The 264,397-nt window shown below is 39.1% G+C and overlaps 1 protein-coding gene across 4 annotated transcripts; it reads right to left on the bottom strand.

Annotated features, from left to right (window-relative positions):
• Positions 1–44,383: 44,383 nt before the first annotated feature.
• Positions 44,384–261,238, bottom strand: LOC128653313 (EF-hand calcium-binding domain-containing protein 4B). 4 transcript variants are annotated; one of them, XM_053706522.1, is made up of 16 exons: positions 261,115–261,238; positions 171,533–171,751; positions 169,519–169,630; positions 158,336–158,507; positions 152,450–152,596; positions 147,754–147,844; positions 145,235–145,330; positions 143,462–143,655; positions 116,562–116,607; positions 113,723–113,838; positions 93,521–94,383; positions 85,281–85,362; positions 80,736–80,850; positions 69,584–69,685; positions 62,153–62,229; positions 44,384–44,968 (listed from the first exon to the last, which is right to left on the bottom strand). In XM_053706522.1, exons 2-16 carry the CDS (start codon positions 171,734–171,736, stop codon positions 44,881–44,883), a joined length of 2,505 nt encoding a protein of 834 aa, XP_053562497.1. In that variant the 5' UTR covers positions 171,737–171,751; positions 261,115–261,238; the 3' UTR covers positions 44,384–44,880. The 4 variants fall into 4 exon arrangements, with proteins under 4 accessions (XP_053562497.1, XP_053562498.1, XP_053562499.1 ...); XM_053706523.1 differs by having other exon boundaries at positions 113,723–113,829; XM_053706524.1 differs by having other exon boundaries at positions 113,723–113,817.
• Between the last annotated feature and the right edge of the window lie 3,159 nt (positions 261,239–264,397).

Below are 264,397 nucleotides of genomic sequence, written 5' to 3'. Positions count from 1 at the left end.
CTATCCATACCATTCTTCCTTTAGTGCAAGAGGGTTAGTTCATGATGACCATAGACCTGAAGGATGCGTACCTTCATGTTCCCTTTCACAGGGATCATCACAAATTTCTGAGATTTGTCTTTCTGGACAAACACTTCAGTTTGTGGCTCTTACATTTGGCCTTGCCACAGCTCCCATAATTTTTTCAAAGGTACTGGGGGCTCTTTTGGCAGTGATTCGGTCTCGGGAATTGCAGTGTCACATTATCTGGACGACTTTCTGTTTCAGGCGTCATCTTTTCAACAAGCAAAATCTCACACGGCCCCATGAATTGAAAGTGAATCTGGAAAAGAGTTCCCTTGTTCCAGCTACAAGGGTAGTTTTCTTATGGACCATAATAGATTCCCTATCAATGAAAATATTTCTGACGGAGGTCAGAAAAGCCAAAATTCTTTCCTCTTGCCTCTCTCTCCAGTCTACTGTTCGGCCATCAGTGACTCAATGTATGGAGGTAATTGGTCTGATGGTTGCATCAATGGACATCATTCCCTTTGCTCGATTCCATTTGAGAGCTCTGCAGTTATGCATGCCTAGTCAATGGAATGGGGACCATGCGGATCTCTCTTGGAGGATAGATCTAGATCAGTCAACAAGAGAGTCTCTCCCATGGTGGCTTTCTCAGGAACATCTGTCTCAGGGAACATGGTTTCGGAGAACTTCCTGGGTGATTGTGACCACGTACGCCAGCCTGGGACTCATTAAAGGGACTTTGGACTCGGGAGGAGTCTGCTCTCCCCATAAACATTTTGGAGTTGAGAGCGATTTTCAATGCTCTGATGGCTTGGCCTCAGCTGTCCTTAGCCCAGTTTATCAGGTTTAAGTCAGACAACATAACATCAGTGGCTTACATCAACCACCAGGGAGGAACTTGGAATTCCTTATCCATGAAGGAGGTGGCTCGGATTGTTCAGTGGGTGGAAGCTCCCAGTTGCTGTATATCTGCCATCCACATTCCAGGAGTGGACAACTGGGAAGTGGATCTCCTGACCAGACAGACTTTTCATCCCCGGGAGTGGGAACTCCATCCGGAGGTGTTCTCCAGCTTAACCCTCAAATGGGGGGTGCCAGAGTTGGATCTGATAGCGTCTCGGCAAAATGCCAAGCTTCCACGGTACAGTTCAAGGTCAAGAGATCCATGGGCCGCTCTGATAGATGCTCTGGCGGTCCCTTGAGATTTATTTATTTATAAAATATTTTACCAGGAAGGATACATTGAGATGTCTCTCATTTTTAAAAATGTCCTGGATGAATAAAACATTGCATTAATAAAATAGGGTACAATAAAGTACAAAATCAATATTAATAAACAATATTACAAAATTAAACATAGAACAGGTAGGAAATATATAATCCACCATAACAGGTGCATTCTGTTTTGAGATATGTAGAGAGGGATCTCTTAAAGGATTTTAGGCTAAGGGAAGATTTGAAAGTGCGCGGGAGGTCATTTCATATTTTAAGTGCAGGTACTGAGGCAGACTGAATAAAGTGCAGGTACTGGATCGGAGGTTATAGGAGGTGGGAGCAGCTGGGGAGAGCATTCTGCTCAGGTATGGTGGGAGCTTACCAGAAAAGCCCTTAAGCACAAGGCTGGAAAGATGGAGGGTGTGCGTCGGGATTCCAACAACAGCCAGTTTACTTCTTTTAGAATGTCACAATGGTGGGTCCTCTAATTACTTTGTAGCACAAAGCGGCAGAACAAGTTTTAAAATATATTACGTTTATTAAGGTGAGTTTGCGGTGCAGGTTCATATACTACATCCCCATAATCAATGATTTGCATCAGCATTTGCTGTACAATCTTTTCCTTTACTGTAGGGCTTAGGCAGGATTTGTTTCTGTACAGGGCACCTAGTTTTGAATAAAGTTTAGATGCAAGTTTTTCTATGTGGGGGCCCAAAGATAGATTGGGGTCTAACAAAATACCCAAGTATTTGAAAGATTGGACTGTGGTCAGTGTGCTATATGATTTTGTTTTAATGCATAGATGGGAATTTTGTAATTTGTATAATTTAGACAGTTCCAAGGACCATTGTGACAGTTTTGTCAGTATTTAGGAAGAGTTTGTTTTTTGTGATCCTCTTTTCTACCTCTGTGAACTGGTCTTGGAGCACAGCCTTAAGTTGCGGTAGATCGGATTTGCTTGCATAGATTACTGTGTCATCTGCGTACATGTGTACAGTTGAGGATTTGCAGACATTAGGCAGATCATTTATAAATAATTTGAAAAGTAGGAGGCCGAAAATAGAACCTTGGGGACCACCACACGTGACTGGGAGAGTGAGGGAGTCGCTGTCAGAAATGGAGACATATTGTGATTGATCCGATACATATTATCGAAACCAGGTTAGTGGACAATCATCAATACCTGAGTTTTTTAGTTTGTGCAATAGAATGTCGTGGTCTACTGTGTCAAAGGCTTTTGCAAAATCAAGGAAAATAGCTCCAGTTAGGTCTCCTTGTTCCATGCCAATTTGAATGTCATTACAAACTTTTGAAAAGGCATTTGTAGTGGAGTGATTCAGGTGAAAACCTGATTGATCAGGGGTCAGGTAGTTAGATTGTTGGTAATACTCACATAGTTGCGTATGGACGCATTTTTCTAAGATTTTTGACAATACTGGGAGCAGTGATATTAGGCGATAGTTAGAAACCAAAGTAATGTCACCACTTTTATGGATAGGCACTACTCTTGCAGTCTTACAAAGTTTGGGTATGTATCCAGACACCAAGGATTCATTAATTAGGGTTGTTACAGGTTTAGCAATTGCACTAAACTTCAACAGCAATGCTGCGATTTGGTCAGGTCTAGACTGGTTTTCCATTTTTAGATTATTAAGGTGTTTCTTAATGACATTCGGCTAGATTACGAGTTTTGCGTTATGAGTGAAAAAGCTTCATAACAATGCTTTTTCACTACCGCTGGTATTACGAGTCTTGCAGGTATATCTGTACCGCACACTTTTTTGGCCGTAACGCAACGTACTTACCGCAGCTTTCAAAAAGTCCTTTTTAAAAGGGACTTCCACAGCGCCGGTATTATGAGTTTGCCTGTCCGACCAAAAAGTGAGCGGTACAGCCCATAACTACAAGATCCGTAACGTAAACTGAAAGTCAGTAGTTATGGGTTTTATGTTACAGGGCTGTACCATAAAACTCATAACTAAAGTGCTAAAAAGTACACTAACACCAATAACCTACCTATTAACCCCTAAACCGAGGCTCTTCCGCATTGCAAACACTAAAATAAACGTATTAACCCCTAATCTGCCGCTCCCAACATCGCCACCATTATAATAAACATATTAACCCCTTAACCGCCGTACTCCCGCATCGCAAACAATAGTTAAATATTATTAACCTCTAATCTGCTGTCCCTAACATCGCCGCAACCTACATTACTGGTATTAACCCCTAATCTGCTGCCCCTAAAAATCGCCGCCACTATACTAAAGTTATTAACCCCTAAACCTAACCCTAAGTCTAACCCTGACCCTAACACCCACTAACTTTAACATAATTCAAATAAATCTAAATACAAATTACAATTAATACCTAAATAATTCCTATTTAAAACTAAATACTTACCTATAAAATAAAACTTAAGATAGCTACAATATAACTAATAGTTACATTCGCCTAGATTTAGAGTTTTGTCGGTAAAGACCCCTGGTGCTAACACTGCTTTTTTCCCAGCGCACCCTTAAGACAACGCTGGTATTACGAGTTGTCTGAATGGCTGTGTTAGCCTCAGAAAAGGGAGCGTTGAGCATAATTTAGCTCCACTTCAACCCTTAATACCAGCGTTGCCTACGGTAGAGGTAAGCTGGAAAAACGTCCTTGTGCACGATATCCCCATAGGAAACAATGGGGTTGAGCTGGCTGAAAAAAAAACTAACACCTGCAAAAAAGCAGCGTTCAGCTCCTAACGCAGCACCATTGTTTCCTATGGGGAAATAAAAGTTATGTCTGCACCTAACACCCTAACATGAACCCCGAGTCTAAACACCCCTAATCTTACACTTTTTAACCCCTAATCTGCTGCCCCTGCTATCGCTGACACCTACATTATACTATTAACCCCTAATCTGCCGTTCCGGACACCGCTGCAACCTACATTATAGCTATGAACCCCTAATCTACTGTCCCTAACATCGCCGACACCTAACTACACTTATTAACCCCTAATCTGCCGACCGGACCTCGCCGCCACTATAATAAATGTATTAACCCCTAAACCGCCGCACTCCCGCCTCGCAAACACTATAATAAATTGTATTAACCCCTAATATGCCCTCCCTAACATCGCCGCCACCTACCTACAAATATTAACCCCTAATCTCCCGCCCGCAACGTCGCCGCTACTATAATAAAGTTATTAACCCCTAAACCTAAGTCTAACCTTAACCCTAACACACCCCTAAGTTAAATATAATTTAAATTAATCTAAATAAATTTACTATCATTAAATACATTTTTCCTATTTAAAACTAAATACTTACCTATAAAATAAACCCTAATATAGCTACAATATAACTAATAGTTACATTATAGCTATTTTAGGATTTATATTTATTTTACAGGCAACTTTGTATTTATTTTAACTAGGTACAATAGCTATTAAATAGTTAATAACTATTTAATAGCTACCTAGTTAAAATAATTAGAAAATTACCTGTAAAATAAATCCTAACCTAAGTTACAAATACACCTAACACTACACTATCAATAAATTAATTAAATAAATGACCTACAATTAGCTAAACTAAAATACAATTAAATAAACTAAACTATAATACCAAAAGAAACAAACACTATATTACAGAAAATAAAAAAAATTACAAGAAGTTTAAACTAATTACACCTAATCTAAGCCCCCTAATAAATTAAAAAAGCCCCCCAAAATAATAAAATGCCCTACCCTATTCTAAATTACAAAGTAATCAGCTCTTTTACCAGCCCTTAAAAGGGCTTTTTGCGGGGCATTGCCCCAAAGTAATCAGCTCTTTTACCTGTAAAAAAAAATACAACCCCCCCAACATTAAAACCCACCACCCACACACCCCTACTCTAACCCACCCAAACCCCCCTTAAATAAACCTAACACTAACCCCCTGAAGATCTCCCTACCTTGAGTCGTCTTCACTCAGCCGAGCCGAATTCTTCATCCAAGCGGAGCAAGAAGATGTCCTCCATCCGGTAGAAGTCTTCATCCAAGTGGGGCAAGAAGAGGTCCTCCATCCGGTAGAAGTATTCATCCAAGCGGCGTCTTCTATCTTCATCCATCCGGAGCGGAGCAGAGCCATCTTCCATCCAGCCGACGCAGAGCCATCCTCTTCAACCGACGGACTAACGATGAATGACGGTTCCTTTAAGGGACGTCATCCAAGATGGCGTCCCTCAAATTCCGATTGGCTGATAGGATTCTATCAGCCAATCGGAGTTAAGGTAGGAAAAATCTGATTGGCTGATGCAATCAGCCAATCAGATTGAAGTTCAATCCGATTGGCTGATCCAATCAGCCAATCGGATTGACCTCGCATTCTATTGGCTGTTCCGATCCGATTCGAGGGACGCCATCTTGGATGACGTCCCTTAAAGGAGCCGTCATTTGTCGTTTGTCCGTCGGTTGAAGAGAATGGCTCCGCGTCGGCTGGATGGAAGATGGCTCCGCTCCGCTCCGGATGGATGAAGATAGAAGACGCCGCTTGGATGAATACTTCTACCGGATGGAGGACCTCTTCTTGCCCCGCTTGGATGAAGAATTCGGCTCGGCTGGGTGAAGACGACTCAAGGTAGGGAGATCTTCAGGGGGTTAGTGTTAGGTTTATTTAAGGGGGGTTTGGGTGGGTTAAAGTAGGGGTGTTTGGGTTTTAATTTTGGGGGGGTGTATTTTTTTTACAGGTAAAAGAGCTGATTACTTTGGGGCAATGCCCCGCAAAAAGCCCTTTTAAGGGCTGGTAAAAGAGCTGATTACTTTGTAATTTAGAATAGGGTAGGGCATTTTATTATTTTGGGGGGCTTTTTTATTTTATTAGGGGGCTTAGATTAGGTGTAATTAGTTTAAACTTCTTGTAATTTTTTTAATTTTCTGTAATTTAGTGTTTGTTTCTTTTGGTATTATAGTTTAGTTTATTTAATTGTATTTTAGTTTAGCTAATTGTAGGTCATTTATTTAATTAATTTATTGATAGTGTAGTGTTAGGTGCATTTGTAACTTAGGTTAGGATTTATTTTACAGGTAATTTTGTAATTATTTTAACTAGGTAGCTATTAAATAGTTATTAACTATTTAATAGCTATTGTACCTAGTTAAAATAAATACAAAGTTGCCTGTAAAATAAATATAAATCCTAAAATAGCTATAATGTAACTATTAGTTATATTGTAGCTATATTAGGGTTTATTTTATAGGTAAGCTATTAGTTTTAAATAGGAAAAATGTATTTAATGATAGTAAATTTATTTAGATTAATTTAAATTATATTTAACTTAGGGGGGTGTTAGGGTTAGGGTTAGACTTAGGTTTAGGGGTTAATAACTATTATAGTAGCGGCGACGTTGCGAGCAGGAGATTAGGGGTTAATAATTGTAGGTAGGTGGCGGCGATGTTAGGGAGGGCATATTAGGGGTTAATACAATTTATTATAGTGTTTGCGAGTTGGGAGTGCGGCGGTTTAGGGGTTAATACATTTATTATAGTGGCGGCGAGGTCCGGTCGGCAGATTAGGGGTTAATAAGTGTAGGTAGGTGGCGGCGACGTTGGGGGGGGGCAGATTAGGGGGTAATAAATATAATATAGGTGTCAGCGATGTTAGGGGCAGCAGATTAGGGGTTCATAGGTATAATGTAGGTGGCGGCGATGTCCGGAGCAGCAGATTAGGGGTTAAAAAAAATTATCATAGGTTTTGCGATGTGGGCGGGCCTCGGTTTAGGGGTTCATAGGTAGTTTATGGGTGTTAGTGTACTTTATAGCACAGTAGTTAAGAGCTTTATGTTCCTGCGTTAGCCCGTAAAGCTCTTAACTACTGACTTTTTTTGACGGTAGGAGTCTTGTCGGTAGAGGCTCTACCGCTCACTTCTTCCAAGACTCGTAATACCGGCGTTATGCAAATCCCATAGAAAAGATAGGATACGCAATTGACATAAAGGGATCTGCGGTAGCCGCGAGTCGCAGAAAGAAAGTGAGCGGTAGACCCTTTCCTGCCTGACTCTAAATACCAGCGGGCGGTAAAAAGCAGCGTTAGGACCCCTTAACGCTGCTTTTGACGGCTAACGCCAAACTCTAAATCTAGGCGATTGTATCTAGCTTAGGGTTTATTTTTATTTAACAGGCAAGTTTGTATTTATTTTAACTAGCTAGACTAGTTAGTAAATAGTTATTAACTATTTAATAACTACATAGTTAAAATGAATACAATACAGCATTAAGCTCCATTGAGCTCCATACCGCACCAAAATACCAGTGCTGCTTTGAGCTGGTTTTACGTGCTCGTGCAAAATTTCCTCATAGACATCAATAGGGATAGCCGGCAAAAAAAAAGCCTAACACCTGCAATAAAGGAGCGTAAAGCTCCGTAACGCAGCCCCATTGATTCCTATGAGGAAAGAAAAGTTATGTTTACACCTGACCTAACACCCTAACATAAGCCCCGAGTCTAAACACCACTAATCTGCTGCCCTCAACATCGACTAATAGTTACATTGTAGCTAACTTAGGTTTTATTTTTATTTCACAGCTAAGTTTGTATTTATTTTAACTAGGTTGATTAGTTATTAAATAGTTATTAACTATTTAATAACTACCTAGTTAAAATAAATACAAATTTACCTGTAAAATAAAACCTAACCTGTCTTACACTAACACCTAACCTTACACTACAATTAAATCAATTACATTAATTAAATACAATTAACTAAATTACAAAAAATAAACACTAAATTACACAAAATAAAAAAGAAATTACCAAATATTTAAACTAATTACACCTAATCTAATAGCCCTATCAAAATAAAAAAGCCCCCCCAAAATAAAAAAACCCTAGCCTAAACCAAACTGCCAATAGCCCTTAAAATGGCCTTTTGCGGGGCATTGCCCCAAAGAAATCAGCACTTTTACCTGAAAAAAAATACAAACAACCCCCCAACAGTAGAACCCACCACCCACACAACCAAACCCCCCAAATAAAATCCTATCTAAAAAAACTTAAGCTCCCCATTGCACTGAAAAGGGCATTTGTATGGGCATTGCCCTTAAAAGGTCATTTAGCTCTTTTTCAGCCCAAACCCTAAGCTAAAAATAAAGCCCACCCAATAAACCTTTAAAAAAAACCTAACACTATCCCCCGAAGATCCACTTACAGTTTTTGAAGACCGGACATCCATTCTCAACAAAGAAGTCTTCATCCAAGCTGCAAGAAGTGGTCCTCCAGGCGGGCAGAAGTCTTCATCCAGACGGCATCTTCTATCGTCATCCTTCTGACGCGGAGCGGCTCCATCTTCAAGACATCCGGCACGGAGCATCCTCTTTTTTCGATGGCTACTGAAGAATGAAGGTTCCTTAAGGGATGTCATCCAAGATGGCGTCCCTTGAATTCCGATTGACTGATAGAATTCCATCAGCCAATCGGAATTAAAGTTAACAAAATCATATTGGCTGATCCAATCAGCCAATAGGATTGAGCTTGCATTATATTGGCTGAATGGAACAGCCAATAGAATGTGAGCTCAATCCTATTGGCTGATTGCATCAGCCAATAGGATTTTTTCAATCAGCCAATCGGAATTCAAGGGACGCCATCTTGGATGACGTCCCTTAAAGGAACCTTCATTCTTCAGTAGCCGTCGAAAGAAGAGGATGCTCCGCACCGGATGTCTTGAAGATGGAGCCGCTCCACGTCGGAAGTATGAAGATAGAAGATGCCGTCTGGATGAAGACTTCTGCCCGCCTGGAGGACCGCTTCTTGACGGTTGGATGAAGACTTCTCCCGGCTTCATTGAGGACTTCTGCCCGCTTGGATGAAGACTTCTCCTGGCTTCGTTGAGGATGAATGTCCGGTCTTCAAAAACTGTATGTGGATCTTCGGGGGTTAGTGTTAGTTTTTTTTAAGGGTTTATTGGGTGGGTTTTATTTTTAGCTTAGGGTTTGGGCTGAAAAAGGGCTAAATGCCCTTTTAAGGGCAATGCCCATCCAAATGCCCTTTTCAGGGCAATGGGGTGCTTAGGTTTTTCAGATAGGATTTTATTTTTTATTAATTAATGTAATTGATTTAATTGTAGTGTAAGGTTAGGTGTTAGTGTAAGACAGGTTAGGTTTTATTTTACAGGTACATGTGTATTTATTTTAACTAGGTAGTTATTAAATAGTTAATAACTATTTACTAAATAATCAACCTAGTTAAAATAAATACAAACTTAGCTGTGAAATAAAAATAAAACCTAAGTTAGCTACAATGTAACTATTAGTTTTATTGCAGCTAGCTTAGGGTTTATTTTACAGGTAATTATTTAGTTTTAAATAGGAATTATTTAGGTATTAATTGTAATTTTTATTTAGATTTATTTTAATTATGTTGAAGTTAGTGGTGTTAGGGTTAGGGTTACATTAGGGTTAGGGTTAGACTTATTGTTAGGTTTAGGGGTTAATAACTTTAGTATAGTGGTGGCGACATTGGGGGCGTCAGATTAGGGGTTAATAAGTATAGGTAGGTTTGCGGCGATATCGGGGCTGCAGATTAGGGGTTCATAACTGTAATGTAGGTAGCGGCGACATTGGGGGAGGCATATTAGGGGTTAATAAGTGTAATGTAGGTGTCGGCGGTGTCGGGGGCGGAAGATTAGGGTTTAATAATAAGTATAATGTAGGTGACGGTGATGTCTAGAGCGGCAGATTAGGGGTGTTTAGACTCGGGGTTTATGTTAGGGTGTTAGGTATAAACATAACTTTTCATTCCCCATGGGAATCAATGGGGCTGCGTTACTGAGCTTTACGCTCCTTTATTGCAGGTGTTAGGCTTTTTTTTAGCCGGCTCTCCCTATTGATGTCTAGGGGGAAATCGTGCACAAGCACGTAAAACCAGCTCAAAGCAGCGCTGGTATTTGGGTGCGGTATGGAGCTCATTGTAGCTCAACGCTTCCATTTTGCCTGCTAAAGCCGGGATTTTGCAAACCTGTAATAGCAGCGCTATAGGGAGGTGAGCGGTGGAAATAACTTGCAAGTTAGTACTGAGCCGCTCATAACGCAAAACTCGTAATCTAGCCGATTGATAGGTACATGTCTAAAATTGAACTTCTCTATATTGGGACTTTGCAAGTTTAGTGTGGCCTGATCCACATTTGTAGTTTCAGGATGTGTGTATTTTATTAGATTGGCAATCAGGGTGGTGGTACAACCGACAAAATAATTGTTAAAGGCATTTGCAACATCTAAGGGAAGTTGCAGAATTTGGTTGTTCACTTTGACAGTGGAGGGTTGGGAGTGGATTGGGGGAGTTTGTAAGTTATTTATGATTTTCCAGAACCTTAAAGGGTTCAGATTTTCACAGAAATATTGGGCCTTGGCCAATTTTGTTTGTTTAGTGCATATATTTTGCCATTGTCTATATACACAGTGATCATTCATAGAGCCAGTACGCTTGAACTTTGACCACAATGAATCCTGAAACTGGAACATTTGAATGAGGTCAGCTGTGATCCAGTTTAAATGTGCTCCTTTAACTCTCACCTTATGCCGCGGGGCATGCAAATTAAAAACTTGTAGAAGTTCGGACTGAAAGAGTTCAACTGCATAGTCTATATCTGGGATTAGGTTTAATCTGTCCCAGGGGAGGTTCTTGAAGTCATTTAGAATAGAATCAAGATTACATTTTTTGAATGACCTGGTGTTTTTAATCTTGGGAGGGGATTTAGTAGCCTTTATTTTGCGCATCAGTACATTAAGCAGTGGTCACTGAAACTGTTAGGGAGAACACCTGCTTCTTGGATCCGATCAGGAGAAGTGGAGAGAATCCAATAGAGCAGGGTGTGGTTATGGCTTTTAATGTTTATGTGAGTAGGGAAGAAGATTAAATGCATTAGTCGCAAAGTCTTAAACAGCGAGCAAGAACTATTAATTTTAGAATTCAGGCAATCAATATTAAAATCTCCAAAGACCAAAATTTTACTTTTTGGATTTTGAGCTATGGTTTCACTAAGGAGATGGGCTATGTCAGAAAGGGAATGCATGGGGGAGTTAGGTCGGTGGTAGATTCCAGGAACAATGATTGATTTACTGCACAGGTTTTCAATTTTGCCAGAAAGGAAATCAAAGGTGGCAGGAGAGCTAAGGTTTTTTAAGGGGGTGACCTTTATGGAATTGTCAACATAAATTACAATGCTGCCTCCTCTTTTTGCTCTGTCATTTCTATAGCAAGAATATCCATGTATTGCAATGGCAGAGTCAGTTTTTTATTTACAGTTAGCCACGATTCAGAGAGCACAATGATTTTGGGCTTGTAATGTGAACACCATGCTTGCAGTGCATCGATTTTTGGTAGTAAGCTGCGGATATTACTGTGCACAAAAAAGACATATTTTTTGTTTGGTCATATAGTGAATTATATACTTTATAATTTTGTGAGGTGGGGGTAGGAAGGCTATTTTTTATAACCACCAGCACTCAGCAGATAAGTTACAGGAACAGAGCAGGCCATGATGTATGATAATTTGTTTTCCAGTTTGAGGTGTGTGCTTATAGTGGTAGTGATGTGAACAAAATTGGAGAGATAAAAGGGTTATCATGAATAACAGTATGGTCATATTTAGATTGTTAGTTAGTGGTATGAGGTGTGTAGATGAAAACAAAACACAAATATAGTGATTTGGGAGGATGTGTTGATAAGTGTTTGCATCTGTCATTTCAGGAGAATGAAAGTTGTGTGGGAGACTATCTATAAATGAGGGAATGAGCTTGGGGTGGGTGGGGAACTGTCCTCCAGAAGGTTACCTGCTTGCAGAGTTTAGTGGAACAGCTGAAAGGAGCTATGTGTTGTTTGTAAGTCTGAGACAGGAAAGATTTTAAATCAGGCCAAGTCTATGTCCTCCGGTCGCATCAGGGAGAAGCGGATCCAGGAAAAAAGCGTGCTGGGATAGGTTAGGTCTACTATACTCTTAGTTGCTGAGTAGGCTCCACATCCAGGATTTGTGAGGTAGATGGACTCCAATACTCAGTTGGATTGTGAATAAAGTTCATACAAGTAAGTGAATTAAGCAGATGCCAATTTGTTGTATAAGTTTGGCTATCTGGAAGAAAACTTGGAGTTGTTGCAGGCTGTTGGTCAGAACTGATCAGGCTATGTGAGGTCATCAAATAACGCTTTTGCAGAGTACTATGTATGGAATTCACCATAGCAGCAAAAGCAATTGTTCCTGAGCAGAGTCCTGATCTTCCAGACCTGCTGTATGGTGTTGCAAAGGTTGGCTTGGATACAGGCTGGCATACCTGTTTCCTCCATTTCCTCTCCTTCCACGAGTCATTGCACGTATCAAACAGGAGAGAGCGTCTGTGATTCTAATAGCCCCTGCATGGCCTCGCAGGATCTGGTATGCAGACCTAGTGGAGATGTCGTCTCTCTCACCTTAAAAGGCTGCCTCTGAGGAAGGACCTTCTGATGCAGGGTCCCTTCCTTCATCCAAATCATGTTTCTTTGAAGCTGACAGCTAGGAGATTAGACGCTTAGTTCTGTCTAAGCGTGGTTTTTCTGAGTCGGTCATTGAGACCATGATTCAGGCTTGCAAGCCTGTTACTAGAAAGATTTACCATAAAATATGGCGTAAATATCTTTTTTGGTGTGAATCCAAGGGCTACTCTTGGAGTAGGGTCAGGATTCCTAGAATTTTGTTCTTTCTCCAGGATGGTCTGGAGAAGGGTCTATTAGTCAGTACACTGAAGGGTCAGATTTCTGCATTATCTATTTTGCTACGTAAGCGTCTGATTGCTGACAAAGCAAACATATATATATTTTTTCGTGGGAGTTTCATGGGTGTTTCATGGGAGCAACCAATATTTTAATGGGGAAACATTGCCTTGAGTTTCTAATTTTTAATTCCATCATAGGAGCACCTTTTCACCAGCTTCTTAGTGGGAAGTTTTTAATTGTAAGAAATCAGCTGAATGTACAGTGAAACGTAACTTAATTTAAATATGTATTATTATTAAATATGTATTATTATTAAATATGTATTATTTCAACTGTTATTACATGGGAATTGTTTTTACATTTAGTGAAAGCACAGTATATATTTTTTTAAACAATAAACACCCACTCCCCACTGCTGACATCTGAGATCACTGGTGATTTGGGTAGATTTTTTCTCAAACAGTGATCCCTAATATTTCCTACATTGCTCGTAATGACAGAGAGGGTCAGCCCACTTGTTTTAAAAAAAAATATTGCCACACCCACTGATTGTGAGACAGGTGAGATAAACAAAGGCCATTTCTCGTGGGTCTAATGGTCCTTTTAACACCAGGCCCTTAGAGAGAACAATTAAAAAGGAACATTTTGGTACCTATTTCTTCCAACCCCCACTGGGAACTTGATTGCTGCTTGCTGTTTCTTGTTAACATTGCTTTTATAAAGAGAATACTAAAGGTGCTATTTCAAATGACAAACTAAAGGTAAATTAGCTATTTGTAGACAATTTGATACACTTCAGCATGTAAAATAATTGAGAACACAGTACAATGTCCCTAAGAAATTTAGTGCATTTTGAGTCCTTAAGTAAACTATTCTTAATTGCTAGTTTGCATAACAAAAGACACATAAATGCTAAGCAAATAAGTTATAGTTACAAAGTTATACAATATTTAATAGTGAGAAAACAAAAGTTTTTGAATGAAAAAATGGTTTTGTGGAAGAATTAAAGAGATATAATAAATGACAAGGGGTGGGACTGGAAAGGGGTCAAAGGTGTATGTGTATAGATGTCTGTGTGAAGTGCTTTTTATTAAAATAGTATAACACAGAACTATGTGTAGAACACAGCTACTTAAGTGGATTTTTGATCACCATTGGCTTAGTGCTCAAACATTATCTGACATGACTATCACCATTGGCTTAGTGCTCAAGCATTATCTGACATGACTATCACCATTGGCTTAGTGCTCAAGCATTATCTGACATGACTATCACCATTGGCTTAGTGCTCAAGCATTATCTGACATGACTATCACCATTGGCTTAGTGCTCAAGCATTATCTGACATGACTATCACCATTGGCTTAGTGCTCAAGCATTATCTGACATGACTATCACCATTGGCTTAGTGCTCAAGCATTATCTGACATGACTATCACCATTGACTTAGTGCTCAAGCATTATCTGACATGACTATCACCATTGGCTTAGTGCTCAAGCATTATCTGACATGACTACCACCATTGGCTTAGTGCTCAAGCATTATCTGACATGACTATCACCATTGGCTTAGTGCTCAAGCATTATCTGACATGACTATCACCATTGGCTTAGTGCTCAAGCATTATCTGACATGACTATCACCATTGGCTTAGTGCTCAAGCATTATCTGACATGACTATCACCATTGGCTTAGTGCTCAAGCATTATCTGACATGACTATCACCATTGGCTTAGTGCTCAAGCATTATCTGACATGACTATCACAATTGGAAATAAAAAAGTAACCTTGGACTTATAATATGAGCACAAGAATAGAAGGATTATTAATTGGGCTCAAGCAATGTTAACTCATATTAGCGCAAACATTTTTATGCTCCACTTATTAGTGTAAAATCATAATAAAAATAATTATACAAAAAAGGACTACTCACCATTCACATTATTCATTAACTTTCCAAAGACAGCTTGGTTGACTTATTGAAGATCACATTTACCTACACTAAAAACGGCATTAAGAAGCCTCAATCAAAATGCATTTTCTGAAAGATCTCTAGCACACAGCGAGATTAAACTGTTTAAACAGTGCTAGCACATTTAAAGGAACATTATTATACAAAAACAAAATGTATGTTTACATGATAAATTAATTTATTTTATGGTGGTGAGAGTCCATGAGCCACTACTCCTGGGGCGCGATCCTATATACGGCGCAAGTTTCGGTGCAAGCGTGGAAACCTGCGCCGCCCGTAGTTTCAGCTCGCAACTCGAGCTATCCCATATACGGCGCCGTCAGATGCTAAAGTGCCGTAAGTCTGACAAACTAGCGATGTCCAGAAATCTGCATAAGTACAAATTTCTGGAGTCGTCATTGACTTACGGCACTTTAGAAACTGCCGGCGCATAAAAAACCTGACTAAGTTATTAAATCACCCGTACTGTCTAACACGCCTCCCAAACATAGCCCGACACGTATACCCCTCTATCCGCTATCCCCCCTCACTCTCCTAATAATAAATGCATTAACCCCTAAACCGCCGCTCCCGGGCCCCGCAGCACCTAATAAAGTTATTAACCCCTAAACCGCCGCTTCCGGACCCCGCCACCACCTACATTAACTACCCCCTAATGTGAGCCTCTTACTCCGCCGCCACCTACATTACCTACCCCCTAATGTGAGCCCCTTACTCCGCCGCCACCTACATTACCTACCCCCTAATGTGAGCTCCTACCCCGCCGCCAGCTATATTAAAATTATTAACCCCTAATCTAATCCCCCTACCCCGCCGCCAGCTATATTAAAATTATTAACCCCTAATTTAATCCCCCTACCCCTCCGCCAGCTATATTAAATACATTAACCCCTAATCTAATCCCCCTACACCGCCGCCAGCTATATTAAATGTATTAACCCCTAATCTAATCCCCCTACACCGCCGCCACCTATATTAAATTAATTAACCACTAAAATACTAAAATATCGCTACCACTAAACCTAAGTCTAACCCTACAAATAGCCCTGAAAAGGGCTTTTTGCGTGGCATTTCCCCAAAGTAAACAGCTCTATTGCCATCCCTTAAAAGGGCTGTTTGCGGGCCATTGCCCTAAAGTAATCAGCTCTTTTACCAGCCCTTAAAAGGGCTTTTTTGTGGGGCATTGTCACAAAGTAATCAGCTCTTTTGCCTCTAATCTAAATCCCCCTACACCGCCGCCACCTATAATAAATGTATTACCCCCTAATCTAATCCCCCTACACCGCCACCACCTATATTAAATACATTAACCCCTAATCTAATCCCCCTACACCGCCGCCACCTATATTAACTATATTAACCCTAATTATATTAGGGTTAATATAGTTAATATAGTTATTATATTATATATGTTAACTATATTAACCCTAATTATATTAGGGTTAATATAGTTAATATAGTTATTATATTATATATATATATATTAAGTATAATAACCCTATCTAACTCTAACACCCCTAACTAAATTCTTATTAAAATAAATCTAATTAATATTAATATTATTAATTAAAATATTCCTATTTAAATCTAAATACTTATCTATAAAATAAACCTTAAGATAGCTACAATATAATTAATAATTACATTGTAGCGATTTTAAGGTTTATATTTATTTTACAGGTAACTTGGTATTTATTTTAACTAGGTACAATAGCTATTAAATAGTTAATAACTATTTAATAGCTACCTAGTTAAAATAATTACCAATTTACCTGTAAAATAAATCCTAACCTAAGTTATAAATACACGTACACTATCAATAAATTAAATAAACTACAAATATCTAAACTAAAATACAACTAAATACACTAAACTAAATTACAAAAAAAAACAAACACTAAATTACAAAAAATAAAAAAAGATTACAAGAATTTTAAGCTAATTACACCTATTCTAAGCCCCCTAATAAAATAATAAAGCCCCCCAAAATAAAAAAATGCCCTACCCTATTCTAAATTAAAAATTAACCAGCTCTTTTACCAGCCCTTAAAAGGGCTTTTTGCGGGGCATTGCCCCAAAGTAATCAGCTCTTCTGCCTGCAAAAAAAACACAATACCACCCCCCAACATTACAACCCACCACCCACATACCCCTACTCTAAACCCACCCAAACCCCCCTTAAAAAAAAACCTAACACTAACCCCCAGAAGATCTCCCTACCTTGAGTCGTCTTCACCCAGCCAGGCCGAACTCTTCATCCAGATGTGGTCCTCCATCCCGGCGATCTCTTCATCCAAGCGGCAAAGAAGAGGTCTTCCATCCCGGCGATGTCTTCATCCAAGCGGCAAAGAAGAGGTCCTCCATCGGGGCGAAGTCTTCCTCCAAGCGGCATCTTCAATCTTCTTTCTTCCGACCTCCGACGATGAACATCCAGCTGGCCCGACGACTGAAAGACGAATGAAGTTTCCTTTAAATGAAGTCATCCAAGATGGCGTCCCTCGAATTCCGATTGGCTGATAGGATTGGATCAGTCAATCGGAATTAAGGTAAGAAAATCTGATTGCCAATCAGATTCAAGTTCAATCCGATCCAATCAGCCAATCAGATTGAGCTTGCATTCTATTGGCTGATCGGAACAGCCAATCTATATATATATATATATATATATATATATATATATATATATATATATATATATATATATATATATATATATATGTGTGTATATATGTTTATTAACATGTTTATATGTGTAAATATGTATGTGCACAATTACTTACATATCTAAAAATCCCCAAATAAAAGCTGTGCTTCTATGTGCATGAAAGTACAGGTTAAAAGCAAGGACATAAAATGAGTGAAATTACATTCACTCTCCCTATGTATGGAAAATATTAAAAACAAATGTTAAAAATAACGAGTATCTAACATTTTAAAAAGAAGAACTTGAACACAGGTGATACAAACTTTTGAAAAAGTCCAGACGAACAGAGACGAATCGCATAGAGGTATCCATTGTGCGGATCACAGAGTACACTGTATAGCTTAAAATACTGGGTTATTATCTGGAATGATAACAGGTCCTTAGACACATAGGATCGGGAAGGAGCAAAACGCTATAGACCAAGAATTCTCCTGGGGACCAGCTGTCACATATCTGGTCTGTACCTTTAAGGGGCATTTGTTCTCTCCATAAACCTCCCTATTTAAGGACCTACCTAAACTTCAATACCTTGCATGTTATTGAAGTTTTGACCGCTTCTTCCCAGCCTAGAACCTCCCTGGAATTTCCAGTATAGATCGGAACAGCCATCTATATATATATATATATATATATATGTGTATATATATATATATATATATATATATATATATATATATATATATATACTGGTTTGATTAATTAAGTGGCCAGGAAAGGTTTAACTGTTTAATATGTGCGGGCTCAAATGTATGTTAGTGTGCATGCGCTAGGTGTTTGTTAAGCCTTCCAGGGACTTACACTGCTTTTTTACTGTGCGCAAGGGTTGTTGCACCTGCCTATGTGTGGCGAGCTGAAAATGGAGAAAAATATTTAAATTCTGCGTGCGTAAGTCCATGCACTGCCTTTGTGATACAGACTGCTGATGCCAGTTCTATGTTAGTCTATGGGAGTAAAAATGCGCACACCATGAAAAACCCTACGCGCGTAGCTTGTCTGCTGCGCCGGGTTTGTGATTGCACGATTTGAGAAAAAAATGACGACGCTGGTTTTTGCGCACATCGTTAAGTATGTGATTGAGGTCTAAGTGTTATTGTATTGTCTTTTTTTTTTTTTATAAATATTTTTTTATTGAGGTAAAGTCATAAATAATACAGTACATTCATATAAGGGAATCATGGCAACATGTCCATATGATACATACCAGAGAAAGCAAACATAGATAAACAATAAAACAGACATGTCATTAGATTTATGCATAGTTCTAACAGCTGTCCAAAGAGGGCATTCTTTAGCCATGAGTGATACCTCTTTTTACATAACTTCATATTCACAGACAGCGAATGGTACCTGCATCTGAATTGTCAACTGAAGCCTATAATCTCACAAGGGTGGTTATTACTAAAAGGCTTATCTCTGTCAATGTTCAATTCAAGGATCTTAGTTTTACTTAAGGTAACATATACCAAACAAACAAAAACTGAAGTTTCATATATGCCCTGCCTGGGGCATGACCCCTCCTCTAGACTTAATTAACAAGAAATAAAGTGTATAAGGAATATCTAGTTAACCAAACCCAGGAAGGTTGAGAATGTACCCGGGCGGCAGGGCGTCCGGGGGCATAGAAAAGAATAAGGGAGCGGGGAAGGGGGAAAGAGGATAAGAGGAAGCAAAAGGGAGGGAAGGGGGGGAAAAGAGAAAAGAAGAGAGAAAGAGACAAAAAAAAAAAAAAAAAAAAAAAAAAAGGGGGGGGGGGGAGGGGAAGAAGGGGACCCAAGTCCCAACAACAAGTGGCTATCTTCTATATTGTCCCTGTGGACTCCACTCATGAGGCTATTGTACGTTAGATGTCTTTCTATTTGTTGACTCCTACTTCCCAAAGTGCCCAAATTTGCCCGTGTAACCCAGCTTTGCCCATGGATCTTAAAGAGAAATCCTCCATAGAGCGGACATATTCGATGATATCTCGTATCATGTAAAGTGTGACCTGCGTTTTTCCTAACCAGCATCTTGCAATTGCTAGTTTTGTAGCTAAAAGTATAGTGATACATAGCACTCTCTCAGGTTGTGCCAGTTTTCCCAGTCCCAGATGGAACAGGGCAGTGTCAGATGTCAGTCTGTTTAGTAACCCCAATTGATCTAACATTACCTCTATTTGGTCCCAAATTACCATGATTCCCGCACAACTCCACCATATATGATAGTGGGAACCCCTTTGGCCACATCCCCTCCAGCATCTGTCCGAAGTCTGTGGGAACATCTTATTGAGGCTAACTGGTACTCTATGCCAGCGTAGGACTAGTTTTATGTAAAGCTCATACAATGAGACACAGTGAATTGCTGCTCTTGTGTATTGAACTGCCTGTTGCCACTCCAACTCCTCGTGCTCCTTCCTCATATCCCTTTCCCATTCCACAATGCGGAATGTTTTGGCAAATCTTTCTGAGTCTAGTAGGAGTTGGTAATGTATTGTCAACGCCTTGCGTAGGGGTTTGCCCACCAGCCATCTTTTTTCCCATTGTGTCAATTCTCTGGGTTTCTCCTTTTGGAACTTCCATGATATCCACAATGATATAAGCCTGAAATACTCAAAGTGGAACTTTTTGGGGATGTCTATGTCTAACAGATCTGAAGCTTGGGTCGCCAACCCTCTGGGTGTATAGAGATCTCTGACATGCTTGATGCCCCAGCCGGACCACAACTGCGCATGAGATTCCGGCAAACAAGATAGCAGAGCCCTGATTGAATGGATTGGGGATGGGTGCGGAGCCACTCCGGTCAAACCACTAAGTTCTTTCCATGTTTTAATGCCTGCTTTAATGACAGGATTCTCAACCCCCAAGAGTGCATCTGTATGCTGAGGGACCCATATGAGGTCCCCCAGCAGCAGACCCGAGGGGAGCACAGCTTGCTCAAGCTGCCCCCACCTAGTATCCTCAGCTGGGGCCCCCCACGCTGTCACGTGGGAGAGCATAGCTGCCTTATAGTACTTGCCTATGCTAGGTGCTGCCAATCCTCCATGCAGAACAGGCCGTTGTAGTTGTTGCATGGCTATCCTCGAGGGTTTACCCTGCCAGATAAACCTGTTTATGATCGTCTGGAATCGACTAAGGATATATTGCGGGACAGCCAGTGGTATACACCTAAAGAGGTACGTGACCTTGGGGAGAAGGGACATCTTCACCGACTGTATTCTCCCGATCCACGATATCTCATATTTAACCCATTTCGTAGTGAGAGAATCAAATTCTTTTAACATAGGGTCGTAATTTGCCCGGATTACAGTCTTTGGGTCCGGGGAAAGGATAACCCCTAGGTGTTTTAATTCGGTCGTGGACCAAGCAAATGGGTAAGTCTCCTTGAGCTCCTTAAGTTGCTCCGTAGACAAGTTTATTGCCAACGCCTCTGTCTTAGTGAAGTTGAGCTTGTAGTATGATATCGCACCAAATGTCCGTAAACATTCAAAGACTGCCGGCAATGAGGTTTCAGGCTCCGTGATGAACAGGGTGAGGTCATCTGCAAAAAGTGCGAGTTTTTGCAAAGTATCATGAATCAGTATTCCCTGGATTTCAGCCGTCTTCCTAATCATGGTAGCCAAAGGCTCAATAGACAGTACAAAGAGCAGTGGGGACAACGGGCACCCCTGTCTGGTCCCATTTCTGATCTCAAAGGGGTCTGAGCAGAACCCCTTTCCTCGGATTCTGGCCGAAGGGCCCGAGTATAGTGCCATGATTGCACTAGTTAGACAGGTCGGAAGCTCAAAGGCCCTCAACACTTCCTCCATATACTCCCACCGCACCCTGTCGAAGGCCTTTTCTGCGTCCAACGACAGGGCAACTAGTGGGAGCCCCAGAGACTTAGTCTCAACGAAGATGTCCAGAAGATGGCGCGTATTGTCCGAACCCTGACGGCCCCGGACAAACCCCACCTGGTCCAGATGGATCAGGGAGGGAAGTATTTTGGCTAGCCTATTAGCCAGGATTTTCGAGTAAAGTTTTATATCCACATTTATTAAGGATATAGGTCTATAACTTGCACATCTACTCGGATCTTTGTCCGGTTTTGGGATGGTCACAATTTCTGCTTCCAAGTATTCTCTGGGGAAACACCCAGTCTGGAAAGCTGCATTAAAGACAGACACTAGGAGGGGACTAATCTCTCCCGAGAGTTTCTTGTAAAAGATAGATGAGAATCCATCCGGGCCCGGGGCCTTGTGTAATTTCAGCCCTTTTATAGCTTGGGTCACCTCGGAGATAGTAATAAGAGCTGACAACGATTCCTCAGCCTCCTTCGGAACCTTGGGCAGGTCAAGGGCTCGCAAAAAGTTCACTATGTCCTCCCTAGGTAGGCTTGGCTCTCTCTCAGATGCGGATATTTGGTAGAGCCTGCTATAATACTCCACAAACGCTTCGCCTATGGCTCTTGGCGAATAACGCCTTCCCTCTTCCGTCTGGATATAGGAGATTCTGTTTGCCATTGTCTTTTGGCGAAGTTTATTCGCAAGCATGCGGTCGGCCTTGTTTCCACTATGGTAGAATTTCATTTTCAGATATTTGAGCATTCTTTGCGTTTGCTCAAGTTCTAATTTTTGGATTTGTGCTTTGATTTCCTGCCACTTAGTGACATCCAAAGGGGAGGCTCTGTTCTCCGCTCTCTTCCTAAATGCTCCCAGCCTGCAGTATAACTGTGCTAGGGACTCATTTCTCTGTTTTCTCTGCTGTGATTCTTTTTTTATGAGGAGCCCCCTCATGTAGGCTTTTAGTGCCAGCCAGACAATGGAGACTGAAGTCTCCCCTGTGTTGTTGATCTTTAGAAACTCAATGGTTTCTCTGGACCATTCGGGCATGGAAGTATCCTGGAATAGATGTTCAGGCATGCGCCATCTCCTGGGCCCCTCTCGGGCACCTCCTGTCTCTAAAGCGACCACCACCGCATCATGATCAGACCATGTGCATGGCTGTATAACAGATCTCTGCACCCTCCTCAGTGCCCAAGGGTCACAGAAGAAGTAGTCTAATCTAGAGAAGGATGAGTGGGGAGCCGAGTAGAAGGTATGGTCACAGGAGTCAGGGTGGAGAGCCCTCCAGATATCATGAAGGTCATATTGGGCAGACAGTTCCCTAAATTTTTGAGAGGTGTAGTCTCTATTCCTATCTCCTGGTAGTTTGGTGTTCCCCCTTCTATCTTTCTCTGGGTCCCAAATCATGTTGAAATCTCCAGCTAGGAGGGTGTGGCCTTGTTTCACTTTATCTAATTTCCGGAGGAGATTTTTAAGGAAGCTAGCTTGATTGGTGTTGGGCACATATATAGCCACCAATGTGTACAGGACACAGTCAAGCCGGCATACACAAATTACATACCTCCCTGCAGTATCACAGTCAGTGTATATAGGTTCGTATGCTACCTGATCCCCTATCAGTATCGTCACCCCCCTTGCCTTCTTGTGGAATGTGGATGCAATACAAATTGGGTAGTGTATGGATTTAAATCTGGTGGCTATATCTTCCGTCCAGTGGGTCTCTTGGAGGAGAGCTATGTCAATGCAATGTTTTTTCAAAAATGTAGTGAGCAAGCTCCGTTTAGTCGGAGAGTTCAGGCCTCTGGTATTTAAGGTGCATAGTTTCATGTCTCACAACTATGGGGGGGCCCTTAGGTGTAGGGGTAAGAGAAAAAAAAAAAAAAGGGGGGGAGGGGAGGGAAAGGGGTAGGGGAGGGAGAGAGGGGTGAGAGTTATAGAATAAGAGTGTTCGGAATGCTGAGCCAACCTCTCCAGACGCCCCACCTCCCCGAATTGGCAGAGAGTCCTCTACTCTGCCAGGTGTATGCGGGGGGTCAACTGTCCCCTATCCGCATATGAGTAACGGGTTGGGGAGCAGTGATGTAGGGTATTGTGATATGTAGAGGAATGAGGCATAGGGGTGGGAGGGATCGGGGCAGGGATAAATGGAGTGAGGTAGTGTTGGTAGGACAGGAGGGGAGGGGGAGCGTGGAGGGATGGGGCACGGGGTAGGAAACAGAAGTGGAATGAATGCGGGATGGAAGGTGTAGGGTGAGGGATAGAGGATGAGAGAAGGAATATGAAAGGTGTTAGGTGAGGGGTGAAGAGCGGAGGATGGAAGAGGGAAAGCGTAAGATGAGGGGTGGGAGGGATCGGGGCAGGGATAGATGGGGTGAGGTAGTGTTGGTAGGGCAGGAGGGGAGGGGGAGTGTGGAGGGATGGGGCACGGGGTAGGAAACAGGAGTGGAATGAATGCGGGATGGAAGATATAGGGGAGGGATAGAGGGTGAGAAAAGGAATATGAAAAGTGTTAGGTGAGGAGTGAAGAGCGGAGGATGAAAGAGGAAAAATGTAAAATGAGGGATGGAGGGTGGAAAGAAAAGAAAACAAAACAAGAAAGAAATATGAATGGAAATGTAGATGAAGATGGAGGGGGGCGGAGCCAGCAACAGACCCATAGCCCCCCCCCCAAACCTGTAACTATAGAAACATATGAAATTAAGACAACATTAACATGTTTACAACCGTGCATAGGGACAGCAGTAACTTAACACAGGCCCGATAGGCCTTCAACATCAGTAAGCTATAAATCCACTTTAACATTAAACAGCAATTTCCAAGCAACATATAGACATTTCCTGAGACTAGTGGCATTCAAAGCTTATACTTTTACTAGTGATCATGATATAATTGAGACCCACTAGTGCACTTCTGAGTGGACCCAACCTAACCAGACCCATGCAGACCCTAGCAGTCACAGTATCAGTCTCAAGACTATGGGCTACCAGGATTCCATTCTCGGGCATGTGCTCTGAGCTCCGGGCTCCTCCTGGGTGGACGTGCTGGTAAGTTGCGTTCTATAGGGGGTCTCCCCGGGGAGGCAGACGGCGATCCAGCCTGCTGTGGCAATTGCCAAGTCCTGAGGAGCTCCTGCCCCTGTTGGGGAGTCAGTATGATATGCTGAGTTCCATCTTTGGTAGCTATTAATTTGGTAGGAAAGCCCCATCTATAACGGACTTGGTTACTTCTCAGGACTCTGGTGACCTCCGCGAAACTTCTCCTCTGAGCCAATGTGTAGGAGGAGAGATCTGGGAACAACGTAACCTCTCTGATGTGCCCATTAAGCTGGGGGGAGCGCAGCATTGCTCTCATCAATTTATCTTTGTATGAGTAGTAATGTAAGCGGGCTATAGTGTCTCTGGGTTTGCCAGGGGGAAGATTTCTAGGTCTCGCCGTACGATGGATGCGATCTATTCTATGCATGTCTCCCGCCGCTGGGCCAAGGATTGACTGGAAGAGGCGATGTGCATAATCTTCTAAGTCTTGCGGGAGAACCGACTCTGGGATTCCTCTGAGTCTCACATTATTTCGCCTAGATCTATCCTCTAGATCTGCCACCTTCGCCTCCAAAGAGGATACTTGATCCATCAGGCTTTGTGCATCAGTTAGTGTGGTCCACCATGAGATCTTCCTGCTTCCTTTCAATAGTATCGGTTCTTTCACTGATAGAGGAGATATCTCGTCTCAGATCCTCAAATGTTCTTTCCAGCTTGTCAAACCGTCTGCTGAGGGTCTGATTTTGGGTCTCAAACATACGCTGAATAGAGTCTAATGGTAGAGGTAGGGTGTCTCCCTTAAATCTACCTGGGGTATTTGAAGTAGAGAGTCTGCTCTCAGGAAGATCTTCCGGCATATCTGAGGTATTAGATAACTCATCTTCGGATCTAATTGAATCCCTTTGTCCCCTTGGGTGGAAGTGGTCCATCACCGTCTTCTTAGGACCAAGGTTGCCTTTCAGTTTCTTCTTCGCTTGCTGCGACATAGTTGTTAAGTCTTTCCTTACCAAACCGGTCACTGCTCTACCTGTTATATGGATGTTGTCAATCTGGAATATGTGAGAAGGGGGGGGGGCTTCCAGGGCCCTTTTTAGACCAGCATAATGTTGTCTGACTAACTTTGGGTGCACAAATCAATGTATAGCAGGCATGTAGTCTCCCTCAAGGGGAGGGAGCCCCGGGTCTGCAGAAGGTCTGGAGGTATTGGTTTTGTTTGCCACTATACTGGGGGTTAAGCCCCCTTAGGGGGTATATTGCTGTATCTTAATATTAGTATGCAACCCTCTCCTGGGGAAGTTGTCACCATAGGACGAGATGGGGAAAAGGAAAGGGGGTATGACCCGCCAGTGGACCTCTGGCGGGAAAGGGAGGAGAGGGTACACCTAAAACTGAGAAGTAAAGTTACTGTAGGTTATGTAAACTTAACAGACCAATATACCTGTGGGGTTAGTCAAGGATATTAGGCATACATTTATCAGACTTAAAATGAGATGACCTTCCTCTTTAGGCAATGAAATCTAAGACACTTGCACTAATGCAGCAGCCTTCGGTGTATGGTCAGCAGTCAGCAATCCTAAGCTATGTTAAGATGGCGGGGCCAAAAAGCCTCACCTAGATTGAGGCAATAGTCTACAATTTCTAGAATCAGGTCAGAAAGGCCTCTACTCTCACACTACAAAGATAAGGCCTGAAGCATAAAACACAGTAGGTTGGCTTATACAAATTTGCAGTATTTGGTACACATTTATCTAAATTGCAACTTTAGTGACTACTATATCAAATACCTGCAAAGAAAAAATAGTTAAAGATGCATTGAGAGGTTAACACAACACAATCTGTTATCAATACTTGTCGTGCAAACCTTTATAATGGAAGTGGTGTGCAGGGCCTCTATGAATGCTGTTATGCACCTGATCCTATAGGGAGAAAGCTAGAGCATTATAAGACAGGCATTTGCAAATAGACACTCCACTTTGGGCACAGGCCCAAAGACAATAACGCTGGCACAGCAGCTTAACACACTGATTTGTAGTCTATTAAGTATGTCCTGAGGTTTTATGAGTTCCCAGAGAAAAAGAGAAAAGAAAAAAAAAAAAGTTCTCCTATGTGACTTGGCAGTTCAGATATGTATAGTCTGATATGGTAGGGTAAGTTCGTGTGTAGAGGACCGGTAGACCCTGTTTAATTGGCCGGGTTGAGAATGTATGCAGAAAATCTTTGCCTGCTTCCTATAAAGTTAAATGTTAGGCCGCTTTGTTAATATTTTAAGAGGTCAGTACCTCAGTCTCCCACGTGGGTGAGGCCTACTCACAGGCTGGGGGAAGCCTCCATTCCCTGTAACTCTCCCCTCCTCTAATGGGTCTCACAGGCTAGTCTCGTGTATGAAAAAGGCTGAGGTAGTCAGGGGCTAAACACACAACTCACCACGGCCGCCCGGCACTTCTGAAAGCGATCAGGACTCAAGATGGCCGTCTTTCTTGCCCTCGCTTCTGAGCTGCGCAACAAGGGGGTTATGGAGGCTCGACCTATCGGGTCTCCCTGTTCTCCAGCGGCTCCGCTATCTCACTCCTGGCCCCCACTCCAGCAATCCAGAGCAGTCGGAAGAGCCCGACTAGCGACCCAAGCAGCGGCCCAGCTCCGGTCGGTGTTAGCCGGGAGTCACTATCGAACAATGCGGCCCCAGGGGTAAGTAGATTCCCTTTGACAAGTTGGCAGGGGTGTAGGCAAATCTCCGGAGCGGAGCCCCGACCCTCCGGAGACCAGGAGCCACCGCAGCCGCGGCACTTAAGGCAGGGTTCGTAGCAGCCTTTGCAGGTGTCCTCCTGGATAGGTCTGTCCTGCAGGTAACACTTCTCCCTCTGTATTTGTCGGCCTCACGGACTTCTCTCTGCTCTTCACAGCCCTCCCGGGCTAAGTTCAGTAAGGGGGAGATGGTGTGTTAACGTTCTGGAGTGGAGCCCCAACCCTCCAGAACGCAGGTAAACTCAGTCTCAATGTTGCGGGCGGGAAACTAGCGTGCAGCCAGCCCGATGTAGATAGAAGAACTCAGTCGGGTCCCTCAAATAGACAGATTCTGGCCCCAGAAGATAATGACCGGCTTCTAGTGTCTGCTATACCAAATTTATACTAGAATTTCCGGGGCAAGAGAAAAATAAACTGTGTTTTAGGATTTTATGCAGAGGAGCTCAGCGTCTGCACGTCTTTGCACTGTGGTTGCTGGCTCCGCCCCCTTGTATTGTCTTTTTATCATGCATTTGTTGAGTATGCAAATCTAATGTATTTACTGGTCCTTTCATATAGACTACTTTAAGATAGCCGTCCTGCAAACTCTGCTACTGCAGTGACAATGGTTTTATGCTTTTGAACAAGCTGTTTTGTGTGTAGGTCTTAAAGGAACATGAAACCCAAAATGTTTCTTTCATGATTCAGATAGAGACTACAAATTTTAAACATTCCTATTTACTTCTATTATTTAATTTGCTTCATTCTTCAGATATCCTTTGTTAAAGAAATAGCAATGCACATGGGTGAGCCAATCACACGAGGCATCTAAGTGCAGCCACCAATCAGCAGCTACTGAGCATATCTAGATATGCTTTTCAACAAAGGTAATCAAGAGAATGAAGCAAATTAGATAATAGAAGTAAATTGGAAAGTTGTTTAACCCCTTAATGACAACTGACGTACCAGGTACATCATTCAAAAACTAACAGTTAATGACAATGGACGTACCTGGTACGTCAGTTGTCTAACAGAGTGCTGGAAGCGATCACAAATGCTTCCAGCAGCTCTGAGGGTATTGCAGTGATGCCTCGATATGGAGGCATCCTGCAATACCACTTACAAGCCTCCGATGCAGAGAGAGCCACTCTGTGGCCCTCTCTGCACCGGTAGCGATGGTGCCAGTGTCCGCCGGGTGTGAGGGTGCGCGCGCGTGCACGATGCGCGTGCACGAGGAGTGAGGGTGCATGTGAGCGTGCACATGAGCGTGCATGTGCACGTGCACGGGGCGCGCGTGCACGTGCGTGCACGTGCACCCATTAGCCACACTGACACCAATGAATGAGGGCAGAAAGGGAAAAAAAAAAGGATTTTTTTTTTTAAATATAAAAGGATCTGGGAGGGGGAGGAGGTGGGGGTATTGTGGGGGGGCTGCTACACTACAGTTTTTAAGTAAAAAATAAAATAGAAATACTTTTTGGGGTTTTTTGGGGCCAAACTGGGTACTGGCAGACAGCTGCCAGTACCCAAGATGGCGGTAATTAGGTAGGGGAGAGGGTTAGAGAGCTGGAGGGGGGATCAGGGAGGTTGGGGCTAAGGCCGGGGTCCATCACAGCTAAAATATTTTATCATTTTTATTTAAAAAAAAAAAAAAAACCTCTTTTATTTAGTACTGGCAGACTTTCTGCCAGTACTTAAGATGGCGGGAACAATTGTGGGGTGGGGGAGGGAAGAGAGCTGTTTGGGAGGGATCAGGGGGTGGGATGTGTCAGGTGGGAGGCTGATCTCTAAAATTAACCCTGCAAGCTCCCTACAAGCTACCTAATTTAACCCCTTCACTGCTGGGCATAATTAACGTGTGGTGCGCAGCAGCATTTAGCGGCCTTCTAATTACCAAAAAGCAACGCCAAAGCCATATAAGTCTGCTATTTCTGAACAAAGGGGATCCCAGAGAAGCTGTTACAACAATTTCTGCCATAATAGCACAAGCTGTTTGTAAATAATTTCAGTGAGAAACCTAAAATTGTGAAAAATGTAAAGTTTTTTTTTTATTTGCTCGCATTTGGCGGTGAAATGGTGGCATAAAATATACCAAAATGGGCCTAGATCAATACTTGGGGTTGTCTACTACACTACACTAAAGCTAAAATTAACCCTACAAGCTCCCTACAAGCTCCCTAATGAACCCCTTCACTGCTGGTCATAAAACACGTGTGGTGCGCAGCGGCATTTAGCGGCCTTCTAATTACCAAAAAGCAACCCCAAAACCATATAAGTCTGCTATTTCTGAAAAAAGGGGATCCCAGAGAAGCATTTACAACCATTTGTGCCATAATTGCAGAAGCTGTTTGTAAATTATTTCAGTGGGAAACCTAAAGTTTGTTACAAATTTTGTGAAAATGTGAACTTTTTTTTTTTTTTATCGCATTTGGCGGTGAAATGGTGGCATGAAATATACCAAAATGGGTCTAGATCAATACTTTGGGATGTCTTCTAAAAAAATATATATACATGTCAAGGGATATTCAGGTATTCCTGACAGATATCAGGGTTCCAATGTAACTAGCGCTAATTTTGAAAAAAAGTGGTTTGGAAATAGCGAAGTGCTACTTGTATTTATGGCCCTATAACTTGCAAAAAAAGCAAAGAACATGTAAACATTTGGTATTTCTAAACTCAGGACAAAATTTATAAACTATTTAGCATGGGTGTTTTTTGGTGATTGTAGATGTGTAACAGATTTTGGGGGTCAAAGTTAGAAAAAGTGTGTTTTTTTCCATTTTTTCCTCATATTTTATTTTTTTTTTTAGTAAATTATAAGACATGATGAAAATAATGGTATCTTTAGAAAGTCCATTTAATGGCGAGAAAAAAGGTATATAATATGTGTGGGTACAGTAAATGAGTAAGAGGGAAATTACAGCTAAACACAAACACTGCAGAAATGTAAAAATAGCCATTGTCATTAAGGGTAAGAAAATTGAAAAATGGTCCGGTCATTAAGGGGTTAAACTTGCATGCTCTTTCTAAAGCATGAAAGAAAAAATTGGGTTTCATGTCCCTTTAATAGAGTATAGGGTAAATGCTAAGTATATTTTAAAGCATTGGTGCTAACACTCCCTTTACATTTACACGTACCCTTTTCAAATTTTAAAATGATCTGTCACAGTTAAGGCCAGATATTCAAAAGATCCAGAGCAATCATTCAAAATCATTGGAACATTTTTTAGACCTTATATTGTAATGAGGGAGTCTCTCCTTCACACACAAAACCCTGCATAGTGAAATAAATGTCTTTCAAATTAATATTTGTGTTTCTAACATATTTAAGGGACCTCTCTGATGAAATGTCTTAGAGCTTTTGAATATCAGGCGCTTAGCAAGAGTTAAATACTGCCATGTTTAAATTATATCTTCAATATATTATATATGGGGCATGTTGATGTTATTCCAATCCACATGGAAGTGAGCAGCCTCCTTTTATAGAATTCCGGTCCAAATCACAGGACACGTGATTGATGAGCATAGAAACTCCTCCCTAGAGTGTAAATGGGGTAAAAAAAACGTTTAGCTCTGGGGTTTCATGTACAGAGCTTAATAAGATATGAAACTCACATTTTTTCTTTCATGTTTCAGATAGAGCAAGCAATTTTAAACAACCTTCTAATTTAATTCTAATATTTTTTCTTTGTTATCTTGGTATCTTTTGTTGATAAGCAGGGACATTTGCTTAGGAGACAGCCCATTTCTGGACCACTATATGGCAGCAGTTTTGCAAGAATGTAATCTACTTTCATGAACACTAGATGTCAGCACTATTTCCTGCAATGTAGTGCTCCAGATGCCTACCTAGGTATCTCTTCAACACAGAATATCATGGGAAAGAAGCACATTTGATAATAGAAGTAAATTGGAAACTTTTTTTTTTTTAAATGGTCTGATCTACCTGAATCACAAAATATTTATTTGTGTTTCATAGTCACTTGGAAGTGATGCTACAATACAAAAAGTTGACTATAAAATATTACATGAACATCTCTATGTACAAAAAGGAAATATTTTACATCAAATATTCTTCCTCTCACTAGAGTAAATGTTCTTTGAGCAGTTATCCTTCAGCTACTGTTATCGGCATGGTGGTGGTGGTGGTGGTGGTAAGGGTAACAAAAGCCAATCAACATCATCACTACTGAGTTCACACTTTACTATGGTCTTATGGAATTTCATCATTATCTTGCAAGATTTCATAGTAAACTTCCTTATACTAAAAAGGAGAATAAAGTGACTGTGCATGGAAATGCCAGATGCATGCTCCTAATTAGACTATAAAAGCCCCTTTACAATAGGATGTGGCTACTGAGGACATTTTAATGTGAAATATCTTTACAATGTTCAGGAGATGTTCAGGTGATATTTTCTAGTCAACTTTTGACAGATGTGCTGCATCACTTTCAAGTGATTCAGCCTTTTGATACCATGTCCCTTTAAGAAGGGTTCCCAGTACCTTTTTCTTTACCCTGGAAAAGATCTCCACGTTGATTTTTAATTTATACCCTTCATCCCAACCCTTCCTGGGTGCTAGTAAGCAATGGACAGCAAGATAATTATCAAGCGTTTTACTTACTTCTCTGTTTGTTTATAGACCCTATTTCCTCAAGTTGACTCCAGTTGCTTTCTTGGCCTGCTCCCATAAATAGTGTTGGGAGCTCTAGAGCAGTGATTTGCAACCTTTTTTTTGCCGTGGCACACTTTTTTACATTAAAAAATCCTGTGGCACACCACCATCCCAAAATTTTACAAAATCACACATTGTAGCCTAATACAGGATATATATACACACTGTACTGTGCTGTCATGCCATGCCTCCTACAAACTATACATGACATATTGACATTCATTCACAAACACCCCCGCACTGTTGTCAGTCTGCCGCAGCACACCTGAGAATCTCTCACGGCACACTAGTGTGCCTCGGCACACTGGTTGAAAAACACTGCTCTAGAGGATAAGTAGGATTGTTTCACCTAGAAGATGAAAATGCCTTCAGCATCATCGTTTTAATTATTTACTTTTTTATTTTTCTGCTTTAAAAAATAAAATGGTGATTATTCTAGCCTTGGTGACTGAGTAATCTAGTTTTTATTAAAGACAGGGGCCAAGTATTACCCTCCATATGGTACCTTTAAGACAATGTATACCAGAGAAGTATCAGCTTGTTTATATTCTGTTCCTATTGTTTTTAGTTAGTTTGTTTATTGTTGGTTGGTTTAGTTTGGTTACATGTCTATATTGTATTGTAATGTATCTACTATTCCTTGCTAGATTGTTTTAATCTGAATACCAATTCTCTTGTATCGTACAGTTCATATGCCTTAACTATTGCATTATTTTATTCAGGGCAAGCTTTTGGGATTTCCTGGTTCATATCTTTAGCTTTTCCTTATGAAATTAATGTTCCAGCATAGGATTTATTGGATTTACTGGTCCATCTGTTACATATAGTGTTAATGTTCCAGATTTGCTCTAATTCTCTTCTTCAAGCTCAACCTATGTGAATCTTGTTTTTTGCTTGGTTTTGGGTCTCCTCTTGTTACTAAGTGATGTTGCAAAGAACAGTGGGTTCCTTGAGTTTGTTACATAGTGATATGATTTGTATTTCATTTTGTTGCTATGATGCCACTCTGTCTTTGCTGTTGTTGGGATTCAGTAAATAATTGCATGCAAAATACTCCCCTTCTGTCTTACCCTACAGACAAGAGGGCTACCTCCCCCAGCTGAAGAAGGTTTGAGTCCAACACATAATGATACCACTGAGAGGGGTACACCCGAGACAAATATCCCTTTTTGCACTGCCTGCACACCTCTTTGGTAGCTTGTGTCTGAGACCTGCCTTTACAAGGATGTAGTTTACCCACCTCATCAGGGGTTCCCTTCCTGGAGCAGCTAAGTAATCACCAAAGACAGAGCCCCAGCCACATAATGACAGGAGCAACAGGATGGGGAGTGTGAACAAACCCCTGTAAGAGGAGTGACTCCATCCTGGGGCAGGTACTGCTCAGTTTCAAAGTCCTACTCATACAGTAAATGGAAAGGGGCAACAAAAAGCATGGGATTGATTCCATGGGGGCAGCTTGGGTATTGGTCTGGTCCCTATCCCTGTTTCTTTATACCCCAGCACTAGCATGACAGTGTGTTGCCCCCCAAAAAAGTTTGGAGCCCATGGCTGGTGCCCTGCTCAATTGGTGGGCTTGATATATACTTTGTATCATGACTAGTGACCAGATCAAAACTGCCCACAAGCCATTTGTTTCCAGTCAAATATAGAAATGTAAATTTGCACAAAAATATAATATTGAGTTTATATTACATAATTTAAATAACTTTTTCTAAATCAATTTAATTTATGTCTGTGAAGCTAAATAATGCAACTTAAACAAGTTATATGATATGCCAGTCTATGTTCCCTCTCATTTTTTACAGCGGTGTGTGCAAACATTTTGACCTGTGCAATTTTTGGCCAATTGACTAAAATGTGTGCACAGTATTCTTGAGTATAGTCAAATTTGGAAGTATTATAAAAGTAGTAACACACGACATACAAGCCCAAATCCTGCATGCTTGGTGGGCACAACATAACCCCATCTGGAAACATAGCGAGAGGAGTCACACCATCGGCTCCCCCGCTGCAAAGTCTGTGAGTCAGCGAGAAGTGGTGCAGCCCGTGATCTTGCCGCAGAACAGGTTCTGAGGCCCTGATCACTGCTGGAGGAAAACACAGTCGGCTAGATTTAGAGTTCTGCGGCCAAAGGGGTGCGTTAGCTACGCGTGCTTTTTTTCACCGCACCTTTTAAATACCGCTGGTATTTAGAGTTCACAGAAGGGCTGCGTTAGGCTCCAAAAAGGGAGCGTAGAGCATGATTTACCGCCACTGCAACTCTAAATACCAGCGGTGCTTACGGACACGGCCAGCTTCAAAAAACGTACTCGTGCACGATTTCCCCATAGGAAACAATGGGGCCGTTTGAGCTGAAAAAAAACCTAACACCTGCAAAAAAGCAGCGTTCAGCTAACATGTACCCCGAGTCTAAACACCCCTAACCTTACACTTATTAACCCCTAATCTGCCGCCCCCGCTATCGCTGACCCCTGCATATTATTATTAACCCCTAATCTGCCGCTCCGTACACCGCCGCAACCTACATTATCCCTATGTACCCCTAATCTGCTGCCCCTAACACCGCCGACCCCTATATTATATTTATTAACCCCTAATCTGCTGCCCCCAGCGTCGCCGCCACCTACCTACAATTATTAACCCCTAATCTGCCGACCGGACCTCACCGCTACTATAATAAATGTATTAACCCCTAATCCGCCTCACTCCCGCCTCAATAACCCTATAATAAATAGTATTAACCCCTAATCTGCCCTCCCTAACATCGCTGACACCTAACTTCAAGTATTAACCCCTAATCTGCCGACCGGACCTCACCGCTACTCTAATAAATTTATTAACCCCTAAAGCTAAGTCTAACCCTAACCCTAACACCCCCTAAGTTAAATATAATTTTTATCTAACGAAATAAATTAACTCTTATTAAATAAATTATTCCTATTTAAAGCTAAATACTTACCTGTAAAATAAACCCTAATATAGCTACAATATAAATAATAATTACATTGTAGCTATTTTAGGATTAATATTTATTTTACAGGCAACTTTGTATTTATTTTAACCAGCTACAATAGCTATTAAATAGTTAATAACTATTTAATAGCTACCTAGTTAAAATAATTACAAAATTACCTGTAAAATAAATCCTAACCTAAGTTACAATTAAACCTAACACTACACTATCAATAAATTAATTAAATAAACTACCTACAATTATCTACAATTAAACCTAACACTACACTATCAATAAATTAATTACATAAAATACCTACAAATAAATACAATTAAATAAACTAACTAAAGTATAAAAAATAAAAAAAGAACTAAATTACAAAAAATAAAAAAATAATTTACAAATATTAGAAAAATATTACAACAATTTTAAGCTAATTACACCTACTCTAAGCCCCCTAATAAAATAACAAAGCCCCCCAAAATAAAAAAATGCCCTACCCTATTCTAAAATAAAAATAGAAAAGCTCTTTTACCTTACCAGCCCTTAAAAGGGCCTTTTGCGGGGCATGCCCCAAAGAATTCTGCTCTTTTGCCTGTAAAAAAAAACATACAATACCCCCCCCAACATTACAACCCACCACCCACATACCCCTAATCTAACCCAAACCCCCCTTAAATAAACCTAACACTACCCCCCTGAAGATCTTCCTACCTTATCTTCACCACGCTGGGTATCACCGATCAGTCCAGAGGAGGCTCCGAAATCTTCATCCAAGCCCAAGCGGGGGCTGAAGACATCCATCGTCTGGCTGAAGAGGTCCATCATCGGGCTGAAGTCTTGATCCAAGCGGGCGCTGAAGAGGTCCATCATCGGGCTGAAGCCTTGATCCAAGCGGGTGCTGAAGATGTCCATCATCGGGCTGAAGTCTTGATCCAAGCGGGCGCTGAAGAGGTCCATCATCAGGCTGAAGTCTTCTATAGAGCGGCATCTTCAATCTTCTTTCTTCCGGATCCATCTTCATCCCACCGACGCGGAACATCCATGGATGAAGATTTCGGAGCCTCCTCTGGACTGATCGGTGATACCCGGCGTGGTGAAGATAAGGTAGGATGATCTTCAGGGGCTTAGTGTTAGGTTTATTTAAGGGGGGTTTGGGTTAGATTAGGGGTATGTGGGTGGTGGGTTGTAATGTTGGGGGGTATTGTATATTTAAACTTCAAAGATAAGGGGCACTCTTGAAGGCCTACAGACAAAAACCACAGCTGACCTAGGAGGTTAAACTGATCCTCTTATTCCAGGACTACTCTATAGAAATAGCAAAGAGGCGCATAGAATTCTCTCCATACTGTAAGGAACTCCTATCGGTGAGGGGAGGTGAATTGGTATCGCTTCTATACCCGACGTGACTAAAGATACAGATGACACAGGGCCTGAAGTTCTTTGACTCAACCAAACAACTCCAAGTCACATAGAACCTCCGGAATAGAAACCAAAAAGATGAAGACCGCATAGAAGAAGCAGAGACCTGAAAGTACAGAGACCCTATGCACTTTTTCTATCTTACCCTGGTTGCTGACCGTTAATAGTGATAATCAATATGCAGTAGACGGATTACTTTTTACAAACCCATTGTAAATAGAAACAGTGGAAATGCTATATCCTTTTGAAAGTGTGGGGGGGGGGGGAGGGGGGAGAGGGGGGGGGGAGACACCTTGCACTGTTGATAAAGTTGATAAAGTTCACCTGCACTTATTGTTGTACAATTGCACTAACTTTAAACTGTTAATTTACTTTGTGCTGTTTCCTACAATAGAAGAGATTTGTCCACTGCCAGCCAAATTGCCTACAGACCCTCCCAAAGAGAGTCCCCAGGGTGCCGAACTGTAAGTACTGTCACCCCATTACACAAGCTATCTAGGCCACACACAATGACAACTAGTGGAATTAAACCTACAGTACACCAACTAGCAACCCCTGCAGCTAAACATCAACAGACAAAACCAAACATGGGGACACGCATTATCTCCTGGAATGTGGGGGAATCACATCACCCATTAAGAGGAAAACATACTAAAATATCTCAAATTAATCTGATTGTATGTTGACTGCAGCTCATTTTTCTGTTTCATATGCACTTACTGTATGTCTTTATATAAATAAATTAAGTATTTAAAAGCAGTAACACACACACAGAGACACACTCTCACACACAGAGTTACACACAGATACACTCTCACACACAGAGTTACACACAGATACACTCTCACACACAGAGTTACACACAGATACACTCTCTCACACAGAGAGATACACAGAATGCACTAATGTACTCCAAAGTATTATCCTCTATGGGGCCAATTTATCAAGCTCTGTATGGAGCTTGATGCCCCTGTTTCCGCTGCTCCATAACTTGTCCGCCTGCTCTGAGGCCGCGGACAGAAATCAACCCGATCGAATACGATCGGGTTGATTGACACCCCCTGCTAGCGGCCTGTTGACCGCGAATCTGCAGGGGGCGGCATTGCACCAGCAGTTCACAAAAACTGCTGGTGCAATGATAAATGCCGACAGCGTATCGATTTGCAGTGGACATGATACGCTACATCGTATCATGTCCGCTCGCACTTACATTAAATTAGTATTTCTTGTAACAGCCCTGCCAGCACTGCTCTAAAGCATTAATGGGGCTGTGAGCAGACACACACGCTGAAAAATGATTGGAAACTCAGGACTACACTATTGAGTAGAATAGAGAGAAAAAATGTAGCGTCCAGTAGTCTGGGGCGAACATTTAATTACATAGGAAAATAAAACAATTTAAGGAACAAGGCACTCTTTTCCTACCTGACTGCTGCTCTGACAGATGCTGTCTCTCCCTTGGGGGTCGATCCGATAAAAATCGTCGCCCGCAAAAGCCGGCAACGCCAATAATTGTGCGGATTTGGTATCCTATATAGCTAGAAGTTACGCGCGTAGATTTCTGGCGTCGCCCCTAGTTTTTTGGCCCATAGACTGACATACAAAACACGCGCAATTTGCTATCCAATATACGGCGTAAGGACTTACGCGCGCAGATTTTACAAAATCTACTCCATTCTCAGCTCGCCACAAATTGAAGGCGCAGGTACCCTTGCACTGACTTAGAAACCAACGTAACTCTCAGAAGGCATAACAAATGCATGCCTAACAATATACATAGCAGCAGCTTGTTCACAAATAGTTAACCTCTTAAAAGCATTTATTATTCCTGCCCCTGCAAGTGTGTCAAACCAATCACAAACAGCACAACCTCTCACCTGCAGCCTTAAAACACCTGCAAATGCACACCCTCATTAGCCACCATGTTTCCCTTGCAGTATATTGCATTTAGAGTCAGACAGCGTCGTGGGGCACAAGGGGTGCTGGAACCCCTACAAGCCCCTGTTTTGGATGGTATCCCTGCTGCTGAGGTCCCTGGTCATGGTACTGTAGCTGTCCCTGCTCCAGCTGCTGCTGCTGCCCTCCCTGCTCCTCCTGCTGTTGTCCCTGTTCCTGGTGCTCCCCATGCTGCTGTTGCTGCAGCTGCCCATAGGCCAGCAGGGCCTATAAGACGAAGGCATCAGCAGAGGGGAAGAGCACCAAGGGTACACAGGGTTAGGGTCACCTTGTTTGGGATGACAGAAGTGGAGGTCAGGGAAAAATATCGCTTGACATCTGCAAGCCTCATTAACCTATATGAGGTGTTGAAGGATGAAATTGACCCTCAAGCGTATAGGAACCGAGCTCTGACTGGTATGCAGAAGCTGTTGTGTGTTGTACACTTCCTGGCAACTGGCTCATACCAGTCAACAGAGGGGCTTGTGTCTGGCCTAGTGCAGTCTACCTTCTCCAGGATTCTAGGGGAGGTTCTGACTGCTCTAGATAACCAGACACAATGATACATTCATTTCCCCCATACCCCCCAGGAATGGAACCGTCTTAAACAAGGCTTCTATCGACTGGGGGGTATTCCTAATGTCATGGGGGCAATTGATTGCACACATGTGCGTATTGTGGCCCCACATGAGGAGACAATCCTCTATATTAACAGGAAAGGGTTTCACTCATTGAATTGCCAGATGGTCTGCGATACCAATCTGAAATTCTTACATGTGTATGCAGGCTTCCCAGGGAGTGCACATGATTCCTACATCCTGCGCCAGACCTCCTTATTCAATATGTTTGAAAATGGAACACTTTCGGGAGGATGGCTGCTTGGTGAGTACCTTCATTCTGTCTGTATATTTCTAATAAAGGGACACTAAACACATATTTTCATCTCATGTTTCAGATAGAGAATACAATGTTAAACAGCATTACAATTCACTTCTCTTATATCATTTTATTCATTCTTTATATATCTTATTTTTTTTAAATTTCTAATTCACATATATGAGCCAATCATATGAGGCTTCTATGTGCAGCCACCAATCAGCAGCTATTGAGCATATCTAATATGCTTGTCATCAAAAGTTATCTATAGAATGGAGAAAATGATCTAATCGAAGTTAATTATCAAGCTGCTAACAATTGCAGGTTCTTATTAAATGGACAGTCTAGTATAAATTGCACTTCCATTATTCAGATAGGCCTTTTAATTTTAATAAACTATCCTGATTACTTCCATTAATGTTTTTATTAAATCTATCTTTTATATGTGATTCATGTTGTGTCCCTTTAAAGCACATGATGTACCTGTAGTAATCCAAACACATATGTTACATGACAGGTGACGCAGGGTACGGCTGCAGACCATGGCTATTAACCCCCTTGGTGCACCCCATTACGGAGCCACAACTCAGGTACCAGGAGGCACACATAAGAACAAGGAATGTCATTGAAAGGAGCTTTGGCCTATTAAAAACCAGGTTCAGGTGTCTGGATGTTACAGGCGGAGCACTACAGTATAACCCCAACAAAGTGTGTTCCATTGTCAATGCTTGCTGTATTCTACACAACATTGCTGTGGACACACGTTTGTTGGGGGACATTGACCCAGAGCAGCAGCAGCAGCTGGTTCCTGTACTTGAGGATGTGGACAGGGGGACACTGAGGGGGAATGAAGTGAGGGATTATGTCATCCGGGAATACTTCACCTGTAAGTTACTTATTCATAAGTACAGTAAACCGTAACATTCACATGTATTATGATGTTTGACAGTACCTCACCAACCATTGCATGTGTATATATCATGTCTTGCAGAATTTCAAACTTTGGATTTCCACTGCATGTAAGTGAAACTACTACATCCCAACCCCCTTCCCTTAAAGGGACACTATACCCAAACATATTGTTTCATGATTAAGGATAGAGAAGATAATTTGTAAAAACCTTATAATTTAAATCAATTACCTATTTTCATTTTTTATTTAGATATACTTTAATGAAGACATAGCAATGCACACAGTGAAAAAATCTATATACAGCTACTAATCATCAGCTACCAAGCATATCTCGATATGGTTTTCAGCAAAGAATATCAATAGAATGAAGCAACATAAATAATAGAATGAAATTATAATTTCTTTTTGGAATTATCTTCTCTTTCAAAATCATGAAGGAAAAAATTAGCTTTCATGTCCCTTTAACAACCCTAATTACTGTATATTTATCATTTGTTTAATTCATGTTTAGTTCACTATCATTAAGAATGAGGATAATGGATATTTATACCTTATGTTCACACCTTCTTTAAATACATTATTAGTTATATATACCAACGTGTCAATTTATATTGGATGTGAGAAACCTTGATGTACATCTTAGAAGTGAATATTACTATATGTACCGTTGAGACACAACCATGTGATGTTGTTTATTGAGCAGGAATATGTCATAAACATTATAATAATACCTTTTTGGTCCATTTCAACACAGGTATTATTATATGTTTTACCAATATTACTGTACTAAAACACACCTCACATGGATGTGGATGACAATTAGATAGTAAATAACAGAGGACAAGATTTTCAATGAAATAGAATAATATTTATTTTCTTTTAGGCCTCTTAGATGAGGGGCCTGGAGTGGGTCTTCTGCCTCTCCTGGGTTGTGTGGATCCAGTAGGAGTGCTGGTCACAGAGGAGATGCTTGATGCGATGTCCTGCTGGTGGGTGAAATGCTCCACCAAAACCCCCAACAGTTGGTTCTGTTCCCTCCATCTTTGGTCACTCTGTATTTGCATGTCCGATATGACTCGCAGCATTTGGTTTTGGTTTTGGACCATAGCTGTTACAGATGCTGCCATGTCCCTTTGCAGCTCATTTGATCTCTGTTGCAAACGCTGTTGGCTCCTATGGAACCTGTGTTGTTCCCTCTGCATTCTTTGACACGTTGCCGTTAGAGTCTCACATGTCAATGTTTGCCTCCTCTGTAGTGAGATATATTCGTCACCCATGGCGGAACTCAATTGATCCATGGGATCTTCAGCAGCAGGGACAATCGGCACTGTTTCAATTTCGTGTTCCTCAGCTGGAGGTGCAGGCACAGGAATCTCGGCTGGAGGTGCAGGAACAAAAACCTCAGCTGGAGGTGCAGGAACAATAACCGCAGCTGGAGGTGCAGGAACAATAACCTCAGCTGGAGGTGCAGGAACAATAACCTCAGCTGGAGGTGCAGGAACAATAACCTCAGCTGGAGGTGCAGGAACAAAAACCTCAGCTGGAGGTGCAGGAACAAAAACCTCAGCTGGAGGTGCAGGTACAGAAAGCTCAGCTGGAGGTGCAGGCACAGGAATATGAGCTGGAGGTGCAGGGCGATGGATTTCAGTTGGTGGAGCCCTTCCAACTGATGATGATGGTACCGATGTCGGGATGGACCGATAGTCCCAATGGCCGCTGGTGTGCATCCACTCAGCCTGCTGGTATAATCGTGTAGTGCCATGATATTCTTGTGGGGGGCTAAATACATCTACCCTTCGGGGCTGGCGGGGCTCCCCCTCCAAGCCAAAGGAATATTCCTCGGGCCAGGGCTCCTGCCAGGTATCCTCCTGTAATGCAGGCGGCATGATATTTGGATTCTCTATTGAGGCAGTCCAAGCCATGTCATGCCTGGCATACTCCTGCTGTATTATCTGTACCGGTGGTTGAGGTGGACATATAGTTTGATCCGGTGTTGGGGGATTCATGGGCGTAGGCACCCTGGTGACTGGAGGTTCTGTGGAGGAGTCAAATGATGAGAGGGATTAGTACAGTCAGATATCTATCCATGTGGGCATACAATGTACATGCTAGGGCCTATCCACATTCTCATGTCAAACTCTATAACATGCATGTGCACATTGAGATTTGTGATATGAGGGTTTTTAATATGCAAAGTATACATGTATGTGTTTCATACAATAGTTCTGTGTACATGTCAGTGATGGAGAAAATGTGTTCTTTAAGTGACACTATGGTTGTGATGACTATGGTGTCCATTTACTGAAAGGTCTACATGTAGCTTGTGGCCTGTGTTACTCTGAGACATGTTAGTATTTCACTATTCGACCTCATATCATGATTTTCAATGTGTTAAGTAGCATTAAATGGACATGCAACCCATATTTATTATTTCATGATTCAGCTAGCCAAGCATGGAATTTTAAAAAACTTGTAATTTACTTCCAGTAGCTAATATGCTTCATTATCTTGATATTCTTAGCTGAAATGCATTTCTAGATAGGCTCAGAAGCTGCTGATTGGTGGCTGTACATCAATGCCTCGTGTGATTGCCTCACCCATGTGCATTGATATTTAATAAACTAAGATTATCAAAATAATAATTAAAAATAGATAATGGAAGTAAATTTGGATGTTGTTTAAAACTGTATTCTCTATCTGAATAATGAAATAAATTCTTTGTGTTTCATGTCCCTTTAATGTTAAATCTCATTGTATATTTAGTTGTTAGTAAGCAAAATACCATGATCCTCATTGTGTACATGAATGTGTGACAATATAGGATGTTATAACTCAAATACATATAATACTAGTGTGTGGGATGTTACTCACCAGCATGCTGTGCTGATGTTGCAGTCCCTGAGTCACGAGCCCCTGGAAGTCCACGGACTGCTGTGAGGCTCAGGGACCTACGAATGAGCTCCTGCCACTCATTGTATTCCGCCTCATAGTGAGGCCCACCTCCTGTTGCCCTCTGGGACATTGCTTCCTGGCCCATCCTCTCCTTGACTCTCCTCTTGCAATCATTCCACCTCTTCTTTAGGCCATCTACATTCCTCCTCTGTTGGGACACACCATTGACGGCCTCCACCACCTTCTGCCAAGCATCTTTACACCTACGGGCAACTCCTTTGCCCTTCTCTTGTCCAAAGAGGGCATTATGGTTCTCCAGGACAGCCTGGACTAGAGCAAGGTTTTCGGCAAAACTGAAATTCGGACACCTCATACGCTCCTCGTCCTGGGCTGCCTGGCTCCCTCCCTGGGATGTCCCTGGTGTGGGTTCCTCCCTATCCTCTCCCTCCTCCCCCCTTCTATCCCCATGTGCACCCTCTATCCCTCTTCTCAGTGTGCCTGGCCTTGGGGCAACCCCACTCCCATCCTCTCTTCTGGCTCTCCCTCTCCCCACTCCGCTCACTCCCTGACGGGGACCCTGCTGCTCCTCCTGTCCATAATCCTCTCCCTGCGACTCCCCTTCCCTCCTCCCCCCAGCCCTAGCTCTCCCTGACATCCTCACACTACACACACTCACACTCACTCCCACTTCAATCACACACAATCACAACCAGACACTCAGCCTTTCAAACTGTAAAAGATAAATAAAAAGTGTTGGGTGTTATCAAAAAAAAGTGTTGTGTATTTTGTATATGTGTGTATGCAAAATGTGTGCAATATGAAAAAAAGTGTAAGTAAATGTACTGGCTTAACAATCCAACAATCCGACCTAACTAACTTGATGAAATGCTCCTTTCTCACTACTCTTACCACTAATCTCTCTACTCGCTGTAGTGTGCTGTAGCTCCAAGAACCAACCAAACACACTAAAGAAATGGCGGCTGCGCAGGTGTTTAAGTATGATTTTTGAATCTCGTCATTACGTGGCGCATCTCTTAGAACTGGCGTTATTTTTTACGAGTCGTAGGCTAATTTGCATAAAACTACACTTTATTGAGACTTTACGTGAACAAAATACAGGCGCAAGTAGTTGCGACGACTAAAAGGTGTATTTGCGCACATTTTGCCTGCTCGTCGGTTTTTCTGACTTACGCCAGTTTAGCATCTGACGGCGCTGAATATTGGATAGCTCGAGTTGCGAGCTGAAACTGCGGGGGACGCGGGTTACCTCGCTTGCGCCGAAAACTACGATCTATATCGGATCGCGTCCTTGGCATGCAACTCAGGAACAAATGAAAGAACCAAGCGCCTTGGAAAAAGAATTCCCTGCCATCTGACTTTCTTTCTGTAGGTATCCAGAGCAAGTTAGCGCTCACTCTAAAAATATATATTTTAAAGTGCATTCCTGTGCTGTGTGCATATTAAAAATGCTGGTGCGCTCTCCTGGAAAAGGTGAGCGCGAGCATACGCCAGCATAATGTTTACCTTATTATAATGAAAACCCTGATACTTAAATGGTAAGAAAACTTATTTTTTTATCATGCATATAAAAGACACCTTTTTGAACAGGTTTTACATTTTTTTTGTATGTAAATAAAGCTTTATTTTGAAAATAACAGTAGATATCTGTGCACAACTGTGCCTTAAGGACTGATGCCTTGCAAGTCTCAGTATAAAAAAATAGTTTTCTATTAGTACAGCAACGTTTCTTCTAAAAAAAAAAAAACAACAATTTCAAAATGCCCACTTTCTGATGCAGTGAAAAAAAATAATCAAAAACATATATGTCCCTTTAAGTGTGTGATTGGGGAGATTGATGTAAATGAGGTACTAAGGATAAAAGCACCAATTCATTACTTATTATAAGTGCTTAAAGATCTGAATGCACCATGTACCAGTTTACACTTCATGCGTCATATTTCTTCACAAAAAGTCGATACCAAAGCACAAGACAGAATTGAGCCTATACATCCTGCTATAACCCACAAAGTTTCACATATGTCAACCCTCCTTTAAAAACAGCAGCTTTTTTTCTTCTCAGGCGGTGTTTTTAAAGTTAACACATTATTTTTCATATCCTCTTCATTTTTCTTGAGGCACCTGTATATAAATAATAAAACAGCAATTACTACTAAGTTATATAATTTGATCACAACTTTGTAAACTATGTTGCGGCAATTAGATGGTAAACATGAATTACTGATAATACTCCTACACATTCCCCAAATGCAAGCTTACCCCAAAGCCACAAATAACCCACCCAGTGCCTAAAACGACCCACATAGATTAAAGAAACCCCTTCATCTATAATAACCTGGCCTTAGACCCCAAGTACTAAATTAACCTACAACCTCAATAATTGCTCTTCTTCACAACTGCCCTGGGTTATGGATTCCCTAGAAGAGACTTTAAGGGGTCAGTTTATTAAAGTCTGGCGGACATGAAACGCTATAGCGTATCATGTCCGCCAGACATCGCTGAATGCTGACAGAATACACTGTCCATATTAAGCATTGCACAAGCAGTTCTAGTGAACTGCTAGTGCATTATCGCCCCCTGCAGATTCGCAGCCAATCGGCCACTAGCAGGGGGTGTCAATCAGCCCAATCGTATAGGATCGGGCGGATTGCTGTACGCAGCCTCAGAGGTGGCGTATGAGTTAAGGAGCAGCGGCCTATAGACTGCTGCTTCTTAACTCCTGTTTCCGGCGAACCTAACGGCTCATGCAGAAACAGGGTGAATTGGCCCAATTCGGCCATTAATAAATTGACCCCTAAGAGTGCAAGAAGTCTCCAGGTCAACACCCCTAAAGTGTATTTGCATATACTGGTTGTCAATCCTTCATGCTGTGGAGTCGCTAGGAAGTGCCATGGGGTGGGTACTGCAGGATACCATAAGTTTTTTAAAAGGGTATGGGTTATGGCCATCCACAGAAATTTCTCCATGGTGGGGGCAAAAAAAAAATGTCCCAAACATAATATCAGTGAAAAAATATGGTGCAGGGGCGAGTTGTTTGTTGTGCACATGAGTGGCGCATCATTAAAAGTGACTAAAGTGGGTGCTTATGCTAGTGTATATGTAGTTGAGGAGTTCATTTTAAGGAAATGGGAACAATGTGCTGATGAGGTTTGTGGTTAGGGTTAATTGCACTGGGGGAAATGGAAGAGTAAGTTATTGTTGTTATTATGAGACAAAGGAGTTTGTGTGCTAGGAGGTTCTTTTGAATAAATTTAGAATATAGGAGGTTTTATCTTAGACACTTATCTGAACCTCTCACACTCAAAAATATACCGTGATTCTCTTTAACACAGTTAGGAAACAGTTAAAAAAGGAAGATATGAGTGGCACTCTGGTGGGAGCTGGAAGATTTGTATTAATAGAGGGAGACAATTCCAAGTAAGATATATTAAAAAAAATTGCAATATGTAATAAACAGATAAAAAAAATAACATAAAATAAAATAAAAACACATATGTAAATCAGATCAAATGAAACATATAAAGATAACTCCAAACAATTACCTAAAAAGAAGTTGTAGCCACAACGTATAAACAAACTACCTTAAACCACTACTCAAAAAAGGGATGTGTTTTATCTAAAAGGTACTATGTTAATGTGTTTGTGAGTCTTATCTCAAGGGTTAATAAATACAACCTTATTCACTGTAAGAAGTTATACTAACATAAAAACTGTAAATAGAAGTATGATATTCATTATTCACACTATTACAATACGCAATATCAATCATTCAGACCTAAATACTGATTGAAATGTTGTATGGCAAACATCAACCACAGAGCATATATTTCGACCGTTATAGACACTAGGATAAGGCAAAGGTATTAAAAAGCGTCAGTTAGAAGCCCAAATTTCAATTCAAGGCGGATTTGGGACTCATAGTGCAGTTTGTATGGTAATTCACTTAAGTTTCACTTAGCGTGCTCAGTGCTCTTTTATATAGCAGTTGTAATCCAAGATGTATTCCAGGCTATTATATAGTCCGTCATTATAAATATAATCATATTATATAATCCATCATTAAAGCAGCGGACAAGGGCGGAGGACAGGTAATACTTGATACTGTAGACTATCTAGAAGAAGCATATCGCCTTCTAAACAACACAGAAACAGGGATAGGCAAGGTGTCCGTACATGGACACTGGTTTCTGTGACTGGCCCTTGCAGTGTCCAGCGCCCATTTTTCTGCGGGGAGGGAGGAGTAGGACAGAAGAATGCTGGTCCTGACTCCTCCTTGACACACGTGGCGCCACGTGCTTAGTACCGGGAAAATGACTCTGAATGAGACTGAGAGAGAGGGAAGATTCAAGAATCAAGCTGCCACTGTGTCCTTGGAGCTTTATATGCAAAGGTAAAGCACTTTAACCAGCACCTGAGGTTTTTTATAAGTTGTATTTAATTAGAAAGAATAGCTATACTAAGGTTGTGACTTACAATCTTAGTATATATTTTCTTTCTGGTTAAATAATAGGAAAGGGTGAATATGTAGTGTGAATAAAGTTAGTGGTTTGTCAAGAGACTGCTAGCGATATTGGGTGATAAGTTATGGAATAAATAAATAAATAAAGCCTGAGTGAAATACTGGATTTGTATCTGCATCTGTATAATAACACCAAGCTCTATACAAAGACACAGAAGTGACACTGGCACATGAGTATAGCCAGAGGAGGGCTGGTTATAGGATCAGTGGTTTCTGCATCAGTATAATAACACTCAGCACTATATAATGATGTTTTTAAATTGAAATGTACCTTGGTGTCCTTCACTAAGGTCTTTACTTTGGAAAATGTCCGCCACAGCCTTGGTTCGTGCCTATCCCTGCACAGAAACCTATAGTAGACTTAGAACTAACCTTATTAAGACATTCACTATGAACTTAGTCATATTGCTTTTTAATGCTAAAAAAGAACAAATTATTAACAAAAAAGAATTACACTTTCTCAAAATGATGCACCCCATAACTCTAATATCCTACTATCTTCCTAAAATACATAAGTCCCTCAGTAAACCACCTGGAAGACCTATTATCTCAGGAATCAATTCTCTAACCTCAAACTTATCCCAATATGTTGACAATTTCCTGCAACCTTATGTTATAACCTTAAATTAAAAGAGAGAAGCGCTCAACCTGGGAACGAACAATAGCATAATAGCTTGTTCTATGGCTAGTTACCACCCAAGAAGCAGCCTCTTTTTGCTCAACATGTGCATTTCACAGATAAGAACTTTCCTGTAGCATATCAGTCTGATCCTGACTTAACAGTGCAATCCAGCCCCGAAATACCAGGGAATCCCTCTCTGAACAAGGGAAACAGCAAAACCCCAGACGTACATTTCGGCCTAGTGTGGGCCTCGTCAGTTAGGTGCAGCCATATCCCTCTAGGCACATTGAGCAACGGGTCCACGTCTGGATTCCCGCATCACACTTAGGGAGACTTCCCTAAGCGTCATAATTTGCATAAATTAAAAGAGAGAAGTGCTCAACCTGGGAACGAACAATAGCATAATAGCTTGTTCTATGGCTAGTTACCACCCAAGAAGCAGCCTCTTTTTGCTCAACATGTGCCTTTCACAGAGAAGAACTTTCCTGTAGCATATCAGTCTGATCCTGACTTAACAGTACAGTCCAGCCCTGAAACACCAGGCAATCCCTCTCTGAACAAGGGAAACAGCAAAACCCCAGACGTACATTTCGGCCTAGTGTGGGCCTCGTTAGTGAGGTGCAGCCATATCCCTCTAGGCACATTGAGCAACGGGTCCACATCTGGATTCCCGCATCACACTTAGGGAGACTTCATTAAGCATCATGATTTGCATAAATTAAAAGAGAGAAGCGCTCAACCTGGGAACGAACAATAGCATAATAGCTTGTTCTATAGCTAGTTATCACCCAAGAAGCAGCCTCTTTTTGCTCAACATGTGCCTTTCCCAGAGAAGAACTTTCCTGTAGCATATCAGTCTGATCCTGACTTAACAGTGCAGTCCAGCCCAGAAATACCAGGAAATCCCTCTCTGAACAAGGGAAACAGCAAAACCCCAGACGTACGTTTCGGCCTAGTGTGGGCCTCGTCAGTCCAGCCCCGAAATACCAGGCAATACCTCTCTGAACGACAGAAACAGGCAAAACCCCAGTTGTACATTTCGGCCTATTGTGGCACTCGTCAGTGAGGTGCAGACATATCCCTCTAGGCACACTGGTCAATGGGTCGACGTCTGGATTCCTGCATCACACTTAGGGATTGCCTGGAATTTTCGGGGCTGGACTGTACTGTGAAGTCAAGATCAGATTGATATGCTTCAGGAAAGTTCTTCTCTGTGAAAGACACATGTTGAGCAAAAAGAGGCTGCTTCTTGGGTGGTAACTAGCCATAGAACAAGCTATTTTGCTATTGTTCGTTCTCAGGTTGAGCGCTTCTCTCTTTTTATTTATGCAAATTATGACACTTGCGGAAGTCTCCCTAAGTGTGATGCAGGAATCCAGACGTGGACCCATTGCTCAGTGTGCCTAGAGAGATATGGCTGCACCTCACTGACGAGGCCCACAATAGGCCAAAACGTACGTCTGGGGTTTTGCCCGTTTCTCTAGTTCAGAGAGGGATTGCCTGGTATTTCGGGGCTGGACTGTACTATGAAGTCAAGATCAGACTGATATGCTTTAGGAAAGTTCTTCTCTGTGAAAGGCACATGTTGAGCAAAAAGAGGCTGTTTCTTGGGTAGTAACTAGCCACAGAACAAGCTATTACGCTATTGTTCGTTCTCAGGTTGAGAGCTTCTCTCTTTTTATTTATGCAAATTATGTTATAGCCATACCATCATATTTGAAAGACTCAACTCAATTTCTAAATGAATTGAAAGATATATCATGGCAAAACAACCTTATGTTAGTCACATGTGATGTGAGTTCCTTATACACTAACATTGCACACGCATTAGGCCTGGAATCAACTAAATTGTATCTCCATACGGATAAGAATACCCCTACCACTCAGACAGATTTTATTTTACAATGTATTAATTTCATTTTAAACTTTTTTAAATTTTTGTTTTAACTGAGAATTCTTCCTCCAAACAAAAAGAACTGCGATGGGTACGAGGTTTGTGTCCAGTTATGCAAACTTCTTTATGGTGAGATTCGAGCAAGCACATATTATGGACACACAATGGAGCGCAAACCTCGTACTCTTCAAGAGGTATATTGACGATATGTTTATCATATGGACAGGAGGTGAGGAATTACTAAATATGTTTATGGAAGACCTAAATAAGAATGCATTGGGACTGACGTTTACATACGAGTATAGCAGACAGAGCATTCATTTTTTAGACATTACCATAGAGATAGTAGATAATACTATTAAGACAAAGACATTTTTTAAACAAGTAGACTCCAACAACTACATCCATTACGAGAGCTGTCACTATGACCAATGGAAAATAAATGTACCTAAAGGTCAGTTTATGAGACTTAGGAAAAACTGTTCAGACATCAGTGATTATAACATACAGGCTGCAATACTCAAAGATAGATTTTTTAGAAAGGGGATATAATGAAGAACTTATTTCAGAAGCAATGTTAAGCTCAGAAAACACTGTAAGAGAAACTCTAATGAAACCAAAGGAGCATAAAAGTAAAATAAGAATGAACAACATTTTGACACAGCCTTTATAACACAGTATAGTTCAGACCATAAACTGATTAAGAAGATACTTTATCAACACTGGCACCTGGTTCAAAAAGATCCTATTCTTAATGAGATCACAGAAGAAAAACCAAAGATTATATACAAGAGAGTGAAAACGCTGAAATCAATACTAGCTCCGAGTGAATATAAAAAAAACAAGATAGCCAATTTAATAGAGATATAGAGGGCAATAGACTAGAAGGTTTTTATCCATGCCACAAATGTAAAGCTTGTAAGTTCAGCAAAAGATGCAAAACAGTAGAATCTACAGACTCAGATTTTAAATTAACGATAAAAGATACCATAAGGTGTTGAGATTCTAATGTTGTGTATATTATCCAATGCCATGTAAAAAACAGTTATTGGGACAAACTGGGCGCCCCCTGAAAGATAGGATCAGCTAACACTTGTTAAACATTGAGTGGGGTTTTGAAGACCACCTCTTCTCAAAGCACTTTAAGGATATTAATGGCCAGAAGACAGAAGGTCTTATGTATTGGGGTGTAAAAAAGGGGACACTTAAAAGAGGAGGAAACATCACAAAACAATTATTACACACAGAAGCTGAACTTATTTTTAATTTTGCTTCACTGACACCAGGGGGTCTTAATGCGGAGTTAGACCTAAACTCTTTTAACTGAAATATAAAAAAACTACTTTTATATATGAAAATGTTATATATTCCCATATGGACATATATTTTAATATTTTTTATAATTTTTTCATAAAGATTGTATATAAGTATGTTTAGTGCAATAGATAGAGAGATTGTATACTACAGAAAAGATCCAAATATCCCGAATACCATTATTTTTTAACTCTGAGATACGTATACTGTATATATTTTTATTATATTTTTATTTTATTTTTCCAGACATTTTCAAATAAGAGATAAATGTCACAGATACAAACAACATATGCAAATATATTGAAAATATTGTAACATAATTTAACATCTTTTGCACTGTCTAACTACCGATATATTGTAAACTGAGCCAGACAAATGCTTAAACGAAAAAGAAATTAAAACCACAGTCCATTTTGTTGCAATGTACCTTTAAGAAATCTGAAACTGAGCCTTTAAGAAAAGGAGGCAGCCAATAAAGAAAGGGAGTATAAATAGACCCACAGGAACAGAGACAAGTCATCTTGATAAAGGCAGAACCTGCCGAAACGCGTAGAAAGGAGACTTGCTAAAATAGACTTACTGAAATCAACAGATAATAAGTCTATAACCGCTACTACTAACTTTTGCACTTTTAAATTTGGAGCCAAAACTGAGATTCCGGATATCTGATTGGTACAAAGTCATGTGACTACCCAAAATCACTGACAGTGGAGAAGCTGTACTAAAGCTGCTTAAATTCCACACGTCAGCAGTAAGTATTAATAATAGCGAGAAGTCTGTCACGATTTGTGGCTATACTGAGGAGATAAGCGAAGTTTACCATATCAGAGGTCTGGTAAGAAGCATTAGGTGTTGGATTTGCTGTTGAAACTGACCGTTAAGTACTACACACACATACTGCTTTTCTTTGCCTTTCTCTAAGTGGCTATATAATAGCCTGGAATACATCTTGGATTACAACTGCTATAGAAAAGAGCACTGAGCACGCTAAGTGAAATTCAAGTGAATTACCATACAAACTGCACTATGAGTCCCAAAACCGCTTTGGATTGAAATTTGGGCTTCTAACTGAAGCTTTTCATTACCTTTGCCTTATCCTAGTGTCTATAACGATCAAAATATATGCATATATGATGTTTGTCATACAACATTTCAATCAGAATTTAGGTCTGAATGATTGATATTGCATATTATAATAGTAGTGTGAATATCATAGTTCTATTTACAGTTTTTATGTTAGAATAACATCTTACAGTGAATAAGGTTGTATTTATTAACCCTTGAGATAAGACTCATGAAAACATTTCTTAACATACACCTAGATTTGGAGTTTTGCGTTAGAAGGGGTGCGTTAGCTACACATGCTTTTTTTCCCCCGCACCTTTTAAATACCGCTGGTATTTAGAGTTCACAGAAGGGCTGCGTTAGGCTCCAATTAAGGAGCGTAGAGCATAATTTACCGCCACTGCAACTCTCAATACCAGCGGTGATTACGGACGCGGCCAGCTTAAAAAAAATTGCTCGTGCACGATTCCCCCATAGGAAACAATGGGGCAGTTTGAGCTGAAAAAAAAACCTAACACCTGCAAAAAAGCAGCGTTCAGCTCCTAACGCAGCCCCATTGTTTCCTATGGGGAAACACTTCCTAAGTCTGCACCTAACACCCTAACATGTACCCCGAGTCTAAACACCCCTAACCTTACACTCATTAACCCCTAATCTGCCGCCCCCGCTATCGCTGACCCCTGCATTACACTTTTAACCCCTAATCTGCCGCTCCGTACACCGCCGCAACCTACATTATACCTATGTACCCCTAATCTGCTGCCCCTAACACCGCCGACCCCTATATTATAATTATTAACCCCTAATCTGCCCCCCCAACATCGCCACCACCTACCTACAATAATTAACCCCTAATCTGCCGACCGGACCTCACCGCTACTATAATAAATATATTAACCCCTAATCCGCCTCCCTCCCGCCTCAAAAACCCTATAATAAATAGTATTAAACCCTAATCTGCCCTCCCTAACATCGCCGACACCTAACTTCAATTATTAACCCCTAATCTGCCGACCGGACCTCGCCGCTACTCTAATAACTGTATTAACCCCTAAATCTAACTCTAACCCTAACCCTAACACCCCCCTAAGTTAAATATAATTTAAATCTAACTAAATAAATTAAATCTTATTAAATAAATTATTCCTATTTACAGGGAGTGCAGAATTATTAGGCAAGTTGTATTTTTGAGGATTAATTTTATTATTGAACAACAACCATGTTCTCAATGAACCCAAAAAACTCATTAATATCAAAGCTGAATATTTTTGGAAGTAGTTTTTAGTTTGTTTTTAGTTTTAGCTATTTTAGGGGGATATCTGTGTGTGCAGGTGACTATTACTGTGCATAATTATTAGGCAACTTAACAAAAAACAAATATATACCCATTTCAATTATTTATTTTTACCAGTGAAACCAATATAACATCTCAACATTCACAAATATACATTTCTGACATTCAAAAACAAAACAAAAACAAATCAGTGACCAATATAGCCACCTTTCTTTGCAAGGACACTCAAAAGCCTGCCATCCATGGATTCTGTCAGTGTTTTGATCTGTTCACCATCAACATTGCGTGCAGGAGCAACCACAGCCTCCCAGACACTGTTCAGAGAGGTGTACTGTTTTCCCTCCTTGTAAATCTCACATTTGATGATGGACCACAGGTTCTCAATGGGGTTCAGATCAGGTGAACAAGGAGGCCATGTCATTAGATTTTCTTCTTTTATACCCTTTCTTGCCAGCCACGCTGTGGAGTACTTGGACACGTGTGATGGAGCATTGTCCTGCATGAAAATCATGTTTTTCTTGAAGGATGCAGACTTCTTCCTGTACCACTGCTTAAAGAAGGTGTCTTCCAAAAACTGGCAGTAGGACTGGGAGTTGAGCTTGACTCCATCCTCAACCCGAAAAGGCCCCACAAGCTCATCTTTGATGATACCAGCCCAAACCAGTACTCCACCTCCACCTTGCTGGCATCTGAGTCGGACTGGAGCTCTCTGCCCTTTACCAATCCAGCCACGGGCCCATCCATCTGGCCCATCAAGACTCACTCTCATTTCATCAGTCCATAAAACCTTAGAAAAATGAGTCTGGAGATATTTCTTGGCCCAGTCTTGACGTTTCAGCTTGTGTGTCTTGTTCAGTGGTGGTCGTCTTTCAGCCTTTCTTACCTTGGCCATGTCTCTGAGTATTGCACACCTTGTGCTTTTGGGCACTTCAGTGATGTTGTAGCTCTGAAATATGGCCAAACTGGTGGCAAGTGGCATCTTGGCAGCTGCACGCTTGACTTTTCTCAGTTCATGGGCAGTTATTTTGCGCCTTGGTTTTTCCACACGCTTCTTGCGACCCTGTTGACTATTTTGAATGAACCGCTTGATTGTTCGATGATCACGCTTCAGAAGCTTTGCAATTTTAAGAGTGCTGCATCCCTCTGCAAGATATCTCACTATTTTTGACTTTTCTGAGCCTGTCAAGTCCTTCTTTTGACCCATTTTGCCAAAGGAAAGGAAGTTGCCTAATAATTATGCACACCTGATATAGGGTGTTGATGTCATTAGACCACACCCCTTCTCATTACAGAGATGCACATCACCTAATATGCTTAATTGGTAGTAGGCTTTCGAGCCTATACAGCTTGGAGTAAGACAACATGCATAAAGAGGATGATGTGGTCAAAATACTCATTTGCCTAATAATTCTGCACTCCCTGTAAAGCTAAATACTTACCTGTACAATAAACCCTAATATAGCTACAATATAAATAATAATTATATTGTAGCTATTTTAGGATTAATATTTATTTTACAGGCAACTTTGTATTTATTTTAACCAGGTACAATAGCAATTAAATAGTTAATAACTATTTAATAGCTACCTAGTTAAAATAATTACAAAATTACCTGTAAAATAAATCCTAACCTAAGTTACAATTAAACCTAACACTACACTATCAATAAATAAATTACATACAAATACCTACAAATAAATACAATTAAATAAACTAACTAAAGTACAAAAAATAAAAAAAGAACTAAGTTACAAAAAATAAAAAAATAATTTACAAACATTAGAAAAATATTACAATTTTAAGCTAATTACACCTACTCTAAGCCCCCTAATAAAATAACAAAGCCCCCCAAAATAAAAAAATGCCCTACCCTATTCTAAAATTAAAATTGTAAAGCTCTTTTACCTTACCAGCCCATAAAAGGGCCTTTTGCGGGGCATGCCCCAAAGAAAACAGCTCTTTTGCCTGTAAAAAAAAAACATACAATACCCCCCCCAACATTACAACCCACCACCCACATACCCCTAATCTAACCCAAACCCCCCTTAAATAAACCTAACACTAAGCCCCTGAAGATCTCCCTACCTTGTCTTCACCACGCCGGGTATCACCGATCCGTCCAGGCTCCAAAGTCTTCATCCAAGCCCAAGCGGGGGCTGAAGATGTCCATGATTCGGCTGAAGTCTTGTTCCAAGCGGGGGCTGAAGATGTCCATGATCCGGCTGAAGTCTTGGCCCAAGCGGGAGCTGAAGATGTCCATGATCCAGCTGAAGTCTTGGCCCAAGCGGGAGCTGAAGATGTCCATGATCCGGCTGAAGTCTTGGCCCAAGCGGGAGCTGAAGAGGTCCATGATCCGGCTGAAGTCTTTGCCCAAGCGGGAGCTGAAGAGGTTCATGATCCGGCTGAAGTCTTCTATCAAGCGGCATCTTCAATCTTCTTTCTTCCGGATCCATCTTCATCCCGCCGACGCGGAACATCTATCCTGGCCGACGACTTCCCGACGAATGACGGTTCCTTTAAGGGAATTAAGGGATCCAATCAGCCAATCGGATTGAACTTGAATCTGATTGGCTGATTCCATCATCTAATCAGAATTTTCCTACCTTAATTCCGATTGGCTGATATAATCCTATCAGCCAATCGGAATTCGAGGGACGCCATCTTGGATGACGTCCCTTAAAGGAACCGTCATTCGTCGGGAAGTCGTCGGCCAGGATGGATGTTCCGCGTCGGCGGGATGAAGATGGATCCGGAAGAAAGAAGATTGAAAATGCCGCTTGATAGAAGACTTCAGCCGGATCATGGACCTCTTCAGCTCCTGCTTGGACTAGGACTTCAGCCGGATCATGGACATCTTCAGCTCCCACTTGGGCCAAGACTTCAGCCGGATAATGGACATCTTCAGCCCCTGCTTGGGCCAAGACTTCAGCCGGATCATGGACATCTTCAGCCCCCGCTTGGGCTTGGATGAAGACTTCGGAGACTGTACGGATAGCTACAATATAATTATTATTTATATTGTAGCTATATTAGGGTTTATTGTACAGGTAAGTATTTAGCTTTAAATAGGAATAATTTATTTAATAAGATTTAATTTATTTTGTTAGATTTAAATTATATTTAACTTAGGGGGGTGTTAGGGTTAGGGTTAGAGTTAGCTTTAGGGGTTAATACATTTATTATAGTAGCGGTGAGGTCCGGTCGGCAGATTAGGGGTTAATTATTGTAGGTAGGTGGCGGCGACGTTGTGGGGGGCAGATTAGGGGTTAATAAATATAATATAGGGGTCGGCGGTGTTAGGGGCAGCAGATTAGGGGTACATAGGGATAACGTAGGTGGCAGCGGTTTGCGGTCGGAAGATTAGGGGTTAAAAAAATGTAATAGTGGTGGCGATTTGGGGGGACCTCGGTTTAGGGGTACATAGGTAGTTTATGGGTGTTAGTGTACTGTAGAGCACAGTAGTTAAGAGCTTTATGAATCGGCGTTAGCCCAGAAAGCTCTTAACTCCTGGCTTTTCTCTGCGGCTGGAGTTTTGTCGTTAGATTTCTAACTCTCACTCCAGCCAAGACTCTAAATACCGGCGTTAGAAAGATCCCATTGAAAAGATAGGATACGCAAATGGCGTAGGGGGATCTGCGGTATGGAAAAGTCGCGGATGGAAAGTGAGTGTTAGACCCTTACCTACACAACTCTAAATACCAGCGGTAGCCCAAAACCAGCGTTAGGGCCCCCTAACGCTGGTTTTGACGGCTAATGCAGAACTCTAAATCTAGCCGATTGTTATTTATAGATAAAACACATCCACTTTTTGAGTAGTGATTTAAGGTAGTTTGCTTATACGTTGTGGCCACAACTTCTTTTTAGGTAATTGTTTGGAGTTATCTTTATATGTTTCATTTGATCTGATTTAAATATGTGTTTTTATTTTATTTTATGGGAATTTTTTATCTGTTTATTAAATATTGTAATTTTTTTATATATCTTACTTGGAATTGTCTCCCTCTATTATTACATATCCTCCAGCTCCCACCAGAGCGCCACTCATATCTTTCTTCTTTTGAATAAATAATTTGTGGTTAGGGAAAAAGGGTGTAAGGTTGTGAAGGGGGTTCATGGTAAGTTTTAATTGCAGTAAAGTTACAAGGATTATTAGAGTTATGAGAGGAAAGGGTTAATGCACAATCACATGGTCTAGATGCATCAAGTGATCCCAAAATTTACAATGATAAAACTGTATATTGAATAGCATTCATATAAATAAGTAACACCTATAAATAACAGATCTTATTACTATTGTCAGAAAATGGCATTTCAATGTAAACTTTACATATTGGGGTCTATTTAACAAGGGCTGAATGGCCCCTGTTCCCCTTGTTTCCGTGCATGCCTTCAGGCTCACCAGAAACAGGAGTTAAGAAGCAGCGGTCTTAAGACCGCTGCTCCTAAACTCAAACGCCGCCTCTGAGGCGGCATATAGCAATCCGCCCGTTCATGTACAATCGGGCTGATTGACACCCCCTGCTAGCGGCTGATTGGCCGCAAATCTGCAGGGGGCGGTATTGCATCAGCAGTTCACAAGAACTGCTGGTGCAATGATAAATGCCGACAGCGCATGCACATTGATAAATGCCGACAGCGTACGCTGTCAGCATTTATCGATGTGCGGTGGACATGATTCGCTATAGTGGATCATGTCGTCCGTACATTAATAAATAGACCCCATTGAGTTTATTCCAACCTTGCACCATGGGCATATTGACACCTTAAAAGAAATGGCAAGCTTATTATGATGACAAAGTCAAATGCTTTACATAGAATATAGAATAGGTAATAGATGGCAGCTCCGGCCTTGGTAGGTAGGTGACTTCAACGCTCTTCTCCAAATAAACCTCTGGAATGGAACACAAACTATAGTGCAATAACATTTTTCACCCAACCTGCACGAAAGGAATTTACTCACTAGGAGACTGATGTAGATTCCAAACTTGTTTTATTGAAGACTCTCAACAAAAATATCTTCAAACAACTTTTAATAAAAAAACAATTAGAAAGCTCAACGCATTTCAGCATTACACAGCTCTTTTATTGAAATCTGAACAGCTGTTGATAAAGATTGTTGGTCCACTGAAACGTGTGAGATTTGTTATTGTTTTTGTTTAAAGTTGTTTGAAGATATATTTGTAGAGAGTCTTCAATAAAACAAGTTTGGAATGAGTACATTTATTTTGGTCAGGTTGGGTGAAAAAATGTTATTGCACTATTGTTTGTGTTTCTTTCCAGAGGTTTATTAAAAAAAGAATGCTGAAGTCACCTACCTACCAAGGCCGGTGCCACCATCTATTACCTGTTTGATATCTGGTGTTGGAGAGACCAGGTTCGGCAGCGACCTGAAGGGAAGCCAAATATTTTCTATTTCTTATATTATTGATAGAATATAGAAGCATCATTCCTTTTTGAGCTGTGATTATGGAGCTTTGGGTGTTATTGTTAGCACCAACTGGTACTTTAACTGGAAGGGTTATCATATAACTCTGTTACTTTAAAACACAAACAAAAAAACTTTATATATAGAGGCCTATTTATCAAGCCATCAACCGCAAATACGCCGGAATTCCGCAGCGTAATTATGGCAAGCTTGATTCAACCTAGTTATCAAAGCCTACAGACCGGCAAAAGTTGAAATTTGTGACGTAACATACGATCCGCTAGTCTCAATCCGACACACATCGTTGCTTACGTCATTACAGATGTTCCGAATACAAATTTGGCACTATCTGACACCTTTTGCAAGTTTACAAATTTCTAACAGGTACGCTCGTACCTGGTTTTCAATCCGCCACTCTGGAGGCCGCGGATGCCATAGGAATCAATGGGAGTCTGAAAGCAGTGAAAGCTTATGTTCGATGCTGCCAGATTTCCCATTGATTTCTATGGTAGAAAACAAATTACGTTTACACCTAACACCCTAACATAAGCCCGAGTCTAAACACCCCTAATCTGCCGCCGCCAAAATCGCCGGAAGCTAAATAAAATGTATTAACCCCTATCCTGCCACTCCCGGACCCGCCGCAACTGTAATAAAATTATTAACCCCTGGCCTCCCACATCACTACCATTAACTAAACCTATTATCTCCTAAACCGCCAGCCCCCCACATCGCCATAATCTAAATTAAGCTATTAACCCCTAAACCTAGCAACCCGCTAACTTTACATTAAAATTACCTCATCCCTATCTTATAATAAATTAAAACTTACCTGTAGAATTAAAATAAACTATATTAAACTATTAATTAACCTACCCTATTATACTAAAATTACATTAAACTATATTAAACTATTAATTAACCTACCCTAACTATTATACTAAAATTACATTAAACTACCAATTAAACGCTAAGTTACAAAAAATAAAAAACACTAAGTTACAAAAACAAAGAAACCACAGTATCAAAAATAAAAACGAATTACACCTAATCTAATAGCCCTTTCAAAATAAAAAAGCCCCCCCCAAAATAAAAAAACCCTAACCTACAATAAACTACCAATGGCCCTTAAAAGGGTCTTTTGCGGGGCATTGCACCAAAGAAATCAGCTCTTTTACCTGTAAAAAAAATACAAACACCCACCAACAGTAAAACCCACCACCCAACCAATCCCCACAAATAAAAACCCTATCTAAAAAAACCTAAACTCCCCATTGCCCTAAAAAGGGCATTTGTATGGGCATTGCCCTTAAAAGGGCATTTAGCTCTTTTACTGCCCAAAGTCCCTAACCTAAAAATAAAACCCACCCAATAAACCCTTAAAAAAACCTATCACTAACCCCCGACGATCCACTTACAGTTTTCGAAGACCGGACATCCATCCTCATCCAAGCAGCAGAAGTCCTCATCGAAGCTGGCAGAAATCTTCATCCAAGCGGGCCGAAGTCCTCATCGAAGCCGGCAGAAGTCTTCATCAAGACGGCATCTTCTATCTTCATCCATCCGGCGCGGAGCAGATCCATCTTCAAGACATCCGGTGCGGGGCATCCTCTTCTTCCGATGGTCAACGTAGAATGAAGTTTCCCTTTAAGGTACGTCATCCAAGATGGCGTCAATACATTCCAATTGGCTGATAGAATTCTATCAGCCCATAGGAATTAAAGGGGAAAAAATCCTATTGGTTGTTGCAATCAGCCAATAGGATTGAGCTTTTATCCTATTGGCTGAGCCAATCAGCCAATAGGATTGAGCTTGCATTCCCTTGGCTGATTGGAATAGCCAATAGAATGCAAGCTCAATCCTATTGGCTGATTGCAACAGCCAGTAGGATTTTTTCCCCTTTAATTCCTATTGGCTGATAGTATATTTGAATAATTTGATTAGGGTTTTTTATATGTAATATAGTTAATTTAATTGGTAGTTTAATGTAATTTTAGTATAATAGGGTAGGTTAATTAATAGTTTAATTTAGTTTAATGTAATTTTAGTATAATAGTTAGGGTAGGTTAATTAATAGTTTAATATAGTTTAATGTAATTTTAGTATAATAGTTAGGGTAGGTTAATTAATAGTTTAATATAGTTTAATTTTATTCTACAGGTAAGTTTAATTTATTATAAGATAGGGATGAGGTAATTTTAATGTAAAATTAGCGGGTTGTTAGGTTTAAGGGTTAATAGCTTAATTTAGTTTATGGAGATGTGGGGGGCTGGCGGTTTAGGGGTTAATAGGTTTAGTAAGTGGTAGTGATGAGGGAGGCCAGAGGTTTAGGGGTTAATACATTTATTTAGTTGCGGTGGGGTCCGGGAGCGGCGGGATAGGGGTTAATACATTTATTTAGTTGCAGTGGGGTCCGGGAGCAGCGGGATAGGGGTTAATACATTTATTTAGTGGCAGTGGTGTCCGGGAGTGGCGTCATAGGGGTTATTACATTTATTTAGTGGCGGTGGGGTCCGAGAGCGGCGGGATAGGGGTTAAACATTTTAGTATAGTGGCGGTGTTTAGTGACAGGGTATAAATAAAGTTGGTAAAAAAACAAATAGCAACGAGATTGATGACTGCTAGTTAACAACAGTCCGCTGCTCATCGCCCCATACTTGGTGCGCGGCTTTTTACCTGCTTTTTTTTTAAATATGGAGGCAATGTTAGGCGAGAGTATTGGTGCCGGCGAATGCAGCATAGTTGACGGTTTGATAAATAGGCCTCATAATGTTCAGAAACATATAATGAAGTCAACATTAGATTCTACAGTAAATATATTTTCAAGGTCATATAGACCTTATAATTATGAAGTTCTACATATATTTTTATTACACTATTTTGACCTTTCTCATTTATTTTAACAACTAATTTATTTGATAACTACATGTTCTTTTATTTTTCATAGCAAATAAATTGCCCTCCATATCATCTACGTATATGCTAAATACACATGCAAATCACTGAAATTTGTAGCTAATTTTGACTATCAAATGATAATATCTTCATAAATCTTATAGTTCATTTTCTGAAACCAATATTTGATTTATCCTATATTATCTATTTAGCCAAAAACAATGAAGTGCAACCATCATAATGCAAGCAGAGGGAAATATTCAGTCATTTTAGATACCTGACTAATTCGCAGAGTGATTCTACCATGTTAGTGCCGGATACTGCACTGCATTCTTTGTACAATAGTTTATATTCCTAAAAAAGAGAACAATGTCAGTATACTTCAGTTTAGTGTGGGTACTTCTAAATGCAATACTGCTGAATCATGTTTAGGTTTTAAGGTGCAATAGGGACAGACTAATTCTTACATGTTGTCCCTCTCAGCCAGTACAATTCCCTTTTCTGCTTCTCTCTCTAATGAATTGCTCCATAGACACATTCTTAGAAATTGTCAGGAGGGATATTTTATGTAAAAAGTTTTAAGAATCAGTTTTAGTTGAATTTCTGCTTTCAATAAAGAGACATAACAAACATATTTAAAGGGTCATTAAAGTCATAATTAAACTTTAACTTTATCCTTTCATAAAAATATAACAATTTAGGCTCAGGAACAGCAATGCAATATTGGTAGGTAGCTAGCTGGTGATTGGTGGCTACACACATATGCCTCTTGGCATTGGCTCACCAAGTGCTCATATATCTCCAGGAGGTTCATTGCTGCTCCTTCAACACAGAATACTAAAAGTATGAAGCAAATGTAACATACATATATTAACACATACATATATATGTATATAAGCATATACATATATATTTACGGTTTTAACACAGTCCCCATAGACTGCTAATTAAAGGCACTTTTCTGTGCCACTTTTTTTCTAACACCCCACATCCGCTCACATTAACCCCTAACAACTTAAGTTATTTATTAAGATACTCATTCATTAATCAGAGATTGGATCTCTAGTTAATGAATGCTAGTGGCTGGTTATTTAACATGCGCAAGCTTTAAATTAGCACTCCACTTGTAATATAGCCTAAATAAATATCAGACATAATATTTTAAAATTTTGCTTTGAATACATCATATTTGTTTGTAAAAACAATAAATACATGTAAAATGTTAGTCTTTGCAAAGTAATGGGTATCAACATTTTGTACCCTAAGTTTCCCTTATCACCTTTACCAATGCTAATTATTATTATCAGTTATTTCTAGAGCGCCAACAGGTTCCGCAGCGCTAAGAGTGTACAAATCACATCTGTAAGGAACATAACCATTATTATGCATGTGAAGTCACAAAAAGTAGGCAAAATAAATGTTATAATAATTTTTTTTTAGTAATTAAACATCTCAAAATGTTTAATGTCCCTTTAAGCTGCTTCATCTATTTGTTAGGCAATTAGGATTTTGATTACATATGAACCTCGGTTAATACTGACTGAGTTAACATTATTATACAAACCCTGGTGGACAAAAACATTGCAGTTGGATTGTGTTCTAGCCTTGCTAGAAGGACAGAAAACAGACAATTGCAAAATACACTGTCAAAATGAAGTCATATTTATTATCAAGTTTTTACTAGTTCTTTTAACTGAACGATGCTCTTGGATAGTTTCCAACTGTACCAAAGGGTCTCAGTTATCATTTGCTATCTTCAAGATCCATCACAATCCATTAAATCTATGTAGATAAATCATTTTATAAGCTTTTCTAAAGGATTATACTAAGCCTTGTCTATAGGGATGCCACCTTGACCAGTTTTCCTGGACACTTATGAGTTACACATGTTGCTGTGAGAGCAGGAGGAACAGCACAATATATGTTCCTCCCTGCACACCCTACAGCATGTGTAACTCATATGTCCAGGAAAACATGGCCGAGGTGGCAACCCTACTTGTCTATTGCAGGAAGCACACAGAACATAAGTGACAGCGCTTCATGACTACACATTTGTTTCTACAGCATTACTACCTACAATATTCTGCTAGGGGTGTTTGTGCATGTTGCATGTATTTCAGAAAATCTCTTAACTCAAATAAATTAAAATAAGCTTGGCCTGAGGCCTAATCCCGCTGGAAGTTTTATTTTTAGAAATATTTGTTTTCTAAACTGGAAGAGAAACATATGGATCAGTGTCTGTTTTAAGTAAAGTTCCACACTGCACATTAAAGGGACAAGAAAAGTCTGTTTGAGTATTATGGTTACTACTCACCATGCTAGTGTTTTTCCTCTTGTACCGACGGCTCTGTTTATAGCCGCTCTTTTACTTTAACCCATTACAGAAGCCAGTAGGTAAAGCTCTGCAACTTTATACTGGGCACCGCCATTTTGTTATGCACATATTGTTGCATTTTGTGACACTTTGGATTAGCTCACACAATAAAAGCAAACAAATTAAATTTTTCTTTTTGTACCAGACAAATCTAACAGCAGTTGGTGAAACGATTGTTGGAGTCATCAAGCATTGTTAAAATTGTACTAAAGGAGGGGTATTTGTCTGGTACACAAAGACTACATATACAGTGTGGAGCTTCATGCGGTCTGTAACAACTAACTATCACACAATTAGGGGCCAATTTATCAAGAGCAGAGTGGCCCCTGATGCCCCTGTTTCCATGCAAGTCTTCAGGTTCGCCGGAAACAGCAGTTATGAAGCAGCGGTCTTAAGACCGCTGCTCCATAACTGGTCCACTGCCTCTGAGGCTGAGTTCTGCAATCCGCCCGATCCTATATGATTGGGTTGATTGACACCCCCTGCTAGCGGAATGGTTCCTGTAAACAAATTGCTTTATTCCAGTTCTGTCTATGGTATGTACCTTAAGAAAGCTAAGGCTAAGAGGAATAGAGAAAATAAATAAAGAAAAAAAAAGGGGGGAAGGAGAGGAAAAGAGGATAAGTAGAGGGAGGGGGGTAGGGGGAAGATGTTAGTTATGGTGCTTTCTCTAATATATACAGTATAGTCCTTCATGGGTTTTAACAACCCGAGTCAAGAGCAATGTGAAGTGGAAGGAGCAGTCCAATAACCTCATGATGTTTGTTAGTCTTGGGATTTTTGTTCCCATATAAAGATTACATCTAGTATGAAGTCTTGTCTCCCGATAAATGTGTAGGGTATCTTCTCAAGCTCTAACACATGATCAACTTCTATTATCCATGCCGCGTGTGTAGGAGTTTGTGTAGTTTTCCATAATCTTGGAATTCGGCGCTTGGCACAATTTAGCATGTATTGGAAGAGTTTTCGCTGAAGTAGGCAAGGTATTTTTGGTAGGGTGTTAATTAGGGCCATTGTCGGGGTAAGGTCTATGTCTAGGATATCATTGATGCTCTTGGCCACCTCACTCCAGTATTGCGGGAGAAGCGGACAAGCCCACCAAATGTGTGTGAGGTTGCCCACCCCTCCACATTTTCTCCAACAAAGTGGGGATGCCTGTGGGAATATGCTATGCAGTCTATTAGGTGTTAGATACCAGTGGGATAGTAGTTTGTAATTCATCTCTATGATAGTTTGGGAGAGCAAGGATTTTAAAATTGTTTTGAATACTTCCCCCATTGCGAGTCAGTCAGTTCTGTTTCCCACTTTTGTATGAAGGATGGTTTAGCATCAGTTATGGGGTGTTGTAACATTTTTTGTACCAGAGAGATGTGAGACCTAGTGATATTGGTGTTGGAACATAGCGTTTCGAATGGTGTGAGAGGTCTGGTCTATGAGGGCTCGTGCTAATTGCGTGTCTAACTTGGAAGTAGATGTACCAGTGCGAGAAGGTGGGGGGGCTATCTTTTGGGTGATGTCTGCTTGTGTTTTAATGTGTCCGTCACTGAGGATCATTTGTACTGGGATGGTTTGTTATTAATTGTAGGCATTTGCGAAAACCGTAGTTTGCCAAAGGCTAGTTTGTCAAGCAGAGTTGACATAGGCGAGATGGGGCTTGATATGTTCGGGTCTGTATTCAGTATCTTGTCCCATATTTTCAATGTGCTATCTACATAGTAATTAAGGTGTTCATTTTTAGATCTATACTTTGGTGGGGTCCAGCACAATTCACTAAGATTTTTCCCGTAATCTGAGATTCTAATTGGGTCCAGGGTTTTGTGGTTGAAGAGTGGTTCCATGCCAGTATTCAGGCTAAGTGGGAGTCCCTGAAGTAGTCAAATAAATTAGAAGCTCCCATTCCTCCTCTATCTTTAGCTAGATATATAGTTTTTTTTAGGGGATTCTCGCCTTACATTGGGACCAGATGAAAGATTCTATCATTCTTTGTTGCATGTGGATGTAAGATAGTGGTAATATTTGAGACAAATAGAGGTATTTAGGTAGTATAGTCATCTTGACCGCATGCCCATCCAAGAAAGATGTCCTTTTTTGTGCCAAGTGTTTAATAGTTTCTGCGTTTCTTGTTGTAGGGGTATATAGTTAAGATCAAATAAATCTGGTATGCGTGCTGCTATATGTATTCCAAGATATTGTATTTTGGGTTTGATGAGAAATCAGTGTGGTTTGCAAGGAATTGTATGTCTTGCTCCCGGAGATGTACAGGTAAAAGTATTGACTTATCCATATTAATGGAGAAACCAAAGGCGGGTTGGTATGGTCTGTTTTGGGTATGTTAGTGTGAATACGATGTCGTTTGCGTATAGGAGACATTTTTGGTGGATAGTACCCATGTTTATACCCTGTATTTCAGGGTTTTGTCTAATATGTGTTGCAAAGGTTTCGACCATTAGGGAAAATAGAAGGGCAAATAGAAGGGGCAACAATGGGCAACCTTGCCATGTTCCATTTTTAATGTGGAATGCTTGGGCGAGTACACTGTTTGCTCTGACTTTGGCTGTTGGATCAGCATATAGTGCTTGGATGCGCGCTAGGAAAGTGTCAGGATGCCAAATTTTGACAGGGTGGACCACATAAATTCCCAGTCCACCCAGTCAAAAGTTTTCTCTGCATCTGTGGAAAGTATGACCAGAGGTGTGTGGTTTTTGTCAGCTAAGGATATGGTTTGTAATAATCTAATCGTATTATCTTTGGCTTCTCTGCTGGGGATGAAGCCTACTTGGTCGGTATGGATTAGATCTGGTAATACTTTATTCAAACATTGTGCAAGTATCTTTGCATATAATTTGATATCTATGTTCAGCAGAGATAAGGGGCGATAATTCGTTACTCGTTCTTGGGGTTTCCCTGTTTTTGGGATGACTGATATTGTGGCCTGTAAGAGGGACAGTGGCAATTTGAATGTTTTGTCTATCAATTAATACGATTTCACAGTTACGGGCTGAGGAGCTGTTGGAATATGTGATAGAATTTTGTTGTAAATTTATCAGGGCCAGGTGCTTTTCTCGAAGGGAATAGCTTAATAGCTGCATGTAATTCTTGGAGTGTTATTGGTACTTTTAGTTCTGCGCTTTGTTCTGGCGTGAGATTGGGTAGTTGAACCTTGGAAAGGTATGAATTTATGAGTGATCTTTTGTTGGAGGCATCTAGCTGTTTTAGGTTATATAGTGAGGTGTAGTATTCTCCAAATTAGGAAGCTATCTCAACGCTGTTTGAGTGTGTTTTATTATTTACATCTGCGATCTGTCGAATGAATAATTTGTAATGTTGTTTTTTTCAGGGATCTAGCCATCAATCAACCTGCCTTATTGTTCTCAGCAAAGAATTTTGCTCTCAGTGTTATGGCTCTTAAGTGTGCCCTTTTGATGAGGTATTAATTGAGTTCCTCTCTTGCTTCTTATAATTCTGCGGTGAGTGATTGTGAGTTTGGGTGTCGTTTATGTGCAATGTTAAATGCCGACAGCGTATGCTGTAAGCATTCAGCGTAGTCTGTCGGACATGATATACTACAGCGTATCATGTTGGACAGACATTGATAATGCGGCCCCACACTCTCCATAAGAGGGTGCCTACACCACTGTAAACAATCATGTAGCATCTCTTCTTCTGCGAGTGTCCTTATTGCGTGTGATGTCATCTCTAGCTACTTGATAATGTCATCACATATTTGAAACAAACCACAATGCATGAACTCAGATACATTTCCATTTAGGTCCTTAAGAACCATAAAGGTTGGCAGCATGAAAATGGTGTTATCTGCAACTGCTAAAGTATAAGGATTAATGTGAAAGAGGTACACTTTACAACATAGTGCCTATTAAGACCATTTTGTATATACCTGGTAATTAGGTTTAAAACTGCTGAAGCATGCAGGCTTTTTACATGGAAGTGAAGGCACAAATGATGTATTGCACGCTCCTAAATTCCCTGTTTACTTGTACCTATGTTATCTGCTTGTTAGCTGGCTATCATTTAACAGTTAAATCATCTTATAGAAATTGTGTCTATTTGTTATTAAAGTAAAGATTAAAATGTTGGGCACAAACAAAAGCATGGTTTCTACTCACTAGACATGCATTCAGATTCTTCATTAAGATCCGAATGCGGAAAAAGACACGGCTGCTCATGGCATTCAGCTCATATCGGAGCCGGATTTATTCTTGTATAACAACACAGATCTGTGCAAAACCTAACGAAGGATCCAAATGCACGTCTAGTGAGCAGAAACCATACTATTGTAATTATGTGTGTCCAACACTTTAATCTTCCTTTAATAATAAATAGACAATATTTATTGCACCCTGCGACAGTAGAGGTGCACATTCACATATCAGTGACATTGCTGTCTTTTTGACAAGCTGTATTGTGCACTTCAGTTATATATGTTACGTGATTGTTAAACAGTAAGAAAAATAAAATAAAAAATGTAAAGCTTCCAGGTTTTTGCTGTGCAAGCTAACCCAAAGTGCAAGGTACAACTGTCAAAAAGCAATGTTGTTGATCTGTGAATGTGCACCACTTCTGTTACTGTGTGCAAGAATACCTGCGCTCCAAGCAGTGGAGTATTTAGCTTTTTTTGGTGCTCTAGTCACAAAAAATTCTGCACCCCCCCCCCAGGTTTTAGGCCTTTTTTGGCTATAATAATTTTTGGTGAGGGTGTAACGTGATTATGTTTTCTTGGCGTTTCCAAAGTAAATGTTTATGTTCAAGTGCATGTGTATGTACATACGTGTGTGTGTATATATGTCTATGTGTGTATATATAGGGGCCGAATTATCAAGCTCCGTATGGAGCTTGGTGCCCCTGTTTCCGCGCGAGCCTTCAGTTTCGCCTTGAAACAGAAGTTATGAAGCAGCGGCATTTATCGATGTGCAGCAGACATGATATGCTACATTGTATCATGTCTGCTCGCACTATGATAAATCTACCCCATAGTGTGTATTTGTGTGTGTAGTGTAGTGCAGTGTGCATGTATGTGTGGGTGTAGTGATTATGTGTAGTAAGACCCAAAAAGTGCCCCCCCCCAAATCTGCCACCCAAGGCAAGTGCCTTGTTTGCCTAGGCCAAAATACACCCTGACTCCAACATGATGGCTCTCAGTATGAAGATGCAGAACCTCACTAACCAACACCTGTAAAGGATTAAAAAAGGGTGAAGAGTAAAACAATAGCACTGTGGGTAGCTAGTGTCCAGCAGCTTAAGGTGTCTTTAAACTAAACTCACATAAATGTACTTTTTGTAACTGGGTTAATGTACAAGAAAAGCATTTATACATACTTGAGACAACTTTTCTCCATCTTCAGTTGATACCATTCGTTTAGAGTCACAGTCTATTTTGTTGCCAATAAGAAGAATTGCAACATCTTGATATGCTTTTTCCTACAAAATATATAGCAAACTATGCTTATATAGAGCTATTTAATGTAAACACAATTTATGCAAAACCAACAAGTTGTAAAGTATAGTTTAAAACAAAAAAATAAATAAATAAAAGTAGAAAGAAAACAATATAAATGAACTGTAAGGGCTGAAGTACTATAATTTAAATAAAGAGCCAGAGCAATGGCTATAAAAATACATATACCCCCTTTAAGCATTGTGTTTAAACAGGAGCAGAAGTCACAGCTTCTTCATGAAAATAAATGAATACCTTGAAGAGAGCACTGGAGAATGGTCATGGTTTAAAAGATGTCTAAGCCACATGACTGGCTGAAACTGTGACACGGTATATTAATCATATGACTGAAGTTATTGTAGTGACAAACAGAGAGGACACATTTTGATTGTAATGTACCTTTCTCAATAAACTATGTAACATTTCTATTATTTTTATTGTTGACTGTAAGCTTGTACGGCTAGATTACGAGTTGTGCGTTAAGGTAAAAAAATCAGCGATAATAGGTCCTAACGCTGCTTTTTTACACCCGCTGGTATTACGAGTCTTGCAGGTTTAGGGTCACCGCACACTTTTTTGGCCTTACAGCAAAACGACTTACGTAAACTTTGTAAAGTCTTTTTTCTATGGGACTTCCATAGCGCCGGTATTACGAGTCTGTTCTGGGAGGCCTAAAAGTGAGAGGTACACCCTACCCCATCAAGAGTCCTAACCCATTTAAAAGTCAGTAGTTAAGAGTTTTATGGTACAACGCTGTAACATAAAACTCATAACTAAAGTGCTAAAAAGTACACTAACACCCATAAACTACCTATTAACCCCTAAACCGAGGCCCTCCCGCATCACAAACACTATAATAAAATTTTAACCCCTAATTTGCTGCTCCGGGCATCGCCGCAACTATAATAAATATATTAACCCCTAAACCGCCACACTCCCGCCTTGCAAACATTAGTTAATATTATTAACCCCTAACCTGCCATCCCTAACATAGCTGCCACCTATCTATATTTATTAACCCCTAATCTGCCACCCCCAATGTCACCGCCACTATACTAAATGTATTAACCCCTAAACCTAAGTCTATGTCAGGGTGCCAGGAATCAGACTGAGACGAGAAGTGCCACAAAAATAATCACACCTTTATTAATAGCAAAAAATAATAAAATGTCCGCAAGTCAAATAACAAGCCAGGAATCAAAACCAGAGCTGGTAGTCAGACAAGCCGAGTCAGGAGCCAAAGCGAGTAGTCAGATGAGCCAGAATCAGGAACAAGGAGAACAGCAGAGTCACTATCAAGCCAGGGATCAGGAACCAGGAGGGATGTCAGACAGCCAGGTAATACACAGGAGCTCTCACAAACAGGTCTGAGACAACGCAAGGGCAAAGCATACTGAACAAAGGCCCTTTAAATAATAAGTGATGACATCACAATTCTGAGACTGCATCCTGTCTCACACGGATGATGCACACCAGTCTGGCCATTAAAGGAAGTGCAGGAAATGAGCAGCAACACACAGTATGCACCAGAGTCAGCAAGACAGGTGAGTAAAATGGCTGCCAGCAGCATATGGCAATTGGCAAACAAAACAGGGAAAAAATCCTGACAGTACCCTCCCCTCAATGACCCCCCCCCCGGGAGGACAAAAGGCTTATTGGGGAAACGGGCATGCAAGGCACGGAGGAGGGCGGGAGCATGAACATCAGAGGAGGGAACCCATGAACGCTCCTCTGGACCATAGTCCCTCCAGTGAACCAAATACTGTACGCGACCCCTGGACATACGAGAGTCAATAATGCTGCTGACCTCATACTCCTCATGGTTGTCAACAAAGATAGGATGGGGACGAGGCAACACAGTGGTAAACCGATTACAAACCAATGGTTTCAAGAGAGAGACATGAAAAACATTGGATATGCGCATTGCAGGAGGAAGATCAAGAGTGTAGGCCACAGGATTGACCCATCGTAGTATTCGAAAAGGACCAACATAACGGGGAGCCAGTTTATTGGAAGGCCCATGAAGATTCAAGTTGCGGGAGGATAGCCAAACTTTCTCACCAACCTGGTAGGAAGGTGCAGGCAGATGCCTACGATCAGCCTGGAACTTTTGGCACTGCATAGAACAAAGAAGGCTATCTTAAATCTGCACCCACGTGGAACGGAGTTGCCGGAAGTGCTCCTCCAAAGCCGGAATACCTTGAGACATGAATGAATCGGGCGACAAGGATGGTTGAAACCCATGGGGATAACTTGGAGGAAGCATTAATAGCACTATTACGAGCAAACTCTGCCCAAGGTAACAGTTCAGACCAATTATTGTGGTGATCTGAGACATAGCAATGGAGGAACCGTTCCAGAGCTTGATTAGACCGTTCCGCAGCCCCATTGGATTGAGGGTTATATGCCGAGGAGAAGGAAAGCTGGATCCCCATTTGAGCACAAAAGGAACGCCAAAATCTGGAGGCAAACTGGCTACCCCGGTCCGACACTATCTCCTTGGGTAACCCAATCTCCTTGGGTAACCCATGTAAACGGAAGACCTCCCAGGCAAAAATTGAAGCAAGCTCCTGAGCGGTAGGCAACTTCTTCAAGGGAATGCAATGTGAAATTTTTGAAAAACGGTCAATCACCATAAGGATAACAGTATTGCCATTGGAAACAGGGAGCTTGACAATGAAGTCCATGGAAAGATGTGTCCAAGGACGCTCACCATTAGCAATAGGTTGAAGAAGACCAACAGGAAGACGTAGAGGAGTCTTATTCTGTGCACAAACTGAGCAGGAGGCAACATACACAGCAACATCAGAACAAAGACCTGGCCACCATTATTGTCGAGTAACAGACCAAATAATTTGGTTCTTGCCTGGGTGACCTGCGGCTTTAGGATAGTGGTAAGTGTGCAAAAGTTTAGTTCGAAGATTCTCAGGATCAAAACACTTACCACTATGTTTCTCAGGAGGTGCGTTGGTTTGTGCAGCCAAGATCTCCTCCCCCAAGGGAGAAGTCAAATTAGTACGTATGGTAGCCAAAATATGGTCAGGGGGTATAACTGGAGTAGGTACAGACTCCTCCTTGGACAGAGGGGAAAATTGTTGAGAGAGGGCATCAGCCCTAACATTCTTACTACCAGGCAGGTAGGAGACCACATAATTAAACTGAGACAAAAATAGCGCCCATTTGGCCTGTCGGGGCAACAAACGTTTTGCTTCAGATAGATAAGTTAAATTCTTGTGGTCAGTAAGAATGAGCACTGACATGCTAGTACCCTCGAGAAGATGCCTTCATTGCTTAAGTGCCAAGATTATGGCCAGTAATTTCCTGTCACCAATTTCATAATTGCACTCCGCTGGAGACAATTTCTTAGAAAAGAAACCACACAGATGCAAGGAACCGTCAGGCGTAGGACGTTGAGACAAGAGGGCACCTACTCCAGTCTCAGATGCATCGACCTCAAGAACGAAAGGTAGGACAGGGTTCGGATGAGCCAGAACTGGAGCGGCAGCAAAGGCAGTCTTAAGACTATCAAAGGCCTTAATGGCAGTAGGTGACCAATGGAGTGGCTCATTCTCTTTACGGGTCATGTCTGTGATAGGTTTGACCATGGTAGAAAAGTTTTTAATAAACTTTCTACAGTAATTGGCGAACCCCAAAAAACGTTGAATAATCCGAAGACCAACTGGACAAGGCCACTGCAGAACTGCAGATAACTTGTCAGGATCCATGAAGAACCCTGCAACAGAGATAACATAACCTAGGAAGGTTACTTAAGTCTGATGGAATTCACATTTCTCGAGTTTACAAAACAAGCCGTTTTCACGTAGTCTCTGAAGAACCCGTGTAACATCAAAGTGATGAGCCTCAAGTGTGGGTGAGTGTATGAGGATGTCGTCCAAGTACACCACAACACACTGTTGCAACATATCTCGTAGGACATCATTAATAAATTCCTGGAAAACAGCAGGAGCATTACATAGGCCAAAGGGCATTACAATATACTCATAATGCCTGCTCCTGGTGTTAAATGCTGTTTTCCATTTGTGGCCCTCCTTGATCCTAACAAGATTGTACGCTCCTCTCAAATCAAGTTTAGTAAAGACCGTAGCTCCCTTGAGGCGGTCAAAGAGTTCCGTAATGAGCGGAATAGGGTAAGCATTCTTAAAAGATGATTAACACCCCTATAATCAATGCATGGTCTTAACTCGCCACCCTTTTTCTTCACAAAGAAGAAGCCAGCCCCTGCAGGAGAGCAGGATTTGCAGATGATCCCCCATGACAGAGCATCTGCAACATACTCCTCCATAGCACAATTCTCCGCAACAGACAGAGGGTAAACCCGGCCCCGAGGAGGAATGGCTCCGGGTTGCAGGTCTATGGCACAATCGTAAGACCGGTGAGGAGGCAACGTACCGGCACGCAACTTGTCAAAAACGTCTAGGAACTCTCGGTACTCCTCTGGCAATTGAGATACCGAAGAAGTACACAAGACTTTAAAGGGACAGTCAAGTATAAATTAAACTTTCATTATTCAGATAGGACTTTTAATTTTAATTGACTTTCCAATTTACTTTTATCATCAAATTTGCTTTTTTCTCTTGGTATTCTTAGTTTAAACTAAACATAGGTAGGCTCATATGCTAATTTCTAAGCCTTTGAGGGATGCCTATTATCACATGCTTTTTAAATCTCTTTTCAACACAAAGAGACAGAAAGTACACGTGGGCTATATAGATAACACTGTGTTCAGGCACAGAAAGTTATTTAAGATCTAGCACAATACAATGCTAAATTTAAGACAATAGATAATAAACAGTCACAGTCATGTGATCAGGGGGCTGGAAGAAGGTTCCTAGATACAAGGTAATCACAAAGGTAAAAAGTACATTAATATAACTGTGTTGGTTATGCAAAACTGGGGAATGAGTAATAAAGGGATTATCTATCTTTTAAAACAATAACAATTCTATGGTTGACTGTCCCTTTAACTAGTTTCCGAAGACAAGTGGAAATACATTGCGGAGACCATGAAAAAATTTCGGACCTGCGCCAGTCGAGACTGGGATTGTGCTTTTGGAGCCAGGAATAACCCGGAACAACCGGAAAATGCAGAGAGTTTATCACCTGGAACTGGAGGGTTTCAAAATGGAGAGCCCCAACAGCCATGGATAACGGAGCAGTTTTGTGAGTAACGAGTGCGGGCTGAAGGGGCCTGCCATCAATGGCCTCAATAGCAAGTGGAACGGACCAAGACAAAACAGGAATGGAGTCAACAAGAGCCTGGGTGACTATGGAGAAGTCCATCCAGGAAAGGACAACCATGACCAAAGGTTTCTCCTTTAGCGGTTCCGGGGACAAGGGTAAACCACTCAAGGTCTGCCCCCGACAGGACCTTAAGTGTGAGCATTTCCTGGCCGTGTAGGACAAGACTTCAAAAGGTGGCCCTATAACCCACAATAGAGGCAGAGCCCCTCCCTCCTCCTAAAGGCCCTTTCCGCCACGGAGAGACGCGTGAATCCCAACTGCATCGGCTCAGCAGTACCTGGTGACTCGGGACCAGGAGGCAGGGGAGGAGAGGGAGGCATGGGTGGGAACAAACACGTAGAAGACAACGGAACAGGAGGATTCTGCAAGCATTCCTTTAAAGAGGGCCCCTCACTTAGTCTGATGTCAATTAGGATAAAAAAAGACACCAATGCCTTGAGATCCTCTGGCAAATCTCTGGCAGCAACTTCATCTTCAATCGCATCAGAGAGCCCATGAAAGAAGGCGGCAACAAGGGCTTTATTGTTCCAACCTACCTCTGCGGCAAGCGTATGGAACTCAATGGCATACTGAGCAACAGATCTTGTACCTTGCTGAATGGACATGAGTCGTTTAGCAGCAGAGGAGGAGCGAGCCGGAACATCAAATACCCTTCGAAAGAAGGCCACAAATTCAGGGTAATTAGAAATCACAGGTTTATTAGTCTCCCACAAGGGATTAGCCCAGGCAAAAGCTGTGTCAGAGAGTAACAAGATGAGAAATTCCACCTTAGCTCTGTCAGACGGAAACAACTGAGGTAACATCTCAAAGTAAATGCCCACCAGGTTAAAAAACCCTCTGCACTGATTAGGATTGCCTCCATAACGCTGAGGTAGAGGTGGAGAAACGGACATGCTCCTGGTAGGACTAGGTGCAGCAGCGGAAACAGGAGCAGCCATATCTTGCGGGGCACTTTGGTCCAAATGTGCAGTGCGAGTCAGCAGGGTTTGCAGGGCTAGTTCAAATTGATCCAAGTGGTGATCCTGTTCATCCATCCTGGAATTTATGGCAGGTAAAGGTGGATTATTAGCAGCATCAGGATTCATGGCCCTTGCGTAATGTCAGGGTGCCAGGAATCAGACTGAGACGAGAAGTGCAAAAATAATCACACCTTTATTAATAGCAAAAAATAATAAAATGTCCACAAATCAAATAACAAGCCAGGAATCAAAACGAGAGCTGGTAGTCAGACGAGCCGAGTCAGGAGCCAAAACGAGTAGTCAGACGAGCCGGAATCAGGAACAAGGAGAACAGCAGAGTCAGGAACAAGCCAGGGATCAGGAACCAGGAGGGATGTCAGACAGCCAGGTAATACACAGGAGCTCTCACAAACAGGTCTGAGACAACGCAAGGGGCAAAGGATACTGAAAAGAGGCCCTTTAAATAATAAGTGATGACATCACAATTCTGAGACTGCATCCTGTCTCACACGGATGATGTACACCAGTCTGGCCATAAAAGGAAGTGCAGCAAATGAGCAGCATCACACAGTATGCACCAGAGTCAGCAAGAGGTGAGTAAAATGGCTGCCAGAAGCACATGGCAAACAAAACAGGGAAAAAACCCTGACAGTCTAACTCTAACCCTAACACCCCCTAACTTAAATATAATTTAAATAAATCTAAATAAAAATTAATATTGTTACCTAAATAATTCCTATTTAAAACTATATACTTACCTATAAAATAAACCCTACGCTAGCTACAATATAACTAATAGTTAAATTTTAGCTATCTTAGGGTTTATTTTTATTTTACAGGCAAGTTTGCATTTATTTTAGCTAGGTAGAATAGTTATTAAATAGTTATTAACTATTTAATAACTACCTAGCTAAAATAAATACAAAAGTACCTGTAAAAAAAAACCTAAGTTACAATAACACCTAACACTACACTATAATTAAATAAATGAACTAAATTAAATAAAATGAACTAAATTAAATTAAATTAGCTAAAGTAAAAAAAAAACAAATACTAAATTACAGAAAATAATAAACACATTACAAGATATTTAAACTAATTACACCTAATCTAATAGCCCTATCAAAATAAAAAAGCCCCCCCAAAATAAAAAAAAAACCTAGCCTAAACTAAACTATCAATAGCCCTTAAAAGGGCCTTTTGCGGGGCATTGCCCCAAAGAAATCAGCTCTTTTACCTGTAAAAAAAAATACGAACAACCCCCCAACAGTAAAACCCACCACCCACACAACCAACTCCCCAAATAAAATACTATCTAAAAAAAACTAAGCTCCCCATTGCCCTGAAAAGGGCATTTGGATGGACATTGCCCTTAAAAGGGCAGTTAGCTCTTTTGCGGCCCAAACCCTAATCTAAAAAATAAAACCCACTCAATACACCCTTAAAAAAACCTAACACTAACCCCCTGAAGATCGACTTACTGTTCTGAAGACCGGATATCCATCCTCAAGGAAGCGGCAGAAGTCTTCATCCAACCGGGCCAAAGTCCTCAATGAAGCTGGGGGAAGTCTTCATCCAAGCCCGGAGAAGTGATCCTCCAGACGGGCAGAAGTCTTCATCCAGACAGCATCTTCTATCTTCATCCACCCAACGCGGAGCGGCTCCATCTTCAAGACATCCGGCGCAGAGCATCCTCTTCAAACGACGGCTTTTTACTGAATGACGGTTCCTTTAAGTGACGTCATCCAAGATGTTGTCCCTTAGATTCCGATTGGCTGATAGAATTCTATCAGCCAATCGGAATTAGGGTAGAAAAAATCATATTGGCTGATGCAATCAGCCAATAGGATTGAGCTTGCATTCTATTGGCTGATTGGAACAGCCAATAGAATGCAAGCTCAATCCTATTGGCTGATTGGATCAGCCACTAGGATTGAACTTCAATACTATTGGCTGATTGCATCAGCCAATAGGATTTTTTCTACCTTAATTCCGATTGGCTGATAGAATTCTATCAGCCAATCGGAATCTAAGGGACGCCATCTTGGATGACGTCACTTAAAGGAACCGTCATTCAGTAAGAAGACTCTGGATGAAGAGGATGCTTGTAGATGGACCTGCTCCACGTCGGATGGATGAAGATAGAAGATGCCGTCTGGATGAAGACTTCTGCCCGTCTGGAGGACCACTTCGCCCGGCTTGGATGAAGACTTCTCCTGGCTTTGTTAAGGACTTCGGCCCGGTTGGATAAAGACTTCTGCTTCCTTGAGGATGGATGTCCGGTCTTCAGAACAGTAAGTCTATCTTCAGGGGGTTAGTGTTAGGTTTTTTTAACGGTGTATTGGGTGGGTTTTATTTTTTAGATTAGGGTTTGAGCCACAAAAGAGCTAACTGCCCTTTAAAGGGCAATGCCTATCCAAATGCCCTTTTCAGGACAATGGGGAGCTTAGGTTTTATTAGATAGTATTTTATTTGGGGGGTTGGTTGTGTAGGTGGTGTGTTTTACTGTTGGGGGGGTTGTTTGTATTTTTTTTACAGGTAAAAGAGCTGATTTCTTTGGGGCAATGCCCCTCAAAAGGCCCTTTTAAGGGCTATTGATAGTTTAGTTTAGGCTAGGGTTTTTTTTATTTTAGGGGGCTTTTTTATCTAGCTTAGGGTTTATTTTTATTTTACAGGTACTTTTGTATTTATTTGAGCTAGGTAGTTATTAAATAGTTAATAACTATTGTACCTAGTTAAAATAAATACAAACTTGCCTGTAAAATAAAAATAAACCCTAAGCTAGATACAATGTAACTATTAGTTATATTGTAGCTAGCTTAGGGTTTATATTATAGGTAAGTATTTAGTTTTAAATAGGAATTATTTAGGTAATAATATTAATTTTTATTTAGATTTATTGTAATTATATTTAAGTTAGGGGGTGTTAGGGTTAGGGTTCGACTTAGGTTTAGGGGTTAATACATTTAGAATAGTGGCGGCGACGTTGGTGGCGGCAGATTAGGGTTAATAAATGTAGGTAGGTGGCAACGATGTTAGGGACGGCAGATTAGGGGTTAATAATATTTAACTACTGTTTGCAAGGCGGTTTAGGGGTTAATATGTTTATTATAGTGGCGGTGACGTTTGGGGTGGCAGATTAGGGGTTAATAAGTGTAGGTAGGTTGCGGCGACATTGGGGACAGCAGATTAGGGGTTAATAAATATAATGTTGGTGTCGGCGATGTTGGGGGCAGCAGATTAGGGGTTCATAAGTATAATGTAGGTGGCGGCAGTGTCCGGAGCGGCAGATTAGGGGTTAGTGAATATAATGCAGGTGTCGGCGATGTTGGGGGCGGCAGATTAGGGGTTAATAAGTGTAAGATTAGGGGTGTTTAGACTCGGGGTTTATGTTAGGGTGTTAGGTGTAAACATAAATTTTATTTTTCCATAGGAATCAATGGGGCTGCGTTACTGAGTTTTCCGCTGCTTTTTTGCAGGTGTTAGACTTTTTTTTTTCAGCCGGCTCTCCCCGTTGATTTTTATGGGGAAATTGTGCGCGAGCACGTAAGACCAGCTCACCGCTGACTTAAGCAGCGCTGGTATTGAAGTGCGGTAAGGAGCTAAATTTTGCTTAACGCTCATGCCTTTTAACGCCGGGTTTGTAAAAACCCGTAATACCAGCGCTGCATGTAAGTGAGCGGTTAGAGAAAACTGCTCGTTAGTACCGCACAGCTCATAATGAAAAACTCGTAATCTAGCCGATATTTTGCAATAAGGACTTTTTGCCCTATTTTTTCATTCACTGCAAAAACAAACAGCTTCTAAATTGGAAAGATTGTTTTTTTTTTTTTTTTTTAATGAGAGCCTTCCCTTTGTTGAGAAATTGATTGATATATTAAAGGTTTAAAAATGTTAATGGTATATGGATGTACTTGGTTTTTGTGGTTACTGGGGAAGTGGGTGATTAGGACCTTTATTGCGCAAATATATATAGACTAGTCCTAAAGCCCGTTCACACGGGCCATTTTTTGCAGTACAGCGGTCCCACCCCTTGCGCTCTCTCCCTCTCTTTTGCTCTCTCTCCCCACTCTCTTTTGCTCTCTCTCTCTCCCCCTCTCTTTTGCGCTCTCTCTCTCCCCCTCTCTTTTGCGCTCTCCCTCCCCTCCTCTCTTTTGCACTCTCTCTCCCCCTCTCTTTTGCTCTCTCTCTCTCCCCCTTTCTTTTGCACTCTCTCTCTTCCCATCTCTTTTGCGCTCTCTCTCCCATCTCTTTTGCGCTCTCTCTCTCTCCTCCCATCTATTTTGCGCTCTATCTACCCCTCTCTTTTGAGCTCTCTCTCTCCCCCATCTCTTTTGAGCTCTCTCTCCCCCATCTCTTTTGTGCTCTCTCTCCCCCTCTCTTTTGAGCTCTCTCCCCGTCTTCTCTCTCTCCCCTCCTCTCTCTCCCCTCCTCTCTCTCTCTCTCTCTCTCTCTCTCTCTCTCTCCCCTCTCTCTCTCTCCTCTCTCTCCTTCCTCTCTTTTGTGCTTTCTCTCTCTCCCCCTCTTTTGCTCTCTCTCTCCCCCTCTCTTTTGCGCTCTCTCTCTCCCCCTCTCTTTTGTGCTCTCCCCCCCTTCTCTTTTGCACTCTCTCTCCCCCCTCTCTTTTGCGCTCTCTCTCCCTCCTCTCTTTTACTCTCTCTCTCCCCCTTCTCTTTTGTGCTCTCTCTCCTTCGTTTTTATTAAAATAAAGTACAGTAAGTTTTCATATATTATTATTTAATAGAATATTGTATTATTTGGTATGTATATATTAAACGAAAGTAATCCTTTAACCGTTTTTAATATACTTTACCCTGATACAGTTCAGCCAGTAGCGCACAGCTGTGAACGTGTCTTGAGAGGTGACATCATACATAACCACAACACCGTCTGCTTTTCTGAAAAACTGTTCTGTAATGCAGTGGAACCTATTGAAAAATGTATACAAATAAAAATAACGGCAGAGCTTAAAATAATTAATGTTGCTTGAATAAATGTTTCTCTTAATAGTTATCACTAGAAGATTTTCTCTCCCTTTTCATGTAATTTACATCTGAAATTGTAGGTTTTCCAAATCTCAGAACTGGAAATACACTCTGCAGATTTCCCAAGGCTAAACCTGCCACACACTGTCCCTTATTTGCCCCAGCAAAGGCTATCAAATAACAAACTGCAAAACAATATAACTGTACTTTGTAATGTATTTTTGAAGTATTCGTGAAACTTTTATGTTGCGGTAAACTGTTAACTACAGCTCTTCGAGTGCAGGAGGAATTGTTGCGTAAAAGGCATTTGTGTGCGCACGCGATTGCGATTTTTCCAGACTTGTAATATCTGCGCAATTAAATTGATTGCGAAAAGACCATATCCCGCCCGGAATACTCATACGACCAAAGTGTTTAGTGTCCCTTTTAGTTTCATGGACTCACATTCCAATGCCACACACCCTAATAGAAGAAATTCTACTATAATAAGGATATAGTAAAATTAAAATGATTGCCAACCCTGCCAGGATTCAAACATGCAGCAGCTTGGTAATATATTCCAGGCACTGCATTTGGCCAAATGAGTCATCACACCAGTATTGTGCTCTTGTAATAAATTGTATGCTTCCCTATGTCTGTTTATATGTGTGCAGTTAGGGGTCAAATTATCATTGTCTGGTGGACAAGATACGCTGTAGCATACGCTGTTGGCATTTAACTGCATACGCTGTTGGCATTTCACATTGCACAATCAGTTCTGGTGAACTGCTGGTGCAATGCCGCCCCCTGCAGATTTGCGGCCATTCGGCCGCTAGCAGGGGTATCAATCAGCCTGATCGTATGAGATCACGCGTATTGATGTCTGCAGCCTCAGAGGCGGCGAATCAGTTAAGGAGCAGCGGTCTTAAGACTGCTGCTTCATAAATGCTGTTTCCGGCAAGCCTGAAGGCTCGCGCAGAACAGGGGCCATTTGGACCTTGATAAATCAGCCCCTTATTCTTTTCTGAATGTCAGTTCTTATGAATATTTAGTTATATTAATTGTTTATCATCAGGACAGGAATAATTGATATTGTTGATATTATTAAGTGAAAGATAATTTCCTGCTCTTCCTTCAAATGATTCTCGCTGAAACTTGCGGAGTTAAAAAAAATAAAAAATACAACATGACTATTCATTTGGATTTATTGGAATGTTTTCACTGTAAACTCTGCACAGGTGATAAAGTTTGCAAGCAATTGGGAGAATACATTGTTAAAGTATATCAGGTAACTAATATGGGTCGATTACAAGTGGTGCACTGTTTAGTGCTTTCACTCGTGTGCAAACACTTTCTAAAGTAAACTTTTAATGTGCGTGGGTATTATAAGTAATGATTTGTTCGCAAGCGAAAGACAACACGTGCTAATTTCAGGACTTTGGATATTGTGACCACACTAACGTCTTCTCCCCATAGACTTTAAGCAACAAACCTAACACCTATCGCTCGGGCTCTAACTCGACTGCCTTTAAACAAGTGTACTATATACATAAATTCACATGTATATGCATATATACACAAACATATATATATATATATATATACTGTATATATATATATACATACACATATTTAGATAAGTATATGTATATATATATACGATAGCCATTTCCAGTCAAACACCATGTCATATACATATTCTTTTGAACCCTTATAACTTTTTTTTTAAGTATTTAGTAAATCATTTTTAGCAGATAGTTTCATATGAGTGTAACTGATAATTTTAATGTATTTATGTTCTGTTTGGTGCAACTTTTTTAACACCTTATTCTTTACGATATATCTTCAGTCTTGCTAAACTAATAACTGTAAAATGCGTTTGAACGCACATGTTCACAATTACTTTCAACTTGTAATATCAGCAAAAGTTAGCTTGCCACTTGTGATCCAACCCTATGGGGCCTATTTATGAAATGTCTGTCCGACATGATTCGATCAGCGGATCATGTCTGACAGACATCGATGAATGCAGAGAGCAATACGCTCTCCGCATTCAGCATTGCACCAGCAGTTCTTGATTCGCGGATACTAGCAGGGGGTGTCAATCAATCCGATCGTATTCGATCGGGTTGATTTCCCGAGATGTTTGTCCGCCTCCTCAAAGCAGGCGGATAGGTTATGGAGCAGCGGTCTTTAGACTGCTGCTTCATAACTGGTGTTGCTGGCGAGTCTGAAGGCTCGCCAGAAACATGGCCCTTCAAGCTCCATACAGAGCTTGATAAATGGGCCCAAAAGTCTTTTAAATTGCTGCACATGCGTCTTCCTTTTCATAGGTTGTGTAATTCACGGGTGTCTATAGTTTACCAATTAAAAAAAAAAGAAAGCGCTGTTTTATCATCACATCTGGACAAGGAAGGAACTGAAAGTAGGTTTGCAATGATACAGCATTTCTGGGGAAACGTTAATGGAAACTATTCAAATCAGCACACATTTAACAGGTATGAAAATCATGGCACCACTCTAAAGACAAATAGGTTATTAAATTAAAGATCAATGTCAGATATTTAAATCCAAATTGACCAATTTGTAACATATATTTTGCACATCAAAATGTTATATATATATAGGAAATTCCTAGATTCATAAAGATTTTGAAGAGCTATCCGGAGAGAAATATCTCTCCAATTCTTAAAGGGACAGTAAAGTCAAAATTAAACTTTTATTATTCAGTGCAATTACAATTACATTCTGTTATCTAATTTGCTTTGCTCTCTTGGCAGCCTTTTTTGAAAATCATACCTACGTTGTCTCAGGAGCAGCAATACAATACTGGGAGCTAGACTCTTGTTGTTGTGTTGTCTAAGCTCCCATGAGTGCATTGCTGCTCCTTCACCACAGGATACTAAAAGGATTAAGTAAATGTGATAACATAGGTAAACTGGAAGGTTGTTTAACCCCTTAACAAACAGTGCCATACCGTGGGCCTCTCTCTGCCGTGATCTCGCTAAAACTAGAGAGATCACACTATTTCTGCATGCCTCACAAGTGGGGCAGTGCAGAAATTGGCGTGCAGAGGTGCCAGTGCATTGGGCAGCAGTGGTGTCAATTGTTGGTGGGTGGGAGGGTAAGTAGGGAGGCGGGTGGGCAGCCTATCACTGAAGGGAAGCGGGAGGTGGGCAGGACCGCTACGGCTATGAAACAAAATTACTCAGAGCGGCAGGCAGGGGGAAGGAAGCATTGGGGAGGAGGGAGAGGAGTATCATACTGAGGGATGGGATAAGAGGGTGGGAAATTGATCTGAGAGGGGGTAGGGTTTTGAGGGGGGAGCTAAAATACAGATTTTTTTTTTAATTTAAAAAAAAAAAATTGCAGCAAACTGACAGACAGCACCAGTACCTAAGATGGCGGAAAATAGGTAGTGGGGGGTTAGAGAGCTGTTTGGGGGGGATCAGGGAGGTTGGGGGTAAGGGGGGCCACACTGCAGAAAATATATACAAATATTGCCTGTTAAGCTACCTAATTAACCCCTTCACTGCTGGGCATAATACAAGTGTGGTGCGCAGCTGCAATTAGCGGCATTCTAATTACCAAAAAGCAATTCCAAACCCATATATGTTTGCTATTTCTAAACAAAGAGGATCCCAGGGAAGCATTTACAACCATTTGTGCCATGATTGCACAAGCTGTTTGCAAATAATTTTAGTGAGAAACCTAAAGTTTGTGAAAAAGTTTGAAACGGTGGCATGAAATATACCAAAATGGGCCTAGATCAATACTTTTGGTTGTCTACTAAAAAATATATATAGTTTTGATAGCTAAATATAAAAAAGGTTCTTTTTCTGTTTAAATGTAGTGTTGGAAAAAATGCTAAAAATGCTCTGGTCTTTTGGGGAAGTTTTTGTCTGAAATGCCCAGTCCTCAAGGGGTTAACATTGTATGCTCTATCTGAAACCTTTTTGATTCAGACAGAGCATACCACTTAGAAAAGTTTCCAATTTACTTCTATTATCAAATTTGCTTTGTCCACATGATATTCTTTGTGGAAGAGATACCTAGGTAGGCATCTGGAGCACTACATGGCAGGAAATAGTGCTACCATCTAGTGTTCTTGCAAATGGATAACATTCTTGCAAAAGTCCTGCCAAATAGTGCTCTCAAATTATCTGGCTCCTAAGTATTCATCCCCGCTTTTCAACAGTCCCTTTAAGTGAGCAGATCACTTAATCTGGCCCAAATATCCTCCATGAAGAGTCCTTTGTTATTTTATTGAGTTTATTGGTAATGTAACTAAAATAATTATCTTTAGCAATCTAATAAATATTTTAAACGTATCAGTATCAATGTCATTTTAAGTTCACATATTAATAAAGTTGCCAAAAATTTCCTTTCTCTACCTTTCTTGGCCAGCTGTGTCCCAAAGCTGGAGAGCAAAACACTTGTTGTCCACAATTAAGGTTTTGATACGATAGTCCACCCCTACAAATATAAAAGTACAATTACTAAACTTCTTAAATGTTAGGCCAAACACATGACTGATCCTAAAAAACAGCAAATACAAGAAGCGCCTCATAGGGTAGATCATAAGTGTGTGTGCACTACAGGATTCTCTGAGTCACCCGCCAGACTCGCCTCCTACTGCAGGATACTCCAGCGACCTCAGATTCACCACTTATGATGAAAGCGGTTCAAAGCAGCATCAAACAACTCCACACAAAGGGGAGAAATGCAGGAGTGAAGCAATAAAGTGTCCACAAATAAAGTGGAAACCTGGTTGCATAAATGTTACAAATTTATTAAACATTGTTACAAAGTTACAAGCTTCGAGGACGCTGGAGTATCCTGCAGCGGGAGGCGATTCTGCCGGGGCGACTCAGAGGATCCAGCCTGCTGTTCTGGCACTTCTAGTACACACACACTTATGAGTTTATTTTATTTTTTTTTACATCGTGTTCTCTTTGAATAGACTGCATACCCTATGAAGTGCCTTCTTGTAGTTGCTATTTTTATTTTAATAAAAGTACAATTAACACATTTATTTAATTTATCATATTTGATCATATGTTCCAAAGAAAAGGGAAAAAAATTAACACACAAAGTGAATATTTTATTAGCAATAGCAATAAAGAATGTCATTACTGGCTGCTGGAAATAATTTATTAGGGAACATTTCATGGTATTGCTAACTGGGTTTACTGAGTGGCTGTTCCACACTGTGACATCACACAATTATCACTACTATAAATGTAGGTAGGGTTGTTAGGTGACCAGTATTAAACTGGACAGTCCTATATTTTATCAGGATGTTCAATGAAATCTTCACAAATATACACTTAAATGCCTAACAGAATGTTAGTTAACTGTAAAAGGCCTCATATGAATAAATGTAACACAAATATGGAGCAGGAAAAAGTGAGGGGCAATCAATAGGGTCAAATCAGTTCTGTTTATGTGTTTTACTGGCAGCCAGAGGTCAAATTATTGTTTTGTATGTTACTGGTATTGCATGTACAATCATCTGAGCTGAGGTAGAACTTTTGGAAGCCAATATTTGACCCCTATTTTCAATTGTGCTTAGTCACTGACTGACAGTATTTTTGTGGAGGACATCTGGGAACCCTTAAAGGGCCACTAAACCCAAAATCTTTCTTTCATGATTCAGATAGAACATACAAATTTAAACATTACAATTTACTTCTATTATTAATTTTGCTTCATTTTTTAGATATCCTTAGTTGAAGAAAAAGCAATGCACATGGGTGAGCCAATCACATGAGGCTTCTATGAGCAGCAACCAATCAGCGGCTACTGAGCATATCTAGATATGCTTTTCAGCAAAGAATATCAAGAGAATAAAACAAATTAGATAATAGAAGTAAATTAGAAAGATGTTTAAAAATGCATTCTCTTTCTAAATCATGAAAGAAAAAATGTGGGTGTCATGTCCCTTTAACCTAGGTTACTGTCTGAATAATACATTTAAACCCTTAAAGGAAAAAAAGACACTTTTTAACAAAACGTTTGGGTAGAAAATAATGGCAAAAGATCTATAATCAGGATCAGGACTAAGAAAAAGCCTGTGTGCTGTGTGCTTGAGAGATTGCTAGCTGCTGACTGGTGGCTGCACATATAAACCTCTTATCATTGGCTTACCCTTGCATAGCATATACAGTTTGTATGAGTCTGACATTTAGTACTAGTAGAATAGCGAGGTTCTGGAACTTTAACCTGTGACACTGAAACAGATATTATACATTGGACTTAATGCTGTATTCCTGTGAAGCTAATACTTAGGGGCATATTTATTAAGCTCCGTATGGAGCTTGATGCCCCTTGTTTCCGGCGAGCCTTCAGAACTTATGAAGCAGTGGGCTAAAGACTGCTGCTGTATAACTTGTCCGCCTGCTCTAAGGCCGTGGACAGAAATCAACCAGAATCTGCAGGGGGCGGCATTGCACCAGCAGTTCACAAGAACTGCTGGTGCAATGATAAATGCCGACAGCGTAAGCTGTCGGCATTTTTAGATGTGCGGCAGACATGATACGTTACTTTGTATCATGTCCGCTCGCACAATGATAAATATGCCCCTTATTATTGAAACTTGGCTTGAAACAAGGGCATATCCACAATAATCTGTGGTTTATATTACATATACCTTAGTAACGGCTTACTAACAAATTTGATGTGCAAACGGAACGTTCAGAACTTACTGAACATTGCCTTTTTCATACTAATAGTTATATTGTAGCTAGCTTAGGCTAGTTTTATATTTTTATTTCACAGGTAAGTTTGTATTTATTTTAACTAGGTAGAATAGTTAGTAAATAATTATTAAATATTTACTAACTACCTAGTTAAAATAAATACAAACTTACCTGAGAAATAAAACCTAACCTGCCTTACACTAAGGGGCCCATTTATCAAGCTCTGAACGGAGCTTGAAGGGCCGTATTTCTGGCGAGTTTCTCGCCAGAAACACCAGTTATGAAGCAACGGTCTAAAGATCGCTGCTCCATAACCCTGTCCGCCTGCTCTGATGAGGTGAAAAGGAATCGCCGGAAATCAACCCGATCGAGTACGATCAGGTTGATTGACACCTCCCGAGTCAGCAGGGGGCAGCGTTGCACCAGCAGCTCTTGTGAGCTGCTGGTGCAATGTTAAATGCGGAGAGCGTATTGCTCTCCACATTCAGCAAGGTCTTGCGGACCTGATCCGCACTGTCGGATCAGGTTCCGCAAGACCTTTGATAAATAGGCCCCTAAAACTTAACATTACACAAAAAAAAAATTACAAAAAATAAAAAACCTACCATTGCAAAAAATAACAAACAAAATTATACAAAATAATAAAAATTATTTCTATTCTAATACCCTTGTGTAGGGCATTGCCCTAAAGTTAACAGCTCTTTAGCTACAAAACAATACAAACACCCCCTAACAGTATACAAACCCCCATCCTCCTAACCCACAAAATAAAAATAAAGTAAAACCTAATCTACCCATTGCCCTGAAAAGGGCATTTGTATGGGCATTGTCCTTAAAGGGCATTTAGCTCTTTTGCTGCCCAAGCCCTAATCTAAAAATAAAACCCCACCCCAAAACAAAAAAAATACATTACACAAAATAATAAAAACAAATTATCAAAAATAATAAAAATTATTCCTATTCTAATACCTATTTTAAAAAAACACCCTAAAATGAAGAACCTAATCTACAATAAACAACCTTTTGTAGGGCATTGCCCTAAGTTAAACAGCTCTTTTACCTGATTTTTTTTACAAAGACCCACTAACATTACAAACCCCAACCCCCCCAAACCAACAAAATAAAAAAAAAATATCTAAAAAACTTAATCTACCCAATGCCCTGAAAAGGGCATTTGTATGGGCATTGCCCTTAAAAGGGCATTTAGCTCTTTTGCTTGCCAAACCCTAATCTAAAAAAAAAAACCTACCCAAAAAACCCTTAAAAAAAGTCTAACACTAACCCCCGACGATCCACTTACAGTTTTTGAAGTCCCGCTTGAACGATCTTCATCCAGGTGGCCTCTTCTATCTTCATCAAGGCGGCAAAGTCCTCATCCAGGCATCGAGAAGTTTTCATCCAGGCGACCTATTTTATCTTCATCCAGGTGGCGAGAAGTCTTCATCCAGGCGGCGAGAAGTCTTCATCCAGACGGCAAGAAGTCTTCATCCAGACGGCCTCTTCTATCTTCATCCAGGCAGCATCTTCTATCTTGATCCCAGGGCAATGGGTAACTTAGGTTTTTGTTAGAGTTAGGTTTTTTATTTTGGGGGGTTGGTTGGGTGGTGGGTTTGACTGTTGGGGGGGTTGTATTTTTTTTTACAGGTTAAAGAGCTGTTTAACTTAGGGCAATGTCCTACAAGGCCATTTTAAGGGCTATTGGTAGTTTATTGTAGGCTATGGTTTATTTTTATTTTGTGAGTGCTTTTTTATTTTTATAGGGCTATTAGATTATGTCTAATTCTTTTTTATTTTTGATAATTTTGTTTGTTATTTTTTGTAATTTAGTGTGTTATTTTTTGTAATTTAGTCTTTTTTATTTTTTGTAATTAGATACTTTGTAATTTTTAGAGTAGTGTTAGGATTTTTTTAATGTGTAGTTTAGTTTTATTTAATTGGTAGTTAGTTTAATTTTAGTTTAATAATTATATTAGTTTTATTGTTAGTTTAAACTTAGTTCTTTTAATTTGACAGGTAAGTTTTAATTTAATTTATGATAAGGAAATTGTAATTTTAATATAAACTTAGGGGGGCTTAGGTTTAAGGGTTACTAGTTTACTTTAGTATATTTCATTGTGGGGGGCTTGCGGTTTAGGGGTTAATAGGTTTATTATAGTGGCGGCGGTGTAGGGCTTCATAACTTTAGTACAGTGGGGGCGATGTGGGCTGACGGCAGATTAGGGGTTAATAATATTTAAATAGTGTTTGCGATGCGGGAGGGCGGCGGTTTAGGGGTAATAACTTTAATATAGTGGAGACGAAGTCGGGGAGAGGCGAAATAGGGGTTAATAATTATTTTTAGTGGTGGCGATGTCGGGAGCGGCAGATTAGGGGTTAATAAGTTTAATATAGTATTTGCAATGCGGGAGGGCCTTGGTTTAGGGGTTAAAAGGAAGTTTATTGGTGTTTAGTGCACTTTGTAGCAGTTTAGTTATGAGTTTTATGTTACAGTTTTGTTACGTAAAACTCATAACTACTGCTTTTAGATTTCGTAACGGATCTTGTCGGTATAGGCTGCAACGCTAGCTTTTTAGCCTGACCGCAAAATTCGTAATGGCAGCGCTATGGAAGTCCCATGAAAAAAATATCATTTTTACGTGTGCGGGACTAACGTTGCGGTACAGGCTAAAAGGTTTGCGGTACAGCTATACCAACAAGACTTTTAATGGCTGCGGTGCTGTTTTAACTCTGAAATTTTTCCAGCGTTAAAAAACCCGAACACACAACTTGTAATCTAGCTGAAAGAAAGAGTGTTTATAAATGGTTTATGCACACACTAAAGGATGACCCAAGATGCACCAAGGTACTGACATAAATACATTTATTCAAAACATCATTCCCAAAATACTTATTATAATAAAAGTTAGTAAAATTAAATCACAAAGCTATTCTACTCCTTCTATTTGACTCACAATTTAAGATACATGTATATTAAGCACGTAACTGGTTACAGAAAATGTTAAAAACCAAGCTTGTTATAGACTTTGATTCTCTCTTTTTTTGTTACATCAAATTAATATTAACACTCGTCTTTTACATTTACTTTCAATTTGTAGTAAGAGTGGTAATCCTGAAGTGTGAAAACATCCACAATAAACCCCTTTTTGCTTGTGTGTGACTTCCTAATCGAAAAAAAAGTGATCATTTTATATATTAAATGTCTAAAGTTTCCTAGTAGATCGTGATCTCATTAACCCCTTAACGACCAACGACGTACGGGGTACGTCCTCTAAAAAAAATACAGTTAACGACCGAGAACGTACCCCGTACGTCGTTGGTCTTGGAAAGCGGTGGAAGTGATCCTGATCGCTTCCAGATGCTTTCCGGTTATTGCAGTGATGCCTTGAAATCAAGGCATCCTGCAATAAAAAATTTGAGCCATCCGATGCAGAGAGAGTTACTCTGTGGCCCTCTCTGCACCGGACATCGATGGCCGCAATCGTTGGTGGGTGGGAGCCGATTTTGGAGCTCGGGTGGGCGGCCATCGATGGCGTTGGTAAGAGGGGGGCGGGAACATGGGCGGGGTCACCAGGGGCGCACACGGATGTGCACAGGAGCATGGGGGCGGCGGGCGCGTGCACAGGGCGGGAGCGGGTGGGAACCGCTACACTACGGAAACATTTTGTTGTAATAAGTGGGAGAGAGGGGGGAAGGGAATTGGTAAATATAAGATCTAAGGGATCTGCGAGGGGGTGGGGGGGTTGGTCTTTGGGGGGGAAGCTATGCTACACTACAGAAAAAGCCAAAAAAAAAAAAAGGTTTGTAAACTGGGTAGAGGGGGAGGGTTAGAGAGCTGTTTGGGGGGGGATCAGGGAGGTTGGGGGCTAAGGGGGGATCCTACACAGCAGAATAATTTATAAAAAAAAACAAACAAAAAAACCTTTTATTTTAGTACTGGCAGACTTTCGGCGGGGACAACTGTGGGGTGGGGGAGGGAAGAGAGTTGTTTGGGAGGGATCAGGGGGTCTGATGTGTCAGGTAGGAGGCTGATCTCTACACTAAAGCTAAAATTAACCCTGCAAGCTCCCTACAAGCTCCCTAATTAACCCCTTTACTGCTAGACATAATACACGTGTGATGCGCAGAGGCATTTAGTGGCCTTCTAATTATCAAAAAGCAGCGCCTAAGCCATATATGTCTGCTATTTCTGAACAAAGGGGATCCCAGAGAAGCATTTACAACAATTTGTGCCATAATTGCACAAGCTGTTTGTAAATAATTTCAGTGAGAAACCTAAAATTTGTGAAAAAGTTTGTGAAAAAGTGAACAATTTTTTTTTATTTGATGGCATTTGGTGGTGAAATGGTGGCATGAAATATACCAAAATGGGCCTAGATCAATACTTTGGGATGTCTACTACACTACACTAAAGCTAAAATTAACCCTACAAGCTCCCTAACTAACCCCTTCACTGCTGGGCATAATACACGTGTGGTGCGCAGCGGCATTTAGCGGCCTTCTAATAACCAAAAAGCAACACCAAAGCCATATATGTCTGCTATTTCTGAACAAAGGGGATCCCAGGGAAGCATTTATAACCATTTATGCCATAATTGCACAAGTTGTTTGTAAATTATTTCAGTGAGAAACCTAAAGTTTGTTAAAAATATGTGAAAAAGTGAACAATTTTTTTTATTTGATCGCATTTGGCGGTGAAATTATGGCATGAAATATACCAAAATGGGCCTAGATCAATACTTTGGTATGTCTTAAAAAAAAAAAAATATGCATGTCAAGAGATATTCAGGGATTCCTGAAAGATATCAGTGTCCCAATGTAACTAGCGCTAATTTTGAAAAAAAGTGGTTTGGAAATAGCAAAGTGCTACTTGTATTTATTGCCCTATAACTTGCAAAAAAAGTAAAGAACATGTAAACATTGGGTATTTCTAAACTCAGGACAAAATTTAGAAACTATTTAGCATGGGTGTTTATTGGTGTTTGTAGATGTGTAGATGTTGGGGGTCAAAGTTAGAAAAAAGTGGGGTTTTTTTTCCATTTTTCCTCATATTTTATAATTTTTTATAGTAAATTATATGATATGATGAAAATAATTCTACCTTTAGAAAGTCCATTTAATGCTGAGAAAAACGGTATATAATATGTGTGGGTACAGTCAATGAGTAAGAGGAAAATTACAGCTAAACACAAACACCGCAAAAATGTAAAAATTGCCTTGGTCCCAAATGGAAAGAAAATTGAAAAGTGCTGTGGTCATTAAGGGGTTAAAGGGACATGAAATCGAAAAAAAAAAAAATATTTTGTGGTTCAGATATAGTATGTAATTTTAAACAACTGTCCAGTCTACGGTACTTCTATTAACACATTTTCTTTATTCTTTTGGTATCCTTTGTTGAAAGGATACCTAGTTATGCTCAGTAGCAGCAATACATTACTTGGAGCTGGCTGCTGATTGGTTGATGCACATATATGCATTTTGTGATTGGCTCACCCAGTGTATTTAGCTAGCTCCCAATAGTGCCTTGCTGCTTCTTCAACTAAGGATACTAAGAGAACAATACAAATTTGATAATATAAGTAAATTGGAAAGTTGTTTAAAATGATATGCTCTATCTGAATTCTAGAAGAAAAAGATTGTGTTTCATATCCCTTTAATGGTAAGCAAGTTCTGTTGTAAAGTGAGAAAAAAATGTCTGTATTCTAAACAGTCCATTCTACTCTAATAAAATCACTACATCTTGCAGCATATAAAATAAATATTTGCAAAAACTGAACACAATATGCATTGTAAGTCCAAATGCCCCATATACTGTAGGTGGCCCTGATTTATTCCAAAAATGATTTGCTTTAATATAGGTTGACTCTTTTTGCAATAGGCTGGAGAGTCTTTTGCTTTCAAGTAAGTAAAAATACATCCACTTCATACAATCTTACCTACAGTTGCAGAGGTGTCTCTGAGATATGAACCTTCATGTAGTCTATGTAAGAACGACGTTTTCCCAACATTTGAGTTTCCAACAAACAGTATCTTATAAACATGATCTGGTTTCCTGCTTATGTCATGAAAATAGTCCTCATTTTTAACGTCCTTTAATATCTGAACATTTTCCTTAGCTACATCAGATTTTTTATTAATAATTCTATTTTGTACTGTTTTCTCTTTTTCTGTATCAGTCTCCTTGACAGAATCATTGTGGTGAATTGGCTTTTCAATATTTGTAATCATTTTATTAGTTTTTTCAAAATCAGATACTTGTTGCTTACATATTTCTAGGTCACTTGCAGTTTTTATATCTTCCTTGTTGAGAGGGCTGCTGGGTAATATATTGTAAGATGTAATGCTGTCTACTTTAGAGACTTCTGTCAGCAACATCTTATGACCTAGTGTCTCATTATTTTGTATTAATCTACTACTTGGTGCTGGTTTATGTTGAGTGTCAGAAAGTGACAACCACCGAGGTTGGCCCTCAGGAATATTATACTTTTCATGAATAGCTCTTAAATATGATTCTTCCAAAGGATCCTTAGATTTAGTTGCTGCCTTATAAGATGATGAATCTTGATTCTGCCCTGAAAGAAACATTTTTTCGGCCTCCACAGAAATCTCTTGTGGCATGAGCTGCATATTGTGTTCATGAAGCGGGATGTTTGGTTCCTCTTGGATATCCTGAATGTCCTTCTCAAAAGATTTGTGTTCTTTGTTTAAACACTCTGGGATAGGGTCTTCTTCTATTGAAATGACTCTTTTTCTTAGGCTTGGAAATGTATCAGGCAATTTGAGGGGATTTTCAGTTACACTAAAAAAAAAAAGTAAAGTGTCAATTCAAGAGCTAGACATATTACAAAAATATTATGGGGGCAGAAATGTAAGTAAATGTAGTAATACAAATACTATGACCAGTGGTAAACACCCATAGTAGATGTGTTCTCTAGACCTACCCCTTCCTACAAAAGAGAAATAGAGGCAGACATTTTGGCCCCAATTTATCAAGGTCTGTCGGACCTGATCCGACAGTGAGGATCAGGTTCGACAGATCTTGATGAATACGGCGAGCAATACGCTCGCCGTATTCAGCATTGCACCAGCAGCTCACAAGAGCTGCTGGTGCAACGCCGCCCCTCCCAGACTAGCGGCCAATGGGCCGCCAGCAAGGGGGTGTCAATCAACCCGATCGTACTCGATCGGGTTGATTTCCGGCAATGTCTGTCCGCCTGCTCAGAGCAGGCGGACAGGTTATGGAGCAGCGGTCTTTGTGACCGCTGCTTCATAACTGCTGTTTCTGGCGAGCCTGCAGGTTCGCCAGAAATACGGGGCATACGGAGCTTGATACATATGCCCCATTGCTTGCAGTGCTGTTTTTACCCTTTGCACTTGCAGGGAAATAAGCTGTTTTAATTCACAGATCTTTAACTCTTTTATATATCATATTACAATTCCATTGTTAATGTCCCTTTAAAGAAGACATAGGACAGAGAACTAAAATGACCTAGCTACTAACATAACCTCCTTGTTTAGCATTAAAACACACATCACATATTTACTGAAAACAGAAAACTAGGATATTAACCTGTTCATGTCTAAAATGCATTGACTGCATTTACTTTTTTGTTTAGAAACTTGCAGATGAGGAAATCAGTGCCACTAGTGTAAAGACCACTAGAGATAAATGTACCCCCCCACCCACCCACTGTTTGAATATCAGTTCCTGTTCACATTATATTAACTACCCGGAAAGGCAGAAACAATTATTTTTGGGGTGGTTTTGTCACAAAAAATCAGGGCCTTATATTCAAAACCTTGATGCCCAGGCTAGATATTCTATGAAGCCAAAAGAAGAAGAAATGGAAGGCTGCTGAGCATCTATTCTATCCATTCTATGAAGCCCTTACATTTTTTTGGAAACATACATGTTATGTTGAGAAATGTTTATGTTGCTATGTAGTGTTCTTTATGTGAAACAGAAACTTCTAAATTACAATCCAATGTCTAAACAAATTTCCAAAAATTTTGTGTGATTTCTCTCCATGCCGGTAAAGATTTGAATATCAGGACCTTAGTCTAAAAAAAAAAATGTGTTCTTCTGGGAATGTCTAGTATTTACAGTTTATTGCATCTTTTAGCCACTAGATGGTGGCAAAGAGCCTTTTCTATTCATCAGCAGTTAAGTTTTACTGCTGATCACTATTTCACGTTATGTAAACTACTGTTATTTTTGTTGATGAGAAAACACTTTTTGCACTAATTTTCTCATGATGTTTGGAACTAATTCTTTGAGCATACAACCATGATAATTTGAAAACTCATTTTGGCCTCTTGTGTGATGGATATCCTAGCTTTAGCAGCAGCTTTTTCAATGTTCAAGTTTATCCTTTTTAGTTAAAAAAAAAAAAAGATTGTTTCCTAGTTTAACCCCTTGAGTGCTAACAATGGCTCTGAGCCGTCACAAAATTTTCCTCTCAGGTGCTAACGACGACTCATAGCCGTCACTAGCATTCCCCTATCTTCTTAGCATTTTTGGACCTCAATCCACTTCCACCCCAGCAATCTGGCCTGTATAGTGACAGGCATCGTAGGGGCTTCACATTTTGCGCAGTGACGTCACACAAAATGATGCAATGACGTCACACACAATGATGCGATGACGTCACTGTACAACTTTATTTAAAACTGACAATTGTCAGTTATAGGGAGATGGGGACATACTGCTTAGATGCCTGTATCTCAGGCAGCTAAGCAGCTACAGTCCCCCAAGACCCATCAATGGAAAGGTAATTGTCTGGTGGTATAAGTCATGTGGGTTTACAGTAAAAAATAAAAAAAAATATTTAAAGAAAGTAAATAAAAAAAAGGATTTGGGGGTCTCTAAAAGCACATAAATAAAAGATCAAAATTGCCTTGAGACCCCCAAAATACATGTTCTAAAAATAAACTTGTTTATTTTTGAAAAATAAATATCGGTTTAAGTATTTAGCTAAATGATCACTGTGGTAACCAGCGTTACCGCAGTGATCACCTAGCTGAGAAATGTTGCATTCCCTTTTACAATACGGACCGATATTAAATTTGTAATTCCATGACCACCTGAATAATGTGGTTACAAATTAATAAATGGTTGAGGAATGCTAGTTTATATAAAAAAATTATAATAATTTTTTTTTTATATAATCAGTCTTTTAGCGTGCGTGGAAGATGAGTAAAACACACTCTTTACGCAGCTCTCTCCATCTTTCAAAACTTTTGTATTTTTTTTTTGCAAGGAAGCTTATTTTTTGCAATAAAATTATATATTTTCTAGTGACAATTCCTTTAAAAATATCTATTTATTTTGTAGAGAATATAAAAAAAAAAAAATCATTTAACTTTACCGGGTTATGTCTGCAATCAGACAGCTGTAGCCACCTGGGAAATTAAGATACATTAAATAAAGTACACATTTTTGGAAAGTACACTTTTTGGCGCATCAAATGGGGGCTATATGTATTCCTAGCACAAAAATAAACAATGTAATAATAAGTAGAATATGGCTCTTTGCTAAAAATAAAATATTTTTTTATGCAAAGCACCATATTCCATCAATGATGTGCTAGATATACATATAGTCCCTCATTGGATGCGCCAAAGGGTGTACTTTCTACAAATGTGTGCTTTGTGTACCATATTTTAATTTGCCAAGTGGCTAGAACTGTTTAATTGCAGATATGACAATCTTGAAATTGTCTAAAAAAATAGTCTTTCAACTTTACCGGGTTATGAGGCCAATTTAACAAATGTCTTGCAGACCTGTTCCGACAGTGCGCATCAGGTCCGCAAGACATTGCTGAATGCGGAGAGCAATACGCTCTCCGCATTCAGCATTGCACCAGCAACTCACAAGAGCTGCTGGTGCAACGCCACCCCCTGCAGACTCGTGGCCAATGGGCCGCCAGCAGGGGTGTCAATCAACCCGATCGTACTCGAGCAGGCAGGCAGGGTTATGAAGCAGCGGTCTTTGTGACCGCTGCTCCATAACTTGTGTTTCTGGTGAGTCTGAAGACTCGCCAGAAACACGGGCCGTCAAGCTCCGTTCGGAGTTTGATAGATAGGCCCCTATGTCTGCAATCAGACAGCTTTAGAAACATGGGAAATTAATTATCTTAAATAAAGTACACATTTTAAGAAAGTACTCCCCTTGGTGCATCAAATAAGGGGCTACACATATTGCTAGCACAAAAATAGACAATGTAATAATAAGTGGAACAGGGCTCTTTGCTTAGAATTATTTTTAAGCAATGCAACTTATTCCATTAATTGCTGCGCATCCCAAGTTCATGCTAGAAATACTTGTAGCCCCTCATTTGATGCACCAAGGGGTGTTCTTTCTGCAAATGTGTGCTTTGTGTACCCCATTTTAATTTCTCAGGTGACTAAAACTGATTAATTGCTGAGAACAGTACAGTAAATTCTAAGATGCTGTTTTTGATCATTTATCAAATTGACATGCCTGCAATAAAACAGTGGGAAAAAACAGTGAATGTTCTTAATTTCTGCTTATTGCACACAGGTTTCCTACTACAAATAATTTTCCCACACAGGTTTTGATGATAGAGCTTAGAAAAATAAAATGACATACTATTAGTCAGGAGTAAAAAATACATTTTTTTCACATTTCACATGCTATTTTATAAACCTGATGATACATACACATATAATAATGGTATATTTTGAATCTGCTGAAAAAAACAATATATAGTTTGTTTAGTCTATTCGCACAAACTTTACTTCTAAAAGTGTTTAAAAGTGAACTGCAACAAAAATTACAAATTTGCAACAAAAATTACAAGTTTAGCTTAAATCACACTATGTAAAATGTTAACAGCTAAAATACAAAATATTCGGATAGTGATGATTTAAAATGTATATTATAAAATTAAACAAAATTATATGAAATGTTTAATGTCAGGCCCATTGGTTCATTATAATTATTAATTAAAGAGATGCTAAAGTGAAAATGAATCTTTTGTGATTCAGATAGCGCTTGCAATATTAAAAACTTGCCAATTTACTTAAATCTTTATTTTTATTTGAACTCTTCCTGAGGGATCAGCTAATAAATCTCACATGATAAGGGGCAGGGAAATTGAATAACACTTTGAAAATTGTCAGGAATAAAATCTATGTGCTATTGCATTGTCTTGTTATTAAGTTTGTTCATAGTGTAATTATACACTAATATTGTTATTGTTTAAAAAGAGAGATCATGCCTTTACTACCCATTCCCCAGCTTTGTGCAACCAATTTTCTTGTAGATTACAAGTTTTGTGCTACAGAGGGTGTGAAACGAATGCAACAAAAGTTGCGTTATTTCACCGTCAATAGCGCTGCCATTTACGAGTTTTTGAAAAGCTGCCTTGTGCGTGTGATATGGTTGCGTTAAACTGCATACCGCAAAAAATACAAGCACTGTTTTGACGTGCTCGTGCACGCTTTCCCCATAGACATCAATAGGGAGAGAGTGTCAGAAAAAAACTAACACCTGAGATTGCTGAAGGAAAAGCTCAGTAACGTGTTTTGACGTGCTCGTGCACGCTTTCCCCATAGACATCAATGGGGAGAGAATGTCAGAAAAAAAAGTAACACCTGCGATCACGGAAGGAAAAGCTCAGTAACGCAACCCCATTGATGTCTAAAGGGAAAAAAAAGCTACGTTTAAACCTAACACCCTAACATAAACCCCTAGTCTAAACACCCCTAATCTGCTGCCCCCAACATCGCTGACACCTACATAATGTTATTAACCACTAATCTGCCGCTCCCGATATCGCTGCCACTGAAATAAATTTATTAACCCCTATTCCGCCTCTGACCTCCCACATCACTGCCACTAAATTAACCTATTAACCCCTAAACCACTGGCCCCAACATTGCAACAACCTAAATTAAACTATTAACCCCTAAACCTAACCTTAAACCTAACCGTAACCCTAACCCTAAACCTAACACCCCCTAACTATAACATAATTAAAATAGACCTACATTAAAGTTACAATTAACTAAATAATAATACCTATTTAAAACTAAATATAAACTTACCTGTGAAATTAAAATGAATATATATATGAAAATAACTAATCGTTGCATTGTATCTAGCTTAGGTTTTTATTTCACAGGTAAGTTTGTATTTATTTTAACTAGGTAGACTAGTTAGTAAATAGTTATTAACTATTTACTAACTACCTAGTTAAAATAAATACAAACTTACCTGTGAAATAAAAGTAAAACCTAAGCTGCCTTACACTAAAACCTAACATTACAAAATAAAACAACTAACATTACAAAAATAAAAAAAAACTACCATTACAAAAAATAAAAAACACTAAAATTAAAAAAAAATAAAAAAATACTGATTTGAACAGCCAATAGGTTTTTAGCAGCTCTAATTCCTATTGGCTGATTTAAATTTTTCAGCCAATTGGAATGCAATGGTACCCCCAGTATAAAAGGGGTACCTTGCATTTGAATCCTCAGTGTGCGGCAGATGATCGCATGAAGAGGACCTCCACGTTGGATCGATGGACCTCCGCCTGGATCTCCGCCTTGGACCTTCGCCTGGACCTCCGCCTCCGCGCATTGACCGCTCCGCCTCCGCAGAAGGAAGAAGATGCTGGTCCCTCGATGGATAAAGATGGAGCCATCTGGATGAAGATGGACCTTCGCCTCCGCACATCAACCACTCTGCCTCTGCAGGAATGAAGAAGATGCCGGCCCCTCGATGGATGAAGATGGAGCCGTCTGGATGAAGATGGAGCTGCTGGGATGAAGATCGTTAAAGCCGGACTTCAGCAACTGTTAGTACCTAAAGAGGGGTTAGTGTTAAGTTATTTTAAGGTTTTTTTGGGGTGGGTTTTGGTTTTAGATTAGGGTTTGGGCTTGTCTTAAAAGAGCTGAATGCCCTTTTAAGGGCAAGAAAAAGAGCTGATTGCCCTTTAAAGGGCAATGCCCATACAAATGCCCTTTTTAAGGCAATGGCTAGCTTAGATTTTTTTATTTTGGGGGGTTGGTTGGGTGGTGGGTTTTACTGTTGGGGGGGTCTTTGTATTTTTTTTACAGGGAAAATAGCTGATTTATTTAAGGCAATGCCCTACAAAATGCCCTTTTAAGGGCTATTGGTAGTTTATTGTAGGCTAGGTTTTTTTTTATCTTGGGGGGGCTTTTTTATTTTGATAGGGCTATTAGATATCTAGATTGTAAATTCCCACAGGAATAGGGCCCTCAATTCCCCCTGTTTTTGTCTGTAAAATTTTGTCTTATCGTATTGTTTCTCCATTGTACTGTTATCCTTATACCCAGTGGCAGCGCTGCGGAATCTGTTGGCGCTTTATAAATAAAGAATAATAATAATAATAATAGATTAGGTGTAATTGTTTTTATTTTGGATAATTGCGTTTGTTATTTTTTGTAGTTTAGTATTTTTTTATTTTTTGTAATGTAGTATTTTTAATTTTTTGTAATTAAGTATTTTTAATTTTTTGTAACTGTAGATTTAATTTTTTTAGTAGTGTTAGGTTTTTTAATGAGTAATTTAATGTATTTAATTGATAGTTATTTTCATTTTAGTATAATAGTTATGTTAGTTTAATTTATAGTTTAAACTTAGTTTTTTTTAATTTCACAGGTAAGTTTTTATTTATTTTAAGATAGGGATATTTTAATTTTAATTTAAAGTTATTGGGGTGTTAGGTTTAGGGATTAATAGTTTAGTTTAGTTTTTCGCAATTGGGGGCTGGCGATTTAGGGGTTAATAGGTTTATTTAGTGGTAGTGATCTGGGAGGCCAGAGGTTTAGGGGTTAATAACTTTATTTAGTGGCGGCGATGTTGGGGAACGGTGGAATAGGGGTTATCTTTATTATAGTGTGAGCAATGTTGGGGTGCGGGAGAATAGGGGTTAATAATGTTAGTATAGTGGCGACGATGTCGGGGATCGGCGGAATAGGGGTTAATAAATTTTATTAGTGGCGGCGATGTCGGGAGCAGCAGATTAGGGGTTAATAACTTTAAAATTGTGTTTGCGATGGGGAGGGCCTCGGTTTAGGGGTTAATAGGTAATTTATGGGTGTTAGTTTACTTTGTAACAGTTTAGTTATGAGTTGTGTGTTACAGTTTTGTTGCGTAAAACTCATAACTACTGGTTTCAGATTGCGGAACGGATCGTGTTGTTATAGGGAAGCTTTTTAGCCTCACTGCAAAACTTGTAATGGCAGCACTAAGGAAATAAATGGATTTCCAGCCTCCAGGATACAATACAATTACCTTTATTTTTCCTCACCATATGTACAATGATCTAAAAAATATCCGAATGAGGAGCACCAGGCGTTGTTGGATAAAAATAAAACGTAACTTTTATTCCAGCTCTGCGGCTTCTATTAAAACATGTCACATTTACAACACATAAAATAACAAGGAGTTCTAACTATGTGTTTAACCTTTATGGAAAGGAGATATCTGTAACTTCTAAATTATAATTATAAATTATTAAATAAATAAACAAACTACAAACACACGTACATGCTGAACAAAGATAAATGTAATGAACAGTAATGCAACACAGGGAAAAAAAAATTTGAGAATAAAAGAACAGAACTAATAAAGTATCTGAAGATTTGCAATGGATATATTCTAAACAAGCATTAAACGTGAGGGCGAGTTATAACATAGCCCATAAGCTGCCTGAATGTAATGGTTATAGACATGAAGATATACAGAACATAATAATACGTATGAGATCAATATGTATATATGAATAAGTTAACAACATGAAGTCCGTGTAAATTAAAATGGAATGAGAGTAATCAAAAGGCAATAATAGAACATTAGATTAATATTAGATCAAAATCAAACTCAATTTACAAACCTAGACATATAAGGGACAGCAATATTAAAGCCATACGGAAAAAGTGACAATGTAACAGATAAATAGAGTAATATGTTTATGATACTCGATACGATAGAAATATGAGACATCCCACAAGCACTCAGACAGAGCACACAGCTGTTCAGTACACCTAGGAGGGTTACACAGTTTACAACGAACAACCAATCAGGTAGCTAGCAGGTAACTTTTAATGATCCAATCAGAAAGAGTTAGGGATTTTAAAAGAGTGTGGTATATGTGAGATTCTCATGCTATGACTACGGCTGATGCCGAAACGCGTAAGCGAGAGAATGCTACGCTATCCTTTTATGTGTTGTAAATGTGACATGTTTTAATAGAAGCCGCAGAGCTGGAATAAAAGTTAAGTTTTATTTTTATCCAACAACGCCTGGTGCTCCTCATTCGGATCTTTTTTAGATCATTGTACATATGGTTACGATTTTGGGATTTTAGAGTGAGCACAGGACACAGAAAACAGACAGATCCTGGGTAAGAGAAAGGATTTCCCACAAACCACAGAGACGCCAGCAAGAGAAAAACCGGATGGAGAAACAAAGTTTGGAGAGAGAGAGGTCACAGCCGTTACTGCATTGATCGAGGAGGGAGCCTGTGTATAACTGAGGTACAGGAAACCAAGATTTTCAAAGGAGGCTCCTGTGGACCGACAAGCAGAGGAGACGCTGAGAGACCCGACAATACAAGTGCCGCCAAGAGCGGGTAAGATACTTGAACCTTATATAACAAGATTGCTGTTTGCTGTACACTGCAACAAATCGATACTCTTATTAGAGACATTTCAACCAATTTGTAACGCACACACCAAAAGTGTTGGAGGCAGCCCTTTCTAAAGAGTGCAAGTGCAGTGGGAAATCCTCGACCCCAGGTTATACTTATATTTTTATTTTTATTATAATAACAAGAATTAAAAGAGACTGTTTTTTTTGGTGCTTGGACTTTTTGTTTGTGTACAGTTTTGGAACTTTATTTTTCTTCCACAGGGTCCATAAACAAACGACCAATCCTTTGCCACAGGACAAGAATACACAGGTGCTGTTTCCCACATCCACAATTGAAAAGCACTAAGGAAATCCCATGCAAAAACTTCATTTTTTTGAGTGCGGAACTGAGGTTGCGTTACAGGCTAAAAGGCTTGCGGCACAGCTATATGGTGCGGCTAGGATGCTGGGGCACTTCCGGTTTTGCGGTAGAGGTGTTGTCGTGATGGTATAAAGGAGTAAGGTATGTGTATTGTTATTTTATATGGACTGAAGGCAGGGATAATATCCTGAAACCTCACTGCTATGATTTAATAAATTGAATATTTATTTGTGAAGACCCGGTGAGTGCTTTCTACTTTTGTACGATATATATATATATATATATATATATATATATATATATACAGTATATATATATATATATATATATATATATATATATATATATATATATTTTTTTTTTTATTAAAAATGAATATTGCATAAATATGGTTTTTTACATGTTTATATCTACTTAACTGCATAAGGATCCAATGCACCTCTATACATGTCTATATATGTGTACATATGTATTTATGTATTATATGTGTATATATGTATTTACAGACATATATTCATATAATAAATAAGATTTGCATAATCAACAAATGCATGGTAAAAAGACAATGCCTTCAGGCTCACCGGAAACAGGAGTTAAGGAGCAGCAGTCTTAAGACTGCTGCTCCTTAACTCGTATGCCGCCTCTGAGGTGGCGGACAGCAATCCACCCGATCACATACGATCGGGTTGATTGATACCCCCTGCTAGCAGCCGATCGGCCATGAATCTGCAGAGGGCGGCATTGCACAAGCAGTTCACCAGAACTGCTTGTGCAATGATAAATGCTGACAGCGTATGCTGTTGGCATTTATCGATGTCTGGTGGACATGATCGCTACAGCGGATCATGTCCGCCAGACACATAATAAATCGGCCCCTTAGTCTGAACTTTAAATGAGTAGTAGATTTTATTCTGCCAAATTTCAGTTATGGGTATTTCCACTCCCCCTGCATCATGTGACAAGTAACATAAAGGGGCCTATTTATTAATGTGCGAGTGGACATAATCCGATATTGCGGATATTACATAAATAGACATATATATATTTATAATATATATACAATATACTGTATATATATATATATATATATATATATATATATATATATATATATATACATATATATACACAGACATATACAGCATTAGAGATGTATATGTATGTATCTCAATGCTAAAGCACTTTTTTATTAGATAGTGTTATTGTGAGTGTAACTGTACTTTGTAAAGTCTTTTTGATGTGTTTTGTGAAACTTTTTTGTTTCGCAAAACAATTAACCAGAGCTCTGATGATGAGGTAATCATTCTAGTGTAAATCAGGATTGCACCCAAGCGATTGCATTTACTTTTAACGTAACTATTAACATGCCAGTGCCACTCGTAATCTGGCCCTTAATAGGCTTTCTGTTACTTATCTGCTTACAAAACTGACTCTTCTATGTTACAGACAGATTATATGCGCATGACCATTACAGAACACATATAGAATATGGCATTTATCATTTCTATATGTGTCTCAGTATTTCATTTGAATATAATCCATTAATTTGCAGGTATATCATCTTTTGAACATAAAAAGTAAAGAGACACAAACCTATTCAAGTAAAATGTCCCTGTTTGTGTAATATAGGGAAGGGTAATGTATTTAAGATATTTCCATAAGGTAACAGACTAATATAGTGAAAAATAACCCCTATTTTCTCTCACTTAAGGGCCAATTCTATAAAATTCCCGGTCTAGACGTGTTTTTCTACAGCAACACTAGCAGGGGTAGCCCTCATGGAATTCTATAAAAAGATGGCTGTCCCTGCAAGTGACAAGATGTCTCCCATGCAAATAATGAGAACTCTCTGCTATATAAAAGTTTGCAATGGAGGGGGAGTACAGAGGGGGAAATGTTTTAAAACTTGAATATTACACTTAATACAAATCACATTACAATGTTTTCAGTGCACTACACCTTAAAAGCGCCTGTAATGTTCATATGCATAGGTTTTCCTTTCAGAATAATTAGAGTTTTGTGTATTTTGGTGAAAACTCGCAGTGAGAATTGTAGTGCGCAAATGTTATAGAATTATGCTGAGATCTGAGAAAAAAATGTACTTATAACTACTCATTTCTTTCAGGTAGATTGCGCGTTTGTCTTTTAACGCTGAAAAAAATGGTCATTTCAGTTTTAAAACAGCAACGCAGCCATTAAAAGTCTTGTCGGTATAGCTGTACCACAAGCCTTTTAGCCTGTAACGCAATGTTAGTCCCGCACTTGTAAAAATTATGTTTTTTTCATGGGACTTCCATAGCGCAGCCATTACGAGTTTTACGGTGAGGCTAAAAAGCTTGCGTTCCAGCCTATACCAACAAGATCTGTACCGCCATCTGGGAGCAGGAGTTATGAGTTTTACGCTACAAAACTGTTACATAAAACTCATAACTAAAGTGTTACAAAGTACACTAAACACCCATAAACTACCTATTAACCCCGAGGGCCTCCCACATTGCAAACACTATATTAAATTTATTAACCCCTAATCTGCCGCTCCCAACATTGCCGCCACTAATATAATTTATTAACCCCTATTCCGCCGCTCCCCGACATCGTCACCACTATAATAAAGTTATTAACCCCTAAACCGCTGCCCTCCTGCATCGCAAACACTATTTAAATATTATTAACCCCTAATCTGTTGTCTGCCCACATCGGCCCCACTTATTAACCCCTATTCTGCTGCTCCCCGCAGCCGCCGCCACTATAATAAACCTATTAACCTCTAAACCGAAAAAGCCCCCCACATTGCAATAATCTAATTTAAACTATTAACCCCTAAAACAAAAGCCCCCCACATCACAATAAACTAATTTAAAAAAGTAAACCCTAACGCCCCCTAACTTTAGATTAAAATTACAATTTCCTTATCTTAAATTAAATTAAAACTTACCTGTCAAATTAGAAAAACTAAGTTTAAACTATTTATTAAACTAATATTACTATTAAACTAAAATTAAACTAACTACCATTTAAAAAAACTAAAATACACATTAAAAAATACTAACACTGCTATAAAAATTACAAAGTATCGAATTACAAAAAATAAAAAAGACTAAATTACAAAAATAACAAACACTAATTTACAAAAATTACCAAACTAAATTATCAAAAATTGAAAAGAATTACACCTAATCTAATAGCCCTATAAAAATAAAAAAGCCCACCCAAAATAAAAAAAACCTAGCCTACAATAAACTACCAATATTCCTTAAAAGGGCCTTTTGTAGGGCATTGCCCTAAGTTAAACAGCTCTTTTATCTGTAAAAAAAATACAAAGACCCCCCAACAGTAAAACCCACCACCCAACCAACCCCCCAAAATAAAAAAACTAACTCTAAAAAAAACCTAAGCTGCCCATTACTCTTTAGGGCATTTGTACGGGCATTGCTCTTAAAATGGCATTTAGCTCTTTTAAGAAAAGCCCAAACCCTAAACTAAAAACAAAAGCACCCAAAAAAGTTTAAAAAAGCCAAAAGGATTTTAGCAGCCCTAATTCCTATTGACGGATTCAAATTTTTCAGCCAATAGAAATGCAATGGTACCCCCAGTATAAAAGGGGTACCTTGCATTTCAATCCTCAGTGTGCGGCGGACAATCACATGTAGAGGACCTCCACGTCGGATCGATGGACCTCCACCTGGACCTCCTCCTGGACTTCGGCCTGGACCTCCGCCTCCGCGCATCGCTGCTCCGCCTCCGCAGGGATGAAGGAGATGCCGGTCCCACGATGGATGAAGATGGAGCCGCCTGGATGAAGATGCCCCCTGCATGTAGATGGAGTCACCGGGATGAAGATCGTTCAAGTGGGACTTCAACTGTGAATACCTAAAGAGGGGTTATTATTAGGTTTTTTAAGTTTTTTTGGGGTGGTTTTTTTTTTTAGATTAGGGTGGCACTCTTAAAAGAGCTGAATGCCCTTTTAAGAGCAGCAAAAGAGCTGAATGCCATTTTCAGGGCAATGCCCATACAAATGCCCTTTTAGATAGTTTTTTTATTTTGTGGGTTGGGGGGATGGAGGTTTATAATGTTAGTGGGTCTTTGTATTGTTTTTAGAAAAAGAGCTGATATATTTAGGGCAATTTTTTTATTTTTTATTTTTTTAAAAAATGGGCATTAGAATAGGAATAATTTTTATTATTTTGGATAATTAGTTTGTTATTTTGTGTAATTTTTTTTTAGCTTTGGGGTGGTTTTTTATTTTTAGATTAGGGGTTGGACATTTCATAAAAGAGCTGAATGCCCTTTTAAGGGCAGGACAAAGAGCTGAATGCCCTTATAAGGGCAATGCCCATACAAATGCCCTTTTCAGGGCAATGGATAGATTAGGTTTTACTTTATTTTTATTTTGTGGGTTTGGGGGGTGGGGTTTGTATACTGTTAGGGGGTGCTTGTTTTTCTATTGTAGGAAAAGAGCTGTTATCTTTAGGGAAATGCCCTACAAAAGGCCCTTTTAAGGGCCCACAAAAGCCCTTTTAAGGGCCCTTGGTAGTTTATTATAGATCAGGCTTTTTTATTTTGGGGTGGCATTTTTTTTTTAAACAGGGTATTAGAATAGGAATAATTTTTATTGTTTTGGATAATTTTTTATTTTTTTTTAAACGGAATGTTTTTTTATTCTTTGCAATTTTAGTGTTTTTTATTTTTTGTAATTTTAGTGTTTTTTATTTTTTGTAATGGTAGTTTTTTTTGTTTGTAATGTTAGATTTTAGTGTAAGGCAGCTTAGGTTTTAATTCACAGGTAAGTTTGTATTTATTTTAACTAGATAGTTAGTAAATAGTTAATAACTATTTACTAACTAGTCTACCTAGTTAAAATAAATACAAACTTACCTGTGAAATAAAAATAAAACCTAAGCTAGCTACAATATAGCTATTAGTTATATTGTAGCTAACTTAGGCCTAGATTTGGAGTTTGGCGTTAGCCGTGAAAACCAGAGATAGAAGCTCCTAACGCTGGTTTTAGGCTAACTCCGGTATTTGGAGTCACTCAAAAAAGGGTCTAACGCTCACTTTTCAGCCGCGACTTTTCCATACCGCAGATCCCCTTACGTCAATTGCGTATCCTATCTTTTCAATGGGATTTTTCTAACTCCGGTATTTAGAGTCGTGTCTGAAGTGAGTGTTAGAATTCTAACGACAAAACTCCAGCCGCAGAAAAAAGTCAGTAGTTAAAGGGCCATTATGCACTCAAAAAAATATTGACTAATTAAATAAAGCATTAAAAGAAAATAAAGTTTTAAATTAACATGTATTATCAATTTTACTGCTTAAGGTCCTAAAAATGATGTTAAAGTTTAAAGTCCTCTGACTTCATGAGAATACGTTTGTAGTACCCAGTAGCTGCAGAACAAGGCTTTTTTCCACAGTCCCTAACTTGTGTTTAGAAAGCCCTCCTGCTGGAGCGGTCTCTGTAATGTGCTTTGTGTGCAGTAATATGTTGAAAGGCAGAAACTATGTAGATATACACAGAAGCTGAAGAATTCCACTTCCCTTTCCCCCTCCGGTTACCACAGATCTCCTCTAGTCTCTGCACACCCTTATAAATGCCGTGGTAACCGAGAGGGGGGAGGGAAGTGGAATTCCTGCAGCGTTAGAATGGACAGAAGGGAAAATATGCTGCTGAGTTTAGTAGCTTCTGTGTATATCTGCATCTGCTGATTTCACACAGTCCGTTCTAACGCTGCAGGAAATCCACTTCCCTCCCCCCTCCCGGTTACCACGGCATTTAATTAGAGTGTGCAGAGACTGGAGGAGATCTGTGGTAACCGGAGAGGGAAAGGGAAGTGGAATTCTTCAGCTTCTGTGTATATCTACATCGTTTCTGCCTTTCAACATATTACTGCACACAAAGCACATTACAGAGACCGCTCCAGCAAGAGGGCTTTCTAAACACAAGTTAGGGAGTGTGGAAAAAAGCCTTGTTCTGCAGCTACTGGGTACTACAAACGTATTCTCATGAAGTCAGAGGACTTTAAACTTTAACATCATTTTTAGGACCTTAAGCAGCAAAATTGATAATACATGTTAATTTAAAACTTTATTTTCTTTTAATGCTTTATTTAATTAGCCCATATTTTTTTGAGTGCATAATGGCCCTTTAAGAGCTTTCTGGGCTAACGCCGGTTTATAAAGCTCCTAACTACTGTACTCTAAAGTACACTAACACCCATAAACTACCTATGTACCCCTAAACCGAGGTCCCCCCACATCGCCGCCACTCGATTCAATTTTTTAACCCCTAATCTGCCGACCGCCACCTACGTTATACTTATGTACCCCTAATCTGCTGCCCCTAACACCGCCGACCCCTGTATTATATTTATTAACCCCTAAACTGCCGCCTACAACGTCGCCGCCAGCTACCTACAATAATTAACCCCTAATCTGCCGACCGCAAAGCGCCGCCACCTACATTATAGCTATGTACCCCTAATCTGCTGCCCCTAACACCGCCGACCCCTATATTATATTTATTAACCCCTAATCTGCCCCCCTCAACGTCGCCTCCTCCTGCCTACACTTATTAACCCCTAATCTGCCGAGCGGACCGCACCGCTACTATAATAAAGTTATTAACCCCTAATCCGCCTCACTAACCCTATAATAAATAGTATTAACCCCTAATCTGCCCTCCCTAACATCGCCGACACCTAATTTCAATTATTAACCCCTAATCTGCCGACCGGAGCTCACCGCTATTCTAATAAATGTATTAACCCCTAAAGCTAAGTCTAACCCTAACACTAACACCCCCCTAAATTAAATATAATTTTAATCTAACGAAATTAATTAACTCTTATTAAATAAATTATTCCTATTTAAAGCTAAATACTTACCTGTAAAATAAACCCTAATATAGCTACAATATAAATTATAATTACATTGTAGCTATTTTAGGATTAATTTTTATTTTACAGGCAACTTTGTAATTATTTTAACCAGGTACAATAGCTATTAAATAGTTAAGAACTATCTAATAGTTACCTAGTTAAAATAATTACAAAATTACCTGTAAAATAAATCCTAACCTAAGTTACAATTAAACCTAACACTATACTATCATTAAATTAATTAAATAAAATACCTACAATTACCTACAATTAAACCTAACACTACACTATCAATACATTAATTAAATACAATATCTACAAATAACTACAATGAAATAAACTAACTAAAGTACAAAAAATAAAAAAGAACTAAGTTACAAAAAATAAAAAAATATTTACAAACATAAGAAAAATATTACAACAATTTTAAACTAATTACACCTACTCTAAGCCCCCTAATAAAATAACAAAGCCCCCCAAAATAAAAAATGCCCTACCCTATTCTAAATTACTAAAGTTAAAAGCTCTTTTACCTTACCAGCCCTGAACAGGGCCCTTTGCGGGGCATGCCCCAAGAAGTTCAGCTCTTTTGCCTGTAAAAAAAAACATACAATACCCCCCCCCAACATTACAACCCACCACCAACATACCCCTAATCTAACCCAAACCCCCCTTAAATAAACCTAACACTAAGCCCCTGAAGATCTTCCTACCTTGTCTTCACCATACCAGGTTCACCGATCGGTCCAGAAGAGCTCCTCCGATGTCCTGATCCAAGCCCAAGCGGGGGGCTGAAGATGTCCATGATCCGGTAGAAGTCTTCATCCAAGCGGGGCAGAAGAGGTCTTCCATCCGATTGAAGTCTTCATCCAAGCGGGGCAGAAGAGGTCTTCCATCCGATTGAAGTCTTCATCCAGGCGGCGTCTTCTATCGACATCCATCTGGAGCGGAGCGGCAGCATCCTGAAGACCTCCGACGCGGAACATCCATCCTGGCCGACGACTGAACGACGAATGACGGTTCCTTTAAATGACGTCATCCAAGATGGCGTCCCTCGAATTCCGATTGGCTGATAGGATTCTATCAGCCAATCGGAATTAAGGTAGGAATATTCTGATTGGCTGATGGAATCAGCCAATCAGAATCAAGTTCAATACGATTGGCTGATCCAATCAGCCAATCAGATTGAGCTTGCATTCTATTGGCTGTTCCGATCAGCCAATCAGAATATTTTATTTCCCAGGTAAGTATGTATTTAGTTTTAAATAGGTATTATTTAGTTAATAATTGTAACTTTAATTTAGCTCTATTTTAATTATGTTAAATTAGGGGGTGTTAGGTTTAAGGTTACGGTTAGCGTTAGGTTTATGGGTTAATAGTTTAATTTTGGTTGTTGCGATGGGGGGGCTGGCGGTTTAAGGGTTAATAGGTTTATTTAGTGGTAGTGATGTGGGAGGCCAGAGGTTTAGGGGTTAATAGCTTTATTTAGTGGCGGCGATGTCGGGGAGCGGCAGAATAGGGGTTAATAGATTTATTATAGTGTGGGCGATTTGGGGTTTGGGGGAATAGGGGCTAATAACTTTAGTATAGTGGCGGTGATATCGGGATCGGCAGATTAGGGGTTAATAGATTTATTTTAGTGGCTGCTATATTGGGAGCCGCATATTAGGGATTAATAACATTATCTAGGTGTCAGCGATGTCAGGGGCAGCAGATTAGGGGTGTTTAGACGTGGGGTTTATGTTAGGGTGTTAGGTTTAAACGTAACTTTTTTTTCCCCATAGATATCAATGGGGCTGCATTACGGAGCTTTTCATTTCACGATCGCAGGTGTTAGTTTTTTTTCTGACACTTTCTCCCCATTGATGTCTATGGGGAAAGCGTGCACGAGCACGTCAAAACAGTGCTTGTATTTTTTGCGGTATGGAGGTTAATGCAGCCATATCGCACACACAAGGTGGCTGTTTCAAAACTTGTAATGGCAGCGCTATGGATGGTGAAATAAAGCAACTTTTGTTGCATTCGTTAAAAACCCTCTAGCGCGCATAACTTGTAATCTACCTGTTTGTGTTTTTTGCACATCCAGTGTACTTAAATTATGATTTATGCTATGCATATTTAATACGATTTATTCCTGTGTAATTTACATACAATTTTTGCTTTTTTGATAAAAAGCTATTTTTGGTGAAGAATTTGATTTTGATGCATGTTAACAATACATTTTTTTCTACATATTTTTGTGTGAATGGTTCAATTATTAGTTTTGCAATTTATTGTGCACTTTTGTAATTGTATGCATCTCTTTCCCATATGAAAATGCAATATATGCTACTTAGTGAGACACCCTGTTTTCAGGGTAAATAAAAGTGTCCCTTAGCCCTGCATCCTGCTCCCTATAACTTTTTTTTTTTTAGTAGAAAGGAAGCAGACAACACCTGTTTCCTCTGCCTCCAATGAGAAACTGTCTAACTTTCACAGGGCTGAGTGAATATAGCAAGAGCGCACATCGAGGCCTATGTAAGAAAGGTCTTGCGGACCTGATCCGACAGTGCGGATCAGGTCCACAAGACCTCGCTGAATGCGGAGAGCAATACGCTCTCCGTATTCAGCATTGCACCAGCAGCTCACAATTGAGTTTTCCAATGGAGATGTTAAATTGTGTTTCTCTTTAACAAATATGACTTTTAAAACTTGTATGTTTGTAATATTACTGTATATATCTGAAAATTCTCAATAAGGTTTATGAAAAAATGTTTAAATTATTTTTTGTCACAGTGTTTCATTGTGTTAAGTATACTTTGTTTTTACTATTGCACAGCACTTTCCTTTATGACTCATATCCTGAGATTTCTAAAACCCCAAAATCAATTCCCTCCCTGGCCTCCTACTGCAGGATCTTCATAAAGCAGGTTTTTCAGCTTATTGTTTAACCTTTTATGACATTTGGTTAAAGGGGCAGAGGAGAACCAATAAAATTACAATAAAGTGACATCAGACGGATGTTGTGATCTTACTATAGTTACCTGAAAAGCACAATGTATAGCTGCCCACAAGACAATCCTTATGTATGCCGCCCTTCCCACCATACCTAGAGAACTTGTTCTTAGTCACACATCAAACCTTTGTTATAGAAACTGCCTAAGCCTGACCTGCCTTAAACAAAAGACATTTTAATGTCTGGGTATGTCATAGAGTACAACTGTCTGTCTCCTCACTTCTCCAGTTGAATAGAACAAATAACTGCAGGGCTTACTTTTCCTCTGGTCCTTGGTCATGCACTTGTGTATCAGTGACTTCTTCAATAGTGTTGTCTTCCGCCTCTTTACTTTTATTGTTGTGAGGCAGTTCCTGAAAAAAAATCTTGTAGTACTATGTTATTGACTGTTTGTAGACTTTTGTACTTCTATAGGCTTTTAGCACACTGAAATAGACTGAATCTACTCAGTTAAATGTGCTTGTTCAATAGCACGTGAATCTCATGGTCAGATGAGTCAGTCTATAGCATTATTCATCCGACAAGGTTCACACAATGACTATTTATCCAATTATCATACTGTATGGAATTTATAAGACACGCACATTCTAATCAGAATTTCCATTAGTAGCTTTTTTTTTAGCATGTTAAGATATGTAAGATTACTTATCCAAGTATATTTAAAGTCACAGTAAAGTCAAAATTAAACTTTCATGATTCATATAGCGTTTTAAACAACTTTCCAATTTACTTTTAATATCAAATATGCTTTGTTCTCTTGAAATTCTTTGCTTAAAAGCATACCTAAGAAGACTAAGAAACAAAATGCACTAGTGGGACCTAGCTAGATATTGTTGGCTGCACATATATGACTCTTGTCATTGGCTCACACAATGTGTTCAGCTAGCTCCCAGTAGTGCATTGCTGCTTTTTAGACCTACTAGGTATGCTTTTCAACAAAGGATACCATCAGAATTAGGCAAATTTCATGACAGATGTAAATAGGAAAGTTGTTTACATACATTTATTTTTGCTAAACCATGAACAATAACCCCTACAAAGCAACCATCAAACTAGGACAGACAACAACAACAAATTACATTTCACACAGTAGTCTGGATTCACTAAACTTGCTGGGCTTCCATTTGTTAGGGGAGTTTTCAATGTGCTCAATGTATTCATTTTAGAATCAGTTGTTCTTTCAATGTCTCAAAAGTTGCCTTCATTTGAGAGAAAAGGGCTTCTCTAAAACAGGCAGCTTGCTTGGTTTAACAAAGCAGCACCCAGTAATGCTAAAAAGTGACACATTAACTTCAAGGCTTTGTGTAAAGTATGGTCAGTTGTAACTCAACAACTATTTCAGTAAGTTTGTATCATATTATGATATAAATTCAAACTTTGCAACAGAATATATTGCAATTCCTTAAAGGGACATAATACTCATATGCTAAATCACTTGAAAGTGATGCAGGAAAATATCACCTGAGAATCTCTATGTAAAAAAAAATAGATATTTTACCTCACAATTTCCTCAGCTCACCAGAGTAAGTGCTGTGTAAAAAGTTATTTCAGTTACTGCCCAGTTGCAGGTAAAAAAAAGAAGGAAGAAATGAACAGCAGCCAATCAGTATCAGCAGTGCTGAGGTCATGAACTCTTTTACTGTGACCTCATGAAATTTCACTTAAAGTGAATGTAAAGTTGAATGAATGAGTGCCCGGTTTTAAAAATACTATTCATTAAACTTTACATTGCCGTTTTTTTTTTTCAAAATACTTACCTTTTTCTTTAGGAAACCCAGACCGGCGATATTCCGCCTACAGCTTTACTGTACTTACCTCAGCAATGACGAAACCGGCTTCTTCCAATCATGGTGTGCACCCGAGAGCGTCCATCTCATGAGGCCATGCAACGATTGGAGGAAGCTGGTTTTGTTGTCATCATTATGCTAAGTACAGAGGAGCTGCGGGTGAAGGATCGCCGGTCTGGGTTTCCTAAAGAAAAAGTTAAGTATTTAAAAAAATGCTGTAATTTAAAGTTTAATGAATGAAAGTGCCCCTGTTTTTAATAGTATTTTTAAAAGCCAGGCACTTATTCATTCAACTTTACATTAGGTTTAAATCTCATGAGATTTAATAGTAAACTCCCTTTAACTGAATAGGGACAGACATACTGATTTGCTGCTTAAAGTCCTTTTCAATGGGGTGTGAATATTTTTCTTTTTTTCATAGAGATGTTCAGGTGATATTTTCTAGTCAACTTTTTATAGCTATGCTGCATCACTTTCAAGTGTTTCAACATTTGGTTATCATGGCCCTTTAAAGAGACATGAAACCCAAAAAATGTATTTCATGATTAAGATAGAGAATACAATTTTAAACAACTTTCTAATTTACTTCTATTATCTAATTTGTTTCATTCTCTTGGTATCATTTGTTGAAAGAGCAGCAATGCACTACTGGTTTCTAACTGAACACATGGTGTGAGCCAATGACAATAGGCATATATATCCAGCCACCAATCAGCAGCTAGAACCTAGTTTCTTTGCTGCTCCTGAGCTTTTACCTAGGTAAACCTTCATCAAAGGATAACAAGAGAAGGAAGAAAATTAAATAATATAAGTACGTTGGAAAGTTGTTTAAAAGTGTATGCTATGTCTAAATCATGAAATAAACAAGAACCAAATCCAGCCGAATTTATTCGAATCCGAATGAATCCGAAACAAATTCATTCTAATTTTTCCGAATTCGAATCGATCCGAACCGAAATTCAAAAACATCCGAATCGATCCGAACTGAACAGAAACAAATTTTTCGGCCATGCACAAATCACTCTCTTTAAGTCTCCATGGCTTTTTTTCCTTATAGATCTTAGTTGTAAGAAGCTACAAGATATCATTGTTAAAACAGTTATTTGTTAGCATGAATGCATTATAATCTGGCTTCACAATGGTTTCAGTTTGTAGCTCTGAAGGACCAAGCAGCTTGAGTATATCCAGGTAAGGTAACTGTGAACTTACACAGTAGTTATTAACCTTCCCATCATAAATACATACAAATAAAATGCAACATTCAATGCATGCAATGATAAATAATATTATTGTTTCTCAATGAATACTACCTGTGAACTTGGAATTAATATAAGCTCATCAATATCGTTCTTCTCCCTTAAAGAAAAAAAAGATTACAGTCATAAATGTAAATTGAATCTGAAAGAATCATCTTAATTCTGTAAACCTCTACCTTATTCCAATCCATCAGTGTTGTGGGAAAATAACATAATTTATATTTACCTGATAAATTATTTTCTTTCCTTGCATGGGGAGTCCACAAATCCATTCAATTACTAGTGGGAATTCAACTCCTGGCCACCAGGTGGAGGCAAAGAACACCCTAGCAAAGCTTCAAGTATGCTCCCACTACCCACAATCCCCAGTCATTCAGCCAAGTAATTAAGGAAAGAGAAGAAGACACAAAGGGTATAGAGGTGCCTGAGGTTTAGAAAAATGACTAAAAAGCCATCTTAAAATAAGGGAGGGTCGTGAACTCTCCATGCCAGGGAAGAAAATAATTTATCAGGTAAGCATAAATTGTTTTGCTTTTCAATGGCATGGAGAGTCCACAAATCCCACTACTGGGAACCATACCAAATCTAGAGTCCACAGAATGGAAGGGAGGGATACACAAGGCACTACGGCACTACGGCTTGAAGTACTTTCCTCCCAAAAAGAAGCCTCAGCTGAGGCAAAAACACAAAATTTGGAAAAGTTGGAAAAAATATGCACTTATAACCAAGGGGCTGCCTTGCAAATTTTTATAGGCCCAAGAGGAAGCGACAGCCCTAGTGGAGTGACCTTCATTTTCTCTGGAGGCTGCTGTCCAGTTGTCTCATAAGCTAATCGCATAACACTTCTCAATCAGAAGGAGAGAGTAGAAGAAGTGGCCTTCTGACCCCTCCATTTACTAGAAAAGACAACAAAAAGAGCAGAAGATTGCCGAAAATCTTTCGTAGGCTGTAAATAGAACTTCAAAGCACACATAACATCCAGATTGTGCAACAACTGCTCCTTCTTAGAGGAAGGATTTGGACAAAATGAAGGAACAATAATCTCTTGGTTAATATTCCATTCCAAAACCACCTTAGGTAAAAATCCTAATTTAGTACGGAGAACTGCCTTATCCGCATAAAGAATAAGATAAAGAGAATCACACTCTAGAGCTGAAAGCTCTGAAACTCTTCAAGCAGGGAAAATTGCCAGCAGAAACAAAACCTTCCAGGACAATAAATTAATATAAACAGAATGCATAGGCTCAAATGGAGCCTGCTGCAGAACTTTAAAAACCAGATTAAGACTCCAAGGAGGAGCAATTGACCTAAACACAGGCCTGAATCTAAACAAAGCCTGGACAAAAGATTGAACAGCTGGCAAAATTGACAGACGCTTCTGCAGAAGAATCGACAGAGCCGAAATCTGACCCTTTAGGGTAATGACTGATAAACCCTTCTCCAGTCCCCCCTGAAGAAAGGACAGAATATGGGGAATTCTCACCTGACTCCAAGAAAAAACCCTAGATCCACACCAATGAAGGTATTTACGCCATAGCTTATAATAAATCTTGTGAGTAACAGGCTTACGAGCCTGAATTGTAGTCTCAATAATCTTCACAGAAAAACCTTGTCTGGACAAGACTAAGCATTCAATCTCCAAACAGTCAGCTTCAGGAACACTACATTCGGATGGAGGAAGGGACCCTGAAGTAGAAGATCCTTCCTCAGAGACAATTTCCATGGAGGAAATTATGACATCTTCACTTGGACCGCAAACCAAGTTCTGTGAGGCCACGCTGGAGCTATTAGAATCACCAAAGCCTGCTCCTGTTTGATACAAGCTATCACCCGAGGAAGAAGGGCAACCGGAGGAAACAGATAAATTAGACTGAAATCCCATGGCACTGCCAGGGTGTCTACCAGATCTGCTTGAGGATCTCTTGATCTTGCTCCGTATTTTGGAAGCTTGGCATTTAGATAAGATGCCATCAAATCCAGCTCTGGAACTCCCCATGAGTTCCAGGATTAACATTGAGAAAACTTCCAGATGGAGAGCCCATTCCCCTGGATGAAACGTCTGCCTGCTTAGATAATCCACTTCCCAGTTGTCCACCCCTGGGATATAAATGGCAGAGAGATGACAACTGTGAGACTCTACACGCTGAAGAATGTGAGTCACCTCCTTCATAGCTAACAAGCTCCAAATTCCACCATGGTGGCTGATATATGCCACGGAAGTCATGTTGTCTGATTGAAATCTGATAAACCGGAGTAAACTCAGTTGAGGCCACACTGTTAGAGCATTGAGAATTGCTCTCAATTCTATTTATAGGGAGGGCAGACTCCTCCTGAGTCCAAAGTCCCTAAACTCTTAGGGACCCCCAAACTGCTCCCCAGGCTGGTATCCATGGTCACAATCTCCCAAGAAGGTCTTGGGAAACAAGTGTCCTGAGACAAATGGTCCTGGGATATCCACCAAGACATAGAAATCCTTGTCTGAGAGTCTAAAACTATCCTCTGAGAGAGATCTCAGTGGTCTCCATTCCATTGATTCAGTATACATAACTGTAGGGGTCTCAGATAGAAGCAAGCAAATGGAATAATGTCCATGGATGCAACCATAAGACCAATTACTTCCATGCATACTGCCACTGATGGACGAAGAGAGGACTGAAGAGAACGACAAGTCTCCAGGAGCTTGACCTCCATCAAAACAATCTTCATAGATACTGCGTCTATGATTGTCCCCAGAAAACATACCCTGGTACTTGGCACCAAGGAACTTTTCCCTAGATTGACCATCCACCCATGAGAGGGGAGAATAGCTAACAGAGAATCTGTATGGGATCTTGCTAACTGAAAAGATGGTGCCTGGACCAGGATATTGTCCAGGTAAGGAGCCACCACAATCCCTAGAGATCTGGTCACAGCCAAAAGAGCCCCTAGAACCTTCATAAAGATTCGAGCAGTGGTGAGGCCAAAAGGCAGGGCTACAAATTGGAAATGTTGAGCCAAAAAGCGAACCTCAGGAACTTGAAATGTTCCCTGTGGATAGGCACATGAAGATACACATCCTTTAGGTCTATGGTGGTCATAAACTGACCCTCCTGAACTAGAGGGAGAATAGAATGAATAGTCTCTATTTTGAAGGATGGGACCTTGAGAAACTTGTTGAGAGACTTGAGGTCGAGAATGGGTCAAAAAGTTCCCTCTTTTATGGGAACCACAAAAAGATTTGAATAAAATCCATGACCCTGTTCTGTTAGAGGAACTGGGATAATCACTCCCAGAGAGGACAGATCCTTTACGCAGTTTAAGAAAGCCTCTCTCTTACCTGGTTTACAGATAATCTTGATAATAGGAATCTGTCCCTGGGGGGACAAGACTTAAATCCTATTCTGTATCCCTGGGAGACTACATCCACTGCCCAAGGATCTGGAACATCACAAATCCAAGCGTGCTGAAAGAAGGAAAGCCTGCCCCCTACCTGATCCAGAACTGGATAGGGGGCAGCCCCTTCATGCTGACTTAGCATCAGTGGAAGGCTTTCTGGATTGCTTACCCTTATTCCAAGGCTGGCTAGCACTAAAAAAAGTCTTGGCTTGGTCAGATTTAGAAGATGCAGAAGATCTCTGTCTCTTGAAGTTACAAAAGCAATGAAAATTAGAAGTCTGACGACCCTTGGGTCTATTCTTCTTATCCTATGGTAAGAAAAAACTCCCTTTTCACGAGTAACCATGGAAATTATTTTTGCCAGACAGGATCAAATAAAGTCTTACTCTTAAAAGGTAGAGACAGAAGTTTGGATTTGCAAGTCACATCTGCAGATCAAGACTTTAACTAAAGGGCTCTGCAGGCTACTATCGCAAAACTAGAAATCTTGGCTCCCAGTCTAATAACTTGCATACTGGTATCACAGATAAAAGTATTAGCCAGCTTTAGAACCTTGATCATATCCTGGACTACTGGATCTCCTCTATAGTAGTCTCCTCTAAAATTAGATCAGATAATGAGTCACACAAATAAGAGGCTGCAACAGCAACTGTCGCAATACTAGCAACTGGTTACCACAGCAAACCCTGATGAATAAACATCTTTCTTAAATGACCATCCAGTCTCTAAAAGAGCAACTATCCTCAAGAGGAATAGTTCTATTCTCTTGGCTAAAGTAGATATAGTGCCCTCTACTCTAGGAACAGTACGCCACAGATCTTGCACTGAATCAGCCACAGAAAACATCTTTTTAAACACAGGAGATGGGTTAAAAGGAACACCCGGCGTCTCCCATTACTGAGATATAATGTCAGACATGCAATCTGGAACAAGAAAACCTCCACAGATTTAGGTTTGACATCAAAAACTCAGTTTATTAGCCTTTTTAGGTGGCTCTGCAACTGTTTCAGAGTTATACAAAGTAACAAAAACCTCCTTCAAAAGTAAACGGAGATGCTCCAGTTTAAATCTAAAATTAACCTCCTCAGAATCTACCGTACTAGGAACTGCAGATTCTGAATCAGAGATCTCCGTCTCAGAAGCTGCAGAGGAAAGATAACTGAGAAAGACTAACAAAATCAGTCTTGGTGGAATCAGAACCCAAAGAAATGTTCTTAGATTCCCTCTTCCTTTCACCAGAACTAGTCAAAGCACTTAGGGCTGCAGAAACTGCAGAAGTCAACTGCGCAGCAAAATCTTAAGGCAAACAAGCACTCCCAGAAACTGACTGAGAGGAACCGCAGGGCACTGCATATGAATCTGTCAAAGACTTTGACATGTTAGAGGAAGGCTGAGACAATCCCTGAACAGCATTATCCTGAAAAAAAGAAGGCTTAGATAAGAAAGAATCCTTATCCTTAGATAATAAAACCTTATTAAGGCAAGGGGAACAAAACTGCACAGGAGGTATAAACTGGGCATCTGCACAATAAAGACATTTATCAAATGACAGAGAAAGCTTGGGATCTGCATCCATAGTAAATAAAATAGCCTTTTAATTCCCTTATACTCTAATTTCAATATAAAAAATTAGAATAAAATTTTAAGCATAGATAAATAATAATTAAGACCGGAACCTCTACACCAAAGCTAAGCTGGAGAGACTCACCCAACCGTTAACCAGGAATCCAATCCACACCAGCAGATAAATCCTGTTCAAACTGCAGATCCTAGAAAGCTGCAAGCATCAGAGAGAGGTGACAGGCAGAAAAAAAACATCTAATGCAAGAAAATCCGGTCTGTCCCCCTTGAAAATCCAGCTTCCAAACAGCCGGCTAGAAACAAACCATTCAAAACTCAGGAAGTAACTGAGCGGTCACATGTCCTCAAATTCAAAAGTGAGATGCGGCTAAAAGAACCGCCAACAATTTCCTTAACGAGATATTACCCAAACTAAATAAAAGGTAAACTTGAACTGCTGCTCAATAAATCCCCAATCTTTTAAAAGGGATATTCACTCCCATAAGGATCCACATGTTCTCTAATTATCCTTTTTTTAAAAAATAAGGAACCCCTAAGTGCTGCATCCTTCTCACCTAGAAGGTAAAAGCACTTACCTGTGGATCCGCTGTAGGTACAGCAAACAGGTGTGACAGAATCCCCACTGACATAGACCTGTAGATAAAGAAAAAACAGAGTAACCAACCCTGGTTTTCTATATAGGGGTAGCAAAAATGTTGGAGGGTAAGCAAAGACCACCTCACCGTCTTCCAACTGCTAAAAGTCACCATTACTCTTACTAAAGAGAATTACATGGACACAGCATAACCCCAATTCTTGCTTGCAGGGAAAAGTACCCTTTAAAGGATTAACAACTTGATTTCTTCAGACACCTTCTTCGCATATCACCTACAATGTTAAACAAGCAAAGAATGACTGGGGATTGTGGGTAGTGGGAGGATGCTAGAAGCTTTGCTGGGGTGTTCTTTGCCTCCACCTGGTGGCCAGGAGTTAAATTCCCACTAGTGATTGAATAGATTTGTGGACTTTCCATGCCATTTGAAAGAAATAGGGCTAGATTACAAGTGAAGCACAATTGCGGGTGTTTTCTGATAGTGCAGGGAGCTTGTTCATTGCGCTTGTATTAAATTAATGAGTTAAAGGGACAGTCTACTACAAAATATTTATTGATTAAAAAAGATAGATAATCTCTTTATTCCCCATTCCCCAGTTTTGCATAACCAACACAGTTATATTAATACACTAATCTGTGATTACCTTGTATCTAAGCCTCTGCAGACTGCCCCTTATTTCAGTTCATTTGACAGACTTGCATTTCAGCCAATCAGTGCCCTCTTACAAGTAACTCCACTGGCGTGAGCACAATATTATCTATATTGCAAACATGAACTAACGCCCTCTAGCTGTGCAAAATTATCATATCCATTTAGATAAGCGGGGGTCTTCAAGGTTTATCTTTTAACTAAGAATACCAAGAGAACAAAGCACTTTGATAATTGATATAAGTAAATTGTAAAGTTGTTTAAAATGACATTCCCTATCTGAATCATGAAAGTTTAATTTGGACTACATAGTCCCTATAAAAAATCCAAAAATAACTCATTAATATTAAAGGGACAATGAATCCATTTTTTTTTTCTTTCATGATTCAGAGAGAACATGCAATTTTAAGCAACTTTCTAATTTACTCCTATTGTCAAATTGTCTTCATTCTCTTGGTGTCTTTATTTGAAAAGCAAGAACATAAGTTTAGATGCCGGCCCATTTTTGGTGAACAACCTGGATTGTTCTTGCTGACTGGTGGATAAAATTACCCACCAATAAACATGTGCTTTTCAGGGTTTCTGAAACAAAATTTGTCTGGATCCTTAGCTTAGATGTCTTCTTTTTCAAATGAAGATAGCAAGAGACTGAAGAAACATTGATAATAGGAGTAAATTAGAAAGTTGCCTAAAATTGCATGCTCTATCTGAATCACGAAAAAAAAAATTGAGTTCAGTGTCCCTTTAAGCACTTTTTGAGACCTGAAGTAAATTGTTATTATTAATTGTATAGCACAGAGCTACATAATAACTACTTGTGTATCATCTGCTTAGCACCCTTGGCTTTGCTTTTGAGCAATATCCAACATGAATTTTACTGCATGTCCCCATGGAAGTCTATTATGTGAGGGATGTAGTACCAGACATGCAGAAGTTAGTGTGCCCTAAACTTTCACTCAAGCAATAAAAGGTAACTTTGGCAAAAATAAAATTGCTAATGATTCAGATTGAGCAATGTTAACGCACAACAGAAGTATTGTTTGTGCACACCACTTGTAATCTAGGCCTTTGGATGCAAGTTTGAGCGATTTTTGCCTTTGTTTTCTTTAATTCCAATTCACTGCAATAGCTAAATTATTAAAGCCTAAAGGGACGTGATTTAAACAGAGTGTGTAATAAAAAAAATCCATGTGTTTGTCTTTTAGGGTTTTAAATATTTTGAATATTTTATGAAAAGATTGCCACCTTATAAATGGCGAGAAACAACTGTGAGATCTACTGTGCAAAAATCTTTACAGAATTACCCTATGATTAGAGAGACTATTCCGTATACGCCCCCGGAATGCCCATATTCAACCTGTTTTACAGAACAAAAACAATTATGCTTTGTATTTTGTACTGTCTTGCTTTGTTTTCTCACATTCAGTGTACTTAAAGGACCAGTAAATACAGTAGATTTGCATAATTAACAAATGCATGATAAAAAGACAATGCAATAGCATTAGTCTAAACTTCAAATGAATAGTAGCATTTTTCTGACAAATGTCAAAGTTATGTCTATTTCTCCACTTTACATACAAATTTTACATTTTTAATAAAATACCAATTCTGGTGAACAATTTCATTACCATTTTTATGCACCTTAAAGGGACATGAAACCCAAAAGTTTTCTTTCATGATTCAGATAGAGAATACATTTTTAACCAACTTTCCCATTTACTTGTTATTTTTAATTTTCTTTCTTCTCTAGCTATCCTTTTCTGAAAGGTTTATCTAGGCAAACTCAGGGGCAGCAGATAACCTAGGTTATAGCTGTTGATTGGTGGCTGGATATATATATATATATATATATATATATATATATATATTGATTGTGATTGGCTCACCCATGTGTTCAGTTAGAAACCATTAGTGCATTGCTGCTCCTTCAACAAATGATACCAAGAGAATGAAACAGATTAGCTAATAGGAGTACATTAGAAAGTTGTTTAAAATTTTATTCTCTATCTGAATCATGAAATAATTTCTTTTGCAAGATGTACCGAGTCCACGGTTTCATCCTTACTTGTGGGATATTATCCTTCCCAACAGGAAGTGGCAAAGAGATCACCCACAGCGGAGCTGTCTATATAGCTCCCCCTTTAACTCCACCCCCCAGTCATTCTCTTTGCCGGCTCTAAGCAGGAAGGGTAAAGTGAAAGAGGTGATAAACTGTTAGTTTTTATTTTTCTTCAAGCAAGGTTTTGCAAGCAGTGGTGCCTTCCGTTTAGGTTCCTGTCTTGTCCCTCCCTTCATCAAAGCTTTGGTATTGTTATCCCACAAGTAAGGATGAAACCGTTGGACTCTGTACATCTTGCAAAAGAAAACAAAATTTATACACCTCACATCTTTGAGCCCTTATAACTTTTTTGTGCAATTTTTCTTAAAATCATTTTTATCAGGGGGGCGGAGCCTGGCTGTGAAAGTAAATGGCCGCACATTGATAGTGCTCTGATACCCTAATACTCTCAGCACTAGGATAAGCACGACAACCAGCACCTAGACCGGTAATAATCTGACATAACTGGCTCTACCATATGACCATACAAGAATCGGAGGTGAAATTGAACGAAATTGCCGATTTGCAGGGGCAGCATAGGGAGAGGCCTGCAAACCACCGGAGCAGTACTACGCATTGTTGATTCCCGCGCCCTGTAACCTGAAAAGACAAGAGTGGCCTGTCGGCGGAAACTAACAGCAGCCGCTGCGCTAATGTACAGATGTGCTGGGCTATGATCTGGCTAAAGCAGCTGTGACAGCACCACACTCGCCGCAGTACGGCACACGCTGGCAAAGTTGCGGCCCATATCGGGCCATGAAGTGGCGACTGGGCCGCAGTGTATCCCACCGGCTGAGGTTCCTGAAGTAAGAAGAAACAGAGGAGCATGCAACACAGCCTCCGACAACTTGCAAATTGATTAAAGAGTGTGCCGGTGAAGCGGTGAGTGGCGTCAGTTGGCGCATATTATACTAAGGTACCATACACACCGAAAACCACAAAGGGCAGACTTACATAATCACTAGGAAATCGGCCCACATTTATATCTAAAAAGCTGATGCACGAAACCATATGAGTAATCTTTACCGCACTGTGGTTCTCTTGTTAAGTGACACAGGACCGTTGTGACATATAAATATTACGCAGTTGGGACTCTGTGAAAGCTGCAGGGCTGCCATTTACACAGCGCCACGTGTGGGCTAATAGCCTTTATATTAACAATCAAGAGATCAATAGAAAGACCTGTCCTTTGGGGCATATGTGACTCACACTATAAACATGTCAAGCAAGAGAGGTACCAAGCCCCAAAAGGTCACACACTCCTCTAACATGGACAGCTATCTTATTCCAGCAGATATAGGACAGGGATCACATAAGGACACCTCTGACTCAGTTAGCATGCAGGAGGCAGTAGCTGCACATAGCGTTGATCCTAAATATAGCAATTACATTACAAAAGATGATATAAGGCATCTATCATCTAAGAGTGACATAAAGGAAGCCATCATGGAAATGAGAAATATGTTTGGTGAACTTAAGAAAGATATTGCTACTATAGACCACAGAGTCACGCTTGTGGAAGAGTCACAGGAGGCACTGCGCTCTGATGTACAGCACAACACTAATTGCATACAGACACAGGACGCAACTATCATGAACCTGAATGAGAGAATTGAAGACCTAGAAAATAGGAGCCGACGGAACAACCTGAGAATAAGGGGAGTTCCTGAGGCTGTGGCTCCAGCAGAAATAAATGAATATATACAGAAGTTGTTTAAAGACATCAAAAACAACCCAGAAGACGAAGATATTCATGTGGAAAGAGCCCACAGGGCCTTAAGGCCTAAACCACCAGCCAGGGCCCCACCTAGAGACATTATTGTCAAATTTTTATCTTACAGGGATAGAGAAGACATACTCCGGCATGCCAGAAATAGGCAACCCCTGACTCACGAGGGAGTAGAGATCCAGGTTTACACGGATTTGTGTCCTGCAACGTTACAGAAATGGAGAGAAATGCGCTTCCTTACTCTGAGCCTCAAAGAACACAGGGTCCCATACCGATGGGGCTTTCCGACTTCTCTGATTGCCTCCAAGGATGGAGTTACAGCCACTTACCGCACAGAGACTGACCTACCTGCCTTTAATCAAGCCCTTGGATTACAAATAAGGCATGTTGGCCCCTTGGCTGAACAAGCACAAGGAGGAGAAAATCACAGAGCGGACAGAAACCTGCACGGCAGAGGACCTCCTTGATGCTTGTACCCTTCCATGGTGCAGACAAAGTGTGGGCTCGTGGGTAGAGTCACGAAGCTGGTCGTATACCGAGTACGGCAGACTCCATGCATATAAGACTTAGATCGACACATCTGGCAGCTAAGTACAATGTTTGATATATCCCTCATAGTTACACTCAGAAGTTTATTGAATAGATTCCTACTGCTTAAAAGAATCTCTCAAAGGGGGGAGACACTGGCCACCTGGAGCTGGCAATAAGACATGACACCATCAGAGTGACTGTTGTTTAATTTGTACTGTTGGTAAATGTTGAAAAACCCAGTTGATTTAGTAAATTATAATATCTACAGTTTATAACAAATGTTATGTTCTCTATATTTGCATTCTGATTGTCTTAGAATGGATCTTTACTGCTCTACATAAAAGACTCTCTCGATTGGGGGAGACATTAGCCACCTGGACCTGGCCATGGACATGACTTCACCAGAGTACTTGCTGTTGAACATTTACTGCTATTGAATGTTGAAAACTGTAACTCAGTGAGTGATTGGTTATGTTTGTGGTCTATATCAAATGCTCCATATGATTGATATGCTGCCCAGGCCGCAATTGGTAATGGCTGATTTAACCGTGTTGGCTGTGATGCAGTATTGATTATTAATAGATAATGTTCTTAGAAATGAAACCCATAAATGTTTAAAGTCACTGTTTAAGCACGGTTCATATTTGTTTAAGGTAGTCAGCACTATACTTCCTCATTCTAGGTTTTTAACAGCATATTTTGATGCCAAATGTAATTATGTGTTGCCATAACTCGATGCTTTGATATTTGGTTATTTTACCCTTCCTCTATGGATTCCACACTGCATATGGGAGCACATTAGCACTATACTGCCCTATTAAAGGCGAGCTGTATGATACTATTAACTATGTCCCCCATAACACAAAAGGGATATTGAAATATAACCTTACTCTAGATAGGATCCCAATCCCCTAAAAGGCCAGAAGTCAGGCCCTTAAGCCTCACCCCCATCTAGAGATATAGCATATAAATCCGACTAGTCAATGTCGATCACTAAGTTAAAATGTAGCTTTTAATAGAGCCAGACAAGCCGGGGTCCCATGGTACATGAGTCAGGGGTCATTTTGGGGGTCCCATAGCGCAGAGCGCCTTTATAGCATTTACAGTTAGATTATGGGCAATCATTCACGGAGTGCACCCTCTATGATCTACATTAAGAGTCAAAATTCATGTTTTATTACCAAATTGTTGTGTTTATCCACAAGTTATGCAATTTATATATAATATTTCATTTGCTGAGAGTATAGGGGTTACTACCCCCTTTATTTGTTTATTCATACTTACTAGTGGAGAGTGACTATACCTTTTCTCCACTTTATAGTCTTGATTTCTTTTCTTTTCCTCATTCTTTTCTTATTTTTTCTTGATTACTAACTTCCCACTTCTTGGCTCTTTCTTAAGACCTCCTATGGGGCATCTATTTCTTTTTCCTTTGATAACTCCCCTCTTATCTTAGCTTTCTTGCTTATATAGTTTATTAAATATACCTTAGCCCCCTTCCCTTGCCTTTCCCTTCCCTTACTTCCCTCTTATCCTCCCCCCTTTTTTTTATTTATTTATTTTTTTTATTTATTTACCACACTACCCCCTCATTACCAAATAATCTACCTTACCCATCACAGTCTATCCCCTAGTTTGCAATATGGGAGGCACTGATAACTCGACGATGGAACTTATCACAATTAATGTGAAGGGATTTAACAGCCCAGGGAAAAGATCAATTGTGACTAGGGACCTTAAAAGGATGGGAGGGGATATTGTGTACCTCCAGGAGACACATTTCTCCAAATATAGAGAACCCAAGTGGTACAACCAAAACTTCCCAGTGGCGTATTTTGCCTCTGGCCCGATCAAGAAAAATGGGGTGGGGATCCTGTTTGGGGCGGGTGTGCCTTTCCAGATGGAGCAGACGATAAAAGACCCTGATGGCAGGTTCCTGATACTGGTCGGAACTTTATATGGAAAGTATGTAACTTTCATTAATGCTTATGCCCCAAACCTGGCACAAGATGTTTTTTTTTAAAAACTGAAGAACGAGATTCTAGAAGCACAGAAAGGGATTATATTCCTAGGAGGGGATTTTAACATCTCATTTTGCCCCACTCTTGATGCTTCGGATGGTCTATCTAGCACCAAACATAAAATAGTTAAGCAGATTGCTAAATGTATTAGAGATTTGGTTCTCCATGATGTATGGCGCACAATGCACCCAACCACTAAGAACTATTCATTCTATTCATTCTATTCCCATCCTCATGGGAAATACACGAGGATAGATTACATTTTCACAGATTCTACGGGGCTGTCTTATGTAACTGGCAGTAACATAGGACAAATCACTTGGTCTGACCATGCCCCAGTGAAATGCTCTATAGAATGGCCGGAGCAACCAACCATTCCATTTATATGGTGCCTCATCCTTACTAGATGACAACATGTTGAAACAAAAACTAAACAGCACTATTGAGGAATAGTTCCGCAATAACACAAGAGAGGGGCTGGCCGACACCACAGTGTGGGAGGCACATAAGTGCGTCCTGAGGGGCGTTTTGATCAGGCATGTGTTGGCTATACGACGGGAGCGACGATCCCACTATGCTGCTCTTTTGGAGAGTGTAGCACAGGCGGAAAACGCACATAAGACACGGCCGGCGGATGTCACAATGCAGGCAGATCTGGCAAGGACGAGAACGGCACTTTTGAGCTATTTACAAAAGGAACAACAAGCAAAAGCTCTCAAGCTTAGACAACATTACTTCGAGCAGAGTAATAAGGCAGGGAAACTGCTAGCGCGTGCTCTAGCACACCAAAGACTCAAAACCTATGTTTATGAAATTGCTGATCAACTTGGTGTGGAGCAGCAAGAAGGCCCAGCAATTGCTGACACCTTCGGACACTTCTATGAAGCCTTATATAACTTGCACCCTAGAGACATAGGGAGCCAAGATGGGGCACTTAAAGAAAACCGAGAGAAAGCTATCATAGACTACCTGGGCGGATTAGAGATGCCCGGATTAACGCAAACAGAAGCTGAGCAACTTGAAGCCCCATTCACGGTAGAGGAGATTCAGCTAGCGATCAAATTACTCCCAGGGGGTAAAAGTCCGGGCCCAGATGGGTTCGGAATGCGGTATTATAAAATATTTCAGGACAAGCTGATACCTCATCTACTACAAATGTTTAATCAGATTTCAGAAGGAGCCGTCCTGCCGGGTTCTATGCTTGAAGCGCACATTTTAGTCATACATAAACCAGGGAAACCTGAAAAGCAGCCTGGTAGCTATAGGCCGATATCGCTCCTAAACTCAGATGTAAAGATCCTAGCAAAACTCATAGCGAATCGCCTTGCTAAGCTTTTACCGCAACTCATTTCTACGGACCAGGTAGGGTTTGTACCGGGCAGAGAGGCCCGGGATAACATTCTCAAGGTGTCCCAATTGATATGCTTCACGCATAATACTTCAGCTCCGTTGGCACTTGTGTCCACGGATGCTGAAAAAGCCTTTGACCGGATCAACTGGTCTTTTATGCGGCACACACTGGTCAAACTGGGATTCCGTGAAGGCATTATTCGTACGATCTTCTCGCTGTACTCAACACCTAGCGCTAAGGTCCGGGTAAATGGTATGCTCTCGAAACCCTTCCCGATCACCAACGGGACGAGACAGGGGTGTCCCCTGTCACCCCTACTATTTGCTCTAATAATGGAGACGCTCGCATGTAAGATTCGTAGCAATCCTAACATTTCAGGTGTAGCTCTCGGTCCCAGGGAGCATAAACTAGCAATGTATGCGGATGACGTTCTAGTGACGCTCTCCGACACTTCGCTATCACTCTCTGCCTTATTGACTGAATTTGAGGATTTTGGAAAAGTCTCTGACTTTTCGCTCAACCTATCAAATTCTGAGATTTTGAATGTGACAATACCGACTGATACCTTTCTCGAAACCTGTGACAAATGCCCTCTTAGTATAGCTCCACACCGCCTGAAGTACTTGGGGGTTTATCTAACTCCGGTTCTGACTGAAATGGTTGAAATAAACTACAAATTGATTAGAGACGCGGTGACAGAGGACATGACCAAATGGAAAAATAAATCTATTTCATGGATGGGCCGCGTCCATGCGGTCAAAATGAATGTGCTACCAAGGGTCCTGTATGTCATGCAGGCACTCCCTCTCTGGTCGGCTATGCCCTTTGTACACCAGATTCAGTCGGAAATGGAAGCATATATTTGGAATGGCTTAAAGCCAAGAATTAGAAAGAGCACAATGTATATGCCTAGAGACAGAGGGGGCGCTGGAGTTCCATTATTGAAAACATATTTCAAGGCAATAAATGCCCAGCGCCTAGTTCATTGGTGTCAAAACAAGGCAGACAAAGCCTGGGTTTATATGGACTGTGAAATCTTGCAAAGGGGTAATGTGGGTACACTCGCATGGATATCGATTGAAAATCGGTCCCCTCTAATGCACCAATATCCTCTTCTGAGTAATGTCTTCAGTGAATGGGACGCATGGGTCAAAGAGGATGCATCCATCTCTTCTAAACCGTCGCCGGTGACACCGGCCTTTGAAAACCCAGACAACGCTCTAGCAAACGAAGCCCGATCCCAGAGACATACATATACTCTAGCAGAAGCAGCCATATATAACGCATTCGACGAAGGCAAGCTTCAAACCCAGGAAAATCTAATGAAATGGAGTCGATGGCTTTTCTCGCCTTGGTTCAGAGTGGCACAGTTTCATCACTATATTAAGGGGCACAAAGATATGACCCCCTTCACGAGAGAAAGGACCATCTTTGAAAATATCTGCACGATGGATCAAACGCCAGGGCATTTGATTTCCCGTTTATATAAGCTTTTACTGACAAGGAATGATGAGATGCTGCCCTCTTACGCAGAGGCATGGCGAGCGGAACTTAACTTAAACATCACCCGCAAAGAGTGGTGGCAGATCTTTAATAGAGCAAAGACGACATCGGTATCAATGAAGTTGCAAGAGATGCACTTTAAATTTCTAAGCCGGTTGCACCTGACCCCGCAAAGGCTGCATAAGATCTATCCACAGGCAAGCGATGAGTGTTGGAGGGGTTGTGGGGAGATAGGCACCATACTGCACATTTGGTGGTCATGCCCGAGAATTCATGACTTCTGGGAGAGAGTCCTTGCAGAGAGTAGTCGGCTTCTTGGGGTGATTATACCCGCGAACCCTCAATACTTGCTATATCATAATGTACCCAAAATTGTTATAGAGGCAAAACATAGACTTTTCTTACTGATATTGAACTGTGCAAAGAGCCTGATCCCAAAACACTGGAAGTCGGTTATTGCACCAAACTTCACTGAATGGAAGAATGGGGTAAGCGATCTGCTCGGTCTGGAGAGGTTCCACTACCTTAAAATAGGAAAGCTGGATCTACACGAACATATGAGTTTAATCTGGGAAGGGAAAGGCATCTGAATTCCAGGAGTAGAACTTCACTGATATGGAGGTGTGAAACTGGGAGGTACACATTAATGCTAATACTCTAGAATGGTGTGAGATATAGGGAATGATGAGATTAGAAAACTGTAATAAACCCCCCCCCTCTTTTTTTTTTTTCTTCTCTCTCTCCCCAAGTTTCTGCCCTCCCCCCCCCCCTCTCCCTTCTTCTCTTCTTTCTATCTCCTCAATTTTCTGATTGGGTATAACTTGATACCCAGGCTAGTTTTCTATCCTAACTATGGGATACAGCACTCATAAAAAAAAAATTATGCGTAAAAGATATGCTGAAATTGTTAACAATGTGCCAGAAACATATACTGGGAGTACAGTTTCGAGAAAATTTTTACTTATGCACTGTAACTTTTGCTATTCTCCTAACAATATGCATAATATGTAATTTGTTATCTTTGTTTGTTTATCAATGACTGTAATACTCTAAATTCTGGTCATTCAATAAAGCATTTAAAAAAAAAAAAAAAAAAAATCATTTTTATCAGATAGTGTTATTATGAGTGTAACTGTACTTATGATGTGTTTTGTGACACATTTTGATTCAATTGCATCCAAGTGATTGCGTTTATTTTCAACCTTATGCGTGCAAACACCTGCGATAAACCCCTTTTCGCTTCCGTGTATCTGTTAGCGCTCCACTTGTAATCTAGCCCATAATGTTATTCTTAAGCATGTGTTTATTCTGCTCCTTATTAATAACAACAATAAAAAGCAAGAGAGTTGTTCTAAAGCTTTGATACATTAGTTTGCAGGTTTAGAAACTCTGATGTAGAGAAAATTATATATCCCGTTTGGACAGATTGTGTATTTTGTGTCCTGGTAATCACATGATTTGTTCAGTTGTTCCTGTTTAATGGGAATAAAACTGCAATTTAACTGCATACTGGAATCCTAATGATGAGAGAATATGTAAAAAAAAGCATGTATTTGCTTTAGGATAGCATGAAATATGTAATAGGAAATTACTACAAAAAATGTATGTATGAAATAGATGAATTTAAACAGGAAATGTAGTAACATTATTTATTTAAAATACAACACAAAATATATAGAGGCCAATTTAACAAATGTCTTGTGGACCTGATCCGACAGTGCGGATCAGGTCCGCAAGACATCGCTGAATGCGGAGAGCAATAAGCTCTCCGTATTCAGCATTGCAGCAGCAGCTCACAAGAGCTGCTGGTGCAATGCCGCCCCCTGCAGACTTGCGGCCAATGGGCCACCAGCAGGGGGTGTCAATCAACCCGATCGTACACGATCGGGTTGAATTCTGTCAATTCTTTGTGACCGCTGCTCCATAACTTGTTTTCTGGCGAGTCTGGAGACTCACCAGAAACACGGGCCGTCAAGCTCCGTTCAGAGCTTGATAGATAGGCCCCATAGTATGAGAATGGTGAGGTAGTGAAATGTGTCATCTGGTGCTTTTTAGGTAAATGTGCAGCTGTACTTACATTGTGGTAAAGTAGTGACCTCTATACATGCAGGAAATTGTTATGGTTCCAGTAATGGCATATTTATGTATTTTCATGATTAATTTTGTTATATGTCATATTTGCCAAATCTAATATTCACAATGCACCAACAATCTGGGTATTTAGATTATATCTAATAGAGAAAAACAGGTGGAATGTGCTCATTTCTTTCTGGTAATGATAATACTAGAATTAGGGCAGTTGTTAGATATTGAGAACTGGATTTGTGCACTCCTTTAAGACCCTCTTTTTTGCATATGATGTGTTCCTGAGATGGTACAAATATCACTGGGGGTACCCAGGCCATGGACGAGGGTTACTCAATGGCATAGGGGTATATTTATTAATCTGCTATGAGATGAGAGACACAAAGGTGCGGCGTTCCTGGCAGCGTCTGCGGGCTCAGCAAGACAACCGGAAGTGACGCCGGTTTCAGTATAGTCCTTCCATAGAGAGCCAACGGAGTGCCGTAGCAGTGGCGAAACCCAGCCACTATGTAGATGCAGGAAAAAGAGAAAATGCAGGCACTTCTGAGGATAACTTAAAAACAATGAGTCTTTATTTGTGAAGCAATTAAAAATTGAACAGCTACAACCGCTGTAAAGATCATTGGAAAAAGGTACAAAAATCGACAAAAGGCAAGGCTGGGGAGAAAAATAGACACAGAAAAATGTCTGACTAGTTTCGAGTACGAACTGTACTCTTATTCATAGACGTGCAAAGAGAAGGCTAGGCTCGCCTTTTAAGGGGAAACTTGTGATTGGAAATTCAGCTGATAACCATGAAAGGCAAGTCACGCCTAATCTCTGTTAGAAAGTTTAAAAACGAAATTCTCAAAATAATTGTTATTTTAAACAAAGTTACACTCAATGTCAGATAATATTTTGGTAGGTGTGGCATAGAACAGGGGCTGTTAACAATCTGTATATACCATAAAGTGGCATTTGAATATTATTATTATATTTATGAAATGGATATATTACAAAGATTGTAAGAACTGAGACATTGTTATATGTACCTTGAATCCTTATCTATTGCAGTTGGACAAAGTTATTGTTATACAAAATTGAGAACAATATTAGATAATAGTCCTATTGCAGATTTTCAGATTATAGGTTAATGTAAAACATAGACTTAAAGATATACTAAACTTGTGATGACATATATTAAATACACAATGCATATAGTCCCTAGTAAGTAGAGCAATTTAATTCTAGATACAAAATTAAACCTATTTTGGTATGAAGAAAGTCACTATGGGTTAGAAGTAGGATACTTGGGGAATACATGAGTAGTACATAGAATATTTTATACTTTAGTTATCAATAAAGAAGTTAATATCGCATTCACGATTCTTTCCTTTAGGGAAGCGGGTTTGTAATTTTAGCATCCAGAAAAGTTCTTTCCTTTCTAGGGACTTAAATTTATTGCCCCCTCTGATGGATAGATTTACAGTATCGATTATCTTGATACTTATATTGGCCTCATTAGAAAAATGTAAACTATTAAAGTGGTTGGCTACTGCAGAGTCTTTATTATAATTTTTGATATCTCTGGCGTGTTCATTGAAACGCTTTCTGACTTCTCTAGAAGTTTGACCTGTATATTGTAATTTACAGATATTGCATGTAAGGAGATATACCACAAAAGTGGTACTGCAGTTGGCATAAAAATCTGTACTGTATTCTGTCTCTGTACTAGTGCTATTGAATGTGTTCCCTTCCTGAATGTGTGAGCACATATTACAATTTCGACTACCACATTTATAATTTCCTTTTCGTGTAAGCCAGTTGTGTTCCTTCCCTTTATTTCTGGTAACTAGGCTAGGTGATATGGCTTGTCCTAAGGTTTTTGATCTTTTGGGAACATATTTAATGTTGTTGATGAAGGGTCTGAGGATATCATCTCCTGAAAGAATATGTGCATGTTTTTGCATAATTTTTATGATATCATTGTACTGTTTGGAGTACGCTGTGGTGAAAACAATTGCTTCTTTAAAGTTAGATTCTTTCTTTTTTGTCTTATTGTTATGCATGTTAGTGTCTGTGTTATATTTTCTAATTTCCTTCCTACATTTTTCAAGGCTATTAGCATTGTATCCTCTACTGGTGAGTCTATTCTTTAAGTCAAGAGATTGGGTGTCATAGATATCGAATTTCGTTTTTTGTTTTTAAACTTTCTAACAGAGATTAGGCGTGACTTGCCTTTCAGGGGTTAACTTAAACTTATGTTCCAATTAATAGTAATGGTTATCAGCTGAATTTCCAATCACAAGTTTCCCCTTAAAAGGCGAGCCTAGCCTTCTCTTTGCACGTCTATGAATAAGAGTACAGTTCGTACTCGAAACTAGTCAGACATTTTTCTGTGTCTATTTTTCTCCCCAGCCTTGCCTTTTGTCGATTTTTGTACCTTTTTCCTATGATCTTTACAGCGGTTGTAGCTGTTCAATTTTTAATTGCTTCACAAATAAAGACTCATTGTTTTTAAGTTATCCTCAGAAGTGCCTGCATTTTCTCTTTTTCCTGTATATTTATTAATGTGCAAGCGGACATGATATGATGTAGCATACGCTGTCGGCATTTATCATTGCACCAGCAGTTCTTGTGAACTGCTGGTGCAATGCTTCCCCCTGCAGATTCACGGCCAATCGGCAGCTAGCAGGGGGTATCAATCAACCCAATAATTTTTGATCGGGTTGATTTCTGTCCGCGGCCTCAGAGCAGGCGGCCAAGTTATGGAGCAGCGGTCTTTAGCTCTGTTTCCATACGGAGCTTGATAAATCGGCCCCTTACTCACAAATTATTGAAAAATCATGCCATCATTTGCACACAAGAGGTAACAGCAGAAATCAGCCTTTCAATGAGAGGCAAATGAATGTGCTATTTTACTTATATTTAAGTTAGGGGGTGTTAGGGTTAGACTTAGGTTTAGGGGTTAATACATTTAGTATAGTGGTGGCGAAGTTGGGGGCGGCAGATTAAGGGTTAATAAATGTAGGTAGGTGGCAGCAATGTTAGGGGTGGCAGATTAGGGGTTAATAATATTTAACTAGTGTTTGGGAGGTGGGAGCGCGGCGGTTTAGGGGTTAATATGTTTATTATAGTGGCGGCGATGTCCAGAGCAGCAGATTAGGGGTTAATAATTTTATTTTAGTGTTTGCGATGCGGGAGGGCCTCGGTTTAGGGGTTAATAGGTAGTTTATGGGTGTTAGTGTACTTTTTAGCACTTTAGTTATGAGTTTTATGTTACAGCTTTGTAGCGTAAAACTCATAACTACTGACTTTAGATTGTGTTACGCATCTTGTGGGATAGGCAGTACCGTTCTCTTTTTGGCCTCCCAGAAAAAGCTTGTAATACCGGCGCTATGGAAGTCCCATTGAAAAAAGACTTTACGCAAATTGCGTAAGTTAATTTGCGGTACGGCCAAAAAAGTGTGCCGTGCCCTTAGGCTCGTAATACCAGCGGGAGTGAAAAAGCAGCATTATAACCCATAACGCTGCTTTTTCACTCATAACGCAAAACTCGTAATCTAACCGTTAGTTGATATTTCTCCTACATTGGTGTGTCCGGTCCATGGCTTCATCCTTACTTGTGGGATATTCTCATTCCCTACAGGAAGTGGCAAAGAGAACACACAGCAGAGCTGTCCATATAGGTCCCCCTCTGGCTCCGCCCCCCAGTCATTCTCTTTGCCGCTCTGAACAAGTAGCATCTCCACGGGGGTGGTAAAGAGTATGTGGTGTTAGTTGTAGTTTTTTATTTCTTCTATCAAGAGTTTGTTATTTTAAAATAGTGCCGGTTTGTACTATTTACTCTACAGCAGAAAGTGATGAAGATTTCTGTTGAGAGGAGTATGATTTTAGCACCAGTAACTAAAATCCATTGCTGTTCCCACGCAGGACTGTTGAAACCAGAGAACATCAGTTGGGGGGAACAGTTTGCAGGCTTAACTGCTTCAGGTATGATCAGTCATTTTTCTAACAAGACCATGTAATGCTAGAAGACTGTCAGAAATTCCCTCTGGGATAGGTAAGCCATTTTTTCTTAGACTCTGTATAAAATGATGGCTTATATTTAGGGCTCTATAAATAAGGTGTTTTTGCAGACTTTAAAACACTTTTGGGGTTTAATTTCGGCCTGGCACTTATTTGGACACCTAAATCTAGTCAGAAAGGCCCCTCCACTCTGGAATGAAGAGGGAGGAGGCCTCATTTTCAGGCCTCAATTGCTGTTGATTTTGCCTAGGCAGTCCATGCAGCTTCATGTGGGGCATCAGAAAGGACTCCAGAGAGGCTTATTTCCTATTAAAATAATCCCTAAGAAAGGTAAAGGCTACAGGGAGAAGCTGGGGCTAGTTCTGTAGTGTGTTAACCGGTTAATAACTGTTATTAGCTCCGGTTTTGGCATTAAGGGGTTAATTGGTCTGAAAATTTGTGTGCAATCTTTTCAAAGCATTAAGGCTCTGTGGTGAAAATTTCATAAAAATCGGATGTTTATTTCATGGTTTTTTGATGTTTCAGTAATAATGTGTGCTCTTTTTATTATTTAAAGAGACAGTAACGTTTTTGTCAAAAATAATTTTTATTGCATTGTAGTTCTGTTTAAGCCTGTCAAACATGTCTGAATCTTCAGATAGACTATGTTCTGTATGTCCAAAGGCCAAGGTGGTTCCCCCATTAAATTTATGTGTGCAGTGTGCCATAGCGTCCAACCAGCTTAAGAACAGTACAATCACACTTAAAAATATAGCCCAAGATGATTCTTTAGCTGAAGGTAGTGAAGATAGCTTGTTTTCCTCTCCATCTGTGTCAACACCAGCTATGCCCGCGCAGGCGATGCCCAGTACATCTAGCGCACCAATTGCGATTACTATGCAACAATTAGCATTTTTTATCCAAACTGCCAGCCTTTCCTAGGAAGCGTGATTGCTCAGTTTTAAACACAGACAATGAGCAAGCAGACGCAGAGGATAATTTATCTGTAGTGCCCTCACATCAAGCTGACTTGGCGGTGAGGGAGGGCCTGTCTGAGGGAGAAATTTCTGACAGGAAAAGTTTCTCAGCAGGCAGAGCCTGATACCATAACATTTAAATTTAAGCTAGAACACCTCCGCGCCCTACTTAAGGAGGTCCTAGCTGCACTTGATGATTGTGATCCTTTGGTGATCCCAGAAATATTGTGTAAAATGGACAATTTCCTAGAGGTCCCAGTACACACTGATGCGTTTGCGATACCTAAGATGGCGGATATAGTGACTAAGGAGTGGGAGAAGCCAGGTGTTCCTTTTGTTCCCCCTCCTATATTTAAGAAAATGTTCCCCATTGCTGACCCCAGAAGGGACGCATGGCAGACGGTCCCTAAGGTAGAGGGGGCAGTTTCAACGTTAGATAAGCGCACAACTATTCCAATAGAGGACAGTTATGCTTTCAAAGATCCTATGGATAAAAAATTAGAAGGATTGCTTAATAAAATTTTTGTTCAGCAAGGTTTCCTTCTTCAACCAATTTCGTGCATTATTCCTGTCACCACGGTGGCGTCTTTTTGGTTCGATGAACTAGAAAATTCGCTCCAGAAGGAGACTCCATATGATGAATTCATGGACAGAATTCACGCACTGAAGTTGGCTAATTCCTTTATTTTAGATGCCACTTTTCAATTAGCTAAATTAGCGGTGAAAAATTCAGGTTTTGCAATAGAGGCGCGCAGGGCGCTTTGGCTAAAATCTTGGTCGGTGGATGTGTCGTCCAAAACAAAATTGCTTACTATTCCTTTCAAGGGTAAGACCCTATTTGGGCCATAATTGAAAGAGATTATTTCATACATCACTGGGGGAAAGGGCCATGCCCTTCCACAGGATAGACCTTTCAAAGCAAAAAAAAGTCTAATTTTTGTTCCTTTCGCAATTTTAGGAACGGACCGGCTCCTAGCTCTACAGCCTCTAGACAAGAGGGTAACACTTCCCAGCCCAAACCAGCATGGAAACCATTGCAAGGCTGGAACAAGGGGAAACAGGCCAAGAAGCCTGCTGCTACTACCAAATCAGCATGAAAGGATAGCCCCCGATCCGGGACCGGATCTGGTAGGGGGCAGGCTCTCTCTCTTTGCTCAGGCTTGGGCAAGAGATGTCCTAGACCCCCGGGCTTTAGAGATTGTCTCTCAGGGGTATCTCCTAGAATTCAAGGACCTTCCTCCAAAGGGAAGGTTTCACATGTCTTGCTTGTCTTTAGACCAGACAAAGAGACGGGCATTCTTACATTGCGTAGAAGACCTTTTAAAAATGGGAGTGATACACCCAGTTCCAAAAGCAGAACAAGGACTGGGTTTTTACTCAAACCTGTTTGTAGTTCCCAAAAAGGAGTGAACGTTCAGGCCAATTCTGGACTTAAAGATCCTAAACAAATTCCTCAGAGTTCCATCATTCAAAATGGAAACAATTCGAACAATTTTACCAATGATCCAGGAGGGTCAATACATGACTACCGTGGACCTAAAGGATGCATACCTGCATATTCCGATCCACAAAGTTCACCAAGAATTTTTACAAAGGTGTTAGGATCCCTTCTAGCAGTGCTAAGGCCAAGGGGCATTGCGGTAGCACCTTACCTAGACGACATCTTAATTCAGGCGTCGTCCTTCCACAAAGCGAAGGCTCATACGGATATTGTTCTAGCCTTTCTAAGGTCTAACGGGTGGAAGGTGAACGTAGAAAAAAGTTCTCTGTCCCCGGTCACAAGGGTTCCCTTCCTGGGAACAATAATAGACTGGTAGAAATGAAAATCTTTCTGACGGAAGTCAGGAAGTCAAAACTTTCAAATGCTTGTCGAGTTCTTCATGCCATTCCTCAGCCTTCTGTGGCTCAGTGCATGGAGGTAATCGGTCTAACGGTTGCGGCAATGGACATAGTCCCTTTTGCCAGAATTCATCTAAGACCATTGCAACTGTGCATGCTCAAGCAGTGGAATGGGGATTATGCAGATTTGTCTCCCCAGATACAAATGGACCAGAAAACCAGAGACTCGCTCCTCTGGTGGTTGTCTCAGGATCACCTGTCTCAGGGAATGAGTTTCCGCAGACCAGAGTGGATCATTGTCATGACCGACGCCAGTCTCTTAGGATGGGGCGCGGTCTGGGACTCCCTGAAAGCTCAGGGTCTATGGTCTCGGGAAGAATCTCTTCTCCCGATAAACATTTTGGAACTGAGAGCGATATTCAATGCGCTCCTGGCTTGGCCTCAACTAGCGGAGGCCAAATTCATAAGATTTCAGTCGGACATCATGACGACTGTAGCGTACATCAATCATCAGGGAGGAACAAAGAGTTCCCTGGCGATGAGAGAAGTATCCAAGATCATCAAATGGGCGGAGGATCACTCCTGCCATCTATCTGCAATTCATATCCCAGGAGTAGACAACTGGGAGGCAGATTATCTGAGTCGTCAGACTTTCCATCCGGGGGAGTGGGAACTTCACCCGGAGGTTTTTGCCCAGTTAACTCAACTATGGGGCGTTCCAGATCTGGATCTGATGGCGTCACGTCAGAACTCCAATGTTCCACGCTACGGGTCCAGGTCCAGGGATCCCAAGGCGACATTGGTAGATGCCTTAGTGGCGCCTTGGTCGTTCAATCTATTCTCCTCCCCAGGCTAGTAGCCAGGATCAAACAGGAGAAGGCTTCTGTAATTCTAATAGCTCCTGCGTGGCCACGCAGGACTTGGTAGACAGACCTGGTGAATATGTCATCGGCTCCACCAGGGAAGCTACCTTTGAGACAGGACCTTCTAGTACAAGGTCCATTCGAACATCCAAACCTAGTTTCTCTGCAACTGACTGCTTGGAGATTGAACACTTGATTCTATCTAAGCGTGGGTTTTCGGAATCAGTTATAGATACTCTGGTTCAGGCTAGAAAGCCTGTAACCAGGAGAATTTACCATGAGATATAGCAGAAATATCTCTATTGGTGCGAATCCTAGGGTTACTCATGGAGTAAAATTAGGATTCCAAGGATTCTTTCCTTTCTCCAAGAGGGATTGGAGAAAGGTCTGTTAGCTAGTCCTTTAAAAGGACAGATATCTGCTCTGTCTGTCTTGTTGCACAAACGTCTGGCAGCCGTGCCAGATGTTCAGGTGTTCGTACAGGCGTTAGTCAGAATCAAGCCTGTCTTCAGACCTGTGACTCCTCCATGGAGTCTAAATTTAGTTCTTTCAGTTCTTCATGGGGTTCCGTTTGAACCTTTACTTTCCATAGATATTAAGTTACTATCTTGGAAAGTTTTGTTTTTGGTTGTTATTTCTTCTGCTAGAAGAGTTTCTGAATTGTCTGCTTTGCAGTGTAATTCACCCTATCTGGTGTTTCATACAGATAAGGTAGTTTTACGTACCAAGCCTGGTTTTCTTCCAATAGGAATATTAACCAGGAAATAGTTGTTCCTTCTCTGTGTCCTAATCCAGTTTCTAAAAAGGAACGTTTGTTACACAATCTAGATGTGGTTCGTGCTTTAAAATTCTATCTAGAAGCAACAAAGGTTTGTTGTCTATTCTGGTAAGAGAAGAGGTCAGAAAGCTACTGCTACCTCTCTTTCATTCTGGCTAAAAAGCATCATCTGATTGGCTTATGAGACTGCTGGACGGCAGCCTCCTGAACGAATGGGCTTTCAAGAACGAGGCTTCTGTTGAACAGATCTGTATGGCAGCAACTTGGTCTTCACTGCATACATTTGCAAAATTTTACAAATTCAATACTTTTGCTTCTTCGGAGGCTATTTTTGGGAGAAAGGTTTTCCAAGCAGTGGTGCCTTCCGTTTAGGTTACCTGACTTGTTCCCTCCCTTCATCCGTGTCCTAAAGCTTTGGTATTGGTTCCCACAAGTAAGGATGAAGCCGTGGACCGGACACACCAATGTAGGAGAAAACAGAATTTATGTTTACCTGATAAATTTCTTTCTCCTACGGTGTGTCCGGTCCACGGCCCGCCCTGGCATTTAGTCAGGTTTAATTTTTTTATTTTTTTGTACACTACAGTCACCACTGCACCCTATGGTTCTCCTTTTTCTCCTAACCGTCGGTCGAATGACTGGGGGGCGGAGCCAGAGGGGGAGCTATATGGACAGCTCTGCTGTGTGTTCTCTTTGCCACTTCCTGTAGGGAATGAGAATATCCCACAAGTAAGGATGAAGCCGTGGACCGGACACACCGTAGGAGAAAGAAATTTATCAGGTAAACATAAATTCTGTTTTTCTTATTTTAGATTTAAAGCAAACATTTTTACCTTAGATCAAAGATAAATCTGATCGATAAATGTTACTATTCCTGAATAATAAAATACATGTAATCATGTTAATAATATGTATAAACACATTGTCATAAAACTCATACAAATACAATGTGAATCTAATGAAATAACAAGTGAAACTTATACATTATTACTTACTCTTTTTCACAATGCTCATTATCACTCTGATTCACTTTTTGCCTCATTTCACTGATACAACCCTGTGCCTCAGATAACTGATCTCGAATTTTCTCCAGATGCTGCTCTAGATCCTGATTGGTTTGTTTTAATTTCTCGTTTTCAGTTTTTGTTGCTAGTTGTGTGCTTCTTAGATTATGAAGTTGTCTCTCCAGCTTTTTAAAAAAGAGATATTTAAAAATGGTTGGTCATATTTATTTATTTTTAATTACACTGTTGACGAGCATATTTATCCTCTCTGTGCCTTCTAAATTTATCATAGCTTTCCTGTTTCCTATTTTTTATTTTATATATTTAGTGAATAGTTTGCTTTGTAATTTCTTAGCAATATAAATTATATTATATGACATTAAGGGCATATTCTAACTCAAATATCCCTTGTCTCTGTAGCCCCTTGCAATATATTTTCTTTAATTGATAATTATTAAACAGTAACTAAATGCTACATATAAGTGTATTCAGCATTAGCCAGAGGACAGTTTGTAGATTTTTTTTATATTTGTAGAAGTTGTTTAAAATATATTGAAGATATAAGTGTAAATATTTACTTTCTATAAAGTAATAGGCACCACCATGTTGGAACCTACATTTTCCCCTTTATCTTTTTTTCTGTTAAGGACAATTAGAGACAGGCAATACAAACAAGTGTACAGACACAGACTGGGTGGAATATAGGACTGTTTAGTAACTATCTAATATGGTTTCAACAAAGAATTGTTTACACACTCTCTTGTTTTGCCGGTTTTATATTTGTCTGTAATTGTCCTCAGCAGAAGAGATTATAGGAAATCCAACATGGCGATGCCCTTTACTTTATAGAAACTCAGAGGAATTGACAAAGCCAACAATTTTCAAAGTTAGATTACAGGAAAAGGGGATAAAATAAACAACATGAGAAGAAAAGTTTACACACCCAAAGGGTATCTGATTGGAGCGTAATACATTTGTGTGCAGGCACTGATTACATTCACACCAATCCGAAGTTGGCAGTGCTCTAAGATTGACAACTCTTGTGCTAGGGACAATGAGGCCCATTTATCAAGCTCCGAATGGAGCTTGAGGGCCGTGTTTCTGGCGAGTCTTCAGACTCGCCAGAAACGCAAGTTATGGAGCAGCGGTCGCTCCATAACCTGTCCGACTGCTCTGATGAGGCGGACAGGAATCGCCGGAATTCAACCCGATTGAGTACGATCGGGTTGATTGACACCCCTTGCTGGCGGCCCATTGGCCGCGAGTCTGCAGGGGGCGACGTTGCACCAGCAGCTCTTGTGAGCTGCTGGTGCAATGCTGAATATGGAGAGCATATTGCTCTCCGCATTCAGCGAGGTCTTGCGGACCTGATACGCACTGTCGGATCAGGTCAGCAAGACCTTTGATACATAGGCCCCATAGGCCTCAATCTCTGAGTTTTAAAAAAAAAAAAACTAAGCAAAAAAATGCAAATGTCCTTAACGAACTCTTTTCTATAGAGCCCCAGAATAGGTTTAGCACATGACCATAGTGTCAGGACAATGGAAAACATCAAATACAACTTACTTTGGCAGGTTTTAAATTTATCTGTTAGGGATTTTAAAATTACTTTTCCAAATATGTTTTTTAAGGGGAACATACAAACCTGACATCAGGAATTTATTGCACAGACAGAAAATTAAGAATGCATATCTGTGCTCAGAAGCATATATCAATAGGACCTTAATCTGCAGCACATACAGTTACATATATTAGTTTTCTTACCTCTTCTTGAACAGCAACCAATTGTTGTACTTCTCTGTTTTTAATGTCCATCACCTCCTTCATTTCTTTGTTATGAATGTTTTTTCTTGTATCACTCTGCACAAAGTATTATGTAAAGAATTATTTAAGCCTTCTAGAAATTAATTTAGTTGCAGAATAAAATCATGAGCAATACACATTTTTCAGAATAAAATCCTTCCTATTGGATGTAAAATAATAAAACTTGAAGCTTACTTTTATTTTGGTACCAAATAAGGATTGTCATACAAATTCCAAATTAATTATGCCAGCTACATTTCCTTTTAACTGCTGAATAAAATGTAGGGCTATTTAGAATGGATATGCCCTAGGCTTTTTTTCATATAATTCTGCTCCTCCAATTCTGTTATTTACTTTCCATCACTCATATTCTGCCTCTTTATTGCCTGAGGTCTTGTTGGCCACAAAAGAAACCAGGTAGAATAATGTTTGTTATTTTTGCTTATAAATGACTCAGTCCTGACTGTCCACTGAGATTAAAATCTGCAATTTGTAAAAATGTTGCATTGTTGTTTTCTATAACTAAGCGCTATTGCTGCATAACATTTTTTGCTGACTAATTCTACCGCATGGACAACTACATAAATTGGTAAAGGGATACAAATCCTGAGTGTGTATATATATATATATATATATATATATACATATATATATATATATATATATATATATATATATATATATATATATATATATATATATATATATAAATCAATGTAAATATTTGCATAGGAAATTAGCACATCTAGGCAAGTATCCCCGCTTGCTTTTCCCCAGAAATAACTCATATACAATGCTACCAATGCACAAGAGAATTCTGGGTAAGATCTGCAAATTAGATATGCAAATTCTCAGTTTTTTTGCTTCAAAATAATACTGTTTTAACACAGCTATCCTTTTAACTGGATTATTACAGTTTGAAGCAAAAAAACTGAGAATTTGCATATCTAATTTGCATAACTTACCCAGAATTCTCTTGTGCATTGGTAGCATTGTATATGAGTTATTTCTGGGGAAAAGCAAGCGGGGATACTTGCCTAGATGTGCTAATTTCCTATGCAAATATTTACATTGATTTAATTTTGAGACATGGAGGATTTTAATTTCAGTTTTTTATCTCCCCCCATAATTTTAATATATATATATATATATATATATACACACATACACACAGGGCATGGAATTTCCAGTGGTCCAGAGGTCCTGAACAACTTTTTCTTATTGTTAACATTGAGTGGACTACTAACTTTTTCCCTCTGGGTTAGAAGCTTTTAGCTCCTGACTAGAAAAACCATAGTGATATTTTTTCCACCCCTGTATATAATATGTGTGTGTATTTGACATTCACCCTATTTTTTACTGTAAATCAAGGATCTGTAGTGAGTAATTGAGATTGCTACATCAGCAATTGGTACTTGTTCCATAACCATGTGACTTATGTGACCACTCCTTTTAATTTCTCATAATTTAGTGTCTAGTGGATTACATATTCACATTTTTTTAGCAACCATATAACATTTAAAGGTTCTTTTGAATGCAGAGCCTTTTATACTTCACATTAGGGGGTAGATTTATCATAGTGCGAGCGGACATGATACAATGTAGCCTATCATGTCCGCTGCACATCTATAAATGCAGACAGCATACGCTGTCGGTATTTATCATTGCACCAGCAGTTCTTGTGAATTGCTGGTTCAATGCCGCCCCCTACAGATTTGTGGCCAATCTGCCGCTAGCAGGGGGTGTCAATCAACCCGATCGTATTTGGCTCATAAATCGGCCCCTACGGGTATCATGGATTTATGAATTTAATTCTTGCTAAGAAAGAGACACAGTTTCAGCACCCACTCACCTTTATAACTATAATTGGTTAGCAATTTGCATTTTTTTACATTGACCAGGTACTAATTAGAGGGTCAATTGACCCCTTATTTGAAAGAGCAGATTCTTTTGTTTTAAGTAGCATGCATCATGGATGTATTGTATAGTTTTTTTTGTGACTGAGATAGAAGCTTAATTTCAGAGCCCTCCTATATTTATTAGCAAATAAAAAATGATTTCCAATGACTCACATTGCCCTCCAATTTGCACTGTGTCTGAGTTAAGAGCATCCTTAACTCACATTTCTGTATATAAACAAAATTCATGGATATGATTGCTAGTATTAAATGAGTCACCTTTTAGTGGGGTTATTTAAGCTGAACTGGAGCTTTTGTAAGCATTTTAGATTTGTTTAGGTTGAACTTTTTTCAACCTTATCTACTATGTTACTATGTTACTGCCTATCCCAGTATCAGACTTGAAACATGTGCCCAAGCCAGTAAGAGCATTTGCCCCATACTACCCCCATGAACCCTCAAATTCTACATGCTGTACCTTATTGGTCTATTTAGCATTCCATTCTCCCTCTAGATTATTATTACTGCAATTTATAAGTGTGCTGTTCCCCTTTAAATACATGCTGTTCCCACATTATATACCTCATTACGCAATCTCTTTGTTTCTTCATTCATCTGCTGCTCCATCTCCTCATATAAGTGTTGTACTTCTTCATTATGTTCAGATATTCGCCTTTGAGAGACAAGTACACATACAATATAAGTGTTATAAAGGTGGATTACTAACCTAATGAGGCAAGCAGCTTCTTAGGGGGGTCTTCACTAAGAGGGATACTTTCCTGCTTGGTCAGGTGATAAATCTTTGCAGTACACTTCCTAGCTATCATATCATATTATAGTATTCAATGCATGTGTTTGGCCAGTACGGCCAATTTGAATCGTTACAGTGGACTGCATAAGCTTTCCTTATACAGGTATATTTGTGTTGGTGCTCTGAAAAAGTCCAGGAGGAACTTGTCACACTGATGTGTAATTAAAATGTGTGCACAAAAAAACTCCAAAAAAACAAAACCCTAGTGTCATCTTGCATTGGAGAGGCAGATATTGTGCACTTTACTGCTAATTGGCAATAGTGAGTGTCCATGATTTTGGTGACCTCACCAGATATAAGTGGGTTGTGAAGTCAGGGAAGGTTTAATTAACATGTGACTCTGGACATTTTGCTTTAATCCTGTTCTGCAAAATAATATCAAAATAGCTCACGTTTTATATATACATTCAAATGTACAAATAATTCTACCAAAATATAGAATAGAAGATTTTTTTTTCCAGAAATACTTAAACAATATGCTCAAAAAATGGAGAAACTTATTTCATCCATGTCAGACAAGACGTCACAGATAGAATTCCATGCCAGTATACAGAAAAACCTTTATTTTCATATTACATAACAAAATTGTGCCATTTAAACATGTTGAAAATATAAAGTGTGTAAATAGTGTACTTCCAACTAATCAGTGGCCTACCCATGACATTTCTTTGGGAGGGGCTCTTCCAGGAGGCCCACTGTTGATTTGTGGGCAGACCACGGCAAGAGTTGGGTGTTTCATGGGCATGGCTTGATGCTGGACTGAGTGGTAGGGGGGCACATAGGGGCTCCCCTGTAATGCCTACTACTAATACTTACTGCCTCAAAGAAACCTCTACAATGTATTCTAATTCACCATTAATTGTTTCTTGTAAAGTTCCCATTCCACACATAAAATTGTATGTTTATTTTATATGTTTTAAGAAAATGTGTCCCTTTTAATGCTAATTTACTCTCTTTAAAATTACATTGTCCTTAGCAGATGCATATCAAATGATTGCAAATAGTGTATAAAAAAAATATGAGCCTCAAAAACATTATTTGTCCAAGCTTATTAAAACAGGAAAAAAGAACGAATTGGCTGTTTTCACTCTCAAAAGCTTTTTTTGGATGTGGAAGGGACAACTGTGAGTGTTGTGCTCATATACATCCAAAGAATCAAACTTTTGGTGCCAATGATAAGTATGAGATAAGGGATCTCATGAACTGTACATCAAAATATACTATATATAGTATATATAGACATACTGGATCCATAGATTGGGGACTATGAAACCAGAAGGTATGAATAGGGACATGCAGCTTTTATTGACTGAAACCCCTAAATGATGGATTATGCTTTTATTAGGTATAATATTAGGTTTGATTTTATATTTCCTTTATGGAACTTTTATGTGTTTGTGTTTTACTCATATTCTTGAGTGTATTAATTTTTTTCATTTTTATTATGTGGATAAGTGGGAATAATAATAATAACAATTTATTAACGGCTAGATTTAGAGTTTTGTCGGTAACGACCCGCGTAGCTAACGCTGGCTTTTTTCTGGCCGCACCTTTAAAATAACTCTGGTATTGAGAGTCCACAGAATGGCTGCGTTAGGCTCCAAAAAAGGAGCGTAAAGCATATTTAACGCAACTTCAACTCTCGATACCAGAGTTGCTTACAGACGCGGCCAGCCTCAAAAACGTGCTCGTGCACGATTCCCCCATAGGAAACAATGGGGCTGTTTGAGCTGAAAAAAAACCTAACACCTGCAAAAAAGCCGCGTTCAGCTCCTAGCGCAGCCCCATTGTTTCCTATGGGGAAACACTTCCTACGTCTGCACCTAACACTCTAACATGTACCCCGAGTCTAAACACCCCTAACCTTACACTTATTAACCCCTATTCTGCCGCCCCCGCTATCGCTGACCCCTGTATATTATTTTTAACCCCTAATCTACCGCTCCGTAAACCGCCGCTACTTACATTATCCCTATGTACCCCTAATCTGCTGCCCCTAACACCGCCGACCCCTATATTATATTTATTAACCCCTAATCTGACCCCCACAACGTCGCCTCCACCTGCCTACACTTATTAACCCCTAATCTGCCGAGTGGACCGCACCGCTATTATTATAAAGTTATTAACTCCTAATCCGCCTCACTAACCCTATAATAAATAGTATTAACCCCTAATCTGCCCTCCCTAACATCGCCGACACCTAACTTCAATTATTAACCCCTAATCTGCCGACTGGAGCTCACGCTATTCTAATAAATGTATTAACCCCTAAAGCTAAGTCTAACCCTAACACTAACACCCCCCTAAATTAAATATAATTTTAATCTAACGAAATTAATTAACTCTTCTTAAATAAATTATTCCTATTTAAAGCTAAATACTTACCTGTAAAATAAATCCTAATATAGCTACAATATAAATTATAATGATATTATAGCTATTTTAGGATTAATATTTATTTTACAGGTAACTTTGTATTTATTTTAACCAGGTACAATAGCTATTAAATAGTTAAGAACTATTTAATAGCTAAAATAGTTAAAATAATTACAAATTTACCTGTAAAATAAATCCTAACCTAAGTTACAATTAAACCTAACACTACACTATCAATAAATAAATTAAATAAAATACCTATAATTATCTACAATTAAACCTAACACTACACTATCAATAAATAAATTAAATACAATTCCTACAAATAAATACAATGAAATAAACTAACTAAAGTACAAAAAATAAAAAAGAACTAAGTTACAAAAAATAAAAAAATATTTACAAACATTAGAAATATATTACAACAATTTTAAACTAATTACACCTACTCTAAGCCCCCCTAATAAAATAACAAAGCCCCCCAAAATAAAAAAATGCCCTACCCTATTCTAAATTACTAAAGTTCAAAGCTCTTTTACCTTACCAGCCCTGAACAGGGCCCTTTGCGGGGCATGCCCCAAGAAGTTCAGCTCTTTTGCCTGTAAAAAAAAACATACAATACCCCCCCCCAACATTACAACCCACCACCCACATACCCCTAATCTAACCCAAACCCCCCTTAAATAAACCTAACACTAAGCCCCTGAAGATCTCCCTACTTTGAGTCGTCTTCACCCAGCCGAGCCAAATTCTTCATCCAAGCGGAGCAAGAAGAGGTCCTCCATCCGGTAGAAGTCTTCATCCAAGCGGGGCAGAAGAGGTCTTCCATCCGATTGAAGTCTTCATCCAAGCGGGATCTTCTATCGTCATCCATCCGGAGCGGAGTGGCAGCATCCTGAAGACCTCCGACACCGAACATCCATCCTGGCCGACGACTGACCGACGAATGACGGTTCCTTTAAATGACGTCATCCAAGATGGCGTCCCTCGAATTCCGATTGGCTGATAGGATTCTATCAGCCAATCGGAATTAAGGTAGGAATATTCTGATTGGCTGATGGAATCAGCCAATCAGAATCAAGTTCAATCCGATTGGCTGATCCGATCAGTTGTTTTTTGTTTTTTATTAAGTTACAATTTTAAAAAGTTTTTAGTTTACTTTTACTAACAAATTTACTAACAAATTTACTAACAAATTTACTAACAAATTTACTTTGTTCGTTTTAAATTCTTTGTTGAAGAGAATACCTAGGTAGGTAACATATACAGGTAGGTAGCATATGGAGAATGATATGGCAGGAATTTTGCAACAATGCTATTGACCCCTAGATGGCACTAGTGTTTGCACAATGTAAAACTGTTAATATTCTCACAGAACTGCTGCTGTATAGTGCTAAAGATATGTGCATTCCCTTGACTACCTACCTGCTTTTACACCAAGGATACTATGAGAACAAAATACATTTGATAATAGCATTTTTGTAATTATTTTGTTTTAATTGTTCACTCTATCTGAATCATGAAAAAAAAGGTTTGGGTTTCATGTACCTTTATATACTTCTTGGTTTTGTGACATATTGTGCACTGCTTGTCCCTAGGAAAAGGCAAATTCTGTAACCTGAAAACACTTTAGGCAAAGTGGAGCTTTTTGAAAACCTAGGTTACAGATTTTGCTTGTTGGTGTGGGACAAAGCACAATTCTTCCACAAAAACAGTAAATGCTTAGTATACCTTAAATAGCAATAATTTCTTCATAACCATATTTTTAACCTCTTATACTACCTAAGTTTTTTTCTTCCGTTAATAATATTACCCCTATAAAACTATCTCAAGCAAATGCTCCCTAAAACTTCATAGTAGCTCACTTTTTTATTATAACGCTGTAACTATTTCCCTGATGTAAAATGCTCACATGTTTCCTACTAACTCTTATAAATATATCCTTAGGAATATTACTTACACCTCGTCCTTTGAATAAAATGTATAAGAATGTTCCAGAACTCATAAAGGGAATGCATTGTCTGCTTTTGCTCTGAAAATATGTGCTTGAGGATACAATATTTAATTAAACTGTTAAATCCAACTTACTTTTTTAATACCATCTCCAAAGTCTCTTTTTCTTGTCTGGCTTCTTTAATTTGACTTGTTACTTTAGCCAAAAATTCCTCAAGGTTTTCAAGTAAATAAGGCTCATCATGACCAAGTTTAGTCCAGAGTTTCCAAATATCAGTCTCACTGGAAAAGTAAAGGTAAGAAATGACAGAAGAATGTACAAAGTAAATTGCTAATGGTTATTAACCCTAGCTTTGAAGATTGCTGCACATTGACTATATCAAACTAGGTATATTCCTCTACACTGGGGCTGTCCAGTTGGTGGCCCAACAGGATATTTCTGTAAACCTCTAGTCACAGTAAAATAAATCCTTTGTAAATAATTAGTTATACATGTTGCAGAAAAAAACATATAGAGATTGGCTGAATAGCTTATTAGTGTGTTGTGAATCCAGTATATAACTCTCTATAATGACCCTTAAACTATTAATATATGTAATTATATCTCTAGACAAAACAGACCTAATGCATTCTCCTTGACTTAAAATTTCATAATTATGTGTTATAATTTCTAGGAATATAGTGGTACTCCAAATTTAAGCAGAGGTCCTACAAGATACACACACACACATTATAACAGCATAATGATGGACACTCACTGGATTTAATATAATAAACATCTATCTATCTATCTATCTATCTATCTATCTATCTATCTATCTATCTATATACAGTAGCAGATCTAGTGATAATATATTCCAACTGTCCCTATTTTAGAGGGACAGTTCCTGATTCTGAAATCTGTCCTGCTGTCCCTCTGAGACAGTTATATGTTCCTCTTTTGCAGAATTTCCTTTTGCCCCACCCAAGAAGTGCACAGACACCCACAAACTGTACACACCCACAAACTGTCCAGACTCACCCACTGATCACCCAGATACCCCGACAATCCCGACCACTAACTACCTATGATCTGACCAATCCCAACCCAGCTCCACCCAGACAATGGGGATGGGAAACCAAAAAACCTCATATGTCCCTGATACCCAGCCACAAATGTTGGGAGGTATGTATACATACTGCTCTGTATAATATTTTGAGGGTATATAGACAGACCTGCTGCAACCGGTACTAATTAAAGGCTCCCCTGCATTTGGATTGCACTCACTCTGCAAACATCTACCCACCACCCAGCACTTGGGCCACTGCACCTGCTGCAACAATGGTAGTTCTCCCCTGTCAGTGTGTGTGTGTGTTTATGTATATATATGAGTGTGTGTATATATATATATATAATATATATATATATATATATATATATATATATATATATATATATATATATATATATATATATATATATATATATATATATATATATATATATATATATAAATTGCACGTATCCGAAAGCTACAAATGTGGATCAGGCCCCACTAAAACAGCAAAGACCCAATATAGAAAAGTTCAATTTTAGACCTGTACCCTTCAATGTCATTAAGAAACACCTCAATAATCTAAAAATGAAAAACCAGTCAGGACCTGATCAAATCCCAGCAATGCTGTTGAAGCTCAGTGCGCCGGCAATTGCTAAGCCTGTCACAACCCTAATTAAGGAATCCTTGGTGTCTGGATACATACCCAAACTCTGGAAAACTGCAAGAGTAGTGCCTATTCATAAAAGTGGGGAGTTAACCTTGGTTTCTAACTATCGTCCTATATCATTGCTCCCTGTATTGTAAAAAATCTTAGAAAAATGCGTCCATACGCAATTATGCGAGTATTATCAACTTTCTAACTATCTGACCCCTGATCAATCAGGTTTTAGACCGAATCACTCCACTACAACTGCCCTCCTAAAAGTTTGCAGCGACATCCAAACTGGCATGAAACAAGGAGACCTAACTGGAGCTATTTTCCTTGATTTTGCAAAGGCTTTTGACACAGTGGACCATGACATACTACTTCTCAAACTAAAAAACTCTGGTATTGCTGATCGCCCGTTAACCTGGTTTAAATCATATGTGTCGGATCGATCATAATATGTCTCTGTCTCTAACAGTGACTCCCTCCCTCTCCAAGTCACGTGTGGTGCTCCCCAAAGTTCCATTCTCGGCCCCCTACTATTTACAGTTAGTGATGTCGCAAACTTAAAAATTTTGGTTCGCGAACGGCGGACTTGAACTTCCGGTATTGTTCGCGAACCAGCGAACCGCCATTGACTTCAATAGGCAGGCGAACTTTAAAACCTACAAGGACTCTTTCTGGCCACAATAGTGATGGAAAAGTTGTTTCAAGGGGACTAACACAGGGACTGTGGCATGCTGGAGGGGGATCCATGGCAAAACTCCCATGGAAAATTACATAGTTGATGCAGAGTCTGCTTTTAACCCATAAAGGGCCTAAATCACCTAACATTCCCAAATTGTTTGCAATAACGTGCTTTAAAACATCAGTTATGATGTCGTATCTATCAGGTAGTGTAAGTGTTACGGCCGCTTCACAGTGACAGAGCAAACTCCAAGTCTAACGCACCGCAAACAACTGCAAACAGTCCATTTGCACAACCACAAGATAGATAGATTTGAGGAGGAGGAAACTGCAATTCAATGGCACTAGGAGACTCAAGATTCACAGTCAAAAAAGTTATGATTTAAAAAAATTTCAATACTGTTACAAAAAATATGATTGATGGCACTAGTTGGATAGTGGGCCTGGCACACATGCTGGCAGGCAGGAGGAAACTGCAATTCAATGGCACTAGCAAACTGATGATTCACAATCTAACAATTTTTAATTTTAAATATTAACAATACTGTTACAACAAATATGATTGGTGTAACTAGTTGGCAAGTGGGCCTGGCACACACGCTGGCAGGCAGGAGGAAACTGCAATTCAATGGCACTAGGAGACTGAAGATTCACAGTCAAAAAAGTTATGATTTAAAAAAAATTCAATAATGTTACAACTAATATGATTGGTGGCACTAGTTGGCTAGTGGGCCTGGCACACACACTGGCATGCAGGAGGAAACTGCTATTCAATGGCACTAGCAAACTGATGATTCACAATCTAGCAATTTTTTATTTTAAATATTAACAATACTGTTACAACAAATATGATTGGTGTAACTAGTTGGCAAGTGGGCCTGGCACACAGGCTGGCAGGCAGGATGAAACTGCAATTCAATGGCACTAGGAGACTGAAGATTCACAGTCAAAAAAGTTATGATTTAAAAAATTTCAATACTGTTACAAAAAATATGATTGGTGGCACTAGTTGGCTAGTGGGCCTGGCACACACGCTGGCAGGCAGGAGGAAACTGCAATTCAATGGCACGAGCAAACTGATGATTCACAATCTAGCAATTTTTCATTTTAAATATTAACAATACTGTTACAACAAATATGATTGGTGTAACTAGTTGGCAAGTGGGCCTGGCACACACACTGGCAGGCAGGCAACTGCAATTAAATAACAATAGCAGAATGATGTAACAGTTTGTTTTTAAAAAAGTTACAAAAATGTTACAACAGATAGGAGTAATGGCACTCAGGATAGAACTAGGCACAGTATTTGCTGGCAGCCAGACACACAGGCTGGCACTAGTGGTGGCAGGCTGGCCTGTGAACTAATATTAAATAACACTCGAAGAGTGATGTAAAAGTTTTTTTTTACAAAATGTAATGTTATGTTACAACAGATAGGAGTCGTGGATGGAAGTAGGCACAGTATATGCTGGCAGCCTGACACACAGGCTGGCACTAATGGCAGCCTGGCTGGCCTGGCAACTAAAATTTAATAACACTAGAAGAGGACTGATGTTAAAAAAATTTTACATAAAATTTACACTAATGTTGTTACACCAGATATAAGTGGTGGAATTTTTTTTTTTTAATCAGTGTAACACTATATGATGTGGGCCAGAAACACACAGGCCTGATGGAAAAAGAAATTAAATTACACTAGCAAGATGATTTAAAATTTTTTTTTAACTTTGTGTATATATACACACACATACTGTATATATATATATATATATATATATATATATATATATATATATATATATATATATATATACACACACACACGCATATATATATATATATATATATATATGTAGGTGTGTGTAAAAGTCAACAATAGCAGGATTCTAAAACCTAACTTTTAATAACATGCTAAAAATAGAGAAACTTGAATTTTCGATGCTCAACAGGTATCTTTGTTATGTGTCATTAGAAAAAGATGCCTGTTGACCGTCAGCACGTCAATTTTCTCTATTTTTAGTATGTAAGTAAAACTTAAGTTTTATTATATTTGAGAGTCCTGGGATTGCTGACTTTTACTGAGAGATTAGATGTTGAACTGTTTCATGCACCCAGGCAACTGCTTTATTTTCAGAACCGGAATTATTTTTGTGAAAGGTCAACAAACACACTATGATCTGCATTTGTCAGTTAACTAAACTATAAATAGCTAAAGCAATAACTTTTAAAACTTTTTAAATGTATTAGTTCATGTTAAAAAAAGCACAATGTTTTGGAGCAGTTACAAATGACCTGAAAATGTGTTTTATCCTAAAAACTGGCTTGGATAGAGGATGATATTTTAATGAACTTTTAAATTTACTTATGTTATCAATTTTACTTTGTTCTCTTGTTATCCTTTTAAAAGAGTAATTCTTAAGTGAGATCAGGAGTGTGCACGTGTCTCTAGCCATCTGGCAGCAGTGTTTGCAACATTGTTTATAGTAATGTTTTACATAGATACAAACACTGCTGGCTAAAGACACATGCACACTCCTGATCTTCTATCAGCCTACCTAGCTTTACTCTTAAAGGGACATTAAACACTAAATAAATGCTAGATAGAATGATGCATTCAATGAAAAGATTAGTTTGAGAATAACATATAGATATGCTTTTGAAAGTTTCATTAGCTGTTTAAATAATGACAAAACAATTGTAAAGTTTTTGAGGCCAATTTATCAAATGTCTGTCGGACCTGATCCGACAGTGCGGATCAGGTCCGACAGACATCGCTGAATGCGGAGAGCAATACGCTCTCCGTATTCAGCATTCCACCAGCAGCTCACAAGAGCTGCTGGTGCAACGCCGCCCCCTGCAGACTCGCAGCCAATCGGCCACCAGCAGGGAGGTGTCAATCAACCCGATCGTAATCGATCGGGTTGTATTGTGTCGATTCCTGTCCGCCTTATCAGAGCAGGCAGACAGGGCTATGGAGCAGCGGTCTTCAGACTCGCCAGAAACACGGCCCTTCAAGCTCTATTCGGAGCTTGATAAATGGGCCCCTTAGTGTCTATAAAACAATGGGAGCTGCCATGTTGTAACTTAGGTTACCTTCTGTGCTGTGGCCAATTAGGGACAGTTATAAATAGGTCACTAGAGTGTGCAACCAATGGTTGTGAGGAATATAACAGTGTTCAGCACATCCATATCTAAAAGGAACTAAAAAGCACACAATTTCAGAATAAAATTACAGGAAAATGGGACAAAATAAATAATGAAAGTATATTGCAGCTTTTTTTTATTTATATAGTTTATCATTTTATAATACAATCTCAAAGTGTTTAATGTCCCTTTAACAAAGGATATCAAGATTACAGAGCTAATTTGATAACTGAAGTAAATTGGAAAGTTTTATTTTATCTGAATTATGAAAGGTTAATTTTGACTTTACTATCCCATAATTTTAGTTATTTTCTTGTTAATTGTATAATATGTATGTTACTTTGTTAAACAGAGTTAAGAGTATCCCGGTAATTAAAATAATGGAATTCAGCATATAAATGAAAAATAAAATAATATACACATGTATGTCTATGTGTGTAATACTGACATATTTGTTTAACTTTAGGCTCTTTAATAAAATTGCTTCATTTTGTTAGATTTCCTTACGCCTCAAAAATGTTATTTGCTCCGAGATGTTCCATGAAAGTCATAAATTGTTTCCTTTCTTCATCATCAGCTTCTTCTAAAGTAGGTAGTGTGCTAAACTCTGTTATCCTTTTTGTAGATTTTCTTTTTCGCTTTTGACTCCATGGACTTTTATCAGCGTGTATAAAAGTTCCTGAAAGAGAGGATGCATTCCTATTATGTAAATGCATGGAAATCAAAAAGACATAAAACCATGATAGATTACAGGTGGTCCTCGTTTTACAACGGTTCAATTTACACCGTTTCAGAATAACAACCTTTTTTTTCCAGTCATGTGACTGCTATTGAAAAGCATTGAGAAGCAGTGCATTTATTAAAATAGCCAGTAGGTGGAGCTGTCAGCTTGTGTTGCAGCAAAGCCAAGCAAGTTGAAATTAATCAGTTTAACCAGACATGAGCTATCGAGCAGATTTCAAAGGAACAAGATCTTTCTGTCTATAAATCAATCCAGATTTGAATGCATAGAGAGAAGTATTTGCAGAAAAATGCAAGTGAAGTCTGTGTTTTTGTTCATTTAACTTAGTTTCATTATATATTCTGTGTTATGTGATTATTTTATTAGGTTTATAAAGCTTTAAAAATAAGTATTAGGTGTTATGACAAATTTGAGAGGGGCCTGGAACCTATCTCCCTCACTTCCCATTGATTTACGTTATAAACTGGGTTTCAATTTACAATGGTTTCGATTTACAACCATTCCTTCTGGAACTTAACCCCGGAGTAAACTGAGGGCTACCTGTATTACTGTCTATTTTTAAAACCCTTACAATTTCAATAATTCTAGGTACATAAGTAAGGCAATGACAATGGGTAAAAAAGAAATGAAGATGCATAAAACAGACTGAAAAAATGGAGGCAGAGGACCCTGGTCCAGAAAGTTTAGAATCTACAGATTAAAATTTGGAGGGACAGAAGGTGTGGTGTAGCTTGTTATGTGGATTGTAGTTGTTCGAGTGAGACAGAAGAGGTGGTAAAGCCTCTCTAAGTAGGTGGGTTTTCAAAGAACGCTTGAAGTTATGCAACGATGGAGAAAGTCTTATGGAGAAGGGTAAAGAGTTCCAGGGAGTAGGATCAGCATGGGAGAACTCTCGGCGTCAGGAGAAAGAAGTAGTAATGATGGTAGAAGACCAACATAGGTTTATAGGTGGATTGAAGAAAGCAGTTTTGTCAGTATTTGGAGGTAAACAAAGAATTATAGTTGTTCATGAGATTTGTTCTTTGGGCACATGTTTTAAACTGGATTCTAAAGCATATTGGGAGCTAGTGCAGAGACTGGCAGAGTGCAACAGCTAAAATTGTTCAGTAACTCAAGTGGATCAGTCTAGCTGAGTTGAGAGTTGGGAAGGCCACTTGCAAGTAGGTTGCAGTAATCATTACAAGAAAATATAAGTGAGTGAATATGTATTTTGTTTCTGTGGACCTGATGTTCCAACATGTTCCAGCATGGAGCAAAATCCTCCTGTAGACCTCATTGAATTCCTTATTAAGTGGATGACCCTAGAGAGATGTGAGCTGCCACCCACAGAAAGCAATAAAGCTGCCTGGAATGCAGATTTTTATAGGAAAGAACAATGTTAAAGGGACATTAAACCCAATTTTTTTCTTTCATGATTCAGATGGAGAATACCATTTTAAACAACTTTCTAATTTACTCCTATTATCTAATTTGCTTAAAGGGACACTCAATCAAAATTAAACTTTCATTATTCAGATAGAGCATGCCATTTTAAACAACTTTCCAATTTACTTCCATTAACAAAATGTGCACAGTCATTTTATATTTAAACTTTTTGAGTCACCAGCTCCTACTGAGCATGTGCAAGAATAAGTGTGTATGCATTTGTGAATGGCTGATGGCTGTCACATGGTACGTGTATGCATTTGTGATTGGCTGATGGCTGTCACATGGTACAGGGGGAGTGGAAAAAGACATAACTTTTAAAATTGTCGGAAAAAAATCTACTACCGTAGTACTCATTTGAAGTTCAGACTAAGTGCTATTGCATTGCCTTGTTATCTTACATTTGTTGATTATGCAAATCTACTGTGTTGACTGGTCCTTTAATTCTCTTGATATTCTTTCCTCAAAAGCATATCTAGATAGGCTCAGTAGCTTCTGATTGGTGGCTGCCCATAGATGCCTCATGTGATTGGCTCACCCTTGTGTATTGCTATTTATTTAACAAAAGATATCTAAAGAATAAAGCAAATTAGATAATAGAAGTAAATAGGAATGTTGTTTAAAATTGTATTCTCTACCTGAATCATGAAACATTTTTTTTGGGCTTAATGTCCCTTTAATATGGAAGCACCCGAAGCTGATACCATATTTTTTTAAGCATATCAAATAAATTGCAGTGTTTTCAGTAAACATTAATTTGTATTTGTTTCTAGATTTCCATCCAAGTTTTTTTTCTGTCATTGCAAGAAGCATATTGTGTATTTTCTATCAGTGTATTAAAGGGACAGTCTAGTCCAAAATAAACTTTCATGATTCAGATAGAGAATGTAACTTAAAAAAAAAAAATCCAGGGAATTTTGACAGTTTGTCACCACTAGAGGGTGTTAGTTCATGTGTTTCATATAGATAACACTGTGCTCACGCACGTGAAGTTCCAGTGAGCCATTTTTGATTGGCTAAAATGGATGTCTGTCAAAAGAACTGAAATAAGGGGGCAGTTTCCAGAGACTTAGATACAGGATAATCACTGAGGTAAAACGTGTATTTATATGTGTGTTGGTTATGCAAAACTAGGGTATGGGTAATAAAGGGATTATCTATTTTTTTAAACAATAAAAATTCTGGTGTAGACTGTCCCTTTAAGTGTATTGTGTATTCTGAGACAGACTTGACAGCATGCAATTGCTATGATAAGCTCCTAGGTCTGCAGGGCTACAAGACTTAGACAATACAATGGCGACTGTGAGACACCTTCAGTTATACCCAAGGAATGCCCCTGTTCAGCCTTATCTACTGTGGTGCAGCTGTAATTACTTAAAGGGGCAGTATGCACCAATTTTCATTTAACTGCATGTAATAGACGCTACTATAAAGAATAATATGCACAGATACTGATCTAAAAATCCAGAATAAAACCATTAAACAATTTACTTAGAAGCTCCCAGGTTAGCTCTGTTGAAAAGTTAGCTGGAACATCCACTGAAAGTGGTTCTATAGCAAAAAAGAGCAGACACTCCCCCCTCCCCCTTCATATGCATATGAAAAGACTCTTTACACAAACAGGAGCAAGCTGGAGTAGGTATACATCAGTATTCTTCTAGAACTTTGAGGCTTGTTTAGGAGTCTGAAAATCACCACAATGTTATTTAAAAATAAGCAAAACTAACACTTTTTTAAAAAAAACTAAAATCCCTGTATAGGCTATATAAATGGATCATCTACAAAACATTTATGCAAAGAAAATTCTAGTGTATAATGTCCCTTTAATGAGTTACTGTTTATAACATCAGTCAAACAATAATCCTAAGAATATTATTTATAAAACAGTTTTATTTTTGGGTGTCAATCATGTCCCCATAAAAGCAATTATCCAGAGGTGGATTATTAGATTAAAAAAAATGAAAAAAATAACACCCATACTCACGCACGCTAACCCAACCATGTATATTTAAGAGCGCTAAACACTACATCAAATACTAATATTTCACATTCCAATGTTCTTCACATAGCAGAATATGTTCTATGTATTCTTCAATACACACACACACATAAATATATATATATACATGTAAAACTAGACCAATATATATATATACATTCCTATAGATATATAGGTATAGATATATATTTTACATGAACAGTATCATATTCATATTGAAATATATATTTATAGGACCACTAAATACAGTAGATTAACATAATTAACAAGCACATTATAAAAAGACAATACATTAACACTTACTCTGAATTTCAAAGAAGCAGTAGAATTCATTTTCCCCCCACATTTGCCGCCCCCTGTATATTTTTGACAGGCATCAGCCAATCAAAGACTAGTATACATATACCCTGTCAACTTGTGCACATGCTTTGTAGGAGATGGTACCTCAAATAATTTTGTAATCTTAGGGCATGTTATTAAAATATTAGATATAAAATATTAAAAAAAATAATAATTTAAATTATTACATTTTTTTCACAATATTTTTTAAATAATACATAGAATATATCTATATATTTTACAGTATGTTAACTAATTTTTAAGAATTTTAATGATTTTTTAAAAATATTTTATATATAATATTTCAACAACATGCCGTAAGATTACTAACACCTAGATTACGAGTTTTTCATTATGAGTCAAATAGCAGCGTTGTGGCCCATAACGCATCATTTTCCCTAATGCAGCCATTACAAGTCTTGTCGGTATAGCTGTACCGCAACCCTTTTGGCCTGTACCGCAACGTCAATACCGCACTCCTAAAAATGACGTTTTTTCATGGGATTCCCATAGCGCCGGTATTACGAGTTTTGTTGTGAGGCTAAAAAACGAGCATTACAGCCTATAACGACAAGATCCGTAACGCCATCTAAAGTCAGTAGTTATGAGTTTTACGCTACAAAGCTGTAACATAAAACTAATAACTAAAGTGTTAAAAAGTACACTAACACCCATAAACTACCTATTAACCCCTAAACTGAGACCCTCCCGCATCGCAAACACTATTTTAAAGTTTTTAACCCCTAATCTGCCGCTCCCGATATCGCCGACACTTTAAAAAAATTATTAACCCCTATTCCACCACTCTCTGACATCCTCACCACTATACTAAAGTTATTAACCCTTAAACCGCCGCCCTCCCATATCGCAAACACTATTTAAATATTATTAACCACTAATCTGCCGTCCGCCCACATCACCCCCACTATACTAAAGTTATTAAGCCCTACACCGCCGCCACTATAATAAACCTATTAACCCATAAACCGCAGGCCCCCCACAACAAAATATACTAAACTATTAACCCCTGAACCGAAAGCCCCCTACATCGCAATAAACTGATTTAAACTAGTAACCCCTAAACCTAACGCCCCCTAACTTTAGATTAAAATTACAATTGCCCTATCTTAAATTAAATTAAAATTTACCTGTCAAATTAAAAAAACTAAGTTTAAACGAACAATTAAACTAATATAATAATTAAACTAAAATTAAACTAACAACCAATTAAATTAAACTAAACTACACATTAAAAAAGTATCTAATTACAAAAAATAAAAAAATACTAAGTTACAAAAAATAACAAACACTAAATTACTGAAAATAACAAATTAAATTATCCAATATAAAAAAGAATTACAGCTAATCTAATAGCCCTATCAAAATAAAAAAGCCCACCCAAAATAAAAAAAAAACCCTAGCCTACAATAGACTACCAATGGCCCTTAAAAGGGCCTTTTGTTGGACATTGTCCCAAAGATATCAGCTCTTTTACCTGTAAAAAACCCCACAAAGACCCCCCCAACAGTAAAACCCACCACCCAACCAAAAAAAAAATAATTCTAAAAAACCTAAGCTACCCATTGCCCTGAAAAGGGCATTTGTACAGAAAAACCCCTTAAAAAAAGCCTACCACTAACCCCCTGACGATCCATTTACAGTTTTTGAAGTCCCGCTTGAACAATCTTCATCCCGGATCCAGGCGAGAAGTCTGCATCCAGATGGCCTCTTCAATCTTCAGCCAATAGGATTTTAGCAGCTCTAATTCCTGATGGCTGATTCAAATTTTTCAGACAATAGGAATGCAAGGGACGCCATCTTGGATCGCTTACCTTGCATTGAAGATTCAGTGTACGGTGGCGACCGCATGAAGAGGATGCTCCATGCCGGATGTCTTCAGGATGGACCTGCTCCGCGCCTCCGCGATCAAGATAGAAAATGCCGCCTGGATGAAGATTAAAGAGGTCACCTGGATGAAGACTTCTTGCCGCTTGGATCAGGACTTCGCCACCGGGATGAAGATGAGGCCATCTGGATGAAAACTTCTCGCCACCTGGATCAGGACTTCAACTCCGGGATGAAGATCTTTCAAGCGGGACTTCAAAAACTGTAAGTGTATCGTCAGGGGGTTAGTGTTAGGCTTTTTTAAGGTCTTTTTGGGTGGGGTTTTTTTAGTTTAGGGTCTGGGCAGTAAAATAGCTAAATGCCCTTTTAAAGGCAATGCCCATACAAATGCCCTTTTCAGGGCAATGGGTAGCTTAGGTTTTTTAGATAGTTTTTTTTATTTTGTGGGTTTTGGGGGGTGGGGGTTTGTAATGTTAGTGGGTCTTAGTACTTTTTTTCACTAAAAGAGCTGATATCTTTAGGGCAATGCCCTACAAAAGGCCCTTTTAAGGACCATTGGTAGTTTATTCTAGATTAGATTTTTTATTTTGGGGTGTTTTTTTATGGGTATTAGAATAGGAATATTTTTTTCTTATTTTTGATAATTTGTTTGTTATTTTGTGTAATGTATATTTTTAGGGGGTGTTTATTTTTTGGAGCAAAAGAGCTGTTTAACTTAGGGCAATGCCCTACAAAAGGCCCTTTTAAGGGCCCTTTGTAGTTTGGGGGTGGGGGTTTGTATAGTGTTAGGGGGTGTTTGTATTTTTTTGGAGCAAAAGAGCTGTTTTTTTTTTTTTTAAAGGGTATTAGAATAGGAATAATCTTTATTTTTTCGGATAATTATTATTATTATTTTTGTTGTAATGTTAGGTTTTAGTGTAAGGCAGCTTAGGTTTTATTTCACAGGTAAGTTTGTATTTATTTTAGCTAGGTAGGTAGTTAGTAAATAGTTAATAACTATTTACTAACTAGTCTACCTAGTTAAAATGAATACAAACTTACCTGTGAAATAAAAATAAAACCTAAGCTAGCTTCAATGTAACTATTATTTATATTGTAGCGAGCTTAGGTTTTATTTCACAGGTAAGTATGTATTTAGTTTTAAATAGGTATTATTTAGTTAATAATTGTAACTTTAATTTAGATCTAATTTCATTATGTTAATGTTAGGGGGTGTTAGGGTTAGGGTTACGTTAGGGTTAGGGGTTAATAGTTTAATTTAGGTTGTTGCAATGTGGGGGGCTGGCGGTTTATGGGTTAATAGGTTTATTTAGTGGTAGTGATGTGGAAGGCCAGAGGTTTAGGGGTTAATATCTTTATTTAGGTGGCAGCGATATTGGAAGCAGCGGAATAGGGATGTCTAGACTCGGGTTTTATGTTAGGGTGTTAGGTTTAAACTGTATTTTTTTCCCCCATAGACATCAATGGGGCTGCGTTGTGGAGCTTTTGTTTCCGCGATCGCAGGTGTTGGACTTTTTTTTTGCCGGCTCTCCCCATTGATGTCTATGGGGAAAGCGTGCATGAGCACGTCAAACACAGCACTTGTATTGTGTGCGGTATGGAGCTTAAAATTTCTATATCGCACGCATAAGCCGTGTTTTTCAAAACTTGTAATAGCAGCGCTATAGGGAATTAAATAACGCCACTTTTGTGGCGTTCTTTACTTTCCCTATAGCGCTCAAAACTCGTAATCTAGGGGTAAGTCTTCATATGCATTAACCCAACTGTGTTAAAGGGACAGTATATACTCATTTTCATATAACTGCATGTAATAGACACTACTATAAAGAATAGGATGCACAGATACTGATATAAAAATTCAGTATTAAACTGTTTAAAAACTTACTTAGAAGCTCTCAGTTTAGCTCTGTTGAAAAGGTAGCTGGAAAGCCCACTGCAAGTGACAAATAAGACACTCCCCCCTCCCCCTTCTTTTGCATATGAAAAGACCCTTTACACAAACAGGAGCAAGCTGGAGAAGGTAGCTGACGGTATTCACATAAAACTTTGGGGCTTGGTTAGGAGTCTGAAAATCAGAGCAATGCTATTTAAAAATAAGCAAAACTATACATTTATTTAAAAAAAAAACTTTATGGGCTATATAAATATATCATCTACAAAACATTTATGCAAAGAAAAAAATGAGTGTATAATGTCCCTTTAAGATCTAAATCGCAAAACCTGATGCGCAAAATGCATATTTTACATTCCTATGTTCTTCACATATAAAATAATGTACTTTTTAATATTAAATATATATATATATATATATATATATATATATATATATGACAGTGTTCATGAAAAATAAATATCTATATCTATATATGGTAATAGATATACAGGTACAGGTACATATTCACAAGTCCAGAGTTCAAAAATCCAATCCTTTTTCTAAAATCCAAACAGCGCTCCACTCGTAATCTAGAACATTGTAGGGAAAACAATTTTACAGCACAATGTCCATTTAAGGTATATACAAAATTATCTGGCTCTTCTATGATGCTATTCAAATATATCTAACTGTGGCACTGTTTTTTTTTAATGCTTGTTTATATGCAACACGAGTAAACAAAAAATTATATACAAAAAAATTCTAATTAAAAATGATTAATTTTTGTATTTGTATACAATGGGACACTTCATCGAGATTATTAGAAATAGTTAAAGGTATATGTTGAAAAAGGACATATTCTATTTTATCAGTATAAAAAAAACTTTAAAGTGGTTTAATAACTTGTCTTCTGGACATGCCAGTTTTATATGTTATGTTACTGTGTAATTAGTATCCCTTTTAAGTGGATTCATCAGTAGGCCAACAAGTTGTAATGTTCATTCTACTACCGCAGAGCTTTTACAGTAATTCCACATCTGATAGCTCATTATCTATTCTAAGTCATAATTAACTGTAGCCAATGTTCGTTTATCTTGGACCATTGCAAGCACCAGACAGAACATTTTATTTCTTAATTATAATTGGCTTTGTGAGACATTTACTGGCTCTCATAAGATACTGACACTTTTATGAGCATAGCTAGCATCAGGGTAAACAAATCACAGTATTATTTCCTTGAGGAAGGATCAAGGGAACATTGTAAGCATCCTTTTTGTGGTCTCCTACAATCCTTTTGATGACTTCCATGTCCTACTGAACACCATTTAAATAAAAACATTTGTAAGTGGATAGAGATCTAGTCGGAAAAATGAAATGTCTGTGATAATCTCGATGAAAGAGACTTTTGTTCTTCATCCACAGACAAGGTGTAACATTCAAACATACTAATACAAAGTTCATCTAGTAATGTTTAGTCTGCAAAGAGACAGCAGAATGCCACCAAAAACATTAGAATACCAAATAATAATGTAGTGTCCTAATAAAAGTGTAAATGAATTGTTTCCTTTTCATTTGTATCCCAGTTACATTGATATCTTAGTGCAATCATAAATCATTACACTAATGTCCATTGATAACACCACATAGGGATTAAGAACATAGTTAAACTCCTGTAGCAGGAACATTTTCAAAAAAGTCTTGAGGAGGACACAGTTTCCTAGTAATTGGAACATACAAATGCCGCTCCAGTTGTGTCCTGCTAAGCAGTACATGCTACTCCTCCGTAGGACTTTATATGTTTATATCTTTGAAGGGCTTAACGACACAGCTACCATGAGACATTAATGTAAAAATAAAATGATCTAGTAAATTATAGTATTTTATTATTCAACTAAAATACCCAAGTCCCAAAATACTCTTTATTAGAGGGATTTTGCTGATTTGTTGACTTGTTTGATATAAGAACAGCAAAATACATTATTGAATGAAACGGACAAAAAATAATGATTGCTTGACCAAATCTATTTGTTCATTTATTCATGCTGTTTGATAAAAAAAAGTGCAGTAATTGGGGAAGGAGTTATTATGTTTGGTCAATAAGTTTCTTTGTTTGTAATTATGTACAGTGGGTCTTATCATTCATTTGTCCCTCATCCCCTGTCCAATCCTGTTATAGTATTACTAATGACTGATGTTAGGAACAGCCAGTCAAGCACTAAATCCTGGATTCTAGTCATACAGGAGTTGTATGTTCTTTTAACATTAAAAAATAGGTTATTTCCCATTGTAAATACTGATAACAAATCCAATATTTGTCCGAATCAAATGTCTGCATGGGCGAAACCCGGGTGAACCGTACGTTTAAATAAATCCTAAACAAATCTTTCGTACAAAACTATTTTTGTGCCCGTGCACATGTCTACTCTTTATTATAAATGTATACATATTCTTTATAATAAAAGCTTTAGAGGTGAAGAAATAAACATTTCCTGAACTATATGTTTTTATGTTTGTATACTGTGATACACACAGAGAGAGAGAGAGAGAGAGAGAGAGAGAGAGAATGAGAGAGAGAGAGAATGAAAGAGAGAATGAGAGAGAGGGAGGGAGAGAATGAAAGAGAGGGAGCGAGAGAGAGAATGAAAAAGAGGGAGGGAGAGAGAGAGAATGAAAAAGAGGGAGAGAGAGAATGAAAAAGAGGGAGAGAGAGAGAGAGAATGAAAGAGGGAGAGAGAGAGTGAATGAAAAAGAGGGAGAGAGAGAGAGAATGAAAAAGAGGGAGAGAGAGAGAGAATGAAAAAGAGGGAGAGAGAGAGAATGAAAAAGAGGGAGAGAGAGAGAATGAAAAAGAGTGAGAGAGAGAGAGAATGAAAAAGAGAGAGAATGAAAGAGAGGGAGAATGAGGAGAGAGAGAGAGAGAGAGAGAGAGAGAGGAGAGAGAGAGAGAGAGAGAGAGAGAGAGAGAGAGAGAGAGAGAGGGAAAGAATGAGAGAGAGAAAGAGAGAGAGAGAGAATGAGAGAGAGTATCTTTATTGAAGACAATTACATTCTGAATTACATTCCATAAATAAGACAATGGCCTCTATTTATCAAGGTCTGTCGGACCAGGTCCGACAGACCTCGCTGAATATGTATTCAGCATTGCACTAGCAGCTCACAAGAGCTACTGGTGCAATGCCCCTCCCTGCAGACTCGCGGCCAATAGGCTGCCAGCAGGGGGGTGTCAATCAACCCGATTGTACTCGATCGGGTTGATTTCCGGCGATGTCTGTCCGCTTGCTCAGAGCAGGCAGACAGGGTTATGAAGCAGTGGTCTTTGTGACCGCTGCTTCATAACTGCTGTTTCTGGTGAGCCTGCAGGCTCGCCAGAAACACGGGGCATCAAGCTCCATTCGGAGCTTGATAAATATGCCCCAATATATGAGCCACTGATTCAATGCTGCATATTAATGGTATTTTGTTCTTACTTAATCCTGTGGTGAACTCTTCATAAGTTAGGTAACCACTTCCCTCAGAATTAAGATCATCAAAGAGCAGTTCTAATTCTTCAGCACTGCTAAAAACAATAGTGCTCACTTTCTGAAAGAAAAATGAAGGGAATGTATGAGTTTAAGGTTCTACAGAATTCATGTAGCCCTAGAAATATTGTTAGAATTTTTCATAGTTTTGATGCAGTGTTACAGGTAGCTCTGGACATTTGGCAAGAGGGGTGTTTGACCACAAGTCAGGCCAGTGTAACAGATAGGGGTCAAGGCAAGGGGCGGAGGTAGGTGTGAATAAGCAGACACAGGAATAGCACCCACTTTTTAATGAAAAAGAAGAAGCTTCCGCTCTCCCTACCTGCACATTGGCAATATATGGAAGTGAAGTCATAAGTGAAGTCATAGCTTGTGGGGAGCTTGGCTTTTAATACCTCCTGCACAGAAGATGTTAGGATATGAGACATTGTGGAACTGGGCAATAACTGTGGCCCTAGTAAGAACAGTGCCTGGTTATTATTATTACCACTAGAGTTGCCAGGTGTTCAGTATTCATCCCGATAGTACAATATTTTAGCAGGCTGTCCAGTAAAATCTTCACAAAAATTCTAGACATTTCTCTGAATGTTAACTAAATGTAAGAGGCCTCTTAACCCTTAATGCATTACAAATATGTTGCAGAAAGAAGTAAGGGGCAGTCAAGTGGGTCCACATATCTACTGTTCACAAGTGTTACTTACAACCATATAGGTACAATAATTGATTTGTGGGTTACTGGCAGACTAGAGGGCCAATTTATCATGGCCTTAAGACTGCTGCTCCTTAATTCGTCTTAATTTTGGAATGCTTGGTAAATACTTAGGGGCCAAATTATCAAGCCCTTCAGGCTCGCCAGAAACAGCAGTTATGAAGCAGCGGTCTTAAGACCGCTGCTCCATAACTGGTCCGCCTGCTCTGAGGCTGCGGACATCAATCCACCGATCCTATATGATCGGGCTGATTGACACCCCCTGCTAGCGGCCGATTGGCCGCAAATCTGCAGGGGGCGGCATTGCACAAGCAGTTCACCAGAACTGCTTGTGCAATGATAAATGCAGACAGCGCATGCTGTCGGCATTTATCGATGTGCGGCGGACATGATACGCTACATCGTATCATGTCCATCCGCACTTTAATAAATCGGCCCTAAAGTTTATATGTGGATTAAATAATATTACTGTTGTAATAGCAATGAGGGAACATGGACAGAGAAGATAAACTTTCTGGTCTTAAAAGGACATTGAGGCCATTTTGAAATGGTTTTCAATAAAAGGTCCTGTCATTATTTGTTTGTATGAAAAAAAAGAAAACATGAGGTAAACACTGTTTGAATTTTGAAACTTATTGAGGTCCATACTTTTTGCTAACACCAGCCAATGAACATTAGCAGGAAGTACCTATTTGCCAATGAACATTAGCATGAAGTACCTATTGGCCAATGGGCATTTGTGGGAAGTACACAACTGATGCAGCAATATTAGCTTCATTGTAAATTTAAACACCCTTTAACTCACATTTTCTCAAGAAGAAAAGAAAAATCCCTTTTTTTTTTTTTTTTTTTTTTTATACATGAATGATAGCAAACTTTTATGAAATACCAACAGGTCATGAGGTTTTTTTAATCTATGTTTGCCAGGTGCCCAATGACAGGGGTGGGGTATGAAAGCTTATTTTTACAGAATCTGGTAAACATTTTGTTGGAGTAGCTGTTTTTTGTGGGAGTATTAAGAATGTCTTGTAGACAGAGTTGGGCAGTCTAGGGGCTATACTGGGCTTTTGAGAGTGTGGCTAGTCTATCATGGGCATGGCTAGGTGGAAAGGGACAGTGTCAGGGAGGGGCTATTTTATCCTTCCTCCTCAGCTCAACTGGGTGTTGGAACCGCCTCTGCAGAACACATCTGATTTTATCACCTAATGGACTAACTAGCCATTGGTTTATCTACATGATCTGAACAGCTAATACCTCCATATCATTGCGTGATATAAACTGTGTGCTATGTTCCCCTTCTTCAGACAAGACACTTTTGATTTTTTCCATCATCTCATCAAAAAAAGCATCTTCTTCAGTCTTCATCTCAGTTTTTATCTCCTCCTCGTCATTTTTCTGATTCTTAAGTCTTCTAGAAGAACCAAGCTTTCTTCCTTTTGATTTCCTCCGTTCCTCCATGGCCTTTTTTTATTCCTTTAAAGAAATAGAGAAAAAAAACATGCATCAACCTCAAATCATAAGAATTAAATATACTATTATATTATGTTAGCTGATTTCATATTTTCTTCTCAGAAGTGTAGGGTTAACCCTATGTTTTAAGACATTTAAATGCATGATTTTTAGGGATTCTTAAGGATAAATCTTGCATGACATAAGTGTAATTACAAACAATCTACTAGTTTTATAACTATTCAATGTTTTTTGTAAAACTCATTGTTGCAATGGTCTTTGCTTTGTAAAGCTGATTTCTCATTAAAGAGTCACTATGGTGATAAAATGAAATGCTCTAGTTTGCTACAGCATGTCATTTATCACTATGGGGCTGAATTATCAAGTTCCATAACTTATCCGCCTGCTCTGAGGTGGCGGACAGAAATCAACCCGATCGAATACGATCTAGTCGATTGACACCCCCTGCTAGTGGGATTGCACAAGCAGCAGACATGATACGCTACATTGTATCATGTCCGCTCGCACAATAATAAATATGCCCCTAGCTGTTTAACGCAGAGAAAGGGGTTAAAAACATAGTCAAAGTACTACTCAGACCTGCAGATCCAATCAGCATCGCTAGTTGCACAATCCTCATTGTACTCATGTTAAAAGTGGTGATTTATGTGTTGAGCTAGAGCTCAATCCAAAATACCATTGTAAAATGCATTGCTTTTTAAGACCTGAAGTAAGCCATTATTATTAATAGCATAGCGCAGAATCCCACTACTTAAAGGGACATTAAACATTTTGAGATAGCAATATAAAATGATAAATTATGTATATAAAAAAAAAACTTTATATATTTAATACTTTCATTATTTATTTTGTCCCCTTTTCCTGTCATTCCATTCTAGAATTATGAGCTTTTCAGTTACTGTTAGAAAAAGAATTGAAGAACACTGTTATATTCCACACAGACATTGGCTGCACACTATAGTGACCTATTTATAACTGTCTCTAATTGGCCACAGCCAAGAAGGTAACCTAAGTTACAACATGGCAGCTCCCATTGTTTTATAGACAAAAAACTTTAAAATAATTTTGTACATTTTTAAACAGCGAATGAAACTTTAAAAAATACATCTACATGTTATTCTCAGACTAATTTTTCTTTGAATGCATCACTCTATCTAGCATTTATTTAGTGTTTAATGTCCCTTTAAGCACAATTGAATTAGTGCTTGAGCAATATCGAGATGGTTTTTACTGTGTGTCCCCATAGAAGTCTATTATGTGAGGGATTTAGCGCCCATGCACTATCCAGCTTGAAGATGTTAGCGCCCACTAGATTATCGCTTATGATTTGGACTTGCTATATGAGCACAAAAATAAAAGATCTATTGATTGCGCTTGAGCAATGTTAATGCACAATAGCACTAATATGTTTGACCTCCATTTGTAATATAGACCAAAATGTTCCAATAATAAAAATAAACTTTCATTGCTTTATATTTATTCAATCTTTTTGTTTGCTGTAAAATGCATCTGAAAAATGTAATTGTTCTCCGCCCCAGAGTCTGGAGTGCTTCCATTATTCTTAAAGGGGCATAATACTCATATGCTAAATCACTTGAAACTGATGCAGCATAACTGTAAAAAGCTGACAGGAAAATATCACCTGAGCATCTCTATGTAAAAAAGGAAGATATTTTACCTCACAATTTCCTCAGCTCAGCAGAGTAAGTGCTGTGTAAAAAGTTATACTCAGCTGCTGCCCAGCTGCAGGTAAAAAAATTAAGAAATGAACAGCAGCCAATCAGCATCAGTAGTGCTGAGGTCATGAACTATTTTACTGTGATCTCATGAGATTTGACTTAAAACTCTCATGAGATTTAATTGTTAACTTCCTTACACTGAATAGGGAAATAACATTAGAGTGCACGAGGCTCATCCCTTCGGCTGTCCCACGACAGACATACTGATATGCTGCTTAGAAATCCTTTACAATGGGATGTGGCTACTGAGGAACGTTTGAGGTAAATATCTTTCTTACATATTTTCTAGTCAGCTTTTTACAGCTATACTGCATCACTTTCAAGTGTTTAAACATTTGGGTTTTATGGCCCTTTAATTATGGTTAAAATCTGTCCGACTCTGCAACATTCTACTTACCTCAGGGCATAAGCTCAATCATATCTGTCACTAATTGGCATTAGCAATAAAAATTAGGAACATGGATTTCACCAATCTTTTAAAGAGGTATGTCTCTGAACTGCCCTTTATTTACCAAACTGTAAATTGTGTACAAAAATATTATATAGTTTTATGATTTAAAAAAAATCTTTTGTATGCAGCTCTTTTACAGTGCAGTACTTGAGATATAAAAGTACAAACATTAAATGTTCTAGTATGTTAGAGCATTTAATTATTGCACTATTGTTGCATATAACTATGTGTTTAACCCCTCTGTGTAACACATAGTTAAAGTGAGATCCAGAGCAGCAATGTACTACTGGGAGCTAGCTGAACACATCTGATGAGCCCATGGCACGAGACAAATGTGTGTAGCCATCAATCACCAGCTACCTCCCAGTAGTGCTTTGCTGCTGCTAAGGATATGTACATATTCTTTTCAACAAAGGACACCAAAAGAACAATGTGACAAAAGAAGTGAGTTTAAAAGTGTCTTAAAATTAAATGTGAATAATGCAGGTTTAAAGACACATGAAACCCACGTTTTTTTTTTAGATAGATCATTTAGTTTTAAACAATTTTCCAATTTACTTCTATTATCTAATTTGCTTCATTATCTTGGTATTCTTTGTTGAAGGAGCAGTAATGCACTTCTAGGAGCTAGCTAAAAGACAATTATAAGAGATATATACTGTATGTACAGCCACCAATCAGCAGTTTACTGAGCCTACCTAGATATAATTTTCAACAAATGATACAAAGAGAACAAAACTAATTTGATCATAGAAATACATTGTAAATTTATTTAAAATTGCATACTCTGAGGCCCATTTATCAAGCTCTGTATGGAGCTTGTGGGCCCGTGTTTTTGGTGAGTCTTCAGACTCGCCAGAAACAGCAGTTGTGAAGCAGCGGTCTAAAGAGCAGGCGGACAGGAATCGCCACAATTCAACCCGATCGAGTACAATCGGGTTGATTGACACCTCACTGCTGGCGGCCCATTTGCCGCGAGTCTGCAGGAGGCGGCGTTGCACCAGCAGCTCTTGTGAGCTGCTGGTGCAATGCTGAATACGGAACTCCGCATTCAGCGAGGTCTTGCGGACCTGATCCGCACTGTCGGAACAGGTCCGCAAGACCTTTGATACATAGGTCCCTCTATCTGAATCATGACAAAAAAAAATAGGTTTTATGACCCTTTAATTTTGACTTTCCTGTCCCTTAAATTGCTGATATTTAAAATGCAAAAATAAAAAAACGTATTCATGTTTCTTTAACAACAGATTTAATTAATTATTTTGTACACAAGTTCTCTGAAGGTGTCAAACAGTTGGACTAATTATAATTACGTATAACCAGCAGCAAAAACAGTATTTCAGTGACAATACAGTGCAAATCAAGCACATTTGCTTTTACAGAATACAAAATGAATTATATATTGCACTTGATAATATTTACATGTTTTGCATTGCTCAGCGGGAGTCACACATAATTATTTTGTATTTGAAAATTCTTCCCATTTCCTCCTCCTCTGCCACACGATAACCATGCAATGTTTCTCTGTTGTCCTCCACCATATTGTTATTATCCTCCCTAGTCCCTACCCCACACTTTTATATAAAGGGATATAAAACTAATTTTTAAACATTCTTACTGCTTGGTATAAATTAGAACTGCAATTTGTTTACAAGTGGATTGCTATATAGTGCTTTTGCTCGTGCTGTATATATATACAGTATCCCACAAAAGTGAGTACACCCCTCACATTTTTGTAAATATTTTATTATATCTTTTTATGTGACAACACTGAAGAAATGCCATTTTGCTACAATGTAAAGTAATGAGTGTACAGCCTGTATAACAGTGTAAATTTGCTGCCCCCTCAAAATAACTCAACACACAGCCATTAATGTCTAAACCCTTGGCAACAAAAGTGAGTACACCCCTAAGTGGACATGTCCAAATTGGGCCCAATTAGCCATTTTCCTTTCCCAGTGTCATGTGACTCGTTAGTGTTACAAGGTCTCAGGTGTGAATGGGGAGCAGGTGTGTTAAATTTGGTGGTATCGCTCTGACACTATCTTATACTGGTCACTGGAAGTTCAACATGGCACCTCATGGCAAAGAGCTCTCTGAGGATCTGAAAAAAAGAATTGTTGCTCTACATAAAGATGGCCTAGGCTATAAGAAGATTGTCAAGACCCTGAAACTGAGCTGCAGCACGGTGGGCATGACCATACAGCAGTTTCACAGGACAGGTTTTACTCAAAACAGGCCTCGCCATGGTCGACCAAATAAATTGTGTGCACGTGCTTAGCGTCATATCCAGAGGTTGTCTTTGGGAAATAGATGTATGAGTGCTGCCAGCATTGCTGCAGAGGTTGAAGGAGTGGCGGGTCAGCCTGTCAGTGCTCAGACCATACACCACACATTGGGCTCTATTTAAAAGCTCCGTATGGAGCTTGTGCCCCTGTTTCTGGCGAGTCTTCAGACTCGCCAGAAACAGCAGTTATGAAGCAGCGGTCACAAAGATCGCTGCTCCATAACGTGACCACCTGCTCTGAGCAGGCGGACAGACATCGCCAGAAATCAACCCGATCGAGTACGATCGGGTTGATTGACACCCCCTGCCGCGAGTCTGCAGGGGGCAGCGTTGCACCAGCAGCTCTTGTAAGCTGCTGGTGCAATGCTGAATACAGGAGCGTATTGCTTGCCGTATTCAGCGAGGTCTGGCGGACCTGATCCGCACTGTCGGATCAGGTCCGCCAGACCTTGATAAATATGGGCCATTGCATCAAATTGGTCTGCATGGCTGTCATCCCAGAAGGACGTCTCTTCTAAAGATAATGCACAAGAAAGCCTGCAAACAGTTTGCTGAGGACAAGCAGGCTAAGGACATGGATTACTGGAACCATGTCCTGTGGTCCAATGAGACCAAGATAAACTTATTTGGTTCAGATGGTATCACGCATGTGTGGCGGGAACCATGTAAGGAGTACAAAGACAAGTGTGTCTTGCCTACAGTCAAGCATGGTGGTCTACATGAGTACTGCTGGCACTGGGGAGATACAGTTCATTGAGGGATCCATGAATGCCAACATGTACTGTGACATACTGAAGCAGAGCATGATCCCCTCCCTTCTGAGACTTGGCCACAGGGCAGTATTCCAACATGATAACAACCTCAAACACACCTTCAAGAGGACCACTTCCTTGCTAAAGAAGCTGAGGGTAAAGGTGATGGACTGGCCAAGCATGTCTCCAGACCTAAACCCTATTAAGTATCTGTGGGGCATCCTCAAACGGAAGGTGTGGGAGCGCAAGGTCTCTAACATCCACCAGCTCTGTGATGTCGTCATGGAGGAGTGGAAGAGGACTCCAGTGGCAACCTGTGAAGCTCTGGTGAACTCCATGCTCAAGAGGGTTAAGGCAGTGCCGGAAAATAATGGTGACCACACAAAATATTGACACTTTGGGCCCAATTTGGACATTTCCACTTAGGGGTGTACTCAGTTTTGTTGCCAACGGTTTAGACATTAGTGGTAACAGCGCTGCAAATAATTGTGCAAAACAACCTTATAGTGTTGATACTTATGTTTATTTCAAATATATAAAACACAGTATGCAAAATGCGCAAACATAGTTGCAACCTCTGTACAGAGTGAACGATCACAGCTTTAGTAGAAATTTAAACACTTGAGAATGTATTGCAAGTGAATTGTATATTAATACATCAATGTCTACTGGCAGTATAGTGATATTTACTATCAATACAGTACAAAGGAACTGTTCATAATGTTATAATGTTACACAATAATAAAAACCAGTGCATACAAAATAAAAATATATAGATAAAATGAGTAAATGTTAACAGCAAGTCGTAACCTACTGGTCTGGCCAGACAACTCAAACAATATACTGAGTATCAGTGGCGCTCTCCATTTTTTTGATCAAACATCTTTTTTAAGTATATGCAAGTTAATGTTTTACAGTTATCCAAAATGTTAAATGGAAACTAAATACTGAACTAAAACATACTACAATAAAACATTATATTTAATTTACAATGTTGTTTGATTTATACTGTTATTTGTCCAGTCCTACAATCCCATCTGTTTTTTTTAAAAGGGATATTGTAACCACACTATTTTTTTTGCAATAAATTAGCATACTCTCAGCTAGTTTGTGTATTCGTCTTTTAATGCTGAAAATATGGTATTTTCAGCGTTAAAATAGCACCGCAGCCATTACAGGTCTTGTTGGTATAGCTATACTGCAAGCCTTTAAAGTCTGTAACGCAACGTCATTACCGCACTCGTAAAACTGACATTTTTTCATGGGATTCCCATAGCGCTGGTATTACGAGTTTTGCGGTGAGGCTAAAAAACCTGCCTTACAGCCTAAAATGACAAGATCCGTAACGCCATCTAAAGTCAGTAGTTATGAGTTTTACGCTACAAAACTGTAAAACTCATAACTAAAGTGTTAAAAAGTACACCTAAACACCCATAAACTACCTATTAACCCCTAAACTGAGGCCCTCCCGCATCACAAACACTATAATAAATGTATTAACCCTTAATATGCCGCTCACGACATCACTGCCACTAAAAAAATTTATTAACCCCTATTCCACCACTCCCCGACATCGTTACCACTATACTAAAGTTATTAAGCCCTAAACCGCCGCCCTCCCGCATCGCAAACACTATTTAAATATTATTAACCCCTAATCTGCCTAAGGCCCACATTGCCCCTGCTATACTAAAGTTATTAAGCCCTACACCGTAAGCCACTATAAGAAACCTATTAACCCCTAAACCAAAAGCCCCCACAACAAAATATAATAAATTAAACTATTAATCCCTAAACTGAAAGCCCCCCACATCGCAATAAAATAATTTAAACTAGTAACCTCTAAACCTAACGCCCCCCTAACTTTATATTAAAATTTAAATTTCCCTATCTTAAATTTAATTAAAACTTACCTGTCAAATTAAAAAAAACTAAGTTTAAACTAACAATTAATCTAATATAATTATGAAACTAAAATTAAACTAACTACCAATTAAATTAAACTAAAATACACATTAAAAAAATCAAATTAAAAAAACAAAAAATACTAAGTTACAAAAAATAGCAAAACACTAAATCACAAAAAATAAAAAACGAAATTATCCAAAATAAAAAAGAATTACACCTAATCTAATAGCCCTATCAAAATAAAAAAGCCCACCCAAAATAAAAAAAAAACCCTAGCCTACAATAAACTACCAATGGCCCTTAAAAGGGCCTTTTGTGGGGCATTGCCTCAAATATATCAGCTCTTTTACCTGTAAAAAACCCCCAAAGACAGTAAAACCCACCACCCAACCAACCCCCCAAAATAAAAAACGATTCAAGATGGCGTCCCTTGCATTCCTATTGGCTGAAACAATTGAATCAGCCAATAGGAATTAGCCAATAGAATGAGAGCTGCTTAAATCCTATTGGCTGATTTGAATAGCCAATAGGATTTTAGCAGCCCTAATTCCTATTGGCTGATTCAAAATGTTCAGCCAATAGGAATGCAAGGGACGCCATCTTGAATCGCTTCCCTTGCATTGAAGATTCAGTGTACGGCGGCGAGCATATGAAGAGGATGCTCCGCACCGGATGTTTTCAGGATAGACCCGCTCCGCACCGCCAGGATCAAGATAGAAGATGCCGTCTGGATGAAGATTGAAGAGGCCGCCTGGATGAAGACTTCTTGCCGCTTGGATGAGGACTTCAACGCCGGGCTGAAGATTGATGAGGCCGTCTGGATGAGGACTTCAACGTCGGTTAGTGTTAGGCTTTTATTTAGTGTTTGTTTTTTTTTTAGTTTAGGGTTTGGGCAGTAAAAGAGCTAAATGCCCTTTTCAGGGCAATGGGTAGCTTAGGTTTTTTTAGAATTTGGTTTTTATTTTGGGGGGTTGTTTGGGTGGTGGGTTTTACTGTTGGGGCGGTCTTTGTGTTTTTTTTACAGGTAAAAGAGCTGATATCTTTGGGGCAATGCCCCACAAAAGGTCATTTTAAGGGCCATTGGTAGTTTATTGTAGGCTAGGTTTTTTTTTTGGGGGGGTAGGCTTTTTTATTTTAATAGGGCTATTAGATTAGGTGTAATTATTTTTATTTTGGATAATTTAATTTTTTATTTTTTGTAATTTAGTGGGGTTTTTTTGTAATTTTAGTTTTTAGTGTAAGGTAGTTAGAATTTATTTCACAGGTAAGTTTGTATTTATTTTTAGTTAAAATAAATACAAACTTACCTGTGAAATAAAATAAAACCTAAGCTAGCTATAATATAACTATTAGTTATATTGAAGCTAGTTTAGGTTTTATTTCACAGGTAAGTTTGTATTTAGTTTTAATAGGTATTATTTAGTTAATAATTGTAACTAGTTTAGCTCTAGTTTAATTATGTTAAAGTTAGGAGGTGTTAGGTTTAGGGTTACGTTAGGGTTAGTGTTTACGTTAGGGTTAGATTTAAGGGTTAATAGTTTAATTTAGACAGCTCCTGCTGTCAGACAGAGCAGGAGCAAGCTGCATTGAATGTAATAGCACGGTCTGGCTGGGCTGTGACTAGACAACTGGCCCAATGCGCTCTGAGGGAAAACCAGACCCGCTCAGTAGAGCACAGAGGGCGGGTCTGGAAAACCCTCTTCTTTTTATAAAAAAAATCACCGGATACATTATGTGATAAAAAACTAACACTAATATAATGTTATATAATTGTGCAGAATTATATAACATTATTTTTAGATTTACTGGAACTTTAAATTAAAGGGACAGTAAACACCAGAATTTTTGTTGTTTAAAAAGGTAGATAATACCTTTTGTTACCCATTCCCCAATTTTGCAGAACCAACACAGTTATATTAATACACTTTTTACCTCTGTGATTACCTTGTATATATGCCTCTGCAAACTGCCCCCTTATTTCAGTTCTTTTGACAGACTTGCATTTTTAGCCAATCAGTTCTGACTCCTATGAGCTTCACGTGCCTGAGCTCAGTGTAATCTATATGAAATACATGAACTAACGCCTTCTAGTGGTGAAAAACTGTCAAAATGCTTTCAGATTAGAGGCAGTCTTCAAGGTCTAAGAAATTAGCACACAACCCTCCTAGATTTAGCTTTCAACTAAGCATACCAAGAGAACAAAGCAAAATTGGTAATAAAAGTAAATTGGAAAGTTGTTTAAAATTACATGCCCTATTTAAATCATGAAAGTTTTTTTTACTTTACTGTCCCTTTAATGCTAGAATTTGTACATATATCTTTGCAGATACCTGTGTGTGTGTGTGTATATATATACATATACAGTGGGGCAAAAAAGTATTTAGTCAGCCACCAATTGTGCAGGTTCTCCCACTTAAAGGGACAGTCTACACCAGAATTTGTATTGTTTTAAAAGATAGATAATCCCTTTATTACCCATTCCCTAGTTTTGCATAACCAACACAGTTATAATAATATACTTTTAACCTCTGTGATTATCTTGTATCTAAGCCTCTGCAAACTGCCCCTTTATTTCAGTTCTTTTGACAGACTTGAAGTTTAGCCAATCAGTGCCTGCTCCCAGATAACTTCACGTGCACGATCACAGTGTAATCTATATGAAATACGTGAACTAACACCCTCTAGTGGTGAAAAACTGTTAAAGTGCATTGTGAAAAGAGGTGGCCTTCAAGGTCTAAGAAATTAGCATATGAACCTCCTAGGTTAAGCTTTCAACTAAGAATACCAAGAGAACAAAGCAAAATTAGTGATAAAAGTAAATTGGAAAATTGTTTAAAATTACATGCTCTATCTGAATCATGAAAGTTTATTTTGGCCTAGACTTTCCCTTTAAGAAGAAGAGAGAGGCCTGTAATTTTCATCATAGGTATACCTCAACTATGAGAGACAAAATGTGGAAACAAATCCAGACAATCACATTGTCTGATTTGGAAAGAATTTATTGGCAAATTATGGTGGAAAATAAGTATTTGTTCAATATCAAAAGTTCAACTCAATACTTTGTTATATATCCTTTGTTGGCAATGACAGAGGTCAAACGTTTTCTGTAAGTCTTTACAAGGTTGTCACACACTGTTGCTGGTATGTTGGCCCATTCCTGCATGCAGATCTCCTCTAGAGCAGTGATGTTTTGGGGCTGTCGCTGGGCAACACAGACTTTCAGCTTCCTCCAAAGGTTTTCTATGGGGTTGAGATCTGGAGGCTGGCTAGGCCACTCCAGGACCTTGAAATGCTTCTTACGAAGCCACTCCTTCATTGCCCGGGCGGTGAGTTTGGGATCATTGTCATGCTGAAAGATCCAGCCACGTTTCATCTTTAATGCCCTTGCTGATGGAAGGAGGTTTGCACTCAAAATCTCACGATACATGGCCCCATTCATTCTTTCATGTACACGGATCTGTCATCCTGTTCCCTTTGCAGAGAAACAGCCCCAAAGCATGATGTTGCCACCCCTATGCTTCACAGTAGGTATGGTGTTCTTTGGTTGCAACTCAGCAGTCTCTCTCCTCCAAACATGACAAGTTGTGTTTCTACCAAACTGTTCTACTTTGGTTTCATCTGACCATATGACATTCTCCCAATTCACTTCTGTATCATCTAAATGCTCTCTAGCATACTTCAGATGGGCCCGGACATGTACTGGCTTAAGCAGGGGGACACGTCTGGCACTGCAGGATCTGAGTCCCTGGCGGCGTAGTGTGTTACTGATGGTAGCATTTGTTATGTTGGTCCCAGCTCTCTGCAGGTCATTCACTAGGTCCCCCCGTGTGGTTCTGGGATGTTTTCTCACTGTTCTTGTGATCATTTTGACCCCACGGGGTGAGAGCTTGCGTGGAGCCCCAGATCGAGGGAGATTATTAGTGGTCTTGTATGTCTTCCATTTTCTAATTATTGCTCCCACAGTTGATTTCTTCACACCAAGCTGCTTGCCTATTGCAGATTCAGTCTTCCCAGCCTGGTGCAGGTCTACAATTTTGTTTCTGGTGTCCTTCGACAGCTCTTTGGTCTTCACCATAGTGGAGTTTGGAGTGTGACTGTTTGAGGTTGTGGACAGGTGTCTATTATACTGATAACAAGTTCAAACAGGTGCCATTAATACAGGTAATGAGTGGAGGACAGAGGAGACTCTTAAAGAAGAAGATACAGGTCTGTGAGAGCCAGAAATCTTGCTTGTTTGTAGGTGACCAAATACTTATTTTCCACCATAATATGCAAATAAATTCTTTCCAAATCAGACAATGTGATTGTCTGGATTTGTTTCCACATTTTTTCTCTCATAGTTGAGGTACACCTATGATGAAAAACATAATTTATGCTTACCTGATAAATGTATTTCTCTTGTAGTGTATCCAGTCCACGGATCATCCATTACTTGTGGGATATTCTCCTTCCCAACAGGAAGTTGCAAGAGGATCACCCACAGCAGAGCTGCTATATAGCTCCTCCCCTCACTGCCATATCCAGTCATTCAACCGAAACAAGACGAGAAAGGAGAAACCATAGGGTGCAGTGGTGACTGTAGTTTAATTAAAATTTAGACCTGCCTTAAAAGGACAGGGCGGGCCGTGGACTGGATACACTACAAGAGAAATAAATTTATCAGGTAAGCATAAATTATGTTTTCTCTTGTTAAGTGTATCCAGTCCACGGATCATCCATTACTTGTGGGATACCAATACCAAAGCTAAAGTACACGGATGATGGGAGGGACAAGGCAGGAACTTAAACGGAAGGAACCACTGCCTGTAGAACCTTTCTCCCAAAAACAGCCTCCGAAGAAGCAAAAGTGTCAAATTTGTAAAATTTTGAAAAGGTGTGAAGCGAAGACCAAGTCGCAGCCTTGCAAATCTGTTCAACGGAGGCCTCATTTTTAAAGGCCCAGGTGGAAGCCACAGCTCTAGTAGAATGAGCTGTAATCCTTTCAGGGGGCTGCTGTCCAGCAGTCTCATAGGCTAAGCGTATTATGCTCCGAAGCCAAAAGGAGAGAGAGGTTGTCGAAGCTTTTTGACCTCTCCTCTGTCCAGAGTAATCGACAAACAGGGCAGATGTTTGACGAAAATCTTTAGTAGCCTGTAAGTAAAACTTCAAGGCACAGACTACGTCCAGATTATGCAAAAGACGTTCCTTCTTTGAAGAAGGATTAGGACACAATGATGGAACAACAATCTCTTGATTGATATTCCTGTTAGAAACCACCTTAGGTAAAAACCCAGGTTTGGTACGCAGAACTACCTTGTCTGAATGAAAAATCAGGTAAGGAGAATCACAATGTAAGGCAGATAACTCAGAGACTCTTCGAGCTGAGGAAATAGCCATCAAAAACAGAACTTTCCAAGATAAAAGTTTAATATCAATGGAATGAAGGGGTTCAAACGGAACTCCCTGAAGAACTTTAAGAACCAAGTTTAAGCTCCACGGGGGAGCAACAGTTTTAAACACAGGCTTAATCCTACAACAAAGCCTGACAAAATGCCTGGACGTCTGGAACTTCTGCCAGACGCTTGTGCAAAAGAATAGACAGAGAAGAGATCTGTCCTTTTAAAGAACTAGCTGATAAGCCTTTGTCCAAACCCTCTTGGAGAAAGGACAATATCCTAGGAATCCTAACCTTACTCCATGAGTAACTCTTGGATTCACACCAATAAAGATATTTACGCCATATCTTATGGTCGATTTTCCTGGGGACAGGCTTCCGAGCCTGTATTAAGGTATCAATGACTGACTCGGAGAAGCCCCGCCTTGATAGAATCAAGCGTTCAATCTCCATGCAGTCAGTCTCAGAGAAATTAGATTTGGATGATTGAAAGGACCTTGTATTAGAAGGTCCTGCCTCAGAGGCAGAGTCCATGGTGGAAGAGATGACATGTCCACTAGGTCTGCATACCAGGTCCTGCTTGGCCACGCAGGCGCTATCAGAATCACCGATGCTCTCTCCTGTTTGATTTTGGCAATCAGTCGAGGGAGCAGAGGAAACGGTGGAAACACATAGGCCAGGTTGAAGAACCAAGGAGCTGCTAGAGCATCTATCAGCGTTGCTCCCGGGTCCCTGGACCTGGATCCGTAACAAGGAAGCTTGGCATTCTGGCGAGACACCATGAGATCCAGTTCTGGTTTGCCCCAACGATGGACCAGTTGAGCAAACACCTCCGGATGGAGTTCCCACTCCCCCGGATGAAAAGTCTGACGACTTAGAAAATCCGCCTCCCAGTTCTCTACGCCTGGGATGTGGATCGCCGACAGGTGGCAAGAGTGAAACTCTGCCCAGCGAATTATCTTTGAGACTTCTAACATCGCTAGGGAACGCCTGGTTCCCCCTTGATGGTTGATGTAAGCCACAGTCGTGATGTTGTCCAACTGAAATCTGATGAACCTCAGTGTTGCTAACTGAGGCCAAGCTAGAAGAGCATTGAATATTGCTCTTAACTCCAGAATATTTATTGGGAGGAGTTTCTCCTCCTGAGTCCACGATCCCTGAGCCTACAGGGAGTTCCAGACTGCGCCCCAACCTAGAAGACTGGCATCTGTTGTTACAATCATCCAATCTGGCCTGCAAAAGGTCATACCCTTGGACAGATGGACCCGAGAAAGCCACCAGAGAAGAGAATCTCTGGTCTCTTGATCCAGATTTAGTAGAGGGGACAAATCTGAGTAATCCCCATTCCACTGACTTAGCATGCATAATTGCAGCGGTCTGAGATGCAGGCGCGCAAATGGCACTATGTCCATTGCCGCTACCATTAAGCCGATTACTTCCATGCACTGAGCCACTGACGGGCATGGAATGGAATGAAGGACACGGCAAGCATTTAGAAGTTTTGATAACCTGGACTCCGTCAGGTAAATTTTCATCTCTACAGAATCTATAAGAGTCCCTAGGAAGGAGACTCTTGTGAGTGGTGATAGAGAACTCTTTTCCACGTTCACTTTCCACCCATGCGACCTCAGAAATGCCAGACCTATCTCTGTATGAGACTTGGCAATTTGAAAGCTTGACGCCTGTATCAGGATGTCGTCTAGATACGGAGCTACCGCTATGCCTCGCGGTCTTAGAACCGCCAGAAGTTAGCCCAAAACCTTTGTAAAAATTCTCGGGGCAGTGGCCAACCCGAAGGGAAGAGCTACAAATTGGTAATGCCTGTCTAGAAAGGCAAACCTTAGGAACCGATGATGATCTTTGTGAATCGGTATGTGAAGGTAGGCATCCTTTAAGTCCACTGTGGTCATGTACTGACCCGCTTGGATCATGGGTAGGATGGTCCGAATAGTTTCCATTTTGAATGATGGAACTCTGAGGAATTTGTTTAAGATCTTTAGATCCAAGATTGGTCTGAAGGTTCCCTCTTTCTTGGGAACCACAAACAGATTTGAATAAAACCCCTGTCCCTGTTCCGTCTGCGGAACTGGATGGATCACTACCATTACTAGGAGGTCTTGCACACAGCTTAGGAATGCCTCTTTCTTTATCTGGTTTGCTGATAACCTTGAAAGATGAAATCTCCCTTGTGGAGGAGAAGCTTTGAAGTCCAGAAGATATCCCTGAGATATGATCTCCAACGCCCAGGGATCCTGAACATCTCTTGCCCACGCCTGGGCGAAGAGAGAAAGTCTGCCCCCCACTAGATCCGTTTCCGGATAGGGGGCCGTTCCTTCATGCTGTCTTGGGGGCAGCAGCAGGCTTTCTGGCCTGCTTGCCCTTGTTCCAGGACTGGTTAGGTTTCCAGGCCTGTCTGGAATGAGCAACAGTTCCCTCTTGCTTTGAAGCAGAGGAAGTTGATGCTGCTCCTGCCTTGAAATTTCGAAAGGCACGAAAATTAAACTGTTTGGCCTTTGATTTGGCCCTGTCCTGGGGAAGGGTATGACCCTTGCTGCCAGTAATGTCAGCAATAATTTCCTTCAAGCCAGGCCCGAATAAGGTCTGCCCCTTGAAAGGAATGTTGAGTAATTTAGACTTTGAAGTCACGTCAGCTGACCAGGATTTAAGCCATAGCGCCCTACGCGCCTGGATGGCGAATCCGGAATTCTTAGCCGTTAGTTTAGTCAAATGAACAATGGCATCAGAAACAAATGAGTTAGCTAGCTTAAGCGTTCTAAGCTTGTCAATAATTTCATTCAATGGAGCTGTCTGGATGGCCTCTTCCAGGGCTTCAAACCAGAATGCCGCCGCAGCAGTGACAGGCGCAATGCATGCAAGGGGCTGTAAAATAAAACCTTGTTGAATAAACATTTTCTTAAGGTAACCCTCCAATTTTTTATCTATTGGATCTGAAAAAAGCACAACTGTCCTCAACCGGGATAGTGGTATGCTTTGCTAAAGTAGAAACTGCTCCCTCCACCTTAGGGACCGTCTGCCATAAGTCCCGTGTAGTGGCGTCTATTGGAAATATTTTTCTAAATATAGGAGGTGGGGAAAAGGGCACACCGGGTCTATCCCACTCCTTGCTAATAATTTCTGTAAGCCTTTTAGGTATAGGAAAAACGTCAGTACACACCGGCACCGCATAGTACCTATCCAGCCTACACAATTTCTCTGGAATTGCAACTGTGTTACAGTCATTCAGAGCAGCTAATACCTCCCCAAGCAATACACGGAGGTTCTCAAGCTTAAATTTAAAATTAGAAATCTCTGAATCAGGTTTCCCCGAGTCAGAGATGTCACCCACAGACTGAAGCTCTCCGTCCTCATGTTCTGCATACTGTGACGCAGTATCAGACATGGCTCTAACAGCATTTGCGCGCTCTGTATCTCTCCTAGCCCCAGAGCTATCGCGCTTGCCTCTTAATTCAGGCAATCTAGATAATACCTCTGACAGGGTATTATTCATGATTGTAGCCATGTCCTGCAAGGTAATCGCTATGGGCGTCCCTGATGTAATTGGCGCCATATTAGCGTGCGTCCCCTGAGCGGAAGGCGAAGGGTCTGTCACTTGGGGAGAGTTAGTCGGCATAACTTCCCCCTCGACAGAACCCTCTGGTGATAATTCTTTTATAGATAAAGACTGATCTTTACTGTTTAAGGTGAAATCAATACATTTAGTACACATTCTCCTATGGGGCTCCACCATGGCTTTCAAACATAATGAACAAATAGGTTCCTCTGTGTCAGACATGTTTAAACAGACTAGCAATGAGACTAGCAAGCTTGGAAAACACTTTAAAACAAGTTTACAAGCAATATAAAAAAATTTACTGCGCCTTTAAGAAACACAAATTTTCCCAAATTTTGAAATAACAGTGAAAAAATGCAGTTACACTAACGAAATTTTTACAGTGTATGTAATAAGTTAGCAGAGCATTGCACCCACTTGCAAATGGATGATTAACCCCTTAATACAAAAAATGGAATAACAAATGACAAAAACGTTTTTTAAACAGTCACAACAACTGCCACAACTCTACTGTGGCTTTTTACCTCCCTCAATACGACTTTTGAAGCCTTTTGAGCCCTTCAGAGAAGTCCTGGATCATGCAGGAAGAAGCTGGATGTCTGTGTCTGTAATTTTTGCTGTGCAAAAAAACGCCAAAATAGGCCCCTCCCACTCATATTACAACAGTGGGAAGCCTCAGGGAACTGTTTCTAGGCAAAATTCAAGCCAGCCATGTGGAAAAAACTAGGCCCCAATAAGTTTTATCACCAAACATATGTAAAAAACGATTAAACATGCCAGCAAACGTTTTAAAATACACTTTTATAAGAGTATGTATCTCTATTAATAAGCCTGATACCAGTCGCTATCACTGCATTTAAGGCTTTACTTACATTACTTCGGTATCAGCAGCATTTTCTAGCAAATTCCATCCCTAGAAAAATATTTTAACTGCACATACCTTATTACAGGAAAACCTGCACGCTATTCCCCCTCTGAAGTTACCTCACTCCTCAGAATATGTGAGAACAGCAAAGGATCTTAGTTACTTCTGCTAAGATCATAGAAAACGCAGGCAGATTCTTCTTCTAAATACTGCCTGAGATAAACAGTACACTCCGGTACCATTTAAAAATAACAAACTTTTGATTGAAGAAATAAACTAAGTATAAAACACCACAGTCCTCTTACGACCTCCATCTTAGTTGAGAGTTGCAAGAGAATGACTGGGTATGGAAGTGAGGGGAGGAGCTATATAGCAGCTCTGCTTTGGGTGATCCTCTTGCAACTTCCTGTTGGGAAGGAGAATATCCCACAAGTAATGGATGATCCGTGGACTGGATACACTTAACAAGAGAAATTACAGGACTCTCTCATCTTCTTAAGTGGGAGAACTTGCACAATTGGTGGCTGACTAAATACATTTTTGCCCACTGTATATATATATATATATATATATATATATATATATATATATATATATATATATACCACTATATGTATATAGTGTACATTTATAATTATTCTGAGCAGGAATAATTGCGAATATAACAAGTAATCAGGGTATCATATGTATTTATTTGCAATCAATAGATATTTTAAGAGCTGGGCCAGTTTTCTCTCTGCACCTGTGTAACCCCCTCCTGATTGCAATCTAGTTTTAAAAACCACCCCTACACAGGTGTTATAAAATGGGCTGGCATATAAGATGACATTTCTTACTGAAAAATAAATTCAAGAGAAGGAAGGAATACACTGAAAATGCATGAAAGTAAAGAGGTGATTTTAATTTCTGCTGTATCTGAATCATGACAGTTTAATGTTAGGTGGGCTATCCCTTTGAGCTATCAGCTTAAGATTATATTGAATCAAACATCAATTTGAATTTTAAAATCATTGTCTAAAATATTACACTGTGTGTCCTAATGTCAGCATCAATGTTTATCTTTAATACTAATTTCACATATACATACTTTTAAAGTATAATACACAATGTAACAAATGGCACTTACAAGTTCTGATGAGTGATCAATGACACAAGTATCGAGCAATTTGATTAGTTAGTTATACTTTAAAATGTATATGTAATGATTTGAAATCATGTGATTATGCATATTCCAATCAAAAGTGGTTGAAAAATTCACTAGTGTGTGGGTTGTTTAGGAGTTTGCGTCATAATTGGTGCGAAAAGTGTTGCGTCAAATTTGGGGTGAAGTGGAGAGTGAGACTTGTATTACATGGCTTAAACATGGTGCAAATAGATTTTTCCAAAAAAATAAAAAGGAAGTTATCTATATTATGTTGTGTATTTATTATTATTATTATTATTATTATTATTATTATATATATATTATTTTATCTCTATATCTATTAGTGCAACAAGTTTGGGGCAAAACATTGCAACAAATTTTGAGAAATAATATTGTACCCTTGCTTTGTAATGAGAGACAAAGTTGTAACATAATCTTATAACATAAGCAATAATATTGTTTGATTTAGAAAGGGTATACAATTTTAATAAAGTTTCTAATTTACTTGTATTATGTAATATACCTCATTCTCTTGCTGGATCAAACATAAGCTTTCTGCGTTTTCAGACTCCCATTGATTTCTATGGCATCCACAGGCCTCAAGGGTGGCAGATTGAAAACTAGGTACTTTGCGTCGGAATAGATGCAAGCGTACCTGTTAAATGTTTGATAAATTGGGAAAAGGGTCAAATAGAGTCGAATATGAATTTGAAAATATCTGTAATGATGCAAGCATTGATCTGCGTTGGATTGAGATAGAGGGAGCGTATACTTTGTCACACATTTAAACATTTGACTATCTTGACGCTTTGATAACTATGGCGGATCAATCTCGTGACAAATATGACACGGAATTAAAGTGTATTTTCAGTTGATCCTTTGATATCCCTCTTTGTGCTAGATTAAAAGTGAGGCACAAAAGGTTTTGTGCAAGCTATATCGTCTTTTCGCAAGCATTTTTAACTGCGCTGATATTACAAGTTGAGTGAAATTGTGATTTACACTTCAATCCATACTTCGATCTCAGAGCTGTGGTTAACTGTCACAAAACACATAAAATCCATTACAAAGTACAGTTACACTCATAACATTGTCTAATAAAAAATATTCAAAAAAATTATTGCACACAAAAGTTATAAGGGCTCAAAAATATAAGATCTTGGGTGTTAGAAAAAAAAAAGCTGCCAAAGTACTTAGCATAGAGATACATAAAGATACATTGCTAAAGATGTATTTGTATATATATATATATATATATATATATATATATATATATATATATATATATATATATATATATATATATATATATATACATATATATATATATATATATATATATATATATATATGTATATATGTACATATATATGTGTGTGTACATACAGTATATATTAAAGTGAAGGTAAATTTTCATGAATGAGTGCCCGGTTTTTAAAAATACTATTAAAAACAGGGGCACTTTCATTCATGAAAGTTTATATTGCAGTGGTTTTGTTAAAATACTTACCTTTTTCTTCTTCAAAGCCGGACCAGCGAACCCCCGTCTGCTTCTTCCTGCTTTACTTACACAGCAATGATGAAACCGGCTTCCTCCAATCAAGGCATGCCCTCAAGAACTGTTTGCTCTGAAGTGAAGCCATGATTGGAGGAAGCTGGATTCGTCATTGCTGACGTAAGTACAAAGCAGGTAAGGTAAGTATTTTAACAAAACCTCTGCAGTGTATTTATACAGTATGTGTATATATGTATTGACAAATTGCAAAGAAGAAGAAAGGAGCAACATCTAAGAAGTATTATACTACTAGTATTCATAGTATTGAGCTACTTACAGCTGTTTGTTTTGCTAGTGTAGCATGTGGACTTTCTATGCCTTGTAATGACTTTTTATGTCATCTTAAATAAACGCTAAGTTTTTATTATAATACTACTTGGATGTTGCTCCTTTCCTCTTTTTTGCAATTTGTTTGTTTGCCAGTTCTCTGTAGGAGCATACATCCCCCTTGCACATTTACCAATAACCATTTCTGCTGTCGTAGCCGATGCTACTGGATCTAAGGGCATTTGGAGGCGGAGACTCCTGGTGATCAGCGTTGTACCATATTAGAGATGGATTTTGTAGGACTGGATGGTTTTGAAGGCATGGTCTGCTGACAGAGCTGGAACAGTCAGGAGGACACTGATTGGCTGATAGAGCAGACGCCCCCTACATACCCACTCTGGAAACGCTGAAAACTCATGGTACCAGAAGCGGGGAGGTGAGATTGTTTGCCTGCAGCTTTGGATATTATCTGAGGTCAGTGTATTGCTAATATCAACCTGTATATGATACAAGGTAGTACTGTAAGACAGGTATCCACTGGGTAACTATTTATTTGCCACACTGTACCACATCAGGCATTACTCTCTGTAACAGACTTAATTGCAATTAATTTTATAATTTGTCTTTGTGCATATTTCAATATTTTTTTTAGCTTAAAGATGGACAAGGTCTGCACTATCTCAGTTGCAGAGTGGAAGAGGTTTGCTGTGGGACTGGTTTCAGGAAGTACATGTCTCACAGTCTGAGGAGCTATATTGGCCACAGCAGCAATAAATAGAAGAGCCAGCACAATATTACTGTTCATCAGTTATTTCCAAAGGTTTACTAGTCTGTTAAGCACCCTCCGAAAATGCATAAGGTCTGTATATATTTGTTTAGTGTTAGTTGTAATTAGTATTTTGTGAAATTCACTGTGTGTGTTAATATTAATGCAGAATTTATGGAAAACATTTTAATGCACATTTTTTGTAATTTGCTTTATTCAGCTCTTACAGTGATTTTCTGGAGTTAAAGAAGATACTTTCATCTATGTGTGTTCTATAATAAAACTTCATACAAATTCATCAGTAAAGTTTTGGCCATCATTCAGACAGGGTCCGCTCCAGTAGGAGCTTTACCCTCGCTGGTTCTGATACCTGCTGCACGTGCTAGTTCAAGGTAGCAACGTGAAGATTGTTAAGGGATTGCAGCAAGTTGGAATCAGCATGATGGTCTAAGGAGCTAGAAAGCAATGGAGTTCACTATGGAAATGGATACTGAAGATAAAGAATCTGCTTCAAACAGAAACAGAAGGTACAAAAGAAAAAGTATGTAAAAGCAGCAGTTAAATGTAAGGACAAAAATACATCTGAACTCCCGTATCACATACAAGACAGTGCAAAACTCCCTTGACTGTCAGAACGTCCACATGTTCCTACAGAGAAATTGCTTGCTTACCAAAAAGATGAATGCTGTAAGAAAGAAAAAAGGTTGACTACTTTGTATGAACAATGAAAATTAGACTCTTGTACAGCGAGACAAGATTTAAAATCAAACATATCTGATGAGCAGCTCGCTGAAATAGCTGACTCTATTGAGGATACAAAGAACTGTATTATGAAAATCTTTAGTGAAATAAGGGAACATATTACACTTGCTGCTGATTTAAGTCGTAAAATTGATGCATGTGAAGCCGTGACCAATGACATTGTCAAAATAGAGAGTAGATGGTGAGTTTGATGCAGAAAGGGAAAGGGACCGTCTACGTGAACACTTAGCTCATAGTTCACGCCATAGGGCCGATTTACTATGCCCTGAATAGTGACAACTCGTCCTGTTTCCGCGCGAGCCTTCAGGTTGATTGACACCCCCTGCTAGCGGACGAATGGTCGCAAATCTGCAGGGGGTGGCATTGCACAAGCAGTTCATTAGAACTGCTTGTGCAATGCTGAATGCCGACAGTGTATGCTGTCCACATTTAGCGATGTCTGGCAGACTTGATACGCTGTAGCGTATAATTTCCGCCAGACTTTGTTAAATCGGCCCCCATATATGGTTACAGTGCTTCACAAAGTTCAAGAAAATGGCAGCACCACCTTTATATGCAATAAATCCTCTTTATTCTTTGTGTAGGAGCAGGTACAAAATGACTATGTTTCGGGTCACATACCCTTAGTCATGTCAATTACAACTGTGTATTACAACAACCTTAAATACCTTAACCAGGTGAACTGGCTCCTCCCCTTTAACTATTACTTATATTTTTCATTCTGGGTCAATCCAGCTCCCCCTATTGGAAGAGTAGTGAAACTTCAATACAAAATTAAACAAAACAAAATATACACATACAGATATGTAGCAGGTTAGCCTATAAAAAAAAATCTTTTTCTGAGGAAAAAAATATATACACATTTTTTTATATTATATGAATATACCCAAGTCAAAGTCTCTATTTATTCCTTTTTTTTTTAAAGCATCTAGGGTATAAATCCAGAGTAATTATTTTCTTTTAAACAGCAGTTCCCTGTCACCTCATCTCCTGGGAACAGGGACCCAGTCTATGACCGGAAACCTTAACTGTGAAATGTTGTGGCCTGCCTCTAAAAAATGGCAAGCCACCGGGGCTTCTATGTCCTTTCTCCTAATGCCAGATTTGTGTTGTACCATTCTATCTCTTACTCTTTATGTCATTTCGCCGATGTAAATTATGGCACACAGACATATGCCACCTTTGTTGTGTACCTAATTAAGTGTCCGTGTGCCAAAATTTACATCGGCAAAATGACACAAAGAGTAAGAGATAGAATGGTACAACACAAATCTGGCATTACCTGCATTCGATGGCAAAAATACGCTCGCCTAAGATCGCCTAACATTGCTGCCGCGGACCTGAATACGTTCTCAAAAGTTATCAACAAAGCTGTCAAAAAGCCGCGCACCAAATACGGGGCGATGAGCAGCGGGCTGTTGTTAACTAACAGTCATCGATCTCGCTGCTCTTCGGCTTTTTTACAGCTTTCTTGGTATACTGTCACTAAACACCCACACTATACTATACTGTTTTACCCCCTATACTGCCGCTCCCGGAGCCCACCGCAACTCTAATAAATGTATTAACCGCTAAACCGCCGCTCCCGGAGCACACCGCCACCTACACCTAACGCCAACCTACATTATACATATTAACCCCTAATCTTCCACCCCCTATACCGCCGCCACCTACATTATACTTATTAACCCATTATCTGCCGCTCCCGGACCACGCCGCAACTAAATAAAGTGTTTAACCCCTAAACCGCCACTCCCGGAGCCCACCGCCACCTACATTATACTTATTAACCCCTAATCTGCCCCCCTTCCCCCGCCGCCACCTACATTATATTTATTAACCCCTAATCTGCCCCCCCTACACCGCCGCCACTATATTACATTTATTAACCCCTAACCCTAACACCCCCTAACTTAAATATCATTTAAATAAATCTAAATAAATTATTCCTATTTAAAACTAAATACTTACCTATAAAATAAACCCTAAGATAGCTACAATATAACTAATAGTTGTAGCTATCTTAGGATTTATTTTTATTTTAAAGGTAACTTTGTATTTATTTTAACTAGCTACAATAGTTATTAAATAGTTATTAACTATTTAATAACTACCTAGTTAAAATAAATACAAAAGTACCTGTAAAATAAAACCTAACCTAAGTTACAATTACACCTAACACTACACTATAATTAAATAAATTACCTACATTAACTACAATTAACTACAATTAAATAAAATTAAATAAAATTATCTAAAGTACAAAAACAAACAAACACTAAATTACAGAAAATAATAAAATAATTACAAGATTTTTAAACTAATTACACCTAATCTAATCCCCCTAACAAAATAAAAAAGCCCCCCAAAATAAAAAAAAGCCCTACCCTAATTACACTAAATTACAAATAGCCCTTAAAGGGGCTTTTTGTGGGGCATTGCCCCAAAGTAATCAGCTCTTTTATCTGAACAAAAAAGTACAATACCCCCCATAACATTAAAACCCACCACCCACACACCCAACCCTACTCTAAAACCCACCCAATCCCCCCTTAAAAAAACACTAACCCCTTGAAGATCACCCTACCTTGAGAAGTCTTCACCCAACCGGGCCGAAGTCCTCAACGAAGCCAGGCGACGTGGTCCTCCAGACAGGCAGAAGTCTTCATCCAAGCCGGGCAGAAGAGGTCCTCCAGACGGGCAGAAGTCTTTGTCCAGACGGCATCTTCTATCTTCAAGACATCCGACGCGGAGCATCCTCTTCCATCGACGTCAACTGTAGAATGAAGGTTCCTTTAAATGACGTCATCCAAGATGGCGTCCCTTCAATTCCGATTGACTGATAGAATTCTATCAGCCAATCGGAATTAAGGTAGGAAAAATCCTATTGGTTGATGCAATCAGCCAATAGGATTGACGTTCAATCCTATTGGCTGTTCCAATCAGCCAATAGAATGCAAGCTCAATCCTATTGACTAATTGGATCAGCCAATAGGATTGAACTTCAATCCTATTGGTTGATTGCATCAACCAATAGGATTTTTCCTGCCTTAATTCCGATTGGCTGATAGAATTCTATCAGCCAATCGGAATTGAAGGGACGCCATCTTGGATGACATCATTTAAAGGAACCTTCATTCGACAGTCGACGTCGATGGAAGAGGATGCTCTGTGTCGGATGTCTTGAAGATGGACCCGCTCCGAGCCGGATGGATGAAGATAGAAGATGCCGCCTGGATGAAGACTTCTGCCCGGCTTGGATGAAGACTTCTGCCCGTCTGGAGGAACACTTCTGCCCGGCTTCGTTGAGGACTTCGGCCCGGTTGGGTGAAGACGTCTCAAGGTAGGGTGATCTTCAAGGGGTTAGTGTTTTTTAAGGGGGGATTGGGTGGGTTTTATAGTAGGGTTGGGTGTGTGGGTGATGGGTTTTAATGTTGGGGGGGTATTGTACTTTTTTTCAGGTAAAATTGCTGATTACTTTGGGGCAATTTGTAATTTAGCGTAGGGTAGGGCTTTTTTTTTAAATACATTTTTTATTGAGGTTTATAGCGTTGACAACAAGTAAGAAAAATTGTCCCAGTACATTTCAGGTAAAGTTAATAAACATATATAAGTTAAGTAAAATAAACATATGGTGAGATACATGCATTGCAGCCAAATATGTCGCTTCTCAATCATCATAGAGGAGCAGTCCTAGGAGGGCATTCCACGTTAAAAGGTAATATATGCATTTCTGGGTAGTGGGGATGGCAATTAGCCATGACCACATGACCTTGTCTGGAACAATAAATGTATAAAAAGTGATGTTGAGACTAACTGCATGCAATAATATGAGAGAAGATGTAGCTGTAGTTTCGCTGGTACAAGCTTAAATTTAAAATTAGAAATCTCTGAATCAGGTTTCCCCGAGTCAGAGATGTCACCCACAGACTGAAGCTCTCCGTCCTCATGTTCTGCATACTGTGACGCAGTATCAGACATGGCTCTAACAGCATTTGTGCGCTCTGTATCTCTCCTAACCACCAGAGCTATAGCGCTTGCCTCTTAATTCAGGCAATCTAGATAATACCTCTGACAGGGTATTATTCATGATTGCAGCCATGTCCTGCAAGGTAATCGCTATGGGCGTCCCTGATGTAATTGGCGCCATATTAGCGTGCTTCCCCTGAGCGGAAGGCGAAGGGTCTGACACTTGGGGAGAGTTAGTCGGCATAACTTCCCCCTCGACAGAACCCTCTGGTGATAATTCTTTTATAGATAAAGACTGATCTTTACTGTTTAAGGTGAAATCAATACATTTAGTACACATTCTCCTATGGGGCTCCACCATGGCTTTCAAACATAATGAACAAGTAGGTTCCTCTGTGTCAGACATGTTTAAACAGACTAGCAATGAGACTAGCAAGCTTGGAAAACACTTTAAAACAAGTTTACAAGCAATATAAAAAATGTTACTGCGCCTTTAAGAAACACAAATTTTCCCAAATTTTGAAATAACAGTGAAAAAATGCAGTTACACTAACGAAATTTTTACAGTGTATGTAATAAGTTAGCAGAGCATTGCACCCACTTGCAAATGGATGATTAACCCCTTAATACAAAAAACGGAATAACAAATGACAAAAACGTTTTTTAAACAGTCACAACAACTGCCACAGCTCTACTGTGGCTTTTTACCTCCCTCAATACGACTTTTGAAGCCTTTTGAGCCCTTCAGAGAAGTCCTGGATCATGCAGGAAGAAGCTGGATGTCTGTGTCTGTAATTTTTGCTGTGCAAAAAAAACGCCAAAATAGGCCCCTCCCACTCATATTACAACAGTGGGAAACCTCAGGGAACTGTTTCTAGGCAAAATTCAAGCCAGCCATGTGGAAAAAACTAGGCCCCAATAAGTTTTATCACCAAACATATGTAAAAAACGATTAAACATGCCAGCAAACGTTTTAAAATACACTTTTATAAGAGTATGTATCTCTATTAATAAGCCTGATACCAGTCGCTATCACTGCATTTAAGGCTTTACTTACATTACTTCGGTATCAGCAGCATTTTCTAGCAAATTCCATCCCTAGAAAAATATTTTAACTGCACATACCTTATTACAGGAAAACCTGCATGCTATTCCCCCTCTGAAGTTACCTCACTCCTCAGAATATGTGAGAACAGCAAAGGATCTTAGTTACTTCTGCTAAGATCATAGAAAACGCAGGCAGATTCTTCTTCTAAATACTGCCTGAGATAAACAGTACACTCCGGTACCATTTAAAAATAACAAACTTTTGATTGAAGAAATAAACTAAGTATAAAACACCACAGTCCTCTTACGACCTCCATCTTAGTTGAGAGTTGCAAGAGAATGACTGGGTATGGAAGTGAGGGGAGGAGCTATATAGCAGCTCCCACAAGTAATGGATGATCCGTGGACCGGATACACTTAACAAGAGAAATTACAGGCCTCTCTCATCTTCTTAAGTGGGAGAACTTGCACAATTGGTGGCTGACTAAATACTTTTTTGCCCACTGTATATATACATATATATATATATATATATATATATATATATATATATATATATATATATATACCACTATATGTATATAGTGTACATTTATAATTATTCTGAGCAGGAATAATTGCGAATATAACATGTAATCAGGGTATCATATGTATTTATTTGCAATCAATAGATATTTTAAGAGCTGGGCCAGTTTTCTCTCTGCACCTGTGTAACCCCCTCCTGATTGCAATCTAGTTTTAAAAACCACCCCTACACAGGTGTTATAAAATGGGCTGGCATATAAGATGACATTTCTTACTGAAAAATAAATTCAAGAGAAGGAAGGAATACACTGAAAATGCATGAAAGTAAAGAGGTGATTTTAATTTCTGCTGTATCTGAATCATGACAGTTTAATGTTAGGTGGGCTATCCCTTTGAGCTATCAGCTTAAGATTATATTGAATCAAACATCAATTTGAATTTTAAAATCATTGTCTAAAATATTACACTGTGTGTCCTAATGTCAGCATCAATGTTTATCTTTAATACTAATTTCACATATACATACTTTTAAAGTATAATACACAATGTAACAAATGGCACTTACAAGTTCTGATGAGTGATCAATGACACAAGTATCGAGCAATTTGATTAGTTAGTTATACTTTAAAATGTATATGTAATGATTTGAAATCATGTGATTATGCATATTCCAATCAAAAGTGGTTGAAAAATTCACTAGTGTGTGGGTTGTTTAGGAGTTTGCGTCATAATTGGTGCGAAAAGTGTTGCGTCAAATTTGGGGTGAAGTGGAGAGTGAGACTTGTATTACATGGCTTAAACATGGTGCAAATAGATTTTTCCAAAAAAATAAAAAGGAAGTTATCTATATTATGTTGTGTATTTATTATTATTATTATTATTATTATATATATATTATTTTATCTCTATATCTATTAGTGCAACAAGTTTGGGGCAAAACATTGCAACAAATTTTGAGAAATAATATTGTACCCTTGCTTTGTAATGAGAGACAAAGTTGTAACATAATCTTATAACATAAGCAATAATATTGTTAATATTGATATTAACAATAATAATATTGATTGGAGGAAGCTGGATTCGTCATTGCTGACGTAAGTACAAAGCAGGTAAGGTAAGTATTTTAACAAAACCTCTGCAGTGTATTTATACAGTATATGTATATATGTATTGACAAATTGCAAAGAAGAAGAAAGGAGCAACATCTAAGAAGTATTATACTACTAGTATTCATAGTATTGAGCTACTTACAGCTGTTTGTTTTGCTAGTGTAGCATGTGGACTTTCTATGCCTTGTAATGACTTTTTATGTCATCTTAAATAAACGCTAAGTTTTTATTATAATACTACTTGGATGTTGCTCCTTTCCTCTTTTTTGCAATTTGTTTGTTTGCCAGTTCTCTGTAGGAGCATACATCCTCCTTGCACATTTGCCAATAACCATTTCTGCTGTCATAGCCGATGCTACTGGATCTAAGGGCATTTGGAGGCGGAGACTCCCGGTGACCAGCGTTGTACCATATTGGAGATGGATTTTGTAGGACTGGATGGTTTTGAAGGCATGGTCTGCTGACAGAGCTGGAACAGTCAGGAGGACACTGATTGGCTGATAGAGCAGACGCCCCCTACATACCCACTCTGGAAACGCTGAAAACTCATGGTACCAGAAGCGGGGAGGTGAGATTGTTTGCCTGCAGCTTTGGATATTATCTGAGGTCAGTGTATTGCTAATATCAACCTGTATATGATACAAGGTAGTACTGTAAGACAGGTATCCACTGGGTAACTATTTATTTGCCACACTGTACCACATCAGGCATTACTCTCTGTAACAGACTTAATTGCAATTCATTTTATAATTTGTCTTTGTGCATATTTCAATATTTTTTTAGCTTAAAGATGGACAAGGTCTGCACTATCTCAGTTGCAGAGTGGAAGAGGTTTGCTGTGGGACTGGTTTCAGGAAGTACATGTCTCACAGTCTGAGGAGCTATATTGGCCACAGCAGCAATAAATAGAAGAGCCAGCACAATATTACTGTTCATCAGTTATTTCCAAAGGTTTACTAGTCTGTTAAGCACCCTCCGAAAATGCATAAGGTCTGTATATATTTGTTTAGTGTTAGTTGTAATTAGTATTTTGTGAAATTCACTGTGTGTGTTAATATTAATGCAGAATTTATGGAAAACATTTTAATGCACATTTTTTGTAATTTGCTTTATTCAGCTCTTACAGTGATTTTCTGGAGTTAAAGAAGATACTTTCATCTATGTGTGTTCTATAATAAAACTTCATACAAATTCATCAGTAAAGTTTTGGCCATCATTCAGACAGGGTCCGCTCCAGTAGGAGCTTTACCTTCGCTGGTTCTGATACCTGCTGCACGTGCTAGTTCAAGGTAGCAACGTGAAGATTGTTAAGGGATTGCAGCAAGTTGGAATCAGCATGATGGTCTAAGGAGCTAGAAAGCAATGGAGTTCACTATGGAAATGGATACTGAAGATAAAGAATCTGCTTCAAACAGAAACAGAAGGTACAAAAAAAAAGTATGTAAAAGCAGCAGTTAAATGTAAGGACAAAAATACATCTGAACTCCCGTATCACATACAAGACAGTACAAAACTCCCTTGACTGTCAGAACGTCCACATGTTCCTACAGAGAAATTGCTTGCTTACCAAAAAGATGAATGCTGTAAGAAAGAAAAAAGGTTGACTACTTTGTATGAACAATGAAAATTAGACTCTTGTACAGCGAGACAAGATTTAAAATCAAACATATCTGATGAGCAGCTCGCTGAAATCGCTGACTCTATTGAGGATACAAAGAACTGTATTATGAAAATCTTTAGTGAAATAAGGGAACATATTACACTTGCTGCTGATTTAAGTCGTAAAATTGATGCATGTGAAGCCGTGACCAATGACATTGTCAAAATAGAGAGTAGATGGTGAGTTTGATGCAGAAAGGGAAAGGGACCGTCTACGTGAACACTTAGCTCATAGTTCACGCCATAGGGCCGATTTACTATGCCCTGAATAGTGACAACTCGTCCTGTTTCCGCGCGAGCCTTCAGGTTGATTGACACCCCCTGCTAGCGGACGAATGGTCGCAAATCTGCAGGGGGTGGAATTGCACAAGCAGTTCATTAGAACTGCTTGTGCAATGCTGAATGCCGACAGTGTATGCTGTCCACATTTAGCGATGTCTGGCAGACTTGATACGCTGTAGCGTATAATTTCCGCCAGACTTTGTTAAATCGGCCCCCATATATGGTTACAGTGCTTCACAAAGTTCAAGAAAATGGCAGCACCACCTTTATATGCAATAAATCCTCTTTATTCTTTGTGTAGGAGCAGGTACAAAATGACTACGTTTCGGGTCACATACCCTTAGTCATGTCAATTACAACTCTGTATTACAACAACCTTAAATACCTTAACCAGGTGAACTGGCTCCTCCCCTTTAACTATTACTTATATTTTTCATTCTGGGTCAATCCAGCTCCCCCTATTGGAAGAGTAGTGAAACTTCAATACAAAATTAAACAAAACAAAATACACACATACAGATATGTAGCAGGTTAGCCTATAAAAAAAAATCTTTTTCTGAGGAAAAAAATATATACACATTTTTTTATATTATATGAATATACCCAAGTCAAAGTCTCTATTTATTCCTTTTGGTTTTAAAGCATCTAGGGTATAAATCCAGAGTAATTATTTTCTTTTAAACAGCAGTTCCCTGTCACCTCATCTCCTGGGAACAGGGACCCAGTCTATGACCTGAAACCTTAACTGTGAAATGTTGTGGCCTGCCTCTAAAAAATGGCAAGCCACCGGGGCTTCTATGTCCTTTCTCCTAATGCCAGATTTGTGTTGTACCATTCTATCTCTTACTCTTTATGTCATTTCGCCGATGTAAATTTTGGCACACAGACATATGCCACCTTTGTTGTGTACCTAATTAAGTGTCCGTGTGCCAAAATTTACATCGGCAAAACGACACAAAGAGTAAGAGATAGAATGGTACAACACAAATCTGGCATTACCTGCATTCGATGGCAAAAATACGCTTGCCTAAGATCGCCTAACATTGCTGCCGCGGACCTGAATACGTTCTCAAAAGTTATCAACAAAGCTGTCAAAAAGCCGCGCACCAAATACGGGGCGATGAGCAGCGGGCTGCCGCTCCCGGAGCCCACCGCAACTCTAATAAATGTATTAACCGCTAAACTGCAGCTCCCGGAGCCCACCGCCACCTACACCTAACGCCAACCTACATTATACATATTAACCCCTAATCTTCCGCCCCCTATACCGCCGCCACCTACATTATACTTATTAACCCATTATCTGCCGCTCCCGGACCACGCCGCAACTAAATAAAGTGTTTAACCCCTAAACTGCCACTCCCGGAGCCCACCGCCACCTACATTATACTTATTAACCCCTAATCTGCCCCCTTCCCCCGCCGCCACCTACATTATATTTATTAACCCCTAATCTGCCCCCCCTACACCGCCGCCACTATATTACATTTATTAACCCCTAACCCTAACACCCCCTAACTTAAATATAATTTAAATAAATCTAAATAAATTATTACTATTTAAAACTAAATACTTACCTATAAAATAAACCCTAAGATAGCTACAATATAACTAATAGTTGTAGCTATCTTAGGATTTATTTTTATTTTAAAGGTAACTTTGTATTTATTTTAACGAGCTACAATAGTTATTAAATAGTTATTAACTATTTAATAACTACCTAGTTAAAATAAATACAAAAGTACCTGTAAAATAAAACCTAACCTAAGTTACAATTACACCTAACACTACACTATAATTAAATAAATTACCTACATTAACTACAATTAACTACAATTAAATAAAATTAAATAAAATTATCTAAAGTACAAAAACAAACAAACACTAAATTACAGAAAATAATAAAATAATTACAAGATTTTTAAACTAATTACACCTAATCTAATCCCCCTAACAAAATAAAAAAGCCCCCCAAAATAAAAAAAAGCCCTACCCTAATTACACTAAATTACAAATAGCCCTTAAAGGGGCTTTTTGTGGGGCATTGCCCCAAAGTAATCAGCTCTTTTATCTGAACAAAAAAGTACAATACCCCCCACAACATTAAAACCCACCACCCACACACCCAACCCTACTCTAAAACCCACCCAATCCCCCCTTAAAAAAACACTAACCCCCTATGTTGGAGGGAATGCATGCAAAGGGGCTCAGACATGCATACTTGGTGGGATTGCCCAAAGCTGGCACCTCTCTGGACTCAGGTAGAAACCCTCTGTGCTAACCTGGGGCTATCTGTCCCACTAACTCCTGCAATCGCTCTTTTACACATTTTCCCGAGGAGCTTTCCAACCCACGTCTCTAAATTGGTCATCTTCGTCCTAGCGGCCACGAAACTGGCGATAGCAAGAGCCTGGAAACAAACCCAGCCCCCAGACATAACGGCTGTCACATCTGTAATGCAGGTGTACGCCACAATGGAACAAAGCTTCTATTCCCATATGGACAAGGAAGAGCTTTACTGGCAGATTTGGGAGCCCTGGTTTAACCACCAGGGAACTCAAAGATAAATGACTGTGTGGACCCAAGGTCCTAGTCACCCCCACCACCATACCCTTACCCCTCCCTCTCCCCCCCCTCCTTTTCCCTCCTCCCTCATGCTCCACCTGGACTTCCCCGCCTGGAAATGCGCACTATAATTCCCAGTTGTAGTACACGGAGAGGCACTTCTAAGCTGACTTCACGAAATTCCTAGAAATTTGAGTTACTGTGTAGGACTGAGGTACTACCCGGTCCTTATAACCTAAGTTTGTTCATTCTGTTTGTAAATGATGTTTTCATAATGGATTTATTTCTGAGTTCACACTAATCGAAAATAAGGTTTATATGACAGATATTCTATTTCATTCTAGACATACTTGACCTATATACGCAGTAATGTCATTAATTGCTACGCTTGCTGTGTCATACCAATGGCATAATGTTTATGTATATGTTCACCGATTGGTCACCTGCGTTGTGACATCTGCTGTAATGTTTAATCCTCAATAAAAAACTTTTGGAAAAAAAAATAAAAAATTCAAACACAAAAAAACACTAACCCCTTGAAGATCACCCTACCTTGAGAAGTCTTCACCCAACCGGGCCGAAGTCCTCAACGAAGCCAGGCGACGTGGTCCTCCAGACAGGCAGAAGTCTTCATCCAAGCCGGGCAGAAGAGGTCCTCCAGACGGGCAGAAGTCTTCGTCCAGACCGCATCTTCTATCTTCATGACATCCGACGCGGAGCATCTTCTTCCATCGACGTCGACTGTAGAATGAAGGTTCCTTTAAATGACGTCATCCAAGATGGCGTCCCTTCAATTCCGATTGACTGATAGAATTCTATCAGCCAATCGGAATGAAGGTAGGAAAAATCCTATTGGTTGATGCAATCAGCCAATAGGATTGAAGTTCAATCCTATTGGCTGTTCCAATCAGCCAATAGAATGCAAGCTCAATCCTATTGACTAATTGGATCAGCCAATAGGATTGAACTTCAATCCTATTGGTTGATTGCATCAACCAATAGGATTTTTCCTGCCTTAATTCCGATTGGCTGATAGAATTCTATCAGCCAATCGGAATTGAAGGGATGCCATCTTGGATGACATCATTTAAAGGAACCTTCATTCGACAGTCGACGTCGATGGAAGAGGATGCTCCGTGTCGGATGTCTTGAAGATGGACCCGCTCCGAGCCGGATGGATGAAGATAGAAGATGCCGCCTGGATGAAGACTTCTGCCCGTCTGGAGGAACACTTCTGCCCGGCTTCGTTGAGGACTTCGGCCCGGTTGGGTGAAGACGTCTCAAGGTAGGGTGATCTTCAAGGGGTTAGTGTTTTTTTAAGGGGGTATTGGGTGGGTTTTATAGTAGGGTTGGGTGTGTGGGTGATGGGTTTTAATGTTGGGGGGGGTATTGTACTTTTTTTCAGGTAAAATTGCTGATTACTTTGGGGCAATTTGTAATTTAGTGTAGGGTAGGGCTTTTTTTTTTTTTAAATACATTTTTTATTGAGGTTTATAGCGTTGACAACAAGTAAGAAAAATTGTCCCAGTACATTTCAGGTAAAGTTAATAAACATATATAAGTTAAGTAAAATAAACATATGGTGAGATACATGCATTGCAGCCAAATATGTCGCTTCTCAATCATCATAGAGGAGCAGTCCTAGGAGGGCATTCCACGTTAAAAGGTAATATATGCATTTCTGGGTAGTGGGGATGGCAATTAGCCATGACCACATGACCTTGTCTGGAACAATAAATGTATAAAAAGTGATGTTGAGACTAACTGCATGCAATAATATGAGAGAAGATGTAGCTGTAGTTTCGCTGGTACATGCTATAAACAAAAACAAAAAGAAATAAACTAGGACACATAGCTATAAGACCTCTTTTTTCCTTATATAACCTAAAGGCGTAACTGATATTGTCAAGAATTAGTCATGTAGCAAAAAAACAGCGGTCAAGAGCCGTCCGGGGAACTAGTTGAGTAAAGAATTAGTAACTGGTAACTAAAATTAACAACACAGGAAGGGCAGGCAAGTATATGGGTATGTTTTACGTGTAGATTTAAAAAAACAAAAACAGTAGCTTCCTAATTTCTGGATGAATGTTTCAGTGTTAGAGTTAAGAGGAGGACCTACGTGAATTGAAAGGCAGTAGTAGGGGATATGTTGTAGTTATGAATGATGAAGGGCAGTAGAAACAACCTATCAAGAGGGGAACACCAGGGAATTCATGGTATCTGATTCTATTAGGGGGTAGCTTATGGGTAGAGTATTGTGGACAGTGGGTTACTGTATGCCTAAAAGTAATTCATGATTAGAAGCGGAGGGTATAATGTATCCCTTAGTTTATTTAAGGGGTGTACCTTGAATAGGTAACCTGGAAAAAGAAGTGGATGCATATGTGTTTTTTTTTATATTTCCCCAGGGGAGATAACTTAGTGAGATCTAGGCACTATAGGGCAAGAGAATGAGTGTCATGGCATGGGTCAGAATATCTCATGATACATAGGTCTAATAACAATTAGTACTTGCAATCTGTGGGATTCCCTCTTAGTGCCTAGTACTGAAATAGCATAGAAGGTTTAGACAGTGGGAGTAGGAGTTAGTTATAAGAATGGGCAAATTGTGTATGCTTAGTCTAAATACGGCTAAATAGATTCTTATTAGGTGCATGTAGGTAGTTATCTTTATACCTAGGGGAAAAATTTAACAAACTTATCAAAATAGGTAAAAATAGAATTTAGGTCTTATATATAAGCATTAAAACGTTGGAATTGGCAACAATACCTCAGGAACATAAACCTAAAGAAAGGTGGGAACCTCAAAGCAAACTTAATTAGATAGAACCACATCTTAAAATAAGTCTGTACAATGATGAAAAAGCATAAAGTCTGTCATCCGGCGGAAAGTGGAAGTGTAGTAGGGCAATATTGGAACTGACAGTACAAGTTTTTACAGGGTGAGTGATGAGGTACTCTGAAGTTAGTTTGCCAGAGACAATAACTTTATTATCCGCAGCCTCTCTTCGGGGGTTTGATGAGTCTGGGAAGGCGGCAGAGAAGAGAGCCAGGCATATCGCAAACAGGCCATATGGTCTGAAGGTGCCCATGGCTGCAGGGCTGAGGGAGCCTTAGTAAGGCATATATGTTGTGGAATGCGAGTATTAAGGTATCCGCTACAGTTATGCAGTTCTGGATGTCAATACGCAACCCTTTTGAGTCAGAAGCTCGCTTGATGGGTCTCCGATCTCCAGCCGGGGCCCCATTATGCACCCGGTGGCCAGCCTCATCAACCCGGGTCACAGCTACAGGGAACTGCAGCTGAAAACCAATAGGCCTGGCAGATGCGTGGGAGCTAAGCAGGTTCGCAGAGAGAATAAGCTTTCCAGAATGAGGAGTGATTCCCTGCTGCTTCAGTGGTTCCCTCATCGCAGTTTCGAGATCCAACTTGGTAAAGGCACCGCTCTCCTCTCTGCTTATCACATGGTGCAGTAAATCATCTCTCCTGTCTTCCACCATCTTGGGTAGGTCGTTATGTCCCCGATCTCTAGCCGCTCTAATGATGTCTGTGAGGTCTTCAAAGTTCCTGCTTATTCTATAATCAAGATTGTCCAGAAGCGCCCATATCTGTCGGGTAAGGTCCTCCTCCATGGGTAGTCAGGATCCAGAACACGCTATACCCTTTAAAAGTAGTTATAATTAGTTGCCGCTCTCCCGGGCTGCCCACACGCCGGGGGGAGGGGGGGGGTAGATGGTACTATGAGGTGGGCCGCCGCACTCCGTTTTGTGTATGGTAGATTAGCTCCTCTGCCACAGTTGATCCTATCCAAACTAGTATGTCCAGAGTCAGGAACCTCTCTTTGAACAGGAGGGATGGTGATTATGCAGAAAGCTTGGGATATAAATGTAGATATCAGCAATTATTTCAAGTTAAGTGTGGAGCTGCACAATCATGCGTCTTATCATGGCTGCGGCTTGGTCACGCCCCCCGGGTAGGGCTTTTTTTTTATTTTGGGGGGCTTTTTTATTTTGTTAGGGGGATTAGATTAGGTGTAATTAGTTTAAAAATCTTGTAATTATTTTATTATTTTCTGTAATTTAGTGTTTGTTTGTTTTTGTACTTTAGATAATTTTATTTAATTGTAGTTAATTGTAGTTAATGTAGGTAATTAATTTAAGTATAGTGTAGTGTTAGGTGTATGTTAGGGGTAATATGAACCTGATGGCAGCCATCTTGTTCTTCGCAGCCATCTTGTTCCTCTCAGCCATTTTGTAATGAATAGACTTTATTATACTGGGTTATGATAGTTTCCTTAGCTGTTCGGCCTTGCCAATGTACCCCGGCCAGACGCCCAGAAATAAGATAGAATAAGATAATGTAAACAAGATGGTCCAGAGACCTTGTTGTCTCCGCAGATGGTAGTTTGTTATGACTCTGTAAGTATTGTTATGAGAAACTCATGTTCCAGTTTTTCCTTGTACTTTGCTCTGTATAATTGTGTAAGATGACGCGGTCCTAACGTGTCATCCCCTTAACCCTGTATGTTACTATAAGAAAGGCTTGCACTGTGCAATAAACAGAATTGGCTTTCGATCATAATGCTGCGTGGTCTGAGTCATTCTAAGGGGCCCTTATCAGGTAATCTACATATGCCTCAGGTGGTACACTAGGCCCCAGGCTTTGTCCTGCACTGACACTTACCCCCTGAAGGGGACACCTAACAGTTTTGGCGTCAGGACAGTGGGATTCGCAGGGAGTAACTATGAGTGCTTCTACCATGCTTTCTTTCTGTGAATTTGAACCTAAATTTAGTCTGGTAATAGGTGTTGATAATATATGATAAAGGGTTAAAGGGGTTCCTGTGGTTGAAGCACAGGTTTGCGGAGGTTATAGTCCTGCCGGCAGTTGTGATACCCCTCCAGACAGGTGTAGAGTCCTGTTCTGGGATACGACAGGTATTGTGAGTCCTGTCTGTGATAAGCGCGCAAGAAATATATGAATGCCAGTCGACGGGAGGATTTTTTAAGATAAGGTCCCCCGGGCAACTTGGCAGAGTGAGTGAGTCTCACGTGTGTTAAAGTTTCCCATATTCATTCCCATAATAGAGTTTTGCTACCCACCTGAAGCTCATGTTGATATCTGATGCTTGCTTTGTTTTGTTTGTGTTTTTTTTTTATGCTGTGCGTAGAAAATATTAAGTGGCTATGCATGTTATTATTGTGGCTATTATTGTATTGAGAAATGGGAACTGCTTATAGATAAGAATGCACAGAGAAAATTACATGTATAAGGTAAAAGAAAAGGAGAGTTAATAGTTTCTGCAAAAGACAGAAATATTTTTAAAACACTGTCAGTGAGTACGGCTGTGTGATTCATAGAAAAATCTCTGTGTTAAAAGAATGTAGCAGGCAAAGAAGGGGGGCCACCACTGAGCGCGCACATAGATCAGATGAAAAAAAAAAAAAAAAGAGGAAAGAAACGGTTACAGCAGCTCCGTTTGTAAGACTTTTTGCTTGCTTGCAGTAACGAAAATGAAATTTTGTATATTGAGATACATAATGTGTGATGGTCTGTAGGTTCTCACTGTGGTATGCGTGTAACAGATTTACTTTGGACCAGGAACAGAATGTATTATTTGAAAATGATTGTCTCAAGCCCTGCAAAAGTGGCCATTTTGCGGGGTTTCGGAAAAATAAAAGAATACATTTTGGTCTTGGTGATAGGGTAATTTGGTAAATTTTATATGTATGTCGTACGCTATAAATTAGATGTTTTTCTGAGAAAGGAAAAAAGGGAGTGAATCTTTGGTATGCGAGATGGAATGAACTTGTGTGTCTGTATCGTAAGAATGTTTCCTTATGTTTCTCTGTTGGAAAATCAGACGTTTTAAGAAGATATTTTGTAATGTTATTTTATATACCTGTATTTTAAAGTCACCAGCATGTTTTTAGTATGTGGTATTCATATGCAGTTTTAGTTTTAAGGGATAATTGTTTTTCGGCATGTAAAGATATGATATTGCTTTTGCAAGTGAAGTAACGGCTTTGAAAGTGGCTTTGAAAGTGCGATGGTGTGTGTGATTTTTTGTCACGCTCTGGTAAATATGAAACTGTTTCATATATGATTAATGGGTTAACGTATGTTGTATTTGTAAGGTCTGTGCACAGAGTTGGTGCACCTAATGACATATAGTTATAAGCTGTAGTTGAAAGTTTATCTAAAAGTGTGTCCGTTTTTGTTGCAAGTTAATTAATCTGCAGGGCATGCTACAGTACAGAGGTGAAATTTGTGTGGTAAATCATACAAGCAGCCTAAATTATGGTTGGGATATACATATGTAATTTACGTGATGAATGGTTAATCCTTAAAGGGACAGTCCACTGTAACAAGGTGTTGCTATTAATGTATTGTCCATGACTTGTTATACAAGCTGCATAGTATAACATATAGGAGAAATTGCATTTGCAAGTTTATTTGTATATATATGCAGTAGCTGGTCTTATGCTTTCAAAACACAGTTGATTGCAATGGGTTGAATTTTAGATAATAAGAATATCGCATTATCTTATATTTGTCTGTAAAATCAGAGCTCAGTGTTTAGACGGAGCAATAGAAAATTGTCATTTTATTATTTAAAGGACCAGTGCAATAACACTGTATTAGTAGTTTGCAAAATATATTTTAAGAGACTTTTCTTTGTATATATTTATTTTAAATCTGCTGTTTAGATCGCAGATATTTCTTTTTGCAGTATAACTTAATTCTCTCTGTAATGCAAACTGAAGTGATAAGTTGTCTACAATTTTAGTGTAGGGATCCGTGAGACTAGCGGACAGAAAAGAAAAAAAAAATGAGACAAAACAGAGGAGTGAAAATATTTAAAGGGATACAGGAAAACTGATATAACATCTGAGAATTTAAGGGAATATTTACATAAAAGACGATGAGGTTTACTGTAAGCCTAACACTTGTACATTTCACTGTGTTAGCAGTTTCAATTTAAGATTATTTTTAGTTTGGTTGAAATGTCCCTTTAACTAGCCTGCATCCCACTGTGAGTGCGTTCTTATGCTGCTTATGCTTGTTTAGGCTATTTAATGAACGTCAGTATGCATTTTTTTATTATAAGGATCATTGGGAATAATTTAAAGGGGAAATTGTATTAGTATTCTTTTGTAGAAAGCTTATTTTTGTGTTATATGCAATTGATTATATTTGGCTGGAGAGCTGCAGAATGGTGAATATCAAATTATATACAACGTTAAATCCAATAATTTTGTTGTGGTTAAACTAATTAGCATTTATCAAGTTTTAGTGTGAATTTTATATTTTTAAGCAGTTAACAGTGTTTCTCCTTTAAGTAGAAATGAAACTTTGAGCTTGCCTCACTATCCTTGAGAAGAATGATTACACTGTGCATGTTTTGCTTTTCTTTAAAAAAAAAGTTTCTCTGTTTGGCTTTGTTGCAGAGAGAACAATTTGCACTTTACATTTAAAGCGGCAGTACTGGTGTTCTATATTATAAAAAATGATAAATATAAATTGCTCACTACAAAGGAACCAGTATTTATATTATATTCTGTCACAGAATATTTCTTAAAAATGATAATTTTATTTCTGTGGCTGTCAAACTGTATATCACAGATATAACTCTTTGTTATTTAAAATAACCCCCACTGCGTTCAATGAATAAATGAAATATTATTTAATGAAGTGATTTCAGTGACACTTTAAAATATATATAGTTATTTGGTTATTAACTAGTCTACCACTATTATTGCAATGACTTTGATTGCTGCTTAACAGCTAAGCCGTGGTCTATAAGGTGTCTACAAATAAACACCCCTAAAACAAATGATCGGAACAGCCAATAGAATGCGAGCTCAATCTGATTGGCTGATTGGATCAGCCAATAGGATTGAACTTGATTCTGAATCAGAATATTCCTACCTTAATTCCGATTGGCTGATAGAATCCTATCAGCCAATCGGAATTCGAGGGACGCCATCTTGGATGACGTCCCTTAAAGGAACCGTCATTCGTCGGGAGACGCCGGAAGAAGAGGATGGATACGCGTCGGCTGATTCAAGATGGACCCGCTCCGCACCGGATGGAAGAAGATCGAAGATGCCGCTTGGAGAAGATGTTTGCCGGTCCGGATGTCCTCTTCTTGCCGGATAGGAGGAAGACTTTGGAGCCTCTTCTGGACCTCTTCAGCACCGGATGCCAGGACGGATCGGTGATACCTGGATGGTGAAGACAAGGTAGGAAGATCTTCAGGGGCTTAGTGTTAGGTTTATTTAAGGGGGGTTTGGGTTAGATTAGGGGTATGTGGGTGGTGGGTTGTAATGTTGGGGGGGGGTATTGTATGTTTTTTTTTACAGGCAAAAGAGCTGATTTTCTTGGGGCATGCCCCGCAAAGGGCCCTGTTCAGGGCTGGTAAGGTAAAAGAGCTTTTAACTCTATTAATTTAGAATAGGGTAGGGCATTTTTTTATTTTGGGGGTCTTTGTTATTTTATTAGGGGGCTTAGAGTAGGTGTAATTAGTTTAAAATTGTTGTAATATTTTTCTTATGTTTGTAAATATTTTTTTATTTTTTGTAACTTAGTTCTTTTTTATTTTTTGTACTTTAGTTAGTTTATGTAATTGTAGTTATTTGTAGCAATTGTATTTAATTTATTTATTGATAGTGTAGTGTTAGGTTAATTGTAGGTAATTGTAGGTATTTTATTTAATTAATTTATTGATAGGGTAGTGTTAGGTTAATTGTAGGTAATTGTAGGTATTTTATTTAATTAATTTATTGATAGGGTAGTGTTAGGTTTAATTATAACTTAGGTTAGGATTTATTTTACAGGTAATTTTGTTATTATTTTAACTAGGTAACTATTAAATAGTTCTTAACTATTTAATAGCTATTGTACCTGGTTAAAATAATTACCAAGTTGCCTGTAAAATAAATATTAATCCTAAAATAGCTACAATATAATTATAATTTATATTGTAGCTATATTAGGATGTATTTTACAGGTAAGTATTTAGCTTTAAATAGGAATAATTTATTTAATAAGAGTTAATTAATTTCGTTAGATTTAAATTATATTTAAGTTAGGGGGGTGTTAGTGTTAGGGTTAGACTTAGCTTTAGGGGTTAATCCATTTATTATAGTAGCGATGAGCTCCGGTCGTCAGATTAGGGGTTAATAATTGAAGTTAGGTGTCGGCGATGTTAGGGAGGGCAGATTAGGGGTTAATACTATTTATGATAGGGTTAGTGAGGCGGATTAGGGGTTAATAACTTTATTATAGTAGCGCTCAGGTCCGCTCGGCAGATTAGGGGTTAATAAGTGTAGGCAGGTGTCGGCGACGTTGAGGGGGGCAGATTAGGGGTTAATAAATATAATATAGGGGTCGGCGGTGTTAGGGGCAGCAGATTAGGGGTATATAAGGATAACGTAGGTGGTGGCGCTTTGCGGTCGGCAGATTAGGGGTTAATTATTGGAGGTAGCTGGCGGCGACGTTGTGGGGGGCAGGTTAGGGGTTAATAAATATAATACAGGGGTCGGCGGGGTTAGGGGCAGCAGATTAGGGGTACCTAAGTATAACGTAGGTGGCGGTCGGCAGATTAGGGGTTAAAAAAATTTCTTCGAGTTGCGGCGATGTGGGGGGACCTCAGTTTAGGGGTACATAGGTAGTTTATGGGTGTTAGTGTACTTTAGGGTACAGTAGTTAAGAGCTTTATGAACCGGCGTTAGCCCAGAAAGCTCTTAACTCCTGCTTTTTTCCTGCGGCTGGAGTTTTGTCGTTAGATGTCTAACGCTCACTTCAGAAACGACTCTAAATACCGGCGTTAGGAAGATCCCATTGAAAAGATAGGATACGCAATTGACGTAAGGGGATCTGCGGTATGGAAAAGTCGCGGCTGAAAAGTGAGCGTTAGACCCTTTTTTGAGTGACTCCAAATACCGGCGGTAGCCTAAAACCAGCGTTAGGAGCCTCTAACGCTGGTTTTCACGGTTACCGCCGAACTCTAAATCTAGGCCTAAGTTAATTGTGGTTGTTTGAAATTTGTGTCAGCAGCTAATGTTTTGTTTTGTGTAAGACAAGAACGATTGGTTTTCACTGTTTGTTTGTTATGTTTTTCTCTTTTGTGAATACGTGTGGAAGCGTGCTGTATGGACAGCATATTGAATTGTGAAGTGTTTTTCATTTTCCTTGCTATTGAGAATTGTCTCTGCATGAGTGGAGTGCATGATTTGCCGTTTAGTTTCTTGTTATCTTGTATTTGCGTGTCACATGAGATGTTTCACGCAAACATGGGGGAAGTATTGATGAGTATTGATGAATATCTTTTTTATTGTCTTTCTGTGTTGTATCTTGCTCTCATATTTCAGAGGCCTAAAATGTTTTATTTTTCTATTTGGTTCTTAACACTATATTTGTATTTGCAGGATGAGATCATGAAGCTGTCTTCAGAGATTAAAAAACACTAACTGAATTATTTTTGAGTTTCCATATTTAGGTGAAATCTGTACAGGCAAAATTCCATAAGTGCACTCTTCAAAAGATTAAAGATTGAAAGCAAGTAAACCTTTAAAGAAAGAAAAGATGAAGATGAGAGACCTTTTGTCAAGCTTGTTTTAACCACCATACTGCAGTAAAAGTTGTTGAACTATCTTTGGATCCATTCTTTGCTTTGCATGCTGGTACCAGCCCCAGAACTGGACTCTGGGTAATCCATGACTGTTTCCTCTGATGTGTGTCTTCAGGACATAAAGACTATCCTTCTCTGGACTGTGCCTTACCGCTCGATATGGAGGTCCTGTTATGCTGTTACAGGGTCAACCAATTAAATTAGGGGAGTATTGTTTTAACATACCATCCTAGGGGACACCTAACAGTGTAATTGTAACTTAGGTTAGGTTTTATTTTACAGGTACTTTTGTATGTATTTTAACTAGGTAGTTATTAAATAGTTAATAACTATTTAATAACTATTGTAGCTAGTTAAAATAAATACAAAGATGCCTGTAAAATAAAAATAAATCCTAAGATAGCTACAATGTAACTATTAGTTATATTGTAGCTATCTTAGGGTTTATTTTATAGGTAAGTATTTAGTTTTAAATAGGAATAATTTATTTGGTTTATTTAAATTATATTTAAGTTTGGGGGTGTTAGGGTTAGTGTTAGACTTGGGTATAGGGGTTAATACATTTAATATAGTGGCGGCGGTGTAGGGGTTAATAAGTATAATGTAGGTGGTGGCGGTGTAGGGGGGACAGATTAGGGGTGTTTAGAATCGGGGGACATGTTAGGGTGTTAGGTGTAGAAATTACCATAGGAATCAATGGGATATCGGGCAGCAGCGAACATAAGCTCTCGCTGCTTTCCGACTCCCATTGATTCCTATGGCATCCGCCGCCTCCAGGGCAGCGGATTGAAAACCAAGTATGCTGGGCCGGAAAAGTGCCGAGCGTACCTGCTAGTTATTTGATAACTAGCAAAAGTAGTCAGATAGTGCCGAACTTGCATTCGGAACATCAGGGAGACGTAAGCATCGATCTGTGTCGGACTGAGTCCGGCGGATCATATGTTAAGTTACTAAATTCTACTTTTGCCGGTCTGTAGGGTTTGATAACTAAGGCGAATCAGGCTCACCACAAATACGCTGCGGAATTCCAGCGTATTTGCGGTTGACGGCTTGATAAATAGATGCCAAAGGGTTAATACTTGTAATCCAAATTTTTATTTTAGGCCTACTAATTTTGAAGAGTATATGTTTTATGACTAAAAACTCATGAACAACACATGAAGGTTTTAATCAAAATTAAACTACATGCATTTGAAGGCATTTTAGCCATTTCTGAGTTAAAGGACCATTTAACACAGTAGATTTGCATAAGCAACAAATGCAAGATAATAAGACAATGCAATAGAACTTTGGGGTCAATTTATCAAGCTCCGTACAGAGCTTGATGCCCCGTGTTTCTAAAGACCGCTGCTCCATAACCTGTCCGACTGCTCTAAAGCGGCGGACAGAAATCAACCCAATCGAATACGATCGGGTTGATTGACACCCCCTGCTAGCAACCAATTGGCCGCAAATCTGTAGGGGGCAGCATTGCACCTGCAGTTCACAAGAACTGCTGGTGCAATGATAAATGCTGACAGCGTATGCTGTCGGAATTTATCGATATGCAGCGGACATGATATGCTACATCGTATCGTATCATGCTTTCTCTGTGAAAATGGAATCACAAAAAATGTTTTTGTGATTACATTTTCACAGAGAAAGCTTGTATCCAGACTATCCATGTGGCAAGGAGCTGACTCCTGATTTGGGTGTGACATCTACAGTACATCATCTGTATTACACAGGAGGAATACCTCTCATCAAAGAGACTGTGTTTCTTCAGGATTACCCTGAGGACTGAGTCCTATACAGCTAAGATCCAACAGGACTCCTATTTATTATTTATCATTTTTTATTTGTATTATATTTATTTTCTTCATTTGTATTGGTTTATATATTGTGTTTGTGGTTATTGTTCAACCTACCGTGTTCATTAGAAATTATATGAACACCATTATTACCTTATTTGGGTCATCACCAATAAGGCCCTAGCCCTTAAAGGGCCACTGTAAGTAAATATTTTCTATGCCTGTTACTAACTAACTACCCCAAATACGCTTTTTATCAATAGCATTTCATTAACATATCTCTACCGTATATCAGAAATCTTGTCTTCAAATTTAATTGTTTTCTAAACCCACTCAGTGGGTATCCTTTGCTCTGTACCAATCAGTTTACAATACCTAGGTTTCAAAATGGCGCTTTAAACACAAAGTTATTGGTTTAAGTATTTTGAACACTCAGTGCTGAAAATAGTGGGCAGGATAACGTGACATCATCGGGGAATAAAAGATATAACTTTTAGAACATTATGAAACTTCGTTTTGGAGAAAATATAGTTCAGTAGGTTTTAATTAATGTTTATTAACTTTAATATGTTAGTTGTTTAGCTTAAAAAATATAACAGAAAGTAATCCTTTAAATACATTAGTGCTTAATTTCCACATTTTTTATATTTTTATATTATTCACTTATATCATATTTGTGGGCTACGTCATAGATCACTCCATACCCTTGTTTATATCTTTATCTTTGTTTTTATCTTTGCGCCCCCTAGAGTTACCATCTAGTTTGGTTAATAGGTTATTCTTTACATCGTATCATGTCTGCTCGCACATTAATAAATTGACCCCTTAGTCTGAATTTCAAATGAGAAGTAGATTTTTTTTCTGAAAATTTAAAAGTTATGGCCTAGATTTAGAGTTTGGCGGTAGCCGTGAAAACCAGCGTTAGAGGCTCCTAACGCTGGTTTTAGGCTACCGCCGGTATTTGGAGTCACTCAAAATAGGGTCTAACGCTCACTTTTCAGCCGCGACTTTTCCATACCGCAGATCCCCTTACGTCAATTGTGTATCCTATCTTTTCAATGGGATCTTCCTAACTCCGGTATTTAGACTCGTTTCTGAAGTGAGCGTTAGAGCTCTAACGACAAAACTCCAGCCGCAGGAAAAAAGCAGGAGTTAAGAGCTTTCTGGGCTAACGCCGGTTCATAAAGCTCTTAACTACTGTACCCTAAAGTACACTAACACCCATAAACTACCTATGTACCCCTAAACCGAGGTTCCCCCACATCGCCGCCACTCGATTACATTTTTTTAACCCCTAATCTGCCGACCGCCACCTACGTTATACTTATGTACCCCTAATCTGCTGCCCCTAACACCGCCGACCCCTGTATTATATTTATTAACCCCTAACCTGCCCCCCTCAACGTCGCCGCCAGCTACTTACAATAATTAACCCCTAATCTGCCGACCGCAAAGCGCCGCCACCTACGTTATCCTTATGTACCCCTAATCTGCTGCCCCTAACACCGCCGACCCCTATATTATATTTATTAACCCCTAATCTGCCCCCCTCAACGTCGCCGACACCTGCCTACACTTATTAACCCCTAATCTGCCGAGCGGACCTGAGCGCTACTATAATAAAGTTATTAACCCCTAATCCGCCTCACTAACCCTATCATAAATAGTATTAACCCCTAATCTGCCCTCCCTAACGTCGCCGACACCTAACTTCAATTATTAACCCCTAATCTGACGACCGGAGCTCACCGCTACTATAATAAATAGATTAACCCCTAAAGCTAAGTCTAACCCTAACACTAACACCCCCCTAACTTAAATATAATTTACATCTAACGAAATTAATTAACTCTTATTAAATAAATTATTCCTATTTAAAGCTAAATACTTACCTGTAAAATAAATCCTAATATAGCTACAATATAAATTATAATTACATTGTAGCTATTTTAGGATTAATATTTATTTTACAGGTAACTTTGTAATTATTTTATTTTTTTTACAATAGCTATTAAATAGTTAAGAACTATTTAATAGTTACCTAGTTAAAATAATAACAAAATTACCTGTAAAATAAATCCTAACCTAAGTTATAATTAAACCTAACACTACCCTATCAATAAATTAATTAAATAAAATACCTACAATTACCTACAATAAAACCTAACACTACACTATCAATAAATAAATTAAATACAATTCCTACAAATAACTACAATGAAATAAACTAACTAAAGTACAAAAAATAAAAAAGAACTAAGTTACAAAAAAGAAAAAAATATTTACAAACATAAGAAAAATATTACAACAATTTTAAACTAATTACACCTACTCTAAGCCCCCTAATAAAATAACAAAGACCCCCAAAATAAAAAAATGCCCTACCCTATTCTAAATTAATAAAGTTAAAAGCTCTTTTACCTTACCAGCCCTGAACAGGGCCCTTTGCGGGGCATGCCCCAAGAAAATCTGCTTTTTTGCCTGTAAAAAAAAACATACAATACCCCCCCCCAACATTACAACCCACCACCCACATAGCCCTAATCTAACCCAAACCCCCCTTAAATAAACCTAACACTAAGCCCCTGAAGATCTTCCTACCTTATCTTCACCTCACCGGGTATCACCGATCGGTCCTGGCATCCGGTGCTGAAGAGGTCCAGAAGAGGCTCCAAAGTCTTCCTCCTATCCGGCAAGAAGAGGACATCCAGACCGGCAAACATCTTCATCCAAGCGGCATCTTCGATCTTCTTCCATCCGGTGCGGAGCGGGTCCATGTTGAAGCAGCCGACGCGGATCCATCCTCTTCTTTCTGCGTCTCCCGACGAATGACGGTTCCTTTAAGGGACGTCATCCAAGATGGCGTCCCTCGAATTCCGATTGGCTGATAGGATTCTATCAGCCAATCGGAATTAAGGTAGGAATATTCTGATTGGCTGATGGAATCAGCCAATCAGAATCAAGTTCAATCCGATTGGCTGATCCAATCAGCCAATCAGATTGAGCTCGCATTCTATTGGCTGTTCCGATCAGCCAATAGAATGCAAGCTCAATCTGATTGGCTGATTGGATCAGCCAATCGGATTGATCTTGATTCTGATTGGCTGATTCCATCAGCCAATCAGAATATTCCTACCTTAATTCCGATTGGCTGATAGAATCCTATCAGCCAATCGGAATTCGAGGGACGCCATCTTGGATGACGTCCCTTAAAGGAACCGTCATTCGTCGGGAGACGCAGAAAGAAGAGGATGGATCCGCATCGGCTGCTTCAACATGGACCCGCTCCGCACCGGATGGAAGATGATCGAAGATGCCGCTTGGATGAAGATGTTTGCCGGTCCGGATGTCCTCTTCTTGCTGGATAGGAGGAAGATTTTGGAGCCTCTTCTGGACCTTTTCAGCACCGGATGCCAGGACGGATCGGTGATACCTGTTGAGGTGAAGACAAGGTAGGAAGATCTTCAGGGGCTTAGTGTTAGGTTTATTTAAGGGGGGTTTGGGTTAGATTAGGGGTATGTGGGTGGTGGGTTGTAATGTTGGGGGGGGGGGGTATTGTATGTTTTTTTTACAGGCAAAAGAGCTGAACTTCTTGGGGCATGCCCCGCAAAGGGCCCTGTTCAGGGCTGGTAAGGTAAAAGAGCTTTTAACTTTATTAATTTAGAATAGGGTAGGGCATTTTTTTATTTTGGGGGTCTTTGTTATTTTATTAGGGGGCTTAGAGTAGGTGTAATTAGTTTAAAATTGTTGTAATATTTTTCTTATGTTTGTAAATATTTTTTTATTTTTTGTAACTTAGTTCTTTTTTATTTTTTGTACTTTAGTTAGTTTATGTAATTGTAGTTATTTGTAGGAATTGTATTTAATTTATTTATTGATAGTGTAGTGTTAGGTTTTATTGTAGGTAATTGTAGGTATTTTATTTAATTAATTTATTGATAGGGTAGTGTTAGGTTTAATTATAACTTAGGTTAGGATTTATTTTACAGGTAATGTTGTTATTATTTTAACTAGGTAACTATTAAATAGTTCTTAACTATTTAATAGCTATTGTACCTGGTTAAAATAATTACAAAGTTGCCTGTAAAATAAATATTAATCCTAAAATAGCTACAATGTAATTATAATTTATATTGTAGCTATATTAGGATGTATTTTACAGGTAAGTATTTAGCTTTAAATAGGAATAATTTATTTAATAAGAGTTAATTAATTTCGTTAGATGTAAATTATATTTAACTTAGGGGGGTGTTAGTGTTAGGGTTAGACTTAGCTTTAGGGGTTAATCCATTTATTATAGTAGCGGTGAGCTCCAGTCGTCAGATTAGGGGTTAATAAGTGTAGGCAGGTGTCGGCGACGTTGTGGGGGGCAGGTTAGGGGTTAATAAATATAATACAGGGGTCGGCGGTGTTAGGGGCAGCAGATTAGGGGTACATAGGGATAATGTAAGTTGCGGCGGTTTACGGAGCGGCAGATTAGGGGTTAATAATAATATGCAGGGGTCAGCGATAGCTGGGGCGGCAGATTAGGGGTTAATAAGTGTAAGGTTAGGGGTGTTTAGACTCGGGGTACATGTTAGAGTGTTAGGTGCAGACGTAGGAAGTGTTTCCCCATAGGAAACAATGGGGCTGCGTTAGGAGCTGAACGCTGCTTTTTTGCAGGTGTTAGGTTTTTTTTCAGCTCAAACAGCCCCATTGTTTCCTATGGGGGAATCGTGCACGAGCACGTTTTTGAGGCTGGCCGCGTCCGTAAGCAACTCTGGTATCGAGAGTTGCATTTGCGGTAAAAATGCTCTACGCTCCTTTTTTGGAGCCTAACGCAGCATTTTTTTGGACTCTCGATACCAGAGTTAATTTTATGGTGCTGCCAGAAAAAAGCCCGCGTAGCGTTAACAACCCATCTACCGCCAAACTCCAAATCTAGGCCTAAGTCTATTTCCACTCCCCCTGTACCATGTAACAGCCATCAGCCAATCACAAATGCATACACGTACCATGTGACAGTCATCAGCCAATTACAAATTCATACACGTACCATGTGACAGCCATCAGACAATCACAAATTCATACATGCTTACTCTGTGAATTCTTGCACATTCTCAGTAGGAGCTGGTGACTCCAAAAGTTTAAATATAAAAAGATTGTGCACCTTTTGTTAATGGAAGTAAATTGGAAAGTTGTTTAAAATTGCATGCTTGAGTGTCCCTTTAAGGGGTTAATAAAGTTTAGAAGAAGAAAAAAAATATATATATAAAAAAATAAAACAATGTAACTTTATGCAATATTGATATTACATGGAGGTCACCCCCAAGACAAGAAATGTATAGCTTTTAGAGATGAGAATATCTCTGGCAATAAAACACATATAAAAAGGATACATAAATCAGTTTTGTAGGATGGATTTCGGGCCAGGATACAACTTTAAGCTTGTTTCTTAGGGAAACTTGCCTAAAGCAATCATTTTAATTGATCTTACGCTCGTAGAATAACAAAAAGACAATAGTGTCATTTAGTCTTCTGGCTTCAAGCCTGTATTTAATAAGGTGGGAAAACTATGCACCAGTAAAAATAATAATACATGCTCATTGCTTACACAGCAATTTTACCATAATGTTACATGATAGTTTCATTTTGCACAATAGAGACATAAATACTTTATTAAGTGGACTTGTGCATTTGGATCTGAACAAAGACAAAACATTACTAACTTTGCTGTTTTCTTTGCATTTGTTTGAAAATGCAAAATCAGCAGCCCCTTTAAAGGGAAAACAAATCTTTAATGATTCAGCATACAATTTGAAACAACTTTTCCTAATGGAGCTTGATGCCCTGGTTACCGCTTGAGCCTTCAGGCTCGTCGGAAACAGTAGGTATGAAGCAAGGGGTCTAAAGACCACTACTGCATAACTTGTCTGCCTGCTCTGAGGCCGCAGACAGAAATCAGGATCGGGTTGATTGACACCCCCTGCTAGCGGCCAATTGGCCACAAATCTGCAGGGTGCGCATTGCACAAGCAGTTCACAAGAACTGCTTGTGCAATGATAAATGCCGACAGCGTATGCTGTCTGCATTTATTGATGTGCTGCATGATACGCTACATTGTATTATGTCAGCTCGCACTATGATAAATTGGCCAATAAGATTGATTATTCTGATTTTGCTTAGAGCAGTTTACAGACATATACACATCACACAAAAATATCAAATATAAAAGAATGACTTCACATCCCAAATGTCTTTAGCAAATATCACACTAGGGGGTTTATTTACGAAGCAGCGGATGCTGCTTCCTACCAACTCTGCTTCAGTTCTGCTTGAAGTGGAAGTTTACAAGCAGCGGTCCTAAGATCGCTGCTCCTTAACTCGTCCACCACCTCTGAGGTGGCGGACAGCAATCAGCCCGGTCGAATACGATCAGGTTGATTGACACCCCCTGCTAGCGGCTGATTGGCCGCGAATCTGCAGGGGGCGGTATTGCACCAGCAGTACACAAGAACTGCTGGTGCAATGATAAATGCTGACAGCGTATGCTGTCGGCATGTATCGATGTGCGGTGGACATGATTCGCTATAGAGGATAATTTCTGTCCGCACCATGATAAATTTACCCCTTGGTGATCTTCCTCCATGTTAGGTTTTTCACTTAAGTTTAGAAAATTTGGTACCACGTCTAGGGAATCTTGCACCTTTGTGTACAGACCCATGTAGTTCTGCCTTTTTATATAACCACCCTGTTTCGATGAATTACTAATTTACTGTAGAAAATTGAATTAGTGAGTTTAACACCTGTATCAAAGTAAAAGCCAAAGTGAGTTAGATGGACACATATGGTTAACATTAGTTCCAGTGCACTAGTGGGAGATAGCTGAACACATCTGGTGAGCCAATGGAAAGAGACATGTGTGTGTAACCACAAATCAAAAGCTAGCTCCCAGTAGTTCATTGCTGCACCTGAGCCTATATTTACAGAAAGAGAAGTGTTCATTCAGGAACAAACAATGGCTCCTTAGCTTAGTCTATGGCAAGTCACCACCTGTGAGCTAGCTTTTAGCCCTATTCTGTGTTTCACAAAGAGCTTTCCTGATGGTGGTCCAGGCAGTCCCTCCAGTATAAGAAATATGGCAACCCCAGAGGACCATTTTGGCCTTCTGTGAGCATCATCAGTGAGGTGAAGCTATAAACCCCTGAACACATTGGGCAGACAGTTCACAGCACCCATGCAGGTTTCCTTACCACTCTTAGGGAGATATTTCCCAGGGTCACAATACATATACTGACAGAAAAAGAAGGGCGCAACCAGAAACCACCACCTGGAGCAGCCTCTTTTAGCTCAGAGCCTATGATTTAATTTTTTTTTTTTTAATAAACAGAAAATCGAATAAAAGTGTACACTTTTAACAATTACAATTTAATTTGGACTTTCATGTCCTTTTAAACATTGCTCAATAACCAAAAATCATGTTGATGCTTTCTCATAGGTGAGTGTAATAAAAAAAAAAAAAACTTGAAGCAGTACTGCATATTTTATATTGTGCTTAATGAATTCCTTATTTTACTGTAGTTTGGCAACCTTTGTATCCTTTCTAACAGTTTACTGTGTAAGTTATGCCAGCACTTTTATTATTATTATTTTTTTAAATTGTCTCCCTCCCCTGGCCCTTTGTTTATGGCTCCTGAGGTCCTTGGCTTTACTCCATCTAAGTCCATGTTCATGACCAATCTGCTCCTCCATTTGGATTTCTCTCTAGAACCCACAGAATAAGAATTGCTATCACTTTTTAGCCAATTTCTCACAGGCTGCCTTGTATTACACTGTCTCATTAGTATACACACATTTGTAAAAGCTTTGATGTTCCAGGGGAGTGGATCAAATGAGAAGTTATATAAAAATTTGGAGGATTGAGCAAATGACTATGATTTAAAGTTCAACATCACAAAGTGCAAAATTATGAAAGAGAAGACCAGGGGGGTATCATGTCCACCGCACATCGATAAATGTCGACAGCATATGCTGTCGGCATTTATCATTGAAATTTATAAACAATTCTGATCCCTGTGCTGTTCAACATTCAGTGCCGTTTTACCACATACCCTTCTCATGATCACAAACCCTTCCTCTGAATCACTGGGTTACTGGGAGATCAATCTACAAATGTCCCTTCTGTTTAGGAAAACCGCTTAACGGTAAACTGACTCACAGTTCGTAGATTCGTCCATGCTCGGTCCTGGAGGACTGCCCTTTTCAACTGCTCCATATTGGGTAGGCCATCCTTGTGTTAATCCCCTCTTCAAGACTACAAACTCACTTGAACTCTGTGTGAGCGTGTAATCCCTGCGTGTAATTCCTGCATCTGTAGACACACCTCTTGTGAACTGCTTGTGCAATGCCGACCCCTGCAGATTTGCAGCCAATCAGCCGCTAGCAGGGGGTGTCAATCAGTATAGGATCGGGCAGGTTGATGTCCGTAGCCTCAGAGCAGGCGGACAAGATATGGAGCAGCGTTCTTTAGACCGCTGCTTCATAACTGCTGTTTACAGCGAGCCTGAAGGCTCACGCAGAATAATTCGGCCCCCAAATGTTAATTGTTATTAATTACAGCGAGCCTGAAGGCTCACGTGGATTATTCGGCCCCCAAATGTTAATTGCAGACTAACTGACACTTTTCTTACTGACTTGTGAACTATTATTTTCGATTATATGGAATTTCAATTTGATAACAATACAATATTGCAGAAAGTAAGGACAATGCAATGCTTGTTTATATAGACAGATGGAGGCTTTAGTAGCAAAAATAGTAAGGTTCTTTTTCCATTTTACGAATCATTAATTATGCAGTTCTAGAAGCTATATCTGCAGAAGGATATACATGAATGGGAATCTGTTGAAAGGAGGGCTACTAAAATTGTACATGGTCTAAAAAACGTAGAAAGAAAGACTTGATGACCTAAATATGTATAGCTTAGAAGAGAGAAAGAAGTGATATGACAGAAACTTTCAAATATATTAAAGGGACAGTCAACACAAAAATTGTTATTGTTTAAAAAAATAGATAATGACTTTACTATCCATTTGCCAGCTTTGCACAACCAACATGGTTATATTAATATACTACTTAACATTTAAACCTCTAAATTTCTGTCACTAAAGACAGCCCTATGATCACATGATTTTTTATTTGCATTTCACAACAGGGGCGTGCTAGTTCATGTGAGCTATATAGATAACATTGTGTTCATGCCGTGGGTTCTGCACAACACAGCACTAATTGGCTCAATAGATAATAAATAAAAAGTCATGTGATCAGGGGGCTGTCAGAAGTTGCTTAGATACAAGGTAATCATAGAGGTAAACAGTGTATTATTATAACCATGTTTTCTGTGCAAAACCGGGGAATGGGTAATAAAGGGATTATCTATCTTTTTAAACAATAAAAAAATTGAGTTAACTGTCCCTTTAAGGCACTTAATAAAGAGGATTATGTGAGTATTTTTTCATAAAAAGAGCAACACCAGAACAAGGGGTCATGAAGGGTAGCAAATTCAGGAGTAATTTGCAGATGGACTTCTTCACAGAAAGGGCGGTTGATTCATTGAATATACTTCCATTAAAGGTGGTAATGATAGGCTATCCTAAGACTAATTAAGCTCACACTTTAATAACCTAAGTGACTTGTGGGCAGACTTGTTAGGGTTATGACTGTTACCTACCATTAGGGTTTCCAGCTGTTATTCACAAAAATATTTGATAATCTGCAGGTTACTGGGTATGATGGTCTGTGCTGTGGGCTCGCTCTGTTCCCCCCACCAGAACTTACTAACACATGTGAACAGTAGAAATTTGACTCCCTTAAATGCCCCTCACGTTATGCTTCATATTTGTAATGCATTGAAGCATAGTAAACCTATTACATTTAGCTAACACTTAGGGACTAAACAAATAAACATCTAAGTGTCCTGTACTTTTGTGAAGATTTAACTGGACAGCCTGCTTACATACTAGACTGTCCAGTTAAATGCTGGACACCTGGCAACCCTATCTACCACCAGAATCAATGTTGTCTTAAGACAGCTGCTTCTTAAAGTGACAGCAAACCCCAAAAATGTGTTTGATGATTTGCATAGAACATACAATTGTAAACAGCTTTCCAATTTACTTCTATTATCAAATCTGCTTCATTTTCTTCTTATCATTTGCTGAAAGAGCAACATTGCACTACTGGCAGTTAACTAAACAGATCTAGTTAGCCAATCACAAAAGACAAATGTCTGCAGGCACCAATCAGCAGCTTGCTCCCACTAGTGTATGATATGTGCATATTCTTTTTTAACCCCTTGAGTGCTAATGACGGCTCTGAGCCGTCACAGAGTTTCCCACTCTGGTGCTAATGACGGCTCAGAGCCGTCACTAGCAGGGCCGGATTTGCCATTAGGCACAGTAGGCATGTGCCTACAGGCGCATTGCAGAGAGGGGCGCCACGGCACTGGCTGTAAAGTCAGTGTATTTAAAAAAAAATAAAAAATATTTTTTTTTTACTTTTAAACTTTTTTTACGCCCCCTCCCTTGTCTCGTCCCTCCCACCCTGACTCCAGTCACAGTCACTCACTCTCCAGTCAGTGCCGTGGTTTGCAGATTGCAGGTTTGGAGCGGGTTTAGGGCAGGCGGCGTCACGCCCACATCACATGATTCCGGCTGCCGCCCTCAGACTCGCGGCGGGAAAGTGAAGTGAGCTGAGTGTGCTCATTGCTGCTGTCGCCAGAGCCGCCCGCCTGCCCAGTGCACGCCGTCGCCGTGGAGTGTCTTGTGGGAGACTGGCGTTAAGCCTACTGCTGTACCCTCGTGCATTCTCCCCAGCCTGTATCCTCCATCATCTGCTTCCTCAGGTCATTCTCTGCTAGGCAAGATGAGGGGGGTGAGCTGCACGGCAGCCGGCTCAGCTAATGCCGCCTTGCTCATTACCTTGTGATCTGCGGGACTGACGCTGACAGTGGTCTGGAACCTGATGAGCTGTCAGGTAAGTGAGCCCTAGGCTGGTGAGATGGTATGCGGACAGTGCGGTATACGGACGGTCTAATATAGTGTGATGTATATGAGTTTTTAAGGTACCCTGGAGAGCCTGCATTGTATTATAGGGTTATATGTATACAATATATAATATAGTGTATACTAGAGTGCCACAGGGTGACATAGGTTTAACTGAATATGGTAAACTACTAGAGTGTGTGGCTATGTGTGGGGTGACTATATGTGGTATGAGATATATAGGACACACATGTGATATGTATACAATATATAGGGTACACAAGAGTGCCACAGTGTGACACAGCTTTAACTGGATATGGTAAACTAGAGTGTGAATATACTGTATGTGGTATGTATGAGATGTATAGGGTAACCTAGAGTGTGTCTCAGTATGTTATAAGGGTGTCTATATGTGGTATGTATGAGATCTATAGGGTAAGCTGGGCACAGTTAGTGTTAAATGCTCCTCCTCTAAGTCAGCTACTGTGGGTATTGGGGTGGAATGTCTTTTTCATTTTAAATGTCATTTGCCAGTTGGATTGCCTCCTGAGTTCCCATGATAAATAAAGCCAGGGAGGGACTCAAGAGGTGAAGTGGCAATCTTTTAGGAGGTGGCGTGCAGCATTGGAGCCCCTGTTTGAATGATATTCCTGGAATGTATTTTAAAATCAACAGTCCAAGGTTTAATTCTATAAGCAATATAACTGTCTCTTGCTCCTACCTCTGTCTGTCTGTCTGTCTGTCTGTCTGTCTGTCTCTCCCCTCTGTCTCTCTTTCAAGTCCACCTTTCTCTCTCCCTCCCCTCTGTCTCTCTCCCTCCCCTCTGTCTCTCTCCCTCCCCTCTGTCTCTCTCCCTCCCATCTGTCTATCTCTCCCCCCTCTGTCTCTCTCTCAAGTCCTCCTTTCTCTCTCCCCTTCTCTGTGTCTCTCTCCCTCCCCCCTGTCTCTCTCTCTCCCCCCTGTCTCTCTCTCTCCCCCCTGTCTCTCTCTCTCTCTCCCCCCCTGTCTCTCCCCCCCCCCCCACCTGTCTCTCTCTCTCTCTCTCTCTCTCTCCCCTCTCTGTCTCTCTCTCTCCCCTCTCTGTCTCTCTCTCCCCTCTCTGTCTCTCTCCCTCTTCTCTTAATAATAATGCAGTAGTTTTGTTGGTTGCAAATATAATAGTTATATTAGTGCACATAATTTTATTATACTCTTATGTGTAAGATAAATACTACACTGGTTGGTGAATATAATGAAACACATAGTACTGACATCTGGCAAATGTCAATCAGTAATGGGATTACTAGTAGGTTCGGTACTAGAGAGATATTTTAGATGAGTGTAATACAATAGCAGAAGCAGGAAATTGTATAAATCACAGCCAAGCTGCACACATTTACATGCTCTTTGGGCAAAATTAACTAAGAAGTCTCTCCAGCCTCCTATTTCACTAATCTCTTTGTTATTCTATGAAGCTAATTCACACAAAAAAAGGAAGATATGAGAATGAGCTTTAGTAAATGCACAGGACAAAATAAAACAGACTGGTGATACTTTTTAGTGAATTTAAAATTAAAGGGTTTTGGGGGTTTGGGGTGCCCTAATTAATGATCGGGGGAGGTGGGGGGCAAAAAGGAAAAAAAAATATTAGTGCATAGAACAGATTATGCTGCATGTTGTGTGGGTCCCATACAACAAGCAGCATACTCTGTTCTATAATGTACTGTGTTGTATACTATTTGTCTAACATTTGCATATCTAACAAAATACTTATTATCCATAATCATAAAAATAATTCCTCTGTTTTTTCACTTTTTTGGGGGGGGGGGGCAGGGGGGGGGGGCGCTTCAGGTTTTTGTGCCTACAGGCACCTGAGATGTAAATCCGGCCCTGGTCACTAGCACTCTCCCAACTTGAGGGAGATCTGGGGGCTCCCACCCGCTCCTACCCCGGCGATCGTTGCTGCATAATGAAAGTCATCGCCGGGGCTTCCGCTTTGCGTGATGACGTCACCGCGCAACTTTATTTAACATTAACAATGTTAAATATAGGAGCAGGGGGCATGCTGCTTAGAAGCCTGTATCTCAGTCATCTAAGCAGCTACAGACCCCCAAGACCCACCATTGGAAAGGTAATCGCCTAAGTCTTGGGGATCTGAAATAAATACAATAAAAAGTAAAAAAAAAAATATTTTTAAAAATATTAAATAAAAAACCCTTTAAGAAAACCTTAGCACCCAGGTGGGAAAGTGCTTAGCACTCAAAGGGTTAACAAGGGATACAAAAAGAACGAAGCACATTTGAAAATAGAAGTGAATTTAAAAGTGTCTTAAAATGACATGCTCTATCTGAATCATGCAAGTTTAATTTTGACTTTCCTATCCCTTTAAAGGGACAGTACACTGTAAAATTGTTTTTCCATTAATGTATTTTAAATAACTTGTTATACCAACTGCAGAGTTTAAAATATTTGAGAAATTCCATTTTCATGCTTATTTGTGTATATGAAGTAGCTGATTTTGTGCTTTGAAACCACAGCCTATTACAATAGTTGAACTTAAAGGTGATATCAGATTTCATTATTTTCTAAGTTTGTGTAAACAGACTTGCTTCCTTATCTTTTATTTAGCTGGAACACCAAAGCTCAATACAGAGAGAACAATTGGCAGCAGGCTTGCTCCAGTGATTCCACTCTGCAAAAGCTCCAGATCTACATCAAAAACTTGATAAACAGAGCACAATGGGCTCCATTTATCAATCAATTGGGGAATTCTCCTTTCTGTTCTCCTATCAGTTCTCCACAGCTCTCCTTAGGAGAGGAGCACATGTGCGCCCATATCATAAAAAAGTTGTTTTTTCTCCATGCGAGAGCTGAGGAGAGCTGGGGAGAACTAATGATAAATTTCTCCAGTCGGATTAGTATCTTCTTATTTATCATTAAAAATAAGCAACTATTCTCCATGTCAATCATATATAAACCAATAGAAATCTTTATACAGCCTTCCTAGTAGCTTTGTTAACGCCCCTCTTCAGCAAACTTTCATATAAGAAAATAGATCTACATTTTCATTGTTTTAGTGCTTAAATTTTAGTGCTTTTTTATATCTTATTTTTATGCCCCAATAGATATAATTTTTGTGCTCTGTTATATATTATTTTGGTGCTCTATTATATATATATATATTTTTACTCCATCATAAATTATTATTGCACTCCAATAACCATTATTATTGTGCTTTGTTATAGATCATTTTTGCACCTTGTAGAGCCCTTTTTTGTGTGTGTAACTGCTTCTACAACTGGTAGAGAATAGATTTCTAATGCTGTTCTCCACTTTAGCTATGGAGAACTTTAAGGTAGGAACTTGCAGGAGAACCTTCAGTCCTCCACAGGAGAATATAAATGATACATTTGTAACTAGGAGAATTATGAGGAGAACTATATGAAATACGACTAAATAGATTGAATTTAACCCTTTTTTGGAGAACATGTTAGAACAGAGTAGGATAATTTTACAGTTGAACTTGCCCAATTTTTGGAGTATTTTTGAATGATAAATAGGAGAATTATTTCTCATGAGAACTTTTAGGAGAAAATATAGGAGAATTGGAATGATATTTTATCTGCCATTAAAAGCTTTATCGTATCATTAAATAATATATTCATCACTCTAAAATAAGAACTAAAAGTATACTCATATAGAACTGAAAATATAAATGTTTTGTTTGTTCAGAACCTTATAGTTATACACACAAAAGTGATTTGGCTTTCAAGCCAGGGAACATGTATGACTTCCTTAGGAAAATCCACAACACTTTACTTGGCATCATAATAAAAAGCATCATAAATAAGCTACTATTTATGAATGCTAGATAAATATAATAATAATTGATCTAAGGATAATAAATACATGTTTGTGTCTATAAATGTGTATATATGTGTTTTTATGCATGTATGTGTGCACATACATATTTACACATATATAGACAAGTATACACATATACATGTATATATACACACACTCATACATATATATATACACATACACACATATACATGTATAATAATATATATACACACACACATATACATGTATATATACACATACACATACAGTATATACACACATACAGATATATACATATATATATATATATATATATATATATATATATACATACACACACACACACACACACATATACATGTATATATACACACGCACATATATATATATATATATATATATATATATATATATACACACACACATATACATGTATATATATACACACACATATACATGTATATATACACATACACATATAGTATATACACACACATACACATATATACATGTGTATATATATATATATATATATATACACACACATATATATATATATATATATATATATATATATATATATATATATATATATATATATATATATATATATATAAATATATATATATATATATATATATATATATACACAGACACACATTGGAGCCCTTTCCAGTCAAATAATTTATTTTAATATATTTTCCGATGTGTTTTGAGAATTGTTTTTAACCCTTACACTAGTTGTGCTAAATATTCTAGCTTAGTTTTGGCTTTTGCTCGAGCGCAACCTATAACTTTCCACTTGTAATATGAGCGCTATTTAGCACGGTTGCGATATCCATTGAAATTATAAGTTGTGCTAGAGCGATGTCGGCTACGCTAATCCATCTTTGGTAAATGGGATTTACCATAGACTTGTAATATTAAGTTGCACGCATATTTTAGCATGGTCCAGCGATATTGTCTATCACGATCTGCGCTATCATTACGTACTTCTTGTAACCTGTCCCAGAGGCTGCTTTATTAAAGAAGCATATAAGATCAATAGTTAAACACTTTGGTGTACAAAAGAATTATATTATTGCAATATTGCAATACGTATAGTTAGCTCTAGAGAAGTAATACTGCTAATCCTGAGCTGAACACAACTGGTGAATATTGGCTACATGCAGGGGCCAAGTCCTACAAAAAAAACAAAGTGTGGGAACTCACAAAGACAAAGACGTCCCTCATACAATTTACTTCTGTTTCATTTCTGTGGAAATGTTAAAGCTTCTTGCATAAAGGGTACAGGATATTTACTTATAACTTTGTTTTTGTTTTCCTGACAAGTTTCTGTTCTTATTTTTTTAAATATCACAAATACAAACACAATTGAAAAATACCTAAGAACATAAAGTTCAGGTAAGACAGAGACATTTTAAAAAAAAAACTTAAAACAAAAAGTACCCGAGTGAGCCAATTCTGAATGCAATAATAGGTGGAAAAATACTGCTCGAGGGTTAAATAGTTAGTAACATTGGCTTTTGAATGTTGCTATTTATGTTTAAACACTCCTGCAGCTTGCAGGATAATATAAAGAGGGGTTTTAAGGAAGTTTGCCTGACATGGAGTATCCTATCTATCTAACTATCATCTGTCTATCATCTGCGCGTCTGTCTATCTGTCTGTCTGTCTGGTTGTTTGTTGGTCTGTCTATCATCTGACAAATGCAAAACTTTGACATAATGAAGATTCATTTCTGGAACAAACCAAATGAAGGAATGCAGCTTTCATTTGTTTATTTATTTATTTACTTTAGCCCCTTAAAGGGTCACTAAACCCAATTTTTTTATTTCATGATTCAGATAGAGCAGGCAATTTTAAGCAACTTTCTAATTTACTCCTATTATCAATTTTTATTCATTTGCTTGCTATCTTTATTTAAAAAGTAGGAATGTGATGCATAGGAGCCGGCCCATTTTTGGTTGAGAACCTGGGTTATTGGTGGGTAAATGTAAGCATCCAATAAGCAAGCACTATCCATGGTGCTGAACCTAAAATGGGCTGGCTGCTAAGATTTACATTCCTGCTTTTAAAATAAAGATAGCAAGAGAACGAAGAAAAAGAGTAAATTAGAAAGTTGCTTAAAATTTCATGCTCTATCTGAATCATAAAAGAAAACATTTGGGTTCAGTGTCCCTTTAATGAAAGGTATCTACTCTGTATGTTACATGCCCTTAAAGGGACAGTATACACCAATTTTCATATAACTGCATGTAATAGACACTATTATAAAGAAGAATATGCACCGAAACTGATGTAAAAATCCAGTATAAAACATTTTAAAAATATACTTAGAAGCTCCCAGTTTAGCACTGTTTATGAGGTTAGGCTGGGACACCCAGTGAAAGGCTCTGGGAAAACATGAAGAGCAGACCCTCCCCCTCACCCCCCCCCCCCCCATCCCTGCATATGAAAAGACAGACTATTCATTCAGAAGCCACATAATCTGTAGATATCAGTATACATCTAAAACTTTGGGGCTTGGTTAGGAGTCTGAAAATAAGCATAATGCTATTAAAAAATAAGCAAAACTATACTTACAAAAACACTCCCAAATGGGCTATATAAATGGATCATCTACAAAACATTTATGCAAAGAAAAATCTAGTGTACAATGTCTCTTTAAGGGATTCTTAGGCCTGTAATAGCACAGTTACCTGCAGGGTACATTGACTGTTGCTAAGGGGTTAGCTAATAAATAGAGAAATCAAATGAATGAATGACCTGTCCCAGAGGCTGCTTTATTAAAGAAGCATATAAGATCAATAGTTAAACACTTTGGTGTACTAAAGAATTATATTATTGCAAAATTGCAATACGTATAGTTAGCTCTAGAGAAGTAATACTGCTAATCCTGAGCTGAACACAACTGGTGAATATTGGCTACATGCAGGGGCCAAGTCCTACAAAAAAAACAAAGTGTGGGAACTCACAAAGACAAAGACGTCCCTCATACAATTTACTTCTGTTTCATTTCTGTGGAAATGTTAATTTAACAAATGTTGAATACAGTCATTTGGTTTGTTCTGGAAATGTATAAATGCTGGCAAAATTATTCAACTTTGTTATTTGTTTGTCGAACCAATAACAAAGCTTTTTTTATTGGCGATAGGACTAACAATTAAGAAAGATAGATGGAAAAGGAAAGCCGCAGAGGAGCGTCACCATGGAAGTAGACAGAAAACCGGATTCAAGTTGGTGAGTACTAATTTTTGGGGTTTAGTGTTGGGTGTTTATTATTTATTTTTTAAGTTTAGGGTTAGCAAAAGTGCTTAATTGCTGATGCCCTTTTCAGTGCATCTTTTTTTTAGGATATGTTTTTTAAAGATAGTTTTATTTTGGGGTTGGGGGGGTTACTTTTTAGCGTAGGTTTTAGTGTTAGTATCATTTTTTGTAATGGTGGGCTTTTTTTTTTTAAAAGGGGACTTTAGTTTTAGGCTAGACTTACTGGTTGTTTTTTTTAGTTTTGGTAATTTTATTTTGTGTAACTTAGGGCTCTTAGGTTAGGCGTCTTGCAGAGTTTAGCTGATAGGGGGTTAAGTAGTGTAGGGGTAGTTTGTGGTGGGTTATTGGTTGTTAGGGGGTTAAGTAGTGTAGGGGTAGTTTGTGGTGGACTATTGGCGGTTACGGTTATATAGTGTAGGGGTAGCTTGCGGTTAGGTATTGGCGGTTAGGGGGTTAAGTAGTGTAAGGAGTTTATTGTGGTTGGGCTTATGTCAGTTTAGGGGTTAATAGGTATATTTATTAGATTTGGTGATATATTTAAAAGGGATCCTTTACTTTACATTGTCAATGTAGGTGGCAATGCTACTTGGAATATATTGGACGCATCACCACTCATTGTGATGTATAGTAAAACGCCTCTCGGCGATGCTGACTTTAAACACTTAAGTCCGCTGCTTGGAAAATTATGCCTGCTTTCTCGTCATGGCAATGGATCCCTTTTGAATATCTTACTATATGTTTATATGCATATAAAACAGCATCGCCGTGGAGGTGATGTAGATAATATGTTACTAAAGAGTGAGTCCCGTTGGATTTATTGTTTAGACACACTGGCACCTAATGGCCTCAATGAAAAAATAGACTTCTCATGCTTTCTTTAGTCCCCTGTAGTTAAGGATGTGTGGATGGTCCATCATTATCTCTAAAAATAAATTCATCTATCTAGCTAACATAAAGGTATGATGTTGCCCTTAATAACAAAGTGTCAAAATGCTTTTCGTTATATTTTTCTGTGTTTGATATATGCCGTTTGCCATCTCCAGTTTGAAACTACCCCAAAACATTTATTGCACAAAGCCATAATCGGTTTTGATATTGCACGTTCAAATATGTTGTGTTTTCTATTCTGTAAATAAGTTTGTATTTTAAATTATTACAAATTAAGTATTCAAATGAGCATCCATGCTATAAATGGAGTACAAGTGCCGTACACAACCATCCGATGAAGCCCTGAAGTCAGCCCACTAAGGGGAGGGGCGAAATGCGTCATGCTGACGTCTGAGAAGCGGCAACTTTTGAAGTGGAGTATACCTACCTGGCAGCTGTTGTGAATAACCGCACTACTGAGGAGCCTTTGCAGTTACCAGCATCAAGTTAGCAGCCTTGTTTTGGGGAGTTCCGTGTCCATACCTTGAGGAGGTGACTACCTAATAACGGATAAAGAGGACCACACACAGTTACCTTTCTGTGATATTGTCACGCTCTCTGTGAAGCTTGTGAATTGAATACAGAGGTAACAACACAGGTGTAAACAGGAACTTCTACCGCGAATGATGGCGAGGCTGCTTTTTCCTTGTTTTTGCTGGCTGGCTTTAATTCAGTAATGCTGGAACTTTACTAGGCAACTTTCCCAAGGAATACAGAGCGTGTGCTTCACACTAAGTGCTCTGATGGTTCTGGACATTTGCAAATTGATGTCTCCTGGTGGCAACTGTTGCTTATTATATCCTTATAATAAGCAACAGTTTATATATCTATTATATCCAGTTGTGTTAATGAAGGCGTTTTTGTTACATGATTGCGCTTCTCTGTATTTAGTAATTACATATTTTATTTAAGGAATTGTTCTGTACACCAGGCCTGGTATGTGTATATAACTCTTTTTTAATCACAATTGTGTTTTAGGGGTCTATCCATGTCTTTGACATGTTGGGAAGAGCAAAATAAACCACTTGTTATTCAAGATATTTGAGTGCTTTCTTGTCATTCTTTTTCATAACTTTTAATTTAGTTATGACTTCTCTTATATATGTTTTAGGCTATATTGGTTATGACTGCAAGCACCTGTCTCTTTAAGTTTTTATAACAATAGTAGAGTGCACAACAACCTTCCTATATACATAGAGTGGATCTTCAAGCCTAAGGAACTTTATTACATATGAGAGGTGTACAAGTCTTAGAACCTTGTGAAACATAGTCCAGTGAAGCATACATTCGAGTAGGGGGAGTTCAGATATTAGTCTAGTGTAATTCAATTATTTCAGTAAAAGATGAAACTAGTTAATGTAAACTAGGTAAACAGTTACATTGTGTATATACTGGCTATTGCACCTTGTAACACCTTGTTGAAGGAGCTTCTAACTACTGGGCATGCTGGCACGGTCTCAACATGGGAAGTTATCCTTATAAGGAGAGGGAAATCTGGAGTTTAAGGTAATTTAGATGGTCCACCCTGGTGAAAGCTGGGGAATGTCTAAACTCTTATGCATGCTCGGGTAGTAAGTCACCTAGCTGGTCACATGATGCTCTGTCTTGGCCGCTAACAAGGCAATATAGATAAATGTGGTTGTAATAGCAATTGGACTAGTATTAAAAACATATGCATGATAAAAGACTTTACTCTCTTGGGGAAAAAAAGAAAGAAAAAGTGTGGGTTATATGTATGAAACGCTCCATTTCTAACTAATATAAACCGGTGTGGTGACTTTCAGGGCTAATACACAAAAAATAAAATAATAACAGAAACAAACAAACGGAACCCTGTCATGATTACTTCCAATCATAATAAGCATAGTATTCAGGGCTTAAGTCTGTGTGTAAACAACGCTAGCTAGGAGTACCGCAACCAGGGTAAATGACATCCTATGCAAATCTAGGGCTTAACATGAACAAGATTAACAGACATATGTATTAAAAAGGAAACTACTTATACATGACCCTTACTAAAATATGCGGATCCCAAGTTAAACTGCAAGTGTAATTCCTAATGGACTATTGAGCACAATTCTAATTTACTATAAAAATAAAGAAGTCTTGCATGCTATGCATTTAAACCACACCGGATCGAGTTTGGTGCATTTGATAGGGTGCCCTCGCCAACCAGCCAATACCTAATAGCACAGAGCTATTTCAAAAGTCTCCGGTATCGTAGAAAGTTTAACAGGCACAACCTCCAGGATCCCAATTAGGTAGGGATGAAATCAGCAGCTGTATATACCGCAATATGGGCAAGGAGAGTATTTCTATATCTTTAAGATCTTTGAACAAAGAATCCATCTGAGGTCGCCATAGTGAACTGGGAGAAAGCAGCGTCCACTAAACAGTCAGGTGGTTGTTTCTGTGTACAGAGAACAGGCCGCAGCGGTTTCATAGTATCTCGGCAGGATTCGTGTGTCTTTCTCTGCACTGCTCCTCTCAGTGCGGCTAACATAAGCAGCAGTCTAGTCCAAATGAGCTTACCAGGATTGTCACGCCACTTGGTATAGGGTTTGTCGTCCTCAGTCACGACATCCCCCGGACCAGCTAAACCAATTCTGAGCGGGTACTTATTTTCCAGTGGAGGGGTGGGATCCACAGAAAGATCCCCAACTTCCATCTCTGCCAGTATGCTATCCCCTGCAACTGCTTCGTCGGGTGGCTGCACTTGTGTGCTCACAGAATAGTGCATGACAGCATCGACAATGTTAGGTGAGAAAGTTTCTTTTGGTTCTGATACTGTTATAGACTCCACTTTTCTAGTGCGATTCTGGGGTATATGAAACCCATCATGAGATCCCATTCATTTGGTAGAGGCCTCTAAGTCCCAGTCACCACCTTGGAGGCCACATGAGGGAGAACAGTTTGTGAAACACTGCGCTATTAGTAGTCTCAAGTCCTCATAATGTGCATTTAATAGCTCACATATTGAATCTTCAGATCCCTATATGTCAGTATCCATCTCCAAAAAGTATGTGTAGTCGATTCAGACTACTCGTAACCCAGTTGCCTGGGGGGGGGAATGTGCGGCAGCTTAAAATCCCACGGCCTGTCAGACAGGGTCCCTTGGCTTGACTGAACAGCATAGGCTAAAGATACAACCTGGAAAGCCTCCTTCGTACTCCTCAAAGGTCTTTTATAGTTATATTCACCAAAGAATCCCAATTACCCTTTAGAAACCTAAAAAAGGCTCATATATACTATGTGTGGATCAGGAGCTTCCCTAAGATGCGTCCTTCAGCTTTTCGCTCCGCCCCCTGTGGTTTTTTTTATTTTTGTAATGGTATTTTTTTTATTTTTGGTAATGTTAGGGGGGTGGGTTTGTAATGTCAGGGGGTTTTATTTTTTTAATGGTAGTGTTTTTTTTGTTGTTTTTTTAAAAGGTAAGGTTAGACTTTTTTTTTTATTTCTTTTTTCCAAAGGTAGATTTTTTTTTGTGAAGGTAGGGAGCGATAGTATAAGTTAGGCTTTTTGCACTTGCCGGGTTAGAGCTGGAGTGATAACTTTTTACTTTCAACCAGTGCAACCCGAAGAGCGCAAAGGTTTACTTCTAGCGCAGTTACCACTCTAGCGAAAATTAGCGCTCCACTTGTTATCTAGCCCATATTTCTGTACAAGCAATGGTGCAATAATAAAATACTTTTTCATCATTTTCTTTTTTGCACTTTTAGGTCCCTTTAATTACATAATTTGTATATGATCTCACAATGTCATTTTGATATTGCTGATAAGGTGTATTAAAGGGACAGTATACTGTTAAATTGTTTTTCCCTTAATGTATTTTGAATTACTTGCATGTGGTTTAATTGTGTATATAAAAAAAACTGGTTTTGTGTTTTGAAACCACGGCCTATTAACATCAATGAAGCTTGCAGGTAAAATCAGATCTCCTTATGTTTTCACTTTGTGAACACATGCTTCATTATCTTATATTTGTCTGTAAACAAAAGCTTAATATGGTAGAGAGAACAATAGCAAATTAACTTTTTATTTGCTATATATTCTACTACACCCACTGGGAGTGTAATTTCTTCTGCTGTTGTGTTTACATTAGACAACTTTTCTTTAGCTAATATGTAAAGGGACAGTTAAGTCAAAATGAAACTTTCATGATTAAGATAGGGCATGTAATTTGAGACAACTTGCTTATTTACTTTTATCATCAAATTTGCTGTGTTATCTTGGAATTCTTTGTTAAAGTTATTTATGAGTAATCACTGATTGGCTAAAATGCGAGTCTGTCAAAAGAACTGAGATAAGGGGGCAGTCTGCAGGAACTTAGATGCAAGCTAATCGCAGAGGTAAAAAGTATATTAATATAACAGTGTTGATTATGCAAAACTGTGGAATGGGTAATTACGGGGTTATCTATATTTTTAAACAATACAAAATTTCAAATAGACAGTCCCTTTAAGTATAGAAACTTTCTCTGTAGGTAGGGCTATCATAGGCTAAATCAGCTATTTCGAAAGACAAAATAAGGGTAATGGAGGTAATTGTAAATAATATAATAAACTCCAGCAAGTAAAATGGATCATTGGGAAAAAATTAAAGGGGAGAACATGTGTGTGTAAACTGTCCCTTTAAGTATTTTATTTGTAAAACTCAGTTGATGCATTGCAGAGCCTGGTCTAACCTGAAGCTTGGACATCCATTTGTGTGGTTGATTTTGTTCTGTATATTTTATTAGATTTATATATAAGCATTTGCGTATGTTAAAGGGACAGTTTAGTATTAATTAAACTTTCATTATTCAGATAGGACTTTAAATTTTAATCAACTTTCCAATTTACTTTTATCATTAAATTTGCTTTTTTCTCTTGGTATTCTTAGTTTAAACTAAACATAGGTAGCCTCATATGCTAATGTCTAAGCCTTTGAGGGCTGCCTCTTATCACATGCTTTTAAAATCTCTGTTTTCAACACAAAGAGACAGAAAGTACACGTGGGCCATATAGATAACACTGTGTTCAGGCACAGAAAGTTATTTAAGATTTAGCACAAAACAATGCTAAATTTAAAAAAATAGATAATAAACAGTCACAGTCATGTGGTCAGGGGGCTAAAAGAAGGTTCCTAGATACAAGGTAATCACAGAGGTAAAAAGTATATTAATATAACTGTGTTGGTTATGCAAAACTGGGGAATGGGTAATACAGGGATTATCTATCTTTTAAAACATTAACAATTCTATGGTAGACTGTCCCTTTAACACAAGTTTTGTCAGACACCCATGACTAGAAAATGTACACTAGAATGACATTGTACTGGGTCTGATGCTACTGACTGTGTGTGCTAGTGTCTGCTCGGCCTTGCACAATCAGTATTACTTAATTTGCTATTACAAATTTCCATTTAACTTCTTTAACCAGTGCATTTTTATGCCTATGTCTATATATCGAGGGCACCTATTACTTTTACAAGTATTACAAGTCATCAGTTAAAGGGAATTGAAAGTCAAAATGAAACATTTCATGCTTCAGATTAAGGCCCCATTTCTGAAACTGTTTTATCAGCTTCAAGGCCATTTTGGTGCAGGTTCGCTCAAGTGACTTTGCAGACGTCAGGATTCTTCCAGGATGACTTACAAGTCCTGTTCTTGCGCAATTGGTAGTGCAAAAGCAAGGGGTGTGCTTGCACAAAAGATTTCTCCTGCTATCTTAAAGGGATAGTCGAGTCAAAATTAAACATTCATGATTCAGATAGAGCATGCAATTTTAAGCAACTTTCACATTTACTCAATTTTTCTTTGTTCTCTAGTTATCTTTATTTAAATGTAAGCTTAGAAGCAGGCCCATTTTTGGTTCAGCACTTGGGTAGCGCTTGCTGACTGGTGGCCACATTTAAACACCAATCAGAGAGTGTTACCCAGGTGCTGAACCAAAAATGGGCTGGCTCCAATGCTTACATTCTTGTTTTTTCAAATAAAGATACCAAGAAAACGAATATTGATAATAGAAGTAAATTAGAAAGTTGCTTACAATTGCATGCTCTATCTGAATCATAAAAGTTTCATTTTGACTTGAATATTCCTTTAAATTCCAGCATCTGATCCTGCTTTGGAGTCCCCGGAAGCATGTGAACAGATTCTCTTTGTGACAACCTTGTCCACAGGAAGAATGATAAATGGGGCCAGAGCATGTAACTTTAAGAGACTTTTTATGTAGCTTCTATTATAAAAATGTATTTGGTTCTCTTTGTAACTTGTCCTGCACATTAGATAATTTCCTTCTTAAATGGAAAGAGTCCACAGCTGCATTCATTACTTTTGGGAATTAAGAACCTGGCTACCAGGAGGAGGCAAAGACACCCCAACCAAAGGCTTAAATACTCCTCCCACTCCCTTCCCCCAGTCATTCTTTGCCTTTCATCCCAGGAGGTTGGCAGAGACCTGTCAGAATTTTTCATTTTTGTTTTTTGTCTCTTACGGAGGGTAGTACTCTTTGGCATGGGACAGGAGTTTTAAGTAGTCCTGTCAGTCTCTCAGTGAGGGCTTGGATGAAAGATGAGAGTCCGGAGATGTAGGGAGAGACTTTCTGCGAAACCATCCCGACTCATATTAACAGCTCCTCCAAGCAATCAGCGTTGTTGAACTTCGCTCCGCTGCCTGCTTTCTTCTCTTAAGTCTATGGTGGAGGCGATGCCACTATTTGTCACACTTGAAAGGCTGTGTTCCTGTTCCACGGCGTAGATTCCAGTTAGATCGTTTCATTTTACTTTATCGTCAATGTACTGTAATGTGAATGTTTTCCGGAGAGGTTACCACACCTTTACGGGTCTAACTATATGACATAAGGGTCTCAGTGAGTCTCCGTTAGTATCTTGGAATTGAGGGTTAATATCTCCATGAGGGGGGTTATTGAACAGGGGGGTTTATAATCATATTTGTTATGTGATTCAAACTGCTTATGTGTGATGTTTATGGGCTCGTGGTTGGAACTTTGAGACCTTTGGAAGTGATGTGGCCTTTTGGTTGGGCGCACTTTTTTTGGACTGTTCAGTTCACCTTTTGTTCGGTGTGGTTCTGTTCCGTTCCCCATTTCCACATTCCTGACTGTGTGGCGAAGGAGATATTCTAGTCCACAGGGGTCTGGTCATAGGAGGTGGTGAGTGCCCCAGCCATTGTTGGTGTCAGGTGCCGTTTTTGTTTTCATACTTTAGTCCATATTGATATTTCCTCTATCCAGTTATGGAGGATTCTGATGCTGAGACTGTGCTCGTTTTAGATTCAGTTACGGAGGATTCTGATACCGAGACTATTTTGATTTCAGATTCAGATTCTGTGTCTGGTGACAAATCCGGATTGGCCTTGTTAACACATGTCAACCAGTTTTGTTCAGTATGCCATTTCAGAGCGTCTTGTTCCTCGGGCTCGGGGAATCAAGGGACTGCTGAGCCATCCGCCTCTGGGGGTCCTGTCCTCTGAGAGGCGAGTTCCCTACCAATTCATACTTTTAGACATGAGGGTAACCCAGTTTCTGATTCCTCCATGCGGGTTGGCGTGTCCCCCCGGAGGTTGCAGCACGTTTTCGCTTCCACATAATGTTGGCGATTGTTCGTCTGCAGAGTCCAGATGTTTATTTGAGAATGTGCTCGTGCCCTATTGTCCTGGCCCTTCCACCTTGGGGAGGGCCTCTACAGTTCCCCGTGGGTGTAACTGTCCCTGAGTGTTGTGCCTTTCGTTACAGGATTGTGCGCCTTCGTGTATTGAATGACCCTATCGTTACCAGATATGGGGATTTTCAGTCTGCTAATTCGAATGGTGCACCTCATTAGACATGTGGGGATGAGGTAATCTCCTGATTGTCATTTGTTTGAGATCTTTCCCAGTTTTTGAAAGATAGGGCTCCGTTTGGCTGGTCCTGTTGGTAGGCCTGTGTCTTTTTGGGCGTTAACCTCCGGGTTGCCTTATATTTTATTTATATCCGATGGGATGTCTTTTATTTGTTTTTGTTTCCTTCTGGAACCTTCTGGGATTGATACTCTTCATTACTTCTTCAGCGAATGGGTTGGCTGTGCCTCTGCTTGTCAAGCTACTTGTAGGGGGGTCCTTTTCTAGGACATCTGTGTTGGGAATTTCTCTTCTCAATAGCCGGTGATTCGGGCCTTGAGGAAAGTTGTTGCCCTTCCGGCATCATCCCTTTCCTTTAGGGGATATTCTACTCTCTATGGAGATGGAGTCCTTGCTTGAGGCTTCTTCTGGATGGGAGGCGGAAAGGTGTGATTGTTTCCCCCTGGGGTCTTGCTGGCTCCAAGTCAGACTTGTTGGGCCTTTATTTTGATAGATCCTTAGGTCTATGGCCTTGTTGTCTGTTTTCAGAGTTGGGTTGTACTTGTACTCTGTGGGGATGGCTGTGCTATCCTTATGCTTGTTCCTGTACCTGTTTTGGGATTCTTTTGTCCCTGGTCTTGAATTCCTGAGGCTAGGTTGTTCCAGCTGGGTGTGGGTCTGCAGATCAGGATGGCCGATGCAATGCGTTCAGGTTGCAGTCTCCTCTGGATGTGTGAGCCTTGTTGAGTCTATCCTGTTAGCTCAGTCTGCTAGGGTATAGATTTTCCTTTCAACTTGCTCCTTTGATTTCAGAAGAGGGCTTACTCTTCCTTCGGGTTCTGAGAGTATACTTCCCTTCTCGGGGGGCCTCGATTGAGGTTTTGTGTTTCCCCTTTTAGGGACCTGTGTGTAGGTCCGGTGACTTAGGTTGCCTAGAGCATGCCCTCCGTCTAGGGGTTGCTTTTGCAGTCTGTTTCTTGCTTGACTGCTTTTTCCTCTTCCCAAGTACCCTTTGTGTCATCCTGTTATGGACTCTGTGGTCTTAACCTGGGTGTATTACACTTTTTTTCATGGCGAATGGGCCGCCTATTGTACCCTCCCATCTCGGCATTCAGTGTCCTCTATAGCTTGGGTATTGTTTTCCCAAAATTAATGAATGCAGCTGTGGACTCTTTCCATTTAAGAAGAAAAACATAATTTATGCTTACCTGATAATTTCCTTTTCTTTTGATGGAAAGAGTCCACAGCTCCCCACCTGTAATTTTCCGTGGGGCGTCCTTATTATTCTTCTGGCACCTTTCACCCTAATATTTCTTCTACTGTTCCTTGTTCCTCGGCAGAATAACTGGGAGTGAAGGGAGTGGGAGGAGTATTTAAGTCTTTGGTTGGGGTGTCTTTGCCTCCTCCTGGTGGCCAGGTTCTTAATTCCCAAAAGTAATGAATGCAGCTGTGGACTCTTTCCATCAGAAGAAAAAGAAATTATCAGGTCAGAATAATTTATGTTTTTCTTTCTGCTCTTTTACATCCATTTAAATATAACATGGGAATGCTCTTTCATTTAATACTTTTGAAAACTTGTTATTAACTCTTAACGCTTATTACACTTTTTCTTTACCTGCAAATACTATAAAAATTAAGCAAATGCAGCTGATGTTTAAATAAGGTTTAAAAAGACAGGAAAGTCAAAATCAAAATGTCATTCATATTCAGAGTAATTTTAAACCACTTTCCAATTTACTTCTATTATCAAATTTGCTTCTGTCTATTGGAATCATATGCTGAAAAGCATACTTAGGTAGGCTCAAGTGCAGCATTTAATTTGGGAAATAGCTGCTGATTGGTGCCTGTACATATATGGCTCTTGTCACTGGCTCACTAGGCGTATCCCAGTAGTGCATTGCTGCTCCTTCAACAAAGGTTACCTAGGGAAGGAAGCAAGTTTGATAATATAAATACATTGCAAAGTTGTTTAAAATTGTAATATCTATCTGAATCATGAAAGAAAAAAATTGAGCTTAAAGGGACATTGTACACTAGATTTTTTGTTGCATAAATGTTTTGTAGATGATCCATTTATATAGCCCATGTGGGAGTGTTTTTGTAAAAATCTATAGTTTTGCTTATTTTAAAATAATATTGTGCTGATTTTCAGACTCCTAACCAAGCCCTAAAGTTTTAGATGTATACTTATGTATACAGACTCCTGGTTGTGTAATTGGTCTTTTCATATGCAGGAGAAGGGGGGGGGGGGGAGTGTCTGCCAGCCCCTTTCAGTCTGCTAAACTGAGAGTTTTTAAGTTATTTTTAAAAAGTGTTTTACACTGGAGTTTTATATCAGTTTTGGTGCATATTCTACTTTTGTAGAAGAGTCTATTACATGCAGTTATATGACAATTGGTGTATACTGCCCCTTTAATGTCCCTTTAATAAATGGGGGAAAATGGTTAAAAAAAAAAAAAGGGTTGAGGAATTGGGGAAGGGGTATAGGAATAATGTATATGACAAGGGCATCTAGACTGGCACCTATGCTTCCTGACAGGAATTACTGTAGCCTGTGTAATAAATATGAACTACTGACTTGAAATGGCAGCACAAAAAATGCATGTGTTGTGGCAAAGCTGTGTATTTTGTATGAGCGATATTAGTGTACCCCAGTCTCTCTACCGCGGTTAGGGTTGCCACCTCAGCCAAGTTTTCCTGGACACTTATGAGTTACACATGCTGCAGGGTGTACAGGGAGGAACATGTATTGTGTTTCTGGACAACACTATAATTTTCCTCCCGGCACACCCTGCAGCATGTGTAACTTATAAGTGTTCTGTATTTTAAGGGACAGGTGGCAACCCTAACCGCGGTCCTCAAGTACCCTTAACAGTCCAGACTTTCATGATATCTGAACTAGAGCACAGGGGAAATGTTCAGCTGATCAGTAACCATGGCTACTAACCTACTCTCACCCATATGCTGATTATTTCACCTGTGCTTTATTTAAGACACAATGAATATCTGGCCTGTTAGGGTATTTGAGTATTGTGGTTGAGAAACACTGGTGTACCCTAATGCTAGCACAACTAGTTTTACTCATGGAATGTTTCCTTGTCCAAAATGGTCTTAGTCATTCATTTTTTTTAAAAACGTATTAGTGTTACTTCCTTTAAAGGGACAGCAAAGTCAATGTTAAACTTTCATGATTACGGCAGAGCATGCAACTTTAAAGAACTTTAATTTACTTCAATTATCACATTTTCTTCATTCTCTAGTTATTCTTTTATTGAAGGAGCAGCTATGCACTACTGGGAGCTATCTAAACACATCGAATGAGCAAAAGACAAGAGGCAAGCAAATGCAGCAACCAATAAGCAGCTAGCTGCCAGCAGACCGTTGCTGCCCCTGAGTCTACCTAGGTTTGCTTTTCAACAAAAGATACTAAGAGAATGAAGTAAATGAGATAACAGAAGTAAATTGCAATGCTTTTTAAAATCCTTAAATTTAGTTTAGAGGTTATTGTCCCTTTAAAGGGACATGAAACCCAATTTTTTTTTCTTTTTGTGTTTCAAATAGAGGATACAGTTTTGAACAACTTTACAATTTACTTCTATTATCTATTTTGCTTTGTATCTTTTTTTTGAAAATAATACCTAGGTAGGCTCCCAGTCATGCACTGCTGCCCCTTTAACAAAGCATACCAAGAGAATTAAGCAAATTGGATAATAGAAGTAAATTGGAAAGTTGTTTAAATCTAAATCATTAAATAAAAATTTGGGTTTCATGTCCCTTTAAGCAAAGTTTGTTAAACCATATTTTTTTTTAATAGTAAGAGGATTCAGTCCTCATAAAAGTTCAGTCACATGATTAAATTAACATATACTTTTAAAGTTGTAATACCTGAATGTTCATACTATAAAAGCAATACAATTTCCACCTTATATACTACTATAAATTATATTCCTCTTGAAATACTTAAAAGTGTAGAAATTGTAGGTAAATCTTCAGCTGTTACGAAATTTACTAATTACTCAACACTGAATTTTAACTTTATTAAAGTGAAAGTAAATTTTTCACTGTCTAAACACAGTAAGTCATTATCGCCATCTATATAAACATAATCGCTATAATCTTTTGTTCTAAAAATATTTAATTCTGCACTTTTTTACTAACTTTTTAATGCAAACGTTTTCGTCATGACTCCTCCCATCTTCAACTTCCTTTCTTGGTCAGTGTTTATGTATAGAGCGGTCCCACCGCATCATATATGCGCGTTCACAACCAGCCTAGGAATTGCCTATACGCAATGCGCATGCGATTGTCAGTACCGCTGTTCTCCAAAGCGCATGCGTCAACCCCACTTTGCGAAGAAATCATTAGACGTTTATGGGCATAAAGGTGTGAATGATGTGCGCATGCGCGAAAAGGACACAAGCATTCTGACTCCGCATATGCATATTAGATGCTACGCATGCGCAGATGGGCCAATAGGAATATGACGTAGTGTCACGGCCGCCTAACGGCCAGGATTTCAATTGGCAGAGCTGAATACGTAATAAGGAAGTAGGAAAATGATAGAAAACGGGTTGGTATTAGCGATAACGATATTGAGATTTTAAAACGGGTAAAACTTTGTTTGCAATAAATTATAAGAAATTTGATGAATTAAAGTCATAATGAATTTAAATCTAACATTTAATTATGTTGAGCAAAGGTATAAACTTTACCTTCACTTTTATTACAGTTTATCTGGATGTACAATAGATATCTTATTAATTGTACAACAACAAACACTATCTTGTATACATTATTTGTACATAACAGAACAAGAAGGAAGTGTGTCTGATAATATCTGTTCTGCAATTTGTACTTCCTACTTTTTCTTACATATTAGAGGATTTAAATAAATAAATTAAACATCATTCTTGAGATACTGAAAGTTTAAAGGATTACTTTCTGTTATAATTTTTAAGCTAAACAACTAACATATTAAAGTTAATAAACATTAACCCCTTAACGACTGAGGACGTGCAGGGTACGTCCTCAGAAAAAAGGCAGTTAATGCCTGAGAACGTACCCTGCACGTCCTCAGTGTGGAAAGCAGCTGGAAGCGATCCTGCTCGCTTCCAGCTGCTTTCCGGTTATTGCAGTGATGCCTCGATATGGAGGCATCCTGCAATAACGTTTGTAAGCCATCCGGTGCAGAGAGAGCCACTCTGTGGCCCTCTCTGCACCGGAGATCGGTGGCTACCGGCGTTGGTGGGTGGGAGCCGGACCGGGAGGCGGGTGGCGGCCATCGATGGCCATGTGGATCTGAAGGGGGGCGGGATCGTGGGCGGGGGTGGCTGGGGGCGCGCACGGGCGCGCGCGCGTGCACGGGAGGGTGGGGGCGGGCGCGTGCACGGGGAGGGAGCGGGTGGGAACCGCTACACTGCAGAAAATGGGGAAATAAAAAATATAATCAAAATAAAATATATACAATCAGCAAGGTGGTGGGGGTTTGTTTGTGGGGGGTGGGGGGTTGGGGGAAGCTACACTACAGAAAAAAACAAAAAACCCCCAAAAAAAAGCACTTTTTATTGTAAACTGGGTACTGGCAGACAGCTGCCAGTACCCAAGATGGCCCCCAATAAGGCAGAGGGGAGGGTTAGAGAGCGGTTTTGGGGGGGATCAGGGAGGTTGGGGGCTAAGGGGGGGATCCTACACAGTAGCATATGTAAATATGCTAAAAAAAAAATTCATTTTTTTTTAAAAACTCTTTTATTTTAGTACTGGCAGACTTTCTGCCAGTACTTAAGATGGCGGGGACAATTGTGGGGTGGGGGAGGGAAGGGAGCTGTTTGGGAGGGATCAGGGGGTGGGATGTGTCAGATGGGAGGCTGATCTCTACACTAAAGCTAAAATTAACCCTGCAAGCTCACTACAAACTCCCTAATTAACCCTTTCACTGCTAGCCATAATACACGTGTGAGGCGCAACAGGATTTAGTGGCCTTCTAATTACCAGAAAGCAACGCCAAAGTCATATATGTCTGCTATTTCTGAACAAAGGGGATCCCAGACAAGCATTTACAACCATTTGTGCCATAATTGCACAAGCTGTTTGTAAATGATTTCAGTGAGAAACCTAAAATTGTGAAAAATTTTACGTTTTTTTTAATTTGATCGCATTTGGCGGTGAAATGGTGGCATGAAATATACCAAAATGTGCCTAGATCAATACTTGGGGTTGTCTACTACACTACACTAAAGCTAAAATTAACCCTACAAGCTCCCTAAAAGCTCCCTAATTAACCCCTTAACTGCTGGGCATGATACACTTGTGGTGCGCAGTGGCATTTAGCGGCCTTCTAATTACCAAAAAGCAACGCCAAAGCCATATATGTGTGCTATTTCTGAACAAAGGGGATCCCAGAGAAGAATTTACAACCATTTATGCCATAATTGCACAAGCTGTTTGTAAATGATTTCAGTGAGAAACCTAAAGTTTGTGAAAAAATTCGTGAAAAAGTGAACAATTTTTTGTATTTGATCGCATTTGGCGGTGAAATGGTGGTATGAAATATACCAAAATTGGCCTAGATCAATACTTTGGGATGTCTACTAAAAAAAAATATATACATGTCAAGGGATATTCAGGGATTCCTGAAAGATATCAGTGTTCTAATGTAACTAGCGCTAATTTTGGAAAAAAATGGTTTGGAAATAGCAAAGTGCTACTTGTATTTATGGCCCTATAACTTGCAAAAAAAGCAAAGAACATGTAAACATTGGGTATTTCTAAACTCAGGACAAAATTTAGAAACTATTTAGCATGGGTGTTTTTTGGTGGTTTTAGATATGTAACAGATTTTGGGGGTCAAAGTTAGAAAAAGTGTGTTTTTTTCCATTTTTTCCTCATATTTTATAATTTTTTTTATAGTAAATTATAAGATATGATGAAAATAATGGTATCTTTAGAAAGTCCATTTAATGGCGAGAAAAACGGTATATAATATGTGTGGGTACAGTAAATGAGTAAGAAGAAAATTACAGCTAAACACAAACACTGCAAAAATGTAAAAATAGCCTTGGTCCCAAACGGACAGAAAATGGAAAAGTGCTCTGGTCACTAAGGGGTTAATTAAAACCTACTGACCTATATTTTCTCCAAAACGAAGTTTCATAACGTTCTAAAAGTTATATCTTTTATTCGCTGATGATGTCACGTTATACTGCCCACTATTTTCAGCACTGAGTGTTCAAAATACTTAAATCAATAACTTTGTGTTTAAAGCGCCATTTTGAAACCTAGGTATTGTAAACAGATTGGTACAGAGCAAAGGATACGAATGAGGAAAAAGGAATGCTGAGACTTGAGGTAGATGAAAAGAAGTTTTATTCAGGAGCAGGCTTATCATCAGACACAGGGTAAGCTCCTATCTTACGCGTTTCGCGCATGGGCACATGCGCTTCATCAGAGATAATGGTCTCTGCTGGTCAGGATCCTTATAAAGGTGTGAGTGACCAATCATGGGTGGTGTTTTGTTAACCCTTTTAGTAGATGTGAATTTTCACAGATTGGTTTTCTATTGATATCATGCACACCTGGCTTAGTGGTCCTGAGCAGTAGAGTACCCTCTTGAACAGATGGTATGTTAAGCAAATATTTAAATACTAGGTACTTGTTAGCAAACAATTTTCCAATAATTGACTTTGAAGTTGTTGCAATGCTTCTACTTATGCCTTAAAAATTGGGAAAGCTAATAGCTTGGTGCTTTTAAAAGAGAGCTGCAGATAAAAGTGTATGTGTTTATAGATAGTTATTTTCCCCCTTTTTTTTTTTTATATATAATTATATATGAAATGGGCAGTTGTATAAAAACACAATAAGCTTTGTCTGCTTTTGTTAAAGTGAGCCAAAACTGTCACTTGCAGAAAAAAAGGGGTTGTATGTCTCTCTTTAAAATCTCAGCACTGTGTTTCTTTTTTTTGTTTTAGGAATAGCACAGTTACATGTAAGTATGGTAGACTTTATCTGCTTGTGTTAGAGTGGACAAAAATGGTCACTAGCAGAGAGAAGACATTATGTAACTCTCTATAAAGCCATAGTTATATAGCAACTATTATGTAACTTACTATAAAGAAGCATCAATATGCAAGACATGATTATTCGTTAAAATGATTAATAACATTTCTGGGACGTTGAGAAAATATCTAAAAATAGCACTCTATTGGCTATGGTTTCTATATGAAACCCCTAGCTAATGTGATATTGTGTATAATATATTTCACATTGTTTGTTATGAAACTATAAGAAAGACTGGATAGTGGTCTTGATTACAAATGTACTTGTAAATCTAACCCTAAGGAGGAAATATTGGGTTACATTAAATAGTTGATTCATAACTTGATAGTTTTAACTATGCTAAAATTAGATGGATATGGCTAATGGATAAGTTATGTTAAAAACATTTTCTTATGAAGTATTGTAGGAAAGATTATTTTTTAACTCATTTTTTAATTCCTTTTTTAATTAGTGAGGGATAGGTTATGCTTAAATAAATAAAGCATAGACAATTTTAGCAAACCTTTGGTGGGAGCAGAGAGGAGAGAGTTAGATACTAATAGACTGAACCCTATGAATTGTTGGTTTGATTATTACTGGATTCAAAGTAAATTTATCTATATAATTGGTGAACCTAAGATATGATGTTGTGTATATGAAGTGTGTTAATGTTAGTTGTATTTGTTTAATGAAGCAGTATATGGAAGTTATTTATGATATAGAAGTGAAACATACATTACTTACTCTATGTATAGATTAACATCATATCTTTTGTTCATGCCTTGTGGTGCTCTAGTTTGCAACATGAATATCCAATATACTTCTCTTTTGGATAACATCTTATTTCTGTCACCCCCTAATGGATTATTTGTTATGTGTTCTATGGCTTTGAATGAAAAATGGCTAAGTTTATTATCATGTGTATGAAAGTGTTTCGCCACAGGTGTCCTAGGGAATTCCTCTTCTATTGATAAGAGATGTTCTCTTATACGGTCCTTCAGTGGACGTGTCGTGATGCCTATGTATTGTTGTTGGCAATGTGTGCATGTAATTAAATATATTATGTGAGTGGACGTACAGTCCATTCTATCGGTTATTGGATATGATTTATGTGTTTCTGAAGCGCTAAACGTTAAACATTTTTCAGTATATTTGCAACTTTTACATGGTACATGCCACATCTGTAATTACCTTTGGTAGGGGTTAGCCAATTGGTGGTTGGTAAAGGTTTTTTATGAAATTTGTGTGTGATCTTATCACGTATAGTTGGTGCTTTTTTGGCTACAAATCTTATATGTTTTTGTAATTTATTTCTCAAAGTGATGTCACTATTGAGAACTGGTAAATATTTCTTAATGATCTTTGTGATGGTGTAGAATTGATTGCTATATTTTGTTACAAAGCAAATATCTTCTGTAAATGTGGAGTTTTTGTTGCTACTGCTGATTGTTCCTGTTGTGGTTTTTTTGTTGTTAAATAATGTGGCCCTATCTATCCTTGCTACTTGGGATTTGATTTTAAGAAGCACACTTTTTTTGTAGCCTCTGGATATGAGTCTATTTGTAAGTTCTTCTGCTTGTTTAAAGTATAATTGGAGAGAACTGCAGTTTCTTCGCAGTCTTAGATATTGGCCCTTGGGGATGCCTTTTTGCATGTGTGGGGCAAAGGATACCCACGGAGTGGGTTTGGAAAACAATTAAATTTGCAGACAAGATTTCTGATATACGGTAGAGATATGTTAATGAAATGCTATTGATAAAAAGCGTATTTGGAGTAGTTAGTAACAGGCATAGAAAATATTTACTTACAGTGGCCCTTTAAGGAAAGACACCTGTGTCTAACTATTTATTATTTAAATTATTCATAAAAAAGTATAGTATGTTAGAATAGTGTGGGGCACACAGCATTTAAACAGCAATATGATACCAAAAAATAAATTCAGTAATTAAATGAATTAAACCTAAAAGGTTATAGGGCCCCAAATATGAAGCTGTGGACGTTTAGGCAGTTAAATAATTCTGATCAGAACTGTGGACATTTAGGCAGTTAAATCAGTCTGATCAGGGTGATTGACAAGCTCTGCTCTCATGCAATGGGTTGCTCAAGAGGAGGAGACATGGTGACACAAATGGATGCTATCCAATAAACGCAATGCTGGGCAGACAGGTTTACGTGAACAAACCTTGTCTGACGTGAATTTAATAAATGAGGGCCCTAGACATACCCAAATTTTAAAAGTTCATGTCTTTCGGTCAGAGGAATCATCTTAAAAATATTGGTATATAAGGCTGTGCAAACCAGCAAAAGTTTCACAATACCTAATATTTATTAATAATACATAAAGGTGTACACCTCAAATAAAAATCAAACAAAACAAAACAAATAAATTAAGTAAAATGTAAAACTGCACAGATAAAGCCAATGTACTTGTCACATAAAAGATTGAAAAGTTTTTCTACTTAGAATTTAGAAGAAAATGAGAAATTCATAAATATAATTCAATATTATAATTCAATCTTCTTCCTAAAGACTTTAAAGGAATATATTATAGCAGTTCTAAAATATTGCATTACTTAAAGGCAAATAAACAAACTAGATGATTTATTACCTCAGAGGATAATTTAATTATTAGAAAACATGAGAGAGGCTCCAAATACTATAGCTGATATGCGTTGATTAATACCAGAATCTATCAAGTGTATTTCTTTAATAGCCCCATTTAAAACATACATAAGCTTGGAAAACATGCATATAAGAACAAAAGATTGTTAATATTATAGGTGGCCTTCTTCCATTTTAAGTGATTATCCTAAACAATGATACAAAATGCATTTCTAAAATGTGAAATTTGTGATTTCGGAAAGTAATATTACACTATGATATGTACATTCACAGCCTTTAAAACTGTCTCCAAATCAATAAAAAAAAACATCACATTTTCACCTTAATATTTCTACTTGCGTATATATGTTTTATTATGTACAAAGCCTGCAATGAGATGCTTTAATAATTCCATTCACTTTCTCCTAACATTTCAGGAATATCTACAAAAATGATTTAATTTGAGAGCATCCAACTCATTTTAAACTTTGTCAAAATAACCTTTACTTTCTATAAATGATGCTGCAGGGCTGTCCAGCATTTAGCTGAGAGTGTCACAGGGATTATAAATATAAGATAAAAGCTGTAAAAAGTAATAACAATTGATGTAGTTATCCTTATACAATAGTTTAATCTTGAACGTGTTTATTTTTATGGATGCAAAACTTGGAACTGGTGTTGGCAATGACATCCATGGCATACACAGTTATTTGCAATGACACAAGGATAGTGTGGCAGCCAGGCCCAGCTCTGCTGTCCTTCTCTTTATTCCCCCTGTGATGGAACTGCACAAATGCTATAAATAAAGCAAACCATGCATATCAGATAGAGACACAGCAAAGGCCCAATCAATTGTAAGGCAAGGGTCTATTTTGAAGGAGGTTTGATCTAAGATATATTCTGGGTATAAGACTGACTTAGCAGCAGTAGAAGAAAAGTCCAAAACAGCAGCACTCCAAAGTATAAAAAATACTTTTTTTCAACAGAGCAACAGACCAAAAAAATCCACAACGTTTCGGTCAGCAGACCTTAAAGGGACATTAAACCCAACATTTTTCTTTCATGGTTCAGACAGAGAATACAATTTTAAACAAAATTTCAATTGACTTCTATTATCTAATTTGCTTCATTATTTAGATATCCTTTGATAAAGAAATAGCAATGCACATGGGTGAGCCAATCACATGAGGCAAATATGTGCAGCCACCAATCAGAAGCTACTGAGCCTATCTAGATATGCTTTTCAGGAAGGAATATTAAGAGAATAAAGCAAATTAGACAACAGAAGTAAATTAGAAAGTTGTTTAAAATGGTATTCTCTATCTGAATCATGAAAGAGAAAATTTGGGTTTAATGTCCCTTTAATCATGTGTTTTACAGCATATATACAACCTACTTCCTTTATACCCAACAATGGGAGGGGCTACTAGAAACACACAGGTAACCTTCATCAAGTAATTTGCTGAATGCATATGTTCAATCAGGTAAACTGTTTCCCCGAAGAAGTAGTGCCAGGGATCTGTTGTGGGTATTAGGCTGACACAGGGACTGCAAGGCCAGGAATCAGGGATGAGTTGTGATTTTGGTATGTGGCTGGCAGCGGAGAGGCGTTCCAAGGGAAAGAGTCTAATTTGATCTATGCCGGGCCTAGGGTCTCTTCTGTTGTGAGTGTGGGACTGAAAGAGGTTCTGCATGGCCTGTGGTCTAAAATAAACCCTGAAGTGGGTGTGTGGCTGAGAAAGGGGGAGCAGGACCTGGAGTCTGATCTAACTTAGGTATGTTTGTTCCTTATTAATTATTATTCATGTTATTATTAATTGTTCATTTTTTTAAATTATCAAACCTAGTTAAAAAAATAAGTCTAGCACGTGGTATTATTTTGGCATAGACATCATTAAAGGTTGATGTCCCCTGCCTTAGATCATAGAAGGACTCGCTGTGGTGTCAGATACATTTAAAAAATCTTTTGTATATACAAAATATAATCAGTGGTTGAGAATTACCCCAACATCAAAAATATGTACATTGCCAATAAATAGTAGGCCCAAAGAAGCAACAATATATGAGGAAGTTCAGGCCTTTTTTTTTTTTTTTTTTTTTAAATGATCATGTAGGAAGTGACTCCACAGTATCCCAGGAAATGAAAGAACAATGGTTAAGATATAAAGGTTTATATATGTGTGAGTGCATTTCTTGGTGATTATTAATGTTGATGTATTTTAACTACTACACTTGGACTTTGGCTCTTATGTGTAAACATTGAAACATAGATTTTGACGGCAGATAAGAGCCATAGGCCCAGCAAGTCTGTCCGATATTTCCTAAAAGTATAAACTTATTTAGTTCGTAGGATAGCCTTATGCTTGTCCCAGGCATTCTAAAAGTCCCTCACAGTGTTTGTCATTACTACCTCTTGTGGAAGTTTATTACAAGAATCAATCCCCCTTTCTGTAAAGAAGTGCTTCCTCAAATTACTCCAAAATATACTACCCTTCAGCTTGAGATCATGACCCCTTGTTCCTGAATTTTTCTTAATTTGAGAAAAATTCTCACACCCTCAGCTTTACTAAGCCCTTATACTTACTTGAAAGTTGCTATCATATCATGTGTCCACTAATATATTTCAGGATCCCATATCATTTTACAAAATATAAAACATTTTCTCAATCCCCATTACATTATTATTTGTCCTACAGTAATACATAACAAACATATCTTTGTCTCATGTTCTTTCCATCATTTATTACAAAAAGTCTATAATAGGCTCATTATAGATGATTTAGTAATAGCTTTTAGTGTACAGCGGTACTCAAAGACTATATGCACATATGATCCATGCAACTGAATGGAATGTCTGTCCATTGTGTATTGTAACAGTGATTACTCAATTTGCAGTGTCACAGATGATACAGAAGCCAAATATTTTTTGTTTTGTTTTGTTTTTTTGTAATGGAAATAGTACAAATTTCCATTTGATATTTGTTTCAACATATGATTGTTTCTATATTTATCACAGACAAACTAGTGCTATTTGGCCGTCGGTATTCAAAAATTAAAGATTTTTTTATCTTTCCCACTGAGGGAGGTGCAGAGTCAGACCCTTAGAAATTAATATTTAAATATAAAGGTAGAGATTATGACATCAAAACTAGTATTTATAAGATTTCACCAAAAAAGAGACAGGGAATTCAGCACTCTTTAAATGTTAAACCAACCACAGTTTTTTTTCATATATTTTTGGTGCACACAGAATTAAACACACACATGCACCGAAAATACTCAGTTTTAAAAAAAATATATCAAAGTATTAGGTAACCTCTCAAAATGTAATTTAGTCCTCTGTCAGACATAAAATGTAATTTATACAAATGGATTGCAAGGATGATAATGTGTCCAGATTAGGATGTTTATTAGTTCATGCATGTAACTGGCAACATATTATCAGACACTGCAGTGTTAGGATGTTAGTTTCAGAACCAGATTATAACTGCCAGCAGTCCATATAGACAGTTGCAACTGATTTGATACGTAGGGGCATATTTATCAAAGTGCAAGCGGACATGATACGATGTAGTGTATCATGTCCGCTGCACATCGATAAATGCCCAACATCTATCATTGCACAAGCAGTTTACCAGAACTGCTTGTGTAATACCGCACCCCTGCAGATTCGCAGCAAATCGGCCGCTAGCAGGGGGTGTCAATCAACCCAATCGTATTCGATCGGGTTGATTTTTGTTTGCCGCCTCAGAGCAGGCAGACAAGTTATGGAGCAGCGGTCTTTAGGGGGCATTAAGCTCCATTCGGAGCTTGATAATTCGGCCCCATATTGTTGAACATAGGCTTACGTGTGTGCAAACAAAGTTACTTACGTCCGAGTAAGTCTCACCTTGGGTCTTTATTCACAAAGCATTAATGGTTTCTGTGGATCAAAGGTTTTACCTTTAGGTAGAAGCTCAGATTTCTTTGGAATGTGAAAAAGGTAACTGAGTAGAAAGGGAAAGAATATAAATCTGAGCTTCTACCAAAAGGTAAAACCTTTAAACCAACTTTTGGCTTTACCCACAGCTGCTGGGTAATGTCAGTTTTACCCAGGTAATCCTAGGAATACCCGATATCTGACTTTACTCGCAACATATAAACTACATAAGTCCCTTTATTTCTGAGTGTTAACAGATTACAGTTTTGTTTGTATTCTGATAGTTGCAGGCATCAGCAATGCTAAAACTGGAGTATATTTATTTACAAATTGTGATTACTCATCATGATATTTTAAAAATGCCCCAACTTCCTTGCAAATTTTAAAAATGCTGCTGACAAAATAGTAACTTTAAAGGGAAACTGAACCCAATTTTTTTCTTTTGTGATTCAGATAGAGCATGTAATTTTAAACAACTTTCTAATTTACTCCTATTATCAATTTTTCTTCGTTCTCTTGCTTTCTTTATTGGAAAAAGAAGGCATCTAAGCTATTTTTTGGTTCAGAACCATGGAAAGCACTTGTTTATTTGTAGGTGAATGTACCCACCAATCAGCAAGAACAACACAGTGAGGCCCATTTATCAAGCTCCGAACGGAGCTTCAGGGCCCGTGTTTCTGGCGAATCTTCAGACTCGCCAGAAACAGCAGTTATGAAGCAGCGGTCTAAAAACCGCTGCTCCATAACCCTGTCCGCCTGCTCTGATGAGTCGGACAGGAATCACCACAATTCAACCCGGTCGAGTACGATCAGGTTGATTGACACCTCCCTGCTGGGGGCCCATTGGCCGCGAGTCTGCAGGGGGCGGCGTTGCACCACCAGCTCTTGTGTGCATTCAGCGAGGTCTTGCAGACCTGATCCGCACTGTCAGATCAGGTCCGCAAGATCTTTGATACATAGGCCCCAATGACTAGAAATACTATTTTGAATTCGAAGGTCCGACAGACATTTGATAATTCGGCCTCCAAGTGTTCACCAAAAATGAGCCGGCATTTAAACTTACATTCTTGCATTTCAAATAAAGATACCAAGAGAATAAAAAAAAATTGATAATAGGAGTAAATTAGAAAGTTACTTAAAATTGCATGCTCTATCTGAATCATGATAGAAAAAAATTGGGTTCAGTGTCCCTTTAAGTAGTTTGTCAGAAGTTATTGTCTCAAGCCAATCATTAAGTCTTCAGTTTTATCAGATGATAAATTATTACTATTATTACTTTTCAAACAATTTACATTAAACCCCCTCACAAATCCCATTCAAATCCACCCAATAACATTGTATACATCCTTTTTAGCACAAAAAATCCTAGAAAATATGTTTAGTGGGGTTGTGTTTGCATGGTGTAAGTCATGGCGCAGAAAATATTTTGAGGGGATCATAAAGGGACATTAAACACTTTGAGATGGTAATAGAAAATGATAAATCGAATATATATGAAAAAGTCTGCAATATACTTTAATGATTTATTTTGTTCCTCTTTCCTGTACTTCCATTCTGAAATTATGAGCTCTTCAGTTCCTGTTAGAAATGGAAGTGCAGAACAGTTATATTCCACACAGCCATTGGCTGCACACTCGAGTGACCTATTTATAACTGTCCCTAATTACCCACAGCAGAGAAGGTAACGTAAGTTACGACATGGCAGCTCCTGTTGTTTTATAGACACTAAAATTCTCCACTTAATTTGTCAATATTCAAACAGCTAATGAAACTTTTTATTCTCAGACTAATCCTTTTGTTGAATGCATCATTCTATCTAGCATTTGTTTAGTGTTTAATGTCCCTTTAAATAGTTGTGTTACTTTTATTGGCGTGGCTTGTGGTTAGGATCAGTGCTTTTTTTTGTGAAAGAAAAGGTGCCGGTATCCAAAAAAAAGGTGCCAGTACTCAAAAAAAGGTGCCAGTACTCAAAAAAAGGTGCCAGTACTCACTGATTATTGATTGATATTTTCTGCTCAGTAACTTTGAGAAAAGCAAAGGGTTGACATTATTTACAATGTTTGATGCATTTTGCAGCCCTTTCTTGTGAAAGCTAGTGCATTTACATGATGATTCCTAATATTACCTCTTATGAGTTGTCAGAGGTGGGGGTACTCAGTACCGGTAAGTACGCCCGTAAAAAAAAGCCCTGGTTAGGATTAATAGCAGTGGGGGTCAATGGATAAAATATCAAAAATAATGTTCTTGTGAGATATAAGAACTCATTAATCCATGATTCAGTGTCCATTTTGAATTCAAATAAAATTAATAAACATATTTCAGATCCTCCTCTCTTTCAGCAATTTAACGTTTCTATTATGCATTGTTATTTTCCTAAAGGTTATAAGTTATCCAACTGAAATATGTTCTAGTATATGCTATAGGGGTGTCAGGTTTTTTATAATAATAGTCAGTTGCTTTTAGCAAAAATGTTAGGAAATACAAAGGGCAATATATCTATAGAATGGTGAATAAATACAGTGTATGTCAGGAATGACTAAACACAGGAAACAGCACACTTGAAAAATAAGCAGGTTTAGCAAAACTCTAAATGCATACATATGATTAGTGGTCTACAAAGTCCCATAAGCATTATTTATGGCCTGCCACGATTTTTAGATGTCATTCTATACAATGATACATAATGTATTCTAAAACATTTGTTGTATGTGTATATATATATATATATATATATATACAAACTGATTTTGTGATACCATAATCTTCACCATCATATATACATTTCCAACCTTAAAAGCATCCTTTAAATGAAACATATATTTTAATAGCAAGCATGATTAATGTTACTGGTTGAACATTTAGTGCATGCTGCTTTGTAAGTCATATTCTATAATAAATACACTTGCATTTTCTGTTTATATTGCAACTTACCTTCAAAGAGAAGATAAAACTTATACTTGCTGTAGATTCTTACGTGTGCTCAGTAGATAAAGTAAATACGCCAGTTTTTGTAAGCCAGGCCTGCAAGCTGTGTTGTGTCATAGCCTTACTCAACTGATCTTTTCCGCTGTTAAGTTACAACAAAGTGTTGCTTTAAGAGTTTCCTTTGCAAGAGGAAGTCAGTCCTTGCATATAAACAGGGCAATACTGCAGTGTAAAAACAGTTAGTCCAATCAAAAATCTAAGGTGAAATATTTCTAGACAGCAGTTCTTGTATTTTATTATTTTCTAGTCATCACAAACAATAGTATGTTAAAACAAATAACTATCAAATAGATTCATTTCAGGTTGAAAGCTAAGCTTTTCAAACTTTACTTCCAAAATTCTTTGTTAAAATATTTTGGAATTATTTCAGACAAATGTGTATTTTATGTATAACGTTCTTCAGTGGCCTTCTATTCAGAATAAAGATGAGACCACAAATCTGATTTGTACAAAAAGATCCTTTTCCTAAAAGGGAGCTGTCTGCCTATGTACAGTTTCCCACGCTCTGACTACAGAGCATAAACGCATCATCAGTGGGTGATTCACAACATGATTACACATCATTCAGTTAACAGTACTGGAAAAATCAAATGTTTTGTTATTTTGTAGTTATTATTGTAATGTGGTCCCACCAAAATTGTCCAATGGGACATTGAACATATGTGGAAGAAAGATGGCACGGATAAACTTTATTTAAATACCTTATAGCAAAATGAGTGTATGATTTTCTTTAAGTCCACATCGTTGTAAATGTTATATAGCACTTAATGTCTTTCTCTGCCAACCCTTGTTGAAATTCAAATACATTATGTTACCACCATAGTGGTCTAGAGGAGGCGGGAACGAGCAAACAAATGACCAATCTAAGATTTTCCCCCTAATTTAGTAATTTTTATTATACTAATAAGCCATCATTTTTAAAGTGATGTGCCGCAGTTATGTGCTTTTACTTGCTGTAGGTGTTGCTACTAATATTATAATGTTGCGGCATTTATCTTTTGTCCCCAACTCTTGAAAAAAATTTGTAGGATACCCGTGGTTGTTTTTTTTAGAGGAATAAGAAAATGAAAGAATACAATATAGGATTAAATTGCTGTGGAATGTCTCAATTCATTTTTTTGTGTCTTTTTGCTTTTTGTTGTGGTGTGGAAATGTTTATTTGTCAACTATTTGGATTTGTCCAATTAAGAATCCTTAAAGGGACATTGTATTGAACTTTTAAGTTTGTTTTTTGCTCCAAAAAAATGCTATTTTAAAAAATCTTTCATTTTTTTATTTTTTAAAACACACATTCCTATCCTATATTAATAATTTTTCTCTTTTCATTTTCTTTGTCAGCAAAGCAGAGGCAGCCAGTGAGGATAAGCAGGAAGCACGAAAACTAATAGCGCACTGCTAGTTTTATTTTACGTTTTAACAGCTTTTCTTTTTCATGGGCCCGATCAGATATGCAGCGTCGCCCGCAAAAGCTGGCGACACAAATATTGCGCTGGTTTGGTATCCTATATACGGCGTAACATAGAAGTTACGCTTGTATATTTCTGCCTTTGGCCGTAGTTTTTTGGCCCATAGACAGGTATACCAAACCAGCGCAGTTTGGTATCCAATGTACAGCGTAAGGACTTACGTGGCGAAAATGGAGAAATCTAATAAAGTGTTTAACCCCTAAACCGCCGCTCCCGGACCCCGCCGCCACCTACATTAAATGTCTAACCCCCTAATGTAATCCCCCTACACTGCCGCCACCTACATTAAAATTATTAATCCCTAATGTAATTCCCCTACACCGCTGCCATCTATATTAAAATTATTACCCCCTAATGTGAGCCCCCTACCCCTCCGCCTCCTATATTAACTATATTACCCCCTAATATGATCCCCCTACACCGCCGCCACCTATTTTAACTACATTACCCCCTAATCTAATCCCCCTACACCGCCGCCACCTATATTAAAATGATTAACCCCTAATCTAATCCCCCTTCACCGCCGCCACCTATAATAAATGTATTACCCCCTAAAATGTCCATACCCTAAACTAAATTACAAATAGCCCTGAAAAGGGCCTTTTGCAAGGCATTGTCCCAAAGTAACCAGCTCTATTACCAGCCCTTAAAAGGGCCTTTTGCGGGGCATTGCCCCAAAGTAACCAGCTCTATTACCAGCCCTTAAAAGGGCCTTTTGTGGGGCATTGTCCCAAAGTAATCAGCTCTTTTACCTGTAATCTAATCCCCCTACACCGCCGCCACCTATATTAAATATATTAACCCCTAATCTAATCCCCCTACACCGCCGCAACCTATATTAAATGTATTAACCCCTAATCTAATCCCCCTACACCGCCGCAACCTATATTAAACATATTAACCCCTAATCTGACCCCCCTACACCGCCGCCACCTTTATTAACTATATTAACCCTCATTATATTAGGGTTAATATAGTTAATATAGTTATTATATTATATATATTAACTATATTAACCCTATCTAACTCTAACACCCCTAACTTAATTATTATTAAAATAAATCTAAATAATATTAATAATATTAACTAAATTATTCCTATTTAAAATGAAATACTTACCTATAAAATAAACCCTAAGATAGCTACAATATAATTAATCATCACATTGTAGCTATTTTAGAGTTTATATTTATTTTACAGGTAACTTGGTATTTATTTTAACTAGGTACAATAGCTATTAAATAGGAACAGCCAATGGAATGCGAGCTCAATCCAATTGGCTGATTCAATCAGCCAATCGGATTTTTCCTACCTTAATTCCGATTGGCTGATAGAATCCTATCAGCCAATCGGAATTCAAGGAGCGCCATCTTGGATGACGTCATTTAAAGGAACCTTCATTTGTCGTTAGTCCGTCGGGCCAGCTGGATGGCATAGGAGGTCTGAAGATGGAGCCGGAAGAAAGAAGATAGAAGATGCCGCTTGGAGGAAGACATCACCCGGATGGAAGACCTCTTCTTTGCCACTTGGATGAATACATCGCCCGGATGGAAGACCTCTTCTTTGCCGCTTGGATGAAGACATCGCCCGGATTGGATGAAGACTTCGGCTCGGCTGGGTGAAGACGACTCAAGGTAGGGAGATCTTCAGGGGGTTAGTGATAGGTTTTTTAAGGGGGGTATTCTATTTTTTTTTTACAGGTAAAAGAGCTGATTACTTTGGGGCAATGCCCCGCAAAAAGCTCTTTTAAGGGTTGGTAAAAG

Source organism: Bombina bombina, chromosome 3 (assembly GCF_027579735.1).
Source record: "Bombina bombina isolate aBomBom1 chromosome 3, aBomBom1.pri, whole genome shotgun sequence".
NCBI classification, from domain to species: domain Eukaryota; kingdom Metazoa; phylum Chordata; class Amphibia; order Anura; family Bombinatoridae; genus Bombina; species Bombina bombina.
The sequence above is the reverse complement of the archived record's forward strand: the minus strand, read 5'-3'. Positions and strand labels throughout refer to the sequence as shown.

Coding starts and splice junctions, on each gene's coding strand:
- LOC128653313 (XM_053706522.1), bottom strand. CDS start 171,736: ATGGAGGAACGGAGGAAATCAAAAGGAAGAAAGCTTGGTTCTTCTAGA. Junction 69,686..80,735: donor ACTGGCTGAACTGTATCAGG/GTAAAGTATATT, acceptor TATATTTTGTAG/GAAAAAGCATATCAAGATGT. Junction 44,969..62,152: donor TCACTCTGCGAATTAGTCAG/GTATCTAAAATG, acceptor ATTTATATACAG/GTGCCTCAAGAAAAATGAAG.